This window comes from Mustela lutreola, chromosome 4 (genome assembly GCF_030435805.1).
Source record: "Mustela lutreola isolate mMusLut2 chromosome 4, mMusLut2.pri, whole genome shotgun sequence".
In the NCBI taxonomy this organism is placed as follows: domain Eukaryota; kingdom Metazoa; phylum Chordata; class Mammalia; order Carnivora; family Mustelidae; genus Mustela; species Mustela lutreola.
The window spans coordinates 147,841,581-148,129,938 of record NC_081293.1 but is presented as its reverse complement, the minus strand read 5'-3'; the positions used below and the strand labels follow the sequence as shown (position 1 = coordinate 148,129,938).

The 288,358-nt window shown below is 36.7% G+C and overlaps 2 protein-coding genes, 1 long non-coding RNA gene and 1 pseudogene across 4 annotated transcripts; 2 read left to right on the top strand and 2 right to left on the bottom strand.

The window, feature by feature from the left end:
- Positions 1-2,580: 2,580 nt before the first annotated feature.
- Positions 2,581-3,493, bottom strand: LOC131830403 (ferritin heavy chain-like; annotated as a pseudogene).
- Positions 3,494-21,755: 18,262 nt separating this feature from the next.
- SP8 (Sp8 transcription factor) lies at positions 21,756-25,087 on the top strand. 2 transcript variants are annotated; one of them, XM_059172657.1, is made up of 3 exons: positions 21,756-21,776; positions 22,781-23,176; positions 23,273-25,087. In XM_059172657.1, exons 1-3 carry the CDS (start codon positions 21,756-21,758, stop codon positions 24,281-24,283), a joined length of 1,428 nt encoding a protein of 475 aa, XP_059028640.1. In that variant the 3' UTR covers positions 24,284-25,087. The 2 variants fall into 2 exon arrangements, with proteins under 2 accessions (XP_059028640.1, XP_059028639.1); XM_059172656.1 differs by having other exon boundaries at positions 22,781-25,087.
- Positions 25,088-51,602: 26,515 nt separating this feature from the next.
- On the bottom strand, positions 51,603-174,334 carry ABCB5 (ATP binding cassette subfamily B member 5). Its single transcript, XM_059171324.1, has 28 exons — positions 174,227-174,334; positions 172,857-172,927; positions 170,452-170,506; positions 168,148-168,298; positions 163,871-163,925; positions 155,261-155,452; positions 155,004-155,175; positions 152,748-152,872; positions 152,490-152,667; positions 150,833-150,946; positions 150,418-150,528; positions 147,589-147,714; positions 145,998-146,201; positions 135,994-136,164; positions 119,247-119,408; positions 114,127-114,261; positions 104,868-105,011; positions 103,797-103,901; positions 103,327-103,404; positions 96,190-96,273; positions 80,637-80,840; positions 77,373-77,473; positions 76,357-76,497; positions 67,456-67,612; positions 64,286-64,483; positions 60,218-60,424; positions 54,099-54,245; positions 51,603-52,049 (listed from the first exon to the last, which is right to left on the bottom strand). Exons 2-28 carry the CDS (start codon positions 172,907-172,909, stop codon positions 51,852-51,854), a joined length of 3,768 nt encoding a protein of 1,255 aa, XP_059027307.1. The 5' UTR covers positions 172,910-172,927; positions 174,227-174,334; the 3' UTR covers positions 51,603-51,851.
- Positions 174,335-198,594: 24,260 nt separating this feature from the next.
- Positions 198,595-250,604, top strand: LOC131830400 (uncharacterized). Its single transcript, XR_009353139.1, has 3 exons — positions 198,595-198,883; positions 230,150-230,303; positions 250,229-250,604. It is a non-coding gene; the product is annotated as an uncharacterized LOC131830400 (long non-coding RNA).
- The last annotated feature ends 37,754 nt before the right edge of the window (positions 250,605-288,358 follow it).

Sequence of the window (288,358 nt, the reverse complement as noted above, 5' to 3'; positions counted from 1 at the left end):
AATTGCAAATTAAAATAATCATCATGGGGGCACCTGGGTGGCTCAGTCAGTTAAGCATCTGTCTTCAGCTTAGATCATGATCCCAGGGTCCTGGATCCAGTCCTGCATTGGGCTCCTTGCTCAACAGGAAGTCTGCTTCTCCCTCTGCCCCTCCCCCTGCTTTTGTGCACACACTCTCTCTCAAATAAATAAGCAAAATCTTTTTTTTTTTTTGTAAAGATTTTATTTATATGACAGACAGAGACACAGCTAGAGAGGGAATACAAGCACGGGGCATAGGTGAGGGAAAAGCAGGCAAGGAACCTGACGCGGGGCTCAGTCCTAGGACCCTGGGATCATTACCTGAGCCAAAGGCAAATGCTCAACGAGTGAGTCACCCAGGCGACCAAATAAGTAGAATCTTTAATAAAGTAATAAATAAAATAATCACCACCAACAGTTAACATCTAACTGAACAGACTGTGTATATAATATGATCATTATGGCTACCTGCTATATACAGTTAGATAACTTCCCAGTGGCCTGCAGTTAGCTGAAGTGAAGACAGTATTTCATGCTGCTTCTTAGAATCTATATCAATGTTTGGGTAAAAGCAAACTCTAGTCAATACAATTTTTTCCCTCCAGTACATAAAGCTTTTGTTGCAATCAGTGGCTGTATCCTCTGCTGAAGAAATGTGGCAGAATCAGCATCATTATCACCAAAAGTAGCAAAATCAACTTCCTCATGACTAAAAGAGAACTTAGAGCCATATTCGCTCACAAAAGTTACAATTTCACATTAGATTTTTTTAATCAAAAAATTAAGTAGACATTAAATAGGAATATAAATAGGCCCCCAAAATGAAACACATCAAGATAAAGCAACAAATACAGTCTACATTTCTTTTCTGACTCAGGGGTTGTATACATTCAAGAATTCAGAAGTTTTCATGATTTGGAAAAGTTTACTATGTATCACATAAAAACGGAAACAGAGGGCGCCTGGGTGGCTCAGTGGGTTAAGCCGCTGCCTTCGGCTCAGGTCATGATCTCAGGGTCCTGGGATCGAGGCCCGCATCGGGCTCTCTGCTCAGCAGGGAGCCTGCTTCCCTCTCTCTCTCTCTGCCTGCCTCTCCATCTACTTGTGATTTCTCTCTGTCAAATAAATAAATAAAATCTTTAAAAAAAAAAAAAAAAAAAAAACGGAAACAGATGTGGCACTCTGCAATCAGCAGTATTTCTACATTAAAATGTATCAAGACTAACGCAAAGTGGAAACATAAAGACTGTAAAGAGCCTCACATCCATTCAGGTTAGGTTTTAGTGCCAAACTTACAAACTTTCCATTTTCAAAAGGAATTGTAGGTAAGAGATTATGAACTATGATTAAAGGAGAGACGAAATTATAATTACCAGTAGACTGTCTGCTTAAAACCTGAGAAGATTAACTTGAAACTTATTAGGAATTTATAAAGCTGACTAAAAAAGATAAAGTGAGGGGCATCTGGGTGGCTCAGTGGGTTAAGCCACTGCCTTCGGCTCAGGTCATGATCTCAGGGTCCTTGGATCAAGCCCCTCATCGGGCTCTCTGCTCAGCAGGGAGCCTGCTTCCTTCTCACTCTCTCTGCCTGCCTTGCTGCCTACTTGTGATCTCTCTGTCAAATAATTAAATAAAATCTTTAAAAAAATAATAAATAAATAAATAAATAAGATAAAGCAAAAGATAAGAATCACGAGCATAAGAGGAGGTTTTTAGATGCACCTGGGTGGCTCAGCCAGTTAAGTGTCTACCTTCCACTCAGGTCATGATCCTGGAGATCCTGGGATGGAGCCCCACATAGGGTTCCCTGCTCAGCATCGAGCCTGCTTCTTCCTCTCCTTTTGCCTGCTGCTCCCCCTGCCTGTGCTCTCTCATGCTCTCTTTCTCTCTGACAAATAAATACATAAAATCTTAAAAAAAAAAAAAAAAGAGGCTTTTAGTTTCCACAGGTAAAGTTTTAAGAAAGAATTCCTTCCCTGTAACTGTCAGTGGAGAAATATTCAACTTATGTCTTCTCTTCCATAATAATAATACTAAGTTGAGTCTACTATACATGGGTCAGAAGAGGAGTGTGAAGCAAGAGAACTGAAATAACTATTATTTAAATAAATCTACCGAGTGCTGCTAGGTACATGGTATAAGGAATAAACAATGTCCTTAAAGAGTTTAAAATCTAAGACAGCAATGATAACAAAATGAAGGCATTTAGTATTGTGGTAATTAAATGAGAAAAGACATTCCATATGACAGGGTTCTGAATCCTACGAACTTTGTTCTCCTTCTGATTTTATGTAACGCGCTACCTGCTTCTCCCTGTAGATATCTGAGCTTATTACCCTTTCCTAAAGACCTTGCAATGGGCACCTGGGTATCTCAGTCGTTAAGCATCCGCCTCTGGCTCAGGTCATAATCTCAGGGCCTGAGATGGATCCCCACATTGGGCTCCCTGCTCGGTGGGGAGCCGCCTTCTCCCTCTCCTACTCCCCCTGCTTGTGTTCCCTCTCTCACTGTATCTCTCTCTCTCCCTCTGTCAAATAAATAAATAAAATCTTTTTTTTTTTTTACAGTAATTGGGTACCAAATTACTTTATTTGAAGGAATGGTACAAATGAAAGAAGTTAAGTAGATGTTTTGGTACAACTTATAGAAAAGGTAAGGTAACCCCAACATGCATGCATGGCCTCAGGGACCAGGTGGCTCGGGAGACAGCCTAAGGCTTAGCTCTCACTATCACTGTTTCCCAAGGTGTGCTTGTCAAAGAGATACTCTGCCATGCCTGATTCGGGGGCCCCCATCTTGCGCAGGTTGGTTATGTGGTCACCCAATTCTTTGATGGATTTTACCTGCTCATTCAAGTAATGAGTCTCAATGAAGTCACACAAATGGGGGTCATTTTTATCAGTGGCCAGTTTGTGCAGTTCCAGTAGTGACTGATTCACACTCTTTTCCAAGTGTAATGCACACTCTATTGCATTCAGCCCATTCTCCCAATCATCACGGTCTGGTTTCTTGATATCCTGAAGGAAGATTCGGCCACCTCGTTGGTTCTGCAGCTTCACCAATTTCTCAGCATGTTCCCTCTCCTCATGAGATTAGTGGAGAAAATATTTGGCGAAGTTCTTCAAAGCCACATCATCACGGTCAAAGTAGTAAGACATGGATAGATAGACGTAAGAGGCGTAGAGCTCCAGGTTGATCTGGCGGTTGATGGCGGCCTCCGGGTCCTGGTGGTAGTTCTGGCGCACCTGCGAAGGGGACGCGGTCGTCATGGCGCGGCTGAGGAGAGGCGGCGGCGGGCAGCGGCTGCACGGCGCTGGAGCGGCGACGGGGGGCCTTGGAGCGGTCCGAGGACGCTGTGAGGAGATGGCGAAGGGCTGGCTCTGAGCAGCCGGCCGGGGCGAGGGGACGAGCGCCGGGTTCCGTCCAAGCACTGTTGAAGCAGGAACCCGCGGCGACTCTCGGCGGAGATGTGAAATAAATAAATAAAATCTTAAAAAACAAACAAACAAACAAAAAACGATAAAAGACCTTGCAGGAAAGACCTGGAGAGGAGCTGCTAACCTGTAAGTTCCTGAGCATCCTCCATGTAGCACATCCTTCAGTCAATGGTTCTCCACCTCAGGTGGAGGTTAAAATCACTTGTCAAAACTCTTTGGGGGAGCTTTCAGAATCCCAGGACACAGGCCACATTCCAAACCAATTAAATCAATGTCTAAGGGCAGGGCCCAGACATCAGGATTTCTGAAACATTCTCAAGAGAGGATGAAAGTATAACTAAGATTAAAAACAACTGAGGGGCACCTGGGTGGCTCGGTCGGTTAAGCCTCTGCCTTCGGCTCATGATCTCAGGTTCCTAGGATGGAGTCCTGTGTCCAGCTCTCTGCTCAGTGGGGAGCCTGCTTGCCCCATTCTCTCTTTGCCTGCCTCTCTGTCTACTTCTGATCTCTCTCTCTCTGTCAAATAAATAAATGAAATCTTAAAAAACAAACCAGTAACAACTGAGACTCAAGAAAAGCCAAAGGATGTGAAGGCCAGGCATTGGGATTAGGCATTTAAATTCACGGCAGCTGAGCACGAACTACCAGATAGCACCCTTAGAAACTCCTCATTACAAGGCTTCCTGGGTATCTAGGTAGAATTATGGGGTAATTAAGGCATTTTTCTGATTTCCTCTGCTGTTAACACTTAATAGTTTAGAATGGGAACAAAGCTGAAAGAAAAGGAATGGGCACACTTAAACTTTACTTGAAGCTGAACTCCTGACGTAGACACAGCTGGACGTTTAGGGTTAATAACTCCCATCTTGCTAAAATCTACAGTACAGTATTAATAGCCGACAGACTAATCTTCCAAATAACAAAAGAACTTGTAATTTTGTTCTCAACAATTAAAAAAAACTAATAAAATAGTCTTTACATTTTTCTTTTTTAGTGTTTTATTTAGTTTCAGTTCTAGGTTCTCTGCTCAAACTCTGTGTCGGTATTAGTTGTGTAGAAGTCTTATATTGTTGGTTATTTATGTTACTAAGTTTCCTATGGTAAGTAGCTAGGCATGGTATTCTTTGGCAAAATACCCTTAGATCTGAAAATGAATTTGAGTTTCCAAATGGAAACTATCTTCAGAAATCATGTTTGTCCCATAATTTGTATGTGGAGTATCTTCCTAGGAACTTGGCTTTCTGTTTACTGGCTCTAAAGTCTGTTTCACTAGAACAATTCCAAACCTACCTGTGGCATAATCTAAATTTCTGGTGCTAAAATTGGAATTAGTAATTTTCCATTACAATTATTAGGATGATTAAAGACTAATTCAAACACACACATATACATACACACTCAACAGCCAGCGAAAGGAAAACCCAAACGAACTTTGATCTTGTCTCTACCAATTCAATCCAACTCAAAGCTGCAGAGTTTAAAGAGAACTAGCCCAGGAACCAACCAATAGAAAAGCCATTTGATTCTCTACATTCAAGTTCCTGTGACAGATCCAAGCCATTAATACCGAATTAGTAGAATTTGCTACTTCCAAACACAAAAGACTCTTTGCTTATGTCCACACGTCTTATGTGGGAAGTCAACAGATTAGTCCTTATTAGGAAGGAAACCTAACTAGAACCTTCCCACTGGATTTTTCTTTTCCCTTCCCTTCACTGACTACTTCTGGGTATGCAAATATATACATGCATATGAGAGAACATAAATTTGACTAACAGTTTGACACCACTGTTTTATTAACAAATGTAACTCAAAGCAAAATTATTAAATAAGGATATATAGTAAAATAAACATTCCAGTGGCCTTTTAGACTGAAAAGTTCTGCTTTACAAATAAAGGGGAGAACAATACAATTACATGAGAGTGCTTGTACAGACTTGCTGAATATGCGATGAAGCCCAGCCCAGCCAGCCAGTTGTCTCATCTCTTCTATTCCAGAAAAGGGTGAAAAGAACAGGACAGCTGTAGTGTCCTGACTTTGAGACTTACTGGTGAATGGAATGACAGATGTAGAGCCAGTGCCCCAAAGTGGGCAGGCCCTCATCTCTGACAAACAAAAGAGGATGACAGTCTTCGAGCCCCATTTACTTCAATAAAATTTTCTTTTTAAGCCAGCTGTCTTTTTTTTTTTTTTTTTTTAATCTAAGATACTGAGTGGTACAAGGCAGTATTTACTGACGAGGTCTCAGAACACCATTTTACCTGATAATCCAAGCAAAACATCAACAATTAGTTCTCCCTATTTATGACCTTTTAATTGTATCTATATTTTACTATATATAAATATATTATATGCTACTGATACATCTATAGTTTTATGGTATGTGTCAAATAAAAAGGGCTGTTCCAGCTTTGTCTCACATTTACCCATGAAAAATCTGAAAAGTAAAAATTTTTATCTTCAAAATGTTCCACATCTGTTAGATGTATCTCCTTATAATCCACTGAAGAACCGTAGTTTTGTCCTCTTGCAACTCCCTATTGACCCAAAGTAGTGATTTGTACAACTCATTAAGCACATATTCAATTCTCTACCATATGTTGTGTTGGTAACTTCCTGTACTTTTGCTATCCTACTCAGAGACTGTAAATATCTTGAAATTAGGCATCTATTGCTTATGTTTGTCTAGAGTAGGTGCTCGATAAACAGGACAATTCACATACCTTATCTCATTGGATCCTCAGAACCATCTTGGGGAGTCGGTAGGGCAAATAATATTCAACTGAGACACCAGTAGTTTAAGAAAGGCGTCATCTAATCTAATATAGAGAATCAGTGAAATTGGAAATTGAAATCATTTTTTTCCATGTATAATTAAATATTTGTTATACTTATAGCCTCTCCAAATGTATGGAAATGTCTATCAATTGTAGAAGTATTTTTGTTTTTATTCTCAATTTCTTTCAGTTGTTCAATAAAAACAAATTCACCAGGGACCGAGCAGATAACCATTAGTAGTAGTCAAAAACATGTATTATAATTTCGGTCCTATGTATCTGAAGCTTAAGTTCTGAGGAAAACTACTCATACTGCAGTTCTTTGTTTAAAAGGATCAACACAAGCATCAGTACCTTTGCTTTGCCTTGACAAATAGCTTTAGAAGATGAAGACTTTATAGAATACAGTAGAAAGACAATTAAAAATGTGAACTCCTGGGACGCCTGGGTGGCTCAGTTGGTTAAGCAGCTGCCTTCGGCTCGGGTCATGATCCCAGCGTCCTGGGATCGAGTCCCACATCGGGCTCCTTGCTCCGCAGGGAGCCTGCTTCTCCCTCTGCCTCTGCCTTCCACTCTGTCTGCCTGTGCTCGCTCTCACTCTCTCTCTCTCTGACAAATAAATAAATAAAATCTTTAAAAAAAAAAAAAAAATAAAAAAAAAAATAAAAAAAAAAAAAAAAAAAAAAATGTGAACTCCATAAGAATAAAGGAAAACATTAAATTACATTTAAATAATCAAAGTAACAGTGATTCTGACCCAAGGAGGTAATTGTATGTATAAAATTTAATGTTCCTGCTAATTTTTACATAAAGCCTTATGAATTTCACACCTAAAAACCTGCATAAATTCATCGACATTTATTTGTAAAATGACTTTGAGCTCCAGGAATTTCATGCAATTTGAAGTTGACTTTGTATAGAAAAGAGAATAATGCTAATGAGTGAAAATTAAGTATAAGGCATAAATATGTAATTATATACATTTCTAAAAGTGGGATAAATCACACATTAAGTTATGTCATAATTCAAGGACTTGTAAGAGGCAAGAAGATATACTTGATAGTCTTTGGATAATTACTTTTAATTAATATGACTATATTACAAAAATATGAGAATATTTTAAATTAGGGATGTAAAAATATTCAATACAAGAAAAATATGGATCTTTAAAGCTAGAGGAGGGCAACCACTGGAAAGAGGAGAGATTTTACTTCTTCTGCCTACCCATAAAAGCTAAGTCTAGACATTCATAATTATACCAATTAATTGGCCATTTTGACTAAATTATGTAAATGGTCTATATACACTTCTCAAAGTACATAACTGCCAATGCTATTTTCACTTTGGTTAAGTCTACACTAGCTAGCAAAACAAAGTGGATAATTAAGACAATTATTCTGATAATTTAGATCAAACATTAATTAAGGTAAAAGCAGATTAATTTTTCTGGGGGGGAGGCTTGGATTGGAATATAAATGTTCCTTTTGTGTTCCATAAGCATGTCAAAAAGCTTTTCTTTTTTTTTAATTGTTTTTGAAATCTGATTTCAAAACATTTAGTATATGTTGTTCCTACAGCAATTACTTAAGCAGAATCTCAGGTTCTTAAATTCCCAAGGTGCCTAGGTAATAGAATAGTATTTTAGAATTGTTTATACCAGAATTGGCTTAACTCTTATTTTCTAAGTTCATAGACTAGACTGACAAAATTTATTCCTCTCAATTCACAAATAAAGTCATTAGAATGTATTCTTTCTTTTAGATTTTTTAAGTAGAATGTATTCTTTATATTGGCATTACAGTTAGGTAAAATGCCCTTTTACCAGAAGTGTGCTGAACCATCTAGAAGTACAATGATGTTCATAATTTACTTTAAATGGAAAAAAAATTACTTTAAATGGGTGGGACAGAAAATATATGCAGGTGCATGAATAAACAAACAAGCAAACAATTAATTATGTATCCTATAGCTATAGCTACTTATCTATTCAGAGGTAGTATGTCAATATCTACCTACCTAAAGATACAGAGAGAGAGAGAACATTTAAGCAATTGTCACAGAATGCTAACAAAGTTAGTCTAAATGAAAGGAATATGGGTGTTCACTGAAATTAAATGTTTCATTTACTATTATTTCAACTTTTCTGTAGGTTTGAAATTTTTCAAAATAAAAAGTTGGGGGAAATATACATTTTAAGCTTCACATGAAATAACTAATAAATATTCAATACCCGTCAAACCCCCATGAATATGATACCCCTGAGATTGAAAATTCTACAGTACCTCATTTCTTCTTAAAACCATACTGTGAAATCTATACTAAAGATGCTTTCCAATAGGCCTTAAGTGAGCACTTTAAAATATTCCCAAGGTTTCCCATGCAGGGTATAGTTAAAGAGCATTCCACTTGAGATCCTTGCCTGAAAGGCCCTATAGAATTGCAAAGTATCATTATTAAGCAAATGTTCCTGGGCCCTTGGGTGGTTCACTTAAAACACATTTCACTGTATTGAATATTCAATGCCAAAAGCACACTGTTCAGTGTTAAGATTTGCAATTTAAACTCAGTTGGGAGAAGTAAAAGGTTCTTGTAATTTGCCTATACTGTATTGCATTGATGTAGTAGCTTTCATTGATAATTAAGTTCCAAAAATATGAGTTAGGTTGTGTGAACAATGGAGGAAAGCTAACCTTTCTATTATAGCCTCAGCTCTTGACTTCTTGTATTTAAGATTACAGATGCTCCATTAAATCGATTTTGTGTTTAATCTCCTCTTGAAAAACAGCGAATACAAGTCCCCAACTTTCTTCCCTTTGAGCAAACCCAAGTATTTGACAGTGAAAACTACAAGGCTCAAACCAGATGATTAACACCGCCCACTGAGGATAAGAAAACTTTAGCGTGCTTCTTTTGGGGTAGTTTTCCTCAACTAACTCTCACTGGTTCCGAATATCAAAATATATTTCACACTAGATTTTCAAATAATTTTTTGGAGAAATCAGATTTGAGATGGAAGGGTCTGCGTTTAAAGTGATCCTACTGATCATGTTCCCTTTAAATCCATAGATATGTTTTAAAACATCAGAGAATTTTTCAACTGTAATGTGGCTTTAAAAAAAGTTTCCATCAAGTCTCTGCTTGTCATCCAGTTCTTTTGCCTGTTTTTTTTTTTTTTTAAAATCTGGGTCCTTTAGTAAAATATAGAACACTAAAAATATGCAGAACAAAGGACAGAACAAAAAAAAATTAAAAACTAATAAAGAAGAAAAGGCAGGCGATTGTCATTACATCAGAAGAAAATTACTTGATTCCCTTTTGAATATGTGCTGGAGCGTTGAGACCCATCTCCTTGGTCCCCGATCTGAATGAGGGGAAATGGTCAGCTGAGCTGTGACTTTCTCTGGTCCTCGTCTAAGCAGCGTCACTTTCTCAAGCGCCACTGGCACTGGGATTACACTCCAGCATTTAGAGCTTCAGCATTTAGAGCTTCAGGCAACAAAGTGTACTCCACACTCAGTATCGAGCTTACCTTTAAAAGGGGTGAAACCACCTTGGCAATGAGAGCCCGAGCAGTGTGTTTGGGATCTTTGTGGGAGATCTTCTCCCCACGTGTATAGAAAGGGAGTGGTGAGGCAGGAATTGTGTAGCAGTGATTCTCTACAGTGGTACCGGGATCAGCGGCTTCAGCATCACGTGGGAACTAGTTGGAAATGCAAATGATCAGTTCCTGCTCCCCGACTTCCTTAAGCACAAACTCTGGAGATGGGGCCCAACATAAGCGTTTTAACCAGCCCTTTGGGTGATTCTAATATGATTCTCTGACAGAAACAAGAATATAAATTTTTCAGAAGAGCTTTCAAGTCCAGTCCAGTCCCGTTAAGACCCGAAGGGGAAAACAGCAGAACAGGATATTCAACTATTACCCGGGTCGGGTGGGTCCCAGGCCGCCTGACCTGTCCGCGACCCCCTCCAGTACACACGTCCCCCGCGGCCGCAGCGGGGGGCCCCCCCACCCCGTGCCCGCCTCCCTCCGCCCCCCGGCTGCGCCGGCCGCCCAGCAAGAGTCAGGTCGCGGGCCGGGGGCGCGGCGGGCCCCTCCCGCAGCCGCGCGTGCCGGCCGCAGCCCCCTCCCGCCCGGACTGCCCCTTTGTCCGCCCCGAGGGCGGCACCTTCCCGCCCGCGGGGTGTGCGAACCCTCGGGGGGTGGGAGAGGAGGAGGGACAGGGGAGGGAAGGAGGAGGAGCGGGGCGGGCTGCTGAGTGCAGGGGTGGGGAGCCGCCGTCGCACACCCGACTACCGACCCGGCCAGCCTTCGGAAAGGGGCTTTTGTGGCCCGCCCGGGAGTCCGCGCGAAACAACCGCCCCGAGGCGGGGTGGCGCCTCCCCCTTGGCGGGAGCCGCCGCGGCCCTCCCGGCCTAAGAGCCGCGGCAGCCCGCGGCGCCCGGACCCGCGGAGAGCCGAGCCGGTGGCGGCGCTCGGCGGGAGAGCGCGGCTAAGCGGAGGGGAGGGCCGGAGGGTGGGGCGGGGCGGGGCTGGGCCGGGCCGCGCGGGAGCCGAGCGCCCGCGCCTCCGCCTCCCGCGCCCGCGCCCGCCGCAGACCGGGGCCGCGCCGAGAGGCGGGGACGCGTGTGCTCCCCCCCACCCCCTCCCGCGAGCCGCCTGCGCCGGGGCCCGGAAGGTGCGAGGCGGCGTGGGCCTGCGCGCTGGGCCGGCGGCGGAGGGCGAGCGGGCCCTGCGTCGCCCGACGGTCGCGGGTGGGGGCGAGGGGAAGACCGGAGGAAGGGGAGGGAGTGGCGAGCCGGCAAGAAGGGGGAGTGCAAATATTGTGACTGCTGCGTCCGGAAACTATCTGCGGAGCTGTCGGAGATCTCCACTCCGGGCTCCCGGAAGCCTGCGTGGAAGCTCGACGGCCCCCCGTTTGGAAGGACTGTCCGACTGCGGCACAAGACCACGGGCGCTCGTTTCTTCCCGATCCTGCGACGGGTGGGGAAAGTCCACGACTCACCTTTTATTCTAGTTTTCCCAAGGACAGGGTATTAATTAAACTGACTTTTGGGAAGCTGCGACTCCTGGGCGGTTGCCACCGTTGCAGGATGATGTGAGGCGGAAGCCTTTCTTCTCTGCCCCTACCCCACCCTGGGCTGTAGCCTCGAGTTTTTCGTTGCAAGTCTCCTTACCTGATCCCTTGGATAGCCGTAGCACAGAAAAGGGACACAATGTCAGTGGCAAACTTTACAGGGAAAAACACCCCGAATATGCGTGAAACCAAAAGCGGGAGAACCTCTCAAGTTGTCAGGACAATTAATCGCGGGAACGGACAGATCTTCGCGGCTTCTCGTGTCCACTGAGGTCTCAGCGAGCCAATCCCGTTTGGGACACTCGGTCTGCAAGGTTCTCCTTTCCAAATGAGTTATGGACTGGGACACACCAGGCCCTTTAATTTCCTCCCGCAGACTTGTAAACCTACAACTTTCCCACCTATTTCTAACCGTTTTGGAATTTCTGTTAAGTCTTAGGTAACTGAAGGAGAGGAAATTCGAATCACCCAAGCTTAAGTTAAGAAAAAAAGTAGACTTAGTTGGTAAATCAACAGTAAAATCACCTAATAAAACTGGTTGTGATACCTAAGGCTTGTTTTGAAATTTTAAATACCATATATTAATTGGCCAATTTTCAGTTAAATCTGCTAAGATCTATTAAAACACAGATTGAGCAAAACACTCTTTACTGCCCCAATACCAGTCAATCAATAAAATCAATAGTGCAGGTGTCTTTTAGCAACAACAAACAATACTTGTTTTGGTTTTACTTTGGCTCTTATTAGTTTGCTACACACCTCTTCTTAGAGTCCCATTTGGTAAGTATGCCAAAATTGCAGAAATCATTTTTTACGTACTTTTGCTCTCTAAACTTATAGAGCTTCTTGAACCAAAGCAGAAAAAGGTTGGAAGTGGGTTCATTAGTCCTTCTAAGAGTTTTATCCAGAAAGCTTCAAATAAACTGATCTTGGACAGTGCTAGTCAAATCATCAAGGTTTGCAACAACTTTTTTTTTTTTTTTTTTAGCTTCAAGGGGTGTATGGGAAGTGGGGAGATTATTCCTAAATTAGAATAGGTGTAATCTAGCAAACTACTTGAAGCACCATCTACAGAAAAATGAGAACTTTCTGTTGTTAGTAGTTGCTTTTTGAAGGTAATGGGCATTTCACTTCAAGGCGGCAAATGCTGAGTGTAGATTCCAAAGTCTTGGGGTTTGGTTCTTCCAATGTTTGCTTTCTTCAATGTTGATTGAAGACCAATGTGTATGCCTTTATGAAACAGCACCAGAAAATGTTTTTATAACAATTACAGACATAACAATAATGAGTTCAGCTTATTTCTTTTATCTTAAGAAACGGTGCAAAAAATTAGGAAGAAATGCTGAAGTAAAGACAGAGGAGAGGGAAAGAAGGGACTATCTCTGGGGGCTAGTGCAGGTTCAGTGCAGACACTTCAAGGGGAAAGAGTTTGATCTCTTCTCACTCTTTCAGTCTTGCAGTCTTGGCCCTTGTTTTGAATTAAAATGTGACACTCTTCTTTGGTGGCCAGCAAGGTCCTTGTTATTTAAGATGGAGAATCATCAAGGCGAGGTGGGGAGGAGTGGTGCTATGTGTTCGGAAGAAATGGAACTTGCGAAAGCGTTCAGTAAGTTGGAATTTTCGGGTGAGAGGACTGAGGAAATGTGCATTCTCCTATCTGAGCAGCCTTTATTACTTTTCCAGAATCCATAAGCAAGAATAAAGATTTTATTTCCTTTCAAAAATTAACCTCTGCTGAGTACCGGAGTCCATTCTTGTCAAGCCTTAAAAACGAGTTCCCTGTTTCATTGAGATGGGATTTTCTGTCAGGAACTGGGAGTCTTCACGCTGGGTAAGGTAGATGTCCTTGAACCCAGTGATTAGCACATCATGTCATGAATTTCCTGGAGGTGATGTAGATATTTTATGTCTAACACACTCTGAAGTGGGGGCAGAATCTGGTAATGGGTCGCCCCTGTATGCATGTTTATTCCCTGTTCCCTAGCCAGGCCACCCTGAGCTGCGGTGGAAAGAGGCTAGCTGGCGCCCATTTAATAGGAGAGAAGGACTGCATAGACATGACACCACGAAGGGCACTAATCCAATCTGTAGCTTGGGTTGGTGAAATTAATCACTGCCGTTCCATCTAGAACTCTCCAGTCATCAGTAAAATCGTCTCTGTCTTCGCAGATGGAGGAAACTGGGCGTGAACGGTGGGTCGGGCCAAGACCACTGCGAAGTCCTGCAAAACTCACTGAAATCAGGCGTGAAAGATGCTCAAAAATGACCTGACACAAAGATTTTGATGTGTAGGGATGAGCGGGTTGTGCGAATGTGAGGGGGCTAACCCTAATCTACTAGGGCTGCGGGGGCAGTATTCAACCTAGGGATTGTGCTGGACCAGGCAAATGCCGGATTCACACGACGCCCCTTTGCTGTAACCAATAGAGACGTCCAGTTCGATTACCACGGAAACTCTCCGGGCTAATTCAACTTGACCCAAAAGTGTGACCCATCTCGTTTACTACGGTAAAGGCGGGGGTGGGGGGGGGCACGTGACTCCTTTCACTTTGGCGGCACCTGAGAACGTGGAGCTGTGAGCAAGAGTGTGGGTGGGTGGGTGGATGGGTGTCGGAGCACATATTCGATTTCCAAACATCTTTTGAAACTGTCTTCTCATTTGTAATTTACAAACCCAGTAAATTTCGAAGAGCCTGATAGTGTTATCAGACCTAAATGCACTGTCAGCTTTCCTCCAGAATTAGGTTTTCACTTTATTCTTAAAATCCTTTGCTAAGAAATGTGTGGACTCACTATCTGAATCCTCCTATAAGAAAGACTCATGAAGAGAAATGAGTTAAATATAATACATATATACATAAATATAATTGAGGTAGATTTGTTAATAAAGTTGAAGCACACAAAAATACCCCAATATATCGTGCAGCCTCATTCAGGAAAACATATCGTTCATAACCCCACAAGAATTCTTTACCCTAGTGTCCTCAAAGAGGCTTCAGATATCGTCACTTCTTAAGAAAAAAAAAAAAAAAGTTAGCAAAAGCCTGCACCCAAGTTTTGGGTGGGATTCAATATTCTAAGCAAAATATGCTCAACAGATGATAGTAGAGATGAAGCCAGAAAACAACTCCAGCTATTTAAACTGCCAAATGAGACATAAAGCTGCATTGTAAAAATCATCTGGAAAACAGGTTTTCCCATTGAAGTCGCTATGTGTTAATTACTGTGAGCTGGAAGGCTGGAGATCGAATGCCTGGAAGCCGACTTTCACCCCGCATACGTAAACGGAAAAAGTGCTGAACCGCAGCCAGAGGGCTCCTGCTCGGACTCATTGCCATGCATGCCTAGACATTAATATGTGTTCATGGAGGGCTCGTACAGTACGAGGTGTTATTTCCTTATAAAGAAACACCAGGTCTCGCTTTCCATTCTTCTTACAAAATTATTCGCATTATTTATGCTACATTGAGCGATCTAATTTCTTCGTGATAGTCAGCTAATTGCTCTGGCAGGTAATTAGAAGCGGTTTACAACGCAAAGGGCTTTTGCATTGCCCCTTGGATTATTAAGTTGCGCTGTAAATTATACCATATTTGCTAGGGAAAAATTCTTTTGAGCAAGTTCTCTTCCTGCGATCCGAGATGAAATCGCCCCCCCCATACACACCCCTCCCTAGCCACCCCCACTGCCACCACACCCCCTGCTTTTCCTGGACTCAGAGTCGAATGATTCTAAAGCACGCGATTTTGTTCGTGTTCACTGGGCCGAAATAACGTGGCCATTATGGCCTGAAATGGGCCAGGTTTGAAGCGAGCTTCCTCCGCGCCTGCAATATCCAGCAGGCATGTGGGAAAAGAACGGCTTAAATGGGGACATCTGTTCAGTGCTGCTCATCTTACTCTTACAGCCAGGTCAGGTTAAGAGAATAACCTGTTCGCCACCTTTTTTCTTGTTAATAAGACTATTAGAAAAAAAGCGAGCACACACACACAAACAACACTAATTGAGCTGCCATATAAGCAAAGAATCAGACACACAAAGGTAGCAGCGGAGTTACAAGAGGAACTGTAAAAAATAACCATTGGGCTATTTCAGGGGAAATCTACAAGACTTCTGTCAGAAAAAGAAAAGAGAAGAAAATCAGAATGTGTGAGTTCAGAAATGCTCTCTACAGAAAAATGGGTTTACTTAAGAGATTTTAAGAATTCAACAAAGAATAGCTTGTTTTCATGTTTTGATTTTAATAAAATTGACCTGAAGGTAAACCCTAGAGGATTCCGCCCCCCCTTTTTCCCCCCCTTATGCCTTCAACTACTCTGAGGATCCACACTTTTTTGTTGGTGGTGTTATTTGGGTCTGTGTTATCTCTGAAGGTCTGTTGACAAACCCCAAGTGGGAGTATCCTAGTTTATCCCACGATTTTATAAAAACTAACTATATCACCTTTCATAAATATCACCCAATTGTAAACCTTGTACAATGGTTTGAACACATGTGTGGTTAAACCCAGAGACCAGAGCAGCTCCTAGATTATTTGTAATTAAGCACAATTCCCAAAGTAACATTTATCTTCCCGAAACTACGATTGCAATTGTCAACCGTCTGGAGGAGACCACGAGGTAATCTGGGAGCATTACCTCCTCTAGTAACAGAACAGAATGAAAAGAAATCAATAATGTTAAGGATAAGAATTTAGTAGTTTTTAACTCTGCATGTTAGCTGTGAGAAAGTGATATATAATACCAAAAGAAAAAATAGCTGAAACAAATCCATTCCAGGAAAGAATCAAGGATGAACTTGTCTGACTGTCTAAGCCTCTCTTCCTTGCCTCACACAACAAAAATACACAGACACACATGCACACGCGCACACACACACCCCATTCACCTGAAATGAGCAAACTCTTTCCCCCATGTGTATATCCTTCATTTACATGATGAAGGAGAAATAGGAAGTGCTGTAGAATTAATTATCAATTTCATCTGTGGGCTGGCAGAGAGATGACTATGAAATATACCTTAGAGTACACGCCTGCCTGTAAAACTAGCACACAATCATATCAACATACTATGAGAATGTGAACATTATGCATGTAGACAACAAATAAGGAAATAAGATTTCTTATTCCCTTAATACAGGAAGAAATGCCTATTTTGGTGAATATCTTCATCTTTTCCTACCAATGAACTTACTTACATATTCATATGATTGATACATGGGAAAAGTCCTCCTTGTCTTCTGAGTATATGCAATTTGAACGCCCTAGCTAAAGTGAAGCAAAGTATGTAATATCCTAAGTTAGATGAGTAAACCTTTTCATTAAATCATTGCTAGTTGTTTTGAAGTGGCAGAGAAGAAAACAAAATATTAAGCGGTGTGACACAAAAGAAAAATACCGAATCAATTAAGAAAAAAATATGGAATTTTTCTCAAGTGGTCCCATTTATTCAAAAAGAGTCCCCAAGGCAACGCTTTGCTTCCACCAGGAGACCCGATGCAAGAAGAGGAAGAGTTACTGCTGCTTCACTGGGGTCAACAAATACATCCAATTAAGCAGTACCAGGAAAGTAAGGACTCGGCTGTAAATGTGGCCGGACAGTTTGAAACCGAATAACCTCACTAATAGGGGCTATTGTTCAGCGTGGAAGTTCCCATTTTCCAATCAGGAAAATACAGCCCTCTCTGGGCTCTGGACGACTGATTCCTTCCCACCTACGGTTCAACAATCTGCCACCAGCGAGGGGTTTTTATTACCTCCCTTCCCAGGAAATGTTAGGCAACTTCCTAGTAAAGGCCGCCCCAAAGCAGGAGTGGACAGCAAAAGGGCACCCCTCAGGAATCCACAGGTTCATGCCTGGCCAGGTTTTCTGTTCAGCAGGGAAGTAACTTTGACCTGAAAGCTCCCGACCACAAGATAGCCCCCCAACCTGGCCCAGCCCGCTCCTCCCTGCGGCCGGCGGCGGCGCTGGGCTGCCTCTCCATCCCTCTTCACGCTTTATTTAGTAGCCAGCACGTCCGCTCAAGGTCCCCTCACAGTGGCCAGGGATTGGGGGCTGTCTTCTCATTTCGGGAGAGGCGCCTGCAAGGCACTCGAGGCCGGCTCCGCGTTCACTCGGTCCGCCGCGGGCGCCGGCCGATCAGCTCCCAGAGCTTGCGCGTCCCTGCCAGCGCTCCGGAAACCGAGATGCGAAGAGCCCGGTTTAAACGTACCCAGCAGAGGTACGCGCCTATGTGCAGTAGTTCATCTGAATTCCTTTTTTTTTTTCTTTTTCTTTTCTTTCAGGCTTTTTTCAGTGCTGTTCATACACCGGACCACACTTTGTCCAAAAGCCGTATTTGGTGTAGATGTGTTGCCGGACACTTGAAAGCCTGGATAACTTTGATGTTTTCTGCTATAAATCCCTAATTGTACTTAATGGTTACAAATGGTTTTATTTACTTGTCGTTGTATCTACCCATTTTAATCTACTTAACCAAACAGCGGAGGCATATTTCACTCCCCACTCCCTGAAAAGGAAAAACAAGGATCGAGGCCTCTAATTTGCTTTTAGGACCTTTTATTTCTTTGATTGTGAAAGCGTAAGGGCTCCAAATCGCAGCATTGATTAGTCTTCAAACCCGCCTGCAAAAAAAAAAACCCCGTTTTTCACTCCATCTAAGGAGATGTTGATGTATATTGTAGCTGCAAGGTGTTAGATATACTTGAGCAAGTTGTTCCCAGGATGTAAATTAGGTCCCAAAAGCTGTTGTCCAAATCGAAGAAACAGAGAAATTAATCTGGGAGACTATCCATCATCACCGGTAATAAAGAGAGCGACATGGATGAGACAGATGATATGATTAAGGGGCTGTGGTCGTTTTAATTAACTTTTTGCTGTCCTGTAATGATCAAACTGGTCACCAGACCCGGTCAATAAGCATGTTAATATCAAACAAATAAAACCAGGGATGATTAAAAACCTCCTGGTTTATTAAATTTGAAATTCAAATGAAATTTATGCTGTAGATGCATACAGAATGCTAATAGATTTTAGCTTTATTGAAAGTGGATCCCACAGGTTTGCAAGAAACAGCAGATTATCCGTCTACTTCTCTCCTTGCCAGCATGTTCAACTCAATATGGGGTGGGGGAAACTTTTAATGTTAGAAAGTCTGCACTTTCTTTCTTCCTCCTTCTCTTCAAAACCTCTATATTGTCATAGTACAATACTTGAGTAATGATCAATATAACAAAAGGTAAACTGAACTGTATGCTTTATGAAATGCTTGGCTGGACAGGTTGTATCTACAATGGGTTACAGATGTTTCTTCCTGTGGGGGATTCAAAAATGATTGAGTCACTTCTCCAAAGTGGAGAAAGAACTGCCATTAAGATCAGTTTCATTGAAACCAGAAGCAAGATTGTTGCTGTTTTAATTTTTGATCAGTTATGGAATTTTTTAGTTTTCCTTTTTAGTTCTGTTGTCCTGTGCCTTATGACAAAAACTAACCACTTATTTTGGGGAGGGGAAGTGGAGCGGGCACGGTATAAGGGAAAGAAATGTCCCTTGACCAATACTAATGTGAAATAAACACTTAACCTATTTCAATGGGCTAAGTGGAATATATATGTATGTATATATGTGTGTATCTCCCTCTATATCTCTGTATATTTACTAATGAAGAAAGATGCACATACAAACCTTTGTGAAAACCCTCAAATGCTGCAAAACCTTATAGATATTGAGGAATCCAGAATGTTTATTAAATCCACACCCATCTTATCACCCATTGTCATAGGAAGAATTACGTATTATTCCAAAGTGAATTTATCCAAATAAAAAATCTTAGAAGTAGGGAGCTCAAGGCTGTTATCACATGACGTGGAGTTTTTTTCTGATTCCAGCATTTTTTGAGGAAACAGTGGTTAATGCTTCTATTTATTCTGAGTCAGCATTTAACTTTTTTACTAGTCTTACCTCACTTCCTTCTAGGAGATAGGAGGATAAAAAGATAAAAATAAATAAGGGAGTCTTCTTTCGAAGCTTTTTTTTTTCCTCTACCTTTGAGAGTGATGGTATTGATTAGAATTAAACCCCAAATTTGAACAACTATGGATTAGGTCCTTAAAATGAATATCATTATAGAAAGAGACCAAAGCAATGAAGTTAATTCTCTTTTATTTGTTAAACGGAGTTCCCTCCTTCCCCCACCCCTTCCTCCTTCTGGGCTGGCCTGTCACGCCTTCTCAACACGCTAAAATCATTCAGAGTGGCTTGCAGGGAGAAACACGACATTTATGGTAAACGTCAGCCTTCAGAGAAAGAAAGCAGTTCATTAATTTACTTCACACTTACTTCAAAGTATGAGAATGTACCTTACCTTCTTAATCAATAGATATGATGTACAGTCAATATCCCAACACTGTTAAAAATGGGTCAGAAACACACTCTCACACCACAAACATCAGCCTCAACTCTGCTAAGTGAAACTTACACAAATGATACAACCTGACTTTGGAGTTTAGTAAACCCAAGGAGGATTTTTCCATTTTGTTTTTTTTTTTTAAACATTTCTAGAAGCTCTTGATGCACTTGAGTAGGGTTAAAAAACAATAACATGAAAATGTTTCCCCAGTTTAAAAAAAAAAAAAGAAAAATAAAAAGAAGACACTTTCGGCAGCTAATAATATTTTAATCAATTTTGCATTAAAAATAGATTTCTGAGAGCATTGGTAACTGCTTAAAACTATGAATTACTTTTTAAAAAACCACGAAATATTCAATGGTGATGGAAAGGCTGTGGACTTTTTTTGCTACACTGGTATGGTATTTATACTGTGGTTTAAGATCTTCCCTTGTGAGAACAGTAAAATTGTAATGACATTTCTGAAGGCAACTAATAACACAAATGGGAAGCAAGTTCTAAAATCCACCAAATTTGAGCTAAGTCTATCTATCAGCATGCACACATACTCATTGCTATCTGGCCCAAACGCCATTAGATGGATGCCTCCATACATGTGGTCCAAGATTTCTCAAAGGGCTCTCTATTCTCTGATCCATAAAACTCACAGATTTCAGTCAAAATTTCTTGTGTTTTTTTTTTCTCAGAAAGTGTCAGTGAAGTTTCCTGTGAAAAATTTTAAATTCCATAAAGCGTTCCTCATTTTTTCACCCAGAGAATGAAACAATACTCTCTCACCCCCATCTCTATCTAATCCTTTTGTATTGAAATGTACTCAGCGTCGCGGGACAAACACGCCCGTCTTCTAGAGTGAGACTTGTACTTCCAAAGCGGAATCCCACCTCGGGAGGGAAAGGGGGGAAAAAATAAAGCCACCGAAGCAAAGTAACAACTCGTAGACGCAGGCGCACACACGCCCTAACTCACCCCTAAAAATACCCTTCAGCGGCCCGAAGTTTCTACCCTTCCGCTGTAGAGCTTCGAGAAAGTATAGGTAGGTGTTAATACAATTCCCTTCAAAAATGTGGTGACAGTCCAAGGAGTTAAGAAAAACATCACTCAAGATTTTAGATACAAGGAACCAGAGGAAGTTGGCGACACAGACAGCGTTTGTATTTGTTTACTCAGCCTCACTCAACTTCGCAGTTTCACTCTTCAAATCATCAGTTTCTCTCTGTGTAGGTGCACTTCAGTGCACTGTTCCTATTCTCCACCCCAGCTTTGTTGCCCACGCGCACGCACACACACAAAGACACACACCACCCTCTTCTCTCTCACACAAACACATTCACACAGCCTTCTCCCTACTTCCTCTCCTGCGCTCACACGCATCCACCCTCCCTAACTACACACACACACACACACACACACATTTCTCCCTCACACCAAACACACTCACACACCACCTCCCCTCACTCTTTACTGCCCTGTCCTCCTTCTCTCCCTAGGTTTGTCACTCATAGTTACACTACAGTACACTCACACCATTCCCCCAACACTTTACTGATCTGTCCCTGTACCCTCCTGTCACACATGGTTATATTGTCACCCGTAACACCCGCTCCCTTCTCGGCACAGTCTACCCTCCTCCCCCTCCGCCGCCGTGTCACTGCTACACTACCCCTTACCCCCGCCCCCGGTCTGCACTGTCTTCTTCTCAGCTTGGTCACACACGCACAGGGTTACATTGTTGCACACTCACACACCGCTTTGGAACACACGCGCAGTCCCTCGCGCCCCTCCCGCTACCGCCCCCCCCCCCCCAGCGGCTGCCCGCGGCGGCGCCGATGACCTCACGGCGCGCGCGCGGCGCGGCCCGGCGAGGCCGCAGATTGGCTGGCCGCGCCTCCGCGGCACTTCAAAGCCGGAGAGGGAGCTACAATTGTGGTGGAATGGGCGGAACTGATCATTGTATTGCACACCTCTAAAAAAAACACTGCCTCTGATTTATCAATATAAAAAAGATCCTCTGAGAGGAGGAGGGCACTTTTGTGTGATGGCAACTTCACTTCTAGGGGTGAGTCTCAGGATTTTCTCTTGCTGGTTTAATTAGTTTCCTTTTATTGCCGATCGGAGGGGGTTAAAGTCGCCCCGGCCAGGCCACGGGCTATCAGTCTCTATTGAGAGCGTTTTTTTTTTTCCTCCCCCCTTTAAATACAAGTGAGTTTGGAGAAAAGAAAGAGGGGGAGAGGGGGGCAGAGTCACTTTTTTTCAGCGCAGGAAAAGGTTCGAAGGGCATTTAGACAAGCCACCTCGCAGCGCCCGGCCGCTCCCTGCCCGGGAGACGTGCGCCCAGTCCATTTTATATGCGACGATTTCGGGGGTAAAGAGTCCTCTCTTTTTCCTCCTGAGCAAACTGCAGATTTTCCCTCTTCCCCTTAAAAATACCGCAGCCCGTCTTGTCTTGCAGGTACGTTGAACCGTCTCTCTCTCTTTTTACTACTGTAGACTTTTTTTTTCCCCCTTAAGAAAATAAAAAGAAACCAGGAAGGGCGAGCGAGCTCTCTAGTTTGACCTCTTTTGGCCTGGGAGAAACAACCCAGCATGGGTTTCTGGGGACCGGAACAGGATTTTCAAAGCTCTCTCTGGATTACAGGGGAAGCGCTCTTAAAAGCAATCCACTGGTCTTTCCCCAGACTTCTCGGCAAAGGAAACTTCCTTCCTCCCCAAACTGGACTTTTTGCTTGCTTGTTTGTTTCGAAGTGCCTGGGGCCTTGTGTGCACGGGAGTGTTGTTTTAGGTGAGAATACTTGTCAAACTCTTCTTTAGCATGGCGCTTTGCTCCCGAGTCAGACGCCGGCAGCCCAACTTGTCCCCTCCCGTAGAGTAGGAAGCAGCCGGGTGCCAGGGCTGTTGGGGGAGCCAGGTGAGTTGGTGGCGGCGTGCCGCAACGAGAGATGGGGTGCCGTGGGGCGTTTTGGAGGTTACCGGAGGACTGATGCACATTTCTTTCCTCCCTCCCCCACCGGCCTTTTGCCCACCTCCTCCTCCCCCACCCTTCTCCTCTCCTCCTTCCCGCAGGAAGAACCGAGGTTGGGATCCACTCCTCTGGCCATGCTTGCTGCTACCTGTAATAAGATCGGCAGCCCCAGCCCGTCTCCCTCCTCCCTCTCGGACAGCTCTTCTTCCTTCGGCAAAGGCTTTCACCCCTGGAAACGTTCCTCGTCCTCCTCCTCTGGCAGCTGCAACGTAGTGGGTTCCAGTCTCTCGAGCTTCGGCGTGTCGGGGGCCTCCAGGAACGGCGGTACGTCCTCTGCTGCGGCGGCGGCTGCGGCGGCCGCGGCGGCGGCGGCGGCCCTGGTGTCTGACTCGTTCAGCTGCGGCGGCTCGCCGGGCTCCAGCGCCTTCTCCCTAACCTCCAGCAGCGCCGCCGCGGCCGCCGCGGCCGCCGCGGCCGCCGCCTCCAGTTCGCCCTTTGCAAACGACTATTCGGTGTTCCAGGCCCCCGGTGTCTCAGGGGGTAGCGGCGGAGGGGGCGGCGGCGGCGGCGGCGGCTCCTCGGCGCACTCGCAGGACGGCTCCCACCAGCCCGTGTTCATTTCCAAGGTGCACACCTCGGTGGACGGGCTGCAGGGCATCTACCCGCGCGTGGGCATGGCGCACCCGTACGAGTCGTGGTTCAAGCCCTCGCACCCAGGACTGGGCGCCGCCGGCGACGTGGGCTCGGCCGGCGCGTCCAGCTGGTGGGACGTGGGCGCCGGCTGGATCGACGTGCAGAACCCCAATGGCGCGGCGGCGCTGCCCGGCTCGCTGCACCCTGCCGCCGGAGGGCTCCAGACCTCGCTGCACTCGCCGCTCGGAGGCTACAACTCGGATTACTCGGGCCTGAGCCACTCGGCCTTCAGCAGCGGCGCCTCCTCGCACCTGCTCAGCCCCGCCGGGCAGCACCTCATGGACGGCTTCAAGCCAGTGCTGCCGGGCTCCTACCCGGACTCGGCCCCGTCGCCGCTGGCCGGCGCTGGGGGCTCCATGCTGAGCGCTGGGCCGTCGGCGCCGCTGGGGGGCTCCCCGCGCTCCTCCGCACGCCGCTACTCCGGCCGCGCCACCTGCGACTGCCCCAACTGCCAGGAGGCGGAGCGGCTGGGCCCGGCTGGGGCCAGCCTGCGGCGCAAGGGCCTGCACAGCTGCCACATCCCGGGTTGCGGCAAGGTGTATGGCAAGACGTCGCACCTGAAGGCGCACCTGCGCTGGCACACGGGCGAGCGGCCCTTCGTGTGTAACTGGCTCTTCTGCGGCAAGCGCTTCACGCGCTCCGACGAGCTGCAGCGGCACCTGCGGACCCACACGGGCGAGAAGCGCTTCGCCTGTCCTGTCTGCAACAAACGCTTCATGCGCAGCGACCACCTCAGCAAGCACGTGAAGACGCACAGCGGCGGCGGCGGCGGCGGCTCGGCGGGCTCTGGTAGCGGCGGCAAGAAGGGCAGCGACACCGACAGCGAGCACAGTGCCGCGGGCAGCCCGCCCTGCCACTCCCCGGAGTTGCTGCAGCCCCCGGAGCCCGGGCATCGCAACGGCCTGGAGTGACGCGTATCCCGCCGCGGCCCTTCTCCTAGACCCCCTCCCATCCCGGTCCGCTTGGGTCCCGTCTGTCCTGGCCTCCGCTCCAGCCTCTTTCCACTGTCCATCCTGCTCGCACTTTGTCTCCTTCAGTCTCTCTCTCTCTCTTTTGACTCACTTTGTGACTTTACTTTGTAAAGGGGATATGGACGTGTAAGTAGCACCCATTGCTCTCCTGGGCCCTGGCTTTTTCATCTCACCAGGTAACACTCTAGGAGCCCCGTACAGCTGTAACCGGCGCCTTGCCGGGTCTTTATTTTCCGTCCTCTCCTCGTCCTCTCTCTGCCATCCCCAAGTTGTATCGTTTAGAGGGAAGCGGTCGCTGGAGGTAGAACCGGACGGATCTAGTGTCTGGGAGACGCGGGGCCTCGGCCGGAGCGGGAACGGCTCCGCTGAACTAGGTTGTGCTGCGCGGTGGGGAGGGGGAGGCAGGAGGCCGAGGCAGGAGGCCGGGCATCCCCGCTGGGGCAGCCTCCGGCGAGGTTGGAGAACCACAGTCTTGGCGGTCTCGGCTTCCGAGAGCCCTGCCTGGCCGCTGCGTGCCGCTGCCCTCCCTGTTCAGAGCGGTCGCAAATACGTGGGGGTGTCCACCTGGCGGCCCCGAGACCCGGAGTTTGTAGAGTTAGCTCTCCCAACGTCAGCTCTGCCTCTTTTCCTTTGTTCCATGAGGTGGAACCGATTCAAGTTTCAGCTAAGGGCAGTCCTGGTGAATCGCTGCAGCAGCCTTCTTTCATCTTTATAACATTTTCTTAAAAAATAAAAAACTAAAGAAAAAATACAGCATCCTTCTACTTGGTTCCCCTCTAGATAGTTTGTCCTCTAGCAGTGACCAAGTCTTTCTTTCGAAACTGCTAACGTTGATCCCAAAGTTATTTTGATTGCATTAACTTAACTTATGGGGTGGGGGTGGGGGCGAGGGTAGGTGTCTTTTTCTTATGCAAAAATGCCCCTTTCCGGTGAGACCAGATTAACTATCTCCGTGTTTGTCCTTTTCTACCTCGTTTTTCACCACTCCTGAGCATAATCTCCCAATCTTTTTTTGCTAGTCCAGCCACCGGTTTGTATTGTACCCATTACTGTAAATTCTTGGAATTCATTGAAGATTCTTAGGGTTAAACTTTTTTTTTTGCGTGTGATTTAAACTTATAAACAAGTGAAGAAGCTATCGTTTATTTAAGACGAGGCTGTAGTTTAAATGCCAAAAGAGGGAAAATAGGAAAAAACAACTTTGTAAAATATATCAAAACCTAATGGTTTGTACAACTGGAGAATCCTTCTAGATTAGTTACCAATTAATTATAACTCCACCAGTGTATGGGTGTGAGGTGCAGCTGTCCAGGAGACGATTTTGTATAGTATTTTTCTTGTATATTACTTCCAGTAAATATTTGAAAATATATTGAAGTAAAGTTGATTTTTTTTCTTTTTTTGGTCACACAAAATACTAAGAGTTATTGTTGCAGTTCTGATGAGCTGCTGGTATTTTGAACTCACTTCTGGAGGTGCAGAGCCACAAACGCACTTTCGGGGCTTAGTTTTGCTCGAATATGAATTTAGATAGGTATCAAACTGTAACTAAGACAATATTTGATAAATGTGGGATGACATTTAATTTAATGGAGCATGTACTTCTTTGCATTTGCTGGCAGTTCAGGCATAGTTAAAGTGAGAGTTCTCCTATATTTCATAATAACTGGGTCTGCCAAAACCCATGTATTAAATAAATTGTCCAAGTGAAACTCAACTAACTTTGGCCTTTGTGTATTTCCTGAAGGTAATATTGTTAACTGTTAATAAACACTCCTGACACTACATTTAAATGTTTGCAGATTCTGCAAACTAATTGCTCATTGTAATGTTGAAATAATTTGGATATTTCACATTGAAATGAAAAGCCTTTCTCTGGAACATTTTAGACTTGCATTTTAAATGCATGAGATGTAATTGATTTATTTGTAATATTTTAAATGGTATTAATAAACTCAGATAAAAGACTAGGCCAGTTAATTTGTATTTTTTTTTCCTTTTTAAACTATGGACATTTGCATTTTATCTTCAGTTAAATGTCTAATTTAAACAAAATATAACCCTGGTTTTTTGTGGTAATATTTAAATAACTGCCTTTAAGATATTACTTAGATGGAATGATCTATTTGGCAAAGCTGTGTTTCTCTATTTACCAAGATTAAGATTATAGTGTCTAAGAAATGTAATTAATTATTTACCAGTAGATTAGCTCAAAGCATCAGGATTTACTGACCTCTTAAAATTTGTACTAAGTCACCAAACAATTCAAAGAAATTTCCCTGTTCTGCTTCCTTCTCTCCAGAAGGAGTCAGGTTGTTGGCCATTGATTGTATTTGGTATTTAAAAGGCCAAGCCTTACATTGGTAGATCAATACATCTAAAATAAAAACATGGGTTTGGGGATAACTTTTGTTGTTAGGGGGTGGAGGAGGTCAAGCTAACAAAAGCTTGTTTTTGGCATTCCATGTCTTAGCTAAAGATTATGTAGAGGTAAATATCAGTAGTAGATTCCTGTTGAAATGAGTTATCTGTTCTTTTAAAGTCTCTAAACAGCCACCAAAGAAAAGGAAGGTTAAACCTTAATCTATTTACTAGGCTATTGTTCATAGGTGTCAATGATGCCAATAAAAAAATATTGTCTTGTTATGTCTAAGTGCATTTAAGCAATGAGTGTTCCTTGAGCCATACTTTGAAACATAAAATACTTTAAATGTTGATTGATGTTATATCAAACTATTTCACTATTAGATTAATATTATTATTTTGAATCAAACTGAATAAAAAGTTAGTGTGTTCAGATTCTTCTAAGTTTACCTTCTTTCTTTCTGTTTGCATTCTCTCCACCCCAAGTTCAGTCTTGCTGTACTTCTTGACCTGAAAAATTTCCACTGAAATTTCTATAAAGTCATTATTATCCATAGAAAAATGTGAAAATATAGAGTGCTGTGAATATTGTAAACTCAGAAGGAAAAAAAACAATTAGGGATAAAATATTTTAGAATAATTCAGTATGGACCCAAGTAGCAGACTGCCTTAATCCTGTTGTCTATGCAGGTACCTGAGACCTCCAATCCCTATGGTTTTAGGCAAGCAAGGTTAGCCCTGATTCTTTGGTATACTAAAGCTCTAAGGAATGGTTTTAAAAAAGTAAAACAGTCTCTTTCTGTCACTTTCTTCCTAGGACTAACACGCAGAACACAGTTTAAGTGTTGTTTCTTTTTTATTGAAAGTTGCAATGCCGAGGGACTCGGAGAAAGCGGCTCTGAAGGAGTTAAATGTAGTGGCAGGTAAGAGGAAAGCTGCTTGATGCATTTATAATATAAGTTGCATTACATACAAAATCACATATGATCTAAGAAGTGGGTCATGACGAGGAGAGATGCTGTGTGGAAGGTTTCTTTGGGGGTAGTTGAAGGGGGACAGATTGCAAACTTTCGCTTTTCTCCTTCACCTCCTCCTCACCCTTCTAGTTCTGGTTTATTTTGTTTTGATGGTTATTGAGTGGTATTGCTAGATTCACTTTGTGGAGGGTGGGCCGGGTTCTCTTTTGGGGATGAACATCCTCTTTTCAGAGGATAGAAGATAAGGTGCAAATTTGTGATTTCTCTCTGCTTTGTCTGTGGTAAAGCACCTCTTAACAGTGCCTGAAGGCTCACACAAATGAAGCCAAAGGCTGGATCTCAGTTTGAACCCAGAGACAAGCTTCCAGTCTTCAGATCAAGGTAGAGTTAAACTAGTTGTTGACCCAGAGGTCAGGCGGGTTTTGTCAGTGCACCTTCCAGAGATGGGAACAGGGCTATGGCTCAGCCCAGCCTTTCTGTTGATGTGCCTTGTTTCTTCCCCAAACTTTCTTTTCCACCTTGCTTTATCCTTTGCTGTTCAGTTTCTCTCTCTTGCTCTCTCTGATTTCCTTCATCTTAGGATCTGTGACTTGCTGACATTGGACTATCAACAAAAATATTTTATGCTAGAAGCTTAATTCAAGCCAATGTGATGAGTTCCTTTCCCTTACCAGCTGACATTAGAAGAAGTTCCTAGATGGTTTTGCCTTCCTTCAACTTTATTCTTACTCCAGTCTTGGTATAACTTACCAACTGGGCTTCCCCTTGGGGAGAAAATGTTGAAATTAAAAATTAAAGACAAGTAGATGATGAGACTGGACTCCTGAGTGGGAAGATCGATAATCCTGACATCAACATTTTCATCTCCCTGTGGATCTTTTGGTGACATTACTGAATGGAATGTTACAGAAGGCCTGTGGAGGAATTTCTTTAAATTAAATATTTTATTTTGTAGGATTAGCTCAAAGGTCAGATGATCTTTTAGGTTGGCAAATTAAGGCAGGAAATTTAGAGGAACAAAACTGTAGATGTGATTTCTCTCTGGTTGCCTAAGGTGGTGGAGATAGATATAATGAGAGAAGTTCTACATTTTGCTCTATTTTTCATATGAATAGTCTCAAAGAGGGGTTAATTTGATATAGGTATTTTGAATAAACTGGGGTTTTTATATTCCTGCTGTTTTTGGCTGCGTCTATCCAGACGGGTATTATTTCTCCCCGCACTGGTAAGAAAAACTCAGGTATGATCAACGCTTTCTTAAAAAAAAAAAAAAAAAAAAAAAAAAAAAAAAAAAAAAAAAAAAAAAAAAAGATTTCCACAGTTGCCTGCCTTTCTTTATTTAAAAAATTGTCCAGCAGATTAACTCTATCCCTGTATCTAGAAAAAAGAAAATCGTGTTAAGTAAGGAATCAAAAGGAGTGAGGTGTAGAGCAATGGTGTACTCATTTTATAAGTTAGGACTGTCTCTGGGTGGCATCTTTTGAGGACTTTGCTTGTTATACAATTGTTGCTGTTGTTTAAAAATAAGATTCTCGGAATTTGCTTGCGCCCTATTTATTCCCTGCTTCCGGATTAAAGGAAAGCCGGTAATTCCTTGCTGTCCTGGGCTCCAGCCGCTGCCGTTTAAGGGGATGCGCGTCAGTGGCCACCTCTTTAGGTTCGCTGCATTCCCGGTGCGCAGGAGTGTTGATTTGCTGTAGCGTGGGGGAGGGGGGGAAATCTATTTTCTTTGGTCCCTGGACGCGTGTTTAATTTAATTTAATTTTCTGCGGAGTCTCCTGGCGGTGAGGAAGCAGCCTTATACATTTAGCTTTGGTTCCTAAGGACTGTCGGGGCTTCCAGAGCTCTAGGGACAGCGAGGAGAGCCTGGGGTGATTGAGAGCCAGGAATAAAGCGCCCGCTCAAAGCTGCCGCTTTTCACTGCAGTTCTAAAGGCATTCTTTTAAGCCCATCTAGGGGGGCTTCCTTTCAGCCCACTCCCTAACTTTGCTTCTCAGGCAAGCACTTCTTGGTGCGCGGGAGGAACGGCGGAGGCGGCCTCTGCTTCCCCTGCAGAGCTCTCAGCTGAGGTCTGGGCTACCCAAAGTTTCCCTCATTCTCTTTTTCTGTGAATTCAGGGGGGAGGTTTTGAACCTGGGAGAATTTCCCAGCCTTTCTAAACTCTACTTCTTTCCTCCTCGCTCCTTGACCTGCCGGTGGCTCTCAGAAAGACCCTTCGAGACCCCCCCGGGAAGAGTTCTGATCGGACGAGCCACATCGTCCATTCGCGGGTTGCAGGGAAGGATGGGGCCGCAGTCTGGGATCTCCCCTCGAGCCCGGGTCCCCACCCACTGTACCCCGAAGCTGCGGGCCGGAGCCGCCCGCGTAGTGCCCTTGCACACAAAGGCGGAGCGGGCGCCTCCGCCGGCTGCGCGGACAACGAGCGCCACCATGCGCCCGGCGCTCGCTCTGCAGCGCGTCGAGCGTCTGCCTCCCCTGCCGGAGGCGACCGGCGCTTCCCAGGGCCTTTGGCCTTGCGCGAACCGACCGTGGGAGTCTCGGCAGTGAGACTCCGCGGAGCTCACCTCCCTGCTCTCTAAAGAAGCCCGGGTCGCTGTGGGGTGGGGCGTTGCCTTTCCTTTCCCCGCTGTCCAAATTCTCAGCATCCGCGAGTGCCTGCACCTCGCAGCCTTTCTGTCCCACCCTATCCCGGGGTGGCAGGCCCTGCGCCGCGTCTTGCCGGCGCCATCCGGGTCTTCCGCGGCTAGGACGCGTCCAGGTCGTTCTTCCCAAGCTTCTCTTAGCGACGTCTGCCTGCCCTTCTTCACCTTCAGTGTTCTTTTCTTGGCCAAACTGCTGCATTCACTCGCACCTGCCCCCAGCCGTCGCGGCGGTCTACCAAGTGCAACGTTCCCCTTCCGCGGGAAGTTTTAGTCTTGTCACTTTATTATTGGCTTGCTAGACTCAGATCAGGGAACCTGAGCACCTCACCCACGCTGTTATCATAAAGGAAGCTAAACCAAGTCTGACTGGCTGTGAAAAAACTGCCCTCTTTGATTTGGGGAATGAAAGAACAGTATAGCCACTTCATTGACTACTTAGGGGAACGTTAGATAGATAGATATAGATATAGAAATAGCTATAGCTATAGATTTAAAAATAGATCTTTTGAGAGAGAGAGGGAGAGAGAGAGAGAATCATTGTACCTGTTGAACAATACTCAACTTTTCTTTACCGCGTTGCACCTAAAACCCAGCGACTTCTCTTGGGCTTTCTTCTCCCTCTTTGCCTCTTGACACTTTGGGCAGGTGGATATTTGGGGAGTACTAGCAACATTCTCTATGCCCCGTATTTGGGGGACAACTGAAGGAAAGGAAGGACAAGAGCACCCTTTCCAGTGCTTCACTTGGAGAAAGTACCTGCAGTTCCATGAGCGGCCTGAGGAGAGGAGCCGGCTTCTGGTAAACCTCTCCACCGCTCCTCCCTTACGCGCCTCTAGGACTTAGACCCTCTCCTCGTGGTAGTTCATCGTACAGGTGTGGATCCACTTTGTGGATTCCACTGTGTACGCTGGGGAGTTCTCAGAACAGAACACCTGAGCAGGATACGGCTCCAGCCTCCTAGCGCCTGTGGTTAAATCTGGGAACTCAGCAGACGCGTATCTCGGTAGAGGGTGAGGCGCGGGAATGACCTATCAGGTCTGCAGCGAGGGCCTCGAGGGCCAAGCCCCTGCGGCCTCCGACAGAGAAACATTCTGGCCGCCAGAAGCCCCAGAATATACTTGAGGCGACCACCTCTGGAGCCGCCACTACCTTCCTCCCTCAAACTAGCTGGCGACTCGAGCCCCTGTTCCCACCCCTCTCTCCGGGGTCCGGAAAGCCGGGAAGCGCTGGAATGCCTCGTTCTCTCACCCTATTGTGCCTAGGTGTTGCAAACCACTGGAGGACAGAGCTTTGCGCTTTGATCTCATGTCCCAGTCATTCTTTAGCACAGAGGGGTGAGTTTAAATTAAATTTCTTTCTTTACTGATAAGTTCTAATGGGCCTCTGAAGGTGAATAATTATGCAGTAACATTTCATGGGTTGTTGGAGTGGGGATTCCCACTGCGCTGTCACCAGGAACAGAATTTCCCGGTAGGCTCAATGCTAAATGAAGCTTCTCAAGTAAGCTACAAGTGTCTTTCAGATCTCAGTGCAAATGATAGTCCTTCCCTGCTCTCACCTTTCCTTGCCCCTGCAAAGCAGTTTGGCCCCGCATTTTCCATTTAAATTTATCCGTCGTTTTAAATCTCTACTAAAGATCTTAAATTTTAAGGGTAGAAAATATTTGCTTTGATGATTAAACATGCATACCTATTAAGACAAAGTACACACTGATGAAAGCTGGGGACGCAGTTTCCTGGAAGGAGAGCAGATGAGCCACCTGGGACTTGTCTCTGAAGATCTGAACTTAGTCTTTTCATTTCTCTTCACTTAGTTTAGTGAATTCGGCGTTTTTGTTTGAATCCTGAGAAAAAGGGTCAAACTGGGAGCTGCTGCAGTGTTCTGAACCGATCTAGTTTGCAAGTTCAGAAATGGACTTTTCATGGGGGGATAGAAAAAATATCTTTGTTACTTTATTCAGAATAATCGTCTACCTATTAGAACATGGGAAGTTAATTTTTAAGATTTTGGTTTTTAATTCCCCCCACAAGATATTGAGAAACTACACCAACAGTTTGAATATTTAAATGGATGATGACATTTTGATACTCAAAAGTTTTGATATTTTTGATACATTTTGATACTTAAACTAAATCAAATAAATCTAAATTTGTAATTTAAAAGCACAATGGAACTCTATTATTTTGTTTTTTAAAGAAAATCCTTTCTGCCCCATTCACATCAGTGTTTCATTGCATAGCATTTTCCTTGTTTACTCTTTGTCCCTTTAAATTTCTTTCTTTAAATAAATTAAGCTCCCACCAGCTTTAAGATTTCTAAATCAACACATAGAAACTGGAGCCTGCTTATCAAGTTTTCACTTTTCTTTTGGCAACTAATTTGAAAGGGCGCAAACAATGAGTTGATTTACATTATGCGCATTTCACTCTGTACTCTATGTGAATGTTGGGAAAAAACCCTCAATAATTCACCTAGGGTTATCTTTACGTCTTTGAGGGAACTGATCCTTCCAGCTTTAAGTTTTAGCCACTCCATTTTAAGTAATGAAATAGAAGAAAGAAAGTAGATGTTTCCCCCCCCTAGAGTTCAGATGATTGTGTAGTTCAACTGAAAGTAAAGGATTTGTACTGTGCAATTTTGCACCCAATTTAATGTCCCTAATTATGCAGGTACCCTATCATCAGGTTTCCTATCATTTCAGGAAGTTTTGTGCTCATTCTTCTACACTGATCAATGCTTCATTTCTCTCCTACATACCTATCCCTTATTTTGGCTTTTCTTTTTTTTCATAAGCAGTTTCTTTCCCCTTTCAATTTAACAAACAATGGACTTTGTAAGGGAGGGGGAACCTGTGGCAGGTGGTAATGTATTTAAGATATTCACCTTGTTTTAAAAATATGAAATCATAAAAATGCTCTTTAATAGAATTTGTCTGAAGATATATAAAGTTTCTATTTAAAAAACAATGTTTCTATTTAGGGGAAAATAATCATTTTAATAACATTAAATTCTATTTATCCCAACTTTAATAAGGTTCTTGTGGTAACATTTCAGTAGCTTTTGTACTGTGAGACATGTTAAATTTTGCTCTTTCTTCTAATAAATAACTACTTGGCTTAAAGCTGCAGTAGTTAAGTTTGAGTAAGGTACACATATATTTTATTTCCTATGCTTTCAATAGTAACATATTTTAGTTCGTCATCACAATTGAATGTTGCAATGGTAATGAACAGCAAGAAGTAAAATAACCTTATAAATATTTTGGCAATAGAACATCACATTTTTTTAGTTGCATATACTTTGTAGAAATCATATGATATAATTTATTTAGTATATGGTATAATTATTAAATGTGAACATACTTTGCTTAGTGATATGTTTACTTATTTTTTTGTATATATATTCAAGAAAATCAGAAGCAGTGATGTGTTCCATTCTTAAAATTCCACCTGTTGTTTTGCAGAGAAAATTTTAGTTTCATAAGAGGAGTGTAGTAGTGGCCCCTCTTGCAAAGAAATGGTATTTATATCTGTGAAGCTGTTTTGGAACTCCTTGTATTATAGTCCAAAAGCAGCCACATGGTTCTTACTTCATTTTTTAAAGTAAACTTTCCATTCTGAAATTATTTTAGATTTATAGAAAAATAATAAATATAGTACTGTGAGTCTTGGTAGTTTTCCCTATTATCATTTTATGTTACTATGGTATATTTATCAAACCTAAGAAATCAATATTGGTATATAACTTTTTAAAAATAAAGAGTGAAAGTCAACAGATGTTGCATGGCACGTCAGTGACAAGCTGTAGTTTAGGAAACTGCTGACCTCTTTTTGGTCAACTTGCCTAGGCAGACAGTACATAAGAATAAGTTACATGGAAACCTATTCCTCAGGGATATGCCTTTAAAGCTTAGTTTCTTAGAACGGAAATTTTTATTTCTTTCATAGTTAATTAAAATACAAGAAAACATAACTAGCTCATTTTTTTTTCATATAGGGAATCATCAGATTAAATTTTGAACGTTTGACAGTTTCACTTCAAATTATCAAAAATTTATTCTTAGCAGTGTTTGCTTTGTAGCCTAGACCTATTTTTTATTCTATAGTTTTCAATGGTTTATTGGCTCATTATTATTGTCCTTAATGTAGTGACTACAAAATACAAGTAATCTAATGATTCTATTTAGTCCCACCATATTTTTCAAATTAAATTTTAGCCTTATTTTAGCTAAGGAACTAGTTTGTCACAGTATAGAAAGCATTAAAACCTAATGGTTGTCTTTTTCCTTTTTTTAAGCACAGATAAATATAAATCCTATAGGAGCGATACATTTGCATGGGTTTTTGTCATAAGTAAGATTATATGGAATTTCATTTTATTATTTTTTTTAAGATTTTTTTATTTATGGACTTTCATTTTAAAAAAGGAAAGTGTTCTTTATTTAGAATGTGTTTTACTATACTTAGGGTTGCCAGATGAAATACAGGATGCATAGTGAAATGCAAATTTTAGATAAACAAGAAGTAATTTTTTTAGTAGCAGTATGCCCCATGCAATATTTGCAAGATGCTTATACTAAACATGATTTGTTGTTTTTTTGAAATTCAAATTTAACTGGATGTCCTGATTTTTCTTTTTTTTTTCAAATGAAATTTATGTATCCATAAAGACGATGTTAACAAAAAGACAACATAAAAAGCAGTAACTCGCACCTATTCATGGAAATACTAAGAACATAATGAAATTAGGATTTACTTGTTACCTGCAGGGTAAAATTATAAAATTGATTTTCTTATTACTCTTTTGTGTTTCTTATTTTTCAGCTCATTTGCTTTCTTTCTGAGTTATCTTTATGCATTAGAATACTAGTACTATCCTGCATTCTAAGATATTATATTTCGCTAACTTCAAGAAAGTATTATTATGCTGATGTTTGCTGGTCATCATCCCAACACTTCTTTGTAATATTAATGCTATAAAGAGGGAGGTATCTTTAAAAATCCGAATTTCTACTCATTAGATCCTTGTAGGTGAGACCCCATACTGAAGTTTTGCTCATGTAAATTCTAGGTACTTTACACCCATGTCCTGGTTTAACTCTGACTTAATTAAACTGCACAAACATGGACACCTATTATTTCTAGAAGTCATGTATAAGTTGTAGCAGCAGTACTGTATATCAAATTCCCTTGCTGCGTATTCCATAAATTATCACTAAAGAGTCAGAAGTTAAAGTTCTCTATCCTGGGAGAGTTTGTTTTCCCTTCTGTGGAAGCATTGCTATAGGAAATAGAGGTAATATCCACAAATTTATTAATGACATTTTCTCATAATTGTTTTCTTTCTTATGATTCATTTTGCTGTTAATTTTCCAGTAATTTCTTGTCTTTCGAAGTTACCGTTTGTGACTGTCCCCAGAAACGATTGGTAAAATTCTGTGTAGCTTCTATACAGTACAGGCTAATAAGGGGTAAGGAAGAGAACAAACCTGGCATCTCAGGTTTATCCATTTTGCCTTTTTACTTTGCTCAGAAAGTAAAAACATATTAACAGGCCATGTATACATACCAATCAGATAAATCATTAAAAACAATATATGCCATTTTGATCTATACATGGGAAATTTATCAAGCACCCAATGCTTCTGCTTTCACTAGGCAACACAGTTATTACTGTGAGGTTCAGAGAAACTGCTAAGTAGTAAGTTTAGGCAAACTTGTTTTGGAGGCTGGGTTGAGGAGTGTTCCTTGGAAAATTAAATTGTTGCTAGGTTCCCACAAATCATTCTACCGTTTTTGTCTTTCTTCATTTTGTTTTCTAAAACCAATTCATTTTTTAAAATATAAAATATTTTTAAAAATATAATTACCCCTCTGAATTCTAAGAGAGGCATTCACAAACAAGTGCAAATTTGCCAAATCACATTATTTGCATTCTAATCCAAATACTTTCCATTTCAATAAAAGTTTTAAAATTCATTCCTTTGGAAACAATTAGATGCTCACTGTAGATATTCTAGAAAGCATAAGAAATTGTGAAGCAGAGGAAACAAATTACCTTACCCTACTTCTGAGATGTAACAGCTGTCTTTATTTACAATCTTTTTTCCTATGTGATTTTTTTCTTACATATATGTGTAAGAGTGTAACTGCTTTTTTCCTAATCCTAAAATAAATTTCCCTATTAAAAATTATGTGCAAACATAATTTTAAATGGTTATAAAATACTGTATGGGCCACATATATCCAAATTTTACCTGCTTCCCTGGTACTGGGCATTTAGTTGTTTCCTAATGATTGAACATTCTTATGCACATTTTGTTCTAATTTCTGATTATTTCCTTAGGATACTAGAGGAGAAAGGAATTCTTAAGGAATAAGAACATTTTAAAGGCTTTGGATAGAGGGGTGCCTGGCTAGCTCAGTTGGAAGTACGTACAACTCTTGATTTGGGGGTTGTGAGTTCAAGCTCCACTGAATGGAGCAATTACATACATACATTAAAAAAAAAAAAAAAAGGCTCTAAATAGAGATTACGAGATTACTGTCCTGGAAGTATGTAGCCATTTATACTCTAGGAAACAGGGGTTGAAAGAATGAGCTTTAAATGCACTGAATTCTTAATCTTTGTTTGATTAATAAGAAATAAATTTCATTATTGCTTTAAGTTGCAAATTTTAGGTTCCTAAACTTTTTTTCTGTTTATTTGCTACTTTAATTTCTTTTGTTGTGAATTTTCCTATCATTATACCCTTTTTTGTTTGTTTTAAAGATTTTTATTTATTTGAGAGCGAGAAAGCACAAGTAGGGGAAGGGGCAGAGGGAGAGGGACAAGTAGACTCCCCATTGAGCATGGGCCCACCTGGGGCTCAATCCCAGGACCTCCAGGTTGTGTAGAAGTCAGCTGCTTAATTAACCAACTAAGCCACCTGTGCACCCCCCATGGTTATACCCTTTTTTGAATGAGAGTCCACTTGACTGCAAAATAAGGTAGATGGTTTGGGCCAATGAAGAACATTTTGGGGAAAAAAGTGCTGGTTCTGGAAGCAGAAAGTCTCCTCAAGACTTCATACCTAGTTTCCTTAAACTAGGATTTGAAAATTGGTTTCCTTTTATTAGTACTAGGTGAATAATAAGTGGCAGATTAATAATAAGAAGTGGCAGAATTTATGCTATCATGTTACAAAAGAATTTTAGAAAAACAACTAGTTCTCTGCTAGAGATTCTCTCTCTACTCCCCTTCTGCCCTTTCCCCCTGCTTGTGTGCACTCTCTCTCTCTAAATAAGTTTATAGGATAACCAAAAAAATAACTTGAGATTTTTATAGTTTGTTAATTGAATTAGCCAGATGTTTTGGTCTCTGGATGCATGAAGCCATAGTATTGACCTTTAAAGTATGTTTATTCATTCATGGTCATCATAGATAACTCTGATTTGAATGAGCTGTAGTAGCTGGACAAGAAGTTCTATTTTAAAATTTTAATATTTTATGGACATTGAAGAAATAGTGTCCAAGAGTAAAGTCTGTTCTACTCAATTACTAATTAATTCTAAGTTTTTAAAGTTTTTTACATAATTCTAAATGAGAAATTAGAAAGCTTGAAGTTTTGTAATACATAGGTGATATGTATGCACTAGAAAGAAATGCTTAAATACAACCACTAACAAGTCTTAGACTCCTGAGGCACCTGCTCAGGAGTGCCTCAGGAGTCTAATTTGGTAGAGTACATGACTCTTGATCTCAGGTATGAGTTCAAGCCTTATGTTGGATGAAGAGATTAGTTAAAAATAAAATCTTAGGGGAGCCTGGGTGGCTCAGTGGGTTAAAGCCGCTGCCTTCGGCTCAGGTCATGATCCCAGGGTCCTGGGATCGAGCCCTGCATCGGGCTCTCTGCTCAGCAGGGAGCCTGCTTCCCCCTTCTCTCTCTCTGCCTGCCTCTCTGCCTGCTTGTGATTTCTCTCTCTGTCAAATAAATAAATAAAATCTTTAAAAATAAATAAATAAAATCTTAAAAAAAAGTCTTAAACTCTTGAGTTGTTGGAGGAGAGGAGGAAGAAAAAGATGAGTAGGTTGGACATATATCATATGTAATATAGCTTCAACTTATAGTATAGATAACAGTATCTGATAGTGATATTTTAAATGATATATTTGCTTTTGTTCAAAAATTTAAAAAATCAATTCAACAAATACTAAGTGCCTACTTTGGATTCTACTCATACTTTGGGTTAAAAATAAGCCTTGAAAATAAAATCTTAAAAAAAAAAAAAATAAGCCTTGAGCATGATCATGAATCCCAGTCATAATTTGAGAACTTACTTGTAATTCTAAAACAAAAGTAAAATATTCCTGAGTTCTTTCCTTAATGAAAAATTATGATTTGAAAAAGATAAAGAATTACCCCATTATCCTGCCCTTATGATTCTAAAATTAACTATTTAAAAATTTAACAATATATAGGCACTATAGAAAATGCTCAAAGTGTGTTTAAATAACTTAAACCTTAGTGTGTGTGTACATATGCATTTACCAGGAATTAGGCCCAGTGTATTTGCATCTCAAAGTGTTATGTGGGGACAGAGATTAATTTAGTTTGTCCTCCAAATACAGTTACTTGATTATTAAGTAAATTTAAATTTAAATATTCTGCTGTGTATAACAAACTAAGAGAGCTCACTGATTATGCTGAATTGATTTAGAAAAGTAATAGCTCTTTCTTTTAACTATATACAGAAATTTCCAAACACACTCAAAAGAGACCAAAATAATGAGGACAAGAGTGTGTGCCTTTTTAAAACTGTAGTGCAACAGAGAAAATAAGTTAACACTTATTGTACTTATTTAATTGTTCTATCCATCCTCAAGCTTACAATTTTTTTTTTTTTTTTTTTTTTACTAACTAGATTACTAGTTTATTACAAAAGGATCTAACTCAGGAACAATCAGAAAGAAGCGTTACATAGGGCCAGGTAGGGGGAAAGGGTGCAGGTCTTCTGTGCCCCCTCCAGGTGCACATTCTCTCCAAATCTCCACACGTTCACCAAACTGGAAACTCTCTGAACCCTCTTTGGGTTTATTTTCTTTATTTTTTTTTTAAATTATTAACATATATTATTTGCCCCAGGGGTACAGGTCTGTAAATCGTCAGGAAGAGATGTAGCTGCTGCTGCTTCTTCTTCTTTTTCTTTTTTTTTTGTTTAAGATTTTATTTATTTATTTGACAGAGATCACAAGTAGGCAGAGAGGCAGGCAGAGAGAGGGGGGGAAGCAGAGCAGAGAGCCCGATGTTGCGGGGCTTGGTCCCAAGACCCTGGGATCATTACCTGAGCTGAAGACAGAGTCTCTAACCTACTGAGCCACCCAGGTGCCCCCAAGCTTATAATTTTTATTCATGAATTCTATATATAAAAAGACTGGGTTTTGGGGGTCTAGGGCAATGTTTTTCTACCTTTTTTGGTTCTTGTTTTTTGGTTAACAATCTCCTTTTAGACTGTGAGGCAGGCTCTGGATCTTATCTTAAAAATATGCTCATCTCAGCACTTCTCTGATGCCTATAAATGGACCTTAAATTTAGAGTTAGGGGTATACTCTTGAGTCCTTAGTTCGTATGCTCTACTAAAATGTTAACACATTTTAGAATGAATTTCACTTGAGTAAATTAAAGAAAGTGTCTTTTATCTTTGGTTCTACCATCTAGATTGATAAAAATTAACATGAAGAAAGGAAAAGGTTTGGGGAGCCTGGGTGGCTCAGTTGGTGAAGCATCTGCCTTTGGTTCAGGTAATGATCTGCGGCCCTGGGATTGCCCTGGGATTGAGTCTGCCTGGGACTATTCTTCCTCTTCCTCTGCTCTTCCCTCTTGCTCGTGTGAGCATGCAAGTGCTCTCACTCTCTCTCTCATGATCTCTCTCAAACAAACAAACAAACAAACAAATAAATAAATATTTTTTAAAGATTTTATTTATTTATTTGACAGATAGAGATCACAAGTAGGCTGAGAGGCAGGCAGTGAGAGAGAGAAGGAAGCAGGCTCCCTGCTGAGCAGACAGCCTGATGTGGGGCTCAATCCCAGGACCTTGGGATCATGACCGGAGCTGAAGGCAGAGGCTTTAACCCACTGAGCCACCCCGGCGCCCCAATAAATAAATATTTTAATACACATATATAAATTATTTATTTATTTATTAAATTTATTATTGAATTATTATTAAATTATCATTAAATATCATTTATTTATTTATTTCTTATATATGTATATATATTATATGTATATATAAAGGAAAGGAGAAAGGTTAACTGTTGCCTATCAGAATGTAGAATTTCCATTTTACAATGTGCAGATTCCAGTTTTACTGAAGGAGCAATTTAAAATACATAAAAGGATGGGTGCGGTGTTGTCCCTCACTTTTCAAAAGTATATTTCAAAATTTTGTGATGTTTGTACTTCTCATGCTTGTTCTGTATATGTTGGGTTTGTGATGTAGTTTATTAGTGGTTTCTCCAAATGTTTTACTTTTCTCAAAGTTAATGCCATAAAGCCTGCCAATATGGAAATATATAGAATTCTGTAGTTCATCATTAAATTTCAAAACCACAGTTTTAAAACAATTTCATTACTTGAGGCAGTATTTATTTTAGATATTTAGAAAGTAACTTAAAAGGAGTAGAAGCCTGAGTATAGTTAGGCAAACCTGAACCACTTTTGATCACTCTGCCTTAGCCAACACTTTATTCAATGCATAGGTTATTACTTTTTTCAGTTACATTTGTAAATCTGTCTTCATTTCTTCATGATACAGCTGTCAAGATCTTTTTTTATCTTAACCAAAGAAAGGAATGATGCATCAGCAAGTGGGTTGCAAGTGGAACAAAAGAGTTATGATAAACACCCTGAAAATAAAGATAGCAGGGATGATTCAGCAATGAGAGACAATCTATGTAGATACCAGTGCCTAATCTTCCCATACACTCTGTGTGTGTGTGTGTGTGTGTGTGTGTGTGTGTATGTATATGGTGTGCGCAGGGGAAGACTGAAGGGTTGTGGGGAAAATGTGCTATTGCTGGAGCAGTTGTATTTCTAACTCTTCCAAACTGTAATTGGGTTGTGTACGAGAACTTTTCAGAGTGTGGGTGGGCAGAAAAATCCAGCCTCACATCAGAATGTTAACCAAAGAGGAACCGTGTACCTTTGTATTTTTGTAGTGTAAGGAGGAGACAAATAGCAAGTTGTTTCCTATGTGAATAGCTCAAAAGTACTTTACCATTTCCACTTCCATCTTAGTGGAATAACAGATTAGCTGAGTGTTGGCTGTGGAATCAGACTTTCTGGGTGGAATCCTCATTCTCTCACTTCATTGGTGTTTAACCCTGGGGAGGTTCCTTATTACTCTATGCCTCACTTTCCTTGCTTAGTAAAATTTGAATAATAATAGAATGTATCCTAATGTCAGTGAGCTAATACCTATAAGGCTCAACCACAGTGCCTGACAGATTCATTGAATGTGAACTTCTTTTTAGTGGTTCGAGCTTACTTTATATTATTGATCTGTTATTGTTACTACTAATAACAGGAGCTTCCTTTTTTTTTTTTTTTTAAGATTTTATTTATTTATTTGACAGATAGAGATCACAAGTAGGCAGAGAGGCAGGCAGAGAGGAGGAAGCAGGCTCCCTGCCGAGCAGAGAGCCCGCTGCGATGCGGGGCTCGATGCGGGGCTCTATCCCAGAACCCTGGGGTCATGACCCGAGCCGAAGGCAGAGGCTTTAACCCACTGAGCCACCGAGGTGCCCCGAGCATTCCATTTTATAATGGAAGATATTTACCTTCTCTCTGTTATTTTGGAGGTTTTCTCCTTTTTCTACACTGCTGCTGACCTTGCTGTTATTCTTGATGACTCCACTCTTACTCTTGCCTGCCTTTGGTGTCCTTGTACAAACCATCTGTGAGAGCAAAGCCTTTTCTTTTTGCTAATATGTCACTTATTAACCCTTCTCTTCTCAGTGCACTTAGCTCTGGAAATCAGGGACTAAAGGAATTTATAAAACTAACGTAGGCAAAGGTTTAATTCTTCCTGAACTGGGGCTGTGGAACTAGGAATTTAATTGGAATTTATACCTCTTTTTGTAGGTTTTCTGAGGATATGATGATGGATATTTTTCCCTTCCATTCCTAAGCTGATGGCTAAGAGCATATTATATTTTTTATCATTTGAGTGCTTTCAAATATTTGTCTCTTTCTTTAGTTTTTTTCTTTTTCTTTCTCACTTCCTTTTTTTCATTTTTGCTTCACAATTATCCAGAATGTTTTGGTAATCTAACAACTTAAGTCCTTTTCTGAGAGTCTTATCTTGACTTTGAAATGGTCAGAAAATATTTTAGCTGTGTATTATATTACTGTGATGTAGTAAAGTTGATCAAACAGAATACCTCCATTCAATAACAAACTTTACTTGGGTTATAAAGAATAGCATTCTATCATTTATATCTACAAAAACACAGATCAGTTTATTGGACTATTCTTTCCCTCAGTCTAATAATGTAACAGTAATTGCATTCATTATAATTTTTTTTACATCTAATTATCTAACTTTTGCTTTTCTGAAATTTCAATGAACTTTAAATAGATCTTCAAGCAGTTAAAAAGAAAAACATTTTAGTATGATTAAACTGAACCTTGATAATTGACTATATGTCATTAAGAAAACATGCCCAACAAATTCAGTTACATTGGTGATTCAGTTAGCATATTTCCACATACATTATAATCAAAGATACTATGCTTTGTCCAAGAAGTGTGTCTCTTTAAAGTTTTTTTTTGTTTTGTTTTGTTTTGCTTAGAATTCTAGTATTTCTGCAATTTTGCCTATATAAAAAGCATCCAAATCCACAATACTTAGACATGTAAGTAAACACTAAAGAAAAAACAGATCTCATACCTTGGGCTGAATTCAGTGTTCTTCCAGTGGTGTGGATGTATAGAGTATTTTTAGGGTGTGGCTAGTTCATTTTACTAGACCATGTAACTCCTGCCCTAACTTTGGTTGGGTCCTCACAATGACCCATTGTACTCCTGTGAGCAATGACTGCATATTCCATTCAGCTAGCCATCTTCCCAAATTAACAGTAGACAAAAGTCCTTGGGGCTGTGGTTGAGACTGTAGGCTCTATAGAGTTAGATAAGTGTATGAATCCTGGAGTCCAAGACTCAACAAGTTACTTATTTTCTTTAAACTTCAGTTTTCTTCTCTTTGAAGAGAGATAATATTAATAATAAATGCCATTATCATGTTGATACGAGGACTAATGAGATAATTAGTGCTTGTCCCGTACCTATGTGAAAATTTAAAAAAATATTAGCTCATTAGAAGTAGTAGTTTAGAATGACTTTAGGAAAATTCAGAAGTGCACTGGGGCAGAAGTTTATGAAAGCTCATATATTGGCAGTATGAAGGATGCTGTTTTTATTTGCTAGCATTTAATGTTATTTAGTGGAAAGAGAATAAGGTTAAGAAAGAACTTAGCATAAACTTCTATTTAATAAATCTAGTCTTAGGGTCAGAGGAAATGGCAGCAATAGCAGAATGCAGTAGCAAAAGAGAGAATGACAAACACATTGAAATCCTGGACTAGCAATGAGTAAAAGTAGTATGTTGTGATAGAAAAAGCACAGTGCTTGGAGGCCAGATATGTGAGTTTCTGCTCTCTCATCAATATATAATGATGATGATGTTGGACTGGATGTTTTTAGGGTCTTCTTTGAGCTGATAATGTAAATCTGAAAAATTATCTTAGCTGTGGAATAAATGTTTATATAGGCTATTTAAATGTTTAAATAAATAGCCTCCCAAAGGTGACCACATCCTCATTCCTGTAACCTGTGAATGTCACAGTGGCTACCTTACATGTCAAAAGACTACCTACATGTCTGCAGATGTGATTAAGAATCTTGAGATGGGAACATTATCCTGGATTTTCTATGTGAGCCCAACAAAATCACAAGGGGCCTTATAAGAGAGGACGGTCAGAGATAGATGTGACAAAGGAAGCCAGCGATCAGAGAGATGTAGGCAAATAACTTGGGAAGATTCTAGAAGTTGGAAAAGAACAAGCAACAGATTTGTCCCCATAGCCTACAGAGACTGATTTTAGACTTCTGACTGCAGAACTGTAAGATAGCAAATCTGTGTTGTTTTAACAACAGGTTTATGGTAATTTGTTATAGCAGCAATAGGAAACAAGCAATAGAAAAGTAATACAAGCTTTATCAGTGTGGTTTTGCTAAAACAAGGCAAATTGTATTACTTGAGGTACTATGTAGAGGTATTTGGTGAACTATGGCAGCCTATGCCATATATATATATATAAAACTACACCTTTTAGATGAGCTTGTTGGTTTATTTAATTTTGGAAATGTTTTGTTTTTTCAAAGATTTAATTTATTTGAGAGAGAGAGAGCACAGATGGGGGTGGGGAGGGGCAGAGGGAGAGGGTGAAGCAGACTCTCTGCTGAGCAGGGAGCTGGATATGGGGCTGGATCCTAAAACTCTGGGATCATGGCCTGAGCTAAAGGCACACACTTAACTGACTGAGCCACCCAGATACCCCAATAATTTGGTTCTTGAGTGTAAAATTCCAAATTCCTGTTCCTTGTGAGCCAGATTTCCCACAAGACTTTTATCTATGTTATAAAACATTCCCTAGTCTTGAGGACTTCCTGGTCTTAGGAAAACACTGATTTCTGCTAGCCATGATTTATAGACTAAACTTACTCAGACTGCCCTCAGTCCAAACCTGGCTAAGCATCCTTGCCCTCTGCTTGTCTTTTACCTTTGGGTTTGGATGCAGTTACAAGAGACAGGAATGTAGCACTAGTTTTGAAAGGGGTGGGGGAGTACCTATAAATACCTCGCCTAGAAAGTCCTAAATGCAGTGAAGGCAGCTGACCAGAGGTCAGGAGCCATCAGAGTCATCCTCTAAATGTTAGTATGTTACAGTAGCCCTGAGCCCTCATATTTTATCCTTTGTATCACCCTTCCTTCCTAGGAGAGAGAGCTAGCTGTTCAGTGAGTCTTTAAAAAAATGGAAGGTGGGGACACCTGGGTGGCTCAGTCGTTAAGCATCTGCTTTCAGCTCAGGTCATGATCCTAGGGTCCTGGGATCAAGTCCTGCATCAGGCTCCCTGCTTGGCGGGAGGCCTGCTTCTCCCTCTCCTACTCCCTCTGCTTGTGTTTTCTCTCTTGCTGTGTCTCTCTCTGTCAAATAAATAAATGAAATCTTAAAAAAAAAAAAAAAAAAGGAAGGTGAAGGTACCCATGGAATACAAACAAGTTAGCAAGGGTAAGGTATGGCACAGATGTTAATGAAAAGAAAAAACACCATGTCACATCTGTTCTATAACTAACCCAACCGATCCACTTTATATCTTGCCTTTCCTCACAATAAGCTGTAGTGTGCTTTTATGTTAAGTCAACTTAGTTTTATGTTAAGTCAAATTAGGTCATAGCTAATAACCTGGTTTTTAGCTTACTGGATGTGTTAGTTTGTTTACACAGAATGCTTTGGATTTGACCTACTGTATGAAAGTATTTCCCATTAGTGGCTACCTGTGTATTGTTTTAATTCTGAGCTCTTACTCCAAAAGGTTTGTGAGGTAGAATCATTGGTTGATTAGAAAGTTCACTCATAAGAACAAGTCAAGGGAAGAAACTTGGAGAACTGACAGTGAAAGAATGAGGACAGAGGCATTGGGAGACAGTTTTCAAGCCTTTATTAATTTTTCTACCATTAATAATAATTACCAAATTATTTCAAAATTAAATAAATTAAAGCAACTCATGTACTATAATAAAAGAGTTAACTAAATTAAAATCAAAATTGTCATTTGAATGGAAATAAAATATCTTTATGGACTTATACTAGCTTAAAGTAGAAGTAAACTATCCAGCGGGTCACCAATGCCTGAAAATATTCATGACAAGATGGCATGATGTGGTTGGTGAAGCAAAAACAATTTGCAGCCCACCAGGTCATCTTTTCAGTAAATGTGTGGGCCTCATCTTAGTATCAGTTATGTACACCTGCTTTGATAGTCTTCAAAAACTGAATCACGTAGTATTTATTGTACCTAAGGCACTGTAAGAAGATAATGCTTCTTAAATTTGCTGATTTGGTGCCTTGAATACTGTGGCATCCATTACTCAAAGCCCTTAAATCAAGTTGTGAACTATAAACCTAAACATATCATTATTTAATAATTAATTTATAAGAACTTTAATGAGTGATTTAAAATTTATAATTATTTTTGAATCTGAAGTACCTTTTTTTTTTTTAAAAGATAAAAGTCTCAATACCTAATTTAGCCTCTTTTTCAGATACAGAACACCTGCTTTAAGAAAAAAATGCTAGCCATCATCTGAGATTTTAGCAAAGCATAATCTCTTTGCTGGTGGAGAGTTCTGCCTCTATGTGGACGGCTGCTGACTGATCAGGCTGTGGTTGCTGAAGGTGGGGTGGCTGTGGCCATTTCTTAAAATAAGACAATAGTGATGTTTGCTGATTCAGTGGACTTCATTTTATGAACGATTTCTTTGTAGCACATGATGCTGTCTGATAGCATTTTACCCACAGAACTTCTTTCAGAATTGGAATCAATCCTCCCAAACCCTGATATTTTATCTAAAGCAATTCTTTAGTTTATGCAAAATATTTTAAAACTTTTCTTGTCATTTCAACAGTCTTTACAGCACTTTTACCAGGAGCGCTGGTACCTTTCAGGACCTTTACCTTCCATCTCAAGAAACTATTTTCTTTTCTTATCCAATTGAATAAATTCCTCATCCATTCAAGTTTTATCATAAGATTGCAGCAAATTCAATCCCATCTTCAGGATCCACATCTAATTCTAGCTCTCTTTCTATTTCTACCACATCTGTAATTATTTCCTCCACTTAAGTCTTGAACCCCTCCACACCGTCCATGAGGGCTGGAATCAACTTCTGCCAAATTCCTGTTCATGTTGATATTTTGACCTCTTCCCATGTATCACAAATGTTCTTAATGGAATCTAGAATGGTGAGTTCTTTCCAGAAGATTTTCCATTCACTTTGCCCAGATTCATCAGAGGAATCACTATGTATGGCAGCTACAGCCTTATGAAATGTATTTCTTAAATAATTAGACTTGAAAGTTGAAATCACTCCTTGATCTGTTGGGCTGCAGAGTAGATGCTATGTTAACAAACAAAAACAAATTCATCTTCTTGTACATCTCCATCAGAGCTCTTGGGTGGCTAGGTGCATTGTCAGTGAGTGGTAATATTTTGAAAGGATTTTTTTTTTTCCTGAGCAGTAGATCTCAACAGTGGTCTTAAAATAGTCAGTAAACCATGTTTTAGATAGATGGTCTTGTCATCCAGGCTTTGCTATTCCACTTACGGAGCATAGGCAGAATAGATTTAGCATAATTCTTATGGGCCCTAGGATTTTCATAATGGCAGATGAGCACTAACTTCAACTTAAAGTCACCCATTAGCTTCATAAGCCTCTAACAAGGGGCAGTCTGTGAAGCCAGCCTGTGAAGACAGGCACTGACTTCTCTCTAGCCATGAAAGTCCTACATGGTGTGTTCTCTCAAAATAACACCGTTTCATTTACATTGAAAATCTGTTGTTTAGTAGATACTTTCATTAATTGTCTGAGCTAGATCTTCTAGCTAGATAACTCGCTGCACAATCTTTATCAGCACAAGCTGTTTCACTTTGCCTTTTTTTTTTTTTTTTTTTTTTTTTAGAGAGAGAGAGAGAGAAGGAGAGAGCAGGGGAAGGGCAGAAGGACAAGGAGGGAGAGAATCTTAAGCATGGAGCCCGGTGCAGGGCTTGATGTCATTACCCTGAAATCATGGCCTGAGCCAAAATCAGGAAGAGTCAGATGCTTAACTGACAGCCATCCAGACACCCCTCACCTTGGAATTTTATGTTATAGAGATGGCTTCTTTTTCTTTAGTCTCATGAACCAATCTCTGCTAATTTCAAACTTCTTCTATAGCTTCGTTAGTCTTCATGAATTGAAGAGAGTTAGGATCTTGCTCTGGATTAGTCTTTGGTTTAAGGGAATATTGCAGCTGGTGTGATCTTCTATTCAGAATACTAAAATTAATTCCATGAGTCTGTTTCACTTTTCTTTTTTATCATCATTGGTGTGTTCATTGGAGTAGAACTTTTAATTGCCTTCAAGAACTTTTCCTTTGCATTCCCAGCTTGGCTAATTGGTGCAAGAGGCCCAGCTTTTGGCCTATCTTAGCTTTTGACAAGTGTTCTTCACTAAGCTTAATCATTTCTAGCTTTTGGTTTAGAGTGAGACATGGGTGACTCTTCCTTTCACTTGGCCACTTATGCCCATTGTAGGGTTATTGGCCCAATTTCAATATTGTATCTCAGGGAATAGAGGGGATTAAGGAGAGGGAAAGAGATGGGGGAATGGCCAGTAGGTGAGGCAGTTAGAACACACACACATCTATCAATAAATTCACCATCTTAATGCATGCAGTTTATAGTGATCCGAAACAATTACAATAGCAACATCGAAGATTACTGATCACAGATTATCATAACAAATATAATAATAGTAATGAAAAACTTTGAAATGTTTCAAGAGTTACAAAAATGTGATTCAGAGACAGGAAGTGGGCATATGCTATTAAAAAGCGGTACCAAAAGACTTGCCAAATACAGGGGTGCCACAAATCTTCATCTTGTAAAAAATGCAATATCAAGGGGTGCCTGGCTAGTTCAGTTGGTAGAGCATATGACTCTTGATCTCAGGGTTATGAGTTCAAGGTCCACACTAGGTGTGGAGCCTACTTTAAAAATTGAATTGTAGGGTGCCTGGGTGGCTCAGTGGGTTGAGCCTCTGCCTTCAACTCAGGTCATGATCTCAGGGTCTGGGATCGAGGCCCGCATCGGGCTCTCTGCTTAGTGGGGAGCCTGTTTCCCCCTCTCTCTCTGCCTGCCTCTCTGCCTACCTGTGACCTCTGAAGTGCAGTAAAGCAAAACTCTATAGAATGAAGTATGCCTGTATTTGCTAATCCAGGAGGGATTACAGAATTGAAGCCAGAGGTTCTCTTGTTCTGAAGCTTTTAAGCATATCTATATAGTACTGTGCTTTTCCTCCTGCCCACCCTACTCTGGAAATGGAAACCACTAAGATCTCTATATCCATGTATAATAGCAAAGTAGGCATGACAGAAGACATCCCCAGGCATTTCTCTCCAAGAAAACATGCAAATGGCCAAGAGACACATGCAAAGATGCTCAATATCACCCAGCAACAGGGAAATACAAATTGAAACCAAAATGAGATACCACCTCACACTGGTCAGAATGGCTAAAGTTAACAACTCAGGAAACAACAGATGTTGGCAAGGATGTAGAGAAAGGGAAACCCTCTTACACTGTTGGTAGGAATGCAAACTGGTGCAGACACTCTGGAAAACTGTAGGCACGTTTCTCAAAGAGTTAAAAATAGAGCTACCCTATGACCCAGCAACCATGCTACTAGGTATTTACCCAAAGGATACAAGCATAATGATTTGAAGGGGCACATGCAACCCAATGTTTATAGCAGCAATATCCACAATAGCCAAAATATGGAAGAGTCCATATGTTCACTGACAGATGAATGATAAATGGATAAAGAAGAGGTGATCCTTGCACACACACACACACACACACAGGAATATTACTTAGCCATCAAAAAGAATGAAATAGTGCCATTTGCTATGATGTGGATGGAACTAGAGGGTGTTATGCCAAGTAAAATAAGTCAGAGGAAGATAAATACAATCTGATTTCATTCATATGTGGAATTTAACAAACAAAACAGATGAATAGAAGGGAAAGGAAGGAAAAGTAAGACAAAAACAGACAGGGAGGCAAATCATAAGAGACTCTTAACTGTAGGAAACAAACTGAGGGCTGCTGGAGGGGAGGGGATAGGCAGATGGGGTAACTGGGTGATGGGCATTAAGGAGGGCACTTGAAGGATCACTGAGTGTTGTATGCAATTGATGAATCACTACATTCTACATCTAATTCTTCATCTAAATTCTGAAACTAATAATACAGTATATGTTAATTAAATTGAACTTAAAAAAAGGAGCCACAGGCTTTCATGCTAATGCTTCTAAACAATAAATCTGTTCTCAGTCCCCCGATTCCTATTTTTATTTTCCATTAAAAAAAAAGTAGCATTAGGGGTGCTGGGGTGGCTCAGGGGGTTAAGCCTCTGCCTTCAGTTCGGGTCATGGTCTTGGGGTCCTGGGATGGAGCCCTGCTTTGGCTCTCTGCTCAGTGGAGAGCCTGCTTCCCCCCTCTCTCTGCCTGCCTCTCTGTCTACTTGTGATTTCTGTCAAATAAATCAATAAAATCTTAAAAAAAAAGTGGCATTAAAAAAGTGGCATATGCACAAATGGTTTTAGTTTTTTTCACAATATTTCTGATTATTGGTAGAATATACTTTAGAGAGGCTGGCTATGTCACTGTAAATGGAAGAAAATAAATTAAAAATAGAGATAATATCGCTAGGTGAAATTACATCTTTAAGTAAGTGGAAAATATGACTCAGTTTATCCATATTGTTTACACTGAAATTTTAGATAATATATTATATAAAGTACATGTAAGATTTAAACAAATTACTTGATTGAATAGAAGATGGCTTTTAAAGTTTTTCACCAGTAATAAAACCAGCTCTTATTTTAAGAAAGTGTTCATACACAAATATGCCTGTAATTTATTCTGCAAAACCTAAAGCTTAGAATAATGAGATCTTCAGGATGGATCATGTGTAGCATTTTACTTACTGGTAAATTAGAAGATAACTATCTAATTCTGCCAGAAATTTTACATTGTAATCCTCTGTATCCTCCTAACAAAGGGATATAATAGAATTTTGGGAAACAGTGGATATTATATTAAAAGAAACATTGAGAGAGAGATTATGGGAGAAAGTCCTATGGTCTGAAGACTAGGATTTGCGCAAAATGGTTTGACATGTGTTACAAAATGCTGGAGGCTTCAAGTTAAAATCATTCTGCCTACAATGTCAGTCCAACTACATCTCTCTCTTTATTGAATCTTTCAATTTAGTTAATTGGATAATTTTTCTCTCTTGGAATATATTCCCAATTTTATTTTATTTATTTTATTTTTATTTTATTATTATTTTTTATTCCCAATTTTATAGCCAAAGTTTACAGATTCATTTTGTAGTAAACTTCTTTACAAACACATGGGTCAGAACATTTTTACAAAGGAGGGATGCAGGCATTATCTCACATGAGTTCAGCAAATTTTGTTTCTTTTAAAAAAATCTGAAGAGAAGAAGTTGTGTACACAGAACATGTCTGTACTTGAATAGCATGATTCCAGGTATTGATACATATAATAAAAGAGATCAAAGCATGCCAAATAATTACTAAGTATTTCTTTGCGTTACACAAAGATCAAAATATGTGCTAACTCCAACAGTATCACTGCACTGACTGTGCATTTACTAATTTAAAATACATATCTTGATTTCTCAGGAGTTCTTGATGAGTTCCCTTTTCCTTTATTTTCCCATTCTGCAGGACTACTATCAGATCAGCATTCTGTATTGTGGAGAGTCTGTGAGCAACCACTAGGCAAGTCCTCCCCTTTCTGGCATTATTGAGGGCATACTGAACCACCTGGAAGAGAAAAGGATCTGTGATTGCTAGCTTGACTTAGATGCAAATAAACTTACCCAAATGAAATTGATAAAAGTAACCTAATAACATTCTTTGTGTATTTGCTTATCCCCAAAGGCAACTGCTTTGCTTTGTGAAAAATTCACCATACTCAACAGAAATCTAGAAAAAGTAGTTATAGATATATTTAGACTTCTAATTAGAAAAGCTTTTGTGATAATGAATAAAAATGAGATGGTTGTCTGTATGTTAGTAGGTGGTTCCAAACTCAGAGTCAGAAAGTAGTATTTCCATATCTAAGTAGAATGCCTAATTTTTAAAAAATTTTTAAATTTGTTATTTTATTAACATATATTATTAGCCCCAGGGGTACAGGTCTGTGAATTGCCAGGTTTACACACTTCACAGCATTCACCATAGCATATACCTTCCCCAGTGTCCATAACCCAACCACCCTCTCCCTTTCCCCCTCCCCCTGGCAACCCTCAGTTTGTTTTGTGAGATTAAGAATCTCTTATGGTTGTCTCCCTCCCAATCCCATCTTGTTTCATTTATTCTTTTCCTGCCCCCCCAAACCCCCCATGTTGCTTCTCAACTTCCTCATATCAGGGAGATCATATGGTAGTTGTCTTTCTCTGATTGACTTATTTCTAGAATGCCTAATTTACTTACTTCATTTCTTCTCATAGGATTTATTTATTTATTTTGGTAGAATTTGGCTTTAAAATTATCCTGGCTAAAGTCTCAGCCATGATGGGTTATAATGTACAAAAGAAATGAGAGTGGAGGCTGAAAACCAGTATCTGTTGAATATATAAAATATTCATTCCAATGATTGATATCTAATATAAGTCCCTACAATAACCCCATAAGGTGGGGGATATTTTCATTTTTGTTTTGAATAAACTGAGATTTGAAAAGTCCAGGTCATTTGACCAAGGTCATAATGCTAATAATCGATGAATCCTGGATTACAGCTCAGATATGCCTGATTCCAAAAATCATGTTTTTTTTCTTTTTAACACACTGTCTACTTATAAGTCAAGAATGATAATCATCTACAAAAGCAATTGTGTGATGGTTAACCACATAAGCTCTTAGATCAGACACGCTCTATTAAAATTCAGAGAAGTTACTTCTTTTTTAAGCCTTAGTGTGTTAACCTATAAAACACACATGGCTAATAAAATAAGCTAATTCATCAAGTTGTGAGGACTGAGATAATAGCATATGATGGACACTTAGTAAATTTTAAGTTATCATTCATTCAACCAATGTTCATTTAACAAGTAAGTGCTTACTGTGTGCAAGAAACTACTAGAGTACAAGGCATAACAAAATTAAACATCTGAAAGAGCTTGCAGTGTAGGTCTATTGTCACATCTCTTTGCTTCCTTGTTTTCTTCTCAGAGCTGATTGTCTATAGAGGATGGAGTAACTAGCAGCCTCTCACATTGCAGTGTAGATTACTCTTTTTGTTGATTTTTTAAAAAAGATTTTATTTGTTTATTTGAAAGAGAGACAGTGAGAGAGAGCATGAGAGGGGAGAAGATCAGGGGGAGAAGCAGACTCCCTGTGGAGCTGGGAGCCCAATATGGGATTCGATCCCGGGATCCCGGGATCATGACCGGAGCTGAAGGCAGTCGCCCAACCAACTGAGCCACCCAGACAGCCCTACATTATTCTTTTATGCATGCAGATTGCCTTATTGATTTGTTTGGAATCATAAGAATAATAATAAAATGGGAGAGTTATTTTTCTTGGGCTTTTTCCTTGACTGGAGAAACATTTCAAGAATTGTGCCTTTACTGATAAATCATTTCAAATGAGAAAACCTTTCTAGAACATAAGACATCCTGTGCCCCAACTCCCTCCCACCTTCCCAACCAGTCTCTAACTTTTTTAAAAGGCCAAAACTTTAATTAGAACTTGTGACCCTCTGACTATAATTCTCTCCAGGTCTTTCTTGTCCCAAACTGACCTTGACTTCTTTCACAATACTCCACTCTCTTATTTGATATAATATTCTAAGAAATAAGAGAATGTTACCTTTTCACTCTCATTATCAAGGGCTGAAGTGGCCTCATCCAACAGTAAAATTTTTGGTTTCCGGAGAAGAGCCCTTGCAATAGCTAGTCTTTGTTTCTGGCCTCCAGAAAGCAGTGTTCCTTTCAGTCCAACTTGTGTGTTGTATTTCTATTACAGGAACATGCAATTAAGAAAGCAAGGCTTGGTTATTTAAATTAGCATGACAACTGTGGGCGAGAACCATCTAAATATTTCAAATTTTGCTACTCTAGAAAATTTGTGTCCCAACAAGTGCTGAAATCTATTCTTGGGCTTTGTTGCAAATAAATGCTAAACCAGCAGTAAACAGTACCATCTCATTTACATATCTACGCTGATCACAAACAGCAGACCTTTGCCATTATGCTTCTACAAAGAGATTGTTTGAATTAAAGCATAAGAAAAAAAATTACTGGCAAAGGAAAGTTCCCAGTAAACAGAAATCTTTTTGCATTAAATTATATTACCTTCTATTTTCAGGTCAAAATGATTTAAAGTATATAAAAACAAGGAAATCACTGGGTTTCTTCACTCTGGCTCTCACCAGACCTCTAGAGGCACATCTCTCTAGGGCCTGGGATTCTGTTCTCAGTCCTGCAGGTCATCTTCCTGGCAGTAAATTAAGCTAGCGCCCAGAGACAGTCCGTTCATCTTTTCAGGCCATAATAGGGACATTTACCACTCCCAATGTTTCTATGGCCCTCCTACTTACTAATGACATTTTCTCCAGTGTTTTCCTCTATAGAAGAATAAAGAAACTGCTAGAGGAGTATCCTCAAGCTGTTGTAGTCTGCTATATCATGACCTGTCAGTTCAGTTTGTGCAAGCAGGCTCCCACTTGCTTTCTAGATTGTCCCATTGACTCTCTTCCCTCCAAGGTTTCACACTGCTTTCTAGTACCCCTTACCACTTGTCTAACAAATATATGCTACCGATATCCAGACAAGAATGTGTGGATGGACTGACTCCACTGGGAAAGCAAGTCTAATCATACAACCTTCTAAACGTGGATCCTTGTAGCAGCATCATAGCAAAGATGCAGCACGTGATTAATATACTGTTTATTTTGTCTTAGTGCCGTGCCTTAGAGAAGCTTGAATTAATTGCTTTTCCCTCCACATCTGACTGCCTTCAAGGGGCACCATTCGGGCAGAGTGGGTATCATGAGAGCCTGTGACACAGCCATATGATAAATGTGTCTACTTCACCTCAAAGTTCATTTTTCAATTCAAAATACACAGTTGTTACCTTTATATAAAACAATGGTGTCTGAGTTACTAAAGCCCAAGAGAAGTGTCTTCTCTGAGTGAATGCTCTCCAAAGAAAACAGACTTTATTTCCTCTGTGTTTTTATACAGGACTGCCAGCAAGCTGGGCCCCTGCCTTCTAACATACATTTTATTAAATTTGGACTCACAGGGCAGAATAATCAGGTAAAACTATGCCATTCATTTCCACATACCAAAAAGTTCCCATTCAAATGAGAGAATCCAACCTTAAACCAAAAACTGAGAGAGGATTGGGTGGAAATGATAATGGATTGTAACTCTTTATGCCAGTCTACCTTCAATTGTACATGGATTATTCTAGTGTAGCTGAAGAAGACAACAATACTAGCTTAGAAATCACTTTGCATTTCTTGGCCTTCTCTGGGTTGTAGGAAAATATTAGCATCAAGAATGAATCAGATGAAAATTAAGTCATTTTGTCCATCATTAAGCAGAACAGATTATAAATGTGAATATACACCTGTCTCAATACCAAATTAAAAGCATTTTCAGGGGCGCCTGGGTGGCTCAGTGGGTTAAGCCACACTGCCTTCGGCTCAGGTCATGATCTCAGGGTCCTGGGATCGAGTCCCGCATCGGGCTCTCTGCTCTGCAGGGAGCCTACTTCCTCCTCTCCCTCTCTCTGCCTGCCTGTCTGCCTGCTTGTGATCTCTGTCTGTCAAATAAATAAATAAAATCTTTAAAAAATAAAAATAAAAACTAAAAACATTTTCAGATACTTGAAGTAAAGGTTTTCATTAAAAAAAAAAAAGATTTTATTTATTATTTATTTGACAGACAGAGATCACAAGTAGGCAGACAGGCAGGCAGAGAGGCAGGCTGAGGGAGAGGAAGGGAAGCAGGCTTCCTGCTGAGCAGAGAGCCCAATGTGGGGCTTGATCCCAGGATCTTGGGACCATGACTTGAGCCGAAGGCTCAAAGGTTTTCATTTTTTAATTTAGAATTACAGGGACACCTGGGTGGTTCAGTTGGTTAAGCATCTGCCTTTGGCTCAGGTTATCATAAAACCTCACATCAGATTCCCTGCTCAGTGAAGAGCCTGCTTCTCTCTCTGCCCTCCCCTTGCTCATCTCTCAAATAAATAAATGAATAAAATCTTTAAAAAAAATGAACTACAGAGTTTCATTTTCCTGTTTAAAGAGTTTATTTATTTTTATGAGGGAGAGGGAAAAGCAGGCTCCTCACTACAGGGAGTCTGACTTGACTGGCGGCTCAATCTCAGGTCCCTCAGACCCTGAGATCATGACCTGAGCCAATGCTTAACCAACTGAGCCACCCAGGCACTCCTCAGACTCCTGTTTACCTATTTATTTTTAAGGATTTTATTTATTTATTTGACAGAGAGAGAGTACAGCAGGGGCAGCTGCCGCAGAGGGAGAAGCAGACTCCCCACTGAGCAGGGAGCCTGACATGGGGCTCAATCCCAGGACCCTGGGATCGTGACTGGAGCTGAAGGCAGACGCCTAACTGCTGAACCATCCAGGTGCCCTCTCAGTCTCCTGTTTAAACTGAAAATCTAAATTAATTTTCTGCAAACACTGGGATGGATTGTGAGTGTCCTGAAATATGCAACCTATTTATAACATGCTCAGGGAACAATGGCTCTTCAATATGAACCTGGGGCTAAAAGCCAGTTGGGTTCTGGAGGGAACATCAAAGAGTCTCATCCTAAATCAACTGTATTCTAAGGAGTCCTTGAAGGCTCTATGGAGGAATTTAGGATGGTTTCAGTGGTTGAAGTCCTATTCAAGGAGCCATGATATGGCTTGACTGAGACCTGAAACTACATCTGGTGAGTTTCTAAGAGGATCCTCAAGAGCAAGGGCATGTTGCTACAACTCCCATCCTAGGTGGATATCTCTGGATGTCTGTGGATCACCTCCATGACACATAGTATAGATGTGTTATCCAGACCATACTCTAAATTAATGCCTTGCTATTCACCTTCTGATATTGAGTTGCCAGGCAGGTCCAAAATCCCTTACCAGAAGCCCTCAGGGCTATATCTCTTCAAGAATTCTGTTTTGGGGGGACGTCTGGGTTAAGCAGCAGCCTTCGGCTCAGGTCGTGATCCCAGTGTCCTGGGATCGAGTCCCACATCAGGCTTCTTGCTTGGCAGGGAGTCTGCTTCTCCCTCTGCCTCTGCCTGCCACTCTGTCTGCCTGTGCTCTTTCCTGGATGGCTCACTTTGTTAAGCATCTGACTCCTGCTTTCAGCTCAGGTAATGATCTCAGTGTTGTGAGATTGAGCCCCTTGTTGTGCTCTGTGCTGGGCACAGAACCTGCTTAAGATTCTCTCTCTCTCTCTCTCTCTCAAAAAAAGCAAACAACCTTATTTATTTATTTAGTAATCTCTATACCCAGTATGGGTCTCGAACTTACAACCCTGAGATCAAGAGGCACATGCTCTACTAACTGAGCCAGCCAGGTGCCCCTCTTTGTTTGACTTTAGAAGAAAATTTACCACAAATTGTGTGTACTATATGTACTATATGTGTACTATATTTATTATGTGGTAAATAATAACACCTTCAGAAGTTCTGGGGAAGCAAGTGGTAATCAAATATATGAATATTTGTGAAGAAATAGTTGATTACTCATTTTAAGTAGGATTAATAAAGACTACATATGGCTTTACATCATTTTGTTCACCAAATAAGTAAGCACAAAACATAACAAGATAAGGGATGTGTGTAAGGGATGGAGTTTAACAGCTTTTGGAAATTGGAACTGGGTAACAAAAAATGTGGACCTGCATTGCTCTCATCCAGAATGCTGTAAAACACCAAGGCTTGTCCTTTTAATGTGAATCTCTGCCATCACCACAAAGGCCACAGTGCCTCCTGGATGAGCAAAGAAAAGGCTGAGCTTCAACAGCAGTTTTTTGTTTTAAAATCTGATCAGCTTATTTCTTTACCTAAAAAATATCTAGTGGTTTCCTATTTCCAATAAGACTGAGTCTAAACCTCTTAGGCTAGTATATCAAAACCTTCACATTTAGTCTCTGCTCATGTTTTGGCCACTTCTCAATTCCCCAATTTATGCCTTATTTTCAGGATTTGAAATTTATTTCCTTCCAAACACCTAAAACTCTTTTACATGTGTATGTTTCCATGTGAGCTTATTTGTCTTCTAAATATGGATTTGTCTCCTCTCTGCCTGAGGAAATCCTACTCATTCTTCAAAACCTGGTTTAAAACAGCATCTTCTGTGTGATTTTCTCTGAGCTCCTAGAGAATTTGTCATTCTTTCCTTTGTATTCTCATCACACACTCTGTGTGCCTATATTCCAGCGGGCTGACCAGTGTATCATACACTTTCTTGTTCACTTTTCACAGACAATCCTGAGCCATGTCTTGGCAATTCCACTTTTTCAATATCTTTTAAATCCTTTTCCTTGTTTTATTTCACATTATAATTACTAATCCAGGCATTCATAACACTGGAAATAGCTCCTAAGTCATCTCTCAACTTCCTGTCTTTTCCTCACTACAACAAATGGCCATTTACATTGCTGCTAGATGTGATGTCCAATGTCCTATTCCAAAATGATATTTTGGCACCAGATTTCTTTATGGTTCTACATATATACATACATATATATATATATATGTATACACACATATATATATGTAATGGTGATATGAAGGTAAACTACAGTTAAACTTAAGAACACTGAGAAACAAGTTATTCTTTCTTTCTTTTAGGAAATATCTTGGTTTTCAAAGTTTACTATAAAGTTAGCACAGTGAGTTTCTGCAAAATGTAGTTTGGGGTAAATTGGGAAATAGTACAACAAAAATAATGAAAGATCATAAACAATTTAAGAGTAAAAGTCAAATGGTATAAATATGTAGTAGGTGACAGGAGTGATGGGGACTCTTCTAAGTAAGGTGGCCATGGATGGTCTTGGCAAAGATGACATTACAATGAGCTTGAAAGTTAAAGAGCTGGCTCTGCAAAGAGCCAGAGAAAGGGAGGTCCTGGCTGAAGAAACAGCAAGTGTAAATGTCCTGAGGTAGGGAAAAACTTAGTGTGTTCATGAGATAGGAAAGAGGACAACATGGCTGCAGCAGAATGAGTATATGGTGAGGAAGGAACTGCAGAGGCAAGCAGAACCAGATCGCAGAAAGCTTTGCCAGCCACATAAGACATCCGGACTTATTCTAAATGCAAAGTGATGCCATTAGGAAGTTTTAAGCAGGAAGGGACAGAATCTAATTTATGGTTTTTTTTTTTTTTTAAAGATTTTATTTATTTGACACAGAGAGAGAGAGAGAGAGAGATCACAAGTAGGCAGAGAGGTAGGCAGAGAGAGGGGGAAGCAGGCTCCCTGCTGAGCAGAGAGCCTGATGCGGGGCTACATCCCAGTACCCTAGGATCATGACCTGAGCTGAAGGCAGAGGCTTAATCCACTAAGCCACCCAGGCACCCCCTGATTTGTTTTTAAAAGATCCCCCTAGTTACTGTGAGGAAGAAGCATTATAATGAGGCAGACTGGCAGCAGGAAGACAGACTAAGATGCTACCGGAGTAGTCCAGGGGCAGGGAGGATGATGGTGATATAGACAGGAGTAGAGTGTATATGTATATGGATAAAAGGTAAAGAATCAAAATAAGAAAACTAATTCAGTGAATAGTAATACAGTTTGGCTTGGAAAAAGTCATCACAGAAAAATCTCAATCTTTTTGCTTTTTACATATAACTTTATATTAGATGCTAGCAATAAATAAATAGTTTAAGTAGCACAAAATACAACAACTTAGGCTTACTTGGGAGCTTTGTAATTCAAGATTTCAGACATTTTTCTTACCTCAGGGAGACCTTCAATAAAAGAATGAATATTTGCTGCCTTTGCTACTTCTTTTATTTCTTCTAATGGCACAACACGGCTGTTATCACCATAGGCAATGTTGTCGGCAATGCTACAGTTGAAGAGTACAGGCTCTTGAGAAACAATTGCTATTTGGGAACGGAGCCATTGTACATTCAATTCCTTCACATCAACACCATCAAATAGCTGTCAAAAGCAAAACGGAGAATGGTATGTGAAGATCCAACAACTATACCACGTTACAGTTCACTATATTCAAACATATACAAATTATAAGAAGGGTAGGGATTCAAACCACCTCACAGTAAAATGCTATCCAGGGATGGATTGTAAATGATATTGTATAGAAGCAGAGTGTAACTGCCTAAAATGTCAACTCCTAAACTTACTTGACATTTCTACAAATGGTCGCATAGTCTAGAGACTTGCCTGGGATCTAGAGTAAAGCCTGGTGCTTTATGTAACTTCTGCTGTAATAGGACCTCACTTTTTTTTTTTTTTTTTTGAAGATTTTATTTATTTATTTAACACACAGAGAGAAAGAGATCACAAGTAGGCAGAGAGGCAGGCAGAGAGAGAGGGGGAAGCAGGCTCCCCATTAAGCAGAGAGCCTGATGCAGGGCTTGATCCCTGGACCCTGAGATCATGACCTAAGCTGAAGGCAGAGGCTTAACCCACTGAGCCACCCAGGTGCCCCAGGACCTCACTTTTTAAAGCCCAGAGAGAGAGAGAGAAGGTGTAGACTGATAGCAGTCCACATACAGAGAGGTATGTCATTTTGTACACAACCATGCCTATTCATGTGAACATGTAACAACATTCAGCTGGCATTTGATGAGCATACCTACTAGCTGATGGGGACTCTTCACATACAAGGGAAATGGTACACACGATAAAACTCTTGCCCTCTTGCAGCTTATATTCTAGTGGAAACAGGCAGGTAATAAACATAGTAACAAATAATCAACTCAAGAAAGAAAGTGTCATGAAGACAGGGTAATGGAATTGAGATTGACTGAGGATGTGGGGGGATGTGGGAAGCAGGTTGGTAAATGCATTGTTTTCTACAGAGTAATCTAGGAAGGCCTACCTAAGGAAGAAGCATTTGGATTGAGACTTGAATGATAAGGAATCAGCAAAGTGATTAGAGCAAGAAAATTCCAAGCAGGGGAACAACAAGAACAAAGGCCATAAGTGAGTTTAAAGGACACAAAGAAGCCAGTGAGTCTGACACATAGTAGTCAAGGTGGGGAGTGACAGGAGAGGAGTTTGGAGAGAGGCAGAGACCAGATCACAAAGGACCAGGATTGATGGAATTGACTCTGTTTTATTCCAACTGTAGTAGGACATCATTGGAGGGTTTAAAGTAAGGGATGTGCTATATTATGTGTAAATAGATGACTGTTACCTAATTTTGGACTGTTAATTCATTGTTATCACTGGTAACAAGGGAACCATTCTGAATCATTTTATTTTGCAAAGAGTCATTGAGAATCTGTGATGGGAAAAAAAATGTTACCTATAAATTGCAGAAGGAGGACTAATATGACAGTCTTTGACTTTTAGGGGCTTAGGACTTTTTGTAGGGAGGAGGAGGCACAAAAGGAAATTGTATGTGTGTGTGTGATCTAGTGGTGGTTGGGGGGAAAAACTGAATACAAGGAAGAGTAAGAAAGGTGCCAGGTGAGGAAAAGTCATTGGAATTCTAAGGAGAGAGAATTTGCTTTTTTTTTTTTGAGATCAGGATGCAGGACTTAATGGAGCTGATTTAATAAGCTCTAACCATGCATAATATTTTTGAGAGTTGGTGGGTGGAGAAGGCCGGTGGGAATAGTAGGAAGCCTGAATCAGGGTGGCAGAGGAAACTTATCTCTGTCTTAAACCAAGAGAATAAAGAAAGATTCTAGATATAGATATTAGACCCCTCCTCCAACACCTGTATTCTAAAAGAATTCCATGTCTTGTAAGATCAAAATTTCTTTCTTTTTTAAAATTTCAAATTTGTAGGCTTTTCATTTTTCTTCAATTTTAGGAAAAAAATGGAGTGTAGTTGACACACAATGTTACATTAGTTTCAGGTGTATAATTTAGTGATTCAACTTCTCTATACATTATGCTCTGCTCACCATAAGTGTGGCTACCATCTGTCACCATTCAAGTCTAGTATAATATTACTGGCCATATTTCCTATGTTGTGCTCTTTATTCTTGTGACTCATTCATTCCATAACTAGAAGTTTCTATCTCCCACTTACCCCCTTCATTCATTCTGTCCATTCCCCCCCTTCCCTCTGGCTACTATCAGTTTGTTCCTCTGTGTTTATAGGTCTAATCCTGCTAGTTTATTTGTTTATTCATTTATTTTATTTTTTAGATTCTACATATGGGTGAACTCATATGGTGTTTGTCTTTCTCAGTCTGACTTATTTCCCTTGGCATAATATGCTTTAGGTCCAACCATGTTGTCACAAATGGCAAGATCTCATCCTTTTTTATGGCCGAGTAATATTCCATTACAGATATATACACCACATCTTCCTTATCCATTTGTCTATCAATGGATACTTAATTTGCTTCCATATCTTGGTATTATAAATAATGCTGCAATAAACATAGTGGCACACATATATTTTCAAATTAGTGTTTTCATTTTCTTTGGATAAATATCCAGCAGTGGAATTTTTTGGATCATGTGGTATTTCTATTTATAATTATTTGAGGAAACTCCATATTCTTTCCCACAGTGGTTGCACCAATTTATATCCCTACCAACAATGCATGAGGGTTCGTTATTCTCCACATCCTTGCCAACATTTGTTATTTCTTGTCTTTTCAATTCTAGTCATTCTGACAGGTTTAAGGTGATACCTCATTGTGCTTTTGATTTATATTTTCTTGATGGTTAGTGATGTTGAGCATCTTTTATGTGTCTCTTGGCCATCTGTATGCCTTCTTTGGAAAAATATCTCTTCAGGTCCTCTGCCCATTTTTAAATTGGATTTTTTTTTTCTTTTTGGTATTGAGTTGTAGAAATTCTTTATGTATTTTGGATATTAACCCTTTATTGAAGATACCATTTGCAAATATCTTCTCCCATTCAGTAGACTGCCTTTTTATTTTGTTGATGTTTTCCTTCACTGTGCAGAAGTATAATTTGATGTAGTCTCAATAGTTTATTTTTGCTTTCATTTCCCTTGCCTTAGGAGACATATTTAGAAAAATGTTGCTATAGCCAATGTCAGAGAAATTACTGCCTGTGTTCTCTCTAGGACTGTTGTAGTTTCAGGTCTTACATGTATATATTTAATCTACTTTGAATTATTTTACATATGATATTAGAAAGTGGTCCAGTTTCATCCTTTTGCATGTAAATGCCCAATTTTCCTAGCACATTTATTGACTGTCTCTTCCCTATTGTATATTCTTTTCCCTTGTGTCGAAGTTTTGGCTTTATTTCTGGACTCTCTATTATCATCCATTGGTCTGTGTCTATTTTTGTGCCAATACCATACTGTTTTGATTATTATAACTTTGTAACATAACTTGAAATCTGGAATTGTGAGAACTCCAGCTTTGCTTTTCCTTTATAAGATTGTTTGGGCTATTCTGGGTCTTTTGTGGTTTCATATAAATTTTAAGATTGTTCTAGTTTTGTGAAAAATGCTGTTGGTGTTTTAATAGACATTGCATTAAATTCTTAGATTGTTTAGCGTAACAGATATTTTAGCAATTTTTGGTCTTCCAATCCATGAGCATGGAATATCTTTCTACTTGTTTGTGTCGTCTTCAATTTAAGATCAAAATTTCTGCCACCATCATCACCGAAGAATCTTTGAGTCTTTGTATTTTGTATTTAGCTTCAAAGTCCTATCCATGATTTTTGTTATTGGTTTGCTTGCCCACTTAGTTAAGGGAGAGAGGTTTTTTTCCCCCCTAAACTACTGCACTATTTGCCCTATTCAAACCAGTAAGAATGATTAAGCCCAAGAGAATGTTTAAAAATAGCATCACTAAACCCTAGATAAGCAGTATTTAAAATTAGTCTTACCACTTGTCCTTTCACAGGGTCATAAAATCTCTGCAGAAGCTGGATAGAAGTGCTTTTTCCACAGCCACTGCTCCCAACAAATGCTACTGTCTTCCCTTTCTCAATATTGAGGGATAAGTCACAAAGGATGAGAACATCTTGGCGACATGGATAGAAAAAAGAGACTTCTCGAAACTCTATATTTCCTTCACATATATCCTGGGGAAAAAGTTGGCAGGGTTCAGAACTTAAAAAAAGATTGTAACACATTATAGCACATTGGCCAACTGTTTCCTGAAAATTACGCATGTTTCCATAACCATTTTATTTTACACAATATTCCTATCTATAGAGCTGCTGACTGCATAATCATTTCTATCACTTTTGTTTAGATTTTTATATCTGTACTTCTTGTCATTTCTGGACCTCACTGAGTTCTAAAAAGCACTGGTTTCCCTTGGTTTCACTACATAGACATTGTCTAATCTGCAGACTAGCTGTTTGACCAAATGTTTTACATAACTGTATATATATATCTTTAAAATTTTAGTTTGTTTTACAGAACTTTATTGCTTAATTCAGAATAGCTGGGATCCTCATAAACTATATGTATAAATGTTAATTTTGTAAGTTGGACATGGTTTTAGAGTTAACATACATTATGTTTTGAATTTGGGCTTATCTTTGTTTTCAATTTATCATTATTTGGCAGTGATGTCTAAACGTTAATTTTTCTCTCTATGCTTTAATTTCTTTTTTGTATAAGTATTTGTAAACCAATATGTATATAAACCAGAGATGTTTATGAAAGACTTCCCAGAACTATTACTAAATGATTAACTTTCCCTGTATAGATTTGGCTCTAAGATTTTGGGGTTCTTTTGATCTTCATGTTTATCTGCCCTCATTCGGTTGAATTTTAAATAGTCAGATTTAATAGTCACGCTCAGCATCTTCTGAACCCAGCATACAGGTAGAAGGCAGGGGTAGGTGGAGGACAAGAGCATCAAAAAATGTTTGATGGGGCGCCTGGGTGGCTCAGTGGGTTAAGCCGCTGCCTTCGGCTCAGGTCATGATCTCAGGGTCCTGGGATCGAGTCCCACATCGGGCACTCTGCTCAGCGGGGAGCCTGCTTCCTCCTCTCTCTCTCTCTCTCTGCCTGCCTCTCTGCCTACTTGTGATCTCTCTCTGTCAAATAAATAAATAAAATCTTTAAAAAAAAATGTTTGATAATGATACTCTGTTGTCCAAAGAAAGAAATGTTAGGATATATGCCAAAATGTTATGTGCTATAGTAGCTTATTTTTAGCTTATTCAGTGCTTTCTGCTTTTCCCCAAAATGAGTATTATTTATGCATAAATGTCTAACAAAATCAACCTGGAAACGATAGTGCATTATTTTTGTGTATGCTCTGTGCCTTTGGAAAAGGCATAGAGAGATTTTACAGTAGTAGACTTTAATACACTTTAAAATTTATTCTTACTATTTTAAACATTTTTTAAAAAGATTATTTATTTGAGAGAGAAAAAGAGAGCATGAGCAAATGGAGGGGGGAGAGGGAAAAGGAGAAAAAGACCCACTGCTGAGCAGGGAGCCTGACTTAGGGCTCAATCCCAGGACCCCAAGATCACAACTTGAGCCGAAGGCACCCTAAGCTACACAGGCACCCTTATTTTAAACATTTATTATGGAAAATTTCAACCATCTACAAAAGTAGATAGAAAAATGTATTGATTACCTTCATATATTTTGTTTTCCCAGTTTTTAATTTTTAAAAGCACAGGGAATGATATTTAGAAATATTTGTATATTAAATAAAATGAGTAAATAAATTAATTTTACAGTTTTGGTAAGAAACATTTCCAATATTCCATGCCTTGTAATGTAATTCAATGAAGACATTTATCTGTGAGATACTCAATCCCTTTACTATAATGCTCTGAAAGAAATGAGTTGCAATGTTATTATAGATCTAAATCTCAAGATTAAAAATAAGTTTTCTATGTCCTTTACTTTCTAAAAGACAAATATGAAATCTTATTTTGACTATGATGCACCTTTGAGCATTGTATTTTGAGAATGTCAAGATCTGAGGCACCTGGGTGGCTTTGTCTGTCAAATAAATAAATCTTTAGAAAAAAAGAAGAGAGAGAATGTCAAGATCTTTTCAAAATCTGTAACTAAGGACTGGCATTCTTTTTAATAATTAGTAGCTTTAGAGATAATGTACTATTTTAGCTACCATACATATAAATCTACTGTTAAAATTTTAACAGGGAAATTATTTATTTATTTATTATTATTATTTTTAAAGATTTTATTTATTTTTTTATTTGACAGAGAGAGAGAGAGATCACAAATAGAGAGGCAGGCAGAGAGAGGAGGGAAGCAGGCTCCCTGCAGAGTGGAGAGCCCGACGGGGGGCTCGATCCCAGGACCTTGAGATTATGACCTGAGCCGAAGGCAGAGGCTTAACCCACTGAGCCACCCAGATGCCCCAAGAGGGAAATAATTTTAAATGAAAAATTTCTTTTAACTATATACCTAATGGCTATTCTTCCTTTTAAATTTAAACGGTCTAGAAAAGTCTTAAAATTGGATATATATTTAATGCATAAGATACTATTAAGATGCTTGTTTTGAAATTACACAATCTCACTATTATTTCTCTCTTAATATTCATGGTCTTTTAGAGTTAGTGGTTAAATATATGTGTCTATGTATGTGTGAATTTAATAAATATAGTACCTTTTTTCCCCCTCTTCTAATTGCAGATATATTTTCCATAAAATATGGTATCTGAAACAGCAGGCATTATTCATTTTGTATAAATTATCAAAGGAAAAAAAAGAATTAATGCCAATGCAAATCCTCATCCAAGACATCCAAGGCTGTCTCAATAAAATTAAATAGATAAATAAATTATTTGTTCAAGAACATTTTTAAGGCATCAGGCCAATAAACTAGAAGTATATTTTTTAATATAAAATATGTGTATGTATTAGTAGCAGAGGTGAAAAGACCCCTTTCTCCCTTTGTAGCCATAACAGTTATTTTATACAAGTTTTTAATTCTTTAGAGCACTATCTTTTGCAAAGTTATCAAATAATGCCTTCATTTAAGTCTCTATATAAGAGTATTCATATGTATAATTAATAATGTGGACATTTAAAATCATAGTTGTGCTTACTGGTTTTTTCCCTTCTTGACTATAGCTGTCTATAGTTGGTTTCTTTTCCAGCAAAGCAAACAGATGTGCAGCCCCAGATTTGGCTCTCGAATATTCAGGTGCCAAAACAAGTGTTTCGCCAATGGCCATAGCTCCATATGCAATTGCAGTAAAAATTCTATCAAAAGATAAAGCATTTGAATCTTAGGTTCATTTCCAAACAATAGAACTCTAAAAAAGTAAAGCAAAAAGCAGGCACAGGAATATAAATAAACTTTTGGTCTAGACAGCACCACTAATGTTGAAGTCCCAACAATGATATATCTTTTGTTTGTTTGTAATTAATTAATTAGTTTTAGAAAGAGAGAGAGAGAGCGCAAGTGAAGGGGCAGAGGGAGAGAGAGAGGGAGAGAAATCTCAAGCTGATTTCCCAGTGGGTGCAGTGTCTGACCTGGGGCTCAATGCCATGACCCTGAAATCATGACTGGAACCAAAACCAAGAGTTGGATACTTAACTGAGCCACCCAGGTGCTGCAGTGATACCTCTTTTATAATTTTCTACCACACAGTGATAACCTCTAGCATTGTATACCAAAATAACCTTTGGAGCTCAGGTAATCTTAAAAGTTTCTCTTCCAATTAGAGACAAAGATCAAAGGCCCTAAACTAGTGAATATAAAACTTAACCACCTTGATATAAGGCTCACTTGCTTGGAGATTTGACAGAGAATTCAACGACCATAGGAAGGGTAAGTCTCTAGTAGTAAGATCTGAATTTACACAGGAAATATGAATAGGTATCCCCCCCTCTTTTTTGCATATAATGTAATTAGAACAGACAACTCATGCCAGATGATTGTTTATGTGCCTGAAGTGCTACATGATTTAAAGAGAGAGCAAAACATGGAGATTATATTTTGTTAAGGTCCTTGAAACAAAATCTGACTAAAATATACCTTAACAAGCCTGGAAGAAGAGCTTTGATCTTTTAGGTTTGCTATACAGATTATGCTCTCACTTTCAAAACATGTTTTAATTATAAAATAGTAAGTATGCAAATGATATCTGAAAGCACACTGAATATGCACAGATATGTGGCATATCATGTGGCCACGGTCAAATATTTTTCTCTCATTTTCATTTTAGCCATGGAAACATTTTAATAGAATAAAATATAATATATCTCCATAGCAGAACTAAAAGTATAATTCAGCTAAGACTGGACAAGTTCCAGTGGCAACATTTGTTTATTTATTATTGAAGTATAGCTAACATGCAATATTATATTAGTTTTAGGGATATAGCATAGTGATTCAACATTTTTTATACATTATAAAAGAATCACCATAGTAAATCTAGTTCCATCTGTTACCATATAAAGATGCTGTAATATTACTGGACTATATTCCCTGTGCTGTACTTTATATCCCCATGGCTTACTTACTTTATAACAAGCAGTTTGTATCTCATAGTCCTTTTTACCTATTTTGCCCATCCTCCTACCACTTTCCCCTTACTAACCAGTAAAAGGCTATCACAGAACCCAGTTGTTTGTTTGCCATGCTGGATCACAGCAAGGTAAACATGTCCTGGTCTCCTTGTGAGTTTCTCTGGAGATGGAACCTACCAATGGGTAGATGTTGATGCAATCTCTTCAGTGACCTAAACCTCAGATCCTGAATTGTTGTCTTTTCAAAGGTCAAGCACAGTATAAAATATAAAAACCAGTTTACTTGTATGTCTGATGCTTTTTATAGCCATTAGTTCTGTGATATCAAGACATTTTTATTAGTAATGTTTATGAAAATAGTTTAAAGCCCAAAATGCCGTTCAAAATACTCAATATCCAGTTATAAATATTAGAAGTGATTATTGAGTTTAGTAACACATCAGAAGTCTTTTTTTTAATACGAGTTAAAATCTAATTGAATTAGACTTAAGCCTCAGTCTGATCCAAGAGTCAGCAAGTGAGATGGGAAGATCATTGATTATGAGTCTGGAGACCTGGATTCTGGTCTCACAAAGATAGAGGCTTCTCAGAACAACAGAAAAAATACCTTCCTCCTCTGATTTCAGACATAACAAAATATCTACCTGTCCTAAATTTCCACCACAAAATTCATTTTGAATATTAAGGATAAATATACAGAGGACAATGTCTTTGTTAGGTCCCTCTCTTTTTAAAATAAGAGATTTTATTTATTTATTTATTTCAGAGAGAAAGAGAGAGAGAGAGATGGCAGAGGGGGGAGAAGAGGGAGAGGGAGAGAGAGAATCCCAAGCCTACTCTGTGCTCAACATGGAGCCCAATGTAGACCTCGGTCCCAGGACCCTGAGATCATGACCTAAGCTGAAATCAGGAGTTGAGTGCTCACCCGATGAGCCACCTGGGTGCCCCTCTTAAAATATCTTTTTCTTAAAATGGAAGTTTACTGAGATGGGGAGATGGGCCTTCCATGGAGAACTTGTATCTGTGAGAGATAAATGACTTTAAGGATGCACATTAGAGGAAGGAAAGTTTCGGTAGAGGAGGGAGAGTATTAGCTAAAAGCTCAGTGCTGTCTTTATTGTGTACGTGTTGAGGGGAGGGTAAGTCCAAAGGGGGATTGATACTAATGAGGATTATACCGAGGAACCTAATTTTGTGGTAAGGGAACTATCTGGGGGTTTAGTGAGGGACATTAATCTCTTACATATATAAATATATATATATATTTTTTCCCAGGTGGGATCTGTATAAACATAGGCTGATACTGGTCTGTTACAGAATGTGCCCTAGCTGATTCTGGCCCAATTACCTAAAATGAACTGAACTGCAGTTAATCTTTACTCAAAACCTATTTATTGCACAACAAATAGTACTGCAACTTTGTGGGTTGGCCAGGGTTGAGGCAGAATACTGGGCAGGAAGAGGTCTGGAAAGGATTTTCAGGTATTGGGCTTTGATCTCCTTAGTTTTATGGGTTCTCTATAGGTTCATGGGGCCATTGTCATTGGATCCTCACTACAATAATTCTTTCAAAGATGTCCAAGCAATGGGGGAAAATCCTCTTACCCTTCACTGCTGCTGAAATCGAACTGGAATTTTACAAATATTCTCGTCTAGGAACAACACAAAAAAGTACAGAAACAAATGATCCTAGTTTTAACACAACTGATCCAAATAGGAATAGCCTGCATAGTTATTGGTTCACGTCTATTTGTCTTCCCTTAATCTTGCTTCCATACTCAGTTTGTATACCTTTGGTGACTTACTCTAAGAGTAAGTATACTGGGGGGTTCAGAGTTCTGAAGCCAGACCACTGGGACTACATCCAAACTCCACTGTTTATTTACTAGCTGTGTGACCTTGGGCATGTTCTGTGCTTCTGTTTCCTTACTGGCAAACAGGAGATAAATAGGACTATCTATATCTTACAGACTGTTGTGAGAATTAAATATATTAATAATATAAAGTGCTTAGTACAGTGCTCAACAAATGTTTAAGTTATTATTATTACTCTTATGGAACTGAAAGTTAATGAGACACTTTCTGTTGGCAAATAAGCTCTCACACTTCTATAGAGATACATCAGCACACCAGGTCAGATCCAAACTTCTGAAGCCCACACTCAATAAGTTTCTTCTTTTTGACTAGAAAGCAGAGTATTTTTCCTCACAGAGGTGGCCATTATAACTGTACCCATACTCATACTCATACTCTTTTCCCCTAGAAAAGAGTGTTCCCCATAGAACACTCCAAAGATTCTTTTCTTCCCACCCTAAATCCTTTCCTCAACACATGGAAGAGAGAAAATACACAACTTATATTTATTTGGTACTTTGGGCTTTAGAGAATGTTTTCATATATATGAAACCACTTGATCATCTAGGAGATAAGTAAGGCAGGAACTCTTATCCCTTCTTAATACAGCTTAGGGAAATTAAGCATTTGTTCAGGATCACACAGTTATAAACCTGCAGGACTGGGACCTGAACCTGCTTATTCACTGTACTTTCCTTACATGGGGTTCCTTCCAGTGGAAAGCTGGCCTGGACAATCTCCCCCTGCATGTCGGGGTTTGTTACCACTTTGTTTCCCATTTTTAGAATCTTCGTAGAGCCCTCGATAATCAAATCCACCTTGTTTTTCTTCTTTAGATCCCTTCAGTGGTTGATCATTTATCTATTTCCTTATCTTGTCTCTTCTCTTTTGGATAATCCTTGAGGTAGAGCTGGGCACAAATTGGGTGGCTGCCATGGCAGTGAACACTGAAAGAAGACTTTCCTGTTTTCCTTGTTTGGGCTAGTTAAGGCTTCTCTCCTAATTATAATGATGACACCCACAGTTCTTTCATGGCTGCTTGGCCTACCAGAGCATCAGATGGTGGTGGAGGCCTAGCTTGTCTCCTTCCATCCCTTAGCACTTCAAGGCATCAACCAACTATTAATATTTATTGAAAACCCACTTATGTTGAATATTATATGGCCAATAACCACATTTAATATTCAAAGTCCAAAGGATTTCTTGTCAAGAACTTTATTTTGATTTTTGGAGGACTAGGCCAAAACACATGTCTCTCAGCAAGATTTCATTATTACTGTACTGAGGGTTGCCATGCCTGATTCTTTCTTACCTATATGCTTCCTGCTAATGTATATAGCAAAGAAGGAAGAAACAGATAGAGGGAAGTTCTGAAGTGGAGGTATGGAAAGTTGCAAAAACCTCTGCTTGGACGCTAGTGGTTTCTGACCTGGATTGCAAAAGGCAAGTCAGCTGGAAAGTAACCTAAAGGTGCTAATGGAAAATCAGACAGGAGAAAATAAACTTATTTTGTATTTTTCAAAGTCTGTACATTTATAGTATACACTGAAATGTTGCCAGGGCTAATAGAGGCAGAGGGGGAGAATTTTACAACATACAGGTTTGTGAAAACTTAAAAGAAGAGAACTTCGGGGCACCTGGGTGGCTCAGTGGGTTAAAGCCTCTGCCTTCAGCTCAGGTCACGATCCCAGGGTCCTGGGATCCAGCCCCTAGTCTGGCTCTCTGCTCAGCAGCGAGCCTGCTTCCCCCTATCTCTCTGCCTGACTCTCTGCCTACTTGTGATCTCTCTCTGTCAAATAAATAAATAAAATCTTGAAAAAAAAAAAAAAAAGAAGAGATTTTCTAAATGCCTGTCCAGTACAGCAAGCCAGCAGAATGAAATGTTATCATCTTTTGAAATGCTTTATCTCAGAGAAACTCCTATAATAACAGAGATGAATAAAGACAGCTTCTACCAATATATGTTGCCTTTTTTTTTAAGAGGAAAAAAGCTAAGGCTGATAGTAGCCTTGCTGATAAACTGATATTATGAGCACATCAAAGGATTCTGCTGTTAAAATTGTGCATTTTCCTTTTCCAAAGCACACTGTCATTTCTGACAGAGACAGCCTACCCATTCCTGTAGCTATGAATCACAAAAATACATTCATATTTTTTTGGCTGAATAAAACACCTTTATTTTTTAAACAATAAATTAAAATATGACTTTGCCAATTTTAATATAATTCTGGGAAAGTTTCTGGTAGTGGCCAAAAGAAAACCCTACGGTTTCAAGCGGGTATGGAGAGCAGCCTGGCATTTAGTTCCTATGATCATATTTCTTAAAGTGTGATCCTCAGATTCTATGTCTCAGAATAATCTGGAGGTTTGTTAAAATGTAGATTCCTGGCCTTATGTCAGATCTACAAATGTCTGGGTTAAGTTTGTGAGGTGAGACCTGGGTATTTGCACATTTAACCAGCTCTTTGATTGTTGAATTGGGAAACCACTGATTAGAGAACAGCACAAAGTTCTTTTTACCTAGAGAGGGTTCTAATAGAAGGAAGTTGTCTTTGTAAACGTCTTCCATTCGGCTAGTTGATTAGATAGAAAGCTTTCTATCACCCTAAATTCTGGAAGGCACCAAGTCTACTAGGCCAGGTATAATTGAGTGTGTCTAAAGGACAAATATAAAACATTCATGGTAGTTGGAGACTACAGTGAGCCTCTAGCTCAGACAGCTCCCGGTTTCTTCCTTTCCTCAGGGTACTGGGAAATACCAATGTGATATTGTTCATTAACCATTTAACCTTTGCCCTTATATTTATTAATAGTCCTACATATGTTTTCACAGATAAAATGCTTATGTCTTCAGAAATAACTCTTTTTAATGAATTTAATGAAAAGAGATTCAGGAGGTATGGTAAGTTAGTAGGAAGAGTTTTTGTATTAGGGCCTTTTGATTCCCCTATATTTTAGGGTCATAAAATAACATTAGGCAAGTTACTTGTTTCATTTATGTTAAGATGATTCTTAACATAAATGAATCAGCCCAGCTCTGATGTTGGAAAACTAAGAAAGAATTGAAAAAAAATTTACAGAAGGTCTATGAATGTTTTCTATAGAATAAATAATCATAATCATAATCATAATGACAATAATAATAAAAAAAGTCTGCTAACAAAGTGTCTGGCATCTTGAATTGTGACTGTGGGCAAGTTAGGTAACTTGAGTCTCAAATCTTTTTTATTTTATTTTTTTTTTTTTTTTTTATTTTTTTTTTATTTTTTTTTTTAAAGATTTTATTTATTTATTTGACAGAGAGAGAAATCACAAGTAGATGGAGAGGCAGGCAGAGAGAGAGGAAGGGAAGCAGGCTCCCTGCTGAGCAGAGAGCCCGATGCGGGACTCGATCCCAGGACCCTGAGATCATGACCTGAGCCGAAGGCAGCGGCTTAACCCACTGAGCCACCCAGGCGCCCTTTATTTTTGTTTTTAAGTTTTTATTTAAGTAATCTCTACACCCAACATGGTGCTCGAACTCATGATCCTAAGATCAAGAGTTGCATGCTCTTCCTTTTTTTTGTTTTGTTTTTTTTAAAGGCAGAGATCACAAGTAGGCAGAGAGGCAGGTGGGGGGAGGCAGGGAAGCAGGCTCTCCAGACAGACTCTTGCTAAGTGCAGAGCCCCTCATGATGCGGGATTCCATCTCATGAGCCATGAGATCAGGACCTGAGCTGAAACTAAGTCAGATGTTTAACTGACTGAGCCACTCAGGTGCCCCATAAAGGTTTTTAAGTACGGTGAGAACTTATAAAATCATTAGACATCCTACATTAGTATAAATATATTTAATTGGCTAGCCTTCAACTAATACTAAAGACTAGTAACCCTGAAGAAATGAGACCCTAGAGTTTTAAAGATGGCTGCAGAAGGTTCAGAGCAAAATGAGGAAAATATGTTCTGAGTCAAACATTTGGCTTGCAAACAAACTTTTGGAATACAGTCAACTTTTAAGCTTGTGATTGCCTGTATCACATTAGAACCAAGGGAAAAAGTTGCTACTTTAGAGCAGGCTGGTGAGCTGAATAAATTACTATAAGTGATTCTACATTTGGCTTCTTGTTAATCTAAGTAGATTAGTTCGTGTAATCAGAATGAAGCTCAGTACTACATGTCTTACTGTGGCTTATGTATTCATACAGGCAATACTGCACAATGTGTTAAGGTATAGGAAAACATAGAACAAGGAGCCTACAATTTCTGTTGAAATTTCAAATACAGATATTCCATTTTAGAAGGAAATCTGCTTCTAGGAAACTGCTAAGGGGGCTTATAGTCAGATAAGATTCAGGAATACTGGGTTGGTGAACTGTGGACTATTTTCTTCTGAGTGCCCCCAGGAAGTTAATATTTGATAAATAAATAAATAATCACATGAATAGAAGCCAAAAATTATTGCAAGTTATTCTGAAATTAGTTTGCTTCAAATGACTTTTTTTAAAAAAAATATTTTATGTATTTCTCTCAGAGAGAGCGAGTTAGCACGAGTGGGGAAGAGGGGCGGAGGGTGAAGTAGAAGTAGACTCCCCACTGAACAGAAAGCCCAATGTGGGGCTCTTTCCCAGGCCCCAGGATCATGACCTGAGCCAAAGGCAGATGCTCAACTGATTGAGCCATCCAGGTGTCCAGGCTTCAAATGACTTTTTGTCATTTCCTCAAATTGAAAATATCCTCAAAGTACAACTGTGTGCCATCACTGAGGAATACAAAAGAATGTGCCTGAGTCTTGGGAAGCAAACCCCAAAGGCGAATTCCCAACATATTTTGCCAAATGACAGCATGTTTGGAATAGGTGTAATCTCCCAAGTCAGTATTCTGAAGAGGCTGCTCCTTTCTTTGATGTGAATGTTTTAGTGGGCTTGTAAAAAAAAAAACAAACATAGCATTACTTCTGGAGTCAAATATTGTATAGATTTCTCTAGTTCTAAATATTTAGCAGTGACATTTATGATACAGATTAGCAACGTTCTGTCATCTTAGAGGTTCAGAATTAACACTCAAAATTAATTTTTCTAATTTCAGAAGCTGAAGTTAGGTGTTCCTAGAAAGTAAGGCAACTTTCTACTATGCTCAAACTAATGCCTTAAGAAGAAACATCCTCTTTGGGATGCCATGACCAATTCCAAATGTGACTTTTCTAAAGGGAAGTACTCATTTGTATGTGTTTCTTCTGAAGCAATTTGCTTAGCAAAGAACTCAGCCTCACAAATGTATAGTCTTATATGATAATGCCATCTCCCCCCGTCCCCGGGGAGTTCCATGAAGTCTTAAAAATTCTTGAAGGAATGGATGACAATAAGGCATATTTTACCCCTATATTCCCACATTCTAGAAAACTGAAGTAGGGAGAAATTCATTTGTGAGTTTAACTCAGACTACTGATACTGTATCAGTATTAGTTTACCAGATAGACGGCACTTAAAGACATTAAATACAATATAATATTTAAAAACTTTCTCGGCATGTATTTCCCACATTATGTGATTTAAATGATCAATGAAGTATAAAGTAGGAATCTTTCTGGTTAATTTAAGTACATAACCCATTTACAGGATTTAAATATTTGCACAACTTACACGAACATGCCCTCTGGGGTCACTCGTCCAGCTTGAATTAAATAGCCTCCAAATCGAAAACCCACTGCATATGTGAAATATACAAAAGCATGGCTGAATGCATAACAGATTCCAAAGATCTGTGCTTTCTTCAAGGTATTTCTGAAATGCACAAAATTTACTAAGTAATGAGGCACAAGGTATAGCAAGTTCATTTAAATAAATGCAGAGTAATGAATACAGAAGACTAGACATATTATCATTTAAGGGATATACATTCTTCTAAGAAAAAAAGAGAAAGTGAGTGTTTTAAAATGAGAATTATTATAGAGAAAACAGATACTATGATGATTCTCTCTATAGTTCTATACTCTATAGTTCATTGCAACAAAATTTCCTCTGTGTAGGAATGGACAAGGTCTGTGAATGAACACCTAATGAAAGAGTTGAAGAGATTTGGTTTTGAAGTATTTAGAAATATTGTCTATTGTAACATTTCACTAGCACATTAAGTAGTGGAAATTAAAGGGTGGTACCAACCACAGGCATGAAAAGAGTACAAAGCTCTCTCTCTGATAAAGTAATGCAAATAGTATCACTAAGTAAATGTGATGAGGACTGGTTTAAAATTAAAAGGAGTGAACACACTTGTCATATATACATTTATCTTAAAATGTGAACCATTTTAGCTATTCAATATAAAGGGCTAAGCAATCTTATTCTCTTTCTTGAATATGTTATATCCTCAATTTGGTTTCAGGAAAATAATAAAAATGTGCATAGTTAGTAGTAGTTCATACTACTAACTATAGTTAGTAGCAACATGGGAGGACTAAAATATTCTACCTGTGCTTGTTCTCAATTGCTTTTTCTAGTCTCCTCTTGATGAAGTCATATGAGAAATGATGATATACCATTATTAGGAAAGATTCCAGAGCAAATAAATTGGCAGGCAAACCACTGTAGTCATCCAGGAAGACTGCCTTCACAGGGACAGCTAAAGTTAGTTAATGAAGTCAGTATGAATCTACAATCACCTGTGTTGGATCTGAAGCGTCTCCTCATATGCTTGCTCAAAGGCTTTTTCTCTTGTTAATGACACTATAGTCCGAATATTTTCCACGGCTTCAGTTGCTATCTTATAAAATAGGATAGTAAAATAAAGAAATAAAATTAGTAATGGTTAAACTCTGGTTGTGAATTCCAGTCATTTATACAGGGGGCATATTAAGTATAGCATTAAGTCAATAAGTTTTCTTAGCTTCTTTTTTTCTTTCCCAAAAACAAGATAGGAAAATAACATTTTAGGATAATAGGCTCAAGAAAAATTTATTTTGAAAAGATTTAGTCCACAGATCTAAATTGAGTCCCCTTGGAATCTTCACTGAATTTCTATTTAAACTGGTTCTGTAGGCAGAGAGATCAAACATTAGCATTATGTTCATATGTAATTATGCAAAGAAAGTACAAGATAATTCAAGAAGACAGTAAACAGAATCAAATAAATAATTGCACAAAATACAAAGAGCAACCAAAAAACCTCAGGAACACTGCAGTAAAGTAATATGGGTAAGGCTATTAAATGCTATATAAGTTACAGCCATTTCTCATTTTGATGTCTGTGAACTTAAAAAGATACTTAATTTAGGGTCACCTGGGTGGCTCAGTGGATTAAAGCCTCTGCCTTTGGCTCAAATCATGATCCCAGGGTCCTGGGATCGAGCCCCGTGTCAGGCCCTCTGCTCTGCAGGGAGCCTGCTTCCCCCTCTCTATTTGCCTCTATGCCTACTTGTGATCTCTGTCAAATAAATAAATAAAATCTTTAAAAAAAAAGATACTTAATTTAAATATAATTAATGCCTTTCTTTCTTCCTTCCCTTCTTTCTTTTTCTCTCTCTCTCTCCTTCCTTCCTTCCTCTTCTTTTCTTTCTTTCTGAGACAGAAAGAGAGCACGCACGAGTAGAGGGAAGGGCAAAGGGAGAAGGGGAGAGAGCAGATTCAAGCAGACTCCCTGCTGAGTGTCGAGCCTGACTTGGGCCTCAATCCTGGGACCCTAAGATCATGAGCTGAGCTGAAATCAAGAGTCGGCCACTTAACCGACTGAGCCACCCAGGTGCCCTAATGCTTTTCCATATTTCTATAATATTTGAAAAGAAGGAATAATTACATGAGAAATGAAGGAGACTTTTGGCTTAGAATAACTTGTTGGACATGAGAACACATGTTGACTTGAAAGAGAAATTTCCTACTTTCGCATTCTATTTCCATAGTAGCAGTGTAGACTGTGGGACCTAGGTGGTCACCCAGTGTTATTTAAAGAATAACTTGGGTTACAGGAAAGAACCAGATTTCTGGATGGTGTGCAGGGCACCTGGATTCTGCTCTCAATTTTGACTGTGAGTTGTTCTAAATTCTCATTAACTTTAGAGTAAGCTCAAAGTAACCACCATTTGTAACATACACTGTAGTATGCAAGAAAAATGGGTAAAAATGCTAAAACCCTGAGAGAGAAAATGAGCAAAAAATCTTTGTGATCATTTTTCACAATGGAGAAAGGACTTAATATCATTATAGAATCTTAGAAAATAGTCCTCTGTAAAAATCCAAAAAACTAATACAGTTATTTTAAGTATGAAAAGTAAAACAGTTGATGATTTGTCCAAATCTACACATGCAACTGAAGAAGAACCAATATGTTTTATTGGTCCCTATTCTAAGCTTTGGTGTTTGGTAAATAGATTAAAAGCTACTGAGAAAGAGAAAGATTGTTTGATTACAGTTACTGACTGTATAGTCTGGGGTCATTCAAATAATCTAAAAAGGAAAAACTGAAGGACACATATAAAGGTTAAAGCTCATGATATAAAAATTAAGATGCATAAAAAATTAAGATGCATAAAATCCAATTAATCCCCATTAATTTGAAGGTTGTGATAATTTGCACCACAGGGAGGACAAAACAACTTTTCACTGTCTTTGAGGCAAATAAATGCTAAACAGTTCAGTCTGTAGTGCCCAAGCAGACATTCCAAGGGTCCTTATCTAGTCCAAGGAAGGTGGAAAGGTCCAAGGGTCACACAAACCAGATTTCAATGAGTCACATGCTTGGCATTCCAATTCCTGTCTAACTGTGATAGTCCCTGGATATAGATCAAAACTAGTAAAATCATTTTCAGACTCAGAGTGTGTTCACCCAAGTGATAAAAGTCTTTGAAAATATATCATGAGAGGAACAGCTTAAAGACCTGTGGATGGATGGCTAAGAGAAGACTTGGCATTTACATGATGCAGTTTCCTCAAGGCTGCTAAGGGAAGGGGCTTTGGACCTCTACTGAGATGAAAGCCAAGAATGGTAGGATAGAAGGCCCCCAACAAACAGACAAACACACAAACACCAGAACCAAAAATTGCCTACCATCCAAAGGCTATTCAAGGGTAGGGAGCCTGCTTGCTACTGAGGAAAAGGTTGGGTAAAAGATGGGACACTTGACAGGGATGTCATACAAGGGATTCCTTTTTTGGATAACTGATTGGATCAAATGACACTTCTTTCAATTCTTAGATGTTATGAAACTACAACGCTAATGTCCCCTAAACTTCAAATATAATGATTATTTTTATAAATATGATTGTTCCTGAGAGACATTTTCCCAGTAATTAAAATGTTCATCTTGATCAGTATAAAGATGGTCCTTGTTGCTAAAATCTTATTTTTGGCACTATCAGAAACAGAAAATTGCCTTATATTCAATAACTCTTATTTCCTCTACATTTTGAGAAATAAAAATAACTAAAATTGTTTAAGAAAATTTAATTATTCAACAATCAGAGAATGTGGAATCATGATGTTAGCAATTTCCCTCCTGATAATGGCAATATGGCTGGCATTATTGAGTGCATACTATCTTCTAGACACTATTCTAAATGTCTTGCATATAAGAATGCTAAGTGTTTTGTGTAATACTTAGAAAAATCTGCAAGTGGTATTATTATTATTCCGACCTTACAGAGGAAGAAATTGGAAGTCCAGAAAGGTTGACACAACTTGCTCATATCACACATTCGTTAGTGATAGAATCTAAAATGTAATTTCGCCAGTTTGACTCTAGAGCCTACACTCTAAATCACAAATCCTGTTATACTATAGCCTATTTACACCCCATCCTAAATTAGTCTGGATGCATTTCAATTCATATATACCTCTTTACAGGCACCTAAGAAAGGAAGTGCGCATACTATAAAAATGGCAACTCTTTGTTTTCCTCTTAAAATGTTATGATGGTAAAAAGTCTTTATTTTACCTTCCCAGCATGCTTAAGTTCTTGCTTATCCTTTTTGGCAAATCCAGTCATAGCTGTGGTTTCAATCATTCCTGTCAGAGCAAGTACTGGAGCAATACTCAAAATCAAGAGGGTCATCTCCCATCCATATATGAAGGAAATGATAACTGACAGTCCCATGTTAGTTGCATTTTGTGTTAAGACACCAATTCTTGAACCTGTTGCCTATAACAAGACATATTTTGGGAAAAAAGTCAATTAATTTTAAATTTACAAGTATTCCTATTATAGTTTCTTACAAAACAAGGCAGGCTTTCTTTTTTAGGATTTATACTTACATTTTTACTTCAAACTTGTACTTAGAAATTAAATAATACCCATACTTAAAAAACTGTCCTCTACTAAGGAGTCACTATGCTTTTTCTATCTTATTTATTTTTTAAAAGATTATTTATTTGATACAGAGAGAGCGAGCACAGGAAAGGAGAGTGGCAAAGGGATAAGCAAGCTCCCTGCTGAGCAGGGAGCCCGATGGAATGTGGGGCTTGATCCCAGGACTCTGTGATCATGACCTTAGTTGAAGGCAGACACTTGCTGGACTGAGCCACCCAGGTGCCCTGCTTTGTCTGTCTATGCTGGATATTGTTCTTTGACATGTCCCTATCATTCTCTGAATATGTTCTTACTTTCTGACACAAAAAGATTCTCCAGGCTTTACTGCTGGAATCTATCATTTCTCCAAGGAGTCCTGGTTCCTTTTGGTGGATAATGGTATCTAAAGTCAATATATGGTTTTAGTTGTGCTCATTATTAATGGCATATCAGTGGAAAAAACTGGGGAATGTGTGTGTGTGTGTGTGTGTGTGTGTGTGCAGACGCAGACACAAATTGAAATCTGTATTTCTCTATTTATATGAATCATCAATTCACTTCGATACCTCCAGTTCCAATCCAGCACCATGAAGTTATTTTCAGCTTTCTTCCTTCTCATATTTGTTATCCCCTTCTGCAACAGTAAGAAACTTGGCTCCCATTTTCTTTGATTTATGTGATCAAACTCTCTGTATGTAACCAATCTGATATCATGGCCCCTGCTTCTCCCCTGCATGGATACCTTTCTCCCTCTGCTCTGGCTAGGCTTTCCCACACCAGGCTGCCACCACACATGGACGTGCAACCCACCATATGTGGGCTCCAAAACCCAACATTCTACATTCTTTCTTCTACACTGATGGAGGGGCCGGCATTCTTAGTCACTATACCACAGTAGTGCTGAATCGAATGATTTATATGATTCATTAAGGTGTATACTTTGGATATCATTACTTTGTAGTCCATTTTCTGCATTTTATTTGGTTTCACTAAGCAAAGATTTAAAGCATCATTATCAAGATTTATTGAAAAGGAGTTGGAAACATGGTATAAGGTAATTATATTTTGAAAAAAATCCCAAATAAGTAGAAATATCTTTATAACTATTTTATGAGAAGTATATGTCTTATGAACCAACTTTCAGTGGGACACATGATAGTAATAAACTGAAATGTTAAATTCCTTTGGTGCTCAGATGAAAAAATGAGACTCCATTTACCTAGAAAAATAGCTATCATCAACAATATCAATTCACATTTTAAAAGATTTATTATGATCATGAAAATATGACCATTGGAAAGGTTTAGATAATGTTAAAATTTACATCCTTCCAGACACTCAGATTAGGATTATTCTGTGTATGTAGCTTTGTATCCTGCTTTAATCCTTTTACATTACACTGCAAGCTTTTTCCTGGTGGTTAAATAGTCTTCAAAAAATACTTAGAATTTTTCACTTTTTCCAATTTTTCACTATTAAAAATAAAGATGTAATGAGCATCTTTGTGCAAAATCTTTATGCTTATCTTTTAATTCCTAATGTTAAATACCTAGACAAGAGTAATATGTTAAAGGGTACATACTCTTACATGCCTGATAGATATTATAAAATTGCTTCTCTAGAAGATTGTATCAGATTTCACTAAAGTACCCTCAAATTAGTATCATCATTAAAATAACAACAGTAGGGCACCTGGGTGGCTCAGTCTGTTCAGTATCTGCCTTTGGTGTAGGTCATGATCCGGGGGTCCTGGGATCAAGTCTTGCCTATCAGGCTTCCTGCTGAATAGGGAGTCTGCTTCTCCCTCTACCCTTCCCCATCTGCTTGTAATCTCTCTCAAATAAATAAGTAAAATTAAAACAACAACAACAACAATAAAAAGTCCTGTGTCCCCCAAGGCTCTGCCTTATTCCTAAAATATTTTTCTGGCTTCAGCTTCAAGACTCATTTGGTAATCTGCTATTTCCCTATTTCTCACTATTAAAGAAAATTCCAAAAAAGTAAAAACAAGTAGTAAGAGCAAAACCCAACAAACCATTAAATAATGACAACTAAGACAGGTAAACTATTTTAAGTATCTAAGGGTATTATAAACTAATTCTAAGACCTGTGAGGCTGAAATAGGAATGTCATTTGCTACTTAATGCTGACTTACACTCTGACTCTTGAAAGCTGAAGGGTGATGCTGAAGAAACACGATATTGTATGTTATGGGATGAATTGTGTCTCTCCCTAACCCCAAATTCATATGTTGTGGTCCTGACTCCCAGCTCCTCAGAATGCCATTATATTTGGATATGAGGTCTTTAAAGATGTAATTAAGTTAAAATGAGGTCTCTGGTGTGAGCACTACTCCAATGTAACTTATGTCTTTAGGAGGAGGAGGTTTGAAGGCTCACACATGGGAAAGACCATATGAGGACACAGCGAGAAGATAGCTGTTTATTTTATTATTATTATTATTTTTAATTTTTATTTATTTATTTGACAGAGAGAGAGATCACAAGTAGGCAGAGAGAGAGGAGGAAGCAGGCTCCCCACTGAGCAGAGAGCCTGATGTGGGGCTTGATCCCAGGACCCTGAGATCATGACCTGACCTGAAGGCAGAGGCTTTAGCCCACTGAGCCACCCAGGCACCCCTATTATTATTATTTTTAAAGATATTATTTATTTATTTATTTGACAGAGGCAACGAGAGAGGAAATATAAGCGGGGCAGTGAGAGAGGGAGAAGTAGGCTAAATCCTGCTAAGCAGGGAGCCCAATGCAGGGCTTGATCCCAGGACCCTGGGATTATGACCTGAGCCAAAGGCAGATGCTACACAGACTGAGTCACCCAGGTGCCCTAGAGATAGCTATTTTTAAGTCAAGCATAGAGGACCCCAAATGAAACCAATCCTGCTGACACCTTGATCTAGGGATTCTCACAATCAGAACCTTGAGGAAATAAATTACTGTTGTGTAAGCCATCCAGTCTGTGATACTTTATTATGGCAGTCCTAGCAAATGAATATATTTACTTGTTCCTCTCTTCCCACCCCCTGCCTTTTGGTGATGGCAATAGGATAAGAAGAATCTAAATATATTTTTCCTGTTCTAGGAAGAATTAACAGAAAATAATTAACAGAAAATAATAAACATCTGGCCTTGAAAAATACTACAAGAACTAAAGGAAAACAGAAAATAGTCTTAAAGACCCGGAGGATAATGTACTTCTGGAAAGAATTTAGGACTGGAATCACAGGAAATTTTTTTTTAAAGATTTTGTTTATTTGACAGAATGAGAGAGAGAGAGAGAGAGAGAGAGAGAACGTAAGCAGGGGGAACAGTAGGCAGGGGGAGAGGGAGAAATAGGTTCCCTACTGAGTAAAGAGCCTGATGTGGGGCTTGATCCCAGGACCCTGGGATCATTACCTGAGCCAAAGCAGCTGTTTAACTGAGCCACCCAGGTGTCCTGGAATCACAGGAATTTTAAACTTCCTTAGATTCTTTAGCAACATGCACAAAGATATAAGTTTTTCTTGGAAACTAAGAGCAGACAGTCATGATTAAATAATTAGATAACAATTTATGGATTATTATAGATTTAGGGATTATTATGGAGAGGAACTATGTCTTTGGCAATTTGCTAATGCAAATAATAAAACTTTTTTTAAAAAAGATTTTATTTATTTTATATAAAGAGAGAATGAGGTGGTGGGAGGGCACAGTGAGATGGAGAGAGTATTAAGCAGACTCCCTGCTAAGAGTGGAGCCCCATGCTGGGCTCAATTCTCACAACACTGAAATCACGACCTGAGCTGAAACCAAGAGTCAGCCACTTAATCAACTGAGACACCTAAGCACTCCATGCATAAAAATTTTATAAGAAAATTATAGTGTACAAAGAGGAATGCCTAGTATTAAAAAATAAATGGAAGAGAACTCAGAATGCAACTGTAGAAATAAAATAAAATTCCATATGATAAGATTCCTGCTTATGGGGTAACAAGAAATGGATTTATCCTCCCACATAAAATCAGGGCAGAGATGGGAAACAAACAAGATAAGCCCAGTGACTGCTCCAGTTTGGCCCTTGAAAGAGCTCCCAGGCTGGAATAGAGGGTGAGCAAACTGAGACAGAGCCCAACAGACTCCCTAAATTAAGTAGACAAAACAGAATCTGGGCCAGCTAAGGAAGCTAGAGTTTGTAGCACAGAACACCTGAGAAGGGAGATGCACACAGAAAGAGAAATCTGGATATCTGCAGAGGGTCCTCCTTGAATATTGAGCTGAGAGTGCTTGTGTGAGGGCTGGGAATGGTGCTCAGTCACACTGGAAAACTTAATTTCCAGCCAGGCTGGGAAACCTCATGCCCTCATGCCCTCAGGGCATTGGGTAGAGTATATAAGGGTCTTTCCTCAGTCGTAGACTCAGTCCTGCCTAACCAACTGTAAAATGAAGACCCAAATGACTGAACTGTTCCCAGGTAACTTAACTGAATCCCAGAACAAAACAAAAACATTTACACAAATGTAAAAATATCCAGCACCCAAAAATGTTATATTCACAATGTGTGATACCTCATCAAAATTTACTAGATACATAAAAAAGCAAAACAGGACCCATAATGGCATAAAAATCAATCAACTGGGGGGAGGAGTCAAGATGGCGGAGAAGTAGCAAGCTGAGACTGCTTCAGCTAGCCGGAGATCAGCTAGATAGCTTATCTAAAGATTGCAAACACCTGAAAATCCATCGGCAGATCGAAGAGAAGAAGAACAGCAATTCTGGAAACAGAAAAACAACCACTTTCTGAAAGGTAGGACCGGCGGAGAAGTGAATCCAAAGCGACGGGAAGATAGACCCCGGGGGGAGGGGCCGGCTCCCGGCAAGCGGCGGAGCAACCGCGCACAAAATCAGGACTTTTAAAAGTCTGTTCCGCGGAGGGACATCGCTCCAGAGGCTAAACCGGGGCGAAGCCCACGCGGGGTCAGCGTGGCCTCAGGTCCCGCAGGGTCACAGAAGGATCGGGGGTGTCTGAGTGTCGCAGAGCTTGCGGGTATTGGAACGGGAAAGCCGGCTACAGAGACAGAGCCGACAGTAAGCTCGCAGCTCCGTGTTACCTTGAACCGGTCGCAGGCTCGGTGAGCTCGGAGCGCGGCCGGAGGTCAGGCAGACGGGAGTAACTGGGCGCTGTTCTCTGAGGGCGCACTGAGGAGTGGGGCCCTGGGCTCTCGGCTCCTCCGGGCCGGAGACCAGGAGGCCGCCATTTGTATTCCCGTCCTCTGGAACTCTACGGAAAGCGCTCAGGGAACAAAAGCTCCTGAAAGCAAACCCGAGCGGATTACTCACCCCGGCCCCGGGTAAGGGCGGTGTAATTCCGCCTGGGGCAAAGACACTTGAGAATCACTACAACAGGCCCCTCCCCCAGAAGATCAACAAGAAATCCAGCCGAGACCAAGTTCACCTACCAAGGAGTGCGGTTTCAATACCAAGGAGAGCAGCAGAATTCCAGAGGAGGAGAAAGCCAAGCACGGAACTCATGGCTTTTTTCCTGTGATTTTTTTTAGTCTTGCAGTTAATTTAATTTTTTCTTTTTCATTTTTTTTTTTTCTCGCCTTCGGGTAAAATTTTTTTTTTTTTTAACTGTTACCTTTTTCTTTTTTAACGATTTTTTACTAGTTTATCTAATATATATATATATTTTTTTACATTTTTCTTAGGTGTTTTCTTTTTTAAAAAAAATTCTTTTCTTTTTTTTTTTTTTTTCTTTTTTCTTTCTTCCTTTTTGAACCTCTTTTTATCCCCTTTCTCCCCACTCACGATTTTGGATCTCTTCTAATTTGGCTAAAGCATATTTTCCTGGGGTTGTTGCCACCCTTTTAGTATTTTACTTGCCCCTTCATTTACTCTTCTCTGGACAAAATGACAAGACGTAAAAATTCACCACAAAAAAAAGAACAAGAGGCAGTACCGAAGGCTAGGGACCTAATCAATACAGACATCGGTAATATGTCAGATCTAGAGTTCAGAATGACAATTCTCAAGGTTCTAGCCGGGCTCGAAAAAGGCATGGAAGATATTAGAGAAACCCTCTCGAGAGATATAAAAGCCCTTTCTGGAGAAATAAAAGAACTAAAATCTAACCAAGTTGAAATCAAAAAAGCTATTAATGAGGTGCAATCAAAAATGGAGGCTCTCACTGCTAGGATAAATGAGGCAGAAGAAAGAATTAGTGATATAGAAGACCAAATGACAGAGAATAAAGAAGCTGATCAAAAGAGGGACAAACAGCTACTGGACCATGAGGGGAGAATTCGAGAAATAAGTGACACCATAAGACGAAACAACATTAGAATAATTGGGATTCCAGAAGAAGAAGAAAGTGAGAGGGGAGCAGAAGGTATACTGGAGAGAATTATTGGGGAGAATTTCCCCAATATGGCAAAGGGAACAAGCATCAAAATTCAGGAGGTTCAGAGAATGCCCCTCAAAATAAATAAGAATAGGCCCACACCCCGTCACATAATAGTAAAATTTACAAGTCTCAATGACAAAGAGAAAATCCTGAAAGCAGCCCGGGAAAAGAAGTCTGTAACATACAATGGTAAAAATATTAGATTGGCAGCTGACTTATCCACAGAGACCTGGCAGGCCAGAAAGAGCTGGCATGATATTTTCAGAGCACTAAACGAGAAAAACATGCAGCCAAGAATACTATATCCAGCTAGGCTATCATTGAAAATAGAAGGAGAGATTAAAAGCTTCCAGGACAAACAACAACTGAAAGAATTTGCAAATACCAAACCAGCTCTACAGGAAATATTGAAAGGGGTCCTCTAAGCAAAGAGAGAGCCTACAAGTGGTAGATCAGAAAGGAACAGAGACCATATACAGTAACAGTCACCTTACAGGCAATACAATGGCACTAAATTCATATCTCTCAATAGTTACCCTGAATGTGAATGGGCTAAATGCCCCTGTCAAAAGACACAGGGTATCAGAATGGATAAAAAAACAAAACCCATCTATATGTTGCCTCCAAGAAACACATTTTAAGCCCGAAGACACCTCCAGATTTAAAGTGAGGGGGTGGAAAAGAATTTACCATGCTAATGGACATCAGAAGAAAGCAGGAGTGGCAATCCTTATATCAGATCAATTAGATTTTAAGCCAAAGACTGTAATAAGAGATGAGGAAGGACACTATATCATACTCAAAGGGTCTGTCCAACAAGAAGATTTAACAATTTTAAATATCTATGCCCCCAACGTGGGAGCAGCCAACTATATAAACCAATTAATAACAAAATCAAAGAAACACATAAACAACAATACAATAATAGTAGGGGACTTTAATATTCCCCTCACTGAAATGGACAGGTCATCCAAGCAAAAGATCAGCAAGGAAATAAAGGCCTTAAATGACACACTGGACCAGATGGACATCACAGATATATTCAGAATATTTCATCCCAAAGCAACAGAATACACATTCTTCTCTAGTGCACATGGAACATTCTCCAGAATAGATCACATCCTCGGTCCTAAATCAGGACTCAACCGGTATCAAAAGATTGGGATCATTCCCTGCATATTTTCAGACCACAATGCTCTAAAGCTAGAACTCAACCACAAAAGGAAGTTTGGAAAGAACCCAAATACATGGAGACTAAACAGTATCCTTCTAAAGAATGAATGGGTCAACCGGGAAATTAAAGAAGAATTGAAAAAAATCATGGAAACAAATGATAATGAAAATACAACGGTTCAAAATCTGTGGGACACAACAAAGGCAGTCCTGAGAGGAAAATATATAGCGGTACAAGCCTTTCTCAAGAAACAAGAAAGGTCTCAGGTACACAACCTAACCCTACACCTAAAGGAGCTGGAGAAAGAACAAGAAAGAAACCCTAAGCCCAGCAGGAGAAGAGAAATCATAAAGATCAGAGCAGAAATCAATGAAATAGAAACCAAAAAAACAATAGAACAAATCAACGAAACTAGGAGCTGGTTCTTTGAAAGAATTAATAAAATTGATAAACCCCTGGCCCGACTTATCAAAAAGAAAAGAGAAAGGACCCAAATAAATAAAATCATGAATGAAAGAGGAGAGATCACAACTAACACCAAGGAAATACAAACTATTATAAGAACATACTATGAGCAACTCTACGGCAATAAATTTGACAATCTGGAAGAAATGGATGCATTCCTAGAAACATATAAACTACCACAACTGAACCATGAAGAAATAGAAAGCCTGAACAGACCCATAACCAGTAAGGAGATTGAAACAGTCATTAAAAATCTCCAAACAAACAAAAGCCCAGGGCCAGACGGCTTCCCGGGGGAATTCTACCAAACATTTAAAGAAGAACTAATTCCTATTCTCCTGAAACTGTTCCAAAAAATAGAAATGGAAGGAAAACTTCCAAACTCATTTTATGAGGCCAGCATCACCTTGATCCCAAAACCAGACAAGGATCCCACCAAAAAAGAGAGCTATAGACCGATATCCTTGATGAACACAGATGCGAAAATACTCAACAAAATACTAGCCAATCGGATTCAACAGTACATTAAAAAGATTATTCACCACGACCAAGTGGGATTTATTCCAGGGCTGCAAGGTTGGTTCAACATCTGCAAATCAGTCAATGTGATACAACACATCAATAAAAGTAAGAACAAGAACCATATGATACTCTCAATAGATGCTGAAAAAGCATTTGACAAAGTACAACATCCCTTCCTGATCAAAACTCTTCAAAGTGTAGGGATAGAGGGCACATACCTCAATATCATCAAAGCCATCTATGAAAAACCCACCGCAAATATCATTCTCAATGGAGAAAAACTGAAAGCTTTTCCGCTAAGGTCAGGAACACGGCAGGGATGTCCATTATCACCACTGCTATTCAACATCGTACTAGAGGTCCTAGCCTCAGCAATCAGACAACAAAAGGAAATTAAAGGCATCCAAATCGGCAAAGAAGAAGTCAAATTATCACTCTTCGCAGATGATATGATACTATATGTGGAAAACCCAAAAGACTCCACTCCAAAACTGCTAGAACTTATACAGGAATTCAGTAAAGTGTCAGGATATAAAATCAATGCACAGAAATCAGTTGCATTTCTCTACACCAACAGCAAGACAGAAGAAAGAGATATTAAGGAGTCAATCCCATTTACAATTGCATCCAAAACCATAAGATACCTAGGAATAAACCTAACCAAAGAGACACAGAATCTATACTCAGAAAACTATAAAGTACTCATGAAAGAAATTGAGGAAGACACAAAGAAATGGAAAAATGTTCCATGCTCCTGGATTGGAAGAATAAATATTGTGAAAATGTCTATGCTACCTAAAGCAATCTACACATTTAATGCAATTCCTATCAAAGTACCATCCATCTTTTTCAAAGAAATGGAACAAATAATTCTAAAATTTATATGGAACCAGAAAAGACCTCGAATAGCCAAAGGGATATTGAAAAAGAAAGCCAACGTTGGTGGCATCACAATTCCGGACTTCAAGCTCTATTACAAAGCTGTCATCATCAAGACAGCATGGTACTGGCACAAAAACAGACACATAGATCAATGGAACAGAATAGAGAGCCCAGAAATAGACCCTCAACTCTATGGTCAACTAATCTTCGACAAAGCAGGAAAGAATGTCCAATGGAAAAAAGACAGCCTTTTCAATAAATGGTGCTGGGAAAATTGGACAGCCACATGCAGAAAAATGAAATTGGACCATTTCCTTACACCACACACAAAAATAGACTCAAAATGGATGAAGGACCTCAATGTACGAAAGGAATCCATCAAAATCCTTGAGGAGAACACGGGCAGCAACCTCTTCGACCTCTGCCGCAGCAACATCTTCCTAGGAACAACGCAAAAGGCAAGGGAAGCAAGGGAAAAAATGAACTACTGGGATTTCATCAAGATCAAAAGCTTTTGCACAGCAAAGGAAACAGTTAACAAAATCAAAAGACAACTGACAGAATGGGAGAAGATATTTGCGAACGACATATCAGATAAAGGACTAGTGTCCAGAATCTATAAAGAACTTAGCAAACTCAACACCCAAAGAACAAATAATCCAATCAAGAAATGGGCAGAAGACATGAACAGACATTTCTGCAAAGAAGACATCCAGATGGCGAACAGACACATGAAAAAGTGCTCCATATCACTCGGCATCAGGGAAATACAAATCAAAACCACAATGAGATATCACCTCACACCAGTCAGAATGGCTAAAATCAACAAGTCAGGAAATGACAGATGCTGGCGAGGATGCGGAGAAAGGGGAACCCTCCTACACTGTTGGTGGGAATGCAAGCTGGTGCAGCCACTCTGGAAAACAGCATGGAGGTTCCTCAAAATGTTGAAAATAGAACTGCCCTATGACCCAGCAATTGCACTATTGGGTATTTACCCTAAAGATACAAATGTAGTGATCCAAAGGGACACATGCACCCGAATGTTTATAGCAGCAATGTCCACAATAGCCAAACTATGGAAAGAACCTAGATGTCCATCAACAGATGAATGGATCAAGAAGATGTGGTATATATACACAATGGAATACTATGCAGCCATCAAAAGAAATGAAATCTTGCCATTTGCAACAACATGGATGGAACTAGAGCGTATCATGCTTAGCGAAATAAGTCAAGCAGAGAAAGACAACTATCATATGATCTCCCTGATATGAGGAAGTGGTGATGCAACATGGAGGCTTAAGTGGGTAGAAGAATAAATGAAACAAGATGGGATTGGGAGGGAGACAAACCATAAGTGACTCTTAATCTCACAAAACAAACTGAGGGTTGCCGGGGGGAGGGGGTTGGGGAGAAGGGGGTGGGATTATGGACATTGGGGAGGTATGTGATTTGGTGAGTGCTGTGAAGTGTGTAAACCTGGTGATTCACAGACCTGGGGATAAAAATATATGTATATAAAAAATATATGTTTATAAAAAATAAAAAATTAAAAAAAAAAAAAATCAATCAACTGAAACTGAGCCAGAACTGACACAAAAGTTCAACTTAGTAAATGACAATAAAAGTTATCAATGGATAACATATATTCAAAAAGTTAAGAGAAAAGAACATATAGAAAAGACCCACATCAAAATTTTACAAATGCAAATTTCAGCGTCCATAAAGTTTTACTGGAGCATAGTCTCACCCCTTCTTTACGTAATATGAGTGGCTGTCTTAGAATTATAATAATAGAGTTGAGTAGTTGCTAGAGTTAGGGTTGCAATATAAAGACAGATCACTGGGGCGCCTGGGTGGCTCAGGGGGTTAAAGCCTCTGACTTTGTCTGTCAAATAAATAAACCAAATCTTAAAAAAAAAAAAATAAAGACAGATCACCTTTATATTGCTAACCCTAACCCTAACCCTACCCAACCCTAACTCTAACCCTAACCCATGTGCCACTGTCCTCACTTTATATTGCTGCTCAGTATGCTACAAATCTGTGATGCAATTATAATTTGACAGCATTTAGTGCCACATGAATTGCTGTACTGTGACATTTTATCTTAGTTTTAAAAATTACCATTGTATATCCATCATCTAAAAATAAGAAAGGAAGAGAAAAGGAGACCTTGAATGTCCTGCTTTTAAGGCATAGTAGACTGTGGATTACTTTTTCTCATCAGATGCCACAGTGTTGTGTTTATTATAACCCTATATAGTACTACCAAATATACAAAATAGGTCAACATTTCCATAACAAGCACTTATCACAATATTCTTCATCCACAGGAAAGCATCATTCAGAAAACTTAGAAAATTTAAAATGGAATATCTCATTTAGTAGAATTTCTTCATAAAACTAAAAAGTGAAGATAAGTTGAAACCAAAGTAAGTTTCTGAGTGGCTCATTCATTAGCTAAGCAAAGAAAATCATTTATGAACAGTGAGTTTATTAAATAGTGTTTAATTGGAGCAATGGAAGAAATGTGTTCAGCGAGCATAAACCTGTATCAGACAATTAGCCCTTAGGTGAGAACAGTAGCTCAAAAAGTTGACAAGACTGCAGCAACACTGGTAGTCAATCAAAATCAGATATACTTTTTTGAATAGATTTCCCTGGCTCTTGATGGATTGATGTATGTTACTGATACTGCTCAATTGTTGGTTTTGAGGAGCCAATGCTGAATTTGAAGTGATTAAAAAATTGGCTGCTATAAATGGTCTGTGTGGATCAACTATAGGTTACAATATTTTCTAAGAAGTTAAATGAAAAGGAAGTCAGTATAACCAGAAGTGAAATCTGCTAAGATATATTACAACTAATGGTGACAAAAATAATTGTGGAGTAGAAAAAAAGGCTTACTTGGATAAATCTACAAAGTTTGTGAAAATGTAAAATGTTTATAACCTCAATTTAATCCTTTATTACTTACCAGCAAGTATTTTGTGGAAAATAATTTATCACACATTATTGGACCAGTATGGTCTGTGATGAAGTTCATTTAGTCCTATAGACTTAACCATCGTTGTTTCTATTTTTGTCAAAATTGGAAGCTGAATATCTTGACTTGTCTTACCACACAATAGTTTGAGGGTGTGTTTAATAGTGATAATTTCACTGAAACATTCTGAGTTCAGGGCTGAAACTAAAATTTTCCTTTACAAATAGAATCACCTTTTACCACTATGGCTCTGGACATTACCTTTTGCTATAGACTTGATAATGTTTCTTAATGAATTCAGCCTAAAATGGTAAGGCAAAACAGCAGTTACATGCCAACCTTATAATGTGGTAGAGTCATTTTGACGATGACTAATATTGTTTGAATCACAAGTAATATCAAATTGTTTTATACACCTCCCATGTCAAAAAGTTAAATCCGGAGATGAAGTCACCACTATCTGGGCAATGATATTCTAGCTCTGGCTAGAATCCAATCAATTTATCTGGCTCTTGGAATTAAATGAAATTTTTATGATTTCTTGGGACAATATAATTATAGTTCTGATGAAAAGAGTTCTTGAAACTAACATTGTATCTGCCAATGGTATAACAAGTGTACATCATGGCATGAATAACACAGTTTCTTGTGGGCAAAAATGAGGTAACACTTGTGGGTGATGAAAAAGGGTTGCTAAAATATACAGAACTAATACCTTATAGTTTTATGGAACCTAGTTTTCCAAAGAATCTAAAATGGCTTTGTATCCTTAATAACACTATATATTACATAAAAAATAGTCTGTTGACAGATGTATGGCAATAAGCCATTACTTTGGGCTGAAATAATATCAGTTAAATCAGTTGTATTCAATCAAGTATTTCAAGACTCATGTTGTTCTATGACTTTATTTCACTAACATGTTTTACTCATGACTCTCAAAGTTTCTTCTCTGAGTTTCTAAAAATGGCTAAATGTGTATATATTTTTTAGTCGTTAGTAAAGGTTTTAAAGTAATATTTACTATTATTAAGGAGGTAATTTATGAACATTTACCCTAATATATTTGATAAAATAAAATTTAACTGAAATTGCATGATGAAAAACTGAGATGGAATATGTCTTAAGTTGAAAAGATAGGAAATATGACCCTGAGTTATTATTTCCTAATTCATCTCTAGGGTGTTTTTGTGAGAAAATAAATGGACAAATAGGATTGGTAAATAACTCTTCCTTCAGTAGAAAGAGTATTCATTCAAGTTAGATATGAATCTGTCTTTATATTGCAAAGCAAGTGTTTATGTGAATTACATGCCAGTAAACATAGTCTCATTCATGGAAAATTTCTTTGCTTGTCCTGCTTTTTAAATCTGACAGCTTTAAAATCTCCCATTAGCATTTCAACCATTTGATCTTTAGCTATTATTTTTCATTCAATGAAAATGATCTGACTTGCCCAGAAATTATTATGAGACCAACATTTACAAATTCCAACAAGAAACTTTCTCCTGATCAAATGATATTAGCCAGATGCTTGTAAGTAATCAGGCTGACAAATATTTTCATTCATTTTTCTCAATGAGAGACAACACTGTTTGTTAAAAACTGAATGTAAGGAGAGTGAGTTTGGTTTTCCAGTTCTAATTTTTTTTTTTTGGCTGAAGTAAATACTTGCTAAAAGGGAAGATGTCATACAAGTCTAACATTGCTGCTAATAGGAATGCCTATTTCCCTGGAATTTTAAAAAACTTAAATGATAGGTAGAAAGAGAAAAATATCAGCAAAGAAAATATTAGCAAAGAAAAAGTAGCACTACATCAAAAACTTAATATGTACTATATGCTGGCTAACGGAACATAATTTTAAAAAGTGGCAAATTTTGTGGAATGGAGATTCGACTGGAATTATAGGATTATTTCTCCATAAAGGAGTGAACCCCGTCATTCCTAAACCCAGAAATTATCATTCAGATAATTTTATTGTGCTATGGAAGATTAATGATATGCTCATTACTTGACTATTAAGTGAAATTTTATCCATCATTTTTTCCCAGTTATGCCAGTAAAATTGATCTCCTCAGCCCTATTTTAAAATTTAAATTAGGTCTAATAAATTTAGAACCTTGCCTTCCAAATAATGAAAAGGAGTTTTAGGAAGAAATGAAGATGAAGATCTCCTCCTGAGCTTTTTCTACATCGTAAAATTAGTTTTGCAAGCCATTATGGATGCTTGTGAATATTCACAAATGTAACCAACTTCTTCTATTCTCTGGTAAGACAAATCTATCCTTAGAAGGAAAAACTACACTTTCCTCTTTTATTAATACTTCTAAATTTTGTGTATGTTTTCATTTTGCTACCTTTTCATGTCTTACTATTCAGTTCTGAGCTCTTAACTCATTCTTGGTATCTTCTTTGGTCCTCTGTTTATCCTATTATATGTGCCAAGTCTCCCCCCCCCCTTTTTATTATTTTTTATGTGAGCATATAGTTGACATACAAAGTTACATTAGTTTCAGGGGTACAATGTGGAGATTCAATATTTTTTTTTTGTTTTGTTAAAAACATCCAGAACTGAAAGCCTTCCTTATATCTTTCATTGAGAGCTGCCAGGTAGCCCTGAGACTTACCTGCTCTCCTTAAGGATGTGGGTCATCTTAGTATAGCTTACAAATATGCACAGATATCTGTGTTGCACACATACACACTACATGCATACACCACTTAAGAATAAAAGCAAAAAACTCCCCCAAGAAGCAATATACATACTCCTTGGATTTGTGCTATATCTATGGCTAATACTGTTGTCAAGGCTCCTGTGCTGTTTTCCTTATCATCAAACCAGGAAATATCCTAGAGAAAAAGGAGAATTAACATGTGGTTATCAAAAGAAACAAACCAAAACAAAAAAAATAAGTTATCAAAAAGGTTCTTTTCTGACTTGTGATTCTGTTGTAATAAGTCAGAAGGCATTTATCAGCCCCCACAGCCCCACATACTTAATTCTTATAAATACCATGAATCAAATGACTTTTGTTTCTTACTTCATAAAGATTTATAATTAGATACAATATGAAGAATGTAAGTCCAATAGCTTGGAACCATTACCAATGCTATAATATTGTACAATAATCAACATCAGAAATGGTCATTTTGAACCATTTGTAGTTTGTAATTTTTACTCCATAAGTAATCTGTGAAGAGCAGACTATTTAAAAAGTTAATGCACAAAACAATTTAGAAATATTTCTAAACAAAACCAAATATTGTTAAAATGTCTATATTGTCCAAAGTAAGCTATACATTTAATGCAATCCCCAGCATTATTCATAGACCTGGAACAAACAATCCTAAAGTTTGTATGGAACTACAAAAGATTCCAAGTAGCCAAGGCAACCTTGAAAAATAAAAGCAAAGCTGGAGACATCACAATTCTGGACTTCAAGCTATATTATGGGATAATATAATACTGGCATCAAGACAATATAGTACTGGCACAGAAACAGACATACAGATCAGTGGGACAGAACAGAAAAACCCAGAAATGGACCCATAACTGTGTCAACTAATAATCTTTGACAAAGCAGAAAAGAATATCCAATGGAAAAAAATCTCTTCAACAAATGGTGTTAGAAAAACTGGACAGTGCCATGCAGAAGAATGAAACTGGAACACTTTATTACTGCATACACAAAAATAAATTCAAAATGGATGAAAGACCTAAATGTGAGACCAAAACCATCAAAATCTTAGAGAAGAATATAGGCAGCAACCTCTTTGACACTGACCATAGCAATTTCTTACCAGACACATCTCTGGTGACAAGGAAAACAAAAGCAAAAATGAATGATTGGGACTTCATCAAGATAAAAAGCTTCTGCACAGTGAAGGAAAAAACAAAACTAAAAGACAATTTATGGAATGAGAGAAGATATTTGCAAATAACAAATCTGATAAAGGGTTAGTATCCAAAATCTATAAAGGATTGATCAAACTCAACACCCCCAAAATAAATAATCCAGTCAAGAAATGGGGAGAAGACATAAAGAGACATTTTTTCCAAAGAAGACATACAGATGGCTAGCAAACACACAAAAAGATGCTCAGCATCACTCATCATCAGGGAAATACAAATCAAAATAATGATGAGATGCCTCCTCACACCTGTTGGAATGGCCAAAGTTAACAACACAGGAGACAGCAGATATTGGTGAGGATGCAGAGGAAGGAGATACACACACACACACAGGAATATTACTAAGCCATCAAAAAGATGAAATATTGGCATTTGCAATGATGGGGATGGAGCTATGGTGTATTATGCTAAGTGAAGTTAACAGAAAGACAAATACCACATAATTACACTTATATGTGAAATTTAAAAAACAAAACATATAAACATGGAGGGGAAAAAAAGAGAGAAGGAAGCAAACCATAAGAGACTCTTAAATATAAAGAACAAACTGAGTTGATGGAGGCTGGGGGATGGGCTAAATGGGTGATGGGTATTGGGAAGGGCACTTACCATCTGCACTGGGAGTTATAAGTAAGGAATCATAAATTCTACACTGGAAACCAATTTTACCATACATGTTAACTAACAGAAATTTAAATAAAAACTTGAAATTAAAAAAAAAATATTTCCAAACCTTTCTGTCTAAACTGGGGTCATATAAAAAGGAGATAAAATATATCTCCTCTTGAGGACCCACATAGGCAAGATTTCCTCTGACACTTCATATTACTTCCTAGATCTTATAAGCACTAGGCATTGTGAGAGGCTAAAGAGGCAAAGAGACCAATGTAAAACCCCTGCGGCCAAGAAGCATGCGATCTGAAGGAGGTAGGTTAAAAATATAAGCAATAAAACCATAATGTGGTAGCCAATTTCATTTTCAATAGCAAATAGAGACAGCACTTTTTAGCCTCAGGAATTCTGATTTCCTTTTATTAGCTATTGAATGTTTCCTCCCACTCACTCAAACCCCTTATATCTCTTGTGGATTAAAATCATGTGAAGCCTGTCTCTGGAAAATGACTTATTTTTAGTAAATGAAGAGCAAAAGAATTGTTGGCTTACAGCTCAGCCAGGGCCCTGACACTCAGGTTACGTGTTTCTGCCAACTAAGTAAACAGAAGCACAACAGAGAGAGGGCTGTGTGTGCATTAATCACACAGTTGTGTGAGAATAATTCTCCCATGGAGGAATATGGCAAGAGCAAGGGTGGGTACGACCCCAGTATGACAGCACTACTCTGTAAGCTCCTGCATTGGGAAGGTGGTCCAAAGAGTTGAAGATCCAAGATACCCGAAGGGCATCCTATAGAGATTTCAATTTGCACTACTAACCACCATTTTGAAAACACAACCCCACTCAAGAGCCTAAAATACTATGAATACACATCAGCAATGATAATAACTATAGCATTCTGGAACTGGAAGACATTACCTGTTTTTTTTTTTTTTATTGTATACTCAAAAAAATTAAGATAAACTTCATATTTTCCAATTATTTCTATTTTTCAACATGGCATGGAACACAAATTTTGGAACAATATAAAGTAAAAATCTAGAAACAGTAATTTATTATGAAATATTACATTCTTGATTCTAGAGTAACTTGTATAATACACTAGGCATAGGATATATATGTGATGAGTCTTAGTCATTATCTGATGTTCAATCAGCAAGAGGTCCAAAATTACTTTCCAACAAGTCAGCAATGTGTACTCTAGGGACTGTATTCCAGCACAGACAATGTATGCTAAAACACTTAGGGTTTCTGGAGTATAGCTGGTGTTGAGTAAAAATTAGCTTCTTTTTTCCTTTCCTGATGGTAAAATGACTATAAGATTATCAGTCTTCTGATACTATTAAATCCATTTTTCCCTGTCAATAATTATACTAGAAGCAAAAAAGAAAAAAAAAAAACAATAACACGTTGTGATGCATACATATTTGGTATGTATTTTCCCAATTAATCATAACTGTATGAGGTAAATATGACTATCCATATTTTTAAAACAGATTCCATTATTTATTTGAGAGAGAGAGTAAGAGAGAGAGGTCAGCGGGAGAAGCCCAATGTAGGACTCGATCCTATGACTCGAGGATCATGACCTGAGCCAAAGGCAGTCGCTTAACCAGCTGAGCCACCCAGGCACCCAACTATCCATATTTTATAAATGAGGATGCCAAGGTACAGAGGGATTAAATAACTTACCCAGGTCCATATAGCTTGCAAGTTCTGAGTCCAGGATTTGAACCTAGGCAACCAGATGCTAGAGTTTTTAATCCACTATTATGTTCTATCTCCCATTTAACTGAAGCATTATAGTTGAGTCTCATTACCTGTTTCTCTTGCGTCAGGACTTGTTACCTCAAATCCTTTTGGAAGTAGCTTTTTGAGAGCCCCTTAGTGATCACCATTAATTCTATCATCTCTTAATTTAGAGACCCCCCCGCAAAGAAGCCCTAGCCAATCTAATTTAAAGAGAAATAGGCAAAAATACTTATCTGTTCAGAAATCCAATCTTTAGGTCAATATTTATCATTAAGAAGTATAAACTTAGCTTAAATGAATTATTTACAACCACTGAAGTCAGCAACACTTAGGACATTCTTTTCAACTGGAAGGATGTCAAGTAATCAAATAAAATACAGATTTTATACCTACAAAAAGACCACACCTGATTCCATAAATACCTCTGCCTCAAATGAGGTTTCAAAATAGTTGTAAAAAACAGTGCAAGTCTCAGCATGCTTTCTAAGCCTAAAAAGTCTTGGGACAAAAACCAGGTAATAAGAGTTAGGTAAAAGTACGGACTAGGAGTCTCTTACTGTAGACAAAATTGAAACTGGGTAGGTATTTTTAAAGAAAAGGCCAAATACCCTACTCCTCTTTTCCTCCAGTTTGAAAAAGCAAAGATAAGCAAAAAGAATGCTAAAGCATGAAGAGAAAAAACAAACAATGAGATGACAGGGACTGAGTTGAATTTATAGGAATTTTTTAACATATGCTAAATAGCACAGAGTCTCTGTGTGCGTGTGTTTCAACGTGTATGCTTTTTGAAGGATCAGAGTTTTTGGTTTATAAATTGGGGCGTTCTTTTTTGTTGTTTTTTGTTTTTTTAGATTTTTTAATAATTTATTTATGCGACAGAGAGGGGTCACAAGTAGGCAGAGAGACAGGCAGAAGGGAAGGGGGGAAGCAGGCTCCCCGCTGAGCAGAGAGCCTGATGCAGGGCTACATCCCAGGACCCTGAGATCGTGACCCAAGCCAAAGGCAGAGGCCCAACCCACCGAGCCACTCAGGTGCTCCAAATTGGGGCATTCTTATGGGCAGAAGCTACTTTATCCAAGAATGTTACTGTCTAGCTATTCATGTGCCTAATGGTAGGCAGAGCATTAATGTCTAGTAGTAACCCTCGGATATTGGATTCACAGTAATGACTGCTTAAACTTACTCCTGGACTTGGGACTCCACCAAAAGCACACTGTGAACCTTTAGAGACAAAGATCAAAGCATGTTTGGAAAAGTTATATATATTCTTCTGTGCAAAACATTCAAACATTCAAGATACACTGTCAAAAGTCCCTGGAAATTGAAAAAAATAAATTTCCTTGAATGTAGAAAAACATAAATTCATAGAGAAAAACAAAAATGAGCAGAAATTGTCAGTAAGTGTAAAATACAGTATTAATTAAAATCCTACCCTAATTTCATCAAAGATTTGAGGAAAGAACATAAAGTATTCTAAAAAAAAAAACAAAATTAAAGTATAAGTTTAACTTGAGTGAGTCATACAGCCATTAAATGGTTTTATGATCCCTCGAGTATATTTTTGTTTTTCTTGATTAAGGAGAGTCTCCAATTATCTCTGACAGGCCTTTGAGCAGAGAATGCATCAAGTTGCTATGAGAAACCTAGCACTTGCTTTACTAAATTTTGTAGCTTATAGTTCCCTAAGAGCAAAAAGTCCTAGGAATTTTGTTACACAGCAGCCCTCTGAACATTACTGCTAAACATCATAAGATGTAAAAACTGGTTTTGACGACTCAGCTGGACTGACAGTAATGCTATTTTCTGACAAGAAATGACCTAGGCAGGAAGCTATTTGCTCCTGCACAAGGAGCTCTGGTGACATCAAGTGTGGTGAAGTGTTCCAAATGAAAACTGGTTTTCAGGGAACCCAATACACCTCACCCCCTTGAAAAAATTTTAGAAGTGCTGATCTGAGACATTCTTGCCATTTGCCCTCAAGATTTACTTCTCAAAGGGAGACAAACCATAGAAGGAAACAAACTGAGGGTTGGTGGAGGGGAGGCAGGTAGGAGGGATGGAGTGGCTGGGTGATAGTCACTGGGGAGGGCATGTGCTATAGTGAGTGCTATGAATTGTGTAAGCCTGATGAATCACAGAACTGTACTCCTGAAACAAATAATACATTATATGTTAATTAAAAAAATAAAATTTACCCATTCAGAAACTATTAAAAACAAAAGATTCACTTCTCAAGATTATTACTTGATCTACCTAGTTTTAGTTATTTCACAGGTATGATTGATCATCTGTGTGTGGCAGGCGAACCTGCCAGTGCCTGCTACCTGAATTCAGGACTTTTCTGATGAGGACAGGGACATTACTGGCTGCTTTCAGAAGCATGGGGTGAAAAAACTTAAGGTATGCACATGGATGAACACTAGAGGAATTATCTCATCCTTTTAAAATATGTTCCCTGAGATACTGTAGCTCTTAATTCTTCTTCTCAGTTTTTATTTGGTCTTTCAATCTGATCCTAGAACACCACATTAAAAAAACCCACTACATTAAAAACAACAACAACAACAAAAGATTTGTCAGGGTGTCCAAGTGGCTCAGTGGGTTAAGCCTCTGCCTTTGGCTCAGGTCATGATCTCAAGGTCCTGGGATTGAGCCCTGCATCAGGCTCTCTGCTCAGCAGGGAGCCTGCTTCCTCCTCTCTCTGCCTGCTTCTCTGCCTACTTGTGATTTCTGTCGAATAAAAAGATAAAATCTTAAATAAAAAGATTTGTCAAGATAAATATAAGGAAAAGGAATGGACTCTAAGTACTGTTTTCTATTATGTTATATTTTCTTTTTACTTTTTTTATATAAGATTTTATATATTTATTTGACACAGAGAGACACAGAGAGAGGGGGAACAGAAGCAGGGGGAGTGGGAGAGGAAGAAGCAGGTTTCCCACTGAGCAGAGAGCCTGATGAGGGGCTGGATCCCAGGACTCTGAGACCATGACCTGAGCCAAAGGCAGAGGCCCAACCCACTGAGCCACCCAGGCACCCCTGAAATTGCTTCTATTAGAAAAATATACTGTAGGGACACCTGGGTGGCTTAGTCAGTTAAGCCACTGCCTTTGGCTCAGGTCATGATCCCAGTGTCCTGGGACCGAGTCCCGCATCGGGCTCTCTGCTTGGCAGCCTGCTTCTCTCTCTGCCTCTGCCTGCTTGTGTGCTTGTGCTCGCTCGCTCTCTGACAAATAAATAAATAATAATCTTTAAATATATATATAGTAAGAACTGATGTTAGATGCTGTTTAGAACACAAGAGGCATGCTCTTAAGGGATCAAAGGAAAGATTATGTCAAGAAATTGACTTGAGGGACGCCTGGGTGGCTCAGTTGGTTGGACGACTGCCTTCGGCTCAGGTCATGATCCTGGAGTCCCGGGATCGAGTCCCGCATCGGGCTCCCAGCTCCACGGGGAGTCTGCTTCTCTCTCTGACCTTCTCCTCGCTCATGCTCTCTCTCACTGTCTCTCTCTCAAATAAAAAAAAAAAAAAAAAAAAGAAATTGACTTGAAAAACTATAAGCTGGAATATTGAAAAATACATTTTAAATAAAATAAGAAAAAATCAAATAAACACTGACCTGATATAACATGGCTTTAAATGCCAAATGTCTTAATCTCATGGTTAAAATTTCCCCTGCTCTGCCATAAAATAACCCCTGAAAAACAAAAAGCAAATTTATATTTATTCTTAATTCTCTTCTCTATTTCTTTGTAACATTTAGTCACTACATTACTTATTTATATTTTATTTATATTGTTATTATTGTTATTATTTTTAATTCAGAGAGGATGACATAAAAAATAATCATGTTTGGGGCGCCTGGGTGGCTCAGTGGATTAAAGCCTCTGCCTTCGGCTCAGGTCATGATCCCAGAGTCCTGGAATCGAGCCCCGCATCGGGCTCTCTGCTCAGCAGGGAGCCTGCTTCCTCCTCTCCTTCTCTCTGCCTGCTTCTCTGCCTACTTTTGATTTCTGTCTGTCAAATAAAATAAATAAAAAATCTTTAAAAAAAATAATCATGTTCAAGCTTAATTCATTAAAAACTTACCTGAATGAAATAACTAACAAAGCAAATAACACCCAAAATCACAAATATCATGGAATACATCTCAGCATCATGCTTTAATGAGGCTTTATCATCATTTTCAAATATCTGAAACGGAACAGATTTTTTATCAGGTGATTGGAAGAAAATATAAAAGAAAGAGAAAAAAACTGAAATATCTATCAGGAATTTTTGAATGGATTTCAACATAAGAATAAGATTATATATACATTTTTGGAATGTATAATTAAAAGAATGTATAATTAAAAGAAGTGTACTATTATTCTATCCACTACATTCATTACATATGATAAAAAAATGATTTGCTGTCAAATTTCCCACTTAAGCTATGTAAATATGAGATCAGGCAATGAGTCTTCTGCTATTATTATCACAATATATTTTCAAAAAAACCACCAGTTTGTTTGAATTACTATTTCTAATAATGGCTAATAATTTAGGTTTCTTAATATTCTTCTATTTAAGGTACTACCTACAATGTGAGACCTTTATACATGTCCCTAGAAATTGTTCCAAAAATCAGTAATCTTACATATATTGGCATCTGTGTTGACAAAGCGTAGCTGTGCAAATCTGGGAGACTGAAGACTTAACATGACTGTGTTCTTGAATCCACCAACTCTCCTGAGTCCCTTGGCACAATCCTAAGCTCTTGTTATTTCCTTTCTTTGAGTTGGCTAGTAATAAAAAATGGCCATTGTTCGGACTCGCTGAAAGAAGAGTAGTTGTATTTGTCTATTTTATTGCTTCAGTGCTTTGGAATGCTGATACGGCACTGGAGTCAAAATTAGAAAACAAAGTAATTTCTTTACTGATTGCCCAGTCAACAAGGCCCAGTCAAGACTTCACAATAGAGGCTGGCTTATCCCCTGAGAACATTAGTTAACCTTCCTATTGTGGATCCTACACTATGGGTGACACACTACAAATCCCAGTTTCCCCATTACTAGGTCAAAGTACAACGGTTCTGTTCTCTTACGCTGTGTTTTGTTTAAAATTGTTAAAAATATTAGCAAATTAGCTTTACTTACAGTTACAATTAGCCTTACTTACAGTTACAATTTTTGCAAAGATGATGGAAAATACTGGATGAACAGCTCCATTTAGAACAGCAGCCAACGTCCCCAGAACCACAGAAAGCCATTCAGACTTGATTAATTTAAAAATTCTGAACAGAGAAACTTCAGGAAGACTCATCTATGAGTAAAACACTTTGGTTAGAACTCCAGTTTGAAAGCATAATGAAACTTAAGAGAGGTTAGCCAATTTTAAACAGATTTATAATGTAAAATATAAAATATAAAAATGGCAGAGTAAAAATATATTTTTAAAAGATTTCACTTATTTATTTGACAGAGAGATCACAAGTAGGCAGAGAGGCAGGCAGAGAGAGAGGGGGAAGCAGGCTCCCCAGTGGCAGAGAGCCCAATGCAGGGCTTGATCCCAGGACCCTGAGATCATGACCTGAGTCAAAGGCAGAGGCCTTAACCCACTGAGCCAATGGCACCAATGAGAGTTGGTGGATTCAAGAACACAGTCATGTTAAGTTTTCAGTCTCCCAGATTTGCACAGCTACGCTTTGTCAACATAGATGTCAAAGGCAGAGGCCTTAACCCACTGAGCCAATGTACAACTTGGTAAGTTTAGATGTAACTATACACCCATGAAACCATTATCACAGTCAAGATAATTAACATATCCATTATTTCCAGAAGTTTTCTACTGCCTTTTGTAATCCCCCTCTCCCACACCTCCCAGCTTCCAATCCTCTTCCCCTACAATCACTGACATGCTTTCTGTTACTACAGATTATTTTGGATTTTCTAAAATTTTATTTAAATGAAATCATACTGTATGTATTCTTTTTCATCTGGCTTCTTTGGTCAACATAATTACTTTGAGATTTATTCATAATATTGTATAAATTAACACTTCATTCATTTTTATTGCTGAGCAGTATTCCATTGTATGGCTATGCCAAGATTTATATATCCATTTACCTGTTGACATGTATTTGGATTTTGGGCTATTACAAATAAAACTGCTATGAATATTCATATTTAAGACTTTGTGTGCACATATGCACACATATGCTTTCATTTCAGATACCCAGAGATAGAATAGCTGGATCAGGTAGTAAGTGTTTGTGTTCTTGAATTTTAAGAAATTGTCAAAGTGTTTTCCAAAGTGTTTAGCATTTCATATTACCCTCAGCAAAATGTGGAACAGTGGTAGCTTCACATCATTGCCAACACTTGCTACTGTCAGTCTTTTTAGATTTCACCATTCTAATAGGTGTGTCATGAAATCTCAATTACAAGTTTAATTTGCACTTCTCTAATGAATAATGACATTTGGCATTTTTTGTATGCTTGTTTCCTATATGTGCATCTTCTTTGGCAAAATGTATATTCAAATTTTTGCCCATTTTTCATTTGGATTGCTAGTATTCTTTTTTTTTTTTTAAAGATTTTATTTATTTATTTGACAAAGAGAGAGAGAGAGAGATCACGAGTAAGAAGAGAAGCAGGCAGAGAGAGAGGGGGAAGCAGGCTTCCTGACGAGCAGAAAGCCCGATGTGGGGCTCGATCCCAAGACTCTGAGATCATGACCTGAGCCAAAGGCAGAGGCTTAACCCACTGAGCCACCCAGGTGCCCCAAGGATTGCTGGTATTCTTTTTGTGCTTTTGGAGTTCCTTATCAGGTATGTGTCTTACAAATATTTTCTCCCAGATTTTGGCCTATCTTTTCATCTCTTAAGAGTGTTTTACAAATAGCAAAGGTCTTGGGGCACCTGGGTAGCTCAGTGGGTTAAAGCCTCTCCCTTCGGCTTGGGTCATGATCCCAGGGTCATGGGATGGAGCCCCGCATAGGGCTCTCTGCTTGACGGGAGGCCTGATTCCTCCTCTCACTCTGCCTGCCTCTCTGCCTGCTTGTGATCTCTGTCAAATAAATAAATAAATAAATAAATTCTTCAAAACAAAACAAATAGCAAAGGTCTTGATTTTGGTGAAGTCTAATCTATCACATCTTTCTCTTTAAAGAATTGTGCTTTTGGTGTTGTATCTAGGAAATCTTTGCTAAATTCAAAGTCACAGAGATTTTCTACTGGATTTTCTTATGGAAGTTTTCTAACTTTAGGTTTTACAGTAAGGTCTGTAATCCATTTTGAGTTAATTTTTATCTGTGATCTGAGGTATGGATTGAGGATGACTATTTTGCATATAGTTATATAGAGGTATAGCATCATTTCTTTTTTTTTTTTTAAAGATTTTATTTATTTATTTGACAGACAAAGATCACAAGCAGGCAGAGAAGCAGGCAGAGAGAGAGGAGGAAGCAGGCTCCCTGCTGAGCAGAGAGACCGATGTGGGGCTCGATCCCAGGACTCTGGGATCATGACCTGAGCCGAAGGCAGAGGCTTTAACCCACTGAGCCACGCAGGCACCCCGATAGCATCATTTCTTGAAAAGACTATACATTCACTATTGAATTGCCTTTGGACTTTTGTCTAACTACAATTAACCACTTATGTGTGGGTCTATTCTTAACTCTATTCTGTTCTATTGATCAAGTTGTTTATTTTTGTGCTAATAGCACATTATTTTGATTACTATAGCTGTATAAAGAATTGAAATTAGGTAGTATAAATCCTCAGGTAGTACAAATCCTCCAACTTTGTTCTTTTTCAAAGTTGTTTTATTTTTTCCTTTTGAATTTCCATTTAGAATTAGTTTGTCAAATTTTACACAAAAGCCTGCTGAAATATTGTTTGGTATTGCCTTGAACCTGTAGAACTGAAACTTCTTATTCACGTACATGGTATATTCCTCTATTTAGGTCTCCTTTCCTTTTCTTAGTGATACTTTATATATTTCAGTGTGTGGATCTTGTAATTTTTTAAATCAAATTTATCCCCAAGTATTTCATATTTTATGATACTACTGCATATGATGTTATTTTTAAAATTTCAATTCCTATTTTTGATTTTTGTATATCGATTATATATTCTGCAACCTTGCTAAGCTCAGTTACATAAATAGTTGTTATTTCTGAATAAAGACTGTTTTATATCTTTCTTTCATATCCAGATGCCTTTTATTTTTCTGGCCTTATTGCACAGGCTGGAACTTGGCACAATGTCAACTAGAAGTGGTGGAAGTGTACATCCTTGCCTTGCTCTTGATCTTAGTCTTTCACCATTGAGAATGATATTAGCTGTAGATCTTTTGTTGATGCCTTTTATCAGGTTGAAACAATTTTTCTCAATTCCTAGTTTGCTAAGAGTTATCAGGAATAGTGCATTTTGTCAAATGAATTTTCTGTATTGATTGAGATGATTAGATATTTTCTTTTAATTTTTTAATAAGAGAAATTACATGAATTTATTTTTCTAAAATTTTATTTTTTATTAACATATAACATATTATTAGCCCCAGGGGTACAGGTCTGTGAATCGCCAGGTGTATACACTTCACAGCACTCACTATAGCACATACCTTCCCCAATGTCCATAACCCAACCATCCTCTCCCTCCCCGCCTCCTCCCCGCCTCCCCCCAGCAACCCTCAGTTTGTTTTGTGAGATTAAGAGTCTCTTATGGTTTGTCTCCCTCCTGATCCCATCTTGTTTCATTTTTTTTCCTTCCCTACCCCCCAAACCACCCATGTTGCCTCTCAAATTCTTCATATCAGGGAGATCATATGATAGTTGTCTTTCTCTGATTGACTTATTTCGCTCAGCATAATACCCTCTAGTTCCATCCATGTCATTGAAGAAGGCAAGATTTCATTTCTTTTGATGGCTGCATAGTATTCCACCATATATCTATACCACATCTTCTTTATCCATTCATCTGTTGATGGACATCTAGGTTCTTTCCATAGTTTGGCTATTGTGGACATTGCTGTTATAAACATTCAGGTGCACATGCCCCTTTGGATCACTTCATTTGTAAATGTAGGGTATTTACAAATACCCTAATAAATAGGGTAAATACCCAGTAGTGCAATTGCTGGGTCATAGGGTAGCTCTATTTTCAACTTTTTGAGGAACCTCCATGCTGTTTTCCACAGTGGCTGCACCAGCTTGCATTCCCACCAACAGTGTAGGAGGATTCCCCTTTCTCTGCATCCTCGACAGCATCTGTAATTTCCTGACTTGTTAATTTTAGCCATTCTGACTGGTGTGAGGTCGTGTCTCACTGTGGTTCTAATTTGTATTTCCCTGATGCTGAGTGATGTGGAGCACTTTTTCATGTGTCTGTTGGCCTTTTGGATTTCTTCTTTGCAGAAATGTCTGTTGATGTCCTTTGCCCATTTCTTGATTGGATTATTTGTTTTTTGGGCGTTGAGTTTGATAAGTTCTTTGTAGATTTTGGATACTAGCCTTTTATCTGGTATGTTGTTTGCAAATATCTTCTCTCATTCTGTCAGTTGTCTTTTGGTTTGGTTGACTGCTTCCTTTGCTGTGCAAAAGCTTTTGATCTTGATGAAGTCCCAATAGTTCATTTTTGCCCTTGCCTCCCTTGCCTTTGGCAACGTTCCTAGGAAGAAGTTGCTGTGGCTGAGGTTGAAGAGGTTGCTTCCTGTGTTCTCCTCAAGGATTTTGATGGATTCCTTTCTCACATTGAGGTCCTTCATCCATTTTGAGTCTATTTTTGTGTGTGGTATAAAGAAATGGACCAGTTTCATTTTTCTGCATGTGGTTGTCCAATTTTCCCAACACCATCTGTTGAAGAGGCTGTCTTTTTCCCATTGGACATTCTTTCCTGCTTTGTCGAAGATTTGTTGACCATAGGGTTGAGGGTCTATTTCTGGGCTCTCTGTTCTGTTCCATTGATCTATGTGTCTGTTTTTGTGCCAGTACCATACTGTCTTGATGATGAAAGCTTTGTAATAGAGCTTGAAGTCTGGAATTGTGATGTCAGCAACTTTGGCTTTCTTTTTCAACATTAAGAGGAATTACATTAATTTCTTAATGTTAAACCAAACCTGTACTTCTTAGATAAATCCTACTTGGTGATGATGTATTATTCTTTTTATATAGGGTTCATTAGATTTACTAAAATTTTGTTAAGAATGTTTCCATCTATGTTCATTGTTGGATATTTACCTGTAATTTTGTTTTCTTGTAACATCTTTGTTCATTTTGATGCCAGAGTAATGTTGGTCTCATAAAATAGGAGCTCTTCAATTTTCTTTGTGGTAGAATTCACCAGTTAAGCTAAGTGGGCCTGAAGTTTTCTTTAAAGGAAATGTTTTCATGGCAAATTCAAGTTTTAAGATTATTCAAGCTATTAATCTATTCTTTTTAAATTAATTTATTCTTGAGTGGGCTTTGGTAGTTTGTGTCTTTCAAAGAATTTGTCCATTTCATCTGAGTTGTAGGATTTATTCACATAAATGATTTCAAAAGATTATCTTATTTTTCTTTTAATATCTGTAGAACCTATAGTGATGTCACCACTCTAATTCTTGATATTGGTAATTTGTGTCTTTTTTCTTAATTTGTTTATTCAGTCCAGTAGTTTTTCAGTTTACTGATGCTCTCAAAAAACCAGCTTTGGATTTCATTGATTTTTTTTCTTTATAATTATTCTTTACCTTCTAGTTTCTTAAGGGATAACGTTATTAATTTGGGTTTTTCCTTTTTATATAATATAGGTGTTTAGTTGTATAAATTTCTTTCTCAATACTACTTTAAGTGTCATCACATACATTTTTTAAAAATTTGACTTACCTTTTTTAAGGTTTAATTTAAATTCCAGTTGGTTAACGTGTAGTGTAATATTAGTTTCAGGTGTACAATACAGTGTTTCAACACTTCCATATATACCTGGTGGTCATCATGACAAGTGACTCCTTAATACCCATCACCTATTTAATTCACCCCCTCACCTATCACCTCCTTGGTAGCCATCAGTTTGTTCTCTATAGTTAAAAGTTTGTTTCTTTTCTTTTCTTTTTTTTTTTTAAGATTATTTATTTATTTGAGAGTGAGAACAAGTGAGCACGAGAGGGGAGAAAGTCAGAGGGAGAAGCAGACTTCCTGCTAGGCTGGGAGCCCAATGTAGAACTTGATCCTGAGACTCCAGGATCATGACCTGAGCCGAAGGCAGTCACTTAACCAACTGAGCCACCCAGGTGCCCAAGAGTCTGTTTCTTGGTTTGCTTCTCTGTCTCTTCTTTTCCTTTTGTTTGTTTTGTTTCTTAAATTCCACATATGAGTGAAATTATAGAGTATTTGTCTTTCTATGACTTATTTCACTTAGCATAATACTCTCTAGCTCCATCCATGTTGTTTAAAATGGCAAGATTTCATTCTTTTTTATGGCCAAGTAATATTCCATTGTGTATATTTACCACATCTTCTTTATCCATTCATTGGTTGATGGATACTTGGGCTGTTTCCATAATTTGGCTATTGTATATAATGATGCTATAAACATCTGGGTGCATGTATCCCTTTGAATTAGTGTTTCTGTATTCTTTGGGTAAATACTTAGTAGTACAGTTGCTGGATCACAGGATACATTTTGATTATGTTTGGTTTCATTTTAATTCAGTTCAAAATACTTTTGAATTTCTCCTTTCTTCTTTGATCCATGTATTATTTAGAAGTGAGTTGTTTAGCTTCCAAGTATTTAAAGATTTCTAGACCACCTTCTGTTCTTGATTTCTTTTTCTTTTTTCTTCTTTTTTTAAAAAATGATTTTATTTTTAACTAATCTATACACCTAACATGGGACTTGAACCTACAACTCCAAGATCAAGAGTTGCACGCACTACCAACTGAGCTAGCCAGGCTTCCCTCTGTTTTTGATTTCTGATGTAATTCTACATAACTTAAGTAATACACTGTGCATTATATGAATTAAAAAAAAATATATTGTGTTATGGCTTAGAATATGGTCAATAAATGTTGCAGATGCATTTGAGAAGAATGTGTATTCTTCAGCTGATACATGGAGACTTATATAAATTTCTATTAGGTTAAGCTGGTTGAGAATGCTATTAAAGTCATCTATATCCCTGAATTTTTTTTCCTTTTTAATTTTTTTTTTTTTTTTTTTTAAAGATTTTATTTATTTATTTGACAGAGATCACGAGTAGGCAGAGAGGCAGAGAGGAGGAAGCAGGCTCCTGCTGAGCAGACAGCCCGATGCGGGACTCGATCCCAGGACCCCGAGATCATGACCTGAGCCGAAGGCAGCAGCTTAACCCACTGAGCCACCCAGGCGCCCAACCTTTTTAATTTTTTATTAACATATAATGTATTATTAGCCCCAGAGGTACAGGCCTGTGAATCGCCAGGTTTACACACTTCACAGCAGTCACCATTTCACATACCCTCCCCGAAGTCCGTAACTCAACCAACCTCTTCATTCCTCCTCTCCCCCCAGCAACCTTCAGTTTGTTTTGTGAGATTAAGAGTCTCTTATGGTTTGTCTCCTGCCTGATCCCTCTAGTTCCATCCACGTCATCACAAATGGCAAGATTTCTTTTGATGGCTGCATAGTATTCCATTGTATATCTATACCACATCTTCTTTATCCATTCATTTGTTGATGGACATCTAGGTTCTTTCCATAGTTTGGCTCTTGTGGACACTGCTGCTATAAACATTTGGGTGCACATGCCCCTTCGGATCACTACATTTGTATCTTTAGGGGTAAATATCAAGTAGTGCGATTTCTCTGCCGAATTTTCTCTACTTGTTTTATCAATATTTAAGAGATGTATTGAAATCTCTGAATAAAATTGTGATTTTTTATTACTCTTTTCAGTTCTTGATAAATTGATTCTTTTACTTATTTTTTTAAAATGATTTTATTTATTTGACAGAGAGGGACACAGAGAGAGAGGGAATAGAAGCAGGGGGAGTGGGAGAGGGAGAAGCAGGCTTTCCGCTGAGCAGGGAGCCTGATGTGGGGCTCAATCCCAGGACCCTGGTATCATGACCTGAGCTGAAGGCAGACAATGAGTGAGCCACCTAGGTGCCCAAACTGATCCTTCTAAAATTATGAAAAAACCTTCTTTATTCCTTTTTTTTTTTTTTTTTTTTTTTTGGCTCTGAAATCAACTTTGACTACTAGTAAGGTCATAGTCTACCTTCAAGTAATATTGCATATCAGTTAGGAACCTTAAAATAAAATATTTCCATTTATCACTGCTATATATATATCTATACACACACACATTATGGTCTACAAAGTGCTACAGATGTGGTCCCTGAATATCTCACACAGCTCTCTGCTCATCCCTTTCTTCTTAATCAATGTGACCCCCAACTCCAGGCCATTATATTAGCTATTCCCCTTATTTAAAATAATACCATTTCTGTCATGGTTACTGATTTATTTCCTCTTGGGTCTAAATCCACCTTTTTCCTTATAAACATTTTTCCTTTACCAGTTAGTAAGATGTCAAGCCTTGTATGTTAAGGGTACTGGAAAAATGTTGCACAAGGAGGGAATTTTTCTTCTCTTTCTGGTGGTTTTCTGAGAAGGCTCCTCCATGATAAGCTTTTCTCTCTGCTGCTCTGCTTGCAGAGTTTTGTCAGAGTAGGTGCCTGCTGAGCACAGTTTTCTCCTATGTTTGGCCAGCAAATGCTTTCTCCAGCTCTTGGCTTGGCCAGGAGAGGTGTAACCAGGGGACCCAGACAGCACTGGTCTGTGTTTTTGTCAAGTGACTAATGCTTGCACCTGCTTACACATGGAACTGTACTTGACTCCTGCAGAGGGCAACCTCTCCAGCTCCTGCTTCCAACAGTACCCCGTAGCTTCTCTTGTTACCCAGTAGGTTCTGGTATGCAACAGTACAGATTTCCAGCAAACTCCACCAGTGAGGTACCTTAGCAACTTCTCTGCTATCCACTGAACCAAAGCTGTGTCATCTGAACCAAGGCATGAATCTCAGCCTTGACAGGGGGAAAAAAATGAGACTCTTCCTTGGATCTCTATTTTAACCTCAGTAGTGGTTTCTACTTTTATCTCCTACCTCTGCATTCCTTAAAGTTCTCTGAATTTTCACTAGCCAATTCCTGTTACACCTAAAGGAACTAGAAAAAGAAGAACAAGCCCATTCTTAAGAGTTTTCTTGACCCCAAAATGGCCTGTGACATATATGGTCTTGTTTGAGGGCCACTTTCTTAAAGCATCACAGTGATATTATAGTGAAATTTGGGAAAGACTTATGTTTTGTACACTTACTGTTATAGTAACATTTTATCATAAATTCTAAATATTACAAGAGTTAAATAAAAATTAATTGGAGAACATGTGAATAAAACTTAAACCATTACCCATTACCTCTTTATACTGGATGGATTCCTCAGAACTGTTAGGAAGGTCTGACTTGCTGCTCTTCACAGAGCACAGAGGAACGGAGTTGATACTTATTTCAGTAGACATTGATTCCATCTGTTCATCAGCTTTTTTAATATCCTTAAATGAAGAATATATGTTACTATTAGAACAATGTTTTCAAAATTCAGGACTTTTCTTAAGCACCCCTCTAAAACTGTATTGCCTTTTTGATACTGAAAGTGATATATTCTTGTACAGCTCTCGCTGAAGTTTTCAGGCTTGGTAGAGAGCGAGTAAGTCCAACTTTTACTAAAATATTAATGAGTGACAAGAGCTTATTGTGGCTTCTTTTCCAAAGACCTGTACTTTAACTGGAAAAAACAATGCCTTAGTTCAAAACAATTATTCCATTAGTAGGGACAGATTTTAGTAAAAAGATCTTCATGAGGGAGATGACTCAAATGCTCTTTCTGACTCTGCTGCTACCTACAGCAGAGTAGCTACCTTTCCTACCCTTTTGTAGAGCTTGTAAATTTATAAAATATCACTAGGCACTTAAATGTGATGCTAGCCCTGGGCCTGAGAGAGATCTCAGGAGGCAGGAACTCCTGCCCATTCCAAACTGTTCAGAAAGCAAAATCAGTAGGACCAGTTCCTAGAGAATAAAAATTCCCAGAGATATCAAGTTAACTTAAAAAGAAAACGAAACAAAACCCACCTACAACAAAAAACAACTGTTTAAATCACTGGATAGGATGAAGTTTTTTTTTTTTTCTTTTTTTTTGATAAGATAAAGTTCTAAATCAGATTGCTCTAAGTCTAGTTTTTGCTTTTCTTGCTATTAGGAGAAATGAGACCAAATTTAGTGAAATAAAGAAATTACATATTTCCTGCTCCTCTGAATGTGGTATAAGTAATTCTGTGGCTTCTCCATGAAAAGACGGGATGGGAGACGACAGAAATGAGCAGCTCGGTTTGGATGATGGTGTCCGGGGTGGGGAGCGGAGACAAAAAGCCTTAGGTGGATTTAGATGCAAATGAGAATATGTATGTGGAAGCCTTTTCAGTGACTGTGACTCTTTGACAAGCTTAACAACTGTTAATCAGGCATTTCAAAGTACAGTAAATTTTAACCAGCCTTATAGTATCCTAACATCTTTAATCAGACTTTCTTCTATGCTATCACTTTCTCTTTTTTTCTATAAATTTCACTACCAAGAAATCCTTTATTTGTCTTTTTTCAAGAGCTATTTCCTTTGTGGCAAGTTTAAAATAAAAATTTGACCTCTTCTCATAATAAATTTTTCTAAGAAGTTTCTTTAACAGATCAAAGACATGTTCTTTTCCTGCGAAGGCTGCTAGACAAAATAATGATGACAAGAAGTTTTGGTATGTATCTATCTTTACTTTGTTTTTATTTAATTTTCATGTGAAAAGTCACTAAAGGAATAGGTCTGAAAATAATCATGTATGACTAAAGGAATAGGTCTGGAAATTATCATGTATGTTCAAGGTAAATAATTATAGCATTAATCTTCATGATTTCAACTTTCAAAAAGTTTGACTGAATAATATTAGTATAGTAATAAAATAAAATCTAGTATGCCAACATAGATTCTAAGCACTTTACATGAATGACTCATTTAATACTCACAGTAATTCATAAATAACTTACTATTATTTTCCCCATGTTAAAGATAAGCAAACTGAGGCACAGAGAATTTAAATAACTCTCCTAATGTCCTAAAACTGTTAAGTGGCAGAGTCACGATTTTCAAATTTATAATGTCTCCAGAGCCCATAATCCTAACCACTACTATTCTGTTTCCTGGAATTGATTCCCTTAGCAATATTAACTTCTTAGTACTTAGGGACACATGGATTCTAATAAACTGATTCATTTGGACACTATAGGCACAGCGGTAAATACGCACTTCTAGTGTTTCAGAAATGTGTTCCTGTCTATGGAGATATCATGGATGTTATATTTACTATGCAGTACCCAGAATATTGTAGTTGTTCATTGAATATTAAAATGGTATTGTTTTATCAGAATGAACATTATTTTAGGTAATGAGAGACTACTAATCCATTTAGAATAGGGCATTTTAAGTATTTATACATTTATATCACAAACATTCCATTTTTATTTTCCTTACACTGTGAAACTCTTTAATCTAAGACCTAATAATGGAGTTTTTGTTTAGTTATAATGAAAAATCAAGACATGGTACTTCAAAGAAAGATCTGAGTGTACGGTTTTTTTAAAAAATTTCAAAATAGGATTAATTTAACCATAGCAATTTTCTTCTATTATTATACTTTTTAGTTTGAAAATATTGAACTTCATAATTTCATAACTTATTAAGTCTACTCTGGAAAGAAAATCACGCAAATTCAACTTGCATATAACAGCTAACTTTAATTTTTAAAGTAAAATATGGTCTAATGTGAAATAAAATTGGAACTGGCAGTTTTTGAATCAATATAAGATTATATTTTCAAACTTTTTAAAGACTATCCCTGCTTTATAGCAGATGTTTAAAAATAACTTATTCTAGCATTGTGGAGAAATCTAAGGTTTTAAATGTGAAGTTTTGAGTTTGATGATGAGATGGAGGATCATAACTTTCTAAATTTTCTAATTTGTGAAAATTATTAAGTTTTAAATTTTAATTCCAGTATAGTTAACATACAGCTTTATATTAGTTTTACATGTACACTATTGTGAGTCAACAATTCTATACATTACTCAGTGTTGGTCATGATAAGTGTGTTCTTTAATCCCCATCACCTATTTAATTTACCCTCCCTTCCTCCCCCACCCACCTCCCCTTTGGTAACCATTAATTTGTTCTCTATAGTTGAAGACTCTCTTTCTTGACTTCTCTCTCTTTTTCCCTTTGCTTATTTGTTTTGTTTCTTAAATTCCACATATAAGTGAAATGGTATTTGATTTTCTCTGACTGACTTATTTCACTGAACATTATTCTCTCTAGTTCCATCCATGTTGTTGCCAATGGCAAGATTTCATTATTTTTTATGGCTGAATAATATTCCACTACACACACACACACACACACACACACACCCCACATCTTCTTTATCCATTTATCAATCAATGGACACTGGAGTTGCTTCCATAATTTGGCTATTGTAATAAAGCTGCAATAAACACAGGGGTGCATGTTTTCCTTTGAATTTGTGTTTTTTTTTTTTTTTTTTTTTTTTTTTTGCTAAATATTAAGTAGTGCAATTACTGGGTCAGAGGGTAATTCTATTTTTAACTTTCTGAGGACCTGCCATACAGTTTTCCACAGTGGCTCCACCAGTTTGCATTCTTATCAATAGTGCATGAAGTTTCCTTTTTCTCAACATTTTCACCAACACTTGTTTCTTGTGGTTTTTATTTTAGCCATTCTGACACATGTGAGGTGATATCTTATCATATTTTTGATTTGTATTTTCCTGATGATGAGTAATATTGAGCAGCTTTTCATGTTGGGCATCTGAATGTCTTCTTTGGATAAATGTTTACTTATATTTTCTGCCATTTTAAAATTGGATTTGTTTTTTTCTCATGTTGAGTTATATAGGTCTTTTATATATGGAATAATAATATTAACATTAAAAATGTAATCAGGTGGCTCAGTGGGTTAAAACCTCTGCTTTTGGCTCGGGTCATGATCCCTGGGTCATGGGATCGAGCCCCACATCGGGCTCTCTGCTCTGCAGGGAGCCTGCTTTCTCCTTTCTCTCTGCCTGCCTCTCTGCCTGCTTGTGATCTCTGTCTGTCAAATAAATAATTAAAATCTTAAAAAAAATGTAATCAGAAAGTTGAAGAAGTAAAATAAACTGCAAAGTGGTGAGATTTGTTGTCTGTACATGACCCCTTGAAAAGAAGACTGCCTTCCAGGTCAAGAGAAGACCTGGGCCAGAAGGAGGAAGTTAGCTACAGCCTAATTCCTACAATTTATATTAATGTGTCCTAATGAAAAAAGTATGCGAGATCACCTGGCATGCTGAAATGTGGATCTGAAAAAAAGAATTTGCCAGAGTGCCTTCAGCTTTATCAGCATTATCATGCCTCCTTTTGATTGGCTAAAGCTTTTGATTGATAAGCTTTCTAGTCTACCTGAGAGGGTGTGGTTTATATAACATACATTTTTATATATATCCTTTTATTCAGCAAATATTTATTGAATGCCTACTATGTGGCAGGCAATGCATTAAGTGATTCTGATACAGTAAAGTAAGTCAGAGTAAAAAAATAAATAACTCTTCTGCCTGGTTTCTAAGAATTTCCATGATTTGGGGGTGCCTGGGTGGCTCAGTGGATTAAATCTTCTGCCTCTGGCTCAGATCATGATCCCAGGGTCCTGGAATCAAGCCCCGCATCGGGCTCTCTGCTCGGCAGGGAGCCAGCTTCCCTTCCTTTCTCTCTGCCTACTTGTGATCTCTGTCAAATAAATAATATCTTAAAAAAAAAAAAAGAATTTCCATGATTTGCCTTCCTAATACAACTGTTTTTGATTATGTTCCCAACATTCATTTTTACTTGTGGGAGGAAGGCTGGTTTTTCTGTTTGTTGCACACTAAGTTCCTTGTTACATCTGTGGTGCTTCTCCACCCACAAAGACTTCTCTTCCTCTTCTAACTCCCACCTCTAGCCTTCAAGACTTCTTCATGAAACCTTCCATGGGTAATGTAGCTTCCCTTCTCCCTACGAGTTTTGGTTATTTCTACCTTTTGTAACATCCATATGCAGGATTCTGCATTTTGCCTCTGCAACTAAGTTTTCAGAGATTGTGTGTTAAATTTGTGTTCTAATGAGAAGATGACAGTATATAGAGTTAGACTGTTCTGGATCTGCCATGTACAAGCTTTGAAGCCTATTTGCAGTGCGCCCAGCAATTATTAGGTGCTATGTAGCCATTAATTCTTTAATTTTCATATTATCTAGCACAATGCTGAAGATATTAATCACAGTGAATTTCTTCATTGAGGAATTCCTTGGTTGCTTTCTGAAAACTGAGATGATGATTCAATACTTCTGTGGTATGATCTCTGAAAAGTTAAAAAAAAAAACTCTGCTAACATAGCATTATATAACATAAACATACCTGTGACATTGCAAGTGAATAATATAGACCTTGGTTTGCTATTAGTTCAGCATGTGTTCCTTTTTCCACCACCATCCCATCTTTCAGAGTCACAATGAGATCTGCATTTCGAATAGTGGAAAGTCGGTGTGCTATGACAATTGTAGTCCGACGTTTGCTTGCCTACAAAAAAGTAAGTATAAAAAATAAATAAGAAATTAATATAAATAACAAATTCTGCAATATTCAAGAAAGCCTATTGTAGTATATATTTTTTAAAGATTTATTTATTTGAGAGAGAGAGAGAGAGAGAGAGAGAGAAAGGGTGCACACACAAGTAAGAGGGAGGAGCAGAGGAAGAAGGAGAGAGAAAATCTCAAGTAGACTCCCCACAGAGTGCAGAGCCAAACATGAGGCTTGATTTCACAACTCTGAGATCATGACTTGAGCCAACATCAACATCAGATGCTCAACCAGCTAAGCCACCCAGGTGCCCCTGTAGTATTATTTTAAATATCAAGGAAACTTATCTGTGCATATTGAAATTTGGACTTTAATAGATTAGGAAGGTGAATGAAAATTAGAATAAAAAGAAAATCTGAAAGTTAATTAGATTCTAATTTGGTGGACTTGTAAAATTACAGTATCTTGAACTAGATAGGAAACTAAAGATCATTTAATCTGAGCTATGTAATAATTGCCTGGCTATTAGTAACTAAAAGTAACTTAAACTATTTTCTTCATCTCTAAAATGGGGCTATTACTTAACTAGTCAGGTATGAATTCAAGATAATACATATTTTTAACTTTTTCACAAGTTTCTTACAGATATGGAAAAGTACTTGTAAATGCATAGATCAGTGCATTTGACAAAAAAAAATACATCCAGATGCATAACATCCATTTTTTAAAAAGGTCATTACCAGTACTCTGAAACTCTCTTTAGGCTCTGTTCAATCACTGTCACTGTTTATCCACACCACTAGTGATAGGTAATCACTATCCTGACTTTAAACAGTATAGATTAGTTTTAATTTTCTGTTGTATTTTATGTAAGTGGGACCATGCAGTATATACCCCTCTGTATCTGTGAATTTTTGTTCAACATTATGTTTTTTGATATTCATCCATTTTGTTGTATTTAGTTGCAGATCATTCATTCTTATTACTGAGCAAAATTCCATTTGTATATACCACAATTTATCCATACTATTGCTGATTGGCATTTGGGAAGTTCCAGGTTTTTTTCTATTATGAATAGATTCCTATACACGTTTATTGGATGAAAATATATGCAGAGAATTCTACAAGTTACATACTAAGGAGAAGAACGACCCAGTTTTTTTAGATTCTGCCAAACAGCTTTTTAAAGTGGTTGTCCCAATTTATAAACTCCCAAAATGCAGGATAGTTATGGCTACTCTATTCTCACTAACACTTGGTACTTTTTGTCTTTGGTAGGTGGGTACTATCATATTGTGGCTTTATTTGGATTTCCCTGATGACTGATAAAGTTGAACAACTTTTTGTATGGCTGATGATGATTTGGATATTCTCTGCTGTGAATTGTCAGGTTTTGCTTGGTTTTCTGTTGGAACTGTCTTATTCTTGTTAATTTTCAGGACTTATTTATAGATTCTTTTTTGAGGACTTAGTCACATAATATTACAATGAAAAAATGCTCCACATCATTTGCCATCAGGGAACTACAAATCATAAACACAATGACATACTACCTTATGCCAGTCAGAATGGCTAAAATTAACAAGGGAACAACAGGGAACAACAAATATTGGTGAGCATTTGGAGAAAGAAGCACCCTCTTACAAAAACTGATGTATTTATTACCTTGGCTAATTGAATTTAAATTAAAAAAATAAAGAAAAGTTCCAGTGAAATCATATATATCATTCAGGTTCCAAATGGCAATAGAGAGGTAGTTAACTACCTCACTTAGGTACTCTACCTGGACTTTAATTTTTTAAATTATTTAGGGAAACAGGATTGGGGATAGAGATACTAAAATCATCAAAACTAAGCTTCTGGGGTGCCTGGGTGGCTTGGTGGGTTAAAGCCTCTGCCTTTGTTCTGGGTCATGATCCCAGGATCCTGGAATCGAGCCCTGCGTCATGCTCTCTGCTCACTGGGGAGACTGCTTCCTCCTGTCTCCCTCTGCCTGCCTCTTTGCTACCTGCGATCTCTGTCAAGCAAATAAATAAAATCTTAAAAAAAAAACAAAACAAAACCTAGACTTCTGCATTAAGCAGATATTGTTACTAATTTAGGTTTTTGAAATATAGTCATCTGTAAATATACATACACATGTAAAAATATATTTATGTCAAGAGTACATCCATACATATATACATATTCAATGTAGGTATATACATTCCTGATGTGTCTGTGTATGTGTGTGTGTGTGTGTGTGTGTGTGCATGTATGCATGTTTTGTACTCAACCATGCCAATTAAGAATGTTATAATTTGGGTTAGTAAGGAGGAATGACACTTAAAGCTCAGAAGTGAGGGTAAGTCACTCTATCACTCAAAAGTTCCTCCTAGTCATGGTGGCAGTAGAGACCAGTTTCATGGTATATGAATTATTCAGTTGCTCAAGGCCCCATAGTTTAAAAGGGTCCCACTCTTGGTTTAGTGCTCTGCTGTTGTCATCTCGTAATTCCTGGTAATTTTTGATAAAGAGGCCCCACATTTTCATTTCTCACTGGGTTTCACAAATTATGTAGCTGGCCCTGACCACTGATAAAAGTAAAAAGATTTCCAAATAGGTGTATCTTTCCTGGTCTGTGTCAAGCATAGATATTAAGAGTCCTTAAAACAAGCAGATTTTAAAAAGGGGGAAAAAGGATAGTTTAACATCTTTCCAAGGTTGGATCTCTCCCTGTCATGACTCAATAACATTATAATAATGGGACTCTGTAATTATTATTCAAAGCATCTAAATGTGTATTATATTTAACCTACATCTCCTATCACACAGACTAGATAATACAGATAGTTGTTTCTACCTTCAGCAGCCCAATTTCATTCTTCTTTTCTAAAAGTATGAGATAATGAGATAATTTCATCAAATTTCCACTGATTTTTAGATTGAAAGCAGAACATCACACTGCACGAATAGCTAAGGAAGTTTTATGAACTATAGACTAAGAAGACTCACGGTATAGGAACAATCTACTGTTTCAATAACAATTCATACTATAGATACTCTGATATATATAATGATGCACATAACTATTGTATTACATGCTAATTAAGTACAAATAGTAAACAATCTCATATATAGTATATCATGTTTATAAAGGAAAACCCAATTTTTTCTTTTTTCTCTGGTGAGTTTACTTATTTATTTGACAGAGGGAAAGTCAGAGAACAAGCAGGAGGAGCAGGAGATGGAAAGGGAGAAACCACACTGCCTGCTGAGTAGGGAGCCTGATGTGGGGCTCAATCCCACCACCCTGGGATCTTGACCTGAGCTGAAGGCAGATGCTTAAATGACTGAGCTACCCAGGCACAGCAGGAAAACCTAATTTTCAATAATTTCTTCATTATTTGTGTTCTCTAGAATCACAAATCCTAGGTTTGAATCATTTTTCTGTCAATTTCTGGATTTGTGGTGTCAGACTAGATATTTAAACCCCCTGAGTCTTAGTTTCCTCATTTGTTAAATGGGGAAATATGTCACCTATATTTTAGGGTTATTGTGCAGATTAATGTTTTTGGTACCATGTTCTGCACATGGGAAGTTCTTAGGAAATAACTAATTTTTTTTTTTTTTTAAGGGAGAGAGAGAGAGTACATGCACCTGGGGAGAAGGGGGAGTGGGAAGGGAAAGAGAGAATACTAAGCAGGCTCTAGGATCAGCATGGAGTCCGATGTGGGACTCAATCTCATGACCCTGAGATCATGGCCCAAGCTGAAATCAAGAGTCACACGCTTAACAAACTGAGCCACCGACGCACCCCATAAATAACTTATTTTAAATCATTAATCAAACATCTCCAAGTTGGAGACTCTTGAGTATTTATTGAGGGCAATTCCAAAGCCCTTGACAGAGAGAAGTAATAGGGGGGGGGGCAAAAAAAGAATTACAACATAAAGTAGTAATTATACAACAGAAGCTATATAAAAATATTTAGCACAGACATAATTAACTGTTTAGTTGAATAGAGGAACATTGTCAAATAGATGATTTTTGAGTCAAGTTTGGACAAAGGTTTGCCAAGTGGGAAAGAGAGAGGAGGGGCAATTATGACAGAGGCTATGGCAAGACCAGGCATTTGGGCCTAACAGAACATGGATTTCTGAAAAAATACTGAGGTTCACATACAGCAGAGGTGTGTGAAGAACGGAAGGTCATGGGACTAGGAATAGAATATTTGGGACTAGTTCATATAAAGCAATGCTAAGTAACATTTCTTCTCTTGTTGGAAGTTTCAGAATGGGGAAATTGTATATATAAATAATATTTGCTCTTTACAAATTACCCAACACTCTGTATCTACATATGGATATAGGATTTTCAAGTCTTTCTCAACACTTAGATTCTATTTTTTTTTTCCCTAGAAGCCAATCTTACTATGTTTTTGAGATATAAGACATTGTAAAATGATCAAGGTAAAAATTACTGTATGCTATAATGAATAAATATAGACATGATATTTTGAATTACTTTTGTTAATATGGTTTTTTACTCAAGACATCTGAATATAAATATGTTAAATATTACATACATATATATGTGTATGTATATAATTTTAATTTCAGGTGACTCACACTAGCTTTATCTTTTTTTTAGAAAAAGATTTATTTATTTATTTGAGAGGGAAAGAGCAAGTGAGCACAGACGGAAAGGGAGAAGCAGACTCCCTGCTGAGCAGAGAGCCCAATGTGGGGCTCTATCTCAGAACCCTGAGATCCTGACCTGACCCAAAGGCAGACACTTAACCAACTGACCCACCAGGCACCCCCAGTTTTGTTATCTTTAATAAAGAAATAGGAAGGCCATAAAATATCATCCATCAATGAGCTAAACAATATTACATATTAACTATTAACTACTGATGGCAAAAATAATTCTTTTGAAAATATATTTTAAAGAATGTTAGAGTGTAAAATGTTCTATAACATTCCTCTGTTTGGTTTTGCTCACATAGTCCTATGAGCCGTCTGGGAAGATAGGTTTCTGAGAGACAGGAAAATTGGGGCTCAGAGAAATTAATGGGTGCCAGTCCATATAGAGGGTAGGTGGCAATGCTACAACATAACTCAGGTCATTTTAATACTCTTAAGTCCACAAATTCTGCTGCATCTTTGTGGCATGATGTGTTCCTATTAACGTGACTAAAGCCCTTTGCATGACTGCTTCCCATACCTTGCAAATTTTCTTTTCCCTGTATCTTGTACCAGCACTAAAGATAGGCCTTCATTTGACAAGTATATGTCTTTGTAACAGTTTTACACATGAACCAAGTATACCTATTTAAACTCCCTCTGTTGAAATGCAGATAATGATGAGAATTACTGATCTTTAAGAGTGATCTTAGGGGCGCCTGGGTGGCTCAGTGGGTTAAGCCGCTGCCTTTGCTCAGGTCATGATCTCAGGGTCCTGGGATCAAGCCCCACATTGGGCTCTCTGCTCAGCAGGGAGCCTGCTTCCACCCCCTTTAGCCCCCCTCTCCGTGTGCCTCTCTGCCTACTTGTGATCTGTATCTGTCAAATAAATAAATAAAATCTTAAAAAAAAATTTTTTTTAAAAAGTGAGTATTTTGGAAAAGGATAATACCAAAGCAGTGCCTCAAAAAATGGAGTAAGTTGTATTAAAAAAAAAAAAAAAAAGACAGACTTCTGTTTTCAACCCAAGATGGACTATCAAGAATAAGATTTAAAAAATAAATAAAAATTTATTCCAATGGCTAACATTAAAATGCCTGGTTATCCCAAGTGCTGGCAAGTATGTGGACTAGCTGTATTTCTTATATATTACAGGAATATAAAAGGAAAATAATTTGGTAGTTCATTTGAAATTTAAACATACTCCTACCATAAGGTCTGTCCATTTAAATCCTAGATATTAACCCAAGAGAAATAAAAGTCCATGTCCACAGAAGACTTACAAATGAATGTTCAGAGTAACTTTATATGTAATATCCAAAAACTGCCAACAAACTGAATAACTTCAATGTGCATCAATACCAATCATCTCAAACAGTGGTACATCCATATAATGCAATACTATTCACCAATAAAGAGGAACTCTTGATACCTTTCACAAAATCAACAGGTCTGAAAACAAATAGGCTGAGTGCAAGAAGTCAGGCAGGACAGAATTCATAACGTATGATTCTGTTTACACAAAGTTCTCCAAAATACATGGTAATCTATACTGGCAGTGAACAAATTAGTAGTTGATAAGAGTGGGGCAGGGCGGGGAGAGGGAAGGTTGGAATGGAGTGTTTACAAAAGGCATGTGAAAATTTTGGGGAGTGATTTTTTCTCTATGTTGATTGTGGTGGTTTCATAGGTGTACATGTATGCCCAAACTTTTCTAATCGTATACTTTCATATGTGCAGTTTAACTCAGTTAAATCTCAAAAAAATCTGTTAAACAATGTCGAACAAAAGAAGCATCTGTATTTATAGCACCCAAGTTGGCCATTCTTGAAGTTCTCTAAGAATTCTGAATGGGATTGAGGCACTTTGATGAACATAATGCAAATGTAATGATAAAGTGGACTGAGGAGCAACTAGCAGTACTGTAGGTAGGAAGATTTATTTTTCTTAATTGCTGCACGGTCTGATAATGTACACATAATTATGTTGTTAATTGGCACTTAAAAGCATATGTGAATTTCTCTAGGTTATATTTATGAGTAACATAGTCCTCAGAAAAGAGGTCAAAACACTAAAATGTTTAGTGCTTCCTTTATTTTTCAAATTGCCAAATATATAGACATTTTATTAAACTAACAAGTGAAAGATAATTGGGAAGAGAGTTTTCATTGTTTGCTTTTTGTTTTCCTCAGTTTCCTATTTACTTGTATGTGGTAATTCTAAGTCTTGCTATACAGAATCATCCTAATGAATGGTACAATAAAATTGGTAAAATGTTATTTTTGGCTTTATTTTTATTTTTCCTATCTATCTATCTATTTATAAAATATTTTATTTGTTCACTTGACAGAGACAGAGATAGCGAGAGAGGGAACACAAGCAGGACAAGTGGAGGAGGGAGAAGCAGCCTCCCAGGACCCTGGGATCATGACCCAAGTTGAAGGCAGATGCCCAATGACTGAGCAACCCAGGAGCCCCTGCTTTAGTTTTTTTAAAATAAACTTTATTTTAGAATAGTTTTAGATTTAGGGAAAATGTGCAAAGACTTCAGTATTCCTATATCCTGCACACAGTATCTCCCAGTGTCTACATCTGACATTTCTATGATGCATTTGTTACAACAAATGAACCAGTATCAATACGTTAAACTCCATATGTTATTCAGATTTCCTTAATTTTTACTTATTATTCTTTTTCTGCTCTCAGATCCCCTTCTCAATACATTACATTTAACCATCTTGTCTCCTCAGGCTCCTCTTCGCTGTGACAATTTCTCAGATATTCCTTATTTTTTATGAACTTGATAGTTTTGAGGAATACCAGTCAGACACTCTAGAATGTCCCTCAGTCTGGATTTGTCTAATGTGCCTAGTTTTTAGAGATAACACATTCAGCCTATAGTAATCCCACTTTTCTCATTCAAACTTTAATTTTAACTGTATGCTGGGTCTTGGAGGCCCTAAGACTGGCCTCCAGGACCCCAAAAGGCAATGAACATAGAATGATGTTGTTGAGTAGGCAAGCATTAGGACTACTAGTACAAAGGTGAAAATACTCAGACACCCAGGCTCCTGGCTCATATCTCTCTCACTTATTCAATTACATTCCCTCAAGGTGACAAATGTTTTCTTTTCTTTTCTTAAAAGATTTTATTTATTTATTGACAGAGAAAGAGATCACAAGTAAGCAAAGAAGCAGGCAGAGAGAGAGGGGGAAGCAGGCTACGCGGTAAGCAGATAGCCCGATGCAGGGCTTGATCCCAGGTCCCTGAGACCACGACCTGAGCTGAAGGCAGAGGCTTAACCCACTGAGCTCCTAAATGTTATTTTTCGAAAAGCAACCAGATCTCAAACCTTACTGATGAGGGTGTAAGATGTTGCAAATTAGCTAAATGATTTCACAATACTATTAAACACTTCTCAAAGCAAATTAATATGTATGAAATTTACTTAAAATATATAAAAGGGCACATATAACACAGATACTCTAAGGAGAATGTAGGGAAAAGGAAGTCGTAAAATCAATTAGGAGACTGCAATTAGAAAAGATTTGAGAATCATGTCCAGTCTTACAACATAATCAGAATTACAAAATTTCCTGATGCAGGTTGTATTTTCTAGACCTTCTTTTCTTCATGGGAGGCTCACTTCACAGGTATTTTTGTACACCTCACTTCTAATATTTCTTCACTTCTTAGCCATTACATATGGAACAAGTTTACTTATTTTGTAAAAGTTAATGCTGTTGTCTGGCATCTGAAAACTGACAGTAAGGGATGACATTTCTGCAGTTGTGCCTTAGTGAGCACTGATGTTCCTGCAGACCAGAATGGACTGCATGTACCCATCTGTACCATCTTTACTCTGCCAGGCTTATGGTCCAAACTTAAATATTTGATTAATATATTTTATTACAATTTAATATTTAATAATTTAATAATATTAATATATTTTATTATAGTTTAATCTATTATAGCATGAATTAGTGTCTGAGTCTTTAAAACCACAAAAAATGCCTAATACTTTAAAAGGTAAAAAACTAGGGGTCCCTGGCTGGCTCAGCCACTAGAGCATTTAACTCTTGATCTCGGGGTTGTAAATCTGAGTCCCACATTGGAAATAGAGGTTATTTTAAAAAATTACAAAATAAAAAGGGAAAAAACTATGCTTTGAAAAACTCATAACATGGGCTTCCAATTATCTTACACAATTAAGGTACTATGAAGTGCACTACAAAAATAGAGCTCCACTACCTCATCATAAATGAGACCTAAAACTGATTTACTAGCCATAGGAGACAACACTAATTGTTTCAGACTTAAAACATGGGAGAAATTTTGGAAATCAAGACTTTGTAGAAAACTTCTCAAAGAAATTTGAGCTGATGCTTTGGTCTTTGTTGTGGTTGTTGTTGTTGTTTTAACAAGAAGTATTATAAAAATAAGGGAGGTAGTAGAATCCATTCCACTGATTTTTTCAGATGTCTCAGAGAAGATATGGTAGATTTTCAATATCTTTGTTGCTATTAGTTCTTCCAGAGAGTATCAAATTGAAAGAACTTCCTAGTATCTTCTCCCCTCCTTCATAGTTTAAACAAAGTTAAAAGCCAGACAATTAGGTATTTAACCAAAAAGAGGTCAACAGGAAGGTAGGTCTCTACTTGACACTTTGCTGGCATTTTTTTAGATTACTTTGTAATTCCATGCACAACAATAAATCACCAGGTAATTAGCTTGCACTTTGAAATAGAGGCTGTTTTAAAGCATCCCTCATGGAAATACTAGGGCAGAGATAAGGGCCTGAAGAGGCTAGCAAGGTTTTCACCAGTGGTGGTCATGTGCCTTGAGTAAAGGTTAGCAAGAGGAAAAGAAAGAACAATGTAAAACTGTGAGCATTTGAGAGGGTCTGAATTTGACTAGTGGGTCAATTAACAGGGGTAATATACTCTCTGTTGAAGCCTGTAAACTCAGAGTTCTCATGTCCCACAGTAAGCAAGGGGTGGGAAACCTATGGAAGGCAAGTTCCCACTGACTGCATCCTAGCAGGTTGGCTCAGGTGGATTTGGGGTCACTGATGACATATACTTTGTGATGTAATACAGTCTTGTCATCTTCAAATTCTCTTTTTTTTTTTAAGCTACAAAATCCTTTTATCAAATAAAAGCAAATGTGGAAGCTTAACAGATTTAAATTAACCATACAAACTAATAGTTAGTTGCCATTTGAATTTTTGGAGTGGTGGTGCACAGCCTGCCCTGCTCAACCACCCTATGTCTCTACTTTCCTCCATTCCTCAAAAGGCTCCTGAAGGGGCGGCTGGGTGACTCAAGTAAGTTAGGCATCTGGCTTCGGCTGAGGTCATCACCTCAGGGTCCTGGGATTGAACCCTATGTTGGGCTCCCTGCTCAGTAGAGAGTCTGCTTCTCCCTCTGCCCTTCCCCTGCTTGTGCACTCTTTCTCTCTCTCTTAATTAATAAATAAAATCTTAAAAAAAAAAAAAAGAGGCTCCTGGAAAATGCTAGTACCCTAATACTCCAAGAACAGTCCAAAAAACCTCGTTACTGTTTTACAAATTTCTTCCCTTTGAGCTACTGAATTTTAATTGACCATCTGCTATAAAAAGGTCTTTATGGCAGTTTTAAGGAAACACAGCATTTTTGGTGTCTTAACTACCTTATGATGTTGAAAGTCAATTGGCTTGCCATTCTTCTGAGTCAACACTGGTTCCATAGCTGAACAATGTAGAATTACTGTAAGGCCACTTCACCTGTCTGAAAATGCTTTCTCTTTTGTAAAACAGAGTGGGAAATAGCAAAATATCAGCCCCTTAGAAGCCATATTTAATAAGTGATTCACCTCCTACTCAAACCTCTTGTTTTCAGCTTGCAGGGATCTACTCATGTGAGAATATATATATATATACACACACACACACACACTAAGGTTAAGACTCTTTATGTAGAGTAAAACACATTCAAAATCTAAACTCTTTGATGAGATGAGGCCACATGTACTACTTAATTAGGAATATGGAACAGTACTCTATAGTACCATGTTTTCTTTTTATAACTGAAATATTTCCATTTTCTCTTCTAAATAAGTTAACAAAGAAGTTAATAATTGATAATGATAAAATTATTCATAGCCATTTAATACCTTTCTCCTTCAGTTAACTTTATTAAGCAAATATCTGTGGAGAAATTACAACAAAAAATTAATGATAAAGTAGATGGTGGGCAAGAAGAGAAAATGCTACAATAATTAGCTCATCTTTCTTCCTGGAGGGAATAATATCTTATCTAGCCCAGAATACTGATGAACAAATAATATATTAGAAATATATTATTATATAACATAGATTATATATTAGAGATATATTATATAATATAAATATATTATGTAGATTATATGAGAGATATATTAGAGATATCTTATTTGGTAGCAATTAGAAAAATTAATATCTTATCTTATATAGAAGGTTTTCTTATTTATGGGGGAGGATGAGGCTTAGGAATAATTAAAATTTACAGAAATTACCAAGATAGTTATTGTATCATGGAAAAATATTTTGCTATATTTTTAAGACTTTTTATTATATTTTTTTAAGACTTTGAAATATCCTGCTGAGTAATAATGATTTAAAACCATTTGTGAAAGGAAAACCCATGAGCTATATACACAATAGGATCCAAATAAGCAGCTTAAGGGGACAATAGTGAGTCTATTATAAGCTGACATGGGAGCCTCAATTTGGGTATGGTTTGTTTCTTTCCCAAGGAGGCAATGTGGTTTCAGAAAAAGCCTAGTGTTTTCTTTTCCTGTTTTTTGTTTTGTTTTGTTTTTGTTTTTTTTTAACTCCAGTAAAATATATATAACATGAAATTTTTAAGGGTTGGGTCCTCTTGGATCAGAGAGGTCAATTCCTTCTGTGTCATTATCCTTTTATATTCAGGCTTAGATTGCTATTCTTTTTCTTTTTCTAGTGGTAAAATACATATAAAATTTTAACCAGTTTCAACCGTTTTAAAGTGTATAATTTATTGGTATTAAGTACATTCATATTGCTGTGCAACCATCACCACTATCTAACTCCAGAACTTTTCATCCCAGGGGGGAACTCTATACCTCTTTAAACAATAACTTCCCATTCCCCTCTTCCCTTAGACCTTGATAACCTCCATTTACTTTCTGTCTATGAACATGCCTATTCTAAATATCTAATAAAAATGTAATCACATAATATTTGTCCTTTTGCATCTGTTTTTCAGTTAGAATAGTATCTTTTAGGTTCATCCATGCTGCAGCATGTGTCAGAATTTCCTTCCCTTTTAAGACTGAGTACTATTCCATTGTATATACCTATATTTTGTTTATCCATTCATCTGTCAATGAGCATTTAGGTTGTTTCTACCTTTTGGCTATTGTGAATGATGCTGTTGTGAACACTAGTATATAAATATCTGTTTGAATTCCTTTTTTAAATTTTGTTGGGTATATACCCAGAGGTGGAATTGCTGGATCATATGGTAAGTCTATCTTTAATAAGGGGCTAGTTTTGAAGAGTGATCTGGATTAATATTTAGTTTAAGTTCCTAGCAAATGTATAATCTTGAGGCAATATAGCCCGGTGGCTATGTGAATGAGTTGAAGAAACATGTCTGGGTCCACATTTTGGCTTCATTGTTGCCTACCTGTTATTCAACCTCTCTGTGCTTCAGTGTGCAAATCTGTAAGATAGGAAAATAAGTGTTCATATCTTATTGGGGGCTCTTATAAGGATTATAAGGATTAGCTACTATCACCCATTTGTTCCTTTACTATACCTAAAATAATGACTCATGAATGGCCTCAGGGCACCTATAAACCCTTCAATATATACTATATGTAAATCTTGGTATACAAGTGCATTTGTAGATTTTTCTGGGAGTTACAGTGATTTATTTTTCCCTTTCTTAGTCAGACTCAATGGGGACCTGAGCTCTCAAAGAGGAAGCACTATCCTAAAATAAATCAGTGGTCTATAATTTAACACCAAACCTAACAAATGTGAGCTTGATTAGGCAGGCTTATAAAGTGTTTCATGATGCTTTTAGAATGAGATAGTCTCTATGCTACCTTCATTCTTCTGGCTAAATTCTAGCCAAGGAAATCTCCTTGCAGAAATTCCCTTTCTGTTCTCAACTATTATAAAGTTGCTACAAATGGTTAAAGAAAGAAAGAAAGAGAGGAAGAAAGAAATGAATAAATCCCTAATTCTACATATAAAACAAGATATTTAATTGAAAAAATGCACCAAATGCATAATAATTAACCTATTTTTAACTTTGGATGACCACTTCTTCGGGCTTAATTTAATAAAGTAGCCCACAGCTTAATGCAATATACCAATTTTCTTACTGTTCAGTTCTCCAAGTAATATAAATATGTTAAGGGGCCTCTGAGGAAGATCAGCAGAATGCATCACAGTGAGAAAGAACAGTAATGATAAAGAAAGCCCATGAGGGCAGCAACAAAGCAGCTCTGTCTCTTCAAAGAATAAAACTGTAATGGAAACCCTTCCCTCATAATTAGCAAAGGGTCTTTTTAAAGGTTCTCCATTGATGTGGTGTAGCTGACCCTCCCTTAGTAATAATTATCCCTAGATTTGCATACCACTTTTAACATTTCAAAGAGCTTTCACAGGCTTTATCCCAAAGTCAGTGTGGGCTTCCTCTGCTTCCCCAGGGGCCTACAGGTTTTTACTGGCATCCCTCCTCTACTGGGACTGAATGGAAGCCTGTTGCATTGGCATGCTGGGTCCAAACCAGTAGTAGAGTGGAACCACATAGCCTATAGCATAAATCTTTATTCACTGACTGCAGGTTCCCCTCATGAACAAGATAAGTGAAGCAAAACTACTTTGCAACAAGCCTAACTTAAGAAATCCAGAAAATAGGACTTCAGGCTTTGAAACTATTCTGTATCACACTCATACATTTAACAAATGCTTACTAGCTGTCTACCAAGGACCAGGCATCATTTTAGTGCTGGTGACACTGCAGTTAACCAGTCAAAGCCTTTGTCACCACCGATTTTACATTCCAGTGATGAACAGAAAACAAAATAAACAAATACACACGCAGTTTGTTAGTTAATAAGTAGTGCTATGGCACTCTTTAAAGTTCAGGATGTGAGGTTCCAGAAGGAGTTTGGAGGCTGACTCCACAGAACCTTGTAGCTTATTATAAGGAATTTGGTTTTTACTCAGAGTCAGTCGTGAGTTAAGAAACCATAGGAGGATTTGAAACAGAACATGGCATGTTCAGATTTACATTTTAGTAGCGTAACCTGAATGCTGTGTTAAAAACAGATTGCATGGGCATGGGCTGGGGCAAGAAGTTAGCTACTGCAATAATCTAAGTGAGGACAAGAGTGATAGATGCCTGATGCTCTTTTAGTCTAAACCCACCATCTGCTGCAGGAAACCACCGATTTGATTGATTTCTTTCTTTTTCTTTTTCTTTCTTTCTTTTAGATTTATTTGTTCTTATTTGGGAGAGAGAGAGGGGGGAAGGGCACAGGGAGAGCAAGACAGAGAATCTTAAGCAGACTTTCCACTGGGTGGGGAGCCAATGTGGGGCTTGATCTCACACCTTGAGATCATGACCTGAACTGACAGCTTTTAGATCAGTGACTACTTTAGACTGCTTTAGATAAGATAACTAATCACTACAGATTAGTTTTACTGTTCTAGAACTTGATGTAAGTGGAAAGCAATGAGGGTAATGGGGAGGCTGGGTTGGGAGGAACAAGTGAAGGCTCGGTGTAGAGGGAGGTGGACACAGCATTCACCAACAAAAACGGATACATTTTGTTGTTTCCTCTTTATTTGGTTAGTAGCTTACAAGATATTTGAGCTGTAAAAATCTGCTAACAATTGTAGTTTAGGCCATATTATGCAGCAGGTCTGAGGGTTCCTAGATGAGCAGAAATGAGATCTGCTGCAAGCCCTCCCTTGTTAGGTTGGGACCTCTCCAAAGGTTTGATTCCACAAGTGCGCGCTCTGTGTGGTATGTATAGAGGACTCTCATGGCACTGGAGCTCTTGTTACCTTTACTATATTTTAATTCTTCTCTTTGCTATGAGTCATTTTCCAATCAACTGAGGCATATATAATTACTCAGTTTATTGTGCTACTTGTCACCCCATTTGTTACCATTTACCTCAAGACCAGCAAAACCTACTTAAAGAAGTTTCACACTTATACATCTCCACAATGTCAATAATCCCTTTACCTTTAAAAACTGAAAAACAATATAGTAAATGAATTTTTAAAAACTTAAATTCCCTCATAATTCTGCCATACAATTGGTATTTTTATACATGTTGTCTTCATTTTTGTGCACTGGTACACCTATTGTATATAACTGTATCATGGTTTACATTTTATGTTGCTCTCTTATTATCATATAGATTTCATTTTAACCAGTAGTAAAAAAAAATCTTTTATTAGTTTATAATGTTACCAAGCAACTATAATTTTAGAAGTTTGAGCAAGTTCTGATTGCCTGAAGTGATTAACACATTGGATGAAAAGGCAATGGGCACTTAACCTCTAAAAAATGGCTGGGGCCTATTATGATATGTTTTTAAAAATCTTATATATCTGTTAACTGTATCTCAATAAAATGAAAGCAAATCTTATATAAGTTAAAAGATGGTTATGTTAAGTATAATAAATTTTTGTACAATCAAGCCCTAAGGAACTAAACATCACCACTGAACACAATTTGAGAGCAACACACAAGCAACACACAGCACTCTTATTTTGGAGTGGAAACAAGGGTAAAAACTTACACAATCTGACTTGCAAGTAATAATAGTAACTAATAGATTATTCAATAAGCAGTGGAGACTCTGGTGGCCAGTATCCATTTCTGGTTGCACAAAGTTAATACTTAAAAAGAAAAAGCCTGTAATCTTTTTAGGCAGAAAAACACATTTTCAAACAAGCTCAAAGTAATATGTGTCATTAAGCCTTCTGAAGGGTCTGAAGGCCATGATTTAAAAAGGGGTTGGAGACACCTGGGCAGCTCAGTCAGTTAAGAGTTTACTCTTAATTTCAGCTTGGGTCATGATCTCAGGGTCTTGAGATTGAGCCCTGAGATTCTCTCTCTCCCTCTCCTGCCACCTGTCCCCCTGCTCACTCTTTCTCTCTCAAGTAAATAAATAAATCTTAAAAAAAAAAAAAAAAGTAAAAGTAGGGTTGCCCACTGCAAGTAGTATTCAATGGTTTTTCATATGGCAGTGATATGAAAAATTACTCCCCCAAATTTCTCTCCCAAATTACAATTACTCTCCCAAATGCAATGCAATTTGGTAAAGGACCATCCCTGCATTGTGGTCCTAAAGTATGTCAGCAGTAATCAGTAAGCAGGAGGTTAGTGTGAGGTTAGAGGGTCCAGGGCTCTTAAAGGAGGATGGTTTAAGGGCAGGAAAACCAGACTGTATGCTTCTCCACTAGAGGTGAAATTAAGAACTCTTTGGGGTTGTGCTAACGAGGAAAAGTGGTCACAGAAGAGAACCCACAAGTGTGTAAAAAAGAGGCTAAGAGTTGATGTTGTTATAGCTCTGATGGTGGTAGTGGTGTGGGATCATTATGGGGAGGTGTAAAGTGCAGAGCTATTAGAAAAGAGGCATATATGGGATGACTGCTTGGATATCAGCTTCCTGTACGTTTTTAGCAGCAGCTATGGCATCTTCTTCTCTCGTCCAAATCACTTCCATCATGTAGAAGTTTTTACAAGGGTGAACACTCTGCATCAATATCTTAAAGATGGCTCTGAACTCAAGAAATAATCTACTGCAGAGCCATACTTTCTTGTGTTAAAAACAGTGTTGAACTAGGACTATGGATATAAGAAATGATCTGCTCACTTACCTTCTCCAGTGCAGCTTGAACAACTGATTCACTTTCTGCATCTAGGGCAGATGTAGCCTCATCTAAAATGAGGATCTTTGGGTTTCGAACTAAAGCTCGAGCAATAGCGATTCTCTGTTTCTGTCCTCCACTCATTTGTGCTCCTTTTTCTCCTACCAAGGTATTAAATTTCTATTTGAAAAATCAGAAAAAGCACAAAACAAAAGACAGCATGATCAAGTCATTTGGACAGGAAATGATAATCACATATTATTACACATTATGTTTTAATATCAGCTTAATCACTACTTCAGCCTGGCTGCTTTTGACCTTTGATCTGTTCTTTGTAAAAACAAACAACTATTTGAAAAAAAGAGTCTAGTAAAGAGAGGACCTAAGAAAAATTTGGCTAGTACTAAAAGAAATGAGAATGGGACATCTGGAGGTTAAGTTTAAGTCTGCCTTTGGCTCAGGTCATGATCCCAGGGTCAAGGATCCCAGAATGGAGTTCCACATTGGGCTCCTTGCTCAGTGGGGAGCCTGCTTCTCTCTCTCTCCCTCTGCCTTCAGGTCTCCCTGCTTGTGCTCTCTCTCTCTGACAAATAAATAAAATCTAAAAAAAAAAAGGAAATGAGAACGTATGATTATGAAGGAATTTTAGGTGGATTAATAATAATTTGAACCAATTTTCAAAGTTTTTAAAGATAGTTTTAGAATGCACTGATATCTTTAAAAGAACCATAGTAATACAACTACATTCTTAACTATTTTTTTTTTAAAGATTTTATTTAGTTATTTGACAGAGAGAGAGAAAGATCACAAGTAGGAAAGAGGCAGGTAGAGGGAGAGGGGGAAGCAGGCTCCCCACTGAGCAGAGAGCCCCAGGCAGGGCTCAATCTCAGGACCCTGAGATCATGACCTGAGCTGAAGATAGAGGCTTAACCCACTGAGCCACCTAGGCACCCCTACATTCATAACCATTATTTGAAAGGTTTACTAACAACTTAATATATTACCTACAATTTCCTTCCTGGATATTCTGAAAGAAGGTATGGGAAGATTAATGCAAAATCGAACTTCTCAAAATATTTTTCCATCTTGGAACACTTTTCAGGCCTTCTTTTGCTTATTTTTTTTTTTTTCTGGGATATACATCTTTAACAGAGTAGATATCATTAGATATTTGAGGTTGGAGATAATTTCTAGAACTAACGAAACATAGTAATATTGTATTGGATTATGTCCATGACCCAAAGTTCATTTCTTCAAGGTTATAAATTTAAATAGTCTCTAAAACTTTGATTATTCTAGAGTCTGGCCTTCACATAAAAAAAAAACCACCATAAACCTTATTGAGAAATAATTTATACATAATAAAATGCACACATATAAGGATATGGTTCTATGAGATTTGACAAATGATTATAGCTATGTTATCACCACCCCAGTAAAGATACAGAATATTTCCATCACCTTAGAAGTTTCCCTCATTAATCTTTCCACTCCAAATCCTCACACTGGTATGATTTTTATCACTATAAATTAATTTCACTAGTTCTAGAACTTCTAATGGATAGAATCATACAGTGCATGCCTTCTTTTGATTTATTTTTCAAGAACAATTTTAGGTTCAAAGTACAATTGGAAAGATGGTATAGAGATTTCCCATATACCTTTTACACACACATGCAATGTCCCCCATTCCACAGGATAGCCCCCTATCCAACATCCTCCACAAAAGTGGTACATTTGTTATAACTGATGAACCTACACTGACATATCATAATCACCCAAATCCATAGATTACATTAGTATTCACTCTTGGTGGTATATATTTTCTGAGTTTGGACAAATGCATAATGACATGTATCTGATTGTTATAGTATCATACAGAGTATTTTCACTACCCTAAATATCTGTGCTCTGACTATTCTTCTCCACCTCAAAGTCTGACAACCACTCATCTTTTTTACTGTTTCCATAGTGTTACATTTTCAGGAACATCATATAATTGAAATCATACAGTATGTAGGTTTTTCAGACTGGTTTCTTCCACTTACACATTTAGGATTTTTCCATGACTTGACTGGTCATTCTTTTTTTTTTTTTTTAAAGATTTCATTTATTTATTTAACAGACAGAGATCACAAGTAGGCAGAGAGGCAGGCAGAGAGAGAGAAGCAGGCCCCCTGCCAAGCACAGAGCCCGATGTGGGGCTTCATCCCAAGACCCTGAGACTATGACCTGAGCTGAAGGCAGAGGCCTTAACCCACTGAGCCACCCAGGTGCCCCGACTGGTCATTCTTTTTAGCACTGAATAACATCCTATTGTCCGGACATATCACTGTTTATTTATCCATTCACCTACTGAAAGACATCTTGGTTGCTTCTAAGCTTTGGGGATACAAATAAAGGTGCCGTAAACATCTGTGTGTAGGTTTTTGTGTGAACCTAAGTTTTCAGCTCCTTTGGATGAATACCAAGGAGCATGATTAATAGGTAATATGATAAGACTATGTTTAGTTTTATAAGAAACCAACAAACTGTCTTTCTGAATCTCCATTCCATTTTATATTCCCACCAGCAATGAATGAAAGTTTTTGTTGCTCCACATCCTTGTCAGCATATGGTGTTGTCAGTGTTTTGGATTTTGGCTATTCTAAAAGGCATGTAGTTGTATCTCACTGTTTTATTTTGCATTTCCCTGATGACATTCGATGTGGTACATGTTTCACACACTTATTTGCCATCAGCATATCTCCTTTGGTGAAGCGTCTGTAAAGACGTTTGGTCAATTTTTAAATCAAGTTCGTTTCTTATTGAATTTTAAGATTTGTTTATATATTTTTGAATAGCAGTCCTTTATTGGATACGTGTTTTGCAAATGCTTTCACCCAGTCTGTGGCTTATCTTCTCATGCTTTTAACATTGTCTTCTGCAGAACAGAAGTTTTAATTTTAATGAAGTTCAGCTTATCAAAGACTTCTTTCATGGTTTGTGCTTTTGATGTTGATTCTAAAAAGTCTTGCCATACCCAAGTCATCTTGGTTTTCTCCTCTGTTATCTCTAGAAGTTCTATGATTTTGCATTTCATATTTAGGTCTATGATTTATTTTGAGCTAATTTTTGTGAAAGGTATAAGGTCTGTGTCTATATTTATTTATTTATTTTTTACATGTGGATGTCCAGTTGTTCCATTTGGTCATTGAAATGAGCAATAACACATTATATGTGCTCTGTTTTATTGCTGTTGCTTTTTTGTCATATGCTAGTTGATTATGTTTATGTGAGTCTGCTTCTAAACTCTGTACTCTGTTCCGTTGATCGATTTGCTTAGTCTTTCACCAATACCACACTGTCTTGATTACTGTAACTTTATAGTAAGTTCTAAAGTTAGATAGTGTTGTCCTTTAACTTTGTTCTCTAATATTGTGTTGTTTGTTGTGGGTCTTTCATCTCTCCATAGAGTTGTTAGAATTGGTCTGTTGATATCCACAGAATAACTTGCCAAGATTTTGATTGGAATTGCACCGAATCAATAGATCAAATTGGGATGAACTGACATCTAGGCAACATTGAGTCTTTCTCTCCACAAACATGGAATATCGCTCTATTTAAAAAATTCTTTGATTTCATTCATCAGTCATGTGGTTTTCTTTATATAGTTCTTATACATACTTTTTTAGATTTATACCTAAGTAATTCATTGTTTTGGATGCTAATATATATAGTATTTGTGCTTTTAATGTCATATTCCACTTGTTCATTGTTGATATATAGGAAAATCACATTTGTGTTTTAACCTTGTATCCTGCAGCCATGCTATAATTGCAGTTTGTGCTTTTCAGTCTGTCTTACCTAGCATAATATTTCTGAGATTCATCCATAATGTATGGATCAGCAGTTCACTCCTATTTATTTCTGAGTAGTGCTTCCAAAAAATTTGAATCTATCTTGGGTTACCAAATTCAACAGAAACAAAAACAAAAAATGATGGAGCTCAGTTAATTTTGATTTTCAGTTAACAGTGAATACCTCTTCTTTTTTGTCTTTGTTTTTTAAAGATGATTTATTTATTTATTTGACAGAGAGAGAAAGAGAGAGAGAGTGAGCACAAGTAAGCAGAGAGGCAGGCAGAGGGAGAGGGAGAAGCAGGCTCCCCAGTGAGCAGGAAGCCTGATGCGGGACTCGATCCCAGGACCTTGGGACCATGACCCGAACCAAAGGCAGTTGCTTAACCAACTGAGCCACCCAGGCGCCCAACAGTGAATACTTCTTTAGCATAAGTATATCTCATACACTATTTAGGATATACTTATGCTAAAATAATTCATTGTTTATCTGAAATTCAAAATGTACTGAAAATCTTGTATTTCATCTATCATATATCAATCACAATTTGCTTATCTATTCAACTGCTGATGAACATCTGAATTGTTTCCAACTTTTGAATAGTATGATAAAGCTCCTACAAACATTCATCTACATAATGTTCTTGTGGTCATATTTTCATTTCTTTTGGAAAAATATGTGGGAATTGAATGCTGAGTCATAAGTATATGTTTAACATTATAATAAAGTGGCAAATTTCTTTCTAAAATAACTGTACCAATTCATTTTATTCAGAATGAATGAGACTTAATTGCTTTACAGCCTCATCAAAAGTTATTACTGTTATTCTTTTTTAGTTTTGGCCATTCTAGCAAGTGTGGAATGGTATCTCACTGTGATTTTACTTTGAATTTCCCTGCTGACTAATAATGTTGAATATTTTTTGTCTGTATATTGTCTATTTCTTTTTGTGGGTGTTTGAGATATGTGTTCGAGTTTGTACATTTGTTTTATTATTGTGTTGTAAGAGTTCTATCTATATCCTGGGTGTGTGTCCTTTGACAGATCTATGTATTGTGAATATTTTCTTTTACTCTCTCTTATCTTTTTACCTTTTAAATAGTGTATTTTAAAAGGTTTTAATTTCAATAAAGTCAATTTATTATTTTTTAGATACTAAATGCTCCCCTATCTAAAAATTCCTTGACTACTTCAAAATCGCAAAGGTTTTTCACCTAAGTTTTTATTTTTGAAGTTTGATACTTTAATTTTTTTTAAGATTAATTTATTTTTAGAGAGAGAATGTCAGTACAAGTGGGAAGAGGGGCAGAGGGAAAGAATCTCAAGCGGACTCCTTGCTGAGTGGTGAGCCTGACTTGGGGCTCAATTACATGCCCTGAGATAATGACCTCAGCTGAAATCAGGAGTTGGACACTCAACTGACTAAACCACCCAGGCGCCCCTTGATAGTTTAAGTTTTTACATTTGACCTAAGATACATGTCAAATTAATAAGTGTTGGGGTGAGGTAAGGGCCACATTTAATTTGTTTTCCTCATATGGATATCCAATTTTTCCAGCACCATTTGTTAAAAAGACTTTCCTTTCCCCCAAACAAATTAATACTGGCCTTGTCAAAAATCATTTGGCTAGAGAAGTGTGGGTCTTTTTTCTGGGCACTATTCTCTTCTACTGATCTACAATGTCCATTGCTGTGCCATTTCCAATGCCTTAATGGTTGTCTTAAAATTAGATATTTATGTCTTCCAGCTTTGCTGTTGTTGTTTTTTTAAATAATTGTTTTCCCTTTCTGGGTCCTTTAAATTTTCAAATAAATTTTGGAATCAGCAGGTCAGTTTCTAGACACACAAAAAAAGACTACTGGGATTTTGACTTGTATAGCATCAAATTTTTCAGTTTTGGGAGAACACATATCTTTAAAAATACTGTATCTCTAAATCAATGAATAAGTTACATTCTCTTTATTTAGATCTTTAGTTTCTCTCAGAAATATTTTATATTTTTCATATAGATGATTTAGACATACTTTAAATTTGTTCTATTTTAATATTTTTTGATGTTATTCTGAATACCACTTTTATTTTCATTTGTAATTGTTGCCTCTATTTAGATATCTAGTCAACTTTTTTTATAGTTATAGGTCTTACTAAAATTATCTGCTTCTTTTTGAGTGAGCTTTGGTGGTGTCTTTCAATAAATTGACCCTCAACTAAGTTGTCAAATTCATAGGCATAGCTTTTCTCATACTAAACCTGTAATCTTTTAACCTCCTTGAGATCAATAATGGTACACTGTCTTTCATACCTGATATTGGGAATTTATCTCCTCTATTTTGATTCTTTATCAGCCTTGCTATGGTTTTACTGATTTCATTAATCTTTTTAAGCAAACAAGTTTCGATTTTAATGATGTTTCTAATGTTTTTCTGTTTTTGCTTTCACTCAGTTTTGCTCTAATCTTAATTATTTCCCTTTCACTTGCTTTGGGTTCAACTTGCTCTTACTCTAGTTTCTCAAATTGGAAGCTTCACTTACAGATTTTGGATCTTTTTTTCTTTCTCAAAGAAGAATTAAGGCTATACATTTCTCTTGAAGCAGTTCTTTAACTGTATTCTACAAGTACTGATAAATATCAGTTTCATTTTTATTTAGTTTAAAATAGTCATTAAGTTTCATTGAAACTTCCTCTTTCAGGGCGCCTGAGTGGCTCAATGGGTTAAGCCTCTGCTTTCAGGTCATGGTCTCAGGGTCCTGGGACTGAGTCCTGCATTGGGCTCTCTGCTCAGCAGGGAGCCTACTTCCCCCTCTCTGTCTGTTTGCCTCTCTGCCTACTTGTAAACTCTTTCAAATAAAAAAACAAAATCTGGAAAAAAAACCCCAAAACTTCCTCTTTCAGCTCATAAATTATCTAAAAGTGAGTTATTTAATTTTCAAATACTTGTGATTTTCCAGCCTATGGCCATACCACCCTGAATGTGCCCAATCTCATCAAATATCTGTGGATTTTCCATATATATTTCTGTTACTGATTTCTATACTTTATTTCTATTATGGTCTGAGAACATTTTTGTATGTTTTCTTTGAACTTGCGAAGTTTTTTTTTTTTTTTTTTTAATGGCCCAGAATATTGTTTATCTCAGTGAATCTTCCATGTGTACTTGAAAAGGATGTATTCTGCTGTTATTGGGTAGAGTGTCCTATAAATGTCAGTTAGAGCTAGTTGGTTGATAGCATTGTTCAGGTCATCTGATTACCTGAACTTACTGATTTTCTGCCTACTTGTTCTGTCAAGTACTGATGGCTTCAGTAAAATTGTGGGTTTTTCTTTTTCTCCTTTCAGGTCTAGCAGTTTTTGCTTCATGCATTTTGAAATTTTTAAGTGCATACACATTTAGATTATGATTTCTTGCTTATGGGTCATAGTTTCCTGTTTCTTTGGGTATCTATTTGTTGCAGAATAAATACTGAATTCTGTGCACATTATGTTGGAAAAACTATTGAATTTTATTTTCTTCTGAAAACAAAATTGATTTTTGTTCTAGTAAGCAATTCAAATCCTGACTGATCATTTTGAACTTGTGTAATCCTGGTTTTATGCTTTGTTGGGTGAATCTGTAGAAAATCTTTAAACTTGGCAGGACCCAACCTATAAGTTCTATCTCCTTTGGGGATCTTGTCATGGCTAGGTTTTAGAATTTGTTAGGGCAGGTCTAGAGTCAGCATACTCTAAGGTATGGTCTTTAATCTTAAGGTGTGGCCTTTTTTGGTGTCTCAGCTATATATCTGCGGTATTAAAAAGGTATAAATGTTATCGCTCCACTATGGCTGGGCTGTGCTTTCAAAATCCCCATCGCACTCCCTGACTTTTAGGATCTCTATTATACTCAAAGTTTTGTTGCAGTTGCTCTTTGATAATCCTTAGGAAGTCTTATCCTCAGCTAAGGATTGCCTACAGGGTGCCTACAGGGACTTCTATCCCCATACCTTAACTCTACAGCTCTTTCATTGCCTCTCCAATTGCTTAAGCTGCTGTGAAATTCTATCTCTGCCTTCCAGTTTAGTGGAGTGCCCTGTTCTGTCTGGATTCTAGTTCACAGAGATGGGGTCAGAGATTTCTTCCTACGAGGAATGCTGCAACTTTATGGGCTTTCCTCATGAGTTTCCTTTCTCTCAGGGATCACGGTTTTGTGTTACCTCTTGTCCAATGCTTGGAAACAATTATCCTATGCCTAATATATTTTAACCAGTTTTATGGTTGATTATTGGAAAAGGCCTGGGAATATCAGTTAATCCTAATACATTAATTTAAAAATATGTGCATATCATAGAAGTAATGGCATTTATTTTTAGGCGCCAATTTCCCCAATTTTTCTATTGAGGACTTCTAGAAATCTTATTTATTACTGTGCTTATTATTTCTCTGGTCAATCATGGCTGTGTAATTTAGTTTCCATCATGATAAGCCAGTATCTTTAATTTGTTCTTTGGATTATATCTTTAAGATTTACATAACATTTATAGCAAGGGACATCTTTGTGTAAATACTGACCTTCTACTAAAGGCAAGTAGTAACTTACAGGATATAAGTTAAGAGGTCCCAGAAAACTCCCTAATTCCAAGTGGGAAACTGAAGATCCTTGGTGTTTGAGGAAAGGAAGTCACTGAAAGTGCTAAAAGGTCAAAGAAAGGAAGTCTGTTTTCCCAAACTACAAGGCAAAGAATGATCTCAAGCCCTTAATGAGTTTGCTATTCCAATTATGACCCAAAATAATGGGGGATAAAAGATAATTAGTGACAAAAGTTTTTATTAAAAGAAAAAGAACAAAATTATTATGACTCATGGAGTATGGTTTGTAAAATATATCCACTGAAATAAACTTTTCTGTTACTGTTTCCTTTTGGTATAGTAGAATTTTATTCTGTATTTTATTTTTTAAAGATTTATTTATTTTAGTGAGAGAGAAAGGGAAATATGTACACATGGTAGGGCAAAGGAAGAGGGAGAGAGAGAGAGAGAGAGAGAGAAAATCTTTTTTTTTAAAAGATTTTATTTATTTATTTGATAGAGATTACAAGTAGGCAGAGAGAGAGAGGAGGAAGCAGGCTCCCTGATGGGCAGAGAGCCCGATGCGGGACTCGATCCCAGGACCCTGAGATCATGACCTGAGCTGAAGGCAGCGGCTTAACCCACTGAGCCACCCAGGCGCCCAAGAGAGAGAAAATCTTAAGCAGACTCCCTGCTGAGCAGAGTCCACCACAGGGCTTGATCTCAGGACCCTGGGATCATGATTAGAGCTGTAATCAAGAGTTGGACGCTTACCTGACTGCACCACCCAGGCACCCCTTATTCTGTATTTTAATTTCAAATCTCATCCTTTTGTAATTTACAGAATGCTCCCCACAATAGTTTCAAGGTAATTTTGATGAATGAATACTTTGGGAAATGTAAATAAATGGTTTTATACCTATCAATTCTAAATACCCATTAGGATGTGATATAAACTAATATCAAGAGTTTTAGTTTATTATATCTCTTTCCAAATATGATTTACATCTGTTTTCCATTACTGGCTTCATGTGTCCCTTTTTTTTCTTTTTTAAAATTTTTAAATGTATAATATATTACTTATAAAAAAGTATAAAACTTATAAAACTGAGCAACCTTCAGTTTATTTTCTGAGCTTGTCTCTTATGGTCTGTCTCCCTCTCTGGTTTCAACCTATTTTATTTTTTCCTCTCCTACCCCATGATCCTCATGTGCTTCTAAAAAACAGTCGTAGTTTTTCTTTTGCCTCATCACAGAACCAATCTCCACACTGTCTGTGACATTCTCACTTTTAGCCACAAGATGGCCTTAAAAATCAACAATTTGCAGACACAGCAATTCTCAGTTTGGACTGATGATTTTGTCTCATATTTCTTTGTTATATATTCTTCATTTATTTTTCTTTTCCAGTTGCAGTTAGAACCAGTAAGAACTAAGTATGATTCAACGATGCATTTTTTCTTCTGGTTGTTGCCATGCTTTCTCATTTTTAGCTGTTTCATTTAGGACAATCCAACAGTTATTAACACTGCTCCTACTCTGTAGAAGTTATTGTTTTGTTATCTTATTTTTGGAATATTGCCCTGCTTTAGTTCTAAGTTAAGACCACAGGCTACATAGTGTACTTACATTGGGAAATGCCATTATAAAATCATAAGCATTTGCTTCTTTTGCTGCTTTCTCAACCTCTTCATCAGTCACTCCATTTCGTCCATATTTAATATTGTTATTAATGGTGGTTTCAAACAAAACAGGCTCTTGGCTGACCACTCCAATATGTTCTCGGTAATGGTGTACATTCAAAGTTCTGATATCATTCCCATCCACTGTGATCTGCCAAACCAAAGGAATGAATCATGTTGTGATGCCTTACACTGCATTGTGTTTAGAGTCTTTTTAGTAGTTCAAACCATAAGCTGAGGAGCAGGGTGTTTCAGGGATCAAAGACTTATTTTGATAAAATATTTATAGTATGTATATTGTCAACACTTTTTCTGATAAATGGGAATGAATAAAATGTCAAAAACCTGGCTTAAAATCTTGTCAAACCACCTGAAAATCTTAACTCTAAGAAAAACAAATTAGTAGATACATGCTATAGGAGCCACAAATGTTATAATGTCAACACACGTAACAAACTTCAATTTTGTTATTTTAAGACTGATGTGATCTTTGCATATTTTTCTAAAACATGCACTTTTTCTAAAAAGTTTTATTTCCCACGTGGGGTTCAACTCACAACCCTGAGGCAAGAGTCACATGTTCTTCCAGTTGAGCCAGCCAGGTGACCCTAGGAAATTTCCTTTACTCTCTTTAACACCCCATTTCACTGCAAAAGGCAAAAATATCTTTTATTCATTTATATAAATAATAGTAAATGAACACAGTCTTCCTCATAGATAGTATCATTACCCATTATTCCAAATATTCCAGTGGGAGGGTCAAGGTTTGATAATTAAAACTTACAGAGCCTATCTTTCTCACCAACTTTAGTATTCTCTCTGAGCATGGGTATTCTATGCTACTGTTTTGTGTATGGAATGCTTATCTAATAATTTAGTTATTTAATATTAGCATGAATACGTGAATCTAGTATGGTCCAAATTAAGACTTAGAAAGTCAAATTTAAATGAAACCAGGCTCTAGCAGGGTAGATTTTCTTTTAAATAGCCGAAAATTTTAAGAGAAGCATTAAGAATTATGCTTCTGTAACTATTGTAGTCTTATTCTCTATGCTATTTACAAGGGTAACAAAGCCAAGTGCAACATTATGGGTAATAGAAGAAAATGAGAGAGCATATTTTCTACAGATATTCTTCTGGGATATTTTGAGAAACTGATAATCTCATAAATTCTGAGTACTACAAATTATTTTTCTCCACAGCTTTCATCACCTTCTAACATACTATATGTTACTTATTTTATTTGTCGATCTCTTGTCATCAAGAGTGTAAACTTGATGAAGGCAGAGGATTTTATGCTTTGCTCATCAATATTCCCCAGGACCCAGAACACTGCCTAGCACACAGTAGGTGTTCAATAAATATTTTCTGAATGAATGGATATACAGGAAAGAAAATGAATTGGCTGAGAAAAGCCAATGTTAAAAATTAAAAACTGATATAGTTGTAAGCCCTCTGTTATAGGTGGTATTTCCTAATTTCATCATGTGATGAAATGATTGCTAGGTGCTACAAATGATTTTGCTAGGTGAACTTACAAAGCCATTGTCAGGATCATATAACCTTTGTAGAAGCTGGACTGTAGTACTCTTCCCACTGCCACTGGGGCCAACCAAGGCCACAGTCTCTCCAGACTTGATTTTGAGATTCAGATCTTTCAGAATCTATTGGAAAGTAGGGAGAAAAATTCTATAAAAGTAGGTATGTGAAAATATGATTCCCATATTTTCAGAGATTTAATGTATAATTATAAACAGAAAATGAATTTTTCTGTGATACTTAAAAACAAATTTAGATCTTGTTTTCTTTCATGTACATGTATAATAAAAATTTACATAACTTTGAAAAATGATAAAAAAAAACTGTTACCATCTCTATATAAAGAGGGGATCTAGATTAAGATTACTCATAGAATATTAACTAGCCACAGCAAACTGTTCATATTTTCAACTACCAAGTTAGTGAAAGCTTTTATCTTCTAATTTGCAATAACTGAATGAAATCTTGCCAGATATTTTCATGAGCTACTTAAGGAAATTATTTCTTAAAAATGTGGGATGCCTGGGTGGCTCAGTGGGTTGAGCCGGTACCTTCGGCTCAGGTCATGATCCTGGGGTCCTGGGATTGAATCCCGCATTGGGCTCCATGTTCTGTGGGGAGCCTGCTTCTCTCTTTGCCTCTGCCTGCCACTCTGCCTGCTTGTGCATGCTCTCTCTCTCTCTCTCTCTCTAATAAATGCATAAGTAAAATACTTTAAAAAAGATATATATATATATATATATATTTAATATTATCACAAAATGTATTGCAAAGTAAAACAACCAGGAAGATTCTCTAGGTGCTCCCATGAATGGGATTCCACCATTAGAAACCCTCCTTCTCTAGCAGATCTCATGGTGTAGCACTTTAAAATTTTTCTTAATCACTGAGAGTTGCTACCAGCTTTTAGTGTCCTACAGACCTTCAATGTGAGAGAAGCCTGACAAATAACTGCCCTATGAAAATGACAACAGCAAGCAAACCCTCACCTATTTTTGCTTGCATTTATATATACTCAGCCAGAAAATATGGGAATCTCTCCTTGGACTCTCTGACTTTGATCTCCCCATTTGTAAAGAAACAGACCCTTTAAATAAGCTAAACATAAAACTTTCAAAGGGCCAAGCAGGGAATAATTGTGTAAAGGAGGTGAGAAACTGGGGACTCCTGGTGGGAGTACCTCCTCTGTACTTCAGTCTGGAGTTGGTTTCTGTTACTTTCCTTGGAAGAATCTGTGTTGTTGCTTTTTAAATATTTATTTATTTATTTATTTGTCAAGGAGACAGAGAGACACACACAAGCAGGAGGAATGACGGGCAGAGGGAGAAGCAGGCTCCCTGCTGAGCCAGAAGCCTGAAGTGGAACTCCATCCCAGAAATCTGGGATCATAACCTGAACCAAAGGGAGCCACTTAACAGACTGAGCAGATCAGGCTTCCCAAGAATCTGTGTTTTGTTTATTTAAAAGTGGTAGACTCTTTCTTTAAAATTATTCATTCTTTAGCTTTAAAAAAGGGCTATATTTCAAAAAATTCACTTAAAAAGTTGTTTAAAACTCAGAGAGCACTTTACTTTGCAATTTAATGGCAAACTGGTACTTAAGTCTTCAACAACCAACCCAAATGTAGTTGCAAATGCTGTGTTTATGTTAAGAAAAATGGTAGAAAACAACACTATTCCAGTAATGGTAATTAAGTAACAAAAATTTAAAAAAATAAAAAGCTTTGAAAAGAGAATTTCAATCAAAGAGAAAAATAAGAAAGTAGGAGTAGACAGATCTTTTCTGGATGCAAATTTTGCAGGGGGTATGAGGGCATTTTAGACAGTATTAAAGGTTGATGGCATTAGTAATTTTTTATCAGTTTTACTTAAAATAGTCTCCTTCTTTTTTTTGAAGGTTTTATTTGTGAAATAATGAGCACAGAGGGAGGAGCAGAGAGGTAGAGGGACAAGGAGACTCCGTGCTGAGCATGGAGCCAACACGGGGGTCAATTTCAGAATCCTGAGATCATGATCTGAGCCAAAACCAAGAGTTGGACACTTAAAGGACTGAGTCACCCAATTGCCCTCGGTCTCCTTTTCCTACAACATAGGTATTTTGTTAGTAATTACTCTTTGCAATTTTTAGCTGTAACTACCTTTTTTGGATAAGTACACAAATAAAATGAAAAGAAAAAGAAAAGACTGATAAATATTTTCACAAGAACTTGTCAAAGTCTAAATGATGGAGGGTGGAAAAACTCTGTGCTGCAAGTGTGACTGCTCATACACGTGAGTGTGTATATGTATCTAAAAGTGAGGAAGAATTGTACCTGAAACACGAATGCTGGTGCAGTAGAGCTCTTAGGAAAGGGAGAAGGGAAAGGCACAACATGGGCATAGTTTCTTCAGGTTAGAGACTAGAAAGTTAATTTGAGTTATCTCTGTTGAATGTGATAATATTCAGAGACCACTGATAGGTGATGCCATCAATCCAAGACATTTTGGTGTGCTCTCAAATGCAGAGTAAAGGAATTTCAGGGAGTTGAAAATGTTTTAGTCAGTTGGATGTAGAAAAGAGGCTGCAAGATATAACTAGCTCTTCAAGAGTTTTTGGACCATTACTGATCTATCTTTCCTCCCCTTCCACTCTCTCCCTCTCCCGGGTTTGGCCTACTCTTTCCCTCCCTCCCTTCCTTTCTCTCTCTTTTTCTTTTTTCTTTATTTCTCTCTTTTTTTCCTGAAGTCTCAAATAAAAGTAAAAATGATCCTAAATAATCTCTTAAGAAGAGATCTTGGCCAGGATAAGATAACATAAGACTGCACAATTCTATAATTAAATTAAGCTACCTTGACAGATGGTCTTGACGGATAACTGAAAGAGACATTGTTAAATTCCACAGTTCCTTCTATGCATTCTGGTTTATATCCTGTTGTTGAGAAGTTATCTATTGCAGGTTTCTTGGAAAAACAAGGAGAATGTTACAAATCTTCAATGGACTAACCTGACACTCTACATCCTAAAAACAGTGTAAAGACCGTTTTCTTTTACAATGTTTTCTTTTCTACTTCAGGAGTATATTGAGTTAGACATGAAGATTTCAATAAAACACAATGTCATTTTAGAAAAGTTAAAACAATCTCTTTCCATAGCCAATTGTCCAACATGGATTTTGCCCATCTTTTAGTGAAATAAGTGTGTCAATTTTTTGGTTTCTTTCTTGTAGTAATGGTAGCTATCTTTCAAAGCAGTTTGAAGTCTTACCTTATCAATAACCTGGAAAATATGAAAGGCAGCTCCTCTGGCTATAGTGAAGGTTTCAAAATTAGGGGCTGCTGTTCCAATGCAGTAACTACTATGGATTACGCTAAAAAAAACCTATAGGAACAAGAAAATAATATTTACCCTCCTCAATTACATAAGAGAGACAACAGAATGAAATGTATATATGGTTGAGATCAAAGAGATATTAGAGAAATAAGGTAGGAAGGAATGGAAGTTGTTGTCTAAATATAAAGGAAAGAATTTAATTCAAGTATGATGGCTTTTTCTTAAAGTGAAACAGCTTTTGATTATCCCATGAGTTTCTTATCACCTGCCAGGAAGTCTGAGTAGGAAAATCTGCTTACTATGGAGTGCTTACTGGTTGAGCGAGATGAGCTGCCTTTCCTCCTTGCTGATTGATCCCTTAAACTTTACAGAGAAGGATGTCACAGATTTCAGTAGCATAGAGGCATTATACTATTTCTGTTGAACTTCTCTGAATTCTTATATTATTGGACATCTTTCATTTTCAGACAGACACATATTTGCAAAACATAAAATAAGGAGAGAACCTAAGTCGGGGTATTTTCCCTATCTTTCAAATGAGGAAGCTAAGGTTTAGCAAGTCATTTGCCCCAAGTCACACACAAATTGAGAAATAAGGATGTGCCCCAAATTCCTCATGCTCAAGTTTCATTTATATACAAGTTTTAATGATTAAAGTCTCAAATCCAAAAGATAACTTTAGTTGACAGAAAAGAAATCTACATAGAATGGGAAGGCCAAATAAGAACTGAAGTATATAGACCATATCAATTCAGTTCAGCAAGATAAATTGTTCTTAATCCTGAACTGAACTGTTTATTGTTGAAATTTGGGAGGATAAGTGAATAAATAAAAATTTAACAACCCCTAAGAGTTAAAAAAAAAAAACAAAAAACAACCCTCTAAATTGTGACATTGGACAGAGCTGCAGAGAGTCTGTCTTTAACATTACCATATGCTGAAGGACAGAGGAAGGGCAGGAGAGTTTAATCTACAAAATTTTTCAGAGGGAAGACATTCAACAAGGTTAATGTAGACTGCCATTTTACCTCAGCAAGTTTGAAAGGTAAAAGTCTCACTAGAGACTGGCCTTTTTAATTGCTGGATTAAGAAAACTCTGTATCCTAATAGGGAATTCATTAAGGATTCTTCTAAAAGCATGGTGCTTTTAAAGATACACTGGATGAATAAATCCTGCCTTTATAACTATAATTTAAAGCTATATACAAGTCTTTTTAAAAATATTTTTAAATTTTAATTTTAATTTATTTAATTTTATTTTTTTATTTTAAGACTTTATTTGTTTATTTAACAGAGAGAGAAATCACAACAGGCAGAGCAGCTGGTGGGGTGGTGGTGGGGACACAGGCTCCTTGCTGAGCAGAGAGCCTGATGTGGGGCTCGATCCCAGGACCCTGAGATCATGACCTGAGCTGGAGGCAGAGGCTAACTCACTGAGCCACCCAGGCGCCCCTATACAAATCATTTGATGGAAACAAGTATTTATAAAAAACATTCATTTTTTGACATTCATTGTCATTCAAAGACAATTTTTACTAAGCTCTAGATAAGAAGACTATATAGGCCAGTTACCTTTGCTGTCAAGACTTACAGCAAGAACAGTTCCGATGGTATAATCAGATTCTCCACTAAGAATCAAAGAGGTTCCATACCAAAAACCAAGTCCATAGGTTCCATTCATAAAAAAGTACACGGCACCAAGAGAGAGTTTTGAAGCTATAGCTTTTCTTATGCCAATATCCTTTGCACATTTTAGATTCTGTGTATACCTTAAAAAGACAAAATGCAATGGAACAGACTTTGGGAAAACTAAAACCAAGCAAATATTGTCATAATTAAAGGAACAGACCTTTCAATTTCTTTTTCCTGGGCCCCAAAGGCTACAACTGTTCGGATTGATGACAAGACTTCTTCTGCCACAGCCCCAGCTTTGGAATAGGCATTTAATTCCTTAGTGGTCAATGAAATGATTATCTGTAATAAACCAGGACCACAGTTAACCAAAAAAATGATCCTGAGGCAGTAACGTACAGAGCATTTAATTCAGATAGAATCTAGAACGCAGACTTTTATTATTGAAAAGGTACTTAAGATCATTTGACCTAACTTCTCAGTTTGCAAATTAGAAAAGCAACTGCCAGAGATATTAATTGACTTTTTAAAGTCTCACTGCAGGGAAAGAGTTTAGTCTGAAGTAATCTTCAATCTAAATTTCTACTCTGCCTTGTATAAACAGAGCTTCACTGTTCTCTCCCTATATTTTTAAAACCTTAGAACCTGGGTACTTACATAAATAAAATTGGGAAAGACTTGATTTGGAGATGGGTATTAGGGACACAGTCCTTTTTGGGTGCACTTTGGAAACTAGTAAGCCTAATTCGACTTCATTTGTTATTACATAAAAAGCAAGTCTTCCGTAGGCTAAAGGTCACAGAGGCAGAAGAGGAAGATGATCCTGCATATGTCTGGATTATGACCCCTGAAGCTATTACTGCATAATGCAGGCTACTAGTAAATCCTATATCTCTAACAGTAAGAGGTGAGATTTAAGAGACAGAGAAGAAGGAGTATATCATGCTTATTGATATTAGGCAGGTTTACCTGATTTTTAAAAATTTTTAAATCAGAATGTGCTTCTTTATTAAACATCTCACTTCCTACTCTTGTAATAGTAAAGGATTTCATTTAGTTTAGAACAACTGTTCAATGAAATGGAATAGAAGGAAAATTGACCTCTGAGCTATAAGTCTTTATTGCCTACTCACATAACAAATTTCATTTTCAAAACACATTCCACATAATTGGAGATGATTTTACATAAGACACACTTGGACAGTTGTTAAAGAAGTAGCATAAACTGAGTAATACTCATTATTTTCTGAATTCACATGTATATCACTGGAAAGGAAGAAACACCTAGCAAAAACCCTGATGTTTAATAAATGAATCAAAGTAAGGTAGAAACCACACATCCTGGCGTCTCTGGTTATTTGGATAACTTTGAGCTTTATTTGCTTCTTTTTTATAACCAGTTAATATAATAGCAGAACTTAGATTACCCACTGTTGTTACCTCTAAACTTCTTATCCACTTTAATTTCCTGGGCAGTTAAGTTTAAGCTCTGAACACATAGTTGGCAATCTTCCTATTGAGAGGTTTCCTCATTTCAAATATGCTGGGGATGAAGATTTTTATAAGGGCTATAAGGTCAAGACTAGAAGTCTCATTAGATAAAGATTTCTTGCCTAAACATTGAAACCTGTTAGGGATTTATTCAGCCATCGAATTTTATTGCTGCAAATTCTTGTTTGGTTGAACTTGAATAGTGTTAGCAAATAAACTCAGTGAATTTTATAGCTTTGATTTCCATAAAGAACAATTAGCTTTGCAAAATAAAAACCTCATCCATCCCTAAGAATGCACTGTGCCTCCAATTGAGATGATGGATATACACATTGGTAGAATTGCCAGACTTGATTTGGAGAGAGATACTGGGATATATTGGTTGTTTTTGTACTTAACAAAGAGCATTGGTTTCTAATCCAGGTTATAAATAGATTAATATTTTGTGATATACTCACAATAGTGCTAGAAATATAATTTAAAATGAAAATACATAATTTGTTTAAAAAATTGAAATAGATTTCTAAAGTACAAGAAGTAGACATTTGAATGTAATTTAAGATTCTTATAAAAAATAAAAACTTGAAATGGCTGATATGAAAAACTGTTTATAATTTTAGGATTTTCTTATTTTGTTCTGATGAAATGAATTGCACACATTTATCTGGAAATTTAGAATGTGTAAGACTCTCTCATAATTCTCTATCTATGCTTTCATTTGAAGTTGCACTAGGCTACTAAATGAAGAGGAATTCTTTTAGTGTTAGTAAGATATTAAAATTAACTTCATTGTGGTCAAATAACTTGAAGGCAAAAAAAGTGATTAACAGTGAACAAAATCAAAAGTATTGGTGATGTTTAATATCCCTTTCCATTTTTAGATATAGGAAATGAATAGAAATGCCTTATTTAACAAATTTAGTAAATAACCTAGTTTATACTCCTGTTTCCAGTCAACACTGCATTTAGCCATCTTGCCTACCCGAGAAAATATGGTTGCTGAAGCAATTATAAGTGGTGATGTGGAGAGAATCACCAGGGTGAGTTTCCAGCCCTTGACCAAACCAACTGCCAGGCCAATTGAAAAAGTAGATATGTTTTGAAACAACAGAGCAATCTTCTCTCCAATACCATCGCTGATTTTGTTGATGTCACTGAAACAAGTAAGTAAATTCAGTTAAGTCACTGATATAGAATATATGAAAACAAAGTCGATATACTACACATCAATCCTCTTACTTAGTCATGCGAGTGTTAAATTCACCAATGTCACAACCATCAAACCATTTGATGTCCTGTGCCAAAACTGAATGGAAAAATTGTTTTCGAATTCTTTTGGTCTGTCGTGCTGCTGTTATAACCCAAAAGGAAATCTGCATGTAGCCAAAAACCAAGGCAGTAACTCCTATTCCAGTATAATACAGAGTCAACCTGAAAAATGATTATTGGAAATATTAGTGAGACTCAAGTGCAGTTTTCCCCTTTGATAAAAAAAAATGAGATGTCATAATATTTGATTGAGAGAACTTGTGCTATAACCTATAAAATAAGTCAAAATAAATCTCCATGAGAAGTAAAGTACATTGAACACAAAATTCTAGGTTTCTCCAGTCTAGAGTGCGTCTCTCTTAATTAGTAGAAACTACTGTTTTATAACACTTGCTACTTATATCTTCTTTCAATAATTTTTAATACTTTCATTAGGAAAGTTACACTGAAGTAATTAAGATAGTTGTACATGGAATAGGTGGATGAAGAAATGATAGTAGTCTAGTACAAAATAGTTTAAAAAATATATATATATATACTATTAAATACAAAATTCAACTTTAGGAATTTGCCCTAAGGAAATATGTAAAAAGATTAATCTAGCTGGATGGTCATGGTAGTTAGCAACAAAAAAGAAGAGCTGAAAACAATCTAACTGGAGACCAGATAAATGGACTCATTTAAAAAATATATACTAGGTACCCCCTATGTGTGGCATTTTAGAGATACAGTCATGAGCAAGATAAGGCCTTCCTTTATTTACATACTGGTGTAAGAATTTATATCCTGGTGGGAGGAGACAGACAATACACATAGAAAAATAATTTTTGGTTGTTCTATGAGGGAAGTAAACAGGGCGATAAGTCACAGAATAACCAGTGAGTAAAAGGTGGGTTGGGAGAGCTAATACAGATAGAATGGTTAAGAAAAACTTTTTTGAGGAAGTAAAAGAGCTGGATTCCAAAAGGTAAAATGGAGCTAGCCATAAAAAGAGCAAGAAAAGCGAGAAAAATAATAGAGAAAAAGGAGAGAAAATAATAAGGTATCTGAGGCAGGAAAAACCTTAGCATATTACAGGAACAAAAGAACTCCAAAATGGTATGAAATGATTAGGTCAGAGAATTTAGCAAATATTGTAAGCAGCCGTGGTACATTGCATGTTTTAATTAATTAATTTATTTATTAAAAAGATTTTATTTATTTGACAGGCAGAGATCACAAGCAGGCAGAGAGAGAGGGAGGAAGCAGGCTCCCTGCTGAGCAGAGAGCCCGATGTTGGGCTCGATCCCAGGATCCTGTGATCATGACCTGAGCTAGAGGCAGAGGCTTTAATCCACTGAGCCACCCAGGTGCCCTGCACAGCTTTTATTTTAAGAAAAAAGGTAGACCATTGGAAAATTTAAGCATGGGATGCCCTTATCAGTTCAACTTTAAAAAAGATCAGTCTGGCTCCTCTATGAAGAATAAATGGAAGTGAAACAAACTGAAGCAGGAGTTTAGTTTGTAAGAGCTATTATGTGTTTTGATTTAGATACATTAGGACCAAGGTGCCTATTAAACATCAAAGTGGGTTTTAAATAAGAAGCTGAAAATGAGAGGGGCGCCTGGGTGGCTCAGTGGGTTAAAGCCTTTGCCTTCGGCTCAGGTCATGATCCCAGAGTCCTGGGATCGAGCCCCACATCGGGCTCTCTGCTCAGCGGGGAGCCTGCTTCCTCCTCTCTCTCTGCCTGCCTCTCTGCCTACTTGTGATCTCTGTCTGTCAAATAAATAAATAAAATCTTAAAAAAAAAAAGCAAGCTGAAAATGAGAGTCTGAAATAGTTGGGCAGGGTCTCGGCTAGAGATGTAAATTTGAAAGTCATCAGCTTGTAGGTGGTAATTAAAACAAAGGGCAGACTGAGACTACCCACAGAGAAAGAAAATTAAGTGTAGATGAAAAAGATAGAGGACCAAGGAATCAGCTCAGGTACATGGTAGAGTTTGGGGTAAAGAGAAAGAATTGCAAAGCAAGCTGGAGAGTGGCCAACATGGTAGGTAGAAAGCCAGGAAAGTAAAGTATCAAGGAAAACACAAAAGAACATACAGTTGCTCCCCATTATTCCCAGTTTATGTGTTGGCAAATCTGCTTGGTCACTAAAGCTTATTTTTAACCCCCAAATAAATACTCAGATGTTTTCATTGTTACTCATGGACATGCATAGAGTATAAAAAATCTGAGCTGCCCAACAAAGATGTTCCCAGCTGAGGTTGAACAAGGCAACACTCTGCCTTCTTGTTTCAGCTTTCACACTGTGAACAAGTGCCATTTTTGTGGTCTATGTAGTGCCACATTTTTCTGATTTTTGTGTTTTTATTTAATTTTTGATGATTCCACTGTTTAAAGTGACTCCTAGGCAGCATGTTTAAGTGCTCTCTAGTATTCCTAAGTGTAAGAAAGCTGTGATGTGTCCTATGGAGAAAATATATGTGTTAGATAGGTGTCATTCTGGCATGAGTTATAGTGCTATTGACTCTGAATTCAATGTTAATGAATCAACAACATATATTAAATAAATTGTCTTTTTAAAAAATTATTTTATTAGCATATAATGTATCATTAGCCCCAGGGGAACAGGTCTATGAATCATCAGGCTTACACATTTCACAGCACTCACCATAGTACATACCTTCTCCAATGTGTATAACCCAACCACCCTATACCTACCCCTCTACCCCCCCAGCCACCCTCTGTTTTGTGAGATTACAAATCTCTTATGGTTTATCTCCCTCCAGATCCTATCTTGTTTCATTTTTTCCTTTCCTACTACCCCAAGCCCCCCACCCTGCCTCTCAAATTCCTCATATCAGAGAGATCATATGATAATTGTTTTTTAAATAGGTTGTCTTTAAATGGAAATACACATAATTTGAGGTTTTGTGTTGAATGATGAAAATGTGACCATAGGGTCACAGGAACCTAACCCTGTATTTACCCTACTAACAATGGTTTAATATTTGCAAATTCAGTATTCATGACAACTTTAATAACTGTTGTAAATAATAAGAGTTGACTGTTTTCTAATGTTTACAATATTTTAAGAGGAAAATGGGTTATAAAAGCAAATCAAAAGAAGAAATGCAGGATCTGAACACTGAACTACAAACACTGTTGATAGAAATTAAAGAAGATATAAATAAATGGAGAGGTAATCCATGTTCATGGATTGGAAGACTCAATGTTGTTAAGATGACAATATCCTCAAATTGATGTACAGATTCAACACAATCCCTATCAAAAGTCCCAGGAGATTTTTTGGCAGAAATTGGCAAGATGATCCCAAAACGTACAGAAATGAAGAGAACTCAGAAGACCCAAGATAATTTTTAAGAACAAAGTTGGAGGACTTACAATTTTTGGTTTTATTTATTTATTTATTTATTTCCTAAAATTGCACTAATCCAGACAGTATGATACTGGCCTAAGAATAGATATAACAATAAATGCAGCAAAATTGAGAGAACAGAAACTAATCCTTATATTTGGACAACTGATTTTTAGCAAAGATGCCAATGAGAATAGGATAAAGGAGAACAGACAATTTTTTCAAAGAATAGTGCCAGGACAAATGGATATAGCCATATTCAAAAAAAGTTAGAATCTTACCTCATAACAGTCACAAAAATAAACTCAAAATGGATCACAGACCTAAGTGTAAGAGCTAAAATATTCAAAGCCCTAATAGAAACTGTAGGAGAAAATCTTCATGATCTTGGTTTAGACATAGAATTCTTAACATCCAAAGGCACAATCCATAAAAGAAAAACTTGATAAATTGTACATCACCATCAAAATTTAAAACTTCTGGGCTTCAAAAGAAACCTTTAATAAAATGAAAAGACTACCTACAGACTAGAAGAAAGTATTTGCCAATCACACATAGGACAAAGAACTTACATCTAGAATTTATAAAATAGAATTCTCATAATTCTGTAATAAGACAAATGATGCAATTAAAAAATAGGCAAAATATTTAAACACATTTAACCAAAGAAAATATATGAATGCTTAAAAAGTAATGAAAATAGTGCTCACTATTAGTCACTGTAGAAATGCAAGTTAAAGCCACAATGTATCACTCCACCTACAACCATGATTATAATAAAAAAGACAGACAAAACCAAATGTTGACAAGGATATGGAGAAATTGGAATGCTTACACATTGTTGGTGAAAAAGCAAAATGGTATAGCCACTTTGGAAAACAGTTTGGTAGTTTCTTAAAAAGACATTCACAACTTAACATATGACCTAGCAATTCCACCTCTAGGTATCTACCCAAGAGAAATAGAAATGTATGCATACACAGAGACTTCTATATTGATGTTCACAGAAGCATTATTTATAAACAGCCCCAAACCAGAAACATTCAAATTTTCCATCAACTAGTGAACAGATAAATACTGCAGGTGTACCCCAGCAATGAATTACTACTAAGCAATTAAAAGGAATAAACTACTGACACATGTTATAAAATGGATGAAACTCAAAAACATTATGCTAATAAAGAAAAGAAGCCAGATACCCTACATTTTATGTGTTTCCACACACATACAAAGTCCAGGTGATGAAAATCTTTAGACAGAAAACAGGTAAATGGTTGCTTGGGGGCTGAGTGTGGGAATGGGGATTGACTACAAAAGAGGGATCTCTGCAGAGTAGTAGAAGTAGGCTAAAAATGGATTGTGGTGATGGTTGCACAACTCTGTCAGTTTACTGAAACTCATTGAATTGTACAGTTAAGACTTTGAGTTTTATGATAAGGAAATTATGCCTCAATAAAGCTATTAAAATCATGCAAACAGTATAATTCTAATTATATTAAAATTATATATGCATACACATACATGTAAAAAAGTTGTAATAATGTAAACTAAAACTAATGCTAATTATATATTAATGGCAGGATTATCAGTGATTTATTTTTCTTTGTGCCTTTTTACATGATTTACAATGAAACTATTAAGCATTTAATCAGAAAAAGTAGTTAAAATAATTTTACAGAAGAACTGATGCACTTTTTAAGAGATTATTTCTTAAAAACAAAGAAAGCAACACATTCAATTTATTTTGAAAGGAAGATACTATACTTACTAACCCTTCATTTATCCAGTAATCAGACATCCAAACTACCTGGGACCCAGGAAAAGAAACCTCAGTAGTCCCAAAAGAACAAACATCAGTAGTCCCAGAGCCCGAGTATTTTATTTTGCATAAGGAAATGAGACTGCCTTCATGGTCTAAGTCTTCTGATTCAAAACTGCTTGCAAATTAAGGCTGATTTGATGGCTTCACTTATTGAACACTTATTTTGTGTTAAATATTATGTCAAGCCCTTGACATCTGAGTTTTACTGAATCTTTAGGAAGTATTAACACCTCATGTCACATACGAAGAAACCAAAGCTTACAGAAGTTACCCAACAGCTTCTGTAGTTAAAAAGTGGCATAGCCCACGATCTGAATCCTGAATCCATGATCTGAATCCTGAATGTAATATCTGAATCACTTTACCAGTATTTCTGAGGAAAAACGTTTCTCAAGTAGATTTGGGAAACCCTGTATACCTAGCATCATTCTTCCTCGGAAACATAATATACAGGAACATAACAAAAAAAAAATTTTTAAATGTAAGGAAATTGTTTAATTTTGTTCTTCAATTCAGTTCAATTGTCTCAGACCAATTAACTATGAACATCTATCTCCTTTTACAATATATCACCTATTAATAGTCCCACTGTACACAATCTGGGAATTATTCTAGGCCACTACTTGGTGCAGCAGAAATTGGTATTGGCTGATATCCGATTTTATCTTCTTCCTAAATAACAGAACTTCCATTTTATTTGAAGTGGCAATATGCCCTGCTAAAACAGATGTGGTGATAGGACCAGTACAAAGACAGAGGGTGCCAAGTCCCTAATGGCTTTTAAGCCGTATTTCATACATAGACTACCTACGTTCAGATATTTTTAGGTGAGAGAAATAACTTCTATCATGGTTATACAACTATTATAATGGATTTTACATGAAATGCAACTGAACTAAATCTAATGCAACCATGGTCATATAGTTTGCCCCTTTAAAGTAGACTATGAAAGATGTATCAGAAGTAGTAGAAGGGAGGGAGCAAGTTGCTTAGAAGTTCATATGGATTTAATTAATTAACTCTTGAGGCAAGAGGAGGCATCATATTTACCAGCAATAATCTTGGTACTATTTAGTCATTATGATTTGGATTCAACAAGAAAATACTCAATTATTTTCAGAATTTTTGGTAAATAAAACAAGGACACAGGTTGAACATTAAAACGTTAAACTTAATGTTCAACCTGTGTCCTTGCTTTATTTACCAAATACTCTGAAAATAGTTAAATATTTTCTTGTTGAATCCAAATCTGGGAGATTCAAAGGGGAGAAGGGTGGGGTGGGAGAGAAACAGGGTGATAGGTATTAGGGCACATGCTGTGATAAACACTGGGTGTTATACTTAACTAATGAATCACTGAACACTATATCAAAAATGAATTATGTTCTATACAGTGGCTAACAGAACATAATAAAAAATAAAATAAAATGTTAAACTTACATAAAGGTATAAGTTACTGTCTTTGGAAAATAAAAGGTGGAATAAAATTCTTTGGTTCCTGATGATTATAGCTGAAAGAGGTATTACCTTTTCCTCATCCAAAAAAAAAAAAAAATAGATATAAAGCAACGATTCCCCAAAATGTTATATCAAAACATTAGTTTCACCAGCTGTTAGCAGGTGTTTGGGGAAAAAAATTGGGTTTTATACTCAAACAGGTTTAATAACTTAGAGTAAATGGAGTTTTACTACACTTATCTATACTGTATGTATCCAAGAGGAGGCTATTATATACAGAATTTTCAAAACCCATTTGACCACGGAAACTTGTTTTCCTCATGTATTCCAAATATTCCAAAACAGAACACCAGTTTGAGAAACAACAGCATAACAGATTTTATAGTATAAATGTTAAGAATTTTTTTGGTAGATTTTGTGACCTTCTAATAATTGTACATAGACATGCCTTTTCATTTTATTCTTTTTTTAATCTGTTTTTTTTTAAATGGATGTTCCTATATTTAAAAGTTCCAAACTTCTTTGTAAGAAACTAAAAATTCATGATTATACATCAGAACCCCAGTTTGACATTGTAGAAACAGAATTCAGTGGAAGGAAATACACTGGATTTTAACCATAAATTTTCAAAAGAGCCAATATAAGGAAATTCTATGTAAAGGTTGCTAAAAACCAGCTGTCTCTCAAAGAAAGCTGAGGCTCCAGCAAAGTACAACTGGAGAGGGCGCCATTTACATTGCATAGAACAGTGCTGTACAATAAATTCTGTGATGAAGAAAATGTTCTGTTATCAGTAATATACAAGATGGCACCAGCCAAATGTGACTACTGAACACTTGAAATGTGACTGGGAATGAGGAACTAAATACTTAGGTTTTATTGTTTTAATTGATTCAAATTTAAGTAACCATATGTAGCTGTGGCTAACATACTAGACAGTGCAGGTCAAGAATTATGGTCCAGAGAGCTTCACTGCAATGTGGTAAGTGTCCCTTGGGTTGTGCAACACGCAGGCTTCACTTTTTGGAGAAAAATGAGGGATCTCTTAGGTTTGTAGCAAAAACTCTCATAATTTTAATGAGATATTACGAAAGTCCAGCAAATACAGTAATGCAGTTAAAGTGTTAATAAACTTAACACATGACAAAGGAAATGATACTGTTGCATACAGAAACTACAAAAACTGAATGTCCTTATAAATTACTTACTTCCGATTTTACAATATTTATTTATTTATTTTACCTTAAAGATTTTATTTCTTTATTTAACAGAGAGAGAGAGAGACAGTGAGAGAGGTACTACAAGCAGGGGGAGAGGGAGAGGGAGAAGCAGGCTCCCCACTGAGCAGGGAGACCGATGCAGGGCTCAACCCCAGGACCCTGGGATCATGACCTGAGCCAAAGGCAGGCACTTAATGACTGAGCCACCAAGGCGCCCCCAGATTTTATCATTTTTAGTATGAATACAACATTACTTTAATAGTCTGAAAATTAGTCTCCAAAATTAGTCAATAAAACTTTCTTGTTTTAATTTTTAAAATTATTTTATTATTTTTAATATTGTTGCTCATGACTCTTTGGTTTTTAAAGTGTATAGAAATAGCATTTTTCTATAAGGTTCATAAGGAAAATAATTTGGAAAAAAAGGAAAAACAAATTCTTTTGCCTAAAAATGCAAATTCCAAAATGAATTTTATTTTCATGAAAATTTTGTCAAATACAACTTAAAGCAAATGAGCCTACATATGAACCTTTCAAATTAAAGAAAAATTTATGTATATTTAATTTTTAAATTTAAAAATAATATATTTAAAGAAAAGGACTCATTTGCTTTAATCACTTACATGTGATATTCATCACCAAACCCCAGTTTCTTCCTTGTAAGTACTGAATAAAGCAGCATGCAACACACATGATATTAACATTTTTTTTGGACTTACTTAATCATATCTTCATTCAGCTTCTCTTGAGACTGAGTACAATTCTGGTAATTTGCTGTAAAACAGTGTTTTAAATTTTGAAAGCAATTAATTCATAATTGACCACACTGTTTCATACATAGCACTCCAAACCAAATATAATACATTCTCAAGAAAATGAACTTATTATCTTAGATTTATAATAATGTTAACTTTCTAATCTTTAAACTAAAATTTGAAATAGTAATCTCTGGTCTCTTTAATAATATGTCATGATATACCAATGATATCAATGTATTTATCTAAACCTTTACCAAACCTCTTTACATGTTCACCACATTTGACAGCCTACATAATGAAATTCAAAAAACCTGTCGAAGCCTTAAGCAAAACCAAAAATTATAATTCAAAGCAATATCAGTTGCTATGTACTGACCATCCTATCTAGAGCTGGTAAGGGAATCTATTATAAAGCAGCTCTAACAAAAGGAATATTCCCAAGCATATTGACTTAGGGTTGCTAAGTTTTTTTTTTCCTCCTCCTTTCACTCATTAATTTGGAGAGAAGGACATGGTTGGCAGTTAAATATTTACTCAGTGAATTGGTGGCTCCATTTGTTTAATAAACAGAATCACATCCTTAATCTTTCTATCATTAAAATACTAAAAATCAATAACTGGAGACAGGAGATCATCACATGAAGGATCCAGAGGTGTAAGTGATGGTTTTATTCTGCTCAAACAAGACTGGGACATTTGAAAGATTAGCCTTCAGGTGGAAAACAAGAGGATATAAATTAGTATTTAAAGTTAAATAGGACACAGAAGGGGGTATAGTATATAAAAGCTAGGCTTATGTCTAAAAAAAAAGAGTACAGGTTTAAAAATTTTTTTTATTAAATTCAATTTAATTAACATATAGTGTATTATTATTTTCAGGAGTAGAATTTAGAGATGCACCAATTGCATATAACACCCAATGCTCATTACATCAAATGCCCTCCTTTAATGTCCATCACCCAGTTACCCCATTCCCCCACCCACCTCCTCTTCAGCAACCCTCAGTTTGTTTCCTATAGTTAAGAGTCTCTATGGGTTGTCTCCTTCTCTGTTTTTGTCTTATTTTTTCCTTCCCTTCCCCTATGTTTGTCTGTTTTTTTTTTTCCTTAAATTCCACATATGAGTGAAATCAGGTGGTATTTGTCTTTCTCTGACTGACTTATTTCACTTGGCATAACACCCTCTAGTTCCATCCATGTCATTGCAAATGGCAAGATTTCATTCTTTTTGATGATATATATATATATATATATCATCTGTTACTAGACATCTGGGCTCTTTCCATAGTTTGGCTATTGTGGACATTACTGATATAAACACTGGGATGCATGTACCCCTTTGAATCAGCACTTTTATATCCTTTGGGTAAATACCTAGTAGTGCAATTGCTGGGCCATAGGGTAGCTTTATTTTTAACTTTTTGAGGAACCTCCATGCTGTTTTCCACAGTGGCTGCACCAGATTGCGTTCCCACCTATAGTGTAAGAGAATTCCAATTTCCTCCCCATTCTTGCCAACATCTGTTATTTCCTGAATTGTTCATTTTAGCCATTCTGACCTGTGTGAGGGGGCATTAATGGTTTTGACTCATATTTCCCTGACTCCAAGTGATGTTGAGCATCTTTTCATGTGTCTGTTGGCCATTTGCATGTTTTCTATGGAGAAATCTCTCTTCATGTCTTCTGTCCCTTTCTTGACTGGGTTTTTTAGTTTTGCGGTGTTGAATTTGATAAGTTCTTTATAGATTTTGGATACCAGCCCTTTATCTGATATGTCACTTTTGAGTATCTTCTCCCATTCAATAGATTGCCTTTTAGTTTTGTTGATTGTTTCCTTTGCTGTGCAAAAGCTTTTTATCCTGATGAAGTCCCAGTGGTTCATTTTTGCTTTTGTTTTCCTTGCTTCTGGAGACAGGTCTAGCAAGAAGTTGCTGCGAGTGAGGTCGAAGAGGCTGCTGCCTGTATCCTCCTCTAGGATTTTGATGGATTCTTGTCTCACATTTAGGTCTTTCATCCATTTTGAGTTTCTTTTTCTGTATGGTGTAAGAAAGTGGTCCAGTTTCATTCTTCTGCTTGTGACTGTCCAATTTTCCCAACACCGTTCGTTGAAGAGACTTTTTTCCATTGGACACTCTTTCCTGCTTTTCTGAAAGATTAGTTGACAATAGAGTTGAGGGTCCATTTCTTGGCTCTCTATTCTTTCCACTGATCTATGCATCTGTTTTTGTGCCAGTGCCCTACTGTCTTGATGGTTACAGCTTCGTAATATAGCTTGATGTCTAGAATTGTGATGCCTCCAGGTTTGGTTCCTATTTATTTATTTATTTATTTATTTTCAGCATACCAGTATCATTATTTTTTCACGACACCCAGTGCTCCATGCAATCCGTGCCCTCTATAATACCCCTCACCTGGTACCCCGACCTCCCACCCCCCCGCCACTTCAAACCCCTCAGATTGTTTTTCAGAGGCCATAGTCTCTCATGATTCACCTCCCCTTCCAATTTACCCCAACCCCCTTCTTTCTAACTCCCCATGTCCTCCATGCTTTTTGTTATGCTCCACAAATAAGTGAAACCATATGATAATTGACTTTCTCTGCTTGACTTATTTCACTCAGCATAATCTCTTCCAGTCCTATCCATGTTGCTACAAAAGTTGGTTCTCCTTTTTTAACATTACTTTAGCTATATGGGGTCTTTTCTGGTTCTACACAAATTTTAGGATTGTTTGTTCTAGGTCTGTGAAAAACAGTGGTAGTATTTTGATAGGGATTATACTGAATATGTAGATTGTTCTAGGAAACAAAGACATTTGAATAATATTTGTTCTTCAAATCCATGAGCATGGAATATTTTTTTATTTCTTTATGTATTCCCCAATTTCTTTCATAAGTGCTCTGTAGCATTTAGAGTACAGATATTTTACCTCCTTGGTTAGGTTTATTCCTAGGTATCTTACGGTTTTTGGTGCAATTGTATACACTGCCAGTGTATAGAAATACAACAGACTTCTGTGCAATGATTTTATATCCTTGACTATGCTGAATTCTTCTATCAGTTCTAGAAATTTTTTGGTGAAGTCTTTCAGGTTTCCTACATGTCATCTGCAAAGAGTGAAAGTCTGACGTCTTCTCTGCTGATTTGGATACTTTTCATTTTTATTTATTTATTTATTTTGTCTGATTGCTGAGACTAGGACTTCCAGTGCTATGTTGAACAACAGTGGTGAGAGTGGACCATCCCAAGACAGTCCAGGTTTTAATGATACATTTACCTCAGTTATAATAAATAGCCACAGGGATGTTTTCTACTGTGTTAATTGTGTTAATTTGGAGGAAAACATATAAAATCAGGGAGTTACTAAAATTTATAATATCCATCAGATAAAAAAAGACTATGGATACTTAGTATGTCAGTGCATAGAACTGCTGGGTTTATATCTAAAGAATGTTACCTTTAAGGACATGATCTTGAAATAGGATACAATGAAGGTAAGATATATGGAGGACGTCTATAATTATGGGAATACAGAACCCCTTTTTCACCCACATCTGATTGCTAGATTTCCCTCCTATCTTTATTCAGGGTTTTTGTCTCCAGTACCATAATTTTCTGCATGTTCAGTTTGGCTTCCTTGCTGCATTATGTTCTACAATGCCATGCATATATACATACTATTAGTGAAACTATTAATGACATACTATTAATGTCATTCTTGGCTGCTCCTTTTTAAAGGGTGAATTATAGATCAGTGCCCTGGAACGACCTGAGCCTTTGGTTAAATCATGTTAAAATCATCACTTCTCATGAAAATTATTTTAATTTCCTAGAGAGAAAAGGTGAGGTATACTCAGTCTCAGATGATTTTTATATACCATGAGCAGTTCACTCCTGGGTCTCCAGCCTGCTGGCCCACCCTACAAATTCTGGACATGCAGCTGCCATAACGGCATGAACCAATTCCTTAAGATAAATTTCTTTTTCTCTGTCTCTATCTCTAGAAATTTACACACACACACACACACACACACTCATATCTTACTGATTCTGTTTCTTTGACAAAGGCTAAAACAAATTTTGACTCTTTTGTCCCTAGTAACATAGAAGAATAAATGACTTATATACATATTATGTAGAAACTGTTTGATAATACAAAAATCTGTATTATGAGCTCTCTGTTTTATTTAAGGCTTTTATTTAAGACCCAGAAATACAGAAAAGTAAATATTGTACTCACTTGTATTGGTTTTGCTTAGACACCCACTAATAAGGTCATCACTCATTTCTCCTAAAATCAGCGACATTAGAGGAAGACAGGCTCCATTCACCAGTGATGCCAGTAATCCCAAGATCATGAGTGTGATGTCCAGTCCATCAGCAAAGCGGAACTGAGGAAAACAAAACATGGTGGCATTATAGCTATGAAAAACAAAACCAAAATGAGCCTATGTTTTTGTCATCGAGTAAATGTTATTTTATAAATTAGGATACTAAATAAATGTATAAAATTGTGGAAAGGTATTTGTAAATAAAGTAAAAAAAAATCCCTGATCTTAAAGATTTACAATGCATTTTGAAGAAGTGTTGAAAAATATAAAGTAGCAAAATCAGTACAAATTATACATCTGTGACATCTCTGACACAGGTCAGATCAGATGTGGGTATGAATCAGAAACATTTGGCTTATTCTGGAAACACTGCACTGACAGTATCTTGGCTTATGGACAGCTGAACTTTAAACTCTCAACTCCTTAGGTGTATCAGCATCACAGCAATGATACAACTATGTGCAGTGAACAGTAACCATGTAGTAAAAATTAGTTCATCAAATGTAATATATCCTATTTTTCATTATTATTTTAAATTCATTGGATTTTTTTCTACCCAGGACAACATCTATTCTTTAAATAAGGGTTTATAACGATTTGCAAAGCTGTTTAGAATAGGAAGGAAATAACTGAAAGCCAAATACTTATTGCTTTATATTCTATTCTGTAGCAGATCCCAACAATTCCAAATGAAAACATGAACAAAATTTGAAAATATGGATTATTATCTTACTGAGAAGTCAAGATAAAACGTATAATGGTACTGAAATAAAATGAGATTTGTATAACAGCAAGACGAACTTAGTACATATTTTATGAGTTGAGACTGAAAAAAATTAATGTTTTTCCATTTATTCATGTGATTGCTAATAAATATTTATAAAGTAACTGCCAAATAGTTACAAAGTAACTATTGTACTTGGTACTACAGAGAAGAGAGTATCTGCTTCTCTACCTTCCTCCAGAATAGTGTGTTATCTCTTTGATAAAGTTTGTCATGTTCTGCTATGTCCCACATTTTTTAGAACTTGATTTCTGAAAAAGCAGGTACTGTTTCATGTAGATTTCTAATGACACTGAGAGCCAGGCTAACACAGAGATTAGAGTAGGGAGAGGAGTTGTTTTGGGAACACATTCCTGAAAATGTTCCTTGAACATAATCCTGAAGAAATGCACTCATATACATTTTTATGTATAGGTTTTATAAAATATTTAGATAATTATTTTTATTTCAAAAGAATTTATACACTTCAAAAATAACAAATCAACTTATATCAATGTATTCTCATTAGAAAATACTGAAATATAAACACAAAATAGTAAAAGTCACTCACAATTCCCCACCACTTGAAATAGCCTCTGACGGGTATTATGCTTAGCGAAATAAGTCAATCGGAGAAAGAGAACTATCGTATGATCTCCCTTGATATGAGGAAGTGGAGATGCAACATGGGGGGGGGGTTGGGGGATAGGAAAAGAATAAATGAAACAAGATGGGATTGGGAGGGAGACAAACCATATGAGACTCTTAATCTCACAAAACAAACTGAGGGTTGCTGGGGGAGGGGGTCGGGAGAGGGTTATGGACATTGGAGAGGGTATGTGCTATGGTGAGTGCTGTGAAATGTGTAAACCTGGCGATTCACAGACCTGTACCCCTGGGGCTAATAATACATTATATGTTTATAAAAAAATAAAAAAAATAGCTTCTGACAATACTTACGCATCACATAGACACACACTTTTTTTGTTTTTTTGTTTGCAAAATTGGGATCATTGTATAAATAAATATTGTGTTTCTTTTCTCATCTCTATTATGGGAATGTTGGTTTGATTATATTTTTTCCTATTGGAAATCATATTTTGGTTAATAACTTTTTAAATTTCCCTTTACCCTCCAATAGATGTAAACTACCAATCATTTTAAGCACTACTGACAATTCCCTAAAGGTTTTGGATACACATGCTTTTTTTTTTTTTTCTTTTATTTATTTTTTTCTTTTATTTATTTATTTGACAGATAGAGATCGCAAGTCGGCAGAGAGGCGGGCAGAGAGAGAGGACGAAGCAGGCTTCCTGCTCAGCAGAGAGCCTGAAGCGGGGCTCCGTCCCAGAACACCCCGGATCATGACCTGAGCCAAAGGCAGCGGCTTAAACCCACCGAACCACCCAGGCGCCCAATACACATGCTTTCTTAAAGTGACTTTACTTACTATCTCAATAGGTCCAACAACTTGTTTTCTTACTTTGGGCAGTTCTTGTGGTTTTCTGGAAAATAAATGTTGAAAATGGAAAGGTTACAATGTGAATATAACTTGCAAAATTTTCTAATTAAAATTGTTCTAATGTATCAAATTTCACTCTTGATAGCAAATCTGCATAAACACTGACATTTTAAAAATACACTTAATGATACATAGTACAAAGATTTGTATTATAATCAATGGGAAAATAAGTTGTCACTGGCTGTCTCTACACTAGTTAGGGTAACAACTGAAGTCATACCTCTGAAGTAGAATTTTTTAAAATTGTGGTAAAATAAGGGTAACATAGAATTTACCCTCTTAACTAATTTTAAGTGTACAGTTCATTAGTATTAAGTACATTCATATTGTGCTACTATTACCACCATCCATCCACAGAACTCTTTTGAAAAACTGGCTCTGTATCATTAAACAATCCTCCTTCTTCTCTCTTGCCTTCAGCTTCAGGCAACTATCATTCTATTTTCTATCTCTGTGAATGTCTACCTTAGGTGCCTCATGTAAGTGGAACCATACAGTATTTTTCTTCAATTCAATTCCATTAACATATAGTTAACATATAGTGTATTATTAATTTCAAGGGTAGAATTCAATGGTTCATCAGTTGCATACAACACTCAGTGCTCATTACATCAAGGGCCCTCCCTTAATGTCAATTACCCAGTTGCCCCATCCCTTCACCCACCTCCCCTCCAGCAACCCTCAGTTTCTTATAGTTCAGAGTCTTTACGGATTGTCTCCTCCTCTGTTTTTGTCTTATATTATTTTTCCTTCCCTTCCCCTATGTTCATCTTTTTTGTTTCTTAAATTGCACATATGAGTGAAATCAGGTGGTATTTTTTCTTTCTCTGACTTATTTCACATAACACCCTCTAGTTCCATTCACCTCATTGCAACTGACAAAATCACATTCTTTTTGATGGATAAGTAATAGTCCAGTGTATGTGTGACACACATACACACAACCTCTTCTTTTTCCATTCATCTGCTGCTGGACTACTGGATTCTTTCCATAGTTAGGCTATTGTGGACATTACTGCTATAAACACTGGGGTACACATGCCCCTTCAAATCAGCACTTTCGTATTCTTTGGATAAATACCTAGTAGTGCAATTGCTGGGCCAAAGGGTAGCTCTGTTTTTAAGTTTTTGAGGAACCTCCATACTATCTTCCACAGTGGTTGCACCAGCTTGCATTCCCATCAATAGCACATACACAAAAGATTCTTAAACATTAATGGAAGACTGGAGGTCATCAGATTAACTTTTCTAAAAAATACATTATAGAAAGATGAACTTCTGACTCCTTTCTTCAGCTTTATAACATATTGTTCTGTCAGCTTTGATAAATGACAAGTCACTTAATTTTATTCCTCTTGAGGTTAATAATTTACTTAAGTACTGGGCCAATCTGCTCTGAGATGTTTCATAGATGACAAGTGCTTTAAGATTGTATAGCTCTTCCATTATTCCAAATGCTGATTTTAAAGTTTTTCATTTTATTATTTAAGTAATCTCTACACCTGATGTAACACTTGAACTCATGCACCCTGAGATCAAGAGTCACATGCTCCTCCAACTGAGCCAGCCATGTGTCTCCCAAATGCTGATTTTAAAGAGTAAGACTCAGTATGCTCTCTTTTGATACATTTTGTTTCAGGGAAACTTTTCTGTCACCCATTGACCTTCATGAAAAGCCTTTGAAGGAAGATTCAGGTAGTCTTTTGAAAGTCTCTCTTCTATCAGAGTTGAGATACAGTGAGAACTCTCTTTCTGGTTATTTGTAGTCCTGCATTAATGAAACAGGAGATCAAAAGGAGGGCTCTTGGATTTTACAGCTTATCTGTCTAAGTGTAACACAATTATTATGGTAAAAGTTAAATTAAAATAGACTTTAAACCATTTCAATTTTAAATCTATAAATTAATGGATTATAGGTATAGGAAATTTTTATAATATACACACATACATAGACACACAGACATCCATTTAGTGAAAAATAAACAGAATCCAGTATTTTCTTTCATTAACTGTACCACATGGAATAAAATTTCCATGGAGAATTGAATTGAAAATATTCAGGTATTTCTCCTCTTATATTGGTAAGGTACAAGAAATTCAGAAGAGAGATCTGAAGAACTAAAAGTACTAAATCAATAAATCCTATAGCTATTACACTTCCTAAAGTTGCTATTAAGCCAGTTGTAATAGTGATTAAGATGAGGTCCAGAAAAATGCAAATAGGCATTGCTCTTTTTAGAAAAAAGTTATTAACATTTTTGCTATAGTTTTGAAAAGGATAAGATATATTTGAAGTTGCAGAATATTTTTTGTAGAATTTAGGAAAAGCTTACCCATTTCTCTGATAATTTTCATGCATCTCTTCAGCTCTTTCAGAATTTGCCATATTTATAATTCAATTCTTCTGAAATATTAAGAAATATAGCATGACTGTGTAAAATGTCATCATTAGTTGATATAAAGCATTCTTCACATCCTTAAGAGCACCCCAAATGAAGTTTCTGGTTAGGAAGCTATTTTTTCAGATGTTACCACTGAATTTATAATTTTGTTGCTTCATCCTGGGCTTAGATTTGGAGCTAATAAAAATTCTAGAAATGAAATAAAAGGAAAGCCAGATTCCATAGATAATGTGTTTTTTTTTCAGGACACTGGATTTTATTCCTATTCTGCCACTTATTTGATTGTAATTGATGAACCTTTTAAACTTCTCATGCTTACTTTTCGATATAAAAAGTTGATGCAAATTTCTGTTAGTCAGCAGTTTTAGCGAGGAGGGCTTTCTAATTTACTAAGTATAAGCAAGTTTGAGTGTCTATCATGTATAAATAGCTGTCAAAAAAATCAGAATACTTTGAAAACCCATTGATCATTAAAATTATATTGAGAATAATTTATTCTTTCTTTGGATGACACTTCAGAATCCTAGCCTGTCTTACGATTGTAATTATGTACATAAATTTTCATTTCATTGCAATGTATTTTGACTCAGTCTCACTTGTTAGGCAATGTAACATATTACTGATATTGAGATGATTATAAATAATATGGATTTAAACTCCATGAAGTATTAATATTATTATATTAGTAGAGGGTACCTGGGTGGCTCAATGGGTTAAGCTTCTGTCTTCAGCTTAAGTCATGATCTCAGGGTCCTGGAAGTGAGCCCCATGTCGGGCTCTCTGCTCAGTGGGAAGCTTGCTTCCCCCTCTCTGCCTGCCTACTTGTGATCTCTCTCTTTGTCAAACAAATAAATAAAATCTTTAAAAAAATAAACTCTAGAGTAGAATTACTGACTAATGAAATACTATCCAAGTATCAAAACAAAAACAAAAACAAAAACAAAAACAAAAAAACAAAAAAAACAAACCCCAAAACCAAAAACCAAAACCTCTACACTTTTAAATAGTAAGCTCCCCCACGAAGGAATGAATTTCAACAGGTCATTTTTTAGTGGCTGAGAAGTAAAATATGATACAAATACATTGGCATATTATTTCTTTTTCAGGGATCAATGGTCATAAGATTATAATATAAGAAATCTTTATAATTGCTATACTGACTTTACATTATCTCCAGTTATTTGGCATATTTGTAAGGAAAGTAATAATCAACTCTACTGATCATTTGTATTTTATAGAATTTAACAATTACATAATAAAATACACAAATTCATAAAAAAATAAAAACAATTATGGCTTACCTCAGTCAGTGCATGGTATGTTCTTTATACCAAAATCATGTGTGGTTTCTCTCCTCAACAAATAACTAACTGTACTTTCACGTTGTGCTTTACCAAGCTTATTTTCTGACCATGCTGTAATATCAGATTAAAACAATGTTTAATTCCCAGGTAAAACACACTATGTTCTTCACGCAATACTGCACATGGGAAACAAAGTGAGCAAAAAAACTCAAGTGATTCAAAGAAACACTTAAAGACCTGTAGTGTCCCTGATTTTCTTCTAGGCTTTTCTCATATTTGTATCATGTTCACTGACACATTCTTTCTTTTATTCCATTTCTTAGTTACCCTATTTGATTGTATTTCTTTACCTATCCCTTCAAAAATTCACTAAAAAAGGTATTGAGCTTGTACAACGTAGCAGCTGTCTACAAAAATAGAAAGACACAGTCCCTTCTCCTGAGAAACTCACACAAATCCTTCTTCCCCAACACTTTTCCTCTATATTATAGTCTTGCTACTCAATGTGGTTCCAAGACCAGCAGCACCAGCTAACACCTGAGATTTTATTAGACATGCAGAATCATTTGTTTTTAATTGTGGCAGAATATACATAAAATAAAATTAAACATTTTAACCATGCTTAAATTACCATTCAGTGGCATTAAGTACATACATAATGTTGTGCAAAGATCACCAGTACAAAACTTTTTCATCATGCCAAATTGAAACTCCGTACCTATTAAATAATAACCTCCCATTCTTTCCTCTCCCAGTTTCTGGTGACTACCATTCTACTTTCCATCTCTATGAAGTTGTCTAATATAGGTAACTCAGATAAGTAGAACAGTGTAATATTTGTCCTTTGTGTTAGGCTTGTTTCACTCAGCATGCTTTCAAGGTTCATCCACGATATAGCATGTATCAAAGTTCCATTCCTTTTTTAAGGCTAATAGTATTTCATCAATTATATATACCACATTGTTTAACCATTCATCAGTTGATGGACATTCGGACTGTTTACACCTATTGGTGACTGTGAATAATGCTACTATGAACATTGGTATATAAGTATTAGAGTCCTTCTCTCAATTGTTTTGGAATTGAAGTGGAAATTGTGGATCATATAGCAATTCTATGCTTACCTTTTCAAGTAACTGCCATATTGTTTGTTACAGTGGCTATACCATTTTACATTCCCACCAGCAATGCACAAGAGTTCCAATTTCTCCATATCCTCATTAAAACTTTTTATTTTCTGGTTTATTGATAACAGTATCTTGATAGGTGTGAAGTGGCATCTCATCATGGTTTTGATTTGTATTTCCCTAAATCATTACTGAAATTGAGCATCTTTTAATTTTTCATTGGCTATTTTTTTTTGTCTTCTGTATAGAAATGTCTGTTTAAGTTACCTGCCCATTAAAATGTTTTTATTTTGTAGTTAAGCTGTAATTCCTTATGTATTCTGGATATTAAACCATTATCAGATATAGGATGTGCAAATATTCTCTCCCATTTTGTGGGTGGTCTTTTTTTTTTTTTTTTAAAGATTTTATTTATTTACCCGACAGACAGAGATTACAAGTAGGCAGAGAGAGAGGAGGAAGCAGGCTCCCTGCTGAGCAGAGAGCCCAATGTGGGGCTCGATCCCAGGACTCTGAGATCATGACCTGAGCCAAAGGCAGAGGCTTTAACCCACTGAGCCACCCAGGTGCCCCTGTGGGTGGTCTTTTTAGTTTTGTGATTATATCCTTTGATGCACAAAGTTTTTTATTCTGCTGGAGTCAAATTTATCTATTTTTTATTTTGTTGCCTGGGCTTTTGGTGTCATAGTCAAGAAATTATTGTCAAATCCAATGTCAGACAGCTTTCCCCCTATGTTTTCTTTTAAAAGTTTTGTAGTTTTAGTCCTTACATTTAGATCTTTTATTCATTTTGAGTTAATATTTCCATACAGTGTAAAGTGAAGGGTCTAACTTCATTCTCTTATATGTAGATATCCAGTTTTACCAGCAGCAGTTTCATTCTGTTCAAAATGCTATCTTTTCCATATTGAATGATCTTGACATCCTTGCTGAGTATCATTTCATCACATATGTGAGGGTTTATTTCTGAGCTCTCTATTCTATTCCATTGGCTTGTATGTCTTCACAATAGTACTGCATTGTTTTGATTACTACAGCTTTGTAATGTTTTAAAATCAGGAAGTGTGAGTCTTCCAAATTTCTTCTTCATTTTCAAGATTATTTTTGCTATTTTTAAGATTGTCTTTGCTATTTATTATTCTATTGTTTTGCTATTTGTTATTTGCTATCTTTTTCAAGATTGTTTTGTTATTTGCTACTAAAACTACATAGGAATTTTAGGATGAGTTTTCCTGTTTATGCAATAAACATTACTGGGATTTTGATAAGGATTGTATTGAATCTGTAGATCACTTTCAGTTATACTGTCAACAGTATAACTGACAATATTAAGTCTTTCAGTCCATGAACATAGGATGGATTCACATTTGTGCTTTCTTTTAGCAATGTTTTGTAGTTTTCAGTGTATGCATCTTTCACCTCCTCAACTAAGTTTATTCCTAATTCTTTTGTTTCTCGTGATGCTATTATAATGGGATGGTTTTTAAAAATTTTCTTTCTTGATCAATGTTAGTGTATAAAAAAGTAAATAATTTTTTTTAGATTCCATATATAAAGGAGATCATATGATACTTGTCTTTCTCTGATTTATTTCACCTAGAATAGTGCCCTCATGATTCATCATAAATGGCAGGATTTCTTTTTTTATGGAAATAATATTCTTGGTGTGTGTGTGTGTGTGTGTGTGTGTCTATGGTTGTGTACACACCACATCTTCCTTATTCATTCTTCTGCTGATGGACACTTAGAGGTTGTTTCCATGTCTCTGCTATTATAAATAATGCTGTAATGAACATGGGGGAACAGATAACATCTTCAAGATAGTGATTTGAGGGCGCCTGGGTGGTTCAGTGGGTTGGGCCTCTGCCCAACCTACTTGTGATCTCTATCAAGTAAATAAATAAAATCTTTAAAAAAAAATAGTGACTTGATTTCTTTCAAATATATACCCAGAAATGTAACTGCTGGATCATATGGTGTTTCCATTTTTCATATTTGAGAAATCCCCATGTTGTTTTTCACAGTTGCTGTACTGAATCATGCCTTTTAGAATCCATTTCTGAAATGCAGAATTTTGGGTCCTGCCCTAAAACTACTGAATAGAATCTGCATTTTAACAAGATTCTCCAGGTGGTTTGTATGCACATCAAATTTTGAGAAGCACAATTCTATGGCATTTGATGCAAAGTCTTGAAAAATAGAAGGCACTTTTTTTCCCTAAAACTAAGAATATAAAAATAAAGTTTAAAATACAGTGTAATGGCAACATACTGTTCTTATCTACTGTCCATAGCATAGTTTTAAAGTGTGAACAAAGGACCTCTGCTATCAGAATCTCATGGAGTGCATTTTAAAAAAATGAGATTGTGTTAAGTTTTATTCATAGAATTAAAATAGGGCGGTATCATAAAGAGTAATATGGCAATTAAACTCTCTAGTCAGACAAAACCTCTTATAGAAGGAAATGTTTAAGGTGGATTACAAGAAAGGGGTTCTTGTAGTCAGGAAGGAGTATCCCAGGCAGAGGGAGTATGATTTATATGGTAGAAAGAAAAAGTGCATTGAGGTAAAGGGACACAAGATGAAAAAAAGTCAAGGGCACTGAGGAGGTCATCATTATATGAAAAGATATAAGTTGTCCATGATAGCTGCCCTTTTGTTCTTCCATGTCCTAACAATGTTTCAAAAGGAAGGTAAGATTAGTTTGAAACATGTCAAGTGTGAGAAACTGATGAGATAATCAGGTAGTAATATTCAAAAATCAGTAGGTAATGTGGCAATAGAACTCAGAACATCTTATTTAGCCAAAGAACTACCTGTCAGTCAGCTGTTAGTAAGTACAAAGAAGTTATCATGGCAAGTACTACAGAGGGTACAAATAAATATAAACTTAGAAAGAAACATTTTGTTTACAAGGGATCTTACTTTTTTTTTTTTTTCTTAAGTAGACTCCATGCCCAGTCTGGGGCTCAGACTCACCACCTTAGGTGAAGTCAGAAACTCCACTGACTGAGCCAGCCAGGTACCTCAGGGCTCTTGCTTTAAAAAAAAATATATACTCTTCACAAGCTCCAAATGTTTTTATATCCTGAAGTATTTACACTTTGATTTACTGCAGTTCTTCAAATGCTGTTCCCGTCCCCCATCCACATATGTAGCTGGATTGTGGAATTAAGAATTCTATACAAGAGCTCTAAATATATATATATATATATATATATATATATATATATATATATACACAAGAGCTATATATATATATATATATATATATATATATATATACATACCTAAAGTGATGGTTAATTTTATGTATCAACTTAGCTAGGCAATAGCATCCACTTTTTTTTTTATTAAATAGCCATCTAAATGTTGTTGGGAAGGTAATTTTTTAGATGTAATTAACACTTAAATCAGTAGATTCTGAGTAAAGCAGATTATCTTTCATAATGTAGGTAGGCCTTAAGTTGTATTCTACAACTTAACAATCAGTTAAAGGCCTTAAGAGAAAAGGATGAGGTCCCCTCAAGGGGAAAGAGTTCTGTCTCCATAGTACCTTCAGACACAAGACATCATCAACTTCTTGCCAAAATTTCCATTCTTCTAGCCTGCCCTGAGGATTTCAGACTTGGCAGATAACATACTCATGTAAGTCAATTCCTTAAAATCAATCTCTCTCTTCCTCTCTCTCATTCTCTTTCCATACACATACATATACACATACACACACACCCATACACAGATACCAAAATATACAGATAAACCCAACAGGATATCTATATCCTATTGGTTCTGTTTCTCTGTAGAATCTTGACTAATACACTTAGCAAAACAGAAAGTTATATGAAGACTAGTACTAGAGTGACTACTCCAGCAACTGAAAAGAACATAATGACCTAAAATGGTTTCACTCCACAGATGAGGAGGCCCCTGAGGCTAACCCTTAGAGGATGTTAAGATTTCAATAAGTGAAGATGTGTGGAGGAGGAACAAGAACATAATTTTAGGAATGCAAAGGTAAACTGTATCATAATGGAGGAATGAGACCAGTCTGGTTAGAATGAATAGTTCGTGCAGAAATGGAGAAACAGATAAGGTAGATAAGATTGTAAAAGGCATTCAACCATTTAAAGGTAAATATTGTAATTTTATGAGAGGGATAAGGCCACTGATATTTGGTATTATTAACCCAATGTCATGGGTAGATTGGAAGGACTTGTGGAAAAACAAGATTCAATACACCCATTAGGTCCAGTGTCATGGCAATAGAAAAGTCATATTTCAGAGTCATATTTCATTTTCAGAAAAGTCATTTTTTTTAACCTTTAGAGAGACAAACATTTGAGGGGGAGGGGCAAAGGGAGAGGGAGGACGTGAATCTTAAACAGGCTCCATGCTCAGTGAGGAGCCCCATGTGGTGCTTCATCTCATGACACTGAGATCATTGAGATCATGACCTGAGCCAAAATCAAAAGTCGAATGCTTAAGCAACTTAGCCACCCAGATATCCCTTGAAAGGATAGTTTGATTGGATATAGATTCAGAGAACAAGCAAAAAGGAACAAAAAAATAAAAGTTCAGTGACTAACCTTACTATCTGGAAATAAAAAAGTAACAAAGATGGAATTGGGGAAGTCAAGGGAAGCTGTTGGTTTTAGAGAAAAGGAGATATTCAATTTTAAAATATATTTGGATCAATATCAGACTGTCTAAGTGAATATATCTGGCATATAGATAGAAATGTGTCACTGATAATTAGGAAAACTGCCAAGCTACAGCTATAGTGGTCATCAGCACAGATGGAATAATTAAAACTGAGAATAAATTTGCTTTAATAATCTGACAATGGTATATAAAAGTACAGATGAAGTGATATAGTATAGAAAGGCCAAGAATTTTGTTTCTATAGTGGTGTCATCCAACCGAGCTTTCTGCAAAAATGGAAATATTCTCCTTACTATCCAATATGGTAGTCACAAGGCAAGTGTAGCTATTGACCACTTGCAATGTAGCTAGTGAGGGAACTGAATTTCTATTTTCATATCATTTAATTTAAATTTAAAGAGCCACATATGGCCAAAGGCCATCATACTACAAAGCACAGTTGTAGAGGCAAACTGCCTATCCGATTCTGGATTCCCCACTCACACTAGACTTATAACTTTGGGCAAGCCATTTAATCCTTACTGAACAGTAAAAGTATTCTACAACTTAACAATACCTTACTTCCTTATTTGAATTACATAACTATTTACTTCATTTTTAAAAAATTTATTTTTTATTTATTTTCAGCATAACAGTATTCATTATTTTTTCACCACACCCAGTGCTCCATGTAATCTGTGCCCTCTATAATACCCACCACCTGGTACCCCAACCTCCCACCCCCCCCCCCCACTTCAACCCCTCAGATTGTTTTCTAGAGTCTATAGTCTCCCATGGTTCACCTCCCCTTCTAATTTCCCCCAACTCCCCTCTCCTCTCTAACTCCCCATGTCCTCCACGTTATTTGTCATGCTCCACAAATAAGTGAAACCATATGATAATTGACTCTCTCTGCTTGACTTATTTCACTCAGCATAATCTCTTCCAGTACCATCCGTGTTGCTACAAGAGTTGGGTATTCATCCTTTCTGATGGAGGCATAATACTCCATAGTGTATATGGACCACATCTTCCTTATCCATTCGTCTGCTGAAGGGCATCTTGGTTCTTTCCATAGTTTGGCGACCGTGGCCATTGCTGCTATAAACATTGGGGTACAGATGGCCCTTCTTTTCACTACATCTGTATCTTTGGGGTAGTATATACCCCAAAGGGGTATATACCCAGGAGTAAATACCCAGGAGTGCAATGGCAGGGTCATAGGGAAGTTCTATTTTTAACTTCTTGAGGAATCTCCACACTGTTCTCCAAAGAGGCTGCACCAACTTGCATTCCCACCAACAGTGTAAGAGGGTTCCCCTTTCTCCACATCCCCTTCAACACATGTTGTTTCCTGTCTTGTTAATTTTGGCTATTCTAACTGGTGTAAGGTGGTATCTCAATGTGGTTTTAATTTGAATCTCCCTGATGGCTAGTGATGATGAACATTTTTTCATGTGTCTGATAGCCATTTGTATGTCTTCATTGGAGAAGTGTCTGTTCATATCTTCTGCCCAATTTTTGATATGATTGTCTGTCTTGTGTGTGTTGAGTTTAAGGAGTTCATTATAGATCCTGGATATCAACCTTTTGTCTGTACTGTCATTTGCAAATGTCTTCTCCCATTCCGTGGGTTGCCTCTTTGTTTTTTTGACTGTTTCCTTTGCTGTGCAGAAGCTTTTGATTTTGATGAAGTCCCAAAAGTTTATTTTGGCTTTTGTTTCCTTTGCCTTTGGATACATATCTTGAAAGAAGTTGCTGTGGCTGATATCGAAGAGATTACTGCCTATGTTCTCCTCTAGGATTCTGATGGATTCCTGTCTCACGTTGAGGTCTTTTATCCATTTTGAGTTTATCTTTGTGTACGGTGTAAGAGAATGGTCAAGTTTCATTCTTCTACATATAGCTGTCCAGTTTTCCCAGCACCATTTATTGAAGGGACTGTCTTTTTTCCACTGTATATTTTTTCCTGTTTTGTTGAAGATTAATTGACCATAGAGTTGAAGGTCCATATCTGGGCTCTCTACTCTGTTCCATGGGTCTATGTGTCTGTTTTTATGCCAGTACCATGCTGTCTTGGTGATCACAGCTTTGTAATAAAGCTTGAAATCAGGTAACATGATGCCCCCGGTTTTATTATTGTTTTTCAACATTTCCTTAGCGATTTGGGGTGGTTGCATACAACAATTCATATTTGCTTCATTTTGTCACTTTTGGGAAAAAAAAGCCATATCAATTAACACAAGTGGCTGTAACATCACTATTAAAAAAAAAAAGAGCAAAGTCATAGTTGGACAGGGATCAAAATGATGAAATAGGAGCTTTCTACCATTTCTTTCCCAAAGCACACCAATTTAGACAATTATTTACAGGTAACAGTGTCTTCGGGGAAGTCTAGGAATCCAATGGAGAAGTTTCAGTATAGTGTTAGAGGAAAAGTTGTAAGATAGGATGGATTGAAGAAGTAAAAGAAACAGCTTCACTTTCCAACCTGGGTGGGAAGCTGCTAAAGATATCTATTCCTAGTTCTTACTCTATCCACAATATTGAGGCTTGCTATTTGACTGCAGGGCATGGAGTGGCTTATAGAATAGCAGCCAGGGTTTGGAACGTACAAAAGGAATGCAGATCCTATTAACTGTATGGCAGAAAGCCAACTCTTAAACTGCTAGGGACCTCTTGCCTGCAGCCCCGTCCCAAGCTGGCCTATGAACACCCCAACACTCTGCATGTCTCACCTGCCCCGGCCCTACCCACTGGGGGTTGTGGAAGCAAGCCTTTGCAGATAGCTAGTGAGCATACATACACATGCATAAAAAACTTGCCTGATTCTGCGGGACTGGGAGATAACACACAAAATTGAGCAGCATTCTAGGGGGAAAAAAAACCAAAAAAGCTGTCAGCACCTGGCTTGGTTTTGCAAAATCAAGAGAAGGCACACAATCTTAAGAATTTCCAAGGGAACAAGGATGGGGAGCAGGTATATCCATAGAAAAATCCTGAGAATGCCTCAGAATCCCTAACACTGCTGATGGAGGTATTCTTTATCCTGAAGCCAGTCAGTAGACAGGAGGAGGTGACTGCTTCTTTAAATGCAAAGACAGTACTGCAAGATTTTAAGGAGCATAAAAAAGAAGGAAGCAGGACACCACTAAAGGAACACAATGATTTTCCATTTCTCAAAGAAATGGAAATCTGCAATTTGCCTGATTAAGCATTCAAAGTAGTTGTTTTAAGGAAGCTCAGCAAGCTAGTATTAGAAAATAGAAAGACAATTTAATAAAGTCAGGAAAAAATAAATGAACAAAATGAGAAGTATAACAGAGATAGAAAAAAAAAAGAACAAACAGAAATTCTGGAGCTGAAGAATCAGAAAATAGAATAAAAAATGCAATAGCATCAACAGGTCACTAGATGAAGTAGAAGAGAGAATCTATGAAGTAGAGGATGGAACATTTGAAATTACAGGTCAGAGGAGAACAAAGGAAAAAAAAATGAAAAAGAGTGAAGAACGTCTATATGGACAATAGGATACTATTAAGAGAAACAATATATGAATTATTGGAGCCTTAGAAGGAAAAGAGAGGAAGAAAAGGGCAGAAAGCTGTTTTAAAGAAGTAATGACTGAGAACCTCTCCAAACCAGGGAAACATTTAGACATCAAAGTTCATCAAATAAGGAAGTTCAAATTCTTCACGTGCAAGATAATCCCCATAAGGCTATCAGTGGATTTCTCAGCAGAAATCTTGCAGGTCAGGGGCACCTGAGTGGCTCAGTGGGTTAAGGCCTCTGCCTTTTGCTCAAGTCATGATCTCAGAGTCCTGGGATCATGCCCCGCATCGGGCTCTCTGCTCAGCGGGGAGCCTGCTTTCTCCTCTCTCTCTGCCTGCCTCTTTGCCTACTCGTGATCCATCTGTCAAATAAATAAATAAAATTAAAAAAAAAATAAAAAGAAATCTTGCAGGTCAGAAGAGCAGGATGATATATTCAAAGCATTGGAACAACAAAAAAAAATCTGTCAACCCAGAATACTAGAGCTGGCAAAGGTGTTCTTCAGAAATAAAGAAGAGTTATCCTTTCTCAGACAAACAAAAGCTGAAGGAATTTTTCATTACTAGACCCGCATTACAAGGAATGCTGATAGGAGTTCTTAAAACTGAAATGAAAGGATGCAAATATACAAAATTAATGTAAAAATATAAAACACACTGATAAAATAAGTAATAGTCAAATTCAAAATACTCCAGTACCATAATGTGATGATGTATTAAATCATTTACCTCTAGTGTAAAGTTTAAGATCAGAATTAGTAAAAATAATTATAACTATAATAATTAATTATTGGATATACAATATAAAAAGAGATAAATCATGATACTAAAACAAAATGTTGGGGAAAGGAGTATTTGTATATGATTAAAACTGTCATAAGTTTAAAACAGACTGTTAAATCCATAATATGTTTTATGTTGATTCTCCCTAATTGGAACACATTGTAACAACAAAGCAAAAACTTATAAAAGATAAATAGAAGATGGGGTATCTGGGTGGTTCAGTCGGTTAAGCATCCAACTCTTGGTTACAGCTCAGATCATGATCTTGTGGTGGTGAGATTGAGCCCACCCTACAGTGGGCGTCATGCTTAGCACAGAGTCTGCTTCAGATTCTCTCTCCCTCTCCTTTGCTACCACCCCCTTACATGCACACTCTCTCTGTCTCTAAAATATATAAATAAAAAGAAAATCTTTAAAAGAAGATAAAAGGCAATTAAAGTATACAACTATAGAAAATCATTAATTCACAAAGGATGGCAGGAAGAGAGGAAGAAAGGAACAAAGGAACTATAACACCACCAGCAAATAATTAAAAAGATGGCATTAGTTAGTACCTATTAAAAATTACTAATATATAAATGGGTTAAACTCTCTAATCAAAAGGCACAGAGTGGCTGGACGAAAAGACAGTAACAATAAAAACCACAATATATGTTGCCTACAAGAGATTCACTTCACCTCTAAGGATACATATACATTCAAAGTGAAGGGATGGAAAAAGATATTGAGTCAAAAACTGCAATAAGAGATAAAGAAGATCATTATATAATGATAAAGGGGTCAATTCATTAAGAGGACATAACAAATGTAAATATTTATGCACCCAACAATAGAACACCTAAATTTATTAAGTATTAGTAGATATAAAGGGAAAAATAAACAATGACACAATAATAGTTGAAAGCTTCAATACTCTACTTTCAACAATGGATAGATTATTCAGACAGATATAAAATCAGATATGTAAGAGGAGATACTACCACTAACACAGAACACAAAAGATCAAAAGAGACAATTATGATATAATGAACTACAATTGTACACCAAGAAACTACATAACCTAGAATAAATGAATAAATGCCTAGAAAACAATATAACCTATTGAATAATGAGTAGAGGGATTAAATCAATAATCAAAAACCTCTCAACAAAGGCCCAGGACCAGATGGTTTCCCTGTAAATTCTACCACTTAAGAAGAATTAACGCCAATCCCTCTCAAACTATTTCAAGGTATTGGATATGAGGAACACTTACAAACTTATTTTATAGGACAGCATTAACCTGATACCTAGATGAGGATACTACAAGAAAGAAAACTATAGGTTAATATCTATTTTGAATAGAGATGCAAAAATTCTCAACAAAACACTAGCAAGCCAAATTTAACAGCACATTAAAAGGATCATATACCATGAACAGGTGGGATCCATTCCTAGGATGCAAGGATGATTCAATATATTCCAATCAATAAATGTGATATATCCCATTAATAGAACAAATGATAAAAATTATATGATCAGCTCAATAGATACACAATAGAAAAAGCACTGGACAAAATTCAACCTCTTTTATGATAAAGTTCTCAACAAATTGGGTACAGAAGGAATTACTTCAACATAATAAAATCTATGTATATTAAGCCCACAGGTAACATACTCAATGATAACAGTTTGAAAGCTTTTCCTCTAAGGTCAGGAACAAGACAAGGGTGGGAATGGAAGTGGTTTAGTAACTATGGAAAACATTATGAAGTTTCCTTAAAATATTAAAAATAGAACTACCATATGATCCAGTATTTGGGTATATATCCAAAGGAAACAAAAACAGTATATTGAAAAGATATCTGTACCCCCATGTTTACTGCAGCATTACTCACAATAGCCAAGACATGGAGACAATCTAAGTCTCCACAAAGAAGATATGGTAAATGTATACAACAGAATATTATCCAACCATGATAAAGAAGGAAATCCTGCCATTTGGGACAACATGGATCGACCCTGAAGGCATTATGCTAAGTGAGATAGAAAAACAAATACTGCATTGTCTCACTAACATATGTAACCTTAAAAAGTCAAACTCATAGAAAGAGAATAGAAAAGTTGTTCCCAGTGGCTGGAAGGTAGGGGAATCAGGGAGATGTTGGTCAAAGGGTATAAACTTACAGCTAGAAGATGAATAAATTCTCGAGGTTTAATGTAGAGCATTGTGATTATAGTCAACAAACTGTAATCATACTTCAAAGTTGCTAAGAGACTTTTTTTTTGCTTACTAGAATAATTTTATTTGAATCCCAGATGGGATATTTAGTTTTTTTTAAAGTAAATATTTAATAAGAAAATACAACAAATTAGAATTATTAAACTGAAGAGACTAGCTCTTAAATGTTCTCAACACAAAATGAAATTATTGTTTTATGATATGACACAGGTATAAATGCTATATTGGTAATCATATTGCAATACATAAATGTATCAGATCAGCACCTTAAATATACCTTAAAATTAAACACCTTAAATGCTATATGTCAACTATTTTTCAATAGAAAAAGAACAGTTAACAAAATAAATTCGACTAAGGTGTTATTAGTAGAAAAGCTACTTTAGCTAGATAGATTTAAGATTATGAAAAATAGTTACTACATGATTAAAAAGATAGAGTACAATAGAAATCAAGGAGTATTATCTTAATCTTTATAGAATTATTGGATGCTAACATTTATTATAACATTAAACAATGTTACCATTTTAAGACATATTTAATTTTTAACATTTAAACTATATTTAAAATGTGAGTTCTCTCAAGAAAAAGTCTCATTGGAAATTCTTCACAACTTATGAACAAGAATTAAAAGCAGAGTATCAGTTTGCCATCTCAAATATTCCTGAGGATAAAAAGTTTCAAAATCATACAGTTTTCAGACATAATAAATAATATAAAGACTATGGAGAAGAGAAAATGCCATTGTGAGAGAATATTTTTGTCTTTCACTTATCTCAGATAAATTTCTACAAGGTAAGATAAAAATGCTGCGTAGTCACTCTAGGACCTAGTAGCAGCTGACAGTGGAACATTATGGCTCTTCACTGTCATGTTTATTGCAGCATTCACTATCATGACTTTAAAATTTTCACTTCGATTTTCCGTAAAAATTTTAATTATTCCTTTATATTGGAAGTTCATATTATGATTTGATTTTCAGCAAAGTATCAATTTTTACCACTCAACTTTTGGCATTGGTATAAAAAACATATATACGTGTGTTTATGTGTACATGTATATCTATATATTCGAAACACCACCAATATTATGGGAGCATAAGAGTGGAAATTTTAAAAAAGCCTTTGTGAGAAAGTTTCTTTTAGTGACACCACGGTCTTGCTTCTGTTTTATAGTATCAAACCACAGTATCAGCTAAATTCTCAGTAGGTTTGCTTACCACATTTTCCCCTGAATTCTAACCCTTGGCCCTCTAAAATTCATGGGAATAAAATGGTCAGTTTACTTTGGTTTGAGCCTAAATGAACACTTTAAAGTGACTCTTTAAAGAAACCCATTAAAAATCCTCCTACTTTGGTGAGTGCTGTGAAGTGTGTAAACCTGGTGATTCACAGACCTGGGGATAAAAATATATGTATATAAAAAATATATGTTTATAAAAAATAAAAAAAAAATAAAAAAATAAAAAAAATAAAAAGATAGATAAAAAAAAAAAAAAAAAAAAATCCTCCTACTCTGGAAGTGTTCTGCCAAGACTAACTCAAAGCCACAAAAGATTTAGGGTTGGTGCCAAATTGGAACCTGTAAGAACTGTGTGGGCCTTTAACTCAGCAAAAATTCCATCTTTAACAGAAACTCAGAATATTAAACAGAAGATTACAAAGTAATTTTCCAGACCAAGAGCATGTGGGATAAAACCATGGAACTCTATAAGGGAATTCCCCAAGTGAAATTCTTTCCTTGGAATAAAATGAAAGGATCATAGCAATCTCTAGAGAAGAAAAAAGGTCTTGCACAGAGCAGAAATCTGACCTTGCCATGGCGTCATTTTGTGATCTGGGTTTATCAACACAGTCTCTTCATGTTTACTCTGTATCCTAATAAAGTAAGTACTTATAATGGTGACTAATCTTTTGTCCATTAGCTATCTCTTCACATTAGAAAAAATTCATTTTTTCACTCTTTTTTTTTTTTTAAAGATTTTATTTATTTATTTGACAGAGAGAAATCACAAGTAGATGGAGAGGCAGGCAGAGAGAGAGAGAGAGAGAGAGAGGGAAGCAGGCTCCCCGCTGAGCAGAGAGCCCGATGCGAGACTCGATCCCAGGACCCTGAGATCATGACCTGAGCCGAAGGCAGTGGCTTAACCCACTGAGCCACCCAGGCGCCCCCATTTTTTCACTCTTGAGTTGGCAATAGTAATCAAGAACTCCCAAATATCAGTAGTACTTGTAGGTTGCATGAGTGGGCAGGTATATACCATCTCTATTCTGAGCATTACTCTGCTATACTCTGGGATGGAAGCTTCAATAAATAAATATTAGATATTACTATGCAATAGATCTTATTTAGTCACTGTTTTATTAGCCTTGTTTTTACAAGAGGAAATTGACGCTTAGAAGGCTTAAATAATATTGGTAACACAACCATTTTTTAAAAGATTTTTTAGAAATTTACTTGTGAGAGATACAGAGAGTACACCAGCAAGGGAAGGGGTGAGGGAGAGAAAGAGAGAGAGAGAAGCAGACTCACAGCTGAGTGCAGAGCTTCATGGGTCTCAATCCCATAACCCTGAGATCATGATCTGAGCTGAAATCAAGAGTTGGACACTTAAATGACTGAGCTACCAGGCACCCCAACACAACTATTAAAGTGGTGGAACCAAATCTGTCTACTCTAAAACCTAAGCTCATAGCCACTGAGCTACTCTGCTTTGCCATTCTATAAATTTGAAATTCACTAGGAGCTCTGAAGTCTACAGGGGAATTCTGTGGCACACTAATTTCTTGGCTTCAAAAGGCAAAAGAAACTCCTACCCTTTACCCTTTCAACTACTCTGAGGCTCATTTTTCCCCCCACTAGTCTGTGAGCAAATGCTCATGACAGCGGACTTAAGTTGAATCTGACTTATAACAGGTCCCCGGTAGCTCGCCGTGATCGTATAGTGGTTAGTACTCTGCGTTGTGAATCTGACTTATAAATTGGAATAAAACCCTATACCTTCTATTTCACATACATATTGTGTGAGTATAATGACATGATGTATGTCAAAGAGCTCCAGAAACCATAAAGCAATTTCTTTATAAATGTAAGGCATCACTGGGTCATACTGCCTTTGCCCCGATCCTTTAACAGTAATACCTACTATTTACTGACCTCTTAACTCTTTGTTGTATATACATTTACTCATTCAATCCTCACCATAATTCTATGAAGCAGCATTGTAATCCCATTTTAAAGATGAGGAAACTGAGATTCAAAGTGTTTAACTTGCCTTAACTTGGTTTGACATTTAGTGATGACCTAAACACCTATTTATGTCTGGATCTGAAGAGGGAGTATTAATGATATAAATATATCTAGATACATGTAGGTATTTATCTACATATAAAATTAACATTATCAGCCCAACATGTAGAGAGGAAATGCTACTAAAAAATAACTTATGACCCAAAAGCTGATGGCTGATTGTAGACTGGCTCAACAATGAGTCTTTAGGAGGTAATGGTTTCTCTGGGATTATTAAACTGTGATTCTTGGAACACCTGTGTCAGGATGCAGACTTCTTGATAAAAACACAGATTCTTAAGCATCTGCTCAGATTATTGCATCAGAATCTCTGGAGAGTATGAACCATGAATACAGATTTTTTTAACAAGCTCTACAAGTGATTTAATGCAAATTAGAGTTTGAGATCCATTGCATAAGATAATGAGCACTCTAGCTCTATCCCTGGTTGTTTTATATATAGAATTTTTGTAAAGTTTCTCTTTTAAATGAAGGAAAAGTAACTTCTCAAGGACACTTATGCTTTTATTTCAAAATATGATTTTTACATAATATGAATTATAGAAGATTATATTAATGTGGCTCTGGTGTATAAAATATCCCAGCCAGACAGCCAGGCGTTCATAAATGCATTTTTTTATCTACCAGTAGGCCATCAACTGCATTCTCATTTAAACATCAGTTAAAGAAAAGGTATAATTTATCACAAGATTAATTTCCTCCAAGCAAAGAAACACCAGCTAGTTACATGTGGAGGTCACTTGCTTGTTAATAGCTCCTTCTATAAATAAATTATAAAATTAGGGCGCCTGTGTGGCTCAGTTGGTTAGTCTTTGGCTCAGGTCATGATACTGAAGTCCCGGGATCGAGTCCCACATCAGGCTCCCTGCTCGACAGGGAGTCTGCTTCTCCTGCTGACCTCTCTCTTCTTATGCTCTCTCTCTCTCAATCTCAAATAAATAAATACAATCTTTAAAAAAATTAAAAAAAATAATATAATTAAATCATAGGCTCTAAATGAACAATTGAGCAAGTTGTTAGAAGCAATGCTTTTGCCCTCTGAGTTTTATAAAGCTTTCTGAAATAATTTTTAATTCACAAATCACTCAGCATGAGAAAGCCTAATAAAGGAGATGTTTGACGGTATGGGCTCTTGATATGTTTATTTATGAAAGGAGCATTCTAGGATGAATTGTTTGCTCTCTCTAGGAATTAGCTAACTCTGAGAGAAGCAGTCCCTCCAGGGTCAGCAAGGCCCCAAGATGTCAAAACATCAGAAAATGTGGAAAATTTTTTTTAAAAAGTACCTGACACAGTTAATTTCTTGTGTTGTTGATCTAAACTGGACAAATTTCTGAATTCAAATGTTAGATATGCTTATAGATGTGTGGGTGGGTGGTTTCCTACATACCAACCCTATTCTGAGGTCATGTGCTAATGTTCTATCACTTCTCAAAGAGTGAAAGGGCACTTTTTAAAACTTAGCTTTAAATTCTTAATAAACAGTTTTACAATGATATTTTAAATTTAGAGCAAGAAAAAAATTAAACTCTACAGCAGTATTTGGCATCCAAGTCCATCTGTTCTGAAATTCTGTGTGGGGCCAAAGAGAAATATTAATTGGTTTTTTTCCTTGCAACACCAAACACCTGAATATTATAATTAGGGATGGAGTAGACCTGAGAAAACTTATAAATCTGAGGAACTGCTACATCTCAACAGTATCTACTATTGGCATGGAGCCAGGGCATTAGCTAAGATTCCATTGGTTTCTTGATGAAAGGGATACAGAGCTCATTCTGTTGGAAGAACATGTGAGAAAAGTGGAGCTGGGTAAAGGACTCAGATGTGGAGTAGAAGTGATCAGAATGTTAGACAGAGACAGAAGGGAGGAGTCAGAGAAGGTTTAGAAAGGAAAGCTCTTTGACTACAGCATTACCCTATTTTCTAAATATCCTTATCTGGCCAGAAAAGTGGTTTTCCTTTTATTGTACGGGAACACCTATGACAGATTTTATATTTCTTGGATGACTGGCTTCTAGTACCACAGAAACTTGTAGGTGACTGAAAAGCCTCAGCATGAGGAGCAAAAGTGTTATGGCATGAATTGTTTTAGCACTGATAGTCTGAACTGGGTTACCTACTTGATTTCTTCTTCAAATTTTATGTATTAAACAATAAGAACAACAACAAAACTGATTATTCCTGAGGGTGGTATATTAATTAGGGCTCTTTAGATTACAAGTGACAGAAATCCAACACCAAGTAAGTAAACGAAAACAGTTTTGGGAGTTTGCCAGCTTCAGGCACAGCCAGACTCAGGGACCAGAATTATGCTTAAATCTCACCCTACCAGAAGATGCAAAACTCTTGTAGGCCAAAGCTCATGTGCTGGAAACCTCCAAGTGCTCCCTGGATTAGGATGATCTCTTTTTAACGGTTCTCCTGGGTGAGGATAAAGAGGCGGAATTCTTGAAATTTGTTGGAGAAGCAAAATGCTTCTAGGTGGACATTGGGATCATGAAAATCAATCAGGAAGCCCTGATTTTCTTTTTTAAGTTGTCTAACAAATTTTTATTGGCCACATAGTTTGTGTTACTTAACTGAGGACAGAATATATCAAGGAGAATATTTTTCTTTAAGGTGCTTTAAGGCTAGTACTAGATGTTAAGAACAAATATTCTACTTCATCTTAGCAAAGGTCCGGAAGGGATTATGGGGAAATAGAGTGGCTAGATGACCTTTAGCTGGAGGCTTTCCCTGAGCCTGGCAATGGCAGTAGGGGACAGGATAACATCTCTTGGATGAGTCTGCTATGAGTCTCCTCCTCTGGCGAGGACCATGACCTCTCCATTCTGAAAACACCCTTTTGCTTGATGGAGGTCCCTGGATTTTGTAAAGAAAGGTTCTTTAGCTAGTTTTTTCGTTTTGTTTGCTATTAAATGGTCTGCTTATCAGCTGATTAAAAAGAAATCTTAGGTTAGAAATGCTCATCCATGGGGGGGAGGAAGCTCATCCATGGGCATCTATGCCATTAACTTGCTATTCTAATTTGGTAATTCAATTGCCACTGTTAGACCCTGCCGAAAGTTTGGCATAGAGGGTGAAGAAGATTCAAGATACAAAGACTGGCATGACAGACGCACTCTTTTGAGAAATGTGATGGGTAATGGATGTGGCCACAGGACAAGACGTGCTCTCATCATACAATGTGTATCAGTAATATGACTTCACAGGAATTTCAACAATCTTAAATTTATTTTTAATTAGCTTTGAGCCATAAAATTGTAATAGTCACCTTACATCTTTATGCTTTAGCTTGCTCACTGGTAAAATAAAGGCATCTCCTGGATGTTACTAAAACCTTCAGGCTCCAAAATTTTACATTTCTAGGGAGGCTTCAGGGATGCAATGGAATGTACACTAGTTTGTAGCCACACGATGTGGGTCAGAGAGTACTTTCTACCTGTTTGCTGCATCACTTTAGGCCAGTGATTCTGAACCAAGCATGATTTTGTCCTCTATGGGGTATTTGGTAATGTCTGGAGACTTTTTTTGTTCTTAGAATTGGGGGTGGTGGTGCATCAAGCGGGTAGAAACCACAAATGTTGGTAACTATCATGCAATGCACAAGACAGAGCCCTACAACAAAAATTATCCAGTCCAATAATACTTATTTTTGGAAACCTGCTTTAGACAAATCACCTCAAGCTTTATGATCCTTGATTTCTACATTTCTTGAATACTATTTCTGATGACAGTTAAAGATAAAGCTGTGAAAATACTCAGTAAATGATAAAGTGTGGCTACATTGTGATCGTTAATCTGAGTGTTGACTTCACAATGACAACAACAGAGAGGGAGGTATGCAAGTAGAGAAAAGGCATCTGGGACACAGCAATGAGAAGAGACCAGTGAACTGCTGCCACCTGGGAGGTGTAGCAAAGTATAAAATATTGCTTACTTGACACTTCTGTTACTATTGACTTTCCCCCTTTTCTTCGACAGCCTCTGATGGAATTTCCTGGAGGTTTGGGGCACTGAGTGTGAATCCTGGTTTACTATTTCTAGTCTGTGTGACTTTACTTTTCTGGCACCCAGTTTAAGATGGGTATATTTCCTATCTCATAAGGCAAATCCTGAGGCTTCATACAGAATATTGTATGTTAAGCCAGAGCCTGTGATCACAGAATAAATGGGAACACTAAACATAATTATTTTCTGTGTCAGTACTATAATGTTCACTTTAAGCATCATTCCCTTTACTTTTCTGTCACATATCTCTTTCTCTTACTGAGCAAAATTCATTATGTTTTCTTATAAACAAATCAGTATCTGTTCTTTTTGCCTGGTTAAAATCAGCTGACTAAATCTGTATTAGATTGAGATAAAATAAAGTTTAAACAAAGTTACATAAACAATACAACAAAAATTGCCCTCCCTGCATAAAAGGGGAAGTTACTAACTATAGGCTGTGAATTTTGTTGCTAAAAAGGATCCTAGAGCTCAAGGGTTCCCTGCCTAGTCTTACATGAGAGTATGTTCTGGGGAGCTTTTAAAAATACAGAATCTGGAGCTCCATCTGAGCTCCACGGAATCAGAATCTTTGGCACAAGGCCCAGAAATGTGTGTTTTCTAACAGCTCTCCAGTTTCTAAGATGTGTGGCTGGGTTTGGAGATGACTTATCAGAACTTTATTACCACAATTCTTCTCAATACTGGACCATTGAAAAAAAATAGAGACATCATGGTTCCACATGAAATCTACTAGACAGAATCTCTGGGTAAGGATATAACAACATATACGTATTAACTTGTACACATATATATACATACACACACACACACATATTAGTTTTACTTGATGTTTACTGTAATCCTGAGCTTTGTGTGGAGAAAATGATCATTTCCAGTTTTTGGATTGACTGAAATAGGACTCGGAGACCATGCTGGTCTGTTTATGTTCACAAAAGGGAGTAAATTTCATTATTTGTTCAAAATATTTGCTGTCCTTTATTACTATGCCCTTCTCTCAAGTCCCTCCAGAGAAGTACAGAGGAGTACATTTACTATTCCACTGATAGCAGCCTTGGTCCTGTAACTTCCCTTGACTGAGAAATGTGAGTGGAAGAGGCCTGAGCTTCTTATGAGAAGAAACTCTGAGCCATCTCAGTTGTCAATTTATTTTTTCCCTCTGCCACCAGACTAACATGCCTGTTAGTGGCTGCTACTTCAGCCTGCATCACAGAATAAAGACTTGAAACAGAGCTGTAGCCAACTTGCAATGGTTGTTGATTTGAGCACAAAACAGACCTTGCTTTAACCCCCTGGGGTTTTGGAATGACTACCCCTGACCTCCTACTCCCTCTTCCGTAACAGACGGAAGAATTAGAACCCAGGTCTTCTGCTCATGCCTAGCTGTTTGTCTAATACCTAATAGGAGAAGACAGCTGCATCTTTCCTAGATGGGGATGGGATTATTTACTCTCATTGCCAGAGCTGAAACTGGGGGAGAGGTGTGATTTGGTATACTCAAGTAGAATTTAGAATAGAGACCTCAAATTTTTTCCATCCCAGAAATTCTTTGACTTTCCCAAAGAAACATCACTGCCCATTGTTGTTAGTTGGTCTACCACTATTTGTGGAGTTATATAGTTGAGGCCCAACAGTGATAGTAACCTGTGGGTTTGGGAAATAAACCATGGTATAGAACATTCTTTATGTTGAAAACAGTCTGTACAAATTCCAAATAATGGGAAAAAGGCCAACTATTGAAATAAGCTCTTGCTTTTTACTTCAGACTTCAGATAAAACTGATAGTACTCAAGTGATGTTTTCTAACAAAATATACAGTTTAAAATGGCGATTGTGATTCACACTCTGCCCACAGGAGGGCCACACAAATCAGTATTTCACAACTTTTTTTTTTTTTTTGTGACTTTTTTTTTGTATTTATTCCTAGAGCTTTTTTCTCCCTCTACAAATCCAGATTATTTTTATAATTTATAACTTGAATTAAAAATTTTCAAGTTCCCTATATAAAGATAATCTCAGTCCATTCCAGTTTTTAAAACCTTTCATTACCATTCAAATTTTGATGTCTATGGTAGATTAGAATTCCTATTTCATTTTCAGAGACTTATTTTCCCCAAATGCATTACTTTTCAGTTTAAGCATCTGAAACCAAGAGAGATGAGGTAATTTCAGTCAGAATCAAAGTTAGTTATTGATAATCCAAAATAAAGCCAGGATTTTTTTTTTTTTTTTAAATATCAAGTTGGAAACATGAGGACAATTATTCTTAGTAAAATGTAAATAAAATAATAACTATCATTTATTGACTACCTATTCTGGACCAGATTTTTTTTAAAGATTTAGTCATTTGAGGGGTGCCTGGATGGCTCAGTTGGTTAAGCAACGGCCTTCAGCTCAGGTCATGATCCTGGAGTCCTGGGATTGAGTCTGCTTCTCCCTCTGACCCTCTTCCCTCTCATGCTCTCTCTCTCTCACTCTCTCAAGTAAATAAACAAAATCTCTAAAAAAAAATTTAGTCATTTGAGAGAGAGAAAGAAAACAAGTGCATGCATATGCAAACAAGCACAAGTGGGAGGAGGGGCAGAGGGAGAGAATATCCTCAAGCAGATTCCCAGCTGAGCAGGGAGCCTATTAAAGGGCTTGATCCCACGACCCTGAGATCATGACCTGAGCTGACATCAAGACTCACTGCTTGACTGAGCCACCCAGGTGCCCCTGGACCAGAATTGTTTTACATGATTCTAATCCTCCCAAAGCAGCATGGCATGGTATATGTCACTTCATTGTTTGGGATGAGGAAATTGAGTCCCAAGGATGTTAGTCTGACATAACTACTGTGTGACTTTAGTGGGAAGAACTGGCATCTGATCTCAAGTGCCTCAGAAGCCAAAGTCCACAAGCTTTCCTTTTCCACACTGCTTTTCTCCCATTTGGCTTTGAGATGAGTTTCCACTTGAGCTATCATATTTATCATCTCAAGTTTCTTCCTCAATTACATACTTTATTTCCAAAACAAATATTTATGCACATAAATCTCTATCCTAACAGGAAGCAGGGAATTAAAAATCACATAATCGCCATGAAAAGCTTCTCGGTCTTCCTACGGGAAAGGGAAATTGTGGTTTGTAAGAAGCACACTCAGAGACCCCTTACCAGCAGTTTGTGGGCCACTGGGTCACAGAAGGATAGGGGAAGGCACTGGGAAGGCAGAGAAAATAAATATGCATTTAAAAATCCCTTCATAAGCAAGCACAAGTGATGGGAATAATTTGGATTCATTAAATAATCTGCAACTTTTTCTTTGTAAATGTCTTGTCCAACTACTGAAAAGTCCGAAGAGGCCATGCAACGTTCTAACCACGAGATGTCACTGTTGCATATGATATAGAATTTCCCATTAGGCGCCTTCAAACTTTTAAGAGCGGTATGTTGACTGCGTCTGTTCCTCTTCCCTGAAGTTTACCCTTCAATAGAGCTATTAGAGATATAAGAGATCCAACACAGCTCCTGACAAGGGACTTGTTTTTCTTAGAAAAGCGGCGACAAACCTAGGCAAATAGAGAATATTACAAAACTGGCATTCATTTGTGACTAAGTTGCAAATACGCAGGGTGGAAGAAGCAAGGGCTCTAAAATCTCAGAGAAATAAATGTAAACAGGAGTGGCCGTGGGGGGTTCATAGACTTGGGACTTGGGTGATGTTCTAACATATGAGTAAGAGATGGCCTAGGTAAGGAAGTCATTCCGAGGAGGAGGAAAGACATGAGCACAAGCATGGAGGTGGAAATAAATATAGAGCTGGGGTGAAGTGGAAGACTCATTGGGGAAGAGTGGGAGTTGGCTGCGGAGGAGACAGATTGTATAGGACCAGAAATAACAAAGAAGAACACTGTAACTTACCCTCCCTCCCGAATTTGCCTCGAAAAGCTTCTGAGCAGAAGAGAGATGTGAGGAACTGTAGGAACATCAACTGTTCGGGTATTGGGGTCAGGGAGAATCACAACAGCTCAGTCCCTTGTAAACCATTATTTGAGCCTCCTTCACTGTGTAATTACTTCTGTCACTGTCACTTTTGTCACTGTGTAATTACCCTTTGTCATTTGCTAAGGTTCCTCTCCCGACAAATCTTGGTCAGGGCATGGCAGATAGCACCCCCAAGCTCATCCCAACATAAAGCAGGTACCTGTTTGTCTTCATATAGAGCTGGGGCTTCTGCTTCTGGTCTGGTCTTCTCTCCAGACTGGCCTTCCTTCGGCTGCCCGAAAATCACCTGAATTTGCTCTCAGAGATGTTCGGCCAGTCAGCAACCCCTTTAAAAACATCAAAGGTCCGCTTTCGCTTCAGTGGGAGCACGTCTCCAAGCAAAGGCTCCTCTCTTCCAACTGTCCTAAAACAGTTGCTGACTGTTTCACAGATCTTCTGTGGTGGCAGACTGTTCCACAGATCTTCTCTTCTGCCAGGCCCCACATAAAGTTCTGAGAACATGACAGGCAAACCTTTCAGACTTCCGGTCTCTTTGATGAGGTGTTCTGAGGAGGGCGGAATGGCGGGCAGAGGCTGGGGGATGTGGCGTGGCGCTTCTCGGGGGTCAGCCCTCGTCTTCTGTCCGGCAGCTGGGTCTTCTTGGGGTCCAAGCTATTGGAATCCACGAGCTGGAGGCCACGGGCCTCTTGGTAACTCACGTGCCTCTCAGCCTCCTAGTGGTCCCATCCCGGCATCCTTTATCAAGCAGATACGCCAGAAAGGTGCTGCCATGGACCAAGACGATGAAGCAGCCACAGACGACGACAAGCAGGATCCTTGCCGTAAGGGCAGGAGTCCGGGTTCTTCCCCCAGAGGTTTGCGCCCTCTACATCCGGGTCCTCCCACCGGGCATCGTCGTTTCCGGCGGCGCCTGCTTTCCCGCCACAGCGGACGCGGAGGTGGCCTCTCGGGAGGAGCTGGCTTCCCGCGCTGTGGTGTAGAGGTTGGACGCGTCTGGGGGAGGCGTTGACGGCAAGAACAGGTATTGCTAAACAAAGTGGTCGGCAGCGGTAGAGGCCGAGTGCTAAGCCATGGCAGCAAACATGCACGGGTACCTCAAAAACGGCACTACCCTCGCTTGGTCTCCTCTAGTTGAGAATTATGTCATCTGGGATGGAATGAGCTTAAAAATATCGAGGCTTAAAACTTGTTAATGGCCTCTCCTTGTTCTCAGGACGAAGGGGCTTCCAATCTCGCCTGAGCCCACACCTCCAAGCATCTTGTGTGCTGGGCCTTCTGTCCTTCTTCCACTTCCTTGAGTTCACCCTCCTGCATCCTGAGAGGGCCCTGCTCATTTGTTCTGTCAGGAGCTCTCCCTGCATCCGTTTGCCCCTCTCACCCCTGACTGCAAGTGAGCTCATGCACACTCATTCTTCAGCGGCAGCTCAACCATCACTTCTGCGGGGAGGCCTTCCTGGGCCAGCTTTATAATATGCTTTCACAGGTGTTTTTCCTTCATAGGATTTTCCCCTTCTCAATTACATACCTTTTTCAGTGACTATTTGATTAACCTTTGCCCTTCCTCCCAAAATGTAAATTCCATGGTTGTAGGGTCCCTGTCTGCATTTGTTCACCATTATTTGATTCTCACCTGTGGGAGGCAGTAGAAATCGTTGCTTCTCCACTCTGTGTCTCTGATGATCCCATCGAAGGGGGGAGGTGAGGTGGTTAAGAAGCTGAAAATGCAGAGTTAAATTTTTCTAGATAAGATAGGGCCCTATTCCAGCTTACATTTCATTGTGGAGCTACCTGCACTCTGGCCCCATAGGACCTGGAACCAATAACGTCTTAAAATCTGACTGTTAATTAAATGGCACGGGGCTATGATTGTTGTATCCAGTAAGTGAGATGAAGCTAAAAGCATCCAAGCCATTCTGAGAATATTTTCACAAACAAGAAGACCTTTCCTGAAATGTTTCTGGAAAACCGTTAGGGATTCTTTGTAAGGCTTACAGGTTATGACCTACAGAAGTAGAGGCTTCTGTAGCAACCTAGAAAATAAATAACTTTCAGTTGCAAGAATGAAATTCAAACCTTTGGACATAATTTTTAGCTAAGTCTTTTGCACACATTTTGTGAATATATTTTTTGCCACGTGGCCAAGGTAACACAACAAGCATTATGTACACTGAGGATGGGATTTCCCTGTGCCCAATCTATTGTGTGGGTAAGCCATGCTGATGCCTTGTGAATAACTTACATTATTTTCTTGACTTTATGCTGGTAACCACCTCCTGGTAAGCAACCAGTAAATTGATGACCTCATACAGCTAATGGTGTGATTAGATCAGGAACGAGCATTGTTACAGGAGATGACTATCTGCATTTTATATTGTTCTTTTATGTTTAGAGTTGTGTTGGATTATATATTTTAAGAAAGATTACAGCCATATTTCTGTATGCTTTTTCCATATGCTTTTTGGAATATGGAATCTTTTGGAATCTTTTCCAAAAAGATTCCATATGCTTTTTCAAAACCTTGCTATACCCACCTTAAGGGCTGAGGTCTTTGCTTCTGTCTTTGAAATTGCATGGCATTTTGTGGCTGTCTTGACAAAGAGAATGTGGTAGAAATGACACTGCATGATTTATGAGGCTCAGTCAAAAACTGTGATATGGCTTCCACCTTCTTTACTGTGTCTCAGTATGCTTACCCTTGCAACCCGGTGACCATGTTGTGAGAAAGCTCAAGCCACAGGGAAAAGCCAGGGGTATAGGTTTATCAGCTCATGGACCCAGCTAAGGTCTCAGCCTATTGCCATTTTCAATTCATGTAAGAGTGAGTTTTTCAGTTGATACTAGCCCATTCTTTGAGCTGTTCCAGATGATGCCAGGCAGAGCAGAGAGATGAGGTGTTTCCACAAAGCCCCATCCAAAATACAAGTTCATAGCAAAATAACTACTGTTAAAGACACTAAGTTTTCAGGTGTTTTGTTACACAGTAGTTGATAACTGGAGAAATAATCCTAAACAGGGAGCAAATCATTCTATTTCAGCTTGCCTCTGAGGTTTTGTAGAAGCTGTTTCTTGTGATTAAAATACCCTTTCCTTTCCTTCCTCTCCCATTCCTTGTACTTGTCTAACCTTGAGTTAATTTTTTAGTAAGTCTTCCATAATCTTTGGTCAAATACCTCTTCTATATGTGTAAACCTTAGTAACAGTCCTGGTCACATGGGCTATAAGGATCCATTGAGATGTCTGATGTTTCTAAAGATGGTACATTCATTTTTGTATTATTCATCCTTGTATCATTAGTTTTTGTACATCCAGGATCTAACATAGTGCCTGGCTGCACCATCTACCACCTGTGTGAACTTGGCTAAGTTGATAAATCTATCTAAGACTCCCTTTTATTATCTATGAAAGGAGATAAAAGCTCCAACTCATAGAGTTTTGTGGGGATTAGAAGATTAAGTCATCTAAGGTGCTGGCACTGAGTAAATGCTTCATACGTGTAGCTATGATGCTTATTAGACTAACCTCAAAATAGGATAAAACACTCAACATTCTAGAAGGCATGTCTAGCAAGTAATATTCTGAGATACATTAGTGAGAGTTTTTGATCCCACTTTTCTGCTGTTTCACTGAGGAGCTCTCTATTTTTTCCTCACAATATAGTTTTCTTGTATACTGCTCACGGAGAGAGGGCAGGTATACAGCTTAGAAAGGGAATGTTAGTTGGACTGATAAATGGATTTTGAAACTCATAGCAGAAGCAAAAGTCTTGAAAACTAAGTTCTTGAAACAAGCTACTTTAAAGTTCAAAAGTGTGGCTTTGGATATCAGAATCCAAATTCCTGAAGGTAATAAGGCATGAGGATTATGCCAAAATTGACAAAATGTATGATGATGTAAGAATTGATCAGAGATTCAAATCCTGCTTTGTATCCCCTCAGTCCCATCTCCCAAGCAGAAGGGAATTGGTGCATCCTATACCAGGCTTTCAGGTTATAGCCAAGGTAGACTGGAATCCTATTAGAAGGCCTTTAATTATCATGGGACTGGTTAGTAGACCAGCTTTGGCAAGATGAATAGCCTGAGCTAATAGTGCTGAAGACCTCTTCACAGAGTCCTTTGTACCCTATGGGTGAAAGAAAGGATCCAATGGGCATACCTAGTGTTAAAAGAGATCAAGTGGACTTGAAGGAACCTGTGGCAAGACAAGAAAGATATGGAGTGTATATTTATTTGTGTGTGTGTGTGTGTGTGTGTGTGTGTGTGTGTGAGAGAGAGAGAGAGAGAGAGTGATCTGTGGTGGGAACAATGACTGGAGGTCATTTTCATCAGGGCCTATGAGCCCATGACAATTAGCACCTATTGAAGAGATTTGTAGCTCAGCAGATAACAGACACTGTAATAGTTACATTTTTTCCCCTGGTACGATATATAAACTCCCAGGGGTGGGTGAGTAGAGTAATTTGAGAACATTTAGGCAGAGACTCCTTTTTCCTTCAATTATTCCACCTTTAGAATTCAAGTGAGTCGACAGCATGGTGATGTCCAGACTATTTCAGCAGCACCCCTCTGCAAACTCAGTGGGTTTAGGGCAGTCTATTGACCATTTCCTGTTGATGGCCCTTCCAACAGCATGAATCTCATCAGTGTGGTTTGCCAGTACCCTCAGCCAGCTCCCCCCACCAAGAAGTCAATGCAGGCTTTTGTGGAGGCCAGCAAAAATATCCCTCTCCTGGAGATGTGCTGCCTCTTCAAGATTTGCAGGTGTCAGCAACATTGACCTTCTTATCACTACAGTCTGGAAAAGCACATGCTGTTCTCAACAGTCTTGGCAACAGGCTTTATGAGAAAATTTTGTGGAAGTTGTCTTTTCCAGTTATAGCTAAACCACCAGGGTCAAATTCTGTTTTGCACACAAGATCCACTGATGAATACTGTTTGCAAAACCTGCAATCCAGGCATAAAGTGCTCTGAACTCTGAATTGTGAGCTATTCTGTAGAGAAGCACAATAAGGGAAATATAGAGGAGCAGTTTTAAGAGGGAATATTTATCAGATTGTCTAAATTCTTGTCCTAACTCCAACAGTTACTAGCTCTAAAAGCTCAGAAAGGTATCTTACTTCTCTGTTCTTCAGTTAACCTCTTTTGTAAAATAGACAGGAAAAAAACCCACTTATCTTGTGTGCTCTGGGGATTAAAAAATAAATGCACAATAAAAGCACGGTGCTGGGCATTTTGTAAGTTCTCAAACTCACAAAATGCTTATTATTTCCAGCATTGATGGTGACAGAAATGTTGGTTGCCTATCCTACAGCCATTTCCCACTGCCCCACCTTCCTTATAAATCAAGTATTGTTTTCTGTATCTATCTGGAAGCCATATACTGCTGAATCTTGACTGAAAACTTGCTTACTAACAAGTGATTCTCCTTTGTTTCTGGGCACACAAGGGACTGGCACTTCTGCACCTGCTTGAGGCTAGGCATGGCATGTAACTTGTTGTGGCCAATGAAATAGGAGAGATGATGCTTGTCACCTCGACCAATGGCACTCTAGATGATGAAAGTCCCAAGAGAACACAATCAGTGCAGAAACCTCTGTCAGAATATGATAGACATGTAGCATGAATGAAAAATAAACTTTCCAGCTTCAAACCATTGAAATGAATGTAATTAGTTGTCATTGGTTACCACAGCTTTACTTAACCCACCTCAGCTGGTATAGAAGAGCAAACTTCATAAAACCTACTTTACTCTTTAATAACTATTTTGTACGGCATCCTTTGTTTTATTTTTCAGAAATTATTTTCACTACAATGAACTATTTTTTGTACAGATTCCCAAATTATTAATTTATAGTTGTTTTATTCATATCATAGTGCACTGATTTTTAGCTTTTGTCATTGGGAGTTTTCTTTTGTGGCTACTATTTTTAACAAACTCAATATGCCTCGTCAAAATTTTCAGATCTAAATTCTAATAAGAGGTAAATATTCTATAACTTTTTTGTTAGTAATAAAGGTTTATTAGAGAGGGAGCAGTACATGGAAGGGACTATAGGACTAAATTGATAGGTTCCAAACTTGCCTCTGTCACTGCCTTCTGTGTTGCTTAGGATAAGTTACTTAACTTTCTTATGCTTCACTGCTTTCCTCTATGCAAAAGGATGATATTAGCATATAACTCATAGTTTATTTTATAATAATGTACTATAATTCTGTGATTAATTCTCTGATGAGGGTTAATAAATAACTTTTTTATTAGAAGTATTAGAATGGTGCTAAACTTGTAAAAGGTATATGAATATTTTTAAGTGAATAAAATGTACAAGCTTAACTGCTGTCAATTTTATGTGACTTTTTTGTTTGTACAAAATATAATTCTTGCTTGCTATGTTTTTGTGGCTGTAAATTCTATCAACAAGATAAAAGTTTTTGTCAGTTATTTTTTTAAAGGTTTTATTTATTTATTTATTTGACAGAGATCACAAGTAGAGAGGCAGGCAGAGAGAGAGGGGGAGGCAGGCTCCCTGCTGAGCAGAGAACCTGATGCGGGGCTAGATCCCAGGACCCTGGGATCATGACCTGAGCTGAAGGCAGAAGCTTAACCCACTGAGCCACCCAGACGCCCTTCTCAGTTTTTAGTCTATAAAAATTTCACTGAGAATAGAATATTTATGTTATTTTTACTAGTACTGTTTATTGTAAATAATTTAAGAAGTTACATTAAATTTTAGTTAACCTGTAAGAAAGCTGAGTAATTCTCTACAAATAGTTTAGGATTATTCTGTGTCCAGGATTGGTCTATTGTATTACAAGTATAATTTTCCACGTACTTTGGATCACTTTGTAGTCTGGGTCCTTTGAAGAAAATGCATCAGCAGGGTAAAAATTTCAGGTCACATAGCATGGGACTTAAAGGCAGGCTAGACAGAGTAGAATCACCATTTCTTCCCTTTTTCCACAGATGGATGAATCTTCTACACATTCATAAATCATTATTCAGTTGTCCAACAGATGATGATTGAATGCCTACTACATGCCAGTAACTGTCTAGGCGCTGGAGATACAGAGGCAAACAAAAAAAAATCAAAGCTTTTGTTTCCTGGAGCTTGCATTTAAAATGGTGGTAGCGGGAAATAGATGAAAGAAATAAATACATATTTAGGCAACAATAAGCACTCTGGAGAAAAATAAAGACTAGGGAAGATGGCAATATCTGTGTATGAAATAGGAAAGGCAAAAGAACAAGCTAAAGGTGTGTATGGTAGCAGAGTTCTCTAGTGGAGGAATAGCTCAAAGACCCTGAGGTGGGAGACTGCTTGGTTTGTCCTAGGTAGATCAGTGTTATGTGGGGCATAGTAAGGCATTGTGGGAACTTAGACTTTTACTGTATGAGATGCGAAGATAATGGATGTTTTCAAGCAGGGGAATGACACTGTCTGAGCTCATGAATCGTAGAGCTAGATTACCTCAGTGAAGTCTTGACTCCCTGACCTGTTACCTGGGTCATTTTGGGCAAATTATTTTTTTCTCTGTGTCTCTGGTTTCTTACCTGTAAAATGGGATGACCATGGTACCTGCAATGTAAGATTAAAGATCAAAATAATTAATATTTGTAACAAGCTTTGAATAGTTCCTGGTATATACAAAATACTGTGGAAATGTTTGCTATGTGAATTAAGATATTTAAAAGAGTATCACTTTGACTATGGTATGGATTATTTATCATGTATATGACTATTACCTGGAAAGTACTCTGTGACTAACATTCAACTCCAGTGTTGTTAAAATATGAACTGTATTCTGATTCATGAAGTATCAAGGAAATAATTAAGAAGATAAGAAGCACCATAGAAAAAATGATGAACTTGCAAGCAGAAGACCTAAAGTTCTAATGTTACTTTTTCATTGAGATTATGAGTCTGACTTATTTAAAGCCACATAGTTGGGCTGTGTTTGGATTCTGTGATTTCCCTTTTTATAATTTAGTTTAGATAATGTAAGGTGTGTGTGTGTGTGTGTGTGTGTTTCCCCCAGGAATGATTTGAAATGGAGCAAAGGGCAGTCTGTGGCAGTGGCATGGGGATGAAGGGTCTCATAGTAACATTCAGATGAATATCATGAAATTCGGGAAGATGTCTGGGCTGGTAGTCTGCATTCCCAAGGAGGGCCTCTAGGATACTCTACACACATACCACAGAGTTACATATTCTGATTCAGAACCAAAATGCTGCATTAGCAGAAAAGATTTCTAAATATATGAACTTGAGTTAAAAACTCCTACTTCTTCATGGCTTACACTGGCATATAAGGGATTCAGAGGGAATGAGGGTATGAGAGAATCCTCATGAATCCTATGTCTGTGTGTGTGCACATGCGTGTGTGTGCATGTGCATGTATAACTTATATAACTATTCTTTTAAGCCAGAAGGAATTTAATACTTTTACTTGGAAAGATTCATGTCTTTTTTTCTGGTAACTGGTGGTGTACAGCTTAAGGACAATATCAAATCCATTATAGAGCAAATGAGTCCATCTTTTCTTTCTTTCTTTCTTTCTTTTTTTTTTTTTTTAAAGATTTTATGATTTTATTTATTTATTTGACAGAGATCACAAGTAGGCAAAGAGGCAGGCAGAGAGAGATAGGAGGAAGCAGGCTCCCCACTGAGCAGAGAGCCTGATGTGGGACTCGATCCCAGGACCCTGAGATCATGACCTGAACTGAAGGCAGAGGCTTAACCCACTGAGCCATCCAGGTACCCCGAGTCCATCTTTTCTTTACACATGACATTATAAGAGAAAAAGTTTCTAGACATCTCCATATGTAGCCATTTGAACTTATAATATTGTTTTTCTCATTGAGATAGTTATTATATAAGCTTTCATCTGTGTGAAACATAGTTATTTGTTTACTTGCAAATCCCAAAAAAACATTTTCAACAACTTCATAAAGGTGTATGTATTTATCATATTTAAAGAGTCATATATAGTAAGTGCTGAGAAATATATATAGTAAGTACCAACACACTTGCAATTTGTGCAACATCTAAATTAGTGGCAGAAGATTTTATACATCTATATATATAGATAAACATATACATGTGTATACACATCTGTTGATTATTTATATTTGATTCCAAGCATTTAACTTGGAACTTCTCCAAAATGTATCTACCTTAGAAAGCTTGATTCCTAGGATTTAGGAGTCATTTAACTTGTTGAGAATCTGAGAAAAGCTAAGGGCTCTATTTCTAAAAATTAACATACCCACCAAATTTTTCATACATTTTTAGTGATCTTCTGAAATGCAGCTATATATCCACATGATACCTTTCTAGCAGCGATTGTTAGCTGACAATATTAGCTGTCACACATTTGTGTGTTAGCTGACTCACATTTGTGTCTGTTCTGCTACAAGTTTAAGTACAAAGAATCTCTTTTATCAGTAATGCTAAGAAATGTTTACCTTTTAGAAAGGTCATTGTCAGGAATAAAAAGATGAGCTTCAGAATAAGTCACGGAAAATGTGTGATCCCTTTTCAGAGATGAAGGCTTAGCAGCTTGGGACTGACCTTGACGATAGCATGTAACTGTGCAAAGTCCTGTGATTTGGGTCCCAAAGGGAGGGGAATCTTCAGGTTTAGAGAGGCTTCTACAGAGTAAGATAATATATAGGAAACTCTGTTATATTCTTTAAAACACTGATACATTTAAGGTGTGTAGAATATTGATTTAAAAAGTGGTTTAATCTAAAAAGAAAGTATTTAAGAATGTGAGATTGTTAAGTGTTTTCTTTTAACATTATTTTAAGAAGCATATCTGACATCAGATTGTAAGCCCAGTTAACTGGTTAACTGGTTGAGCCCTATTATATATTCTTATTGGCTCATTCCTCTTACCCAGATACCAATGTCCACAAAAGAGAGCTCTTTAATGTCTTTTGTTCTTGACATATCTGTGTTGTTTCTATAATTTTTTTTTTAAGTGAGGGGGAAAGAGCAGTGGGGAAAGGGGCAGATAGAGAGGGAGAATCTTAAGCAGGCTCCATACCCATCATGGAAACTAATGCAGCGCTTGATCTCACATCTCTGAGATCATGACCTGAGCCGAAATCAAGAGGTGGACACCTAACTGACTGAGCCACCCAGAGCTGTGGTTCTATCATTTTTATGTATAGTTATCATCCTGTTCCTCCTTATTTTATAAATGAGAATTTTGGATGTTTGTGAAAACAAAAGATGGATTTTATTGATGCCTTAGTTTTTATCAACTGCTGAATCAATTTGATCCACTCAAAATGGTCACTTTATGATGAGTGGTACAGAAGACCCAAAGTGTGGTGTTTAATAGCTAAAACAATCTTTTGAATCACTGATTTGTTTTCTTATTTCCATTTAAATTTCTACAAGATAGAGTTTCTGAAATGTGCCACATCTTTCAAAGTAGAAAACAAGCCAATAGAAGATGTTTCTCAGTAAAGCCAGCCACTAATATGAGAAAAATTGATTTGAACATATTACTTTAAATTTGTTTTGAAGAGTGACCTCATAGTTAGCAAGGATAACTTCTAATGGAAATGGTTGAGGAAATCAATGGTGTTTAAAGAGTAGTCTAACTTTTAGAGGAATTTAAGTAATTTCCTGTTTGGGGAATACACAAAATACACAGGAAGGCTGTATTTTTTGTTGATGTTGGTTGAAAAATCTATTTGATTATAAGGATCTTTTTAGTTGTTTGGATAATCCATTTTTGAGGTCTAGCATTAAGAAAGCATTAGGAAAATACTGAGGAAAGAGAAACTTGCTACTAACCCTGCAGCATTTACCATCCCTCTATTTTTCTCTCTTTTTAAGTTAATTTATTAATCTTTAGATAATCATCTGTTGATACTGAACACCCACCCACAAAGAACAGTAGCAGGATTTGTGAAATATATTTTTTATATATCAATGTGTTCATAGCATGAGGTCATGAATAGGCTTGTATTTAAATTGGACTAAACCAGATACTGTGAGCTTTCAGGGATAAGTACCTTTACTTAAGATATGTCACAGGATTTCTTATTGAGAAACCCATATCATATCAACATTCTCCAGTCTGAGATTTCCATCACTGCCATTCTAAGGAAGTTACTGCTTCTTATTAACAGATATGAAAGTCTGTGATGTCCTGCATACACACACACATACATACATAATACCCCACTAAAGACAAATTTAAAGGAGTCTCTTGGGGTGACTTAGTCAGTTGAGTGTCTGACTTTTGATTTGGGTTCAGGTCCTGATCTCAGGGTCATGAGAGCCAGCCCTGCATGGGGTTCTGTATTCAGCAGGGAGTCTGCTTGAGATTCTCTCTCTCTCCCTCTTTCTCTGCCCCTCCTCCCATAGTCTCTCTCTCCCTAAAATTAAAAAAAAAAAAAAAAAAAAAAGACAAATTTAAAGAACTGAGAGAAATAAGGTTATTGGCATGTTATTAAGATACCTGCAAGGAAAAATCACGTGTTCTCAAAGACTTAAAGTTATTCCAAGCATATGTCAGGGTTCTAAAGTTGGTCTTAAATATAGCATTTTTTGTTACTTGGAAAGGTAAAAAATTAATCCATTAGTTCCTGTTATCTCAACAGCAAAAGTGCTTTGTCAGCTTAACTATACAACATCTAATCAGACAAGGGCACTGACAAAAAAGAACATGGAATGTGTGTGTTTATTTTTAATTGTTTATTTTGAAAAATATTTATTTATTTGAGAGAGTGAGGAAGAGGAGGAAGAGGGTCCCAGGGAGAGGGAGAGAATCCTCAAGCACACTCTCCTCTGATTGTGGAGCCAGACATGGGGCTCGATCCGAGGACCCTGAGATCATGGCCTGAGCTAAAGTCAAGAGTCAAAAGCTGGGGCGCTTGGGTGGCTCAGTGGGTTAAGCCGCTGCCTTCGGCTCAGGTCATGATCTCAGGGTCCTGGGATCGAGTCCCGCATCGGGCTCTCTGCTCGGCAGGGAGCCTGCTTCCCTCTCTCTCTCTCTCTCTTTCTCTCTGCCTGCCTCTCCATCTACTTGTGATTTCTCTCTGTCAAAGAAATAAATAAAATCTTTAAAAAAAAAAAAAAAGAGTCAAAAGCTTAACCAACTGAGCCACCTAGGTACCATAGAATACATGCATTTATTTATCTATTTTCTGTTGGAGGTTAGGGGAAGCTTGGAGAGAAGAGTATCTGTGACAATCTGCATTTTGTAGCTCTGAGAGAGGATAAGGGCTGGGATGAGGACCCTGGAATAGAAATTCCAAGAGAAGAATGGGTGGTGCCCATCAGCATCGTGATCTTTAATACTGTGCTGAGTCAGCCTGTAGAGAAGGTAGACAACAACAAAGGGTAAGTGGGACTTGACTGTGGTATCACAAGTTGTAGAACTATTTGGGGCCAGAGCAGCATCACTGCTGTTTTCTCTTCGCCAAGCAGATGGAAAAGACATTGTGAAAGAACAATTTAAATAAAAACAAAAATGGAGAGATGGTGACAGACTGAGAGAAAGAGGGCTTTTCATAGAAGATACTGAGAGAGGATATTTGAAGAAAGATCTTTATTATAGTCAAAGGGGGCAGTGACAATGTGTTAAGCACTTCTATAAGTGTTTGTCTCATGAAATCCTTAAAAAATAAACCTTATGAGATAGATTTATTTTCATCTCCAAGTTATAGGGGAAAACTGAGGCTTAAAGATAGTAACTTTCACAGGATAATGTTTTTAAAGTCATTTAAAGTCAGAATGATACATACGACTGGCAAGTAGTAGAGCTAGGATTGAAACCCAAGGAAGGGCAAGGTAATTTCAATCAAATATTTTAAAGGGGGCCATGGTGTGAAATGGTAATTTTTTCTTAATCATTTGTAGCCCTAGAGGATAGAAGTAGGAATGAATGAAAAGTTAGAAAAAAAAGTAAATTTCAGTACATCATAAGAAAGGGATTTCTTAAGTTTGAATTAATTCTAGGGAAAAGGACTTCTTTGTGAAATGGTGAGCTTCCTGATATTAGACATATTAAAGTGGAGATTAAATGGCCACATGTTAGAGAAGTTATAGAGGAATTTGGAGTAGGAATCCGAGACCAACAAAACCTTAAGTCCCTGTGACTGAAAATGAACACCTGTGAGTTTTTTTTCTTTTTTAAAGATTTTATTTATTTGTCAGAGAGAGAGGGAGCAAGAGCGAGCACGGGCAGACAGAGTGGCAGGCAGAGACAGAGGGAGAAGCAGGCTCCCTGCTGAGCAAGGAGCCGGATGTGGGACCTGATCCCAGGACGCCAGGATCATAGCCTGAGCCGAAGGCAGCCGCCCAACCAACCGAGCCACCCAGGTGTCCCACCAGTGAGTTTTTTAACATCAGCATTCTTATGTATTTTTGGGTCTAGAAAGTAAGAATTCAGTCTCAGGTAACTGATCTTCCTAGGAGTGAAAATAAAAAGGGAAATGTAATCTCATTTCAATAAAATAGAAATTGAGCTTATTTAAGGGTGGGGAGAATAAATATTTGCTCTCATCTCAGGGCAATTGAATGCAAATATCTAGATTTAATTGTTAGGTTCAGTCATGATGCAGGGAGTTTAAAATGATATTAAATTATAAATATTGCCAGTCTTACTTGCATTTGTATCTTTCTGTCATTAATCATCACCATCTTTAATTGGCATCTAGAACCCAGTGTTTGACATGTGTCTGATTCTGTGGGCCTTAGAAACATAAATGGATAATTTTTAAAAATTATGTATTTGTCACATATTTATAAGTTATCCAAATTGAATCAAATAGGGCAATAATTTTTCATTAGCGCTGTTTAAGTATGGTCTTAACAGTAAAGTGATAAAATCCACAGTGGCTTACTTGTCGCAGCAGATGAAGACCAATGATGCTTCCTGTCTTATAATTATTTGTGAGCTGGATCTGCTTTGTTTTGTTTTGGGGGCTTTTAAAAATTAAAATTATTTATTTATTTGAGAGAGAAAGAAAATGAGAGAGCAAGCACGAGCAGTGGGTGGGGGGGGCAGGGGGAGAGAGAGAAGCAGATTCCTTGCTGAACAGGAGCCTGATGTGGGGCTCCATCCCAGGACTCCAAAATCATGACTTGGGCTGAAGGCAGACGCTTAACCAGCTGAGCCACCCAAGTGCCCTTGCTCCATTTTGAATAAGGAAATACCACTTAGTTTCCTGAAAGACTTTTGTTATTATATACACTGAAGATGTTAGGGAAGTGAAGACCTATACAATAAGGGAAAGACTAACTTTATAAGACAAAGAAAAGGAATCATTTTTAGCCCTGCTTGGTTGAGCAAAATGAAACAGTGAACATAGCTCTTATGGGTTATATATCTAATAACAATGGACTGTTATTCAGCTCTTGGAGAAGTAAAGCAAATGGAATATGATGAAGACTGGAAATATAATTATTAATTCTAATTTTTTAACAAGTAGCTAGAAAATAAAAAAAATTTCTTATTATAGGGTTCCTAAGGAATAAGGAAAGCTTTTAACCATAAAAATCTAATGCATCCATATTGAGAATGAGACCCAATGATTTAGTTCAATTAAGTGAATTAAAAAAAATTATTCTGTGTAAACCCTGGATTTGGTTTCATAGAAGACATAAAATTACCACCACATAATATCCACTTTAAGAAGTTTACCATGTGGTACAGGACCAATCAAATGAGCCAGTGACTCTAATAAAAGGCAGAATATTGCACTTTTTATAACTGAGGTATAAACAAAACTCAGTGGGGTTCAAAGGAAAGAGTGCTCACTTTTTTATTTTAGGTGGGGAAGATATATGGCTTATTGGAAGAAATGACATTTGAAAAATGGATGAGATATTTACAAGTGGAAAAAGGAGAAAGGATGTACCAGGCAGACAAATGATTAAAGTCAAGGTAATAGGCAAGTGTGAGTCAGTTTTGAGAAAGTGTGCCAGCTAGAGTGGAGTATAGGTATGTGAAGAGTTTAAGAAATAAGAGATAATATTGGAGGGGCTGACTGAAGCCAGCATGGTGAATTTCATGAATTAGGTAGATGAGTGCACATTTTTCTTTTTATAGGTGATGAGGGGGTCATTAAAATGTGTGGAGTTGAAGGATGACAGGGTCACAGGCAGGGCTTCTCAGTGTTGTGTGAAGAGAATGCACTACAAATCTCAGAAGTTGTCATTCACATGGTAACTCTACATTTCTATATGTATTATTGTTGTATTTCTGTGTTTATTATGGTATTTATTACTTTTATCATGTTTACTTATATTACGTTATGACAGGTTCCCTGACAGATGGATGTCAAGTTCTTGAAGTTAGAGAGCCTTTTCTGATTTGTATAAAAGCACCATATGGGCTCATGATAGCCTGTGACAGCTGTGCCATAGATAGGCACATCTTTAAGCAGAAGAGAGGACCACTTGCTTCAGAGAAAGACTGGAGGTTTTGACAATAGTAGACAAACACTAAGGAGCTTAGCTTGGAAAAGATGGGCTGATTTAGAATCTGGTAGGGAGGAGACAATGAAAGGACCCACACATGACTTCAAAGATGGGTGACATAGTGATGGCAAACAAGAAATAGAAAAGAAGGGAGATTTATCAGAGTAGGGGGAAGGGAGGTAGATGGAGGGCAGAGCTGAGAGGTTCCATTTTGAATACATCTGGAGCCAGATGTGTTAGCTGAATATCCAGGTCAAGTGTCAACCATTACACTGAAATGTTGGTGTGGAAGGTAGGGGAGAAGTTGGGCTAGAGTCATCCACATAAATGTGATTGCTGAGGTAACAGGAGAGCCTGGAGACAGGCAGGCAGAACATAACTGGTGTCAGAAGGAATCGTCCTTCTTATCACATTTTGCTAAGTCCAAAAGAATTAAGAATAAATCCTGCAAAAGGAGCTTGCTTTCTTGGTAATGTGGTTGTTGGGTAGTGTTTCCTTTCCAGGTTCTGTCAGCCATCAAATGCAGTCTGAACACCAGCTTTTATATATAAACATGTCATTTTTTTTTTTTTCATTATGAGATTAGATAAGAGTTCAGCAGAAGAGGCATTCTGACCAAAGGCAGAATCATTAATGTCTTGGTAATGTTTTAATGGAGAATTAGAAGCACAGAAATCAATTATAAAATACAGTTAACTCAAGAAATAAGCAATGGCAAAAAAAATCCTAAAAGCATTTTTATTTTACCCTTTTATGGACCTTGTATTTGCATCCATATTTTCATCTCATTCTGATATTTTCTTCTTAATCTGATGCTAATAGTAATTCACATTTCATTAAGTCATAAAATTAATCATAAAAGATAGTTCAGAAGTACCTTGGGTGGTGGAGAAGCAGTTAGGAGATGAAACTGTCTATATAGAGAATCAAAGCTTATTCCAGTGTCTGCCCTAAGCATTTCTTATGTTTTTAGGCTGTCTGGCAGAAATATTTCCTGGTATTAGTGCTCTCATACTTACTTTGTTAGGAAGATCCTAGCAGCCAACAAGGTGTTGATGTTTCAAATGTTAGATGAAAGTTGACATTTAAACACAACTTATCTCCAACTTAACCTCTGTCCTATTTTATGTTATTTTAATGTACACAAGGGGGTCCCAGTCTAATCAGGGAGTCATAGAATATTGTTCTTCTGTGTTTTCAGGAAAGTTTTTTTTTTTTTTTTTTAAGATTTTATTTGTTTATTTGTCAGAGAGAGTGGGAACACTTGCACATGCACAAGCAGGGGGAAGGGCAGGCAGAGGGAGAAGCAGGCTCCCCACTGAGCAAGGACCCTGACATAGGATTCTATCCCAGGACCTGGGATCATGATCTGAGTCAAAAGGTAGATGCTTAACTGACTGAATTACCCAGGTATCCCTCAGGAAAGTTTTTTTTTTTTTTTTCTTTAAAAGAGCAACATGATGATGATGTTTCATCATCAGTATTTCCTTGATGTATCCTTTTAAATTCCTAGCATGATAATGCTTTGTTTTCTTAACATTTCAAGGAAGTAGAAAAGTATTATGTGCCAGCATCTTTAGGTTAGTTGGGGAAAATTTGGTATTATATCAATGTATTTGAAATTTAACATTCTCAGTCTCATTTGACTATTGTATGACTATTACTGATAATCATTCTCTGATATTCCCATTGAACTAGAGTGAGTTTTTTTTTTTTTTAATGTAGTAAGCTGTATTTAAGCATGCTATCAGTACAGTAGGGAAATTAAATGAAATATTTAATCAGCACTTTGACTTACAAATAAAAATATGTAACTTTTTAAAAGTAGATCAGTAATTGTAAGATATAATCAAGGAAGAAAAAACTTGGGCCTTTATAAATAGTATTATCATATAAAGTTTCTGAATTTTTTTGTACTTTAAAATTATAATAGAGACTTTAAAATCTACATAAACAAAGATGATCTTACTAGTATGGTGATGTTATTTAAATTTTAACAACTCAGTGACACCTGAGTTAGTTAAGTGGCTGCCTTCGGTTTAGGTCATGATCTCAGGGTCCTGGCATCTGGCTCCTAGCTCAGTGGGGAGTATGCTTCCTGTGATCCTAACCCCCCTCTTGTAGTCTCTTTCTCTCTCAAATAAATAAATAAATAGAATCTTCAAAAATTTTTATAAGAATTTTAGGTTTTATTCACAGTGGCAGGCAAATATAAGGATCTTTAAATTTGAACAATCTAATTTTCTTATCCATTTAGAAACAGTTCTAAACTATCTTACATTTTTTCTATTTATAGATTGAAAGATGTACTAGATCTCATACTATTGAAAAAGGAAAGTTTTTGGTGCATAGCTCTTCATAAATTATAGAAAACTGTGAGTTGGATTGTTTTCCTCAATTCCATTAATTCCTATTAAGAGAACCTATCCACATACCCCCCCACACACCAATATGTACTTAAACACACCAGTTAGGTCCTTGAATTAAAAGTAGTTCCTGAGCTGTTTTGTGTGTGTGTGTGTGTGTGTGTGAAGAATATAATATGTGTATGTATTTAGTTAATACAGTTTATCCAGCTGGTCTTTTATAAATATTTACTGATGTTAGTGACAACTGAGAAAATTAGTCAGTGGGTGCAAGCATAGAGTTTTCACAAGAATTTAAATCAGGTAAAAATGTTGAAGAGAAAGTAATGGCTGTTGAATGTATTATAGAAATGACTGTGAAATGAACCTGGAAAAAAAGAAAGGATATCTGGTTTCCAGAGACAAAATTAAATCACATTTTCATTTAGAATATTACAAAAAACTTTTGAGATATTTGTAGATTTATTTTAAATTTTATTTAAAAATACTTAGGGACTTACCAGTCTGGAGTAAGTCTGCAGGCCAGAATATTAAAACATTTTGAGGAAAGTTTTAATTTCAGACTTCCCCAAGGATGTTGTGAAATCTCTTGGGAACAAAATTGCAGAATTATAGAGATGTTCTTCCAAACTTTCACTTGGACCTGATAGCCTGATTTTTTGTTTTTTGTTTTTTGTTTTTTTCCTGCTACTGAGTGAAATGCAGAACAGCTAACCAGTCAAACAAAAAAGGCTGGATCTGGAGAAATGTATAATTTGTGAAATTGCCTATAGTGAATTGCCTCAGAAAATATGGTTTGAAACATAAGTGGCTGGTGATGCTGAGAACATAAAAGAATTACATTCTCTTATATTCCCTGGTTTAACACATGACCTGAACTATTTGTCCACAGCTCTTCCATTTTCCTTTGGTAAAAACCACATGAGAAACTAACTAGGAAATTAAACTGTATGTGTGATTGTTATAGACTAAATTGTGTTCCCCAGGTATTCATATGTTGAAGTCCTAATCCATTACCTCAGAACATGACTTTATTTGGAGATACGTCTTTTAAAGAGGTAATTATAGTTAAATGAGGCCATTAGGGTGAGCCCTAATCCATTTTGACTGGTGTCCTTATAAGAAGAGAAGATTTGGGGGCACCTGGGTGGCTCAGTGGGTTAAAGCCTCTGCTTTTGGCTCAGGTCATGGTCTCAAGGTCCTGGGATCAAGCCCGGCATCGGGCTCTCTGCTCAGCGGGGAGCCTGCTTCCTCTCTCTGCCTGCCTCTTTGACTCCCTGTGATCTCTGTCTGTCAAATAAATAATTTCAAAAAGAAAAAAAAAAAAAGAAGAGGAGATTTGGAGATACAGAAAGAGAAATCAGGGATACATGTTCACCGAGAAAGGCCATCTGTAAGCCAAGGAAAGAGACCTCAAGAGAAACCAAACCTGTTGACACCTTGATCTTGGGCTTTCAGCCTCCAGAATTGTGAGAAAATTACCAATTTGTGGTTATTTTGTTATGGCGATCCTAGTAAACTAATATGGTGAAGTAAGTACTAAATCTTTGAAGAAAAAAAGGATTGTCATTTAAATCTTTTAAAAAGGTACATATCCTGGGGCGCCTGGGTGGCTCAGTGGGTTAAAGCCTCTGCCTTCCGCTCAGATCATGATCCCGGAGTCCTGGGATCGAGCCCCACATCGGGCCCTCTGCTCGTTGGGGAACCTGCTTTTTCCTCTCTCTCTGTCTGCCTCTCTGCCTGCTTGCGACCTCTGTCAAATAAATAAATAAAATCTTAAAAAAAAAAAAAGGTACATATCCTGACATTTGAACAACCAGCTCCTGTATGTATTGGTACTTACTTAACAGTTCTGATTTCCTGTCATGTTACTTTCATTTAACGGATATAAATGTCAACACCTGCTCACCTAGCCATTTCCTTCTTTCCACCTGGGGTTGCTTACAGTTCCTTTCATTCACTTTTAGGTATATGTTGCAGGAAAACATCTGGGAAAAAACAAAAACAAAAACTGGATCTGAATACTCTCTCCACCTTTTAAAAATTGTGGTAAAAAACACATAACATAAAATGTACTTGTCTTTACCGTTTTTAAGTGTATAGTTCAGTAGTGTTAAGTGTATTTACATTTTTATGCAATGAATCTGAAGAACTTTTCATATATGACTTTTGTTATGTTGGGGTTGTTTTCTGTTTTAGTTTGTTGAATCATGAATGGGTGTTGAATTTTCTCAAATGCCTTTTCTACATCAGTTAAGATTATGTGGTTTTTGTCTTTCATTATGTTAAGGTGGTACAATATATTGATTGGTTTTTGCATGCTGAACCATCTTTGCATTGCAAGAATAGATCTTGCTTGGTCATGATGATGTATTATCCTTTTAATGCATTATTGAATTTAGTTTGCTGGTATTTTGTTGAGGATTTTTATGTCAACAGTAATCAGAGATACTGGTTTTCAGTTTTTCTTTCCTTGTAAGTGTGTTTTCTGGCTTTGGTATCAAGGTGAAATTGACCGTATAAAATACATTTGGAAGTGTTCCTTCTTTTATTTTTTTGAGTTTAAGAAGGGTTATATTAATTCTTCTAAAAAATTAATGTTTAAAAAAATGTTTTATAGAAATCACCAGTGAAGCCTCTAGTCCTGAGTTTTTCCTCATTGGTAGGTTTTTGATTACTGATTAATTCTCCTTATTAGTTATAGGTCTGTTCATATTTTTATTTCTTCATGATTCAGTTTTAGTAGGTTATATGTTTCTAGGAATTTATCCATTTCTTCTATGTTTTGTGTTTTGTTAGTATATAATTATTCACAGATAGTCTCTTTTTTTATTTGTGCAGCATTGGTTATAATATCCTCTCTTTCATTCAAAGAAATCCACTTTTTAATAGTTGTGAGAACATGTTACTTAAACTCTTGGGGTTCTTATCTGTTCATCTGTAAAATGGGCATGTTATGTATGGTGCCAGATTACTGTTCCCTACTTAACGTTATTTTATTCAACTATTTATGGTCACATTGTTGGTGCTTAATATATAGTAGTTAGTACTATTTTTCATTATTGAGTCAGAGAAATTCCTCTCCCTTTATAGATCACAAATCCCTTTCTCATTCCTTTTCAAAAGAATCATGAGCTCTAAGCTTCATGTATATTATTAACATCCATTTCTTAGGAATTTTGAATCCTGCTGCTGTTTTGTCTCTTACTATTCTTATAGAGTTCTCGTTTTGATTGTATGGCCCTTCTGTGCACATGTTTAACTCAGTAAGAATATATTACTTACAGAAGTCTTTCATTATTCATTTCCTTATACATAACCATGGGCGGATATTTTACTAGTAGGATTTTTCTCTGAGGTAAGTATTTTTCCGACTGTATTTTCTATTAAGTGGAGTAATTCCATGGTCATTCCAGATACTATGGGATACTGTTTTCATATAACTATCCTGTAAATTTAAATAACTTGAGCCAAGTGAAAACCTATTAACTCCCTGTGTACCTGTTTTTAGTAGACGTGGTTTCAGTTTTTAGGATGGAAGTGAATATAACTTTTTGGGTTTTTTTTTTTTTCTTTCCTTTATGGACTGCTTTTCACGCATTGTTTGGGAAGGCTCTTGTTTGATTTACGGGTTGATTAAGCATAGTTGACTTTTAATTTTGAGCTGATTAAGCTGTCTTAAAATAGTCATAAGCCTGGATGGTGTGTACACAAATTTTTCTTATTTAAATACCAACCCCAAAGTGGTATTTGGCTTTATGAACAAAGGGAAAATACTTTGATTCCCCTTGTGGAAAACATACAGTTGAGTTTTATTGGCATTGTTGTTAACTATTGATTGTCCTATAAATCGTAAAGGGTAAAATATTTACCTTTGCAGGGTAAAGAATAGAATTTGGGTATAGAGAGAGGAAATACAGCATTACTATACTTTCTTAAAGTTATCCAGAGTAATTGGAAAACTATGAGTGAATTCAGCAACTCTTATCTTAAACCTAATTATGTAGTCTGAGGCTATTCAAGGGTAGTATTGTGGACTCTTGATTTGGGATTAGATCAGCATAGATTTGATTGAGAACTTTATCTTTTGCATTGTCAACAAACAATCCCTTAATTTGAGAGGTTTACAATAATAAACATTAATTTCTTTCTCATGTTAGGTGAGGGCTGTGTGTTGGCCATAGCTTTGTTGGTATCAACTGGGCTTCATGTGTCTCCTGATTCCTAGGCTTTGGCTGGTGAGCAGGTATTTTCTAGGGCATACTCTTCTCTTGTTAAGTCAAGAGGGTTATAAGTAAACCACAAAAGTATACTTAGACCCTCACATCCCCTTGACCAAAGCAGGTCAGAGGGCTCAACCCCAGTCAGTGAGGTAGGGAAGTGAATTCTGCCTCCAGGAAGGCACAGCAAGTGTAGGGAGGATATGACATTAACAATAATTCAATGTACCATAAGAACCTATCTTGGAAATACTGTGGACTCTCTCTAGGCATTCCCATAATAAACTCAACATGTCGATTCAGACTAGAAAGAAATTCTTTCTTTCTTTTTTTTAAAGATTTTATTTATTTATTTGACAGAGAGCGAGAGAGCACAAGAAGGGGAGCAGCAGAGCAAGAGGGAGAAACAGCTGTATGTACTTCTCCCTCAGCAGGGAACCCGACGGGGTGTGTGTGTGTATGTGTGTGTGCTCAATCCCAAGACTCTAGGCTCATGACCTGAGCCAGAGACAGAAGCTTAACCGACTGAACCACTCAGATGTCCAGAAATAAATTATTTCTGAATCAGAGAATTTTAGAAACAAAAGATTTTTTTTCTTTTTTCAGTCATGGATTCCTTCAGAGTGATATTGTAAGTCAAGACCCAAAGGTAAATAAGATTAAAGTGGGGGAGGGAAATCCAATGTACTCCCAGCTGACTGCTTCCTCTTTGCTTTCTTGGTTTCCCTCACTGTGGTTTCCTGGCAAATCCTAAGATGATTTTGCAGAACAGAATTTGAAAATCATCAGTGCAGGCTTTACAGATGTTTAGGGGTGTTAGGTTACAAGAAAATGTAAAACATTTGTGTAGGTTGCACAAAGTTAAGCGGAACTGCAAGAATTCTCAGAACCTTTACTATGTTAATGTTTCTTGCAAATCTCCAAGATGATTGTATAGCATTGCCAGAATCAGAATTGCCCAAAATTTTGTGAAGAAACTTAGTGTTTTGGAACACATCTTAGGGACAGTTGCATTATGGAGTAGGATGGAACAATTGGCTGATTTTTTTTTCAGCTTGTTAGTTGCAGTGAATGGATTAAAATTAAAATTATCCTCACTTCCTCTCTGGGAGTCTTTGTTCATGTTGCTGAGTTTGTTCATATGACCAAGACATACTTCCACAATTATGTAGTGGTTCATGGAGTATTTTAACCTTTGAGAAAAGGGGGCCTCATGAATGCCTTTGTTAGGGTCCAATAAGAAGGAAATTGAGTTGAGTGACCATGAGTAACTGGTTTCACAAAGTGAATGAATGATTCTGTGATCTCATCTAAGCAACTTAGGGGATAAACCACAGTATTAACACATGCCTAGGTTTTTGGTTTTTTTTTTTTTTTTTTTTTCCCAGTGAAATTAAGACTCCATTCATGAAGAAAATAATGGCTATTGACAACTATAATTTTCCATAATACAAATTCTGCTCTTTACTTTTATTTTTTGTTCACAAGTAAATGTCTGTTGTGCATTTGTATCATTTATGTCCTAGGATACTGTTTGATAGCTCTCTAAGCTATCAAATAATAGATAAATTTGACCCAATTCTTATCAAGAGCTGAATAGCTGTTACACATTCAGAGGGAGTGATCATCTTCAGTTTTATCTAAGGAAAACCCATGATATCTGGTGGTGGTGGAGGACAGAATGGAGAAGAGCCCATTCTTATATAATTACCTATGATTTGAAAATCCAAAATTTCCAGGGGATTAAGATCTTTAAAAAATTGCATTAATAAGTGGGAAATAGCCAGAAAAATTAGGATGAACACTTGGTAGAATTTGTTTTATCTCTCAAAATAATTGTACAATACAAAAAGTAAAGAAATTGAGTCATAAGAAAATTGAGTCATAAGAAAGAGAAAGAGAAATACTTTTTAATTTAACTTGGATTCTTTCATAAATACTGAGTAAGTGCAACTTCAGATTTTCCTCCATTGTTTTTATAGAGTAAGCATTGTATTACTTTTATTTTTTACTTGATAGCTGTAAGAGGCAAGTGCAGTATTTATAATTTTATGAGCAGTTGCCTCAGGCATTAGTGATTGGAATTGTGAAAGAGCAAAATAAAACTTTCCAGGTGTATGTAAATGAAAGCCATATGTGAAGATAAAGTTCTGATTAGAATACAGATTAAAGGATGACATTGATTTTTCAAATGTACAGTTAAGGTCAAAATTTTTTTTAAGTGAGTACAAAGATCTTTGATTTCACTAAGTTTGTGCATCTCTTGAACGTTCCCCTGTTATTTAAGATAAGTAGCAGGTATGGGGATGTTTTACCAACTAATTTCCAATTTTGTAAAAGCTGTTCTAAGCTCTCCTTTTGTTCTAGTGTCCCTCTTAAAAGGGTTCTGTATTTTTCTCCACTTGACTTTTTTCTCTCTCAAACTGAAAAAAACCCGAATAAACCATTTTAAGTTTGCATATTAAAAAACAGAAAAGTTTGTACAAGTCACAAGTATACACTTACTGAAATTTTCACAAATAAGTTACACCATATAACCTACACCCCACAGACCCCTTAGTATTCCCTTCTATATGCTTAAAAACTTTTGTATATATATAAAAGCAAAATTTGGGGGCCCATGAACCTCTAGTTAGGTCATTTCACATTTTAGAATTTTTACCCTCCTTTGGGAATTGACATTTCAAATGTGATTATACATCATACCCCAATGAGTTTGTCTGCTTATTCTCTAAATACTTGAAATTACTTTGATTTTTCCCAGAGCTAGTTGTATCTACTAATGCTTGGAATTCTTTTATCATCTTGGAAACCTCTATCTTGAAACCTCTATCTCTAATATGTGCCTATATGAGTTTGTTTGCCCAGATTTCAACTATTATATTTGGATTACCTAAATAGTAACCAAGATTAAACATTGCTTTCTTAGAAGTAGATAGATCAATATGTAAGTAATATCTGGGATCTTCTCTTCCTTCTTATTAACTTCTAGCTCTCTATTGGTTTTGTGAATAGTTACCTGTTGTATCACATGGAGGGGAAGGTCATTATGTTATTTTTCATAGTAAAACCAAATAAAAAGAAGAATTGATTTTAGGTTTTTTTGCCATTAGTGGTTGGACAATCATCCCTCCATAGTACGGTATGTTTATGTATTACTACAATATAATATATAAAACTAAAGTTTAAATTTGTATTTAAAAAGATTAAAAAAGAATTGCTTGTGTTTTTCATATGTGTGTGTGTGTGTGTGTTTTCTTACAGATAGGGAGAGCACACACATTCACGCAAAGGGAACCGGACTAAGGTCCCCTGATGGGGGGGGTGCTCAATTTCCACCGTGAGATAATGACTTGAGCAGAGATCAAGAGTTAGATGCTTATCAGACTGAGCCACCCAGGCGCCGTGCTTGTATTTTTCTGTTACATGTTCTTGGAATACCTTCCTTATATAAGAAAGGTAATTTTTCGTCTCCTTACTTAAAGAAGTTGGCCAACTGGCCCTATCCATTTTTCTTAGAACTCTGTTCTTTTCCTTGTATAACCTACTACAATATGTAAGAAAAGGTTTGGAATTGTTACTTAATGTCAGTTTTCCTCTGTAGACTTAAGCTCATAGTTTTAGACCAGACTATATATATTTTGTTTGTGAGTTTATCTGTAGTGCTGACCCTATGCTTGTCATATGGTACAGGTTTAATAAATATTTGTTGTATAAACAGATGACTTAAATACTATGATTGTATTCTTTACAAAAAGGATACTGTAGCGATTGGGCCTTCTCTTGGCATAACAGGAGCCATCTGCCTCCTATTTAGAGCTCAGCCACAACCCTGGGTCCCTCCCTAACCCTTCAAATCTGAGCTTTAAGTCCCTCTTCCTTCCTTCCCTCTGGCTCTGACCTTGGGCCCCATTCAGAGAACCTGGCTTGGGTCTTTCCTTTCTGTTGGAGCCTCCCATCTGGTTTGTGGAGATGGAATGTTACAGATGTGCTGAATGCCCAGGGCCAACTCTGTGAGCAGCTATACCCATATTCTTTGTAAACCAAAAGGCAAGAAGGTTGAAATGTGCAGCCTTAAGTCTGTTTCCTGTCACAATAAATTTTTAAATCCTTAATAACTCTAGGTTTGAATATTTGTGCTACTTTTCATGGGCTTGATTCAGAGAACAGCATCTACTCTTGAGCCCTGGCTAAGAGGCTGGGGTGCTACATTCCGCTGATAGACTTTTCTAGTACTCACTTTCAGCCTCTCTGCCTGAAGTTTGACCACTGCTATCACTGGATTTCCCATGACTGTTCAGTCTGTCTTAGGGGATGGCCAATAAATTCAGATTCCTGAATGTGAGTTGCTTACAAACTGTGGTTGCCGTATTCCGTTGGCTGCTATACCTTGGCTGCCAAATTTTATCATTCTGTTTGTATTCACAGTTTGGCCTCTCTTTCCCCCAGACAATATCACCTTCAAATTATGGTTTGTTTGTGTCTACCTTTTGGGCAGCAGGGCTGTGCAGAGTGATGTTCAGAGGTGACATTTGTGTTATTCATGTATTATATACTTCATCCTGTACCCCATTCATGATCTATCATAATAAGAAAGCAATCCAAAGTTACTAATACTCAGCTGGAATTGATGGATATCATTATAAAAAATCATTCTTTTCAGTGGTACTCACCTTTCGACATGGTTCAGCCTTCTACCATTAACATGGAACCCTGATCCTGGAAATACAGCCTTCTCTTTTTTTTAATTTAAAAATTATTTATTTATTTTTATTTTTAAAATTTTTATTAACATATAATCTATTATTTGCCCTAGGGGTACAGGTCAGTGAATCATCAGGCTTACACATTCCATAGCACTCACCATAGTACATACCCTCCCCAATGTCTATAACCCAGCCACCCTCTTCCTCTCCCCAACCTCCTAGCAACCCTCAGTTTGTTTCATGAGATTAAGAGTCTCTTATGGTTTGTCTCCCTCCCGATCCCATCTTGTTTAGTTTTTCCCTCCCTACCTCCCACAACCCCTGCCCTGCCTCTCAAATTCCTCATATCAGAGAGATCATATGATAATTGTCTTTCTCCAAGACTTATTTCACTCAGCATAATACCCTCTAGTTCCATAGACCTCATTGCAAATGGCAAGATTTCATTTCTTTTCATGGCTGCATAGAATTCCATTATATATATATATATATGTGTGTGTGTGTGTGTGTGTATACATATATATATGTATATATATATACCGCATCTTCTTTATCCAGTCATCTTTTGATGGACATCTAGGTTCTTTCCATAGTTTGGCTATTGTGGACATTGCTGCTATAAACATTTGGGTGCACGTGCCCCTTCAGATCACTACATTTGTATCTTTGGGGTAAATACCCAGTAATGTGATTGCTAGGTCATAGGGTAGCTCTATTTTCAACTTTTTGAGAAACCTCCATACTGTTTTCCAAAGTGACTGCACCAGAATGCATTCCCACCAACAGTGTAGGAAGGTTCCCCTTTCTTTTCATCTTTACCAAAATCTGTTGTTTCCTGCCTTGTTAATTTTAGCCATTCTGACTAGTGTGAGGTGGTATCTTATTGCGGTTTTGATTTGTTGGAAATACAGCCTTCTGCTTGTAAGTAGGGGTTGTTTTTCTGGGCAGGTGACTTTCTTGTTATTTCTTTTTTTTTTTTCTTTAAGATTTTATTTATTTATTTGAGAGAGAGTGAGAGAGAGAGAGCATAAGAGGGGAGAAGGTTAGAGGGAGAAGTAGACTTCCTGTGGAGCAGGGAGCTCGACGCAGGATTTGATCCTGGGACTCCAGGATCATGACCTGAGCCGAAGGCAGTTGCTTAACCAACCGAGCCACCCAGGCTCCCTCTTGTTATTTCTGAAGTGCTCTTTGAGGTATTCACTTCCACGGCCCAGGTTAAGGTATTCTGTTTTAATGGCATATGACTTATTTTCTTTTCATTTGAGATACTCTAAAGGACCTGTGGTTCTAGGTCCCATTAAGAAAGGAGTTGTATTTGGGTACCTGGGTGGCTCAGTCAGTTAAGTAGCTGCCCTCTGCATAGGTAATGATCCCAGAATATAGGGATCGAGGCCCACATTAGGCTCCCTCCTCAGCCAGGACTTTGCTTCTCCCTCTGACTCCCCTCTCTTGTGCTCTATCTCTCTCACTCTTTCAAATAAATGAAGACAATCTTTTTTAAAAAAAGGTTTCTGCACAGTGAAGAAAACAATAAAAAAAATTACAGAATGGGAGAAAGTATTTGCAAATGACATATCTGATAAAGGATTAGTATCCAAAAATAAATGAATAAATAAATAAATAAGAAAGAAAAAAAGAAACGAGGTGTATTGGCCTGGTATTACCTATTAGCATATAAAAGTAAATCCTCCAGAAGCTGGCAGTAAAGGTTAAGCATGTGGGAACTAGCAGAATTAATATGCAAAGCACAGAGTCAGGTTTTACAGCCTCAGGCAGCACATCTTACCACATTCAACTAATTACAGAGTAGTTATTTAAAGGAAAAACTGGATGTAAATTACTTCATTTAATAATTAAGTTATTAAAATTAAAATGTGAAGAATTTGCTTTAAATAAAATAATTGGTATATTTGTTTTTTTCTTCCATAGTGCGATCATGGAACATGCCCCCTCTGTTTTTTTAACAGCTGTGCCAGGTTTTACAGAAGGCAGATTTATCAGCTTTTGTGAAAAAACAGGCAGTCACTTGCTGCTGAGATCAGAGAGAGGGAGGCTTATGAGAGCTGATAAAATAATCAACCCCAGGACAAAAATAGATGTACACTATGTAGAGTAAAAACAAAATATTTTGTTATGGGGGACTATAATAATATTACTAACATACTGTATAAAGTTCTTCAAAGGAAATACGGTAGATCCTGTTGGTTATTATTCTCAATACCCTTTCCCACCCCTTTCTCCCTTGGGTACTTTAACTATAAAAGTTGCAGAAGTTAAATACAATTTATTTAGCTTCTCTTGAAGCTAAGCATGTAACGTATTTCTAGTTAATGAAACCTGGGAGTGGGGAGGTGGGAGTTGATCATAGAATGTTTAGTTCATTCTGCTTGTTAGGTCCCCTCAGTTTCTTCTCTAAGTAAATAACCATGGAGTAAAGCTATGGAAGATGCAATAAAGCTTTTTTTTTTTTTTTTTTTTTATAAACATATATTTTTATCCCCACGGGTACAGGTCTGTGAATCGCCAGGTTTACACACTTCACAGCACTCACCAAAGCACATACCCTCCCCAGATGCAATAAAGCTTTTAAATGGCACCAAAAATCATGGGTTTCTCTGACTCTTCTTAGAGACTTTTAGTGATTTTCCGACCCTGGAAAAAAAAACAAAAAACTTCATCTGTGCCTAGCAGCTGTTACCATACTTTCACATATCTTATACCATTTCACATTCTAAGGAGTTTTGAATTTTTTTTTTCTCCTAGGTGACCCTTCTTTTCAAAACTTTTGATATGGGGTTTAAATATTACTATTTAAAGGTATGGATTGGTTGAATGAGTGAGGCAGGGAGGATATATGTTGTGCTATTGAGAGGTAAGATGGCTCCAGGAATATTCAGCATTGGCCATAGCAGCACCACCAGAAAGTATATTTTAATTAATTATTAATTAGTTTATTTATAGCAGATGATGTATTTTAAAGGAAGGCTTTGTCTTTTTTTTTTTTTTTAAGATTTTATTTATTTTTTTGACAGACAGAGATCACAAGCAGAGAGAGAGAGAGAGAGAGAGAGAGAGAGAGGGAGGGGGAAGCAGGCTCACTGCTGAGCTGCTGAGCAGAGAGCCTGATGCGGGACTCAATCCCAGGACCCTGAGATCATGACCCGAGCTGTAGGCAGAGGCTTTAACCCACTGAGCCACCCAGGCGCCCCATCAGATGATGTATTTTAAAAGAAGTTTTTGAATTGAAACCTGGCTTCATTATCCTTAAAAATGAAACTAAGAATGAAGGAAGCATTAAGATTTATGTACTATATTTAAATTTCTTCTTCCACATTTTTTATGTGAATATGATGCCCAAGTGAGATGTCACCATTTGACATGGTTTGGACATTTTGCTGTCTTGCTTTTTTCGTTCTTCTGTAAGAAGAACATTATAATTAAACTATCAACCAATTCTTCCTTTTACACTGTTTATCTTTATCTGTAACTTAGCTAAATGTACTGTCATTCAAAAAATATTTTCAATTAAATATATATATAATGCAATTACACAAAATAAATAGAAAACTTCTTTACATATCCACACAGAGGGGATTGAGATGATTGTAAATATTGTTTGAGTAATTCCCAACTGGTAGTTTTCAAAAGAGATCTCTAAAGGAAAATAAAAACAAAAACAAAAAAACACTAATAACTTTAGTAATTGCTTAAATTAAGTCAGAAATAGGTAAGATCTTTTTTATTAAATTGAAAAAACTGGCTGAAAAACATACATAGTCTCATTTTTAAGGGAGGGCATGAAATTTATTTTTAAAAATTACTCTTAAATTTTGAATTGGTAGAAATGTTTTTAAATAAATATACAATTTTAAAGTACAGTAGCAGTTGCAATTAAAGTTCCTTGGACGGATAAAAATACATGATGTGTATATGTTCTATAATTTTTTTTTGGAAATATTTAGGAACTCCTTGAACATAAAGCTAATTAAGTCATACAACCTACATATTTACATATTATAGAATTCATTTATGATGCAGCTGATAAAGACTCAATTATTTTTCTTTATCAACATATAAGAGATTCCATTGCAGATATGAAGAAATTTGGTATTTTAGTGGCTGAAATTCTAAAAGCTTGACCAGAAATGAAAGATTTTATCTAGATTAAAAAGTAAGAGAATTGGGTACCTGGGTGGCTTAGTCGGTTAAGTGTCTATCTTCGGATCATGTCATGATTCTGGAGTCTCAGGATCAAGTCCTGCATTGGGCTCCCAGCTTTGCAGGAAGTCTCCTTCTCCCCTCTCATGCTCTCTCTTACTTGCTCTGTCTCTTAAATAAATAAATAAAATCTTTTAAAAAAGGGTAAGAGAACTGATATTTCCTCATTTTGGGCCCTCACAGGGCTATGCCCTTCTTTGTCTTATTGAGTTAAACCTTATTCTAGTATTATTTCTATTTGACTAGAATGCTTTAACTTTATTTATCAAATGTGGTATTTATGCATTTACAAAGGTAAATATTAAATTTTATTGAAAGCTGCTGGAATTTCCTCTTCTATTAGTCTGTTCAGAGAAGTGGCTATGATGTTTGCATTTTGTATAGATGCCCAGGAATCAGCCTTAACATTAGTACTTTTATCTCTTGGGACATATTCCAGAGTTTTCTAAACAGTCTGTACATCCATACAAAGATTATTGTGGTTTTTAATATTGCTCCCAGCAATTCCCTTGACTGAATTGTTAATCCAGTTTCTCCCACATTGGTGATACCATTGTAAACTGTGAAGGCCATGAAGGCTAAGTTTTAGGTTAAACCCTAAGAAAGCTTCAGAAGAAAGTCTTCTCCTACAAGTACTATACTCAGACTTTGAGAAAACAGTTGTTCTTTAGCCTTTGCTATACTACTAGCAGATGTTCACACTGTTAAATTTTGAAAAATGGCAATAGTTGAATTAACTTTATGAATCTGTGAGGTCAGAATCTATGGACTCTGAATTCATTCAATGAGGCTCCAAGAGACTCAGTTTATTTGTTAAGACTGCTTAGTAAGAGGTGACATGGCTAAATAATTGGTGAAATTTGAATATGAACTCTGATTAGTTGACAGCCTCAGTGTAAAATTTCCTAAAATTGTTTATCATACTGGGTCTGTGAAAGAGAATTCTTTTTCTGAAGAGATACGCATTGAGGTATTAAAGGGTTATGGTATTAAAGGTATTAAAGGGTACAGTGTCTATGATTCACTTTCAAATGGTTCTGGAAAAATTTTTCATATACATACACATACATATAAATAGAGAGTGAGAAAGATGAGGCAAATATGGCAGAAAATTAACAATTGATGAATCAGGGTGAAGGATACACAAGTACTTTGTGTAATTCTTGCAACATTTCTGTAGAACTTCTTTAGAACTAAAAGATAAAATGTGTTCTCAAATTAAAATTTCAGCAAAAATTAATGTATGTTTATGATCACCAGAGAGGCATACTCCTTTCTAATCAGTGTATTTCTGTATTTTAAAATAATGAGAAAGCATATATATGACTTTTTAGGACATCTGAAAGCAAGAAGTGAGACTTCCATTATGGCTTTGGGGACTGCTGATAGTTGGTGCAGGAAATGAATTCCATGAGTACTTCCTTCCTGTCAGGACTGAGAACAAGCAGCCCTAGAGAGCTGCCTCTTCAACTCGACATTGTGGAGAAGGTAAGGATTTTATTTATTTCTAGGTTCTTCCTTCTAGTTAAGAAATCAATTATGTCAAAGTGCTAATCAAATTCCTTCATATACAATTATAATTTTAGGGTATAAATAAGTGGAATGCCTTAAACATGGAATACTCAAAAATCTTGATTTTTTTTTCTAACAAAATATGAAAGCTTTGCATTTAAATTAGGGTTTTGTACATAATAATACGGAACACTTTTAGTCACTTATACAATTATTTGACTTCAAAGATTGGATTAACTGTGATTAACTATCTCAGTTTTTCCTAACCTTTATTTCATGTAGTTCATACTTTTCAATAATGATAATTTCTTACATGCTTATATGAATCATATTTAATATTTATGCTTTTGCAAGACTTTCAAAAATTAGGAAAGAAAATTCCCATCAGACTGTATGTTGGCAAATAGGACCTTTGTGTTATTAGCTCCTATGAATTAAGCCAGGTAAAGTGAGGATTAGTAATCAGCATTAGACAAATGGGGAAAAATGAGGTGCAGAGGACTGAAATAACTTTTTCAAAGTAAAATAATCTCTACCTGAGTTTATGATGTAATTTATGGCATCAAGCAGTAGAATTCTTTATAAGACTTACGAATTCTCTTAATTATAATGAGTTTGTAGTTAGACATATAGTCCTCTTTGGTCATTCTTTCTATTTGTTTATACTAAGTTGCAATTCAAAGGACATAGTATTTTTTGCAATTGAAACCTATAGAATCCATGCTGCTTTGTAATTGCCAATGGCAAAATATTCTGAAGTCAAATTGTGGAGTTTTAATAATATTGTGATATTTTGATTATGATATCTTGTGTGTATGTTTTAGCAATATAGTTTGAGTCTTCTCATTTAGAAAAGCTTTAAAGATCATCACTTTGAATATCAACTTATTTCTAAAATCAAAGTATAATACTCACCTAATACTGGTACTATCGTCTCATGTTGCAAGAAATGTTGGAAGTCCTACATGGCGTGCTAAGAAAGATCTGATTCTTCATATCTCTCTGGATGCAGGTCCTCAAGGTTCAATCTTGCCATATCTTTTTGAATATTTCCTTACTCTTGGTTACCCAAATATTCTTCTGAGTGTTGAAATCTACGGTTTCTATTCTGTATCCTCCTGTATCCTTTGAGTTGCCATATTCTATTGTATGGAACACTATTTCTCCTAAGTCTCCTTATTTCCTCCTTCTTCTTTTAAAATTGGGTTTAGAATGGCTTCCATCTTCACCTCCATAAGCAAAGTCCCAACTCATTGTGGGGATATTTTCTATTATTTCTCCATAATGGGAGGTAACACAGAATTAGAAATTTCATAATTAGGTATGTAATGAAAAACATTTAGAAAGAGAAGGTTCTATGATGACTCAGGCCAATCTCAATGAAGCCATCAGTATTTTCAGCTTTAATCTTCCTCTTTAGTCTTTTCCTGGCTAAAAATCTTTCTAACATCCCCATATTTATTTTCTTATTCAATACTGTAGTCAAAGTGAATACCTAACTGGCAACCTATGCAGTACACCTTTAGTCTCTTAATGTCAGTTTTGCAACACTTCTGAAAGGCAGCTTGAGAGGGAGGGAAAAGAAGAAGGAGAGAACAAAAGCTTGAGGAGGCAGTAGGGGCTGAATCACAAAGACCCTCACATGCTGTGTTCTAAGGAGTTTAAAAAAGGTGTAAATGCTAAAAGGAGAAAAGTTCATAATGTCTAATGGAATTATAGAGAAGGTCAATATTTTGGATTGATCAAATGACACAACAGTTGAATTAAACATAAATATCAGATGATGCTTTTTAGACTTTGAACTGTATACAGATCACTTGGGAATCTTATTAAAAATGCAGAGTCTAAGTCCTGGGTTGAGTGTGGAGCCTAAAATTCTGTATTTCTAACCAGCTTTAAAGTGATGCTGGTTGCTGCTAGTCCGTGGGCATACTTTGAGTAGCATGGCTTTAGAATACGCTAATCTATTTGCATTGAAATATACATTTTACATGAAGACCTTTTATGAAAAATTTTTAAATAACTTCAAGTATACCTGATCTTAGTATGTAGATTAAAAAGAACGAAAGAAAGATGTGCAATGGAGAATCAACCAATTAAGCATGAATTTTAAAGGATTCAAGTAAGATGACAAGAATCCAAAAGAAAGTAATTAGTTTTGAAGTACTAGAGAATATGGCTTTACATTTCCATCAGGGTAAACAGAAATAGCACACATCATATTCATACATAGTTTTAACTTCTAGAGAAGAGGATCTGAATCATTTATTTGCTCATGTTGTTCTGCCAAGGTTCATAAAGTTTCTTCAGCAGGTAAATCTATGTGCCCTTGTCATAATCATAGCCTTCTGCTAACCCAAGTATTTTTTCTCTAGAAACTTGAAGGTTGGGCCCTGAAGAACATTTACAACTAGTCTTTTTAGGTTTCTAACATTGATATTTTTCAGTCCTATGTTTCTTTCAGATTTGATCTGTTAATTCTGAATGGTGATAATACATATTTACATATATATTTATATATGTTCACATATATTTAATCATTTATATTTGTATAATGCTTTAAAATTCTTTCCACATACTCTCATTTGATGCCCATGATGTTTCTGTGAGTTTGGCTATTTTGTCCCATTTTATTAAGAAGGAAACAAAGGCTAGAAGATGTCAGGAGACTTGTCCAGGATCAGGTAGTTACTAAGTGGCAAAGTCAGGATTCAGATTTAGGTATTTGGTTTAAAAATCTTATTTTCTTTCTACCAGGACTTACTTCTTTCTGTCATATAGAACATATAGAGAGATGAAGTTCTTGTCAGGTTAAGAGAATAATTTCTAAGATAGCTTAAACAAAGACTGTAGAATGAGAACAGAAAAAAAAAAAGCTTCCCGAAAACTCTGGCCAACAAGTCACCTCCAGAGTTGAGATATATTAACTCTGATAAAATAGCAAGTTTTGACATATAGCAGACAACAGACAACAGGAAGAGACCCAAAGCTTGTAGGTGTACAGACTGGAATTAAGTTACTTTTGTCAGTGAAATCCTAGTTAACTGGGTTTTCCTTTAAAGTTCAATCTCCCTTAAAAATGAAAAAAAAAAAATGAGAGAGAGAGGCAAATTTTATTTAAAAAATTTAAAATAAACAGTATTGGCTGAGCTAAATAGCTGTTACTATTTGTGGTAGACTTTTTATATCGTTAAAAATTTGAATTTCTGTTTATGTATGTGTGGTTTCACAGTTTAATGTGTATGTATTATGTAAATTATAAATGCTATCTATTCCTCTAATTAGGTTCTTTTTCGTTTCCTGCTTGCTGAACTATTTTTAAGGAGACTTGGGCATTGTTCATCTTCACTTCCTTGTAAACATCTCTGCCACCTAGTGGACTATATGATATCTTTCAGGTTGACTCATTAGGTATGTGGTTAATCACCAATATATAAAGTGCTCCTATGTCACGCTAAGTGAATTAGGAAATAGAATTGGGATGTCTGTAAATCCTGGATTTATATGTTAAACTGTGCTAAGGTAAATTGAGAGGCTGGCCTGTACATAGCTATTTTGTACCTTGAGATCTCTACATACCGAGAGAAATGGCTTCTGCACCCTAAATAGCTATTTTGGTTAGCTTACTGAAATGAGCTATGAAGGAAAGGTCCCATGAGAAGTGGGAGGAAAGACTCTTAGGACCAGGGATAAGTGTTTGAGGAAGTAGTTCTGATCCTTGGTGTTGCCAGTAAGAGATGATGGAACTCTGGAAATTTGGTTTTATCTGGGAAACCAGCTAGAAAACTTGTTTGAAGAGCCAGCCCTTGGGTCTGGTCATATTTTTGTCACAGGTATAATGAAATAAAACTATGTTATTACTATTACCAACTTAATAAATAACATCATTATTAGTTGAAATTATCATCTAGTTTGCATGTTCTGTTTTATCTTTGTAACTACAACACAAGTTCTCAAAGTTTTTGCCTGTGGGTGTGTGGGTGGCTCAGTCGGTTAACTTGGTTGTGGCTCAGGTCATGATCTCATGGGTCGTGAGATAGAACTCTGCATTGGGCTCAATGGTCAATTAGGAGTCAGATCGAAGATTCTCTCCCTCTGCCCCTCTACCTACTTGTGCTCTCTCACACTCTAAAAATAAAAAATATTAAATTTTTTTTGCCAAATGTAATCTAAGATTAATTATTATGAAAGTGCTGGGAATGGAATCCTTGTGGTATTGAATGTATTAGTGCTAGGGGTTCACTTTTGGACATCTGATTTTCAGAAAAATTGGCAAATTCAGAGGTAACCCCCCCCAACCAAAACCATTTGCCAGCCAATGCAGAAAATGTAATTGAATTGAGATTATTTTGATGTAGAGGTAAGGATTTAAAATGAAGTAATTATCTCCCATTATAGCTATAGTAATATTGGAAGAATCTTCATAGTTTGGGGAGCACATTAGCAAGGATATTCTTGAGCATTGTACGATCTCATCTGCTTCTTATAAAATGCACACCAAAACCATTCCGAAATTAGAGAACGAAGTTTTGGTTTGGAGTTTAGAATTCAAATTCAAATAAGGTATTTGTTTTAAAGTTGTCTTTCCTAATATAATGTCAGAAAAATTTAAGTTCTCTAGAACTCTGTTAAAATCTGACACACACGTGCCCATGCATCTATGGACACACAAACACTTTAACATGAAAGATGGAGCTAGGCAACAAACAGTTGCCTTTCACTGCTTGGGTTTCAGTTCCTGGCCCTTTGATCTGTGGGATAACCTGTGTAATGTTTTCTGGGTCCTCTGGATTCTGACTTTGCTCTAGTTTCCTAGTTCCTAACTTACTTTTGACCTTTGTTGAATTTTCTTCCTTGACTTAAGACTTGGCTCTTCAGTTGATTTAATTGGGTTGGACACACAAGAATACCATGACATGAGTTTGGAAACAGAAATGTCAATAGAGAAATAGTCTACTTATTTGTAAAAATGCAGTTGCTACTACTTAGTTATAGTTTTTCCATGTTTAATTATTATTATGATAAATACTTTCTTATCACAAAGATAATAAGTATATATATTGCTAGAAATATTAGAAAATACTTTAAATTTCAAAGCAAAAAAAAATGTAAGTCTATATCACATGGAGAAACATGAACAAATAAAACTAAAAACCCGTTTTCAGCACATAAGCACAAATTTTTATTTATTTTATTTTATTTATTTATTTTAAAAATATTTTATTTATTTATTTGACAGAGACACAGCAAGAGAGGGAACACAAGCAGGGAGAGTGGGAGAGGGAGAAGCAGGCTTCCTGCACGCAGAGAGCCTGATGTGGGCTCCATCCCAGGACCCTGGATCATGACCTGCGCTGAAGGCAGTCACTTAATGACTGAGCCACCCAAGCACCCCAAGCACAAATTTTTAAAACAAAAATAGGATGATACTATTTTATTTTTTTTTACTTATGACCAGATGCACATTTCCCCATGTCCTTTTATTTTCCTACAAAATCATTTTTCAATGGCTATAGAATAAACCACTGTGAATATAATGTATTACTTTCTTACTTTAGACAAATCTAGTTATTTGAATATTTTTTCTATTTTAATAATATTGTGTGAACATCTTTGTATATATATAGATTTGGTAGACTTAGAATATTTCTGTAAGATATATTTTCAAAGTATGCATTCAGAGGTGGACACATAGTATTAACAGTGGTTCCAAAGTATAGCTATTTTCCATTTAAGAGTAAACTTAGGGATTTTGAATCTTTTGTAGGGAAGACCACCCTGTTTGATTATATTCAGAATGAGCAGAAAACTTATTATATGGTTTCTTTTTCCACTTAACATGCAAGTCATTATTCTGATTTTTATTGTTTTATGCCTTCTTTGGTTTGGTCTTTGTTTACTTTTGGATTTTGGTTTGTTTATGGTCCAAAAAATAAAAATTCTTGGGGCAGGATTTTTTTTTTTTTTTTTTTTTGCTGAAATCTGGTGCAAAATTGATGATATATGAAACAAAGAGCAAGTAAAATATCTTGTTCTTACATGGAAAATGTTTCTAGTTTGCCTCATTTCATCATTTTCCTATAAAATGTTTATTAAAACCTTCTCAAGCATATCTGGAATTGAAACTAAAACAGCAACCTCAGCATGTACAGTGAGGGTATAGACTTGTTCAGCCTTCCCATAAAGGCACCAGATAAAATCCATCTTGTAAAACAAGGTAACAGTTAAAATTATTCCATAGCAAATGTACTGTGCCAGGTCTCCGTGCCAACTCATAAATATTTCCATCCACATAGACTTTCCAAAGGATAGTTTTCCAGTTGCAATTAAACTCCAAGCTGTTGCATATTTTGGGGCTTCAGTAATTTTGCCTATATACAATTAAAATTTTGAAAATAGTATTCTTAATTTATTATCACTATAATAAATTCTTCTTAAAGAAATGTGCCTTCAAGTCTTAGTTATCCCTATGTAGTAAGCTATATACCAAATCTGAAGACCTCCATTTTAATAAGGTAGTAGACACTTTCCATAAGTTAGTAGATACTTTCCATTATTCCATAGATAAACCCATAGAGGAGAGCTTCAGACACAATGATTATAGTAAAAAACACTGATAAATTCATTAAAACGAAAGAGTAATATGATGATCCCAATGTCAAAATAGCAAAAGCTCAGACATTTGGTTCTAAAGAAATGCACATTTTGACTTCCTAAGTTCCTATGGCAACTAAGTTTTTATGATTTTATGCCTCGAAACAACTAGATGTCTTGGGAAATGCCCTGCCTGTCTTTCTTTGTAGATCTATTTTATCTTTATGGTTATTTCTTTAAAATGTTCATAGCATATTAAAAATTCTTTTTTATTGAATGCCCACTATGTTCCAGGATCAGTCCTAGATGCTTACTTAATTTAATCCTCACAATAATTCTGAGAACTAATGTTATTGTTGTATTACACATAAGAAAATGGAGGGTCAGAGAAGTTGAGTAACATCACCAGTGTCACACAGCTTAGAAACAGAAAAGCTAAGTTTCAGACTTAGTTCTGGAAGAAATAAATGCTACAAATTAGATTCTTGAGAGTAGGCTATTGTCTGAAAGGAACAAAGTATAAAATAAAGTACTGATAAATACCATTTTATCTCATTTTTGTTTCCATATATTTATGTTTTGTTTGTAGGAAAACTGTAAATGAAAATGGCAAAATAAATCCTGCATCAAGGCTACTTTTCATATATTTTTTTGTTGGTGCTGATGAAATCTAAATTTGGAGAGAAGAATCAGAGCTGTAAAGATACTTAAAGTTTAAAGATTCTTTCTGGCTATGCAAGTAGTTTGTTCAAATAAGTACTTCATATTCTTTCAATAATGTTTTAATGATTATACCATTCTATCTTAAAGTTTACTACCATTTGCTTTCTATTAGAAAATCATTTTAAATTAAGGGCCCCTTTAAGATGAAAAGTCCATAGACAGTAAGAAGTTAATAAATGAGAGAATATTCTTTTGTATTTCACCAACCTGAACCTATAGCAAGGATCTATATATGTGAAGATTAAAGTATAAATTACTCAACTTTTTACATTTCTTTTTTGTATTCTTCCATGGCACAGCTATTACCCAGTGTAGAGAATGTATTCTTTTAGCTTCTTCCAAAGTACTTATGTCTACTGAAGTGTGTCCAGTAATAGAAGGTAATTTACTTCTATTTGAAGCTAAAGTAAAAGCTGATCAGGCCAGTATGACTAAAGCTACCTGCCAGTCACATTCAGAGGAACCAAAGAAACAGTAAGTCTCCACAAAGTCCAGGTGAATTCTTGCTGCCCTGGAACACAGTACTTTATAAACTGTTTTGTAACGTGTTGAGTTTCTATATTTATTCTGTTTTCTCTAAACAAATGGCATTATTACCCAAAGAAGGCTTAAAATGCCAAAATTAACTGGTGTCAGTGGAAAATTCAACTAGCGATGAGTAGAAGATTAATCATCAAGGAAATAATTAGCCTTGGTTTAATGCATCAGAGTTTAAGAAGACAGGCAGCATTTTTGAGCTGCAACATTGCTAGCAGGCAGCATTTTGCTCTTTCTTAGTAATGTTGTGGAGAAAGAAAACTGGATTTGGAGTATGAAGATTTAAGCTTTAAAAGGGAAGAGGGAAAGGGAGAAAAAGGTTTTTTGAAGACTTTGGTGAGCAATAGGCACGGAGTTAAGAGTGTTCATATTTTGTCTCGTTAAATCTTCACAACACTGAAACTCAGAGAGGTTAGGAGATTTGTTCTAGGTCAGAGCTAGAAAGCAGCAGCTGTAGAATATAACTCTATGTTAATCCAAACCTGGACCTCATCTTCTACTCTTCTTATTTGAATATAATTATATACAGTTGATCAAGGAGAAGGATAAAATCCATTCATTTTTCTGAGTGTCATCCTGAGTGTCACCTACTTCAAAATCATTTGGAAATTCCCAGTCTCATTCCAGACTTAGGAACCAGAATCTTGGGGAAGGGCCTGGAATGTGGCAATTATAACAAGTCCCATGGTGTGCTTTATTATGCACATTAAAATATGAGAGCTGCTGTTCTAGAAGAGGGCATGAAGACTGGAAAAATGTAGATTGAAAAATGACACTTGAACACTTTCATCTCTCAAAGTTACTCAAAACCAATTGTAATACACAGGTTCCTGTGAAAGGGAAGCAATATGAAAATAAACCAACAGCCCCAATGACATAAAGGAAGCCTGGGGGAATACATGGATATTCTTTGGTAGGTACAGTCAGCCAAAAGCCAGACAGGAAATCTTCTGCTCAAGGTCATGACAATTCTTGTTGTCTGAAAAACTCTCAACTATATATTATATTTTTCACACACTGGAGGATAGACACATCTATTTGGATTTTAGTTTGTAACTGGCTGATCAACAGGGAGATGCAAATGAAATCATGGAATAGAGGAAAGATCCTGGATTTTCAAGAACTACAGACTTGGGATTGAATGTTTACTGGATGCTTGATGTAATTAAAATTTTGTGGCCTCAGATTTTTATCTTTAAAAAGAAATAATAATAATATCTAGAACTTATTATGTTGCTATGATGATTAGAGAGAAAACATGAAACATATGACACCAAGTCTGGTACAAAGAAAATAGTTAATGGTAACCGATGTCATCATCATTAGTACCATTTGTTTTAAAAAGTAAATAGGAGTTAAATGTGTTCATTACATACAAGTATGATATTTAAGAGAATCAACTGTAGTGTGTATGATGGTTAAGCCATTGAATAGAGGGATATTATCTGGTCTTGAATTGTCTAGAAGAAGCCAATCCATTCTATAAATAATATCTGTTCTTCATCATATGTCTTGAAAGATTACTGAGAATCTTGAAATTGTAGCTTAATATTGTCAAAACTTTTCTTAAATCTTTGTTGCATATAACACTTCATATTTCTAACATATGTCTAAAACAAAAATTCTACCATGCTCCATGTCTCAGTTTTAGTATTTAGCTTTTAGTTTTGTTCTAAATGTCAAAAGACAATTTAGACTCTAGAAATCTTAGTTTGGTAGCTTAATCAACTTGACTTAGTTTGGTAGTTGTATCTGTCAGATATATGATTGACATATTTTAGCCAATCACTTTTGTTCTAAAAACAACTTGAAAGTTATAGGTGTGTAACTTAAAAAAACAGAATATTTTAACTTGATAGTATTCCTAACTACCTGTACTTAAATTACTAATTCTGTACAACGTTTCTTGTATGTAACACACCATTTACTCAAGGAAAACCTATTTTAAGTTGGGTCAAAAAATATCAAGAGCATTTATATAATTATCATATCACTAGTGCCTCATGAAACAAAATTGTGGGTATGATTTGCTTGTTGAAGTTATGATGCTGTTTCTGGGAGGCCTATTAAAATGGGTGTACTAAAACTTTGAATGAATTAAGTAGGGAAAGGAACATCTTAGGAAAAATCCTTGTATATAAAGCCCTGTTTATTCAGACTCTTCATATCTGTATATCTTTTTAATACAAATAATTGTTGCTGAGAGAGTGATAGTAAAATCAGGAACTCTCTGACACTTCTCCCATGGAAGTGGATACTGAAAATTGTGTATTTATAGAAAAGAGCTTAAAAGGTCTGATCTTGTTAGTTTTTTACTCATAAAGCCAATCATAGGGGAGGCTTCCAGCAGTATCCAATTTTTTGTATATAGCTAGTAATCTCTCTAATCTGTTAACTAGAAATTTATTTTTACTCATTGCTTTGGTACTAATTATATAAGCCAAACAGTCCATGGGAAATTGCAAGACTTATTTGCAATCTGCTTATTTGTGATATTTTAAAATTATGTTATAGGTGGCATTTATTATACTTCTATCACATTTCAGATTTCTTAAAAATGGATAAAAATATGTGAAAATATTTTAAAAATGTCTATTATGATTTCTTCTTTGACCAATTAGTTAGTTTCTAAATACACAGAATTAAAATTTTTTTGTTAGTAATTTCTAACTTAATTGCTTTCTTGTTGCAGAGTGGGATTTTGTGTGACACATTCAACTTTGGGGAGTTGTTTTATGGCCTTATACATAACTGATTTTGTAAATGTTCCATGTGTGCTTGAGAAAAATTGAACTCTAATATTTGGTTCTATTTATTCAGTATTAGTTATATCATTAAAATTTTCTATAGTAGGGGCACCTGGGTGGCTCAGTGGGTTAAGCCTCTGCCTTTGGCTCAGGTCGTGATCTCAGGGTCCTGGGATCAAGCCCTGCATCAGGCTCTCTGCTTGGCGGGAAGCCTGCTTCCCCCTCTCTCTCTGCCTGCCTTGCTGCCTACTTGTGAGCTCTGTCTGTCAAATAAATTAATAAAATATTTAAAAAAATTTTTTTTCTACAGTAGCTGATTTTTTATCTGCTCAATCCATTAATTGTTGGAAGAGATGTTAAAATCTCTTATGCTGGCAAAATACTCTAATTCTTCTATTGTTACTTTTTTTTGTATATTATCTATTTCTATCTCTTTACTATAATATCAACTTTTTTGTTATATTATCAATTTTTAAATAGCTTTCTTGAAGTATAATTCACATATATAGTCCATCCATTTAAAGTATACAATTCAATGGTCTTTAGTATATTTACAAATAAATACAACCATCACCACTATCAATTTTAGAGCATTTTCTTCTCAAAAAGAAACACCATACCTTTTACTATCACCTTCCTATCTCCCATTCCTCCAGCTGGTCCTAAGCAGCCTTTAATTTGCTTTCTATTTCTATGGGATTTCCTGTTCTGAACTTTCATGTAAATGAAACCATATAATATATGGACTTCTATCACTATTTTCTTTCATTTAGTATAGTGTTTTCAAGGTTTATTATCCATATTGTAGCATGTGTAAGTATTCATTCCTTTTTAGGGATTGATAATATTCCATTATATGGAATTACTACATCTTGTTTATCCATTTGTTCACTGATGAAGATGTGGGTTGTTTCTACCTTTTAGCTATTATAACTAATGCTGCTTTAAATATTAATGTATAGTTCTTGTGTGTGGATATATGTTTTCCTTTCTTGGGTGTATATATTTAGGAGTAGAATTGCCAAGTCATCTGATGCCTCTTTGTTTAATCATTTGAGCAAATGCCTAACTGTTTTCCAAAGTGGTTACATCATTTTACATTCCCTCTACCAGTATATGAGGATTCCAATTTTTTAAAAGTCTTGTATCAACACTTGTTATTCTATAACTTTGATTTTAGCCATCCTAGTAGGTATGAAGTGGTATCTCATTGTGGTTTTTATTTGTATTTTTCTGATACCTAATGATGCTGAGCATCTTCTCAAGTGCTTATTGGCCATTTTTTTGGTGAGACTCAATATCTTGTTTATTTGGCTTGCTGTTACAGATCCAATGCCTGACACAGAGTTGGAGCTTAATAAATATTTGTTGAATCAAGCAGTAAATTTAAAATAAGTTTAAAATACCAACTAATTTATGTAAAATTCCTGATATATAGTAAACACTAAAATGATGGCTGAAACTGAATTTTTTTAATGTTTCAAGTTGTTAAATTCTCTATATAAATTCTAACATATAGTATAATATTAGTTTCAGGAGTAAAATTTAGTGATTGATCACTTGTACATAACACCCAGTGTTCATGACAAGTGCCCTTCTCAATATCCATTGTACATTTAGCCCATTCCCTTGCCCACCTCCCCTCCAGCAACCCTGTATTGTTTTTCTTTTTTAAGATTGCTTTAGTTATTTGGGTTTTATTGTGGTTCCATCCAAATCTTAAGATTGTTTATTCTAGTTCTATGAAAAACGCTATTCATATATTGATAGGTTTCATTAAATTTGTAGATTGCTTTGGGTAGTATAGACGTTTTAACAGTACTTGTTTTTCCAGTCCATGAACATGGAATGTTTTTCCATTTCATTGTGTTGTCTTCAATTTCTTTCATCAATGTTTTATAGTTTTTAGGTTACAGTTTTTTACCTCTTTGATTAAGTTTATTCCTAGGTATCTTATTATTTTTGATGCAAATTTGACTTGTGGTTGCCATTACATTTGCATATAACATCTTATGTTGTGGTTGTGGTTGCCATTACATTTAAATATAATGTCTTATGCATATACTAGTCTATATTAAGTTGATGGCCACTATATTAAGTTGATGGTTGCATTCTAAAAGCACTAAATTTTTGCTCATTTCTCCCACATTTTAGGTACATGTTATCATAGTTTACATCCTTTTCTTTTGTGAATCTTTTCTTTTCTTTTCTTTTGTGAATCTCTTGATTCATTTATATACACACACACACACACACATATACATATACATATACATACATACATTATATATATACATATACATAAACCATATATATGTAATGTGTATATATATATGTATATATATATGGTTTATGTATATGTATAAATTTTAATTATATGTATATGTATAAATTTTATTTATGTATATGTATATGTATAAATTTTAATTATATATTTTAATTTTACTGCTTTTGTCCTTCCTGCTTTTCTTCTGCTTCCAGTCTTTCCACTCACAGAGTTGCCCCTTTAACATTTTTTAGTGGTGATGAATTCGTTAATTTTTTTTTGTCTGGGAAATTCTATCTTTTCTTCTATTCTAAGTGGTAGCCTTACTGGATAGAGTATTCTTAGCTGCAGGGTTTTTTTTTTTTTTTTTTTTTTTTTTCTGTCAGCACTTTCATTATATTATGCCACTCTCTTCTGGCCTACAAAGTTTCTGCTGAAAAATCAGCTGATAACTTTATGAGGTTTCCCTTGTATGTAACTTTTCTTTTGTCTTGTTTTTAAAATTCTCTCTTTATCACTATATTTTGCCATTTTAATTACTGTGTGTCTTGGTGTGGACCTCCTTGGGTTTCCTTTTTGGGGCTCTCTCTGCCTCATGGATCTGGATTTCTGTTTCCTTCTTCAGATTCAGAAAGTTTTCAGCTACTATTTCTTAAAAACTTTTTCTTCGGGGCACCTGGGTGGCTCAGTGGGTTAAAGCCTCTGTCTTCAGCTCAGGTCATGGTCTCAGGGACCTGGAATCGAGGCCCGCATCAGGCAGCATGATCCCAGGGTCCTGGGATTGAGCCCCACATCGGGCTCTCTGCTCAGCACAGAGCCTGCTTCCTCTTCTCTCTCTCTGCCTGTCTCTCTGCCTACTTGTGATCTATCTGTTAAAAAAAAAAAATAAATCTTTAAGAAAAAAACAAAAAAAAACTTTTTCTTCATCTTTTATTTATTTTTTTCTTTTTTGATCTCCCTCTGGGATCTCTATAATGAGAATGTTGTTATACTTGCTGGTGGCACCATGTTCTCTTAATCTAGTCATTTTTTAAAAAGATTTTATTTATTTATTTGACAGACAGAGATCACAAGTAGGCAGAGAGGCAGGCAGAGAGAGAGAGAGAGAAAGAGGGAAGCAGGCTTCCTGTGGAGCAGAGAGCCCAATGCGGGGCTCGATCCCAGGACCCTGAGATCATGACCCGAGCTGAAGGCAGCAGCCCAAACCACTGAGCCACCCAGGTGCCCCTAATCTAGTCATTTTTTAAAAATTCTTTTTTTTATTTCTCCTGTTCAGTCTTACTGCTTTCCTTTACTCTGTCTTACAGGTTGCTGATCCATTCTTCTGGTTTCTTTTTTTTTCCTCTAGAGTACTTTAAATTTCAGTTATTGAGTTCTTCATCTCTGATTGTTTTTTTCTTATATTTCCTATCTGTTTGTTGAGGATCTCACTGAGGGCCTCCACTCTTCTCTACCTAAAGAAGGTATCTTTATGAACATTACTTTAAAATCTCTATCAGGCATATTGCTTGTCTTCATTTTGTTTAGCTCTCTTGCTGTGAATTTGCCTTGTTCTTTTGTTTGGGACATAGTCCTCTGTCTCTTCATTTTGTTTAAATCTATATATCTGTTTCTCTGTGTTAGGAAAGTCAGCTATGTCTCCTGCTCTTGAAAATAATGGCCTTATGAAGAAGTCCTATGGTGCCCTGTAATGCAATGTCCCCTGTTCACCAGAACCTGGTACTTGGGGAATGTCTCCTATGTGTTGCACCCTACTATTGTGGCTGAGTCCTGTTTGTCTTCAGTCTGGTTGTCTGCAGTGGGTCTCTTTGCCTGATGTGGGCAGATTTTGGTTTCTGTGCTGTTAGTGGCTAGTCTGAGCTGCCTTGGGCTTGAGCTGGGACAGACCAAGTATTTGTCATAGTTGTGGTCACACCATACTAGAGAGCCCTCTCCCTGAGAACCTTTTATTGGTGAGTGGGGCCTGAAGTTAGACCAGATGTCAACTCACATTCCTTTGCTGGGACCCACAGTCAAATTGGGGCACCTGGGTAGCTCAGTTTGTTGAGTGTCTGCCTTTGGCTTGGGTCATAATCCCAGGGTCCTGGGATTGAGTCCTGCATCAGGCTCCCTGCTGAGCAGGGAGCCTGCTTCTCCCTCTCCCACTCCCTGTTTGTATTCCTCTCTCTCTCCTCTGTGTATGTGTGTGTCAAATAAATAAATAAAATCTTTTAAAAATAGGTAACCCCCACCCACAAAACTGGTGTGTTTGGTTTTCTTCCTTTACCACAGGACAGAATTCACTTTGGGGTCATTCTGAGCCCTACTGGGGCTGCTTGCACACAGCCACACTTTTCAGTTCTGTTTTTAAGATTATGCTTTTGCTGTCAAATCTAAGAATCCATTGCCAAATCAAATGTCCTGAAAATTTACCCCATTTTTTCCCTAACCATTTTATAGTGTTAGCTCTTATGTTTTCAAATCAAGTGTCCTGAAAATTTACCTCAATTTTATTCCAACAGTTTTATAGTGTTAGCTCTTATATTTTGGTGTTTGATCCATTTTGAGTTAATTTTTGTGAATATGTGTGGTAAGGGTCCAACTCTCTAATTTTGCATGTAGCTGGCCAATTGTCTCAGCACCATTTGATAAAAAGACTATTCTTTCCTCATTGAATGACCTTGGCACCCTTGTCAAAAAATCAGTTGACCATAGATGTATAGGTTTATTTCAGCACTTTCTGTTTTATTCCATTAATTTATATGTCTACCCTTATAGTACCACATTGTCTTGATTACTGTTAATTGTAATATTTCACAATCAGAAAGTGTGAATCCTTCTACTTTGTTCTTTGTTCTTCTCTTTCAGATTGTTTTTGCTATTCTAGGTCTGTTGCAATTTATAAACAGCTTGTGAAATTGTTTAAAGAATTCAGCTCAGATTCTGATTGTGTTGAATTTGTAGATCAGTTTGGGGAGTGTTGCCTTTTTAATAGTGTTCAGGCTTCTGATCCTTGAGTTTGGTATGTTTTCCCATTTATTTTTATTGTCTATAATTTCTTTCAACAATGTTTAGTGCTCTTCAGTGTAGTCTTTTTTTAAAAAGATTTTATTTACTTATATAAGAAAGAGAGAGAGTACAAGTAGGGGGAGGGTTAGAGGGGGAGAGAGAGGGACAAGCAGACTCCCCACTGAGCACAGAGCATGACACTGGGCTTGATCTGAGGACCCTGAGATTGTAACCTGAGCTGAAGTTAGACATGTAACCAACTGAGCCACTCAGGTATGCCCAGTGTAGTCTCCTTTAGTTAATTTTGTTTGTGTCTTTCTAGGAATGTGTTCATTTCCTTTTAAGTTGTTTACTTTGTTGGTGTGTAATTGTTGGTAGTACTTCTTTATTATCCTTTTTTATTTGTCTAAAGTCAGCAGTAATATCCCTCTTTCATTACTCACTCTAGTTATTTGAGTATTATTTCTTTTTTTCCGGGTGTACAAAACTAAACATTTTCCAATTTTGTAGACTTTTCAAAGAACAAACTTCTGGTTTCATTGATGCTCTTTATTGTTTTTCCATTTTCTATTTCATTTGTTTCTGCTGTAGTCTTTATTATTTTCTTCCTTTTGCTTGCTTTAGGTTTCATTTGTGTCTTATGGAGGAAAGCTAGAATTTTCACTGGAATTCTTTATAATTTCTTAATATAGGCATAAACAGAAATTTCCCTCTAGGTTCCAGTTTAACTGCTTCCCATAAATTTTGGTATTTTTTTCCATCTCAATATATTACCTGATTTCCCTTTTGATTTATTTGACCAATGGGTTATTCAAGAGTGTTTTAATTTCAATGTATTTGTGATTTTTCCCGAATATTTTCCTGCTAAAAGATTGTGATTTCATTCCATTCTAGTCAAAGAACATACTTTAACTTCTTTTTATCTTTTCAGATATTCTGAGGTTTGCTTTTTGACTTAGCATATGGTCTGTCCTAGGGAATGTTCCATGTATACTTGAGAAGAACATATATTCTATTGTTGTGTTGAATGTTCTATAGATGTCTGTTATGTCTAGTTTGTAGCTTTATTCAAGTTTCCTGTTTCTGATCTTCTGTCTAGCTATTATTTCCAGTATTAATAGTGGGATGTTAAAGTTTCTGACTATTATTGTTGACTGTCATTTTTGCCCTTCACTGCTATCATTTTTGCTTCATGTAGTTTGGTACTTTGTTATTTGGTGCATATATGTAGATTAATGACTTTGCATCATGAGCCCATGTATAACGTTAATCCAATTTTGTTCAAAACATTTCTAAAGAGAAAAAATATTAATGGAACTCTCTTTCTTTGATTTTAAGATGTCATGAGTTATGAGATTTACTGCTGATAAAAAGAAATATAAAATGTTAAATATTCATGTTTATAAGTGGCACAATTTCTAAAAAAGAGTAAAAAATAATAATATTGTATTTAATAGAATTAATTGGACCTTTAATAATCACATTACTTGTTCTCAGTGATAATATGATATGAGAGAATTTGAAGATGATTTGGTTGTATTCAATGGAGTGGTATTGAGACATGTTTATCAAAAAATGGGCCAGACTCATTTTGTCACTGAACCCTTTGAAAACTTCATGTAAACAACAGTGGTAGATGGCTCATTTGCCTATAAATCTTTGGAGTTAATTGAGTTGATAAAGCAATTTGGTCTTTGCCAGGCAGAAACTGTAAGCATTCATATACTCCATTGTGATGAAACACCCTGGATATATTTTCCAGCTTTGGCAATACCTATTTTTTTTTTTTTTTAGATTAATGTGAATAAATGTCTGAAGGCCAGTTTATTTTAAAAAGTGGAAGCTAGGGGTACAGAGGTGGCTCAGTTGGTTAAGGTTGTAACTCTTGGTTTAGGCTCAGGTCATGATCTCAGGGTCATGGGATTGAGCCCCATGTCAGGCTCTGTACTAAGTGTAGAGTCTGCTTGAGATTCACTCCCTTTCTCTTTCCCTCTACCTCTATCCCTTCCCCTGCTCATGCTATCTATAGCTCTTTAAAATAAATAAATAAATAAATAAATAAATAAATAAATAAAATCTTTTTAAAATGCTGGCTAAATATTTTTAAATTAAACAAAATGAACACAGTATTAATTTCATATCTCAGACATATCTTCTACACTTTAGAGTGAAGGCTGGTAGGAAAATATACCACGTAAAACTGCAAAAATATCAACTTATTTGAAAAGGTTAACTCCTTACTTGACTTCATACCATTTTGGATAACTTTTTTTTTTTTTCTGTCTGAAATGTGCACAGTTTAGGCTGATTGTTTTTGGCATAAACAGTCACAAAATAAAAATGGTTGCCAAGGGATTGGGGCCAAATCTTTCTGAGTCAGTCATCTTTTTGACAGATATTACATAGAACTACTTAGCTTTTTCAATGAGGAGTAATTGGAGTCAAGTCATGCTTACAGAATTTCCTTTTTTGTGCTTCATGTTGCCTCTTAACCTAGTTCACAAGGCCATTACTTCTCTATAGATAAATGCCGAACATTCTTTGGAAATAAATAGAATATACATTTGTGTATGTGTTGTAACATATAGTATAGCATGTATGTGTGTATATATATATGTATATATCTATATCTATAGATATATATCTCCAGATAAATTCTAAGAAGAGGTATATTAGATTGTCTAAGATAAATATGTTGCTTTGCTCAAAACAACGAAATATTATTAAGATAAGGGAATTTTAATTCCTTTGACATTATCATTGTGGAATATATATCTGTTGTATATATATGTTATATATATATATAACTGGCATATATATCTGTTATATATATGTTATATACATATATATAACATATATATAAATAAATTATTTATTCATGATATCATATTTTGATATCATATTTTAATTCCTTTGACATTATCATTGTGGCATATATATTGTGGCATATATATCTGTTATATATATATAAATAAATTATTTATTCATGATATCATATTTGATACCATATTTTAATTCCTTAGACATTATCATTGTGGCATATATATGATAATGTCTAAGGAATTAAAATATGGCATCAAAATATATCATGAATAAATAATTTATTTATTTCATAATTCATTCATAATTTATTTATGAATTAAAATATGATATCAAAGGATGCTATGACATACAGTTTGGGACTACAGTTTTGAACAGAGAGTCATGAAGAAACCCTGCTATATATGTTATATATATTTATAAAATAATTATAATTACATATATTATAATTATATAATTATATATTTATAGTTATATATTATAATTATAATTATATATTATGTATTATATATTATATATAAAAATATATATACATATATATGTATATATATACACACAGCAGAAATCCTGCTATATATGTTATATATATTATATATAAAATAATTATAATTACATATATTATAATTATATAATTATATATTTATAATTATATATTATAATTATAATTATATAATTATATATTACGTATTATATATTTTATATATATATAGCAGGGTTTCTTCATGACTCTCTGTTCAAAACTGTAGTCCCAAACTGTATGTCATAGCTTGCTAATAATTCTAATAAGGGTTTCTTGGTCAGATAGGTTTGAGAAATGATGGGTTTCACAGAATTAAATTGTTGTGTTTTTTAGTATAGTTGGTTTTTTTTTAACTGATAGGATTTCTTAGGACCTTTTATGTACTTATGCAATTGTGAATCCCTAAGTTGATAGAGAATGCAATATTTTCAAAATTCATTTGGTAATGAAGCCCTTGTAATGAAGCCTCTATCCCTAAGTTGATAGAGAATGCAATATTTTCAAAATTCATTTGGTCATGAAGCCCTTGTAATCCAATGAAGCTAGTGTTCCAAGAGGATCACTGTGGTCCTCAAGAACATATTAAATTATCTTCTGTTCAAGACTTATTCTTTTTTTATGATATTTCAGTAGATAAGATAAATCTTTCTTCTTAGGGGACGAAGATTCAGACTTTCCCAACCACCTGTTTTTCCTCTTTCTCTAGTCACACTGAACACCATCGTTTACCAAATTGTGCTTCGGAACATTTTGTCTCCCTGAGAAGCAGTTTCTTAGGAGAATTCTGCAAATGGATGAGATCCTAGCTAAGACCATATGGACCCAAGTATACTCTGAAATCAAGCCCCCTCAAGAGAAGTGGCTACTGGTATAAAGGCTTTCCAAGTGAGAATTTTTTTCTTATGTTTTAGAGTCTGCCCTAGAGAACTGATTCTGCATTGAAGTTAGAAGAATGTCATCTTAATTGGGAAACTGTGGGCCCCACCATAAACTATTTATAATCCTGATTTATCTCTGAGCTGCTGGAGGTGGTGGTGGTGGGGGGAAGTTCCCTTGGATAGTTTGACTATCTTGGTTCACAATAAATTTCCTCAATCCATTTAAAAAAAAAAAAAAATATATATATATATATATATATATATATATATATATATTTTTATTTATTTATTTCACAAATTAAATACCCAGTTGGTTTGTCATGGTGTCACTAGAATTGGAAATTACCTGATTTTTGTTGTTGTTGTTGCTAATTTGAAGTTAAAAACATCTCACTCGGCCTGCCCATAGCACTCTGTATTTCCATTGCATTAATCATTTTTAAATAACTTTTGTTTGTTCTTGTTAATTTTATTAAGAAGAAAACTATTTTCAGAAGCTATATGTAATATACATTATTTGGAATTTTCAATTACTTACAATTCAAAAACATAGCAAAATAAAATATGCTCTTTCCTGGAATAAGTGTTTAATTTGTCTTTTTGACATAAATGCTGTTTTTTGGCAGTATTTAACTTTTGGTAGAAAATCTATTTGATTTATATGAAACCTTTTAACCATTGTAGAAATGGATTTTTCATTTTAAAATTTAAAGTCAGTTTTCTCTTAAGACTAGAAGCAACTATTGCCTAAAAAGAGTCCATCTGTAATTTCAGTTGAGCATAGGATGGTATTACGCAGGATGTGGCACAATTCAATGAGTTGTTTTATGAGAGCAAAATTATTAAAACTTTACTAAATTATCAACTTCAACACTTAGATGCATACTGTAATTCCCAGTATTAAAATACTTCATCTAGGGATGCCTGGGTGGCTCAGTGTGCTGAGTGTCTGACTTTTACTTTCAGATTAGATCATGATCTCAGAGTCCTGGAACCAAGCCCCACCTTGGGGTCAGGATCATTGTGGAGTCTGCTCCAGATTCTCTCTCTCTTTCTCTCTGCCTGTCTCCCTCTGCCCCTTCCTCTGTTTGTGTGCGCTCTCTCTCTCTGAAATAAATAAATAAATAAATAAATAAATAAATAAAATCTTTGAAAAAAATAAAATATTTCATCTATTTTGTGCTTTCCTCAGTTCTTTCTCTCTTTTGAGACAGGTATAGATTATACTAGGAATTCTCCTATACACTCATATTTGTTCATTCTAAATATTCCCTGAGGATTTTGGTATTCCTGGATTTTTATCAGCCAGGTAGGGTTACGTCAGCATATGTTATTGTGATTAGTTGCTCTTCCAAATCACTCAATGCTGGTCAGAGCTCTAAGGAAGATTAAAGAGGCCAATCTGCCAAAATGCTATACTTGCTAGCTCTTGAGATCTTCTCTTACATGGTCAGATTTCCTCCATTAGAGTCATGGCTTTGGGTAGAACACAGAGTAGGGATGATCTGTATCCAACATCCTGATAATAAAAATTAATTGTTCACCGGGGAGTGGAAGAGAGTGCTAATACATCCATTGCCTAAGTTATCAAATCATCTTTTGGGGGTATACTGTCTTTTAAAAATAATTATAGATTGTTTCAGGTAGTAGATAAAACTTTTTCCATTATATCATGTGATTAAAAAATATTTTTTGTAGGTTTTTTATTTACTATGATATAGGAGAAGGGATTGAGAATGCTTTTTATTTAGAAATGGTTAAAAAAAAATGACAGAGAGTAGGGACTTTGGAAATCTGTTTTTGCCATTTACAGGTTGTTTTACCCTAGGACTAAATATATTTTCTCTAGGAGCTTTTATGATCTTCTTTGTAAAATGAAAAAGGTTACACTCCACCTGCTTTGACAGGATTTTATGGTGGCCAAATGACATACTGAGAGTAAGAATACTCCATAGATAGTTCTATTTTATTTCTAAGGGCAAATATTTTGAATTTATATTTAAATAATTTTTTACAATTTAAATTAGAAAAATATTTCTTAACATCTTTGTTCTGTGTTATCATAGGTATTTTAAACTTGCTTTTTTGGAAGGAGATTGCAATAACTCTTTTTCTACCTTGTAGATTATTCTTTATAAAAGAAATGAATGTTCATTGTGGAAAACAGAGATAAGAAAAACTTTATTAAAAAATCACTTATAGCCCAACTATTTAGAATTGTAATAATCTCATGATTTTACTTAAGGTAGTAGTGGGGGTTGGGGTGTTTGAAACATATTCTCCATGGTGCTGACATGTAAACATTATGGAAGGTTTTTTGAGTTATTTTTAATCTGAATTTTTGGATCTCTTGTTTGAAGACAGTAGAAAATGACTGCAAAATTTTAATCTAGACGTTTCTAATCCGTGTTTTTGGTTTTAAGTATGATTCGTCTGCCCTTGTGGGAATGAGACTTAGCTGCCTATGTTTTATAAAAGAAAAATTCAATTTATCACTATGACTACATCCAGTAATCCATCTGGTTCATTGCCAGCTCTTTACCACTTAACTGAGGCTGAATTAGACTAATAGTTTTGTGCACTGAACAGTGAGACTTTTAGCTCCTTATAATGATTCATGTGTTACAGCTGCAGTCCATGTTCGTTAATAACATCTGACTTCTCATTGAACCACAGAGCTTCCTTTCCTCTCAGCTAATCTTTTGATAAAATTTCAGCTTTTCAGTTTTCTGGATGAACATTTGAAAGTTAACAAAATTCATGGACTTGAGGAAATCATTATTTAGAGTAGATTAGATTGTGAGAAAATTAACTTTTTACAAAATGTTTACTAAGATTCACAGTTAGGAAATATTATATATTTTCCCTGGGAAAATACTTTTTTTTTTTTTGTATTTTCAGAGAAATGTTCATGTTTAAAACAATTTTTTTTGTGCAGAATAGAAACTTTCCCAATATGTCATATCCTAGAGTTTTTGCTCTACATAAGCCAAAATTGACTTTTACTATTTTAGGAGTATTTATGGCTATTATTTCATCTTTCATTTACCCAGTTTACTCTATATTATGTGAGCCTGATATGAAAGAAAATGGCAATTCGTTCCAACTGAAAAGGAAGAAACTTGAAATACTCTATTATCTCTGAAACAGTCTATCTTAAAACAGTAAGTTATATTATCAAAATATGTAATACGTATGTGATACATATACATTAATTAAAGTTAGGGACTGAAAAATAGTATCAGCAAGCAAAAGTTTTAGTATTTCTCTGGCAAACACCTAGCAGAATAAACTCAGATTTTATAACAGAAAGAAATTTGATTAAACATGGATGAGGAAATGATTGAAGCATTGTATTAGTTTTAAAGAAGTATAATGTGGGGTGCCTGGGTGGCTCAGTCGGTTAAGCACCTGCCTTTGCCTAGGTTATGATCTCAGGGTCCTGGGATCAAGTCCCACATCCGGCTCCCTGCTCATTGCGGAGTCTGCTTCTCCCTCTACCCTTCCCCTCTGCTCATAATGTCTGTGACACCCAAATAAATAAGTAATATCTAAAAAAAAAAAAGAAGAAGAAGAAGAAGAAGAAGTATAATGTGTGTTTGTATAAATATTTTCAAGAATTATGTTCATACTTTTTTAACAAATGATTTTGACTTAAATAAATTAAAAGTATATTTCCCTTGATTCTAGTAGTTTTGGATATGGGTCCCACATATGATCTTCACTAACAACAGCAGATAAATCAATCTGACCTTCTCAATGTTCATGATTGAGTGAGGAAAGTATAACTACTTCAGTTTGCACTTTGACTTTATTTGGTAAAAATCACAGTAAGCCTTTCTGGTAGATCCTATGGATTGTTTTCTTAAACATGCATTAAAAAAAAATACATTCCAGCTTCTTATTCCTATGACTTCCAGTACTGCAGTAACTGGAGGTTAAAATAAAACAAAATGTTCCACGTATATCCTTGTTGCTAAGTTTCCAGGTATGATTTGGGTTCTTCTAGTCTGGTACACTCATGAGAGACTTGAATTTGTTACTAAGTTGGTTGGAATAGAGGCCACAATTCTGCTGTTCAGATGATGGCAGTGGCAACATGGGTCCAAGCCACCAGCTTCCTGATTCAGCAACCTTCCCCAGTGGCAGGTACAGCATCCCCAAGCTTTCTTAGACATTATACCAAGTGCTTGCTTCTCCAGATCATCCAGCAATTTTTAAGCCACAGAGTATCTAGTAATATGTCCCTTTCTCTATAGGTTTTTGTGGTTTGTATGGGAGCCCTTAACACAAAAGAATCTGCCTAGATTTTAAGCTGTTCAAGGGAATTTTGATTACCCATTTCTGATGATGGATGAGTAGATGTTCCAGGTTTTCATTTGTTATTTGACCCATGATTTAGGTGAAAGTTACTAGCAGATGAGTTTCTGCTTTCTGAATTGGTTTTTGACAACAGAAATATTGAGGATATGAGGGGGAAATATTGTTCTTTTAATGTTCTTTTCATAGAAAATAATAGATTTATTCAATGATGAAATGAAGGTAAATGTACACACATACATTCTTAGAATCCTGCATTATCTGTAATATCAGAGGGAATTAATGTTGCAAATAATCCAAAGGGTATACATTTAAATAAAGTATGATAGTGAATTTATATCATATCGTCATTGCCTTTGTCTATCTAGTATGTAATTTATGATGATGTTCAGATGCCAGTTCCTTTGTAAAGTCTCTGCTCCTTTCGGGGTTGCCTCTCTATCCACACACATGCACATATATACTATTCCTGTATACTAGTTCTGTATGTAATTTTATTTGTATTTTGATCAAAGTTTATGACATTTTTTTAGCCAGTCTTCCATTCTTGATCATGAGGTCATTGAGGGTGAGAATATGTTTTTTTTTTTTTTAAAGATTTTTATTTATTTATTTGACAGACAGAGATCACAAGTGGGCAGAGAGGCAGGCGGGGGCAGGGGAAGCAGGCTCCCCGCTGAGCAGAGAGCCCAATGTGGGGCTCGATTTTAGGACGCTGGGATCAGGACCTGAGCCTAAGGCAGAAGCTTTAACCCACGGAGCCACCCAGGCACCCCGAGAATATGTTTTTATTGTAATCTCTGAATCCATGTATCTAGAGTATTGTAGGTGTTTAAAAATTGATGGCTGAACTAAACAGATGAGGGAGTAGGGGAAGGACTATGTGAAGAGGACAGCATAGGGAACTACAGAGATTAATGGATGAGGAGTGGATGAGGAGTGTGGAGACTTATTGTTGCAATTATCTATCACTATAAAACAAAACACCTCACAATTCAATGGCTCTGAACAACAATTGATTATTTCTCATAATTCTATAGGTTGATGCATACATAGTTCCTCTATTTCACTGTTGTTGGTTGGGCCTAGGAATAGCTGGAAGATCCAAAATAACTTCACTCACATGGTCATCAATTGGTGTTGGGTTTTAGCTGGGTAAAAGATAAAGGTAAACACTGATGATCTCTTAAGACTCTGTCTTGGAAGTTGTGCAGCCTTACTTCCAATGCCCTTTACCAGTCAAAACAAGTCTCCCAGTCAGCCCAGAATCAAGGTGACGGTAAATAGATATCACCTCTTAAGTGTGTAGTAGTAAAGTCACATTGCACAAGTGGGATGGGAAGTACTGTTACTGCCATCTTTGAAAACACTCTCTACTCCATCTTTATTTTATTTCTGTCTGTCCTTAGATGTGAAACATTTTTCATGGGTTTCAGTTTTCTCATCTTTATGATGATAGTCCTAGATTTTGATAATCACTAAATTTCCTTGAAACTGTAGGACTTTGTGATGGAAAATGTTTTTGTTAAAAAGTTCATTATTGAAAATGGAACCAGATTTTATCATGTCTTTATTTCAATTAAAATCAAACTTCTTAAGTTTCTTATGAAGTTTAAGATGCTTTGTATACTAGTGGTACTTGAAATGTGGTCTGCACACCACCATCGTCAATATATTCTGAGAGCTTTTTTGAAGAAATACAGTAATTGCCCTTTATTCTTGTTTTGCTTTCCATGGTTTCAGTTACTTGCAGTCAACTATGATCCAAAAGCAGATGATCATCTTTCTGAAGGAGGATGGTCAGAAGGTCAAAGCAGCCTAGTGCTATGTCATAATACCTATATCATTCACCTCATTTCATCTCATCATGTAGGCATTTTATTTTTTAAAAAATTTTTAAATTTTTTTAAAAGAGTTTATTTATTTATTTGGCAGAGAGATAGAGAGCACAAGTAGGCAGAGCGGCAGGCAGAGGGAGAGGGAAAAGCAGGCTCCCTGCCAAGAAGGGAGCCTAATGTGGGGCTTGATCCCAGGACCCTGGGATCATGACCCAAGCCAAAGGCAGCCACTTTATTGACTGAGCCACCCAGGTGCCCCATGTAGGCATTTTATCTTACATCACAAGAAGAAGAAGAGCAGGAACAACAAGAAGGGTGACTATAATATAGTAAGATATTTTGAGAGAGAGACCACATTCATATAACTTTTATTATACCATATTGTTATAATTGTTCTATTATATAATCAATTATTGTTAATCTCTTACTGTGCCTAATTTAGAAATTAAACTTTATCATAAGTGTGTATGTATAGGAAAAAGTATAGTATATATAGGATTTTGTACAATCTGCAGTCTCAGGAACCCTCTGGGTATCTGAGATCTTATCTCAGTAGATGGGGAGAACTACTGTAAATATTAATGGATATCATTCACCTTAGAACTACTGAATAAGAATTTGTGGAGTTGGCCCAGAAATCTGCATCTTAACTAGTTTTCCATGAAATTTTGATGCATACAAAAGGTTGAGAAGCTTTGGCATATAATACATCAGAAGTAAGCAATAATATACAACAAAGTAATAGTGCTTACTTGTCATACATTTAGTCAGAAAAATTGGGTAGAAATATAATCAACTTGCCCAAATTCTCATCTCAGCAAACCACATTGTAGTTTTATTACAAATTTGTTATTTGGGTTCAAATCTGAGAGTTTAGTCTTAGAGGATAACCCTTCTAAAGGAAAAACATAAGCAAACATTAAAACTATGGCAGAGGTAAGTTTACTTCATTGTCTTTCTGAGAACCACATACCAAAACTTTAAATCAAACACCAGATAATTTCAAAATCTTACTTTGAAAAAAAAAATCTAACTTTGAAGAATATTTGAACCATATGATTTCAAGTCTCTCTGGAAAGAAGGAGGATCCCCAATGGGACCTCTGGGAGTAGGGAAAAATGTGTCAGGTGGTCTTGATAACTTGAGAGAGGAGTAAGGTGGTATGACATAGATAGGTGAGATAAAAAGAGTAGAAAATAAAAGATAAAAGCTATTTTTTCCCCTCATTTGGCTCTGGGGCAGCCTTAATGACTACTACCATGGAGGTGGATTATGAAGTTGCTCAGGAACAGTAGAAAAGATGAAGAGAGAAAGAGATGAGAAAGAAAAAGGAAAGGAATGTGAGAGACAGAGAATATGAAGAGGAGTGTTTGGAGCTCTTTACAACAGCCAAGAAAAATGAAGACAGAAGCAAATTATCCTAAGAAAATAGGACCTTCTACTTCTAACACTTTCTATCAATGGCCTAAATATAATTTGAAAGCAGGAAAAAGATTCAGGTTTTGAAAATTCCCACACCTTTTTATTTTGAACTCAGTTACTTGTGCTCAACCCAGCTACAAGAGAGGCTGGGACAAATTCCTTGAGAGTTCTCTGCCTGCAAAGAAAAAGAAAGGTGATTTAATTAATATGCAGCTGCCTCTACCACAGATACAAGTAACCTATGGTTAAAAAAATGATTTATTTCAAGTCTACCCTCAGAGCAAAGATGAGCAATTTTAATAAAGTTAAAAGAACAGATATAACTGAAATTTATAAAAGATTATGAATTTATCTGTGGTCACTTTGATATAAAATAAATGCATTGGTTTTCCTAGAAACTTGCTTAATTTCAGCTTTAGTTGCATTTACTTTTCTAAGTGGAATATTATCAACTGTTGACATAACAAATTATGTAGACCAATAGCCTATAATAAGTTATTTTCTTTAGCTGTTTTATATGAAATGTTCAAATATCATAGCCATCTAGGTAATCTCAAACAAAGAATGTTGGTGGGAGCAAAAATTATTTAACAAAATATAATAATTTGACTTAAATTTGGGTATTATTAAAATTTTAAAACATGATGTTGGAAAATTGGAGAAAGATAACACAACACTGCTAAGCAGATATTAAATATATTATGAATGTTTATTAAGAGAATGGTGAGATGTTCAAGAGGCACCTCACACTTTCCAGTTGTTTAACTCTGAGTAAGTCACTTAGTATTCTAGAACTCAGTTTCCATGTCTGTAAAATATTGAGAGGGTTGCAAATTTGGAGTAATTTATTTCTAAAACCCTTTCTCACTCTAAAGGTTTAAAAGGCATGTTAGAATAACAGAAATCTGTGATGTCCATCTGGTCCAGTGTGTCGTTTAAGGCCTTTATTTCCTTGCTGATCTTTTGCTTGGATGACCTGTCTATTTCAGTGAGGGGAGTGTTAAAGTCCCCTACTATTATTGTATTATTGTTGATGTGTTTCTTTGATTTTGTTATTAATTGGTTTATATAGTTGGCTGCTCCCACATTGGGGGCATAGATATTTAAAATTGTTAAATCTTCTTGTTGGACAGACCCTTTGAGTATGATATAGTGTCCTTCCTCATCTCTTATTATAGTCTTTGGCTTAAAATCTAATTGATCTGATATAAGGATTGCCACTCCTGCTTTCTTCTGATGTCCATTAGCATGGTAAAGTCAAGCAGAGAAAGACAACTATCATATGATCTCCCTGATATGAGGAAGTGGTGATGCAACATGGAGGCTTAAGTGGGTAGAAGAAGAATAAATGAAACAAGATGGGATTGGGAGGGAGACAAACCATAAGTGACTCTTAATCTCACAAAACAAACTGAGGGTTGCCGGGGGGAGGGGGTTTGGGAGAAGGGGTTGGGATTATGGACATTGGGGAGGGCATGTGATTTGGTGAGTGCTGTGAAGTGTGTAAACCTGGTGATTCACAGACCTGTACCCCTGGGGATAAAAATATATGTTTATAAAAAATAAAAAAATTAAAAAAAAATAAAATAAATAAATTAAAAAAAAAAAAGAATAACAGAAATCTTTTAGAGTTTTATGCATGTGAAAGTGTAGCAAAGAACTCCCTTTCATTAGGAATAAACCAAAACATTTCAGATACATTGGTATCTGTAGAATTCCCTTTTGGGGAAAGGAAGTAGAGTTACTGGCAGCAACTGTAAAGCTGTAAAGCTCTTAGGATAGTTCTTGATACAAAAAGAGAGCTGAATAAGTTAATTAACTTTAGCCATTATAAAACCATCTCAGAATACTTCACGGGCCTTACGTCCAAAAGATTCTTTCTCCTTACCCTATCACATGAAAAATACTTCCAGATCACTTACAGCTTGGACTATAACTTTACATATAAATATATCCCAAGGGGTTAGTTTGCCAGGAAGGGAAAAAGAAAATTTTGTGTTTATTAACTATCCTTTTTCTCATTACTTACTTGTTTCCCCTTTTCTCTTTCCATCTTTCTGTCCTGTAAATCCATGATTATGAATTAAACCTGGGTAGTCTAATTTCAGAGCCCAAATTCCAAACTTCTTCTATGCTGACTTTTTCTACCACTTTTAACAGTTCTTTGCACATGGACATTGTATAAGGAGGTTTTTGCTATACTTTTCCCACCTTAGGATCTTTACACAAGCTGTTTCCTCAGTCTCATAAGTTCTTGGCATCTTCTCATTTCATTAAAATTTAATCATCTTTCAGAGCTTAGCTCAAAAGACATGCCTTAGGAAAGTCTTAACTAATTCACCATACTAAGTCAGATCCTTGTGAAATATGTCTGATTGCATCCTGCTTTTTTGTAATTAATTTTTATTTTATTAAATAAAATAAATTAAATAAACTTGAATTTAATATTTATATTAATAAAATACTAATTTATTGATTTAATTATTTGATATTAAATAAAAATAAAATTTTATTTTAATTTCATGTAATTAAATAACAATTTATTAATTAAGAGAATCTTTGTATTTCTGGATATGAACACAAAGATTTTGTCTTTCTTGTTTGCCGCTGATTTCCCAGTGCCTTGCTCAGCATTTTGCATATTGTAAGCAGCCAATAAATACCTGATGATTAAATGAATGAACAAATGAATGAATATTTTTCACGATTTATCCAAAAGTGCAAAAATTTCATGTGTATCTATTTAACTTAGTACAAAAGTACATATGAAATAGCATGGAGAAAGAGTAAGCTTGAGCTGATTTTCTTCTGTTGTAGTTATTACTGTTGTGTTCTGTTTATGTAGAAGACTGAAAATACAAAAAAGCGACTTGCATTTAATATCATACTCCTTTCCTGCCTTTTAGGATAGATGGGATGATTACTTTTTGTAAAGTCGAATGTAGCAGAATGTTTGTGAGGTTAGTATTTACAAGAGCAGGCTTGCAATAGAATGCGCTCTAGATACCCTTATTGTAACTTTCCCAACTCCTCACTATTGTGTTATGTGCATTCCCCTCTCAGAATGTAGCAGAGGATCTTTAAGCCATTCGCATTCATCCCTTGCCTCCAAATATCCCTGCTACTCACCTTCTCCAGAAGATCATTTGTAACTACAAATTAGTGAAGAAAGGTAGGGCTTTCTTGGGTAGAGGTACACTGCAACTGTGTTGCTTTTCAACATAGTGAGTGCATCAGGCAAGAATTTTAATATCTATGTTGAGTGCAAATATTAAACATGGTTATTCTTCTGCTAAATCTGTTGTAGATACATTTGATAGCCATTTAAAGTACAATAGTGAAGTGATTCTCTCAATGTCACCACAAAGTGAATGCATTAATATTCCTACATTGCATATAAAATAGCCAAAGTATGAATCTGTTAAGTCCCTTGAATATTGGGGCTCCTCAGACTTCTTTTCTTGGATGTTTTCTCTTGTTTTCCATAATTACTGGACTTAACCTTATCTGCTCTCATGGCTGCTTGTATATATATGTATGTATGTATTTATGTATGCATGTATCTATCTATCTACCTATGTATGACCCTTGAACAACACAGGAATTAGGGGCACTGAACCTCCACACAGTTGAAAACCTGCATGTAGCTTTTTTTTTTTCATGAAACTTCTTTCTCTTCAAAAACTTAATTACTAATAGTCTGCTGGTGACCAGAAGCCTTACTGATAACATCAACAGTTGATTAACACATATTTTCTATGTTATACATATTACATGTATATATGTAATATATTGTATTCTTACGGTAAAGTAAACTAGGGAAGAGAAAATGTTATTAAGAAAATCATAAGGAAGAGAAAATAAATTTATTGTACTATATCAAAACAATCTGTGTAGAAGTGGACCCACACTGTTTAAACCCAGGTTGTTCAAGGGTCAACTGTATATATATATATACATATATATATGTATACACACACACATGCAATATACATATATACACACATAGCATATGTACACATATATACACATATAGCTATATATAGCACATATGCTATATATGTGTATATATATGTGCATATATATGCTAATGACTTCTAAGTCTTTTTTTTTTAAATTTTATTTATTTATGAGAGAGACAGAGAGCACAAGCAGCAGGGCAGAGGAAGAGGGAGAAGCAGGCTCCCCACTGAACAGGAAGCCCTATGCGGGGCTTGATCCTAGGACCCTTGGGATCATGACCTGAGCCGAAGGCAGCTGCTTAACCAACCAAGCCACCCAGGCACCCCGACTTCTATGTCTTTTTTTTTTTTTTAAGGATTTTATTTATTTATTTCTCAGAGAGAGAGAGAGAGAGAGAGCACACAAGCAGGCAGAGTGGAAGGCGGATGCATAGAAGCAGGCTCCCTGCCGAGCAAGGAGCCCGATGTGGGACTCCATCCCAGGACCCAGGGATCATGACCTGAGCCGAAGGCAGTGGCTTAACCAACTGAGCCATCCAGGTGTCTCCCGACTTCTAAGTCTTTATCCTGGCCCCACGTCTTCTCTTTGGCTCCAGGTTCACATTCCCAGGTGCCTTTTTCCCTTTTCTCCCAACACCATACCTGTTAAACTTCTTGATTTTCAATCTCAGTTAGTGGATCACCAATCAGTAATTTCTCAAATCTTGTTTCTTAGACTCATTTTTTGACTTCTCTTTCCATACCTAACCATTCACCAAGACCTTTCAATTCTAACTCCAAAATGTTTCATTAACCTAGTTTCAACATTTTGTCCCCATTGCTATTCCATTAGGTCATTTTCTCAGTATTCTAATATAATATTTTTCTGTGGTCTTCTTGCCCCATTTTCCCTCTTCATCATGGTCTGTCTTCTGGATAGAGATAGCCACCTACAAAAACAAGATTTATATTACTTTTGCTCAGAAGTATTTATTGTACCTTAAGCTTCTCTTTGCTTACTACTCAGCTTTACATAAGAAGTTCTTTGAAGTATGAGCCATGTGAATCCTCTCTACCATTCTATTTTAACTTATCACTTGCTATCTCCTATCTCACTGAAGGATTCTGTATCAACATCTTGATGACATTAGTTACCATGTGATTTCTGTAACTTTGTTTAGTGATGGAAGAGCTAAGAAGTCCTTTGAAAGTTTGCATTTCCGTGCTTATCTGCAAGGCAGCTTAATGACTAATTCTTGGCATGTTCCAGACCCCATCTTATTCCATCCACTATTTGGTATTTCAAGAGCCAGTGATAATGAGAATTATGCCAAAATTACTCACACTCTGTCCTACTTCATTTATAAGGCAAATTATTTAACCATTTATTCAATTATTCAGTAAACTTTTATTGAATACCTACTATGTGCCAGGCACTGAATGTAGAGTTAAAGACCTCATCATCTAGGAATATAGTCTAGTAGAAGAGATGAAAATGTAGATAATTGTAGGAATTGATATCACCTTATCTAAGATATAGATGTGTTTGTAAATGTATGGCAAATAAGTAGGGTTGGCTTCTCATAAGGAAAATGAATATGTAAATTACTGCTAATTTTTCAGTCTTTAAAAAATTATTATTTAAAGGAAAAACTATTGCAAAAGTTTATTTTTGGTCCAAGCCCTTACATTCTCAAAATATGTTTTAAAATTTCAAATATTTGGGATGCCTGGGTGGCTCAGTTGGTTAAGCGACTGCCTTCAGCTCAGGTCATGATCCTGGAGTCTGGGGATTGAGTCCCAAATCGGGCTCCCTGTTTGGCAGGGAATCTGCTTCTCCCTCTGACCCTCCCACTTCTCACGCTCTCTCTTTGTCTCATTCTTTCTCTCTCAAATAAATAAATAAAATCTTTTTAAAAAATTTCAAATGTTTTGCTTGTAAATAATCTTAGAAGTTCTCAAATCACAAATGAGATGTATTGAATGTAAGTTTTACAGTTTTATTTTTTTCATGAGTGTTCCCTGGCATAGGTGCTACTGAACAATTAAATACTGAATGATACAACTCAGTACAATGAAAACCCAAATAATCCAGTTAAAACATGGTCAGAGGATCTTAATAGAAATTTTCCCAAAGAAAACACACTGAGGGCCAACAAACACATGAAAAGATGCCCAACCTCACTTATCAGGGAAATGCAAATGCAAACACAATGAGATATCACCTTACACCTGGCTAGTATAAAAAAGATAAGGAATAATAAGTACTGGCCGGAATGTGGAGAAAAGGGAATCATGGGGTACTGTTTGTGGGAATATAAATTGATTCAGCCATTGTGGAAAACAGTGTGGGAGTTCTCAAAAAATTAAAAATAAAAATACCATATGTTCCAATAATTCCACTACTGGTTATTTATCCAAAGAAAACAAAAACACTGATTTTAAAACATCTATGCACACCTATGTATATTGCAGCATTATTTGCAATAGCCATGATATGAAAGTAACCTAAGAGTTCACTGATAGATGAGTGAATAAAGAAGATGTGGGGTGCATATACAATGGAGTGTTACTCAGCTATAAAAAAGAAAGGAAGGATGAGATCTTGCCATTTATGACAACATGGATGGAACTAAAGGGTATTATGCTAAGTGAAATAAGTCATAATATGCTTATTATGAAATAAGCATAAGGGTATTATGCTAAGTGAAATGAGAAAGGCTCATACCATATGATTTCACTTATATATGAAATCTAAAAAACAAAGCAAATGAATAAACAAACAAACAAAATGCAGAAACAGACTCATAAATACAAATAGTCAACTGATGGTTGTCAGAGGGGAGAGAGATCGGGCAATGGGCAAAAGGGGTGAAGGGGAGTGGGAGATATAGGCTTCCAGTTATGGAATGAATAAGACGGGAATAAAAGGTACAGCATAGGGAATATGGTCAGTGGTATTGTAATATCATTATATGATGACAGCTGCTAGCTACACTTGTGGTGAGCATAGCATAATGAATAAACTTCTCAAATTCTGTATTGTACACCTGAAACTAATATAACATTGTGTGCCAACTATACTTAAAAAAAATCTTGACTAAAATGGATAAGAACCAACACATTTTTTATTAAACTTATAAATATGTATACTAATGCTTAATTATAATTAAACTTATAAATATGTATACTAATACTTATAAATATGTATACTATTTATTATATAGCACATATTATAAATAGTATAATATGGTTAATTAGCATGGTCATGTGTGTATGTACAAGGTGTTCTGGTACATTTATAGAAATAATGAGTTTTTTAAGAACTTAATTATTTCTAAAAAAAAAAAGAATTATTCTCTTGGAGATTGTGTCTAAAAATACTGACAAATTCTGTCTACAACCATTTGCTTTTCATACCACAAGTTTTTTCATTATGATTCCAACTTGGACAGGTAGCTTGGGACTACACATAACCCTATATACTTTTTTCTTTTTTTTTTAAGATTTCATTTATTTTTTTGACAGACAGAGATCACAAGTTGAGAGAGAGGTAGGCAGAAAGGGGGTGGGGGAAGCAGGCTCCCTGCCGAGCAGAGAGCCGGACACAGGGCTCGATCCAAGGACCCTGAGATCATGACCTGAGCCGGAGGTAGATGCTTGACCCACTGAGCCACCCAGATGCCCCTACATGTTTTTTTTCTATTAATCTTTTTACAAATAATTTTTTGAGATACTTTCATTAACCAGAACCATGATTTCAATAAAGCCCAGGAAAAATCTAAATGTGCTGTCCACTTCAAAGTTGCTATAATTTTTCGATGTGTAGTTTGTGGCTTCAAATGTATTCTCTAAGGGTAAGTTATGAATCAAAAAGCTGAAAGGGACTTTATGGGGTTCATTGTTTCTACTGTTGCTTACACATGCATGAGACAAACTTATCTAAATTGACATTCTTATTTGAAACTCTTGAGGAAAGAGGGGCCACAGTCTTGCCTGAGTGAAGTACTTAATCACTCTTAGAATGGGGATGATGTTCTTTCTTAGAGTGTGAACACCATTTGGCTCCTTCATTGAACATTAAGCCAAGTTTCTTTTTAGTTTTTGGTAGGTACTTATTGGTCACACTATCTTTCATTAACTTGAAAGCATTTATAGAACCCTTTGGTCTTCTCTTTGCAAGAATAAAGAGGAAGGAAAAAAACAAACCAAAGACTTTTTTACACTTTACTTATAGTACCTGTTTTCCTATTTCTTTTTTGGGGGGGTCTTTTTAAAAGGTTTCACCACGATTTAAAATACTCAAAGAAAATCTGAAGATGTTTCTCTTAAGCAAGGTCAAGAAGAGTAGGCTTCTTCCTTCCAGTACATTTGGCAAAAATCTGTTGAACACACATTTCATTCCAAGCCAGTATTCTGGATGTTTAAAGAGCAGTGCTTCACAAGAGGGAACCTCTGACCTCTAGGAGCTAAACATCCCGGTCAGGACAGCAAAGAAGGAAGCAGGCATTGCAGAGTCTGGAATGCTAAGTATATTAATATGAGCATTCAGAAAGGGGTAGCCAATGGTGGCCTTAGGCTACTACAGCAGTGAAGCACCTGGGGTGACTTGATGCCATACTTAACGAATTTTGTATGTTTTAGCAATGTAAAAAAAAAAAAAAAAGGCTTGAAACAGGTAATAACTGCAGCTTTAGTTTGATGTGTACTTGAAACAGAAAGATGAAACATTGACTTGTGTTGTGGCATTGTCCATAAGCAGCCTTTTAATCTAGAGAAATTTTCAGTTTTCTGATTCCTTGCCCAACCCCTTACAAACTTTTGGGAGACAAAAACAAAACAAAATTGTTTTTATTCTAGTACAAATGTAAATATAATCCCTAAAATATTTTTTAAGAAAATTGTAATAATAAATTTTAAAACAATATTTACTCTTGACAAAAGATGAATGCAGTTGGTTTTCTTCTTTCCCACATGACTCATTCAACTATATATGATTATATGTATACGTACATACATAGATACCTACTTTGTTGATGGAGTTAACAGTTCACTGCCATTTGGTCACTATATTTTCAACTTTCACTTTGAGAACATAATCCTTAAATTTATTCTATTCTTTTTTTTAATTGAGAGAGAGAAAGAGATCACAAGTAGGCAGGCAGAGAGAGAGTGGGGGGAAGTAGGCTCCCTGCCGAGCAGAGAGCCCGATGCAGGGCTCGATCCAAGGACCCTGAGACCATGACCTGAGACGAAGGCTGAGGCTTAACCCACCGAGTGACCCAGGTGCTCCTAAATTTATTCTATTCTTTTTTTTTTAATTTTTTATTTTTATTTTTTTTAAGATTTTATTTATTAATTTGATAGAGAGAAATTACAAGTAAATGGAGAGGCAGGCAGAGAGAGAGAAAGGGGGAAGCAGGCTCCCTGCTGAGCAGAGAGCCCGACGTGGGACTCGATCCCAGGACCCTGAGATCATGACCTGAGCCGAAGGCAGCGGCTTAACCCACTGAGCCACCCAGGTGCCCCAATTTATTCTATTCTTGAACAGAAAACCAAATTTTTAGCCCTTCCTTAAGTGCTAAGTGGTTACTAGGACACTATATACCCTTTAGGTATATAAATAAATGTGACCATATATATCTTAATTTTTCCAGAATGGGTCTGATTTTCACTTGCAGTTCTAACATAATTATTCACTGAGTATTTTTCATACTCAAAAGTATACTAGATTGAATGATTAATTACATAGTTGGCCTACATATGGTAAACTTTAGGTCAGTTGCAGTAATGAGAAGATAAGGAAATCGTTGGCATGAAGCAATATGAAAACATTTAAAGCTACCTCTTGAAATTAGTAAAAATCACACATTTATTCCTTTTTCTTGAAGAGGTCTGATATTTTTCTTGGCTTGGGACTTATTCCTAATTGTATTTAGGGGACAGGAGGGAGGTAAGGATATTTTTGAGAGTCTGGGTTACTATACATAATTCACATAAAAGATAATCAACAGTTGATCTCCATTTGGCTATATTTGAGTAGAATAACTTAGAATGAGAAAGATCCAACCAATTGTTTATGAAGTTTATTCCTCTATCCTAATTACTTATTTGTATTTCTGTATTATCAATGTCGTATTTCTGAATTATATATAATTAGGTTTGTCTTCTATCAAAATATCAGCACAGAGGTTTCTAATGTTATAGAATAATTACACTATATTAATGTTTTAAGTACAAAGATTTTCTGCATATTGGTATGTCTTATATTCTCCAAGTTATTATTGTATCTGTACAGACCTGAAATTACTTTTGTTTTAGATATACATTAACTTTTAATTGACATGTTTACATATTTATGCATTCTATATGGAGTTATAATCATGGCATAAATTAAAAAGTTCACATGGAGATGAATTGGGGATGTTAAGTTTCTTGAGTTGGAGAGAGGAAGGGATGATATAGGCAGAGTCAGTGGTACCATATGTTTTATCATTTTGGAGAAATAGAATGATTGGAGAGCTACCTGTGAAAACACGGTGTTTTAGTTTTCTATGGCTGCCATAACAAAATACTATGGAATGAGTGACTTAATCAACAGAATTGTATTTTCTCACAGCTCTGGAGGCTAAAAGTCCATGATCAGTGTATTGGCATGGTAGTTTCTTCTGCGTTCTCTCTCCCTGACTTGCAAGTGACCGTCTTCTTGCTGTGTTCTTCACAAGGTCATTGCTCTGTTCATGTGCACCCCTATTGTCTCTGTGTGTCCAAATATCCTCTTCTTATAAGCACCCCAGTCAGACTAGATGATGGCTTACCCAAATGACCCCATTTAACCTTAATTTCCTCTTGTCTCCAACTAATGTTACATTCAGAGTCACAGGGGGTTGGGCCTTGAATGTATGACTTCTGAGGGAGCACAGTTCAGTCCATAACCCTGGAAGAAGAAATTTCACTTACTAGATAGAGTTTGTGAAGCCAAATCCTATAGCGTAAAAATTTGAAGGCAATGATGAGACAAGGTCTGAACTAGTCCAAGAAAATTCTGGGAAGTTGTATTATAGTTTAGATGGCATATATTGTTGAAATGAAATTTTCTTTTTACTGTTTATGCTCTGAAAAATTCTGTTGTCCTTGAATAATTATGTTACCTGAATACATGAATAACTCATGTGGTAGTGGTTTCCATTTGGTTTGTTTTATGCCTTCACAAGATACCTTGTTTAAATGATAAAATAAAGAGGCTAAAACTCAGAATAAATGAGTTGAAATCCTTATGAACAATTAATTAGTTCTGTAGTCCTAAGGAAAAATGTTAAATTCTTCATTTTAGTTTTATTACTGTTTTAGAAGTAATGTTCCTCTTCTCATAACATACCCCTCACTTCTAATATGAAAAGATTAAGTTAATGGGATACATAAAATGATTAGATCACTTAGAGAAATGCAGAGGGACATCTTGAAATTCACTGATCATTAGAATAGGAATTAATATTACAGATGATCTCCTTCAGGTTTTTTTAATTTCCATGTGAAGAATGTGAAGCCCTTGAACACTTGTTTATTAAGAGTTAAAGCTCTGGAGTTAGACCAGCCTGGGGTTGAATTAGTCTTTGCCACTTTTTAACAATGTGGCTTGGGGTAAATTACTTAACCTCTCTAAACCTTAGCTCCTTTAACTACAAAATGAAGAGAATAATAGTACCTTCTTCATAGGATTACTGCATGTTTCAAATGAAATAATAATTGTAAAGCCCTTAGCACAGTGTTTGGCCCCTGTTAAGTGTTCAATAAATCTTAATTCTAATAATTACTTTGTATACTATTGCCCAGGAAACCCTGATATATCTCAGTTTTAAAGCAATGTTTCAAATTCAGCAAGAAAACCATTTCTACTTTTGAAGTTTTATAAGTACTATTTATTTCTATTCATGCCTACTTTTGATGGCTTCCACCAACCATTAAGTGAAATAACTTTCTTTAAACTGCTTTAGCTTTCACTCTTGCTTTGGCACAAGTGGACAGTTTTATAGCAGTTAGGATTATCAGAATTCTAGAAATAAAAACACATTTACCTTTTGATAGTTTATTAAATGCAGTTATTTAGGGTTGAGGGTTTGTTGGCTTTTAGAATGTTTCTCAGATTCGGGAATAAATTTACAGTCTAACAACTAGAAACTCTTTTGAACTATTTCAGTGGATTTGTGTTTTATTCAAAAATTGACAAGAACTGGCAAGAAACTTGATGAATTATTTTGAAAAGTCCTAGAGATACAGGTTTCTTAAAAATTAATTTACTATGATAAACCTAAGAATATGCAATTATATATGTATCATTATAAACTGACCATACAAAAGTTTAATGAAAAGTGCAGTTTAGGGCTGTGTTTTCCATGTAGAGGGATAAGGTAGGGAGAACTGGGGGCAAAAGTGCATGTATCAGAATGTTGGGGGGATGTGGGTTGGTGGCTTAATAGTGTGAAAACACCTACAGTATGTTCCTCACTTGCTTTTAGTCATGCATAGTATTCAATGTATAATCACGCAGGAAATGAGATCTTTGTTTATCAAATGAGGGCATTGGTTATAAAAGGTTGAGAAAGCTTGGTTTGGGTCAGAGAGATAATGATCACCAAGGTAATTCTCCTGTTTGTGCTCCCTGTCTCGCTGTCTCTGTCAAATAAATAAAGTCTTTAAGAAAAAAAAGAAGGGGTGGTTCATGGTACTGTGAGGGAACATAACAGGAAGAATTGTCTTGGAGACTTAGAGAAGGCTTTTCTGAAGAAGTTATGATTGTAACGAAATATTGGTTTCTGATCTTTAACACAAGTAAGATTTGTGGGGTGTAATTATTAAGCCTCTCCACTGGGCATTTCACAACATGGAAGTTGGCTTCTCTTGGAATGAGGAAGGGAGAAATTCTAGAAGTGTCTCTAAATCAGAAGCCACAGATTTTTAGTAAATTTTTAAAAAGATTTTATTAATTTATTTGAGAGAGAGAGTGAGCAAGAGAGCACAAACAGGGTGAGCAGCAGAGGGAGAGGGAGAAACAGGCTCCCAGATGAGCAGTGAGCCCAATACGGGGCTTGATCCCAGAACCCTGAGATCAGGATCTGAGCTGGTCTGAACTGATCTGAGCTGATCTGAACAGATGCTGAACCGAGCCAACCAGGTACACCTGCGAGCTTGTTAATTTTATTAATTTATTCAGGAGGCACATTTTGTTTCTTTGATTTATTAATTCTGTTTGCTTTGTGTTTATTTTACTCTTCTTTTCCTAGATTCTTAAGGTAGGAGTTTAGATTGTTGATTTAAGAGTTTCCTCATTTTAACACAGCATTTAATTCTCTAAATTTCCCTTTCAGCATCATATTAGCTATGTCCTAAAAATTTAGATATGTATTTTCATTTTCATTCAGTTCAATGACACCCCCAAGGGAAGATGAATATCCTGACTCCCAACTTGGTCTTCTGTTGACACCAACCCAGTACAGGATGGGTAGAAGGGTTTGTTTGGGGTACCTTTTTACAACTTGGCAGGACTCTAGGCTCTCTCCTCAGCCTTTGCTGGTGGGGAAGGCGGTGGAGCCACAGTTTTTAATGTGGTATTGGGTGTTTGGCTGGAGTAGAGAAGTTATTGCCTAAAGGTTTTCTGACTTGCTAGGTATCTAGGTGTGTCTTATCTTTTACCTGGTCTTTTAACTTGAAGGAGAAGGCTTTTGTTGGGTATTTTTGGTCTGTGCCCAATGGCATTTCCTAATTATCAGTTATGCAGTATTCAGTCTGTGATACATGTAGCAAAAAGAAAACCCAGGGAACTCATAGTATTATTTCTTGTGTTCTGAGGTTCCTGGCCAGACTCCTTTGGAGTCTTATGTTTATTTCATATTTAATGTCCTGGGATCTTAACTGTGCTTGGTGAGAGGATTAGGGAAAAGTACATCTATTTCATCTTTCCAAAAGCAGAAGTCTTCCACCTGTCTTATTTTAAATGTATAGTATTTTAAATATTGTTTAGTTCTAAGTATTTTATAATGTTTATTATTTCTTTAAATCATTTGGAATTGCCTTTTAAAACGTCACAACATATTGTTTTCAGGGTACGTTTTTGTAATTGCTTTCTTACTCTTGCATTTTGTTGGATCATATGGTTTATATGATATCAAACTTTAAAATTATTAGGAAGGTTCAGAAACTCAATGTGTTTGAAGAAGACATGAAGTCTTCATTTGTTGGGTGGAACATTCAGTATGATTAGATCAACTTTGTTTCTTTCGTTTTCAAGTCTCTTTCTTTCTTTCCTGCTGGTTATATTGTTTACTAAGATAGATACATTAAAATATCAAATAGTAGTGGATAATTTATCAATTTCTTCTTATACTTCTGTTAATTTTTCTTTAAAGTTATATCAGTAGGTACATATTAATTAAAAATTGTTATAATTTTCAAATTCAATATTCAATTTTATAGTGACCATCTTTATCTTTAATAATTTTTGCCTTCTTAGTTATTTTATCTGGTTTTAGTATACTTACTCCAGCTTTCTCTTGCTTAGTATTTGCTTGGTTTATATCTTTTCTGTTCTTTTGGCCTTCAATATTTTGTTTCTTTATGATATATTGGTCACATAAACAAAATTAACAGGACTTTAAGTATTTTTTATTTAGTGCAAAGAACTTTGGTTTTTTTTTTAAACTTTATTTTTAATGAAGAAATAGTTTATTCTTCATTAAGAATTTTATTAGGACTGTCCATTTTTCTCACCTTTTCTCTCTCTCCCTACCTTCTTTCTTGCCACTCAGTGCTTTTTTACCCCCCCCCCCTGCCTTTTTTTTTGGTCTGTGTGGAAGTCTTTAATTTTTATTGATTAAGTTTAATAATTTTTGGAATTGCATCTGGATTTTGAATTAATAATTGCTGTTTCTCTTTCTGTAATTAGTGTGTTTTAACATTTCCACAAAACTTCACTTTTACCTCCTTTAATAATGTCCTATCCAAATTCTATTATTTTCTTTGGAGCTCTTACATATGTGCCATCTACTTTTTTTTAAAGATGTTATTTATTTATTTTAGAGAGAGAGAGAGCACCCAAGAGTAGTGGAAGGGGCAGAAGGAAAGGGAGAGAGAATCTCAAGCAGACTCTGGATTGAGTGTGGAGGCCGATGTGGTCTCAATTTCACGACCCATGAGATCATGAACTGAGCTGAAATCAAGAGTTGGTGGCTCAACCAATTTAGCCACCCAGGCTTCCAGATATGTCCCATCTTAACTTCTCATTTTTATTTACCATAGTTGTTTTTCTATTTACAATATTCTGGATAATTTCTTTTTTTTATTTTTAAATTTTTTATTTTTTATAAACATATATTTTTATCCCCAGGAGTACAGGTCTGTGAATCACCAGGTTTACACACTTCACAGCACTCACCAAAGCACATACCCTCCCCAATGTCCATAATCCCACCCTCTTCTCCCAAACCCCCTCCCCCCAGCAACCCTCAGTTTGTTTTGTGAGATTAAGAGTCACTTATGGTTTGTCTCCCTCCCAATCCCATCTTGTTTGATTTATTCTTCTCCTACCTTTGAATTTATCCTACATTTTGCCAATTCTCTACTTAGATTTTCATTTGCTTCTTTCAGTTACCCTGGCCTTTAATTAAGTTTTTAAAATTTTATTCTCCTTCGAAGCTTTTTCAGACAACAGAGGCTTTAATAATTGAACTCTAAATCCATGAGGGCAACTTTGTGGTTATGAATTCTCTGGAGAGAGTCTCTGCTCCTCCCACCCCCACTATATCCTTATCTATGTTTTGATGTGAGACAGGCGAATTTCCTTGTTATATCCATACAGGTAGCAGGTTTTATTTTTTCTTCATCTTTATACTACTTGATAGGAAATCTTACTAGATTTCTCCCTTTGAGCAAGTGCTAAATATTATCACCTGTCTCCCTGTATGCTATGTGGGCTTTAGAGAGAACTCACTTGTCCAGGGTTGGGCAGAAGCTCTCACAGGGAAAAGCTACTTTAGAAACTGGCTTATTTCCCAAGTCTCCTATGCAGCCGTGGAGGGCTCCACAAATTCTTTTGTTGGTTTCTTAGCTTTTAAATCAACAAATCATTTAAAATTAAAACTGTACATACAAAGTGTGTAAACCTAGTGATTTATAGACCTGTACCCCTGGGGCTAATAATACGTAATATGTTAATAAAAAAAAAACTGTACGTACATATTTACCATTTTAGTTGATTTCATCTAGAGAGTAATTCAGAGTATCTGATGCTGCTAGAAATGAAAGTTTAGGCCTAAACCTTTTTATTTATAATTTCACTTCCTCTGCAAAGTCATTATTCCTTACTAATTTCTGTGTTAGTGGGTGGCTCTATAACAAGCTGACATCACTGTAACCTTCAGGCAGTTACTTCTGGCGATGAGTCAGCTGTTTGGAGGTTAAAAGAAGAATTAAACTTGCATCTATTTGTCACTTTGGTTTTAAAGTAGATAATTTCATCTCCTGGCTTAAGAAAAAATCTATTCCTATATTTCACAAACAGATGATAGCTGTGGAAAGATTCTATTTCTATTTTTTTCTTATATTTTTTAAGCATGGTCAATATTTTGGCTGGGAAGGTGATCAGATCTCCCTTGATATCAGATATGACTTGTTTCCCATTATTGTACTGACTTGTTACCGTTTGAGTACCAGATGTGGAGATCATTTTAGGATTTGATGTAAGAGCACTGGATCTGGCCACTCTGTAAAAGAAAAAGTGTCTGTGAGAAAAAAACAAAAAAACAACAATCCTGTCCACATAGAGTCACGGATTGGATTCTTTCAGAGTCACAGATCAGATTCCTGCAGATCAATCCAAGATTCTTCTGCTTTCCAGTCTCAGCTCTTACTTGAACATCTGTGTTGATGGCTATGGTTACTTTTCTAATTAAAAGTGGAAGGAAGAAAGAGAAGGAGGGTAGAAGAATGAAAGAAAAAGTTTTCCTAAAATTTTTGGTTATTCTTGTTTAATTTTTGAATATTTGTTGATTACTTACAAAAAAGCTGCATCAGGGCTTCTTTTTTTTTTTTTTTAAGATTTTATTTATTTATTTGACAGAGAGAGATCACAAGTAGGCAGAGAGGCAGGCAGAGAGAGAGAGAGGAGGAAGCAGGCTCCTTGCCGAGCAGAGAGCCCGATGAGGGACTCCATCCCAGGACCCTGAGATCATGACCCGAGCCAAAGGCAGTGGCTTAACCCACTGAACCACCCAGGCACCCAGCATCAAGGCTTCTATAGACATTTGTTATCCTCAGCTTGAAATATTTTCCCACATGTACCCATTCTACCCACATACCCAAATGAAACAAGCATCCTAGTTCTCATTTCATGAGTAGATAGTGAAATCATGGAGGGTGAGAACCATATTTTCTTTCTTCCTTCCATCTTCTCTTTCCTCTCCTTTTCTTATTTTTCTTAAAGCTTGAGGGCTTAGGAATTAGAAAGTCTTCAATTAAGTTTTAATTCAAGCCCTGCTTCAGTGCTATCTCTTCTGGTTATACTCTCTGTGAGAAAATTTACCCTGAATACTATACTACAGGATAAGTACAAGTTACTTATAGTTGATACATTAGGGAATGTTATTTATAGATACTTCCTTATTCTACATAAATGCCTTCAGGTTAATTAATAAAATGATGCTATTGGTGCAATTGAAATAAATGGGATTTAGATTATGAGGCTGATTGGAATGGTGACACAGGACCCATCATTCTGGACTGAACTAATATACAGCAGAAGACTCCCAACCTAGCTAGCAGTGTGTGTCAGTGAAGCAGAACTCCAGTTTTGCATCTGGTGGGTTTGCAGACTCCTTGTCCCAGTGATGGGGATCAGACTACAGGATCCAACACTGGGTTCCCTTTGAAGTCGGCATTCTAGACAAAAGGCTGCTGGTTATTTTTTAGATCAGAGAGAGGAACTCTGTGCTTCAGAGAGATCACACTAGCTTATTAATAAATGTCTTTGTATTTGGCCAAAGGTGGTCTGAGATTTCTTTTATTGAAAGAGATCCCTTGGAAATGAGGCATAGGGGTGGAGACTACTGTCTCTGCTTTTTCTTGTATATTAGAGGTTCCAAAAAGAACTGGACATTTGTTAGAGAAGTGGCTGACTGGTTTGTAAAACTTTAGTTTTATGGTTATTTTCATTCCTGTCTACTTCCTTAGGTATCAGAAATTCTCTGAGCCAGATTCTAGAATATACTGTGAGCAGGCATGATATTAGGGTGCTGCTTTGATACAGTTTATAGTAAGCTTTCAAAAAAATCCAGTGGAGTCTTTTGAACTCTTTAAGTGATAGTGATAATACTTTTCTGAGAAAGCATTGAAAAAAGAAAAGAAACAGTGCATTACTCTCCTACCTTTTCGAGGTTGCATTCCTCTTGGGTTTATCTTTGTTTCCAATCCTTTTCTTTGACCAACTAGCAGCACTATCTTCAGACTAACAAAAAATGATCACATGTCTATATTCACATGCAAAATGGTGACACTGTTTGGTGTTATATGAAACAAAAAGCCAAGTATTTGCAAATCATGTATCATTCATTGTTCTTTGGAAATTAGTTATACATGAATTATATTATAGCCAATCCAGCCTGTATGTGTGTGTATGTGTGTTTGTGTTTCTTCTGTAAGTTGCCGTATTTATTAATTTTTCTGCATAGGCATCCTCCTCAACTGTCACATATTCTTTCCCTGAGATCTTGCTGTGCTTTGTAGCAAATATGTTAAAAAGCTTTTGTTCTGAAAAAAGCCACCATTGAGTAGGAGTGTGAATTCAGATATTAAGGTCACTATGACATCCCACAGTTATTCAGCTCAATAATATCTGTGTGACATCACACTTTTTGTGAAATATCTTAGGGAAAAAAAGAGAGCGAGAGAGAGAGACTAACAGTTGCTGACTCTAAGTGCTGAAAGAACTTTTGTTTCTTGTCTAAATTCTCTCTCTCTCAACTCTAATCAAGGCAAAGGAGCATTTCCCAGCATTTTAAACTTATGTTATATAAAAATGGGATTGATTAATCTATCTCTGGAGTATGAAACACTGACTGTTTCACTGAGTGGCTACTTGTATAGATCTTCCTCTCTTTCATGCGCTTTTTCTGGAACAATATTGGGGCAGATGTTAACTTTACTCCTAGGAAAGATCTTGTGGAAGATCTTGAAATTCATTGATCATTAGAATAGGAATGTTTTTCTTTTTACTATTATAAAAAATACACAACATAAAATCTACCATCTTAACCATTTTTAAGTGCCTATCTCAGTAGTGTTAAGTATAATTATATTGTTATGCAATCAATCTCCAGAACTTTCTCATCTTGCAAAACTAAATTAAATAACAATTCTCCATTTCCCTCCCTCCCAGTTCCTGGTAATGACCATTCTGCTGTCTATCTCTATAAATTTGACTACTCTAGATATCTCATTTAAATGGACTGACCTTAACAGTATGAAGGTTCCTCAAAAAATTGGAAACAGAGCTACCATACGACCCAGCAATTGCACTACTGAGTATTCACCCCAAAGATGAAAATATAGTGATCTGAAGGGGCACATGCACCCCAATGTTTACAGCAGCAATGACTACAATAGCCAGACTATTGAAAGAAACTAAATATCCATCAACAGATGGATAAAGAAGATGTGGTACACACACAGTGGAGTATTATGCAGCCATCAAAAAATGAAATGTTGGGGCACCCGGGTGGCTCAGAGGGTTAAGCCTCTGCCTTCGGCTCGGGTCATGATCTCAGGGTCCTGGGATCGAGTCCCACATCGGGCTCTCTGCTCAGCAGGGAGCCTGCTTCCTCCTCTCTCTCTCTGCCTGCCTCTCTACCTGCTTGTGATCTCTGTCTGTCAAATAAATAAATAAAATCTTTAAAAAAAAATGAAATGTTGCCATTTGCAATGACGTGGATGGAACTAGAGGGTATTACATTAGTTGGCTTGGTCTACCATAACAAAATACTAAATATGGAGATATGTCACTGGGCAGGGACTATGATTAACCTTCTATCTGTAGAGTTTGTACAGTTGCTCATGGCCTTTAAAAAAATACATTTTCTTGGTATGTAAGCTTGTAATATGTTAGAAAGCTTTAAAAGTTGTTTTAACAATGTAGAGGCAAATGCAATTTGTCTAGAATTCCTTTCTCTTGCTAGGCATCCCTCACTTAATATGAAGTAGGGGATATAGCTTAGTTATTTCTTAATCTCTGATGTACTTATCCAGCTGGGAAAATTTCAAGGTTGTTTGAGTCTCGATGTATTACAGAGTTGTATATGTTTGGGACCAACACTAAGAGTTACTGTTCACTATGGAGGTGAGGTATTGTAATTGTTTCTCTGTGACCCAAACAGATTTTTATTTCAAGAGGCCCTTAGGGTATTTGCCTAGTACTCCACTTTAGGGTCTTCTTTTTTGTTTTGGCTAGAGAAGAACAAGCAGACCTCAAGAAATTCCCTGTGTACGTATCCAAATCACTGGAGATTTCTAGGTATTGAATGTAAGAAGCATAAAAATATAAAAATAATACTTTCAATAAAACTGTAGCCTGTACACATTTCCCTCACTTTCTGCTAGTGGTAGAACCAAGTTAGAAACATTTCAGTAGGATATGTTTTACAAATGGTACATCTGTTTTTCTTTAGTATGGCTTCTTGAAAAAATATATGGAGACAGAAGAGATCAATTTAAATATTTAGTTTATTTTTGATGGAAAGAAAGAGAATCATTCCTTTAAATTTTTCTTTTCTTGGGCTCCTAGGTGGGCTCAGTAGGTTGAATGTGTGCCTTCAGCTCAGATCATGGCCCCAGGGTCCTGGAATAGAGCCCCACATCGAACTCCCTGCTCAGCAGGGAACCTGCTTCTCTCTCTCTTTTTTCTGCTCTCTTGTTCTGTCTCTCTCTCAAATAAATTAAATCTTAAAGATTTTTTTCTTTTCTCTGTCATCTAAAGTTCCATGTAAATGTCAGTGGCTACACACATAGTAATTTGAGAACCCTGAGGGTAGGCTATTGACTACACATTAAGTCTATCATCTATATCTATTACATAGCAAATCATTTTCAAAATGGAGCTGGATTCTTCACACTTTTATTGGTACAAAATAAAATGTATATTCATATCTGAAATATAATTGAGCCTTTCCCCCCCCTTAATCTCCTCAGGGTATATTGTTTCAATATCTTCTAAGGAAATTATAAAAAGAGTGAGGAGTAAAGTAAGTGGCTGGCCATTAAATGTTCCTATAGATGCCAGTAATTTCATTTTACTAGCTTAAGTGCTTTAAAAAGGGAAAGTCAAAGTAAAATCTCTTTTTCCACTCATTGCTCCTTTGGGACACAATTGTCATTTCTTAAGCATTTTTATATATCATTGTAAAAAAAAAAAAGATCTGATAAGAAATCATTTATTCATTTAGAGGAGGGCATGTACCCTGGGTTGTTTTTCTGGTCATAATGATAGATTTCTGCTGATCCTTGCATACCCTCCTGCCCTGTTCCCATTATGAAATAATGGCTTTTATTTATAATGTGACTAATGAGGGTTTGGGTACATTCTGCAACCACAGAACAAAATGAAGCCATTGGCCTCAGTATGGATTGAACCTTTGACATTGATCATATTAGTAATTTAATCAACGTGGAAACTGCTAGAAGTTTGTACTTAGAATAGTCTTAAACCACATAATGTAGCAGATAACACTAAACATCATTATGATTAAAATGCCCCATTTGTGAAATAAAATATAAAAAAACAGCCTATTGTTAAATCAGTATTGATGCCTTACTTCCTTTTGATATTAATAAATTATTTGATTAACTATTATAAGAATAACAATAACAATAGCTGCCTCAGCAGCAATGATAGCTAACATTTATTTAGTGTTTTTATTAGGCCAGTTTTATGGGTTGAATTGTGTCTTCTACTTCCCACTCCCCAGTTCATATGTTAAAATCTTAACCCCAGTATTTCCTCATGTCACTGTATTTAAAGAGCCTTTCAAGAAGTAATGGAAGTTAAATGAAATTGTTGGGGTGAGCCTTAATTCAGTATAACTGGTGCCCTAATACGAGGAGATTGTGACAGGACAAAAAGGGAAGAGTACAGAAATAGACTGGGAGAAGATGGCTGTCTACAAGTCAAGGAGAGAGGCTTCAGAAGGAACCAGCTCTGCCAACACCTTGATTTTGGACTTTTCACCTCTTGGAGAAAATAATTGTGAGAAAATAAACCAATGTTGTTTAAGGTACCCAGTCAATAGAATTTTATTATGGCAGCCCTAGCAGACTAACGAAGAAAACACTTTGCTAAATGTTTTACATTCCTTTTCTCTGTTAGTTTTCATAATCATCTTTGGAATACATGCTATTATTATCCCTACTTTGCAAATGAAGGATCTTAGGATAAGATCATTTTTTAAGAGCTAATGAGTAGAAAAACCAAGGTGAGAACCATTTGCAACTGCATTCTAGCATCTATAGATTTATCCATGTGGATGTATTACCCCTCCCCTACCATATCTCAGGTGATATAGGCGGTAGCACAGATGAGGAATTTGAGTCTCATCTGAAACTCATGAATTTCTTGTCTAAAGTCACTCTACCATCAAATGCCTGAGTCAGAATCCCATGTCACATGTGTCTGATTCCATGATTGTAAATCATAACCACCAAACTATCCTGCCTTTATTTCGTTTTGTTGAGAAAAAGAGCTATTTCTTAATTTACTTTTGGATCTTTAGAGCCTGGTGTAATGCTTAAACAAAATTAAAATTGATGCAAATAACCTACTTTGTTCTGATGACTTTTGTGCAGCATTTGAAATTTTAATAATTATCCATTATTACTTAGAACTAAGGGGATGAAAAAGGTCTGAAAGGAAATCACAAACAGCATAGTCACTTCCTTCTGACAGAAGCAGTAGTTTATGACTTTGACCAGCTATTTTGTGTTTTAGTAATATTCACAGAATGATCAGACTGTTAAATGGTAGTACATGGTTGAATGATTGTCCTTGAGCTATTTGGTTATTTTATCTTCCACCCCATTAGGCTTCTATTTCTTGTGTTCACAAAAAGGCAATAGCATTTTATTTTAGCTTGCTCAGTAGAGGTTTTATGGAAATTACTGAGTAAAATGGGAGTTGGAAAACAATTTTAATTTAATTGAAGAAACATAATGGGGGAAAAATTCAAATAACCTAAGAGCAATTGTATTCAATTATTAAGTGACCCATTTAAACCCAGTACGTTTACACAGCATATCTTGAAAAGTATCACCTTTTTAAACCATTCTGTCATATTTTAAAGTACATTATCATAAACAACAACAAAATTCATGAAAATTCCAGGCAGATCTAGAGAGATCTAAAGGTGGATATTATAAATGCCTGAAATTTGCTTTTCTGGTAAACTCCACTCTTCAGAACTTGTCTTAAAACACGAGTTTGCAAATACAAGACTCATGCTTCAAAAATAGACTTCAGAGTCCATGTGTTAAGACTCCTGTGCTCACAGCCAGGTATATTAGCTCCTCGACCAGAACAAATTTCCGCTAACACATCTAACAAATTGTTTATTTCTCACTACTTGTTGGAAGCAGCAAATTAAAAAAGAAGGCTAGTAATACATTATATATTAATTAAGAAAAAAGGAAGGCTTGGGGTATTATTAAACACAAATAAGTTGTTAGCAAGAAAAAGGTAAATTAAGGACATTAAAAAAAAGATAAATTTAAAACATTATTTAATGTCAAATGGCAAGAAGATAACAGTGTAGAAAGAGTATAGCTTTCGCACACAAATAGTCATGTGTAAGGAATCTCCATCTACTACCTGTTTAAAATCTCAGTGTCCATTTTATCAACTGTAAGTTGAAATAATATAATCTAATTTCTAGAGTGGTGCAGGGACTAAATGAAATAATGTGTGAAAAATGCCCGATTAATCTTTGTTTCATTCTCGGGCCCAAAAGCACATCTCTGGATTCACTTCAATAGCTTTCAGAACTCAATATCCTAAAGTAGTTCATGCTTGTAATAATGACTGATACTGGATTGTTATGAAAATGGTAAAGTGATATTCAGTATATTCTACTTAAGAATTTATCCCAGTATGTAGTTCATGTTAAAAAAACACATCAGAATGATTATTATTGGAGTCATCTATAGAATGGGCTACTTGTCCATTTTTCTTCTTGGTTACTGACACCTATTTGGAGATACTGAGTACACAGTCCTCCTTCCAGAACTCAAAATGACAGGGCAGTTTCTATCTCAAATGTTGCCAAACCACCAACACTAGGGAAACAAGCTCTGGAAAGTCTCACACCAACAACATGCTCTCGCTCAGAAGTGACACATGGCTTCCACTCACGAATGCATCATTGTCATATGGCCTCATTCAACCACAAGGGAACAAGATACGGAGTTTTGCTCTCTGCCCAGAAGGTGGAGGACTGGGAATATTTGGGGAACAGCCATCTGACTAAACTGAAAAGAGACTGATGGATAAACCAAGTTTCTAGTATATTTATTTGAAGAAGAGATGTCACAATGGATCAGACTGGATGCTAACATTCATCTATGAAAAAAACCTGTCCCATTGCCATCTTATTTGTTTAAAATGGGGGATATCTATTTTTAGTTTTTGGATTATTGCTGCCAGCCTCCCAAAGAACACTTAACTGTGTCCAAGCTGAGAAGCAGTAATTAGAAAGTTGCTTGGTGGTTGCCAAGCCAGATCAGATCACAACTGTTAGATAATTTAGAAGAATGATTCATCCATGTTCTGATAAAGTCTAATGAACTATCCTTGCCTCCTGACTGAGAATACTTCTGTAGGAGTAGTAATGGTAGATCCAGGGTCTCTTCTTATTAGATCATGGTAAATATTCATCAGCAAACTTTTTATTTCTGACTTCTATTTTTACTTTACTCAACCTGCTTCATCTTTTTTAGGCAGGTTTCCTTCAAGTATATTAATATCATTGCTGAGACCCTATTCCAACCGTTTTATTTCTGCCTTTTTTCAGTTTATTGGACTATAATTTACAAAATTGTAATATGTTTAAAGCATACATGTTTTTATTTGGTATATGTATACATCATAAAAGGCTTCCCACTATTGAGATAAAGAAAGACTAATACCACAGCTAAGTTATACTCTCTTTGCAAATTTTAACACAGTACAACACAGTGTTACTAGCTATCGTCATGGTGTTATGCATCTGATCTTCAAGTCTTACTCCTCTTATACCTGAAAGTTTGTACCCTTTACCAACTTCTTCCTATTTCCCCCACCAAACCCTCATTGCCCATCCAGGCCCCAGAACCACCAAACTCTGTTTCTGAGTTTGACTCTTCTATTTTTTTTTTTTTTTAAGATTCCATGTATATGTGATGCTATGCATTATTAGTTTTTCTTTGTCTGACATTTAGTATAATTCCCTTCTGATTGATCCATGTCATTGCAAATGGTGATTTCCTTCTTTTCTAAGGTTAAGTAACATTTGATTGTATATAAATGAATAGCTAGATATCAAATTTTCTTCATCTGTTCTTCTGTTGACAGAGACTGAGGTCTCTGAGGTTTCTTGGCTGTTGTGAATAATGCTCTAATGAATATATGGGTACAGATATCTCTTTGAGATAATGATTTCATTTCTCTTGATTATAGACCCAGAAGTGGGATTGCTGAGTCATATGGTAGTTCTATTTTTAATTTTTTGAGGAACTTCATTACTGTTTTCCATAGTGGCTGTACCAGTTTATGTTCCCATCAACAGAGTACAGGGGTTTCTTTTCTCCACATTTTTGGTAGCACATGTCTTTTTGATAATAGACATCCTAAAAAGTATTGAGGTGGTATCTCATTGTGGTTTTGATTTGCATTTCCTTGATGATTAGTGATGTTGAGTACTTTTTCATGTACCTGTTGGCTATTTATATGCCTTCTTTATAAAAAGTCTATGCTGGTCCTTTTCTTATTTTTATATTGGGTTATTTGTGTTTTTGTCATTTTGTTGTATGAGTTCCTTGTATATTTTAGATGATATTACTTCCTTATCACAATATGATTTACAAATATTTTCTTTCATTCTATAGGTTACCTTCTCATTTTGTTGATGGGTTTTTTGCTGTGCAGAAGCTTTTAAGTTTGAGGTAGTCCGATTTGTTTATTTTAGTAGCTTCTGGTGTCAATTAAAAAAAAAAATTGCCAAGACCAATGTCAAAGGGCTTATCCCCTCCTGATTTTGTGTTTTAATTGTTGGTTGCTTTGTTTGGTCAAAGTATATTTTATTTAAAGTTGGATCCTGTGTATAGCTGATCTCATTCTTCATGTTTTACTTAACCAGCTTTATTTTAGGCTTAGGAGGTGTTTGAGATAAATGGAAATATTAAATACATTTTTAAAAAGCTCACGTGCTAGATCTGTTTACTAGGTTATGGATACTAAAAGCATTTGGTTAAAAAGGGTTTCTGAATCTAATCTGGGTCCAGTGGGGAAGAATGGTGAGATGGATTAGCGATGAGACCATGAATTCAAGGGGGGCTGATAACTATATATGAACCTCATATTTGCCATATCAGAACTACAGTAATAATGGGAAGAGATGAACAGTGTGCACATATCACGTCTCCAGATAATGGTGGTATTATTAGTCACTATAACTGTCTTCTCAGAAAGGGGAGAGACAGTATAATTTTAGAGCAGAAAGGGCCTTATTGGCATTACTCAGTATTATTCAGAACATTTTTCATCCCTGACTGATCAATAAATGCTAAAAGATGAGCTGACTAAATACATTTTCTTTAGAAGAACAAATCATATTTAACTTACCACATTTAATTATATGCTTGCTGAAGAAATATAGAACGAATGTTCCTTCTTTTATAACTCCAGAGATAAAGTCAGAGCCAAAAAGGAACTCAGTACTTACAAGGTCAATACTAGTTGGTATGCTTCCAAAATTGTTCTCAACATTAGTGTACACGAAAAAAGTTTTGACATTTCATTGAGCAAAAATACACAAGCTGCTCTCTTGGGAGCCAATAGTCCTTGACTAGGAAAAAATATTCAAGAGTAGAATGATCTGTAGTCAGCTCCCCTGCTAACACAAGTTCTAGAGATAAGGGATATGACAGAATATCACCAGTAGGAGTGTGTTTCTTGAGGCCCATCAGCTGGAGCACCTTATACAGGGCAAGCTTCTACTTCTAATGGTGGAAATGATGTGGAGTAAGTGGTCAAGATATTTGACCCACTCTCTGTAAAAATGTCTTGATAGGGGGTTATAAGAAATGTTATTTTGTGGTGGGAACTAAAACAGTGTCAATACAAGTTCTTATGCTTCTAAAGATGTTCTCAAGATCAATGTATAAGAAGGGAACCTTCAGTATTTCTTTGAGCAAAAACATATATACTTCTTCAGGTATTTGATTGTCCTTGACTAGGGAAAAAAATTTCTGGGGAAGAATTGTTTATTTACTTAGGAATCTCTTGTTTCCAGCAATTCTAGAGATAATTTAATGTGAGCAGATAGAGGATCAAGTAATCACTGGCTATAGTTACCACCTTCAGACATTTAAAGTTCATTACCCTGACACACCCTGTGAAGTGTGAAGGAACACAACCTCTCAGATTTTCCTGCAGTTTCTTATTTGTGTTTATAGCAAATCACATTCTTAGTAGTTAGTGTTTGTGAACTGGCCTCCTGGTGAGGCTGCCTAAAAGGAGGAAACCTAAAGCTTTAAAACCAAATGACAGAAGCCTCAGGTTATATTATCTCTCCAGCTCTCTTTGTTCATAACATCTGAATCCAGTCTGGTTTGGGGTCTGGAATTGTTCTAGGATGTAGTGAGCTTCACTGAGTCACTAAATCTATTATAAAACTGATTCCTCCCAAATCTGTATTTGGAACTGTTCATTCAACCAACATTTATTTAACGTATACTTTACGCTAAGCAATGCTTTTAATGTGGTAGACACATTTTTTAAAAGAAAAGACACAAGGAGATAATTGTTAGTACATTGGACAGACACATCAGGAAACAATTATAATAAAACTATTTAACTGGGTTCAAAATTCTGAGGAAATAAAGAGTAAATATGTTGGGCAAGTTTCCAGTGGAGAGGTGATGTAAATGCTGGATCTTGAACATGGGCTGGAGTTTTTTCATCCAAGAAGGTGTAAGGTGCAAATATATCAAACAGCCTGGAGCATTTAGTGATGTAGAAAACAAGAGTGGGGTCAATGTACATTGGAAGCAAGATTTGTGGGTTGGGAGGGGGATAGTTGGAGAGGAACAGGGGGAGGAAAGGGAGATTCAGATCATGTTGTGAAGGCTCTGAATTCCATGGTGAGTTTGGGATGTTATTTTATTGGCAGAAAGGGAGCCACTAAAGTTCTGAAGCAGAGAAATACTATGATCAAACCTCTTCTTCAGAAATAACCCTCAGATTTACATGGAAAGTAAGCTTGAGGTGGGGAAAGCCTGAACAAGAAAGATGGGTTAGGAGGCCGTTTCAGTATCCCTGTGTGACTTCATGGAAATATGGTAATTGGCTCTTAGAATCCTGCAGGGCCTGGTAACAAAGAAGAAGAAGACACATTCTTATATTCATTCAGAATTAATCATAGAACTCTTATTCTGTGCCAGACACTGTTGTAGATGCTTAGGATACTGAGGTAAAAAGATAAAGCCCCTGTTCTCACCAAGTTTCATTCTAGTGTGTGAAAGAGAAATAAATAAGTCCAGTAATTACATTCTCAAATTATGCAATGTGATGTTAAGTGCTATGAAGAAAAATAAAACACATTGTGGAAATGATGTCACATGACCTCTGAGCTTGAAGCTTTTACTTTTAGCCCAAGAAACACTCTCTTAGATCGCCAGGTAAAGAAGCCAGTTTAGCAGATAGGAGGATCAGGGGAAATGGAGATCCCAGGCACCTAGCTGATAGCCAGCATTGTCTGATGGAGTAAAGAACATTCTCTGAAAGCTGCCTCATTAGTGAGCTCAGAAGAAATCACTAGAAGAACTGCCCAACTAACCCAAAGAGTCATGAGAAATCACAGATCCTCTGTTACTTCTAGCCACTAACTTTTGGGGCAGTTTTAATACACAGGAGTAGATAACAGAAACAAGGAAGAATAAGAGAGAGTTATCATTCAAGAATGATTTCTGCATCACTGACATAAAATAATGAGCTGGCTTCATGGTGCCATTGGCTAAGAGAGTCAGAACTTGAAAAAAAGGAAATTCAGAATTGCCCCAGGATGGAAATTCTTTGGCCATTCCAGATGAGGGCAAAATTTAATATTTTTTTGGCATTAACTTTGAAAGCCAGATTTAAGGAGAACCTATTTTTTTTTCTTTTAAAAACTTGAAAAAGTAAATTCCTTAATGAGATATTTCATCAGTTTGGATGTGTTTTTAATTAAAGAGTGTTAATATGATGAACTGTAACTGTTCATCATATCTTTTCAGGTTTTGTTCTGATTATTTACATAGGACAGAGGGAAAGTGAGGAGAACAACAGGGCTCCAGAAATGGGTAGAAATAAGTAGGGATACTAATACTAAGAGAAGAAAAGATGGAAACAGAAGCCCCTAGGGAGAAGACAAAGTTTTCCTTTGTTAACTTCTATGCACTTTTATAAAAGGCAGTTGACCACAGAATAGTGTTTTGTCATCCAGTCTGTTTTGCATGATTGATGATTTTTTTTTTTAGAAAGATTGAATTTTGAGAGTGCCTGGGTGGCTCAGTTGTTAAGTGTCTGCCTTCAGCTCAGTTCATGATCCTGGGGGTCCTGGGCTCCCTACTCAGCGGGAAGCCTGCTTCTCTCTCTCCCACTCCCTCTGCTTGTGTTCTCTCTCTCACTGTCTCTGTCTGTGTCAAATAAATAAAATCTTTAAAAAAAGAAAAGATCGAATTTTTATAAAATAGCCTTTATTCTTATGAAGTATATTAATCCTACAGTTACTATCATGTATTTTGTAAATGAGAAGAACCTTTGTGTTTTTCTGGGTTACAGTATACCATATTGGTTAATAAATAAGTAATAAACAGTCTTTGCTAAATATCTTAATTTTTTCTCCAGAAGTTTTAATCTAATTGATATTAGTTGTAATGTAGTTGTAGTCATTGATTATAGATACCAGTAAGGATATTTCATCCTTTTATTGGCAACAGAATTCAAAGAAATGGCTTATAATAGATTAATAGATCATCTTTGTTAAGTCCCATTAGTCTGGAAATTGCTGCTCAGTGTTCTTGCTATACACATTTCCTCAATCTCCATGAGATACAGTACAGAAAGAGGTCATTTTTATATGCTTTTTTATAGATCATTTATAGATCATTTTTAATA

Coding starts and splice junctions, on each gene's coding strand:
- SP8 (XM_059172656.1), top strand. CDS start 21,756: ATGGCAACTTCACTTCTAGGG. Junction 21,777..22,780: donor TGGCAACTTCACTTCTAGGG/GTGAGTCTCAGG, acceptor TCCTTCCCGCAG/GAAGAACCGAGGTTGGGATC.
- ABCB5 (XM_059171324.1), bottom strand. CDS start 172,909: ATGGCAAATTCTGAAAGAGCTGAAGAGATGCATGAAAATTATCAGAGA. Junction 155,176..155,260: donor TTTAACACTCGCATGACTAA/GTAAGAGGATTG, acceptor TACTTGTTTCAG/TGACATCAACAAAATCAGCG. Junction 146,202..147,588: donor ATGATCCTGACAATGGCTTT/GTAAGTTCACCT, acceptor TTGGTTTGGCAG/ATCACAGTGGATGGGAATGA.